The 233,567-nt window shown below is 39.7% G+C and overlaps 4 protein-coding genes and 1 pseudogene across 7 annotated transcripts; 2 read left to right on the top strand and 3 right to left on the bottom strand.

Moving 5' to 3' along the window:
* Positions 1 to 25,309: 25,309 nt before the first annotated feature.
* Tor1aip1 (torsin 1A interacting protein 1) lies at positions 25,310 to 55,030 on the bottom strand. 2 transcript variants are annotated; one of them, XM_013075391.3, is made up of 12 exons: positions 54,556 to 55,030; positions 52,757 to 52,831; positions 49,011 to 49,070; positions 47,483 to 47,527; positions 43,487 to 43,528; positions 42,705 to 42,791; positions 39,499 to 39,555; positions 37,218 to 37,259; positions 36,462 to 36,530; positions 31,144 to 31,188; positions 30,738 to 30,794; positions 25,310 to 27,634 (listed from the first exon to the last, which is right to left on the bottom strand). In XM_013075391.3, the coding sequence occupies exons 1-12, from the start codon at positions 55,028 to 55,030 to the stop codon at positions 26,844 to 26,846; spliced, it is 1,845 nt and encodes a 614-aa protein (XP_012930845.1). In that variant the 3' UTR covers positions 25,310 to 26,843. The 2 variants fall into 2 exon arrangements, with proteins under 2 accessions (XP_012930845.1, XP_012930848.1); XM_013075394.3 differs by lacking the exon at positions 39,499 to 39,555.
* Positions 55,031 to 59,754: 4,724 nt separating this feature from the next.
* Positions 59,755 to 94,393, top strand: LOC101721860 (torsin-1A-interacting protein 2). 3 transcript variants are annotated; one of them, XM_021265328.2, is made up of 6 exons: positions 59,755 to 59,868; positions 59,957 to 60,015; positions 82,416 to 82,598; positions 84,851 to 85,342; positions 87,341 to 87,442; positions 88,219 to 94,393. In XM_021265328.2, the coding sequence occupies exons 3-6, from the start codon at positions 82,565 to 82,567 to the stop codon at positions 88,974 to 88,976; spliced, it is 1,386 nt and encodes a 461-aa protein (XP_021120987.1). In that variant the 5' UTR covers positions 59,755 to 59,868; positions 59,957 to 60,015; positions 82,416 to 82,564; the 3' UTR covers positions 88,977 to 94,393. The 3 variants fall into 3 exon arrangements, with proteins under 3 accessions (XP_021120987.1, XP_021120986.1, XP_087050538.1); XM_021265327.2 differs by lacking the exons at positions 59,755 to 59,868; positions 59,957 to 60,015 and adding an exon at positions 72,774 to 72,961; XM_087194412.1 differs by lacking the exons at positions 59,755 to 59,868; positions 59,957 to 60,015 and adding an exon at positions 79,353 to 79,446.
* On the top strand, positions 72,955 to 75,243 carry LOC106007573 (torsin-1A-interacting protein 2). The gene has a single exon (XM_013075388.3). The coding sequence runs from the start codon at positions 73,214 to 73,216 to the stop codon at positions 73,607 to 73,609; it is 396 nt and encodes a 131-aa protein (XP_012930842.1). The 5' UTR covers positions 72,955 to 73,213; the 3' UTR covers positions 73,610 to 75,243.
* Positions 79,440 to 81,202, bottom strand: LOC101723618 (adenylate kinase isoenzyme 6 pseudogene; annotated as a pseudogene).
* A 4,800-nt stretch (positions 94,394 to 99,193) lies between the features above and the next one.
* On the bottom strand, positions 99,194 to 215,868 carry LOC101721507 (protein FAM163A). The gene is made up of 4 exons (XM_004853318.4): positions 215,148 to 215,868; positions 109,238 to 109,328; positions 102,984 to 103,098; positions 99,194 to 102,372 (listed from the first exon to the last, which is right to left on the bottom strand). Exons 3-4 carry the CDS (start codon positions 103,074 to 103,076, stop codon positions 101,959 to 101,961), a joined length of 507 nt encoding a protein of 168 aa, XP_004853375.1. The 5' UTR covers positions 103,077 to 103,098; positions 109,238 to 109,328; positions 215,148 to 215,868; the 3' UTR covers positions 99,194 to 101,958.
* Positions 215,869 to 233,567: the final 17,699 nt, after the last annotated feature.

The raw sequence follows: 233,567 nt of genomic DNA on the forward strand, positions 1-233,567 counted from the left end.
GGTGTTCTTCCACTTCAGAATTCCATGATTCTATGTATCCACTGTAGGACAGTGCCTACTATTGATCATTCTGTATTTATCTTACACATCATTATTATGTTTGATTGTAAAGTCCTTTGCCTCCTTCATAGTGGATTAAGACCATGAACTCTGGAGTCAAGACAAACCGTGATTTGAAGCCTGCCTGAGTTTATTAGCTATAAAACTTATTAGCTATAAAACTTTGCTCAAGTTACTTAACCTCTTTTTGTACTTCAGTTTTTATTTATGGACAGTGGAGACTGCAAAGATACCTACCTTATAGGGCTGTGCAAAGATTAAAAGTAACATGTGTAAAGGACATAACATGGTACTTGACACATGATAGGCACTCAAAAGTGTTGGTTATTTTTTTTACCATTTTTTATAAGCTGAGTCAATACCTTAATTGTACTAGGCACTCAATATTATTTCAATTAAGTTGATTTTTGTTGAATTTAATTAAATTTTGGGTGAATAATTGTATGTTTACTCTCCTGGGAGTGTGAAATTTGATTCTCTTTCTAGACAACAAATTGAGAAATAGACACAACTATAATGATATAATGATGTTGTCCACACTTTGCAATAGATTAAGATTATGTAATAGAATTGACTAGTGATTTTGTGTGTGTGTCTGTCTGTCTGTCTGTCTGACTGTGTGGCACTGGGAATTGAATCCAGAGTCTTCACACTGAGCTACATTCTCAGCCCACTTTTATTTTTTTATTGTGAGATGGGATCTCCCTAAATCACTAAATTGCCCAGGTTGGGGTCAAACTTGAGATCCTCCCACATCAACTTCCCAGAGTGCTGGGATTACGCATGTCCACTGCACATAGGCAATTCTTTTTCTTAGAAGATTTCTCTGGATTTAAAAAATATTCTCCTGCCTTCTTTGAAGCTGAAACTCTGTGGTTGTGTATATGATTTGCTTCTCTTTTAGCTCGCCACTCCCAAGGACCCCTTATCTTCTGCCCCTAAGCATGCAATCCTCTTTCTTTGGGATCTACTCACACTGGTAGGTCACTCTCTTGGGACAAAACACCTGAAACCCACAATTTAGAGCAGGAGAGATTTATTTTAGCTCATGGTTACAATCCATGGTTGGCTGACTCCGAGGCAGAAACAGGATGCGAGAGGCCATAGGAGAGGAAAGGGTGCTCACCACATGGTGGCCAGGATGCAGAGAGAAAAGGGAGGAGCAAGAACCAGAACACAGGGCCAGGGATTTAGCTCAGTGGTTTCCACCACCTGCTGTGCAAGCTCAAGGACCCGAGTTCAATCCCCGGTACCAAAAAAAAAAAAAAACCAAAACAAGAACCATAACACATAGCAATATATGCACACCCATGTTCATAGCACAGTTTGTAATAGCTAAAACTTGGAAACAGCCCAATTGCCCATCAACTGGAGACATTCAATCCCAGGTACCAAAAAAAAAAAAAAAGAAAGAAAATGTGGGGTTTTTTTATAAAATGGATACTACTCAGCCATAAGGAACGAGAAATTAGAGACACTTATAGCTAAATGGAGGCACATTGAGGCCATATTCTTAAGTGAAATAAATAGGACACACATGTGTAAATACCGAATAGTTTCTCTAGTGTGAGAAACTGAAAGTATAAATAAGGACTAAAAGGTATAATAGATAAGGTGAAATAGGAAGAAAAGAGATGAAGGGGAAGTGGGAGGGATAGGGGAAAGGAAAGAAGGGAATGAAATTTATATGAGAAAATGAAAAAAAGGAAACAAAGTCTTTGTAAATAGGGAGGGATGGAGGGGTTGAAGGGAGGGCAGGGGAAGGGGGAAAAAATAAGAGCCAAGATAGATTATGTAAAGGTGCAAATTCCCAATGATGAATGTCATCATATTGTATACCTAAAATGTACCAATAAAATTAATTATTATTATAAGAGCAAAGAATACATTCATTGAAATGAAAGAAAGAAAGAAAAAAGAACACACCCTTCCAGGTCACACCCCAGGTGACCCACTGTTGAATCATCCCTGTGATCCAATCAACTTTTCAACACATGAGGCTTTGGGGGCTTTTGAGGTTTTAGATCTAAATCATAACAGGAGGACCCCTCAATTTGATTTTTAAGAAAAACCCCTGTAATTTATTTCTTCTTAAAAATTTTTATTTTTGAATAGTATATTCACATGGTTCAAAATTTCTAAAGTACAGAAAGGACAACTGATAAGACTCCCACTTCTAGAAACTCTACTTTTCTTCCACATAAACATTTAGCAGTCTCTTATGTAACCCTTTAGAGACATTTTATATATATATATTTTTTGAGACAGTGTCTCCCTATGTAGTTCAGGCATTACGTAGCCCAGGCTGGCCTTGAACTTGTGGCGATCCTTCTGTCTCGGCCTCCCAAGTGCTGAGATTACAGGCATGAGCTGCCATGCCTGGCTCACATTTTATACATGTATAAGCAATTATTATATAGCTTCCCACCTTCTATTAACACAGATAGAATACCATTCATGAGGGATCCTTTTTACAATGACACCCACATGTACATTTGACCCGCATTTGGTCTTCATACTCACCAATCTGACTCCTTTTTTTGGAGCAGAAACATTTAATTTCCTCCCTGGTACTATTCTCTCCTATGATGCCAGATTTGCTGTGCTTATCCCTGAATTTAGTGTTTTCACAGTTTGTTAGAATGGAAGATTTGTCCTTCAAATGGATAAATTTATTACTGAAAAAGTTATGGACAAGATTACAGATCAGATTTGGCATCGAAGCTTGATATTTTCTAAAAAATCTCTCTAAACTGGGAATGATAGCACTTGCCTATAATCCCACTACTCTGGGAGGCTCAGACAGGACCCCAACCTGGGCAGTTTAGTGATTTAGCAATCCTCTGTACTGGGTTTAAGCCCGAGTATGAGAAAGAGAGAGAGAGAAAGAGAGAGGAAATATGAATTATTTTAAACACGTATTATAAATGCCTGAGGTGAGCAAAGCCACATTACCAATCAGGTGAGAATGTTCTTGTGTCCCTTAGAGTTCTTCCCTGATTTCCCAACTCTCTGCCTTCCTCACTGAGCAGAACAGAAATTAAAATTAGCAAACATAAGGAAAAGAACACAGTCCAGACAAAGAGGAAAGAACCACATCCCCCTCTCTTGAAAAAGACAATATAACCACAGAGTGTCTTATAGGAAAGGGTAGAAACTGTACCTTTGAGTAAAGATTGTAATGTTGATTCTGATATTGACCTCAATATTTTATTACTGAATTAACACTGTTTGCAAGTTAATGTGATACAAAACTTTCTACTAACTAAAATTGGTCAGAAAAGCCATAGGATTTGCCTGAGTCTTATCCAGGAGCAAGAGAAGGATTTCTCCAAGGGAAGACTTAAAAAGGACAGTAGAAGAACAAAACAAAGTTGCTTGTATTATAACATTCCTGAGTCTTGCTTATTCAGCAGGCATCAATAATAACTTTACCAAAGACATGACCTTTACCAAAAGTAGAGTTCCCAAGGACCTTGAGCCACCAAAGAGTGACAGTAGATAAAAAAGCAGAAAGTTTACTATGGGAGCACAAATAACATTCCACAGGCAAAGTCAGGCATGGTGGCACATGCCTGCAATCCCAGCACTCAGGAAGCTGAGGCAGCAGGATCACTATGAGGTCAAGCTCAGCCTGGGCTACATAGTGAGTTTAAGGCCAGCCTGAACTAAATAGAAAAAGACCCTGTCTCAAAACAAACAAACATTCCACAGGCAAGAATGGAAAGATAAAAGGAAAAAGAAGAAAGAGTGAATAAAAAACAATGAGTGGACACAGTCTGCCTTTGAAACATTGAATAAAGAAAGAAAAATAAAGAAAAGATGAAGATCAGCAGCAACAGTCCAGAAGAGTTCAGTGATTTGAAAAATCTTAAAAATCAATTTTTAAAAATCAATTTTTAAAAATCGCAAGAATAATTGATAACGTGAAATAGGAAGAAAAGGTCCAAAGGGGTAGAGGAAGTGGGAGGGATAGGGGAAAGGAAAGATAGGAAAGGAAAAAATTGAAACAAAGTCTTTGTAAATAGGGAAGGGTGGAGGGGGTTTAAGGAGGGCAGGGGAAATGGGGAAAAAATAAGAACCAAGATACATCATGTAAAGGTACAAGTTCCCAATGATAAATGTAAATGTATTGTATACCTAAAATGTACCAATAAAAGAATTTAAGGGAAAAAAATGGCAAGATGTTCTACATCATTAGCACCAAGGAAAGATAAAATAAAACCGCAAGAAACAATTTCACACCACTAGATTGGTAAAAATTAAAAGATCCAGTAGCACCACATGTTGGCAAAGATATGAAACAATGGAAATTTTATTCACTTCCAGTAGTTGTATAAATTGACACAATTTTGGAGATTAGTTTGGAAACATGCAGTAAAGTTGAAGATGTGCTATGAGCCAACAATTTCACTCAAAATGGTCCACATTCTCAAGCTCTGTTACTGAACCACAATATGATAAAGAGTCGTGCAAGGATGTAATCCACTACGTCAGTAAGCACACTGTTTATGTAAGCTGACCTTTTCTCAAAAGATAAGACTTTCTTGGTGAAGAAAATAGTGTGTTGATTTATAAAAGATTATGCTAACATTGTCCAAATTTGTATCTACTCAAGTCAAATAAATTGTCTTTTTTTTGCAGTTTTATTAATTGTATTACTATTACATGTCCTTCTATAAAACCATTTTCTAGCCCTAAAGCCCTTAATTTTACTTTGGACTTACAATAACTTCAAAAAAATCAGTCCAGGGCCAGGGATTTAGCTCAGAGGTTTTGCCGCCTGCTGTGAAAGCGCAAGGACCCAAGTTCAATACCTGATACAAAAGGAAAAAAAAATCAGTCCAGGGATGTAGCTCAGTAGTAAGTTTAAAAAAAAAAAGAATATTAAAAGCTAGGGGAATTAAAAACTAAAAATCAAGTTTTGAAGTTTACATTTCTCTAATAATAAAATTCTATTTCCAGTCAAGAAAAGGGAGGCAGAGTGGCCAGTAAGTAGATCTTCTTGAAAAGTGGAGCATGAACTATTAGTAATTCTAAATGAAAAGAAATAGATTTCAGAATTTTAAAATATTTGTGAGGCAAATGGGATTTTCCAAACATAACTACACCAATATATTTTATCTCACATGCTCTTCTTACAATGTGTTGTTGATACTCTTCCATTGAGAGATGAGGTCTCTGCCCCTTCCTCTGGAACTGGAATGGACCCTTGTAACTGCCTTAAACAATAGAATACAGCAGAAGTGATGCAGTGTACTCTCAAAGGTTAGGCCATAAAAAGCAATGCAGATTCTGCTTGTGCCCTTTCTCTAGGGACACATGCCTTTGGAATCTTAATCAGACATGAAGCCCAATCGAAGCTGCTGTGGTGAAAGACTCATACAAAGATATCCAAGAAGACCTTGGTATTCTAGATATCAATTACTTAAATCTTTTTGACACTAGCCACTGTACACAAGACGGTTCTATTCCCCAGATGTATTACAGTTCCTCCAAGAAACTATTTTGATTGTGAGGTTGGCAAATCCAACATCTCCCAGGTAGAACAGCTAGTTGGAAACTCAGACAAAAGTTGATATTGCAGCTCAAATCTGAAAGCCTTCTGCTGGCAGAATTCTTTCCGTTCTGCTTTTTTCTTGAAGCCTTCAACTAATTGGATGAGCCTCACTTATTATGGAAAGTAATCTGCTTTTCTTCACGTCTGCTGGCTTAAATGTTAATCTCATCTGAAAAATGCCTTCACAACAACATCCAGGCTGGTATTTGACCAAATATCTAGGTACCAAGGCCTAACCACATTGACACATAAAATTAAGCATCATAGCAGCCTTTAAACCACTCCACCTAACACAAACTAATGAAGACAAACTACTTTACCAAGTCCTATCCAAACAGTAGGCTTTGAACAAGAGAAAAGTTCAGGATAATTTGTTGTACAGTACTGGTGACTAAAAGCTATATTTATAAACCACAGTTATTCTGTTTATATATTCATTTCTTATTTCTTTCACTTTTACTTTTGCATTTGTTTTTAGTGGGAGTAATACTAAGACAAAACTACCAGTAAAACTGGGGGCCCAACAAAATGGAGCTACCCTATTGGACTGGACATAAACTCCTTGTTAGAGCTTGTGAATCAGAAAGCTAAGAGACACCAGGTATTTACCAATCACTGTGAAATTATTTTGACATCTGAACAGCCAAGTCAGTAAGGACTAGTTAGATGTTAGCTAAGAATTGGGTATAATACTTTATTGTATTTAGTAAGCTTTGATTTGTTTGTTTTGTTTTGTTTTGAGACAGGGCCTCTCCATGTGGTTCAGGCTTGCCTTGAACTCACTGTGTAGCCCAGGCTGGCTTCAAACACACAGCAACTCTCCTCCTGCCTCATCCTCTGGGAGTCATTTGTTTAATCATTCTGACAGCCTTAGAAGAAAAATATGGCAAGAATTTACCTTTAGTAAGAATCCACTGGACTAGCTAAGCAGAGTCTGTTTTTCACTGGCCAAACCTCCAGATACAAGTCTATCTCAATAACATTGTGTTTGTGTCTTCTTGAATATGCCACAGTTCTGAGACAATGACTCGGCTCTTGATATTCTGTGGGAGAGCCCAAAAGATGGGGCCTACTGCTGGTCAAATACTACAAAACAAAACAAAACAAAAACCCAACCAAACCAAATAAGCTATACTATGGAATGTACCTTAAAAGTTTTTTGAGGAATTGTCAGAATATAAGTAAGGCAACAGCATTCGCCTATTTCACACACACACATGCACACACACACACACACACACACACACACACACACACACTGAAAGAGGAACTTGAGTTTTAACCACCACAATGGCTCAGAATCTCACTCTTCCTAAATTTGAAGTTGCCTGACCATTGCAGAAAGCACAGTAAATTCATTTTTTTCTTTTTGAACCCAGGGCCTTTGCACTGAGCTATATCCTCAACTCCTTTTTGTGTTGCAGTTTGAGACAAGGTCTCACTAAGTCACTAAATTTTCCAAGCTGGGCTCAAACTTGGCAACCCTCCTACCTCAAGTTCTTATAATGCTGGGATTACAGGTATGTGCTACCACACCTACCTGGAAGAGAAGAAATTCTGATTAAATGGAGTCTATTAAAATTAAAACAGCACTGGGCTGGGGATTTAGCTCAGTGGTTTCGCCACCTGTTGTGCAAGCTCAAGGATCCGAGTTCGATCTCTGGTACCAAAAAAAAAAATTAAAACAGCACTTTACTTACAACCTCATCTTAGTAAATACTAAACCAGATGGTTTCTGCTGTATTGCTAGGTAAAAATTATTACTGTCGGAAAGGCAAGGCTTCACTGTTCTGCAAAAGCTCAGTGGTTTCGCTGCGTGCTGCGCAAGCGCAAGGACACGAGTTCAATCCCCCGTACCAAAAAAAAAAAAAAAAAAAATCAGAGAGGTTTATAATCTATATTGCAGCTAAAAGAATTTAGCACCAAATAAGCATAAATTTATTTTGTATGGTCTGTGAATTTATCTTTAAGATCTTAAAGTCCCTACTTAAACTACAAGCATAATTAACATTGATTTTGCACAAACCAATTATTATGCATGAAATCCTTCAGATAAAATAGAAGATTTTATAGGGCTTGTAACTTTCATATAGACTAGCAGAGGACTGTTGATTTAGCATACATCTGATTCCATACTTTCTATTCACCCTGACTTGCCCTATGACTCTTTAACCTGTATGGATCCAGTATTAGTAGAGATTCTATTTTGTTTCTTCTAGTATTAGGGATTATATCCAGGGTCTTGCAGAGCTAGCAAGTACTCCACCACTGTGTCAGGAGCAATTCTACATGATTTTGGGGAAAAATCATTTCACAATTAAAGCAAGATCAGGGGTTAGTTTTCCTGCCTACAGGCTAGCCACTGCATGTCGAGACATAACTCCATCTCTCTGGTCACACCTAAAACATCAAAGGTCTGGTGATGCTGTGATTCTCCTGGACCAGATTGCACCAGCTAAAGGCATCCCCGGAGGAACAAAATCTTCATCTGAGTAGTTCTTCATTGTTCTAGGATTTTCACCGCTGCTGCTACCACTGCGAGGAGTGACCTTTTATATTTGTTACTCTCCGGATGTACTGAACTCTATGCCCTGAGCCATCTGTTACATTTGTTTCTCCTGATTTACTGAATAAAGGTGTGGCAAGCTGGGGGGCGGGGGCGCTTTCGTTTTTGCTGCCCAGAGCAGCACTGATCAGGCCCAAAGCTCAGCTTCTTCTCAAAGTCTCATTTTTTCTATTTTTTCTGTCTAATAAACTAATTCGCCTTGTGCTGTCGTGGCTCGCAGGAGACTAGGACTTACTGCAGAGGTTCTAGTAACGTCCCCTTTCCCTGTTCCCTGTTCCCTACACCACTGAACTATATCCCCAGCCATTTGTTTGTTTGTTTGAAACAGGATCTTTTTATGTAGTTCAGGCTAACTTTGAACTCACTAAATTCATGGTAATCCTCCTGCCTCAGCCTCCTCTCCAGGCCTTTTATTTTATTTATTTATTTATTTTTGGTACCGGGGATCGAATGGGTCCCACAGCAAGCGGCGAAACCACTGAGCTAAATCCGCAGCCCACTCCAGGCCTTTTAAAATTCTGTTTTGAGGCAGTGTCTCCCTAAGTTGCCCAGGTTGGCCCTGAATTTGTGATCTTCCTACCTTAGCCTCCTGAGTAGCTGGATGTGTGGCACCACACCTGGGTAGGGATTCTGGAATTAAGCTATATATCTTTTTTTAAGGACCAGAATATAACTTGAAGATTTGATAAAACTGTAGGTCAAACAGCTAAATCCGTGGTAGCGCCTACCCTTTTCCCTACTACCTGGTTTCTATTGTTGGTTTATAGTGGTTGGTAAAGGTAAGCAGGATTTGGATCGTGTATCTTATAATGTGTAAAGTTCACATGAAAAAGATTAAAATGCCCTTCACGAAGTTAACTTCTGTTAGTGGGTAGAGGGTGCTGAGGATAAAACTGAGGGCTTTGTGCATACTAGGCAAGCACTCTAACACGGAGCCACCCCCCCTCCCCCAGCTCCATGAAGTTAACTCTTCACAATCAAAAATAAAACATAAACCTGTTAACAAGGTGCTATCCACTTAGCTCCGTTAATGAAAATTCACTGAATGAATGGAATGATTAATTCATTCTACCAGTAAAGTATGTTAGGAGGATCTAGCTGGAAATCCAAGGCAGAACAAAATCCACATTGTAAATATCTGGTTGTTCAGATCAAAGCAATTTTGGGGGATTGAATTATCTGGAATATTGCTTCAAATCTACACTTCACTTGTGGTGACATATCCATCCCTCCCTGAAGATGAGTACTGAGGGACTCTTGGAATAGTGTCAGGAAACAGAGGAGGTCAGTTTTCCTCTTCTCTTTATTTCTGGTAAGGTCGGAAGTAAACCAAGATTTAGCATGAACCTAAGACTCATAGAAGTACAGGCTCATTTATTCTAGCAATTGTGAAACATTAGAAACAATGGGTACATCTGAAAAACAGTGTAAAAAATATTGTTCAGTGAAAAAAAGTTGTTTAAGACCTGTAGTCTGATGTTTATATAAATAAAAATATTTTATTTATGTAGAAATATATAATACATAAAATAGTAAACTGGTGGTGGGAAGAAAATCTGAGAGTGAGGACAACTTTTGATCATTTCATTGCTATGATTTGCTTCCATTTTGTTAGATTTCCCCAAGATGTGTGAATGAGACAACCAATATTTAAATCTGAGTACCAAAGTCTTTTCTGTTTTCCCCAAATTAAGAATACAAGTACTTCTGATATCTGTGGTTTTTGAAAGATTTTAAGATTTAAAAATTATTTTCTTCACATTTAATCTCCACGAACCCTCAAAGATTAATTTCTTTTAATGTTGATTGCCTTCTTTAGCATTTTCCCTTTTGGGACTCCCTTTAAATAGCCTAGCTGAGATGGTAATCCCGTTAACTGTACAAATCCCTTTCTCTTAGAGGGCTCTTAAAAGGAGAGCATCCCTAGAACATATGTCCATTTTGGTGCTGATTTATGACCTAGTAATACAAATTAAACATGCAGTGGAACATTGTATAGCAAGACAGCTGAAGGATGCATCAGAATGAGGCTATATGTAACCAAAGCAGGTTATCTTTTGCAAAGAGTGAATCACCCTATTTACAGGGAGTGGAAAGTTTTAAACTTTTGACAGGAGATTTTCTGTAGCTCTTCCAAAAATAGAAAAAAGCAGCTGGGTGCCCAGCCTGAAGAAGCCCCATAGGTTTTAATGAGGCTTATCAGCCACTAAAAATGCTCCTGGAATCTTGGCACTCAGGGGTTCCCACCTGTTGAACAAGGAATGAGAACATGTGAAGATTTTATTACAAATCCAACTGCATTGACAGAAGGCTCATAAAACATTATAAGATGAGAAAAGCAGCTGAAAAACTTACATGCAGAAATAAGAATGATGGTGAAGAGGTAGGTTTTAGAAACGTGGTTGCATATACAAGGTATGATAGAAAAAAAGTGAATGTTTAAAATTTATTACAGTAAAAGAAACATTGCTATTAATCGCCCTCAAAATACTCCCCTTCACTTTGAACACACTTATCTCATTGTTGTTATTTTCTAAAGTGGTTCTGGAAGTCATCTTTCATGAGTGTCTTTAGTTGTGCTGTCGTAGCTGCCTTGATGTCCTGAATCAATTCAAAACACATACTTTTCATGATCATTTTGACTTTGGGGAATAGCTAGAAATCCCCTGATTCAAGATCTAGTGAATAAAATGGGTGTTTTTAATGAGTCTCCCTTTCTATTGGATGGCACTTGACAGCAGCATTCTTTGTATTTTTGATCACATCTTGTAAAGACACTAAAGAGGACTTCCAGAATTGCTTCAGAAAGGGCAAGAATGATAGGATATGCATCTTTGAAATAAGAAGGATCATTCTGAGGGGAATAAATGGCAATTTTTTTAGTGTAATGTTTTTAATTTAAACATTCACTATATATGTTGATCGTACTTCATATTATTAAGCATGAATTGAAAACTTGTAGAAAGCAAATATGTACTGCTCTAACATATGCTGATAATTTATGAAATGCACTTTCTAATTGTCATTATTATATGAACTACATTACAATTAATACATATGTATTTTATATAACATATAGAATAAATACATATAAAATGTAATAACCTCCATGCTTTCATACACATTGTCTTGCTTAACTCATGTATTACCATCATCTTTCTTTCACAGATAAGGAAGCTGAAACTTGGAAAGGAGAAGTAGCTTGCTCATGGTCACAAGGTTGGAAAATGGTAGAGCTTAGAATTTGAATCTCTGTCTTCTGCATCTGGAATGTGTGTCTGTTCCATTATATGATGTGGCTGCACAAAGCAGCCTGATCTCATTAGAAGGGACAGTGGGATGTGGGTTTCTGTACTTTGATTACACAAGAAACATATGCGTGACTAAGTGAGATTTGTCCTGCTTGCTGATGATACCTCTTCCCCCCAGCTGTCTAGTCATCATTTAACCGGTCCATGTACACCATAAGGAAAGTGTGCATCTGTGGATGTTTTTAGGTAACTCTGTGCCCTAAATTAACTTGATCTGCTGTCAGTATCTTTATCCTCAGTTTGGGCCAAAATAAAGAAGAAATATGTAAATTTAGTTGTGTTTTGTTTTGTGGTACTAAGGATTAGAAACCAGGGTCTTAGTACCAAACTGCATCTTCAGTATTGTTTTTTTTTTTTTTTTAAGATAGGGCCTCACTAAGTCACTGAGTTGTGATCTTCCTGCTTCAGTCTCTCCAAGTGTTACATTTCTGTTTTGAAATGTAGTTAGTTTACACGCAGTTATTATTATAAAACTTTTTCTTGCCCTGTAATTGCAGTTTACTTTTAGCATAATAATTTGATTTTAGTAAGATATAAACTATTGGTGATTTTTGTCAGAACTAGTAATAGATGATACACAGTGGAAAGATTGTGTTCATAAACCAGACTATATAAAAGATTTATAGGGTATATGAGATTAGGACAACAGTGAGAGAGTAACATTTTTGAAAGGACAATAACCAAGAACTGCTCCCCACCCCTCGTAATATGTTCCCATAGAGATTACAGCATTTTGGACTGGGGATTTAGCTCAGTGGTTCCAGTGCCTGCCTCGCTAGCACAAGGTCCTGAGTTTGATCCCTGGTACCAAAAAATAAGAGATTACAGCACTTTTAAGGCCAAGACTGAATTAGGCAGGCATAGCAAATATAGAATAATTCCTAGATCTCAACTGCTCATGCCCTACTTCTCCCCAGAATAATTTATGACATTCACTACAGCCATGAGGACAGTGCACACTAACATGTCATTACACCGTGGTTGTATATTAGATATCTAAAATAGATTTTAGTAAATAGCCTAAACCTAACGTGAATACCTTTTTGAATCTTGGAGAATTTTTCAAATCACCTCTTAAATTTTTCCACAAAGAGCAACCGTGACCTACAACAAAAGTTTTTCATTAATTGTTTATGAGATAATAATCCGTTTAAAAAGTACATTTAATAAATATAACAATAAATGTGTTTTGGTATCTAGAAAACTAACCTAATGGTTTAAACAGAAAGTAGATTAGATTCCTGAAATAAATTCCTGGTTCCATCACTGACTCATGGTGCATGCTTAAGCAAGTTGTTTAATCTCTTAGTAGCTTAGTTTCCTCCACCTATAAAATTGGAGTAATAATATTTGTTATTAGATAGCGTCAGCAAAGCACTTGGAGAACCGTAGATGAAAGGCACCAGAAGTATTTTGTTATCTGAAGTATGACCTCATACGGTCTGAGAAATGGACTTTACTAGGCTTGCTGCTTATTCCAGCAATTTATTTCTAAACATTTCTTTTTCAGCTTGCTTTTTGCCTTATTCATTTCTATGTACACTCTATATTTATGTTCATTGTGCTACATGTGTTGTTTTCAGGAGAGTTGATACTTTTAATAAACCATTACACTTTTTGTTATATTAACTCATGTTTATTTTTAAGTTTGGAAACAAACAAAATGCGCTTAAACAACTTTCTAATTATGGCAAGTGGAAAAAGCTATGAAAGTTATATAGTATTAGCCTTATCCAGTCATCTGACTTGATATATATATTAAAAATATATTTGATATATTTCCCTGTACATTCTGAGAAAGATTTAAGGCAGATGTTGAGACTGCTGTAATTTTGATGTTTGTGCCCTTTTTCTAGAGGAACAAGATAACAGATGATATAAAGGCAAAAGTTTGGTTACTTAGAACTAAATCTGAGCTTAACCTATAGTCCAACTAGCTAACATAGGTTGATCTCCTTGGGAGAACTGCAAAGGTCAAGGGCCATCTTGGGGAAAACCAGAAGACTAAAAAGAAACCAGAGCTGCTGATTCAATAATAAAACTTAAAGGTAAAGTCAGAGATAGGAAGTTGGTTGGATTTCCCCATAACAAAAACATCTCATTCCCTCTGTGTCTGTCAGCCTGCTTACCCAAAAGTAATAAAAATATGTCAGAGGTGCTGGGGATTTAGCTCAGTGGTTGTGGCATCTGCCTCACAAGCGCAAGGTTCTGAGTTCAATCCCCAGTACAAAAAAAAAAAAAAAAGGTCCAACAAGCAAATCTTTGGTCTTTGGAACCTAACAGTTCAACAACAGGAAACCTTGCTGGAAGTAGTAGCGCATCCATAATTCCAGCAGTGTAAGAGTGCAGGCTGAGGCAGAATTGCAAGTTTGAGCCAAGCTTGGGCAATTTAGGGATTTGGTGAAATCCTGTAAAAAATAAAAAATAAAACAGCTGAGGATGTAGCTCAATGTGAAGGCCCTAGATTCAATCTCCAGTACTGCAAACAATAAAACCATAACGAACTGAAATCCAAATTCTATTTCCAAAGGAAAATATTTCATTGGAATGTACCTACTCAAGTAGCAAATATTACACTAATCAAATACAGCTTGAAATATCTGTTGCGTGCTGGACTTACCAGCATTAGTGGACTTACCAGTATTTTCAGGTATTCCAATCTTTGCCAGTTTTACAGAATCAGCATTGATAGAAACTAAATATGGAAATGAAACTACATTCAATTTAGAAATCAGAACCATAGTAGCCTTTGTTATTAGAAAGGTATTCTTCTAGGGGCCAGAGATTTAGCTTGCAAATGCAAGGTCCCGAGGTTGATCCCCAGTACCAAAAAAAAAAAAAAAAAAAAAAAAATGTATTCTTCTAACAGTTTCAAACAGTATTGTCAGTTTTTTTTATCTTGATAAAGAAGTGTAAAAATTTCATCAAATAATCCAGTGATCCTATGGATCAGGCACTGTGTTTCTTCAACTTATATTCATCATATGTTTATGATTTGTAAGATATGATTAGATATCATTTCTGCTGCTTTAGAAGTGGATATTATGATGTGGTACAAGTACAAGGTAGAATGATTTATAAAACTGCAGGTTCTGGAGACAAGCTGTCCAAATCCTATCTCCAGTTACTAACAATTTTGTGTCTTTGTTGCCTTTTCTGTAACAGAGAGATAGTAGCACTACTTATCTCAAAGGTTACAAAGATTAAATGAGGTACTACATGTAAAGTGCCTACAGTGGTGCCTGGCACCTGCTAAGTGCTCAATAAACATTTGCAGTATTGACTCCGTTTATGGTTGCACTAAGCTTGAGTGTGGCACAGGTTGGCTTCTGTAGGAAGCAGACTCTGAGACACAATCTAGTGTGTAGAATGTTTCCCAGGGAGTGTCTTTGGTATCAACACCTGTAGAAAGGAAGAGAAGGAAGCACAACAGGGGAGATGAAGAAGTCATGCCATAGTATACGTTCTGTACCTTCTGTCAGCCCCACAGGGAAGCTCTGGAGTGTGAACAGTTTATTAGCTATACTGTGTGGAGCTGATGGAGTCAACCCTTTTGGTCCTCTCAACTGGTCACTGTGTTTTGGCTATTCCAGGTCTTTCTAGCTCTATACAAAATTTAGGAGTTAATTGTTCTATTTCTGTGAAGAATATCATTGTTATTTAGACAGAAATTGCTTTGAATTTGTAGATCACTCTGGGGAGCATGGGCAGTTTAATGATATTAATTCTTCCAATCTATAAATAAAGGAAAACTTTCTATATTTTGGTGTGTCCTTTTCAATTTCTTTCATCAATATTTTTTATTATTTTTTGGTGGTGCTAGGGATCAAATCCAGGGTCTTGTACATGCCAGGGAAGCATTTTACCATTGAGGTACCTGCCATTCTTGTTATTTTTATTGTAAAAGTCATTCATTTCCTTGGTTAAATTTATTCCTAGTGGGGTTTTTTTCATAGCTACTGTAAAAGTGATTACTTTCTTGATTTCTCTTTAGTAATTTATTGGTGTTTAAAAAGCTGGGGGTTTAGCTCAGTGGTTCTGCCGCCTGCCTCGTAAGTGCAAGGACCCGAGTTCAATCCCTGGTACCGAAAAAGCAAAAGATAAAAAGCTAATGAGTTGGGCTGGGGATTTAGCTCAGTGGTACTGAGCCTGCCTTGCAAGCACAAGGTCCTGAGTTCAATCCTTGGTACCAAAAAAAAAGCTATTGAGCTGGGTGGGTGGTGTACACCTATTGTCCCAGCACTCAGGAGGCTGAGGCAGGAAGATTTCAGTGAGTTTGAGGCCAGCCTGGGCTACATAGTGAGTTCAAGGCCAGCTTGAACTGCATAGAAAGAACCTGTCAAAAAAAAAAAGGTATTGAATTTTTATGTTGATTTTGTATCCTGCAAACTTACTATATTTATCAGTTCTAACATTTTCAATGAAGTCATTACTTTTTCTATATATAAAATCATGCCATCTACAGATAGGGATAATTTGATCTCCTTTCCTATTTTGATGCCCTTTATTTCTTTTCTTGCCTTATTGCTGTGGTTAAGACTTCCAATACAATATTGAATATGAATGGTGGTTGGGTGTGGTGATGCATGCCTGTAATCCCAGTACTCAGGAGGCTGAGGCAGGAGGATTGACAAGAGGCCAGCAGCCTGGACTACATAGTGAGTTCAAGGCCAGCCTAAACTACATGGTGAAACCCTGTCTCAAAAAACAAAAACATAAACAAAATAAAAAAAGAATAGTGAACTAAGTGTGATGGTGCATACCTATAATCCCAGCACTTGGGAGGCTGAGGCAGAAGGATCACCTCAAGTTCAAGGCCAGCTTGGCCTACATAGTGAGGTCAAGGCCAGCCTAAACTATATAGTGAGACCCTGTCCCATAAAATTAAAAATAAACAAAAAGAATGGTGAGAATTATCTGGGTGGTGGCACACACTTGGAATCCCAGCACACTGGGAGGCTGAGGCAGGAGGATAGGAAGTTTGAGTCCAGCCTGGGCAATTTAGCAAGACCCTGTCTCAAAATAAAAATATAAAAAAGGGGGTGGGGTTGTAGTGCATTGCAAAGGTCCTGAGTTGAATCCCCAGCAATGAAAAAAAAATATGGTGAAAGTGGATATCATCCCTTTCTTGTTGCCAATCTTCAAGGAAAGAATTTCAGCTTTTCCCTGCTTACTATGATACTTGCTTTGGTTTGTCGTAGGTAGCCTTTATTGTGTTGAGGCATGTTCTTTTTATACCTGTTTTTTTTTTTGAGGGTTTTTACATGAATGTTACCTTTTATTAAATGCCTTATTTTTTTTTTTTTTGAGACAGTGTCACATTATGTTCAGATTTACCTTGAACTCACTATGCAACCAAGGCTGGCCTCAAACCTGTGGCGATCCTCCTGCCTCAGTCTCCTGAGTGCTGGGATTCCAGGTATGTGCCACTATATCTGGCTTTGCATCTGTTGAGATGATCATATGGTTTCTGATCTTCATTTTGTCAATGAGATATATTTATTGGCTTCCATGTCGAACCATCCTTACTTCTGTGGGATAAATCTCACTGAACATGGTGTATAATCTTTTTTTTTAGGTGCTATTGGATTTGATTTGCTAGTATTTTATTAAGAATAGGGCTAGGGGGGCCAGGGATTTAGCTCAGTGGTTCACTGCCTGCCTTGCAAGCACAAGGTCCTGAGTTCGATTCCTGGTACCAAAAAAAAAACAATAGGGCTGGGGATGTGGCTCAGTGGCACCTCACATGCCTGGCAAGTGCAAGGTCCTGAGTTCAATCTCTGGTGCCACACACACACACACACACAGATATATTATTATTTTTATTGGTACTGAGGATTGAACCCAGGAAGTGATGGGCTCCATACACATCCCTTTTTGTTGTTGTTGTTGTTGTTTTGAGACAGAATCTAAGTTGCCTTTGGCTCGTCTTGAACTTTTGATACTCCCGCCTCACCTTCTCAAGTATTTGGGATTACAAGCATGTACCGCCATGCTTGGCTTTGTTGAGAATTCTTGTATCTGTGTTCATCAGGGATGTTGGTCTATTGTTGTTGTTGTTGTGTCCTTGTCCTAATGCTGGCCTCATAGAGTGAGTTTAGAAGGATTCCTTTCAATTCTTTGGAATAGTTTAAGAATTAGCATTTTATTAAAAAAATTTTTTTGAGACAAGGTCTCACTGTGTATGTAGTTCAAGCTGGACTTGAAGTCACTATGTAGTCCAGGCTGGCCTTAAACACTTGGTGATCCTCCTGCCTCAGTCTCCAAGTGCTGGGATTATAGGCATGTGCCATTTGATGCAGCAAGAATTAGTGTTCTTTTTTGTAAAAAAAAACACTTTTTTTTCCCATTAAGCTTATTGGTACATTTTAGGTATAAACTACAGTTACACTCATCATTGGGACCTTATACCATTACATGAGTATCTTGGTTCTTATTTTTTTCCCCTTCCCCTGCCTCCCTTCCCTATTTGCAAAGACTTTGTTTCCATTTTTTTCCTCTTCTCATATTTTTTCTATTCCCTTCTTTCCTTTCCCCTAGCCCTCCCACTTCCCCTGCTCCTTTAGACCTTTACTTCCTATTACACAATATCAATTATACATTTTTAAAATTACAGTATCAAGATCTAGGAGACATTACCACAGATTTTACAGAATTTAAAAGGATATAGAAAGCATATTTCAAAAATCTTTTTTGAAATAAATTTGACAACTTCTAAGAACTACCTTGGAAGACAAATTAATGAAACTAACTCTGGAGGAAATATAAAATTTGAATAGCACCTATTAAAGAAAGTATATTCCTAGCTTCAAAACCTACCTATATGACAAAAACAGGCTCATATACATTTTAACTGATAAATTATATCAAACATTTAAAGCAGAAAAAAGAAGGAACACTTCTCCCCTCATTTTAGGAAAGCAACATTGTGCCAATCCTAAAACTGGATAAAGATAATAGGAGAAAAAAGTATGAACATAGATAGAAATTTGTTTACCAAAACAAACTATTAGAAGTCAGATCTGGCAGTATATAGAAAGTGGTTTTATTACAGGGATGGCAGTGTTGGTTCAGCGTTGGAAGATCCACCCCCAAAAGTCATCATTTTAACAGAGGAAAGGCAAAAGCCATATGATGCTGTCACTAGTTGGAGAAAAAGTATTGGACTAAATTCTACAGCTGTTCATGGTAAAAGCTATCAGGAGACTAGAAGTAGAACAGAACCTTCTCAACAGATCAAAGACATGTACTCCATACTTTCAGCAAAAATGCCTTATATGAATGGAAAAGATACAATGCTTTCTCCCTAAGGTGGGGAACAAAGGCAGATATGCCTACTCTTCATCTGTCCATTAAACTTTGAAACATAGGCCCAAACCAAAATAGTCTGGCAATAAAATGACACAATTAGGATAGGATTGGCAAGGTAGAAGTAAAATCTTTATATGTAGATGAAATGATCATTTACAGAGAAAATACTAAGAAATCTCTAGGAGCCCCTAGAACTTGTATTTGAATTTAGCAGGATTAGAAAACACAAGGTATATATAAAAATTCAGGTCTATGTATACTTGCTATAAATGAAGAATTGGATATTGAAATTTAAAAGCTATGTAGGAGTACAAAGGACCTAGAAAAGTAAAAAGAAAAAGAAAAAAAAACACACCAGTGTTGGTAGACGTTTAGTACCTAATTTTAAGACTTCTTCTAAAGCTACAGTAATCAAGGTAGTGTTGGTGTAAGGAAAGACATATAGATCAATGGAATAAAACAGAGAATCTAGAAATAGAACCACACATATATGGTCCACTGAATTTTGAAAGATTATTTAAAATTAACATTTTATAGAACATAAACTCAATTCAAGAGCAGAGGAAAAGATAGTGTTTTCAGCAAATGGCACTAGAACACCTGGTATCCATACATAAAAAATTAACCTCAACCTTTTATTTCCATACATAAAAATAACTTCAAAGGATCTATGAACCTAAATACGAAAGACTAAAACTATAAAACTTTAAGAAGAAATTATAAGGGAAAATGTTTATGAATTTAGGGTAGGCAAGAATTTCCTAGGATATAAAAAACTTGATGTATAAAAGAAAAAAACTGATAAATGAGATTCCATCGAAATTTAGAACTTTAAATGACATCGTTAAAATGAAAAGTAGTCCTTCAACAGACCATATTTATAATGCATATAACCTATGACCAGAAAATATAAAGAACTCTTACAGCTCATTAATAGACAACCCAATTAAAAAGTAGACATAAGAAGATGATAAATAGCCAGTACAGCACAAGGAATGGTGTGCAACTCTAGAATCAGAAAAATACTAATCTGTACAATAATAAGATTGAATTATACACTCATTAGGGAGATGAAGTTAAAAGTTTTCAAACAAATGTCAGCTTAGGTGTGAACCAGTTAGAACTTTCTAATACTGCTAATGTGAATGTAAAATTATAAAACCATTTTGGAAAACAATACAGAAATTTCTTGTATTACTGTTAAGAACCAACAGTCCTGCTCTTAAATTTTTACTTGAGAGGAATGAAAACACATGTTCACAATAGATTTGTTCATACAAGTTGTGTATCCCTTATCTGAAATTCTTGGGACGAGTGTTTCAGATTTTTGTTGGAAATCCACTTGATCTCCAAAGAGTAGCTACTCCTGCTTTTTTTTTCGGGTTCCTGTCACATGGAGTACTGTTTTCCACCCTTTACCTTTCATGAGTTACAGAGTTTCTTTTTGAATTAAATGTGCTTCTTGTATGCAGCATATTGTTGGATCTTGCTTCTTGATCCATTCTGCCAGTCTATTTCTTTTGATTGGTGAGTTGAGACCATTAACATTGACGGTTAGAACTGATATATATTGAGTTATCATTGTCATGACGCTTTCTTTTTGTTGATTTCTCCTCCTTTGCTTTTAATTTCTTGTCGTGCCTGGTGGATTCATTCTGCTGGGCTTCCTGGGGTTGTGATCCTCATTGTCTTTTCCTAGGATATTGTCTAAAATTTTTTGGAGTGCTGGTTTCGTATTCATGAAGTTCCTAAGGTGCTGTTTGTCATGAAAGTATCTTATTTCTCCATCAATTTTTTTTTTTTTTTTTTTGGTATCAGGGATCAAACTCAGGACCTTGCATTTGTAGGTCAGGCACCAGAACCACTGAGCTAAATCCCAGGCCTCTTCTCCATCAATTTTGAAAGATAACTTTGCAGGGTACATCGATCTGGGTTGGAGGCTTTCTTCTTTTAGGGCTTGAAATACATCACTCCAAGCTCTTCGTGCCTTAAGGGTTTGCATTGAGAAGTCTGCTGTGATTCTGATGGGCTTTCCTTTGTATGTGATTTGTTTCTTTTCTCTCACTGCTTGTAGAATTTTGTTCTTCTGTCGGGTTTCTGGAATCCTATTATATGCCTATGTGTAGATTTTTTTTGATCAAGGCTAGTTGGAGTCCTATATGCCTCACTTATCTGTATGTCAAGTTCTTTCCCCGGCTTGGGAACTTTTCTGTCATCACTTCTGTGAACAGTTTTTTTTATGTCATCTGCACTCTCTCCTGTTTCTTCATTGACTCTAATCAGTCTTATATTATTCTTCTTTGCATCATCTAGCAGCTGCCGGATTGATTTCTCATGGTCCCTTGCAATTTTAAAGCAATTTTTCTTTTCCTGGTAATTAATTGGAATCTTATCTTCTATATCTGAAATTCTGTCCTCACATTGGTTCATTCTGCTGCATAGACTTTCTTTTTTTTTTTTTGGTACCGAGGATTGAACTCGGGTCCTTGTGCTTGCGAAGCAGGCGGTGGAACCATTGAGCTAAATCCCTGGCCCTGCTGCATAGACTTTCAATGGAGTTTTTAATCTCCTGGAAATCTATTTGCATCTGTTTTATGGATTGCATTTGTTTCCTATATTGGGATTCCATCATGTTTCTCATCTTCTCTCTAGATTTATTAATCATGTCTTGCACTATGAGCACAATCTCTGCTGTTATCTGAGAAATTATTTCTGATTTCATTTTTTCCAGATCCTCTTTTGCTGCCAGTTGAGGGAGTCCAGGTGGTTGATTATCAGTGTTCCATCTCGTTTCCCTTTGGGGTTGCTGTAGGTGATGTGGAAGTCTGGTTTTGAGACTCATTTACGTGCCTTCTCATTTTGATGGTGTGTGTGTGTGTGTGTGTGTGTATGTGCTGTTGGCGCCATGCTGCTCACCTCCTGGGTGCTGGTGGGGATGGTACAGCAGCCCAGAAGCCTCCTCTTGTGCACTGGGAACGGCTCACCTTTGTGTGCTGGCGGGGGTCAAATTAGTGTTGTTTAAATATTTGGTAAAATTCACCAGGAAGCCACCTGGTCCTGGGCTACTCCTTGTTGAGATCTTTTTTACTGTTAACTCAATCTTGTTACTTGCTATAGGTCTAAAGTTTTCTATGTCCTCCTGGTTCAATTTTGGTAGTTTATTACATGTTCAGAAATTATCTGTTTTTTATAGGTTTTCCAATTTGTAGCTGTACTATTGTCCATAATTCTCTAATAATCCTTTGTATCCTGCAGTATCAGTTGTACTTTTTAAAATTTGTGGTGTTATTTTAGATTTTTCTCTTTTCTTGGTTAGTCTAGCTAAAGGCTAGTCAATTTTATTTTTTCCAAAAAGCAAGTGTTTCATTGATCCTTTGGGGTTTAAAAAAAGTTTTATTTCTGCTCTGATCTTTATCTTGTTGTATTAATCTTGGATTTGGTATGTTTTTATTTGTCTAGTTCCTTGAGTTGCATTATTAGTTGTATGTTAGCTTTCCCTTGCGGTAACAATCATTTGATATACTTAGAGGAAAAGTTTTTGGCTCACAGTTTTGGAGGTTTCAGTCTATGGTCAGTGGACCTATGACAAGGCACGATAGTCTATGACCTATTGTTCCTCCTTTCAGCACAGAAAAAACAGAATGGAAAGAAATCATAACACATTTGTAACACAACTCTTACTAGGCCCCAGTTTTAAAAATAGGAATATTACCATTTTCATTGTTTTAAAAAAGGCCAAAATGAATTAGTATAGCATCATGTTGTATATAAAAAAAGGTCTTGATATATACGGAGATGTAGTCAGCCTAACCATATTTACCCACTCATTGGCCTAACCTCAGAAAACTGCCTTAACTCATACCCTACCCCATAGTGCCTACTAAGAAAGTGACCTAGTGGCTATACTTAACCATACATTCTTCTCAGGGATCCTCCATTTGCTAGATTGAACCATCAAAATCACTTTGTTGGCATTTAAGTCACAAGGGGGAACTAGCTAATGGGGTGAGGCAGTGGAGAGACAGACAATGAATGCTGAGGTCCATGTTTCACAGTTCCCATGTTTTCTTGGAACTTGAGATATACATTCTTCTAAACCTCATCCCAGCTCTCCTTTTCTCTTTTCCTGGTTGACAGGGTTTTTATTCTTTACTATCAATTCCTGACCATGTATGTTTGACTATCTTTCCTTCAAACTGCTAACAGTCAATATACAGACATGCAGAAATAAGAATTTAGCCTACTACTTTGTGGTTAGTGTTTGGAGATAGAAAATAAGCTAAATAGAATGAAGAAATATTTTTAGTAGATTAATACTTGAGTCCTATTTTCTCAAAATATAACAATTACCAAACTTTAATTCTATTTCTCAAATATTTTTCTCTCCACAATCATTTTTTACCTAGAGTATAATGCTGCCTTAAGCAATACTTAAAAATCAAACATTTGATAGTTATTTTAAAAACACTCAAAAAACAAGTCTCCAGATGCTGGAAAACCTTTTAGAATTTTCAATGATAATAAACAGCTGGCTGCAGCACATGTGCCACAGGTTTGCTACCACTGGTCTAGTCCATGCTTGAAATCACAGCACTTGGGAGGCTGAGGTATGAAGATTTCAAGTTTGAGTCCTGCCTGAACAATTTAGTGAGACTCTTTTTCAAAATAATAAAAAACCACTGAGGATGAAGCTCAGTGGGAAAGCCCTGGGTTCAATCCTCAGTACTACAAAGAAATGACAACCACCACCACCAAAAACAAATCTCACTGTGGAAACATCTCAGATTCCTGGTCTTTTACCTTGACATGTACCCTCTCCTCGAGGACCTTTCTGTATTGAGTGCTGCCTTTACTACTAAGATAGATCTTTTTTCCATAAATTGTTCATAACACTGTTGAATCCAGATTAAAATCACTAAAAGTTTTTACGAAGAACTGAGGAGTAACAGAAAAAAAAATTTTTAAAGCACAACATAGAGATATGAAGTATAGATTTTTCAAGTTTCCAAGTCACTCAACCCAAGAACTTCCCACTTCTCACTGCTGGTTTTGTGATCATAAAGATCAATAAAAGTCTTACCAAAAAAGAAAAAAAAAAGGTGCCTAAAATAGTACTTGCGGGTAGAGGATTAGGAAGATTTCACTAAAGTTCTGCCTAAAAAAACCAAGACTTTAAGAGCAAAGAATTAACCAAGCACAAGATTGGAAAAGCAGGAAGAGGAAGTATTACAAGAGTCTAAGAATGTGCAGAAGACAAAAGCACAAAGTACTTAGGAAATCTCAAGTACTTCATTATGCCATGAGTGCAAGGGGTTCTCCTTGTTTATGCTCAGGTGACAGTCTGTACTCTCTCTACCATATGGAAAGAGTGTTAAGCACACCTCTGTTTCTCTGAATCCAGGACACAAAGAGACAAGCAATCAAGGATGGAGACTCCTCCTCTACCAGTCTGTGGCAGCTTTCTTGCTTTGGTTTCACAGGCTCAGGGCTCACATCCTTGGTAGTTAATGCTGATAAAAATCTTCCTTTGGAAAAGGTCTTAATGGCTCATACCTCAAGATTTTACTCTGAGATTGATAAGGACAAAATATCAGAACAATGCATTACCTTTACGCATTCAGTAAGAACCTTTTTGCTTACATAAACAATATAAAGGCCACTTTCTGTAGAGCTAAGATCACAGGGAACTAGATTTTGTATCTTTAGCTTTGGCATAAAGCTATTAGCTTGCAATTTAGAAATCCAAAGTTATGATTCTCTTTATCAAACAAAATCACTTTACTTCTGATTTTTGTTTTGATAGAGGTTTAGAAAACAGAAAGATATTGAAAGAAGGGAAGAAAATTAAGTTTCTAGAAATTTTGAAACCAGTACTGTACTGTGTCCCTTGGGCCACTGCTGTCACCCAAAGTTACAATGTGCTCAATTTCTGGAGATCCTAGTTCCTCTTTTTAGGCTGATTTCTCACTAAATTTTCCCTTCTGAAAAGATTATAATGACTTTAATAGAAAATAGTTTTAGGCAGCATTTACCTAAAATATAGATGCTCTTGAGGATGAATTCTCAGTGAAAGTGAAAACTGGTCCATGGTGGTGGTGGTAGTGGTGGGGTAAAGATAATAGGTATGTACAGGCTATAAACCGATACCCAGTACATATGTGATATTAAAATTTTACGAGGAAGGGCAATAGGAAAAAAAATCTAAAAAAGGCTTGTTAGGGAAGTGATAAAAGCTTAAGAAGCTCTGCTATAAGAGATTCTTTTGTTAATTCAGGAATACCTAAAGTAATTCTATGTGAATAATAATTCAAAATCCCTGGATAAAATAAGAAATAATGCCTATTCCATTTCCAATCAATGTATAGGTATAGTACTTGTGAATGGTTCCAGTTCTTTGGGCTTTGTTTCTCCAAGCCAAAGTCATTGAAATGCTTCATGTATGAAGAAAACACTGAGATTAATTTAAAAAAAGGTTTATAAGTCATTAAGTTTATAACACAGTACAAACCAAGAAAGTAAATTTATTTAAATTACTAAAATAGCTTTTACATATCAGCAGCTACAATTATTTTTCCTGAAAGATAAGTAACATATTACTTTAAAATTATTTGGTTGACTGAAACATTTTATAAAAACATGTTTCTCTATAAAATAATTCTCAAAATTTTGTTTTATACTCCTTTATAAATCAAATCATCTGTCTTCTGATTATTAGGAATAAATTATAATAAAGGGGTATACATTTATGAATGCTGGTAATTCTAGTGGAAAGAAATCAGACCACACTTATTACAAGTTGTGAGGCCCTCAAAGGGTAAATGAAGCTGGTGTCTGGCTCTAGTACTCTAAAAACAGCATTTTCACTTAATAGCTTTTGGACAATTAAAAAAAAAACAAACCTCAAAGTAGATCTAGAATTATATTTAAAGAAAAAAAAAAAGCAATTGAAAGATGAGAAAACTCCAGTTATACATTTAACATTCTTTATATGTGGTAAAGTTCACTATCTTTTCTGGCTTGTTGAACACAAATTTATCACATGCATAGTAAATCTTTACATTTGTTATGGAGTATCATTAAAAGACTTAGACTGCAACAAGTGGAAAAGCAGAAATTAAATCAATAATAGCTCAGAATAGCAGGTTAACAAATGGCTTACCAATTTCTGAAACTGTTATTTCTTAATTTAAAACAAAAACTTCAGATTTTCACAAAATGAACTGCTCTGAATTTACCCTTAAAAGTCAAATGAGCAATTATATGAAGCATTCTAATATACAGACTAAAAATTCTTGGGACAACCAAGAATTTCCTAGAGGAGGAAAAAAATATTAAATACAAAAAAATTCCAATAGAATTCATCAAGATAAGGGTTTAGATGTTTCACTAACCTACCTCTTAGTGGCTTATTATAATATTTCATATTGAAGAATTTTTTTTACTCTTCCATTTCCTTCTTTATCCATTCTATAATTCCTCTCTTCCCTTTCCTCCTCCTCTCCACTCTCCAAAACTAAAGGGAAAAAAATCTAAACACATATGCAGATGATCTTTCCTTACTTTTGTTCCTAAGCAGAAGCTGACTAAGGAACTCAGGACTAAATGTTGTCAGCAGAAACATAATGGGCAAACCCATGGTTACAATTAAAGAGCTGCCTTATTAACTCAACAAACTTAAAAATCTAAGTTAAGTTTAAAAACAAGGCTTATTCATACGAAAGGCGCCTAATCCTTCAAACTGTTCATGCTACAGCAATGATTCTGCCCAGAATCAAAACAGATTCTTGATGGGAATGCATACAATTTGCACTCCTCTAAATACTCAACATAGCTCTCACCAGAAACAGAGAAATAATTCTCTGAAGTCACAAATAATTAGGTTGAATAAATGACTTAGATGTTCCATGTTTATATAAGAACTTAACTTCTTTGAAAAAGAAACAGTTCGTTCAAAAAGTGCTTTGAATTCTGTCTCTGGTAAAAAAAGTCTGAAAATTTCTTAGATCTGAGACATGATTTTTCCTTCTTTCACCCCTCACAAGCAGATGCCCCTTTTCAGAGCATTTTCAGGCTGTACAGGCAGGACTAAGTGAGAAATACGGCTCCAAAGCCCATTCAGTTTGTCTGGGTCCATATGATTATAGGAGCTGGGGGTGCTAGAGCTGGTGAACTTAACTTTGAGGAAATCTCTCACTTTTTCTTCAATTTCCTTTAGGCCTAGACTGGTTCCAAGGGTTTTCTCCTCCAATAGGACGGTCAAAACTAAAGCTACATCTTTGAAGGCTGCATTTTCATGATCACAGTATTTATAAAAGATTAAAGTAGAGCCTGCAGGCAGTGATTCAAGGCGGTGCACCACAGCTGCATTCTGGCCATTTGTGAAACCATTGCTCAATTCCTGATCTACCTCCAGTTTGACAACATCACTGTCTTGAGCAGCTTTGCCTGTCCCATCAATCCGAATGGCACGGACACTCCGAAAGGAAGAATAGGCATCAGCAATTTGTTCACTCAGACACTTAAGTGCTTCTTCTGCATCTTGGGCAGCAGTGAGCAGCAAGATAGCAGGCTGAGGGCGAGGATGGGAGCTATTAAGATGTTTCTGAAGGAACATTAGGCTTCTTTCCCACAGCTTCTCATCTTGACCTTGGTACTTATTTCTAAGTTGTTTCATCTGGTTCTGGAACATTTGAACAGCAGTAGTTTCTACCCCAGGCATATGAATAAAAGAAAAATTCCAAAGGACAAGAACACTTATCACAACAAGTAGGCACAAGAACCATTTCTTCTTGAAAAAATATTCATTACGTGGCTGTTCAGCTACTTCTGTTCAGAAAAAAAGAAATGACAGATATAATCATTTTCTTAAATTCTACAGCAAATGAACTTTAAAAATTAGTGTTAAACTTTATAAACAGGTAAAAGAAAAAGGGCCTAAAGAAGGAAGCTGATTCTAAGGAAGCTAATTCTCTTTCTTGGGAGAATAAAATCATTTATCACGTTTTCAAATCTCAAATCATGGGATTCAAGTTACATGTATAAATATGAGTATCTCTTAAATGTGAAAGCAATAAAAGGTCTTTGAGGAAAATGTAGAATTTAAAACATGAAATGGCATAAACACTCAGAAATAACTATTTATAATGCAGAATGATTATTAGCACTTTTAACAGTAGGGAGATAAAAAGTATTAAAAGGTACTTTATAAATATTTTTAAATTTAGAAACTTAGCCGTTCACATGGGTAATTATCTAAGGTAGAATATTTCTGACATATATAAAAAGATAAAGAAAACGATGCTGTATAACTACATTTCATCCAATACTACAACAGCCATCTGCCCCTTTAGATTAACTGCACTGATGCCTATCTATCTTAATGTGCATCCAAATTAGCATTGGTAAAATTTACTTTTGAATTCAAATCCTAATTATTATTGGTAATAATTCTATCAATTTACAATTTATATACAAGGGGTGATCAAAATATATGAATGTTTAAATTAAAAATATTTTATTACAGTAAAAACACATTGCTGTTGAATTCCTCTCAAAATACTCTCCCTTGCTTTGAACACATCTATCCCATTGTTCTTGTCACTTCTGAAGCAGTTCTCCAAGTTCTTTCTTGTGTCTTTATGAAGTATGATTAAAAACTGAGTGACTGCTGCTGCTGAGTGCCATCCAAAGGAAAGGCAGGGTCATAAAAACATTATCGTGTATCCTCATCCACCTTATTCGCCTGATCTGACATCCTTTAACTTCTGGCTCTTTCCCAAACTGAAAATGAACATGAAAGGTAAAGTTTTTGAATCAATTCAGAACATCAGTACAACTGATAACACTCATAAAAGAGGACTTCCAGAACTGCTCCTGAGAGAGGAAAGAACAATGGGATTAAGTGTGTTTAAAGTGAGGGGGAATAGTTTGAGAGAGATTAATGACAATGTGTCTTTTACTTTAATAAATTAAAAAAGCTTTCCTCAAATATTCACTGTATTTTTTAACCACCCTTCATACTGCTTATCAGTTTATATACACTTTCTCATATACCATTTTTAAAAAATTTTTTGGGCCAAGGATTTAGCTCAGGGGTTCTGTCACTTGCCTCACAAGTGCAAGGTCCCAAGTTTGATCCCCAGTACCAAAAAAAAATAAAAATAAAAAATAAAAAACAATTTTTCTTTTTCCAGTACTGGGGATTGAACTCAAGACTTTGCACTTGCCAGGAAGGTGCGGTACCACTGAGCTACATCCCCGGCCAGCTCTCATGTATCATTGTGCTTATCAGTTAATGACAGTAGCAATAACATTTTTATATCTATTATTTATTGACTGCTTTAGCCTAATAATTGTACTAGAGAACATTTAGAGCAGCAATTCTCACAGTGTTATCTGTGAGGTATCTACAGGTATTTTAATCAAAACCACACATTGTAACAGACTGAATGCAGATGCAGATGTGAGAGTCCAAGTGAATGTTATTAAGCTAGGCATTAAAAATGAAGTAATATTACATTTTACTAGATTTACTTTAAAATAAATTTATAAGTATCTTAAGAATTTCTCTAGCTTCTACATAAATATGAATGGACAAGTATAATTCATTTTAAAAAAGGTTCCAAAAATTTTAAACAAAACTACCAGATGGTCCAGCAATCCCACAGCTGGATATATATCCAAAGGAAATGGAATCAGTATGTCAAAGAGACATCTACTTTCCCATGTTTATTGTAGCACTATTCATAATGGTCAAAAAAGCAGAAAAAAGCCTAAATGCTATAATGGATAAGTGGAACATATACACAATGGAATACTATTCAACAATAAAAACAAAGAAATTCTATTATTTCCAATAACATGGTTAGAACTGGAGATCACTATATTAAGTGAAATAGGCTAAGCACATAAAAACAAGTAGTTAGTGTATGATCTCGCTCATATGTGGAATCTGAAAAAGTTGACTTCATGGAAATCGAGAGTAAAATGATGGTTGTCAGAGGCTGGGAGAGCAGGTGTAACAGAAGAGTGGAAAAAGGTTGATAATGGGTAGTATGTTAAGGGTAGGAGTAAGACTTCTAGTATGCTATTGCACAGTAGGGCACCTAAAGATAGTGATAATGGGGCCGGGGATTTAGCTCAGTGGCACCTTGCCTGCCTTGTAAGTGCAAGGACCTGAGTTCGATCTGTGGTACCGAAAAAGATAATGATTAAAAAAAAGATAGTGATGCTGTACTGCATTTTTTGCTATGTATTTCAAAAAGTTAGAAGAATCTTAAACTTTTTTTCACCATAAAGAAATGATATACATTTGAGGAGATAAATGTTTAATCTGATCTAAACATTACTCAATACATATAGATGTATTGAAATAATACATGGTATCCCCCAAAAATGTATAATTTTAATGCCTTTGTGTATCAGGTTTAAAAGTTAATTTGAATAATAATAAAAAAGCTCTTTGGAGTTAATTTACTAGTGAAAAGGAGCATTGAGACCAAAATTTGAGAATCATTGTTAATTTATTTTATTAGTACTCGCTCAGGATAATAAACAAGCTTACAGAATAAAAGAAACTTGCCCCTAAGCTATATACAAGGTAAGTTCCAATCTAGTTCAAATACTGGTGTGATTAACTTTTATCTTTAATTTTGGTCTTATGGACAATAAAGTAAAAGGGAAAACTAGATGTGGTTTTATATAGTTTGTCCATAAAGAATTTCACTGCTGGGCCAGGGATTTAGCTCAGTGGTTCCGGAGCCTGCCTCACAAGTGCAAGGTTGTTCGAGTTCGATCACCTGTACGTAGTTTCTCCTCTGAAATGCTTAATATATGACTCAGAAGTCATACTGCTGTCAAAAGATATTTTAAAACATTTATGGACCACAAATGTTAAGAGACTCACTTAATAAAAACTGAACAAACTTACGTTGGCTGGAGAGTGATGGAGACTGGTTTCCAAGCTCTGACATCTGAATGCTGTCACCTAATGATCAAATAATTAAAAAAGACTATCAACTTATGTTTCATAATTTGAACATTTATTTCCAGTAGAGAGATACAAATTCCACCAACAGAAAAGACAGCAGAGGTTAGTCAGAAGCAGAAGAAAAAGAATATTTGGGTGCCCATTATGCTGAAAGCTCCTTGAGACACAAGATATATTTTTTTATAGTTATTCAGAGTGTGTAATGATCTATTAGAAAGTAAATAATACTTAAGTTTTGAGAGAAAGCCTTGAAGGATTTGACCCATGATTATTCAATAGGATTGGTAAATCTCTGGATAAAGTGGACAAAGAAAATAAGCACACCATAATAAAAGGAAACATATACCATCTGAAAAACGGCCATATTTTGAACTCTTGACTGGTGAAGATGCTGTAAAGAGGGAAAAAAGGACAAAATTTGGACTATTAATTTCTAATCGATCTGGATAAGATGTTTCAATATCAAACTCAATATTAATCCTCACAATTGTACCTCAAACTGACTCAACATTTCCTCTGGGGCTTCAGACAATTTCAAACATTAGTAGTATTTCAAAAACATTTATTTAAAAACCTTCCATCATTTCTGTTAACAGACAAAATTCTGTTTTAGGTTTGTGATTAAACAGTAGAGTTTAAAAATAATTTTTTCATAACTTCACCAAAGCTCTACTTTCATCATTATTTTAGAAAATATTTAAAACTACCCAGCCTTTCCCTTTTTCCTCTCCATCTTTCTTAGCATGGCAGCAGGTTTTGACACACAAGAAAGAACAAATGGAGGAAAAAGGCCAGGGTTCAGGGGATAAAAATGCTGAGTTACCTCATTGTTAGGACCTGCACTAGCCACTACTGCCATCTATCACTTGCCTGGAGTTTTATAACTTTTGTATATTTAACTGATCTTCCTGGTGTTTAGTAACAGTATTCATATGAGAAACACTGGGCTAACAGGAATAAAATTAGCATTGCTAAGACACAGAAATAGCCTCATTTTTGACTCTATGACAAGAAAACTCAAAACAAAATGACATCAACCCTAAATCTAAGAGGCATATTATTTTTCAATTATTAATTTAGCTGAGAAAACCTTATATTTTAGAGGTTTCTAAGGGTATTAAAGTTATTAATTGTATTACCAAAACAAAACACCAATCAAAAAACCCCAAACACATCAGATGTTTATTTTGTTACTATGTTTGCAAAGATCAAATGAGATACAACATATGAAAATGCTGTGAAGTGCCTATGTTAATGAATAATTATTAATTATGTACTATACATAACAGTTATATAATTCCTAGAACACAAACACAAACTCTGCATGGTATATATACACTGGTGATCTAAAACGTAAAAGCTAGGTCTCTTATTAATATCATTAGAGACAGTAACAAAAATTCTGAAAGAAATCTTAAAAGATAAAGCTGAAGCTTTTCTAAAGAATGCAGCAATAATCACTCCATTAGTAAAGAGTAGAAGGCATGAATCTTCTAAAGTTATTGACTTTTACACAATATGCTGTTAACAATCATTTAAAGTTATATATTGACTTTAAAAAAGTGTTTACATATAGAAGCTCATTATAATAACCTAGTCACAAACATTATTGTCCCTAAAGTAAGAAAATTAGGGTTCACAAAGGTTAAGTGACTTTACAGAGCTCTTTCAATCAGCAAGTGAGTTAAGTCTGGAAACCCGGGTGCTTTAACTCCAAACTCTATCTTCTTTACTACACGTCAACTTTAGAACAGGTTCCAAAGCATGTATTAATGATCTTATCTCTCTACAGACACATCCTTCCACATTCTTACTGTTTTAGAGCATAACTTTTTTTTTTTCAGTACCAGGGATCAAACTCAGGACCTTGCACTTGCAAGGCAGGCGCGGGGCCTCTGAGCTACATCCCTGACCCTATTCTTACTGTTTTATCATCTGGCAAATGGGACAAAGTAAAGACAGTGGTTCCCTATTTCCCAAAAGGTTAGGATGTACTCAGAAACCTGAACTGGGACTGTTTTACCTGGGGAACTGGTGTGATGATGGGGTGATAATAAGAATCCAAAGGTTCTTGAATACCCAAATTTAAAAATGCCTTTTTGGGCCGGGGATTTAGCTCAATGGTTCTGCCACCTGCCTCACAAGCGCAAGGTCCTGAGTTCAATTCCCGGTACCAAAAAAACACACAAAAACCCTTTTTTCTCACTAACTAAAGCAGGCAGAAATGTGTAATTAAGAGAATGATGTAGCTGGGTGTGGTGGCACATGCCTGTAATCCCAGCACTTGGGAGGCTGAGGTTGGAGGATTGCTGCCAGTTCAAGGCCACCATGGACTACACAGTAAGTTCAAGGACAGCCTGAACTACATAGTGAGATCCTGTCTCAAAAAATCAAAATTAATATATAATTTTTTTTGTTTTTTGTACTGGGGATCAAACTTAGGACTTTGTGCCTGCGAGGCAGGTGGCAGAACCACTGAGCTAAATCCCTGGCCCAAAAAACCAAAACTAAACTAAACCAAACCAAACCAAATAAAGAGAATGAGGTATGAAATTTGGAATTATAAAAAATTTTAAAATGACCTTGCATTGGAAGAGAAATCCATGATAAAGCCATTAGAAAATCACTGCATTCTTCCAATTCCATTGAAAGCATTTTCTTCCTTTTCATTGCTCTACCTTAAAGTTTTGATTGTGGTTAAAAGCCTAAAACTTCTGTTACATGTATATTTCTTTATGTTGCTTCTACATAACTCTCAAAGCTCAATATAGTACTTAGATGTGGTAGTTACAAGTATTAAAGCCATAACATACTAAAGACAAAGTTGGAATGTAAACAGATATGATTATAAAATTAGCTATCAATTTACTAATTAAAAAGAACTACTTCTAAAATGGCCATACTTCCAAAACTACTATATAGATTTAATGCAAAGCTGACTGAAATTCCAACAATATACTTCACAGAACTAGAGAAAACAATCCAAAAATTCATTTGGAACCAGAAGAGACCTAGAATAGCAAAAGCAATTCTAAGCAACAGAGACATGGCTGGGGGTATCACAATTCCCAACTTGAAACTATACTACAAAGCTGTGATAAAAACAGCATGGTACTGGCAAAGACACAGACCCAAGGATCAGTGGACTAGATTAGAAGATGCAGAAACAACTCCAGACATACTCAGCCACCTCATCCTTGACAAAGGAGCCAACCACCCTCATTGGAGGAAAGATAGCCTCTTAAGCTGTACCTCAGACAAAGGACTACTATTTAGAATATATAAAGAGCTGAAAAAAATCAGACCCCCCCAAATTCAAAGACCCAATTCAAAAATGGGCATCTGAAATGAACAGACATTTCTCAGACAAAGAAGAAAATGCAGCAAATATATGAAAAAATGTTCAACATCACTGGTCATTCGAGAGATGTAGATGAAAACAACAGAGATTCCACCTCACCCCACAAAGAATGGCTGCTATCAAGAAATCATCCAATCACAAATGCTGGCGGGGGTGTGGGGAGAAAGGAACCCTTCTCCATTGCTGGTGGGAGTGTAGACTGGTGCAACCACTGTGGAAATCAGTATGGAGATACCTCAAAGAACTAGGACTAGCGGTCCCATTTGACCCAGCTAGTCCCCTGCTGGGGATCTTCCCAAAAGAATTAAAAGAATCATACCACAGCGATACATGGGCACCCATGTTTATAGCGGCACAGTTTGTAATAGCTAAAGCTTGGAAACAGCCCAAGTGCCCATCAACTGGCAACTAGACAAAGATGTGTTTTTTTTTATAAAATGGAGTACTACTCAGCCATAAAGAACGAGAAACTAAGGGCCGGGGATTTAGCTCAGTGGTTCTGCAGCCTGCCTTGCAAGCGCAAGGACCCGAGTTTGATCCCCGGTACCAAAAAAAAAAAAAAGAATGAGAAACTAGAGACATTTATAGCTAAATGGATGCATATTGAGGCCATACACTTTAAGCGAAATAAATAGGACACACATGTGTAAATACCAAATAGTTTCTCTAGTGTGAGAAACTGAAAGTGTAAATAAGGATTAAAACGAATAATTGATAATTTGAAATAGGAAGAAAAGGTCCAAAGGGGTACGGGAAGTGGGAGGGGAAGGGGAAAGGAAAGAAGAGAAAGGAAAAATTATGAGAAAAGAAAAAAACAGAAACAAAGTCTATGTAAATAGGGAAGGGCACACAGGTAATGGGGAAAAAATAAGAACCAAGATACATCATGTGCTGGTACGAGGATCCAATGATAAATGTAAATGTATTATATACCTAAAATATACCAATAAAAGAGTTTAAGCAAAAAAAAAAGAACTATTTCTGAGTTTCAATCAGATATTCAATTATTTTCTCTTCTGATACACACTGTCTTATTAGAGGAAATAAGTTAGTTTAATGTTCATCTTCATTATTATTTTTTTTTGGTACCAGGGATTGAACTCAGGACCTTGAGCATGTGAGGCAGGCGGCAGAACCACTAAGCTAAATCCCCGGCCCTAATTTTCATCTCTGATTCTTGTCATAAATATAATTCTAATAAGGTGAATAATTAATGATTAGGTTTCCTAACTGTAACGGGTCAGAAAGAGCAGATTATGAGAGGAAATGGTCTTCATACTAAGCACATATAACAGTAAAAAATGGCAGCCAACAAGGCAAGGGATAAAGGTTATTTCAGTTTTGGATAGCTGAAGAACACACTATGTGGAAGAAAACCTCACTGCTGAGTAAAAATGAATTGTAGGGCCAGAGATTTAGCTCAGCAGTTTCGCAGCCTGCTGCGCAAGCGCAAGAAGCAGAGTTCGATCCTCGGTACCAAAAAAAAAAAAAGAATTGTGATCATTACTACTTTACTCATGGGAAAAAAAAACCCAGAGAAGTTATCTTGTCCAGTTCCAGAATTAATCATTCCATAAATAAGAGACACATGATAGAGATTTTTATATTATCTAAATAAAAGTAAGAAGAACCTGAAGACCTTGAGACCTACTATAGTTAGATGAGTAAAAATGGGATAAAGAATAAAGGTACTTGAGGCAGAGAATGTGTCTGTGCGTGCATATGCATTTAATACACTCAAGGTTGTTTTTTTTTTTGGTACTGCGCTTGCGAGGCAGGCACCGGAACCACTGAGCTAAATCCCCGGCCCTACTCAAGGTTTAATGTGGACACATTAACAGGCAATGAGTTCAAAGTAAAATTTCATCAATTTATTTGTATTTCTTAAATTCTGACACTTAATACATCTTAAATCTGAACAGGAAAACACAATTTGTGCATCCTAGCTCTTATTACATAAAACAATGGGCACGTAAAGCTGCTTCAAGTGTTATTAAAAAATCTGCTAACTAAAATCCAGGGATTGTCAAAAAACCAGTATTAGCATATATGCTTATGGGTAGTGCTAGAACTGGACAGCTTATCAAGCCCAGACCTATCACCCACCAGTTTTCTTATACCACTATCTATGCCCTATACCCAGTTAATCTGATCCTAGTCCAAGCAAATGGAAATTATTGAACTAGTTATCACAGCTGCCCTTTACTGGTGAAATCACAAACAACTCAAATGCTTATATGAACAACTGAATAGTTTTTGTACATTAGGTAGCCAAGCAAAACACAGCAAACAAATTTACTTACTTTGCATTCTAGTTCTCATTCTTATTTGGTGTTCAAACCATTCCTGAGGGTTTTTTTGATATCCTGAGCCTGAAACAAATTCATATATCGAAACATCATTTCACAAATCTATCAGAAATGACAAATCTATCAGAAAGGAAAAAATAAAGTAGGAAAGGAAAACAATGAAGATAATAGCTTGCGGAGTAAAAGAATTTTAACGGATCATATCAGTGAAGATGAACTACTTCTCACAGCAAAACAGGTATTAAAGCACATTATGACAGTGGTGGTGAAACTGTGGCACGCATACTACAGTGGGCTGTTTGTATTACTGAAAGCTCTAAAAGGCTCACCATTACTGCATTATGACCTTACAGACAAAACTATGTAAAGTCCTTTGGTCTATGTGAATGACTGAGTTCAAAAACACATCACAAGGTTTTGATGTTATTCAATTGAAAAGTTGGACTGGGAAGTTAGCTCAGTGGTTCCGCCACCTGCCTCGCAAGCACAAGGTCCTGAGTTTGATCCCCAGTACCAAAAAAAAAAAAAAAAAAGTTAACCATTTATTCTTGGAGGAGGAAATTCTTTACGGTAAAATAGCCCTGAATACATTTCCACATCACAGTGTAATTATCCTGTATAGTACCAATGATTGGTAGATTAAAAAGTGAAGAGAGAAAAATGACTTAAAATCTTACTAGATTTTTGTTGGCAGAATAAAGCAAGGTTCGATATAAGTGACTGAAAAAGAAAAGACTATTGACCACTTACTCAGCACTGAAGATTGCTTGTTATGAGCTGTGGAGTCTTGACCTCAAACAGAAAACAAGAATAGGGTTACAGAATACTTGGAAATTAAAACAAAAAAAGATGCTGCATAGATATTTTGGTTGTTTCCTATGAGTACTATAAACAAAATCAAATCTTTCTCTGATCAGAATAAAAAATACACAATAAATATATTTTTCCCTTTTCTAAACTTCAAAAATGTTCACAGACTGGATAATAACATGAAGTCAGTTTTAAAATCATAACCACCAAAATAATGGCTACGGGCTGGGGATGCAGTTCAGTGGCAGAGTGCTTGCCTAGCATGTGTTATGACCTGGGTTTGATCCTCAGCACTAGGAGAAAAAAAAAGCTAAATGTACTCAATATTTACCAAGTATTAAGTATAATTTCACTTAATTCTTATACCTTATATGGTAGATGTTATTATCTATATTTTATAAAAGGGGAAAACTGAAATTGATAATTTTCCTGAGATTACATATCTGAAAGAAATGGGACTAAACCCATAACCATATATAATACCATGCAGTATGGTATGTATTACATGTGCAAATTTGTGGGCAATGCAAAATACTTATGAAGTAAAATACTAATTCAAATTTTGAAGTGATATTTAATTATAAAATGATACTATGGGATCATTACAAAATGACAATATAAATAATTATAATAAGGTAAATTTCAAAATCTGCCCTCAAGAAACAAGTTATTTCTATCAACTGGTACAAGTATCTAGGTAAATTTATTCACAATTTCACCTTTTCTGAATAGAAAAGCAATACATGCTAGCTGTAAAACATGTACTATTCCAAGAATGTATGACTTAAAAATTTATGAATACTGTATCTGTTAAGAACCTACTATGTGTAGAATATTAAGTTTGGAAATACACAGTAAATAAGATAGATATATATTATAGATTTGCTTTCAGCCTATATTAACAACATACTTAAAAAAAACTAGACATATGCTTTTTCTGTTTTTTTTTTTTTTTTGGTACTGGGGATTGAACTTGGGTCCTCAGCTTTCAAAGCAGGTGCCAGAACCACTGAGCTAAATCCCTGGCCCTTTTTGTTTTGTTTTGTTTTTGGTACTGGGGATCGAACTTGGGTCCTTGTGCTTGCGAGGCAGGCAACAGAACCACAGAGCTAAATCTCCGGCCCTACATATGCTTTTAAATATATTCTTTAGCATCATTTATACAGGCAGATACTTTTTTTGGCGAGGGAATACCGGGGATCAACTCAGGACCTTCTGCTTGTGAGGCAGGCATGGTGCCACTGAGCTAAATCCTTGGCCCTTAGGCAGATACATTTAAGAGTTTCCAAAGGTCAAAGATTTGGAGCAAAATAGGATAAATATTTACATAAAGAGTAATTTTCCACAAAAGGTTTTCTTTTAATGTTTCAGCAGTTTATTCATTTTTATTGTATTTGTTTAGAGTCACTAGCCTAGAATCTGCTAAAAACTAAAATTAAAAATCATATAAAATAGAATTCTATGAACATAGTGATCATAAAAGATTTCCAAAGGCTTTTTCTTTAGTCTTTTACTTTTAAAAAGTGATGTAGCAGGAAAAAAATTCTTGAAGATTTTATGTACAAGGGTATTTTCAGCTGATTAATATGTAACTTAAATTCTGGGTCTTGATTTAAAAATGGAAAAAAGAAAAAAAAGTTTATATACTCTTAAGAAACATATCCATTGTAGATAACCTGCACAACACAGAAAATAATAAAAAGAAAAATGCCACTGAGTCTACTGTCCTGAACAATCACCGTTAGCATTTTAGTATACTACATTGTAATATTCTTAGTGCCATATTTTAACATTATATCATGAAAATTTTCTAAGATTCAAACTACTATATCAATCAATCAAAAAGCAAATCAACATATTTATATTGCAAGCAAGCACATTCAACAAATTATAGAAAGCTGTAGACTTTTATTGTCATTTTTTAAATTTCAAAATCAGGTTTGAGTATAAAGAGTAACTCAAGAAGCATAATCAAGAAGTAGAAAGATACTGGAAGAGATTTTTTTTTTTCAATCACTCGCTACATGTCTTTTTCATTTATATTAAATTGTAAAAGAAAATCTTTAAAAATAAGAACAAATAGGGCTGGGGATGTAGCTCAGTGGTGTAGCATCTGCCTTACAAGTGAAAGGTCCTGAGTTTGATTCCCGGTTCCAGAAAAAAAAATAAACAAAATTTGACCATGATCATAGGTACGTCTGTAAAGCATGGCTTTACTTACTTTGGGGTAATCTCCGAATTGATTCTGGACATTGACTAGATGATCTAGTGGTTTGATCTAAAAAAAAAAAAAAAAAAAAATTAAAATTCTTATTTATTTAATTTTATTTTTATTATTTTTTTGGTACCGGGGATCGAACTCAGGACCTTGCAGTTGCGAGACAGGTGCTGAAACCACTGAGCTAAATCCGCGGCCCTAATTTATTTTACATAGCACTAGTGATTGAACCCAGTGGCAATGAGCTATGTCCTCAGCCCTTTTTATTTTGAGATAGGGTCATGGTAAGTTGCCCAGGCTGGCCCTGAACTTGTGATCCTCCTGTCTCGGATTCTGGAGTAGCTGGGATTACTGGCATAAGCCACCATGCCTGGCTATATTTAACTGTTTAGTGTACATTTTATAAGAGAATAAATATTAATGAATCATAAGGACTTTAATACTTGGTGCATAATTTATCAAAAAAACTTTCAAAGAGTTGTGTTGTTTCAAAAAATTTAGCTAGTTATGCTCCCCTAACCACTATTTAAAGAAAAAAATTGAAGATATAGAACACAGCAGGAAGTAAACATGATAACACCTTGGAAATGGGGAAAATCTTTATAAGGGATCTTCTTAAAATCCTTAATACACATTTTGCCTTAAAATTTTCTAGAAAGAGGGCAAGAAAGATGGTATTTAGTAAATATTAATGCTTAAGGCGTGAGATATTTTAGTTCATTCTTAAGTCATTTTGTTCACATAATAATGGAATTTATAACTATGTTTCATAGTGGTCAGATTGCTATTTTGTTTATTTTTTTATTTTTTTATTTTTTTGAGACAGGGTCTCACTATGTAGTCTAGACTGGCTTCGAACTCAGTGATTCTCCTGCCTCTGCCTCCTGAGTGCTGGGATCACAGGCGTGCACCACCATGGTTGGCTATTTTGGTTCTTTTTTGTACCAGGGATTGAACTCAGTACCTTGTGCTTGTGAGGCAGGCGCCGTGCCACTGAGCTACATCCCCAGTCCCCAGATTGCTATTTTGGAAACAGAAGCATGTGACATACAAAAGTGGGGTGGCTAATTGTAGATGGTGTACTATTCTTATTAAAAAATTTCTGAGCATCTACCCCTGAAATGTTTTTCTAATATTAAAAATATGAAGTACTGAAATAATAAATTAATTTGTTGTGAATATTATAATATGAAAATAAACATTTTTAATGGATGAAATAAAAACAATTATAAAAAAATTCTAGTATTTTTTCCCTTGGTGATGAGTGGCCCAGAAGACAGCCTTGGAAGACCAATATTTTTCTTAATATGCCTCAATACTTTGTTCTTTTTTTGTTTTTGTTGCACTAGGGATGGAACCCTGGGCTTTCTCCTGCTAGGCAAGTGGTCTACCACTCAGCTACATTCTCAAGCCTTTTTTCACTTTATTTTTGAGACAGGGTTTAAGTTGCTTAGGTTGGCCTCAAACTTGTCATTTTCTGCCCTCAGCTTTGCTGTGCCCAGTAACACCTTGTAATTTAGAGTTTCTCTCTGCATGTATGCTTCAATAAGGGCACAGAACTTACTAGATTTCTAAAGGGAACAACAACCTGGGGTTTATGTAGTTCCAAATAGCTATATGCTCCTGGCAATGGCAGTGAAGTACTGGTTATATGAATACCTTAATCTTTAATTTTTAGAGCTTTATGTATAGTACTTTATTTGGGTGCTTACTATGTGCCAAATACTTTTCTTTTCTTTTTTTGGGGGGGTACTGGGGATCAAACTCAGGATGGACCTTGTGCTTGCAAGGCAGGCACAGCACTACTGAGCTAAATCCCCGGCCCTCTGCCAAGTACTTTCTAAGTGTTTTGCATGCATGAATTAAATTATTGAGGAACACAAGTTAAGCAATTATCTGAGGGCATGCACCTAGTAAGTGGAGGACTCAAACTGGGGGATTCTGGCTCTATGGCCTCATACATGCTAGGCAAGTGCTCTACTACTGAGCCACAACCCAAACCTGAGGCCAGGCTCTTAACCACCATGTTGGAGTATTACATATCTCTTTTTAGGGTTTCTTTATCAAGAAAGGAGGAAAACATGAGGAAAGGTGAGAAATATACAGAATACCAAATGCCCATAAACACAGCTTATGGACTTAAAAAAAACCAAACTGTTCTTTTGTGGTGCTGGAGATCAAATCCATGGCTACACCCATGTGAGGCAGATGCTTTATCAACGAGGTATGCGTTATGGGCTGGGTCTTAGCTCATTTTTATTTTATTTATTTATTTTCTCCTAGCTCATTTTAAAGGTGAAATGATGAAATAATTAAAAAGAATTATAGAAATTCTCACGAGGTGGTAAGGGGAAAATGGAGAATTATTTTTCTGTGGGACTAAAATTTAAAATTTTACTCTTTAGGAGCCGGGGATTTAGCTCAGTGGTTTCACCGCCTGCTGCGCAAGCACAAGGACCCAAGTTTGATCCCTGGTACCAAAAAAAAAAAAAAATTACTCTTTATTTGCAGTTTATAAATTTACCCAGCATCCTCAAGCCTCAAAATGTGTTTTTTCTCTATTCAGTTAACCCTTTAAATAAGAAATTGTTAACATTAACTTGGTATGAATTTGAACACTCTAGAAAGAAAAGTAGTTATTAATTAAAATAAATATTAAAATATTAAAATGTCCTAGATTCTAAGTAACACTCCTCAAAGAGTGCTGAGTCCCAATGCCTATGTGATGTTTACCTATAAAATTAAAAAACAATAAATACTCTCCTTTTGACTATAAAAATACCTTATTTCCCACAAATATCCAAGAAGGCCAAAAGAGATTTATTATTTAGCTATTACATGATATTATATTACTATTCAGATGTATATATGGAATCAGTATTTTTTGTCTGTTTATTACTGCGGACTGAACTTTCCTGAACATGCTAGGAAAACACTCTGCCACTGAACCACAGCCTCAGGCCTTTTTAAATTTTTAAAGTTTCAAGACAGGGTCTTACTAAGTTGCCAAAGCTAGACTTGAACATGTGAACCTCTGGTCTCAGCCTCCCAACACTGGCTGGCTTAGAATTAGTAATTTAATAAATATTAATAATATGTAACTTTTTTGAAAGCAGTTTTAAAGAAAAAGCAAATTCACAGAATACCTGAATATTTGAACTAAAAAGATAGCTCCTATAAGAAGTCATATGTATATAAATCAATGTTACCTCCAGGTTCAACAGAATCCCCGGATCTGACCTTAACAGTAGTGGTATCACTGTAAGAACCGTCTTGGTCGTCATCTTCAGTTTCTCCTAAAGAGAAGTAAACAATATACTGGGGTATAGTCTCTAATGCTTAAAAGTTCTACATTAAAAAAACAAGTCGTTATAATGAAGGTTTTAAAAAAATTATTACTATTTTGAATCACAGCTAAAATTGAGCTCATTTATTTGTTTTCTGAGGCACATAATTATTTCCTAAACAAATATTCAGAGCAACACCTAAAGACTGTATTTTGAAGCTTTAATGTAGCCAAAAATGAACAGGTGAGCATTAAGTAATGAAAAATTTTTACTCTATGAGGAGAAAACTAAATATAGCTGTGTAATTAAATTCAGACATGATTAAGGTATACAGATGTGTTTTTATAAGTATGTATGAATGTGTTAATATATGGAAGACTAATTGTAGATTATGCTAGCTTGAAAAGGAACTAAATTTTACGTCTATAGTTTTCAAACAGATTAAGAATTTGGAAAAGTAATTAAGCAAAGGCCAGCATGTGGTAGAAATGGAAATACTAGCTTTGCTTAAAAGTATCTCAGACAAAACGATGCTTAAAATGTACATAAGGGCTCCCATCAGTCATTCTATGTGATTTTATCCTGTTTATCTTAAGTTCATAATTTTTTCTCCCGAAGAAAAAGGTATTTTTTTGCTCTTAACTCAAATACCTATCAAATTGCTTCTAAAGACAAAGAATATATGATATTTAAAAAAGAAGTACCTTCTTCAGAGAAATTGACCTTCTGTTTCACACTGGAGGCTTCTAGAAGAGAAAAAGCATATGTGTAAATCAAAAACTAAAGCTAAGGAATAAATAAGAGCAGCTAATTTAGAAAAATGAACATAAAGATATAATAAATGTTTTCTTCTGTTAAATCACTAACCATCTATCATTTCCTTCTGGCTGCATCAGAAATAACTCAGATGCAAACCAGAATCAGAAATAGTGTTTATTTTTCCTTCAGTCATAGGTCTATTTGTACTCTAAAATGTAACTTGTATGTGCAGAAAACGCTAACTACAAGACAAATATTCTAGTCTTTATAGGTTTATATATTCTTATTCTGTTTGCCAGATTGCCTATGCTACCATGAAAAGCATCAAGCCAGCTGAACTGACAAAACCACTTTAAAAAAAATTAATTTTTGTTTTTTGTTTCTCGGTTGTGTTGGGGATTGAATTTACGGTCCTGTGCAGCCTAGGCAAGTGCTTTACCAAAGAGCTGCATCCTAAGCCCTTTTTAAATTCCTTCCTAAGTTTCTTCCTTCCTTTCTTTCTGTTTTGTGGTATGGGGATTTGAACCCAGTAGTACTTTATCACTGAGCTAGATCTCCAGCCCTTTTAACACATTTCCACTAGCTTGAACCACCAGTGGTTCAGTGGGCAGCTTGTACTACAGGATGGGAGAATCATACATGTACCACTGGTGGTTTAGCGCCTCCTAGCAGTGAGACAAACAAATTACAGCTCCATCGTGGATGTGTTAATTTTTTTTAAAATTTTGTGGAGTTGCTAAATTGCTGAGGTAGGATTCAAACTCGCTATTCTGCTTCAGTCTCCCTAAGTGTTGGGATTACAGGTTTGTGCCATGAGACAGTGTTTTGCTAAGGTGCCTAGGTTGGCCTTGAACTTGCAATCCTCCTGCCTTAGCCTCCCCAAATCAGGTTTTTAGTGCACTGGTGTATCCAAAGAGAAAGTAAGAAAAGTTTAAAAAAAAGAAAAAAACCACAAAATCCCTTTCCTAGTTTCAGCAGGGCCATGTACATCACTGTTTCTCAGAGCAATCGAAAATTTAAACAAAAATCCATGAGCAAAACATATCAAAAAACTTTCAAATGCAGTATTTTTACATGGGCTTAAATGTGAAATGATCATAATAGAAAAGTAGCATGATTTATATATATTTTAATTAAGTTGAGAAAACATTTCTTTTCAGCTTTTATCTCTATTGGTTTCAAAATCTATATGGTTTTTAAAAGTGTAAAAGCTGTCAGTACCAAAATGGAGTTACATACATCAATATTAAATAAAATGGAGCTGGGAGTCCACGAAGAAAGAATCTTCATGCATGTATGCTTTGTTTTGTGTTTTTGTTTGTTTTTTGAGATAGGGTCTCACTATGTAGCTCTGGCTGGCCTTGAACTGTGATCCTCCTGCTTTAGCCTTCTGAGTGCTGAGATTACTGCAGTGTGTGCCACCATGCCTGGCTTCATGCATGTATGCTTATGATAAGAACTATTACAAGGGGTCTCTGAAACCACGGTTCCAGATTAGTCACTTCTATGAAGACATCACTCTAGCAAAAGCCAGTATTACCAACAAATAATCACCAACTCCTACAATTGCTCCTGCAACCAATGGGATTTATTTAAAAACAACTCATGCAGGGCCCGGGATTTAGCTCAGTGGTTCCGCTGCCTGCCTTGAAAGTGCAAGGTCCTGAGTTCAATCCCCCATACCAAAAACAACAACAACAACAACAACAACAACAACAAAAGACTCATATAGGTTCTCTTCTGTCTTTAAAAGCAGCTTCTTGCCCCACCCCCTATTACATGCATATCCCGAATTGTAACCCCTTGCAATTCATGAATAAAGTCTTTGTTTGAAGAGTTGCTCTGTCACTCCTTTTAGAGCTTAGATTGACAGAAATGAAGATTGTGGAAAGAAACTGCCAACAAATTTTATTGTGAATTGGAAATTTTTTCACATTAATTTAATTAATTAGTGGGCTGGGTATTTAGCTCAGTGGTTCCGCCGCCTGCCTAGCAAGCGCAAGGTCCTGAGTTCGATCCCTGGTACCAAAAAAAAAAAAAAGAATTAATTAGTACAGTACTAGTTAAATTTTGAGTTCCACTAAAAATATTACTTCTTGATGATAGTGATAAATCAGTATCTAAAATATGTCTGCCAACATTTGTTGTAGAAGATAGCTAACCCTGAGAAAATTGCTAATAAAAATCACGTTATTCCTAAAAGCCCAGAGTCTGGTATGTATAGTATGTGCTATTTAAATCTAGGCTCTAAGGAGACTGTTCTTTGAGGTTTTTTTTTTTTTTGTGGGGGGTGGGGTGGAAAGTCAAACTGGTCTTAGTGGTGGCTTCTCTTAAAAATTTTTAAATTAATATTTCCATCCCTTACAAGAGGAATTATTTCCTCCTTTATTTTATTTTCTAATTACCTATAATACTTGCCTTTTTGTACAGCAGTTTATTTATATAACTATGCATATAACATGCAAATAATACATGCTTTCTTAAGAGCTTATAAAACTCGTAAGTGTCCCTAGATATTCTGAAAGCCTACCATTTCCACTATACCTTTTACTATTCCTAGGGATTTATGATGTATGCTTGGTGTGAGGACTACAGGGTACTCAAGAAAACATAAACTTTGCTTACTCTCTATTTTATCTGGGGATAAAAACATAAAAATATCACAAATGACACTGAGTGTTTTCTCAAAGGAAAATTAGAATACAAAAGTCAAAACCTGAATTTACTCTTAGAGTAAACAAATGACAATTTGGGTGACTTGTTTTGTTCCTGTCATCAGTATAATAAGTTGGCAAACTGTTTTTTTTTCCATAAAAGGACACATAATAAATAGTTTAGGGTTCATGAGTCATTTAAGATCTTGTCGTGTGTTTTTCTTTCAAAAATGTAAAAACTGTTTCTTAGTTTGTGGGCCATACAAAAACAGATTATGGGACAGAAACATACAAAAAACCAGATTATAGGATAGCCTAAAGGCTGTAGAGCTTGCTGATCCCTAGGCTAGATATATCTAAGGCTGTTCAATACCAATGATGCTTTTGAGAACACAAGAATGGGACAGCAGGAAGGAGATATCACAAGTATCCAAGACCACAAATGGCCATGGTACATAATCCTAGACATGCCAACATGACTATAAAAGGAATCAAATGGTGCTGTTCTTTATACTAACCTATAGAAAATTACTTCAAACACTTTTTTCTAAAGTTAAACTTTTATTATAAAATACTTATAAAATGATTTCTAAACCCAGCAAAGTAAGAGTGGTAGGTTATTTCAGCTCTAAATTCTCTCCCAATTAAGAGTCCTGGCTTACAAAAAATTTTTATGTTTTTAAATAGACTACTTAAGAAACTGTGAGTAGAAGTATAGTACATAGGATAAGCTGGATTATGCAAAAATCAGTTTTAGTACCTAGACAGTAGAAATCCTAAAGTCTCTAAAAATCAGCCTGTACTTAAAAAATATAGCATACTTATAAAGAAAAATGAAGTTGTCCTCTTTTTGCCTTAAAATGTAAAATTAAGCCCAACCACATTCAATGTAGGTTCACTTAAAATTAACATTCCATGTCATATCTCAAGGCAAACATTAAAAGTAATTTAAACTAGTTTAGCAAATTATGTCAAAAAATACTGAACTTTTTATCTTTAAAAATCCTAAGCTCATTTTCTTTTTATTTTTTTTTGTTTTTTTTTTTTTCATTTTCTAAATCAAGGGAAAAACCCTAACTGGTAAGTTGGTATCTCCTTTCTTTAAATAGTAGGAATTTAACAAAGGCCAGCAAAAACTACAACTTCTTATTTCATGTTCTTATATTAATTTAAATGATAGTATAAGACCATTTCTGACTGAATAAAAACTGAGATTAAGGTAAATCACTATTATCAGAACAGTGTCCCAAAAGCTGAGCTAATGAACAGAATTAGAGATAAACAAACCTAATTCATTCATCTTAGTATTTTCATTTGTTCTATATGCTGAATCTGTAAGAGAGATGAAAAGAAAATGATTAGAGCTGAAAGGAAATGCATCATATGGTTCTTTACCACAAGTTTAAAACTTTAGCAGATCTTTATCATTCTAATACTTGCAAGGAGAGTCAACTATTTTTTTTTTATAAAAACCATAATTCTTTCTTAAAGGGAATGATTGAAAAGAAATAGAAATCCAATGTAAAGATAAATAAGTTTCCATTTTACTTACAAGATAAAGCATCCTTAAGGGCCAGTAAACACAGAAAATGAAGTACAAGTAGATTGTGTGGAATGACCTTGCTACTTTTCTTTGTCATAGAATCAATTTAAGGGGAATAATTTTTAAGGTTTTAGTCAAAAGAAATATAGTTGAGACAGTGAAATTTTACAGCTTCAGTCTTCCTATGAAGCCTAAGTCTGGAATTTTTTATCAGCAGTATACTGTGAAGAAAAAGTCCAGGATCTCAGTTTAGAATTTTTTTTTTTTTGTACTGGGGATCGAACTTGGGACCTTGCGCTTGCGAGGCAGGCGGCAGAACCACTGAACTAAATCCTTGGCCCCAGGATCTTAGTTTAAAAGCATCATGTGAGCACAACAGAACCACAGCAATATATAAAAAAGAACCTTTTAAAGAGAATGGGGGGGGGACGACCAAGGGCCAGGGATTTAGATCAGCGGTTCCACCACCTTCCTCACAAGCGCAAGGTCCCGAGTTCGATCCCCTGTACCAAAAAAAATAAATAAATAAAATAAAGAGAATGGGGGTGGTGGTGGGGTGCCACGGGGATTTAGCTCAGTGGTTCCGGCACCTGCCTCGAAAGTGCAAGGTCCCAAGTTTGATCCCCGGTACCAAAAAAAAAAAGAAGACAATCTCCTACCAAATGAAGAGAATGGGGAAGCCCTTTATAAACTGATATGGAAAGATTTCTCAATATACATGAAAACTAAAAACAAACAAGAAGGTACAGAAAAAAATATTTATCAGGCCAAAACTTGTTTAAAAAAGGAGAAAAAGGTAATTTATACATGAATTTTCCTAACTCTCCAAAAATATCTCTGGAAAGATATTTAGGAAACTGACATCAGTTGGTTCTGATGAGAAGACTGAGAGATTGAGTGGCTAAAAGACAGTGGACAAAAAAAAAAAAAGAGTGGACACAGGGAGACTTTTCACTATATATCTATAGCAACTTTACAGAATTTCGAACCATACGAGAATATATATATACTGCTATATTTAATTGACCAGCATCAGTGATCAGGATGGACAAAGTGACCACCTGTCTTAGGAAAACAGAGCAGCTGGAGCCAGCCTGTCTCAACTGGGGCTGTTTTTTTTGGGTTTTTTGGTACTGGGGATCAAACTTAGGACCTTGTGCTTGTGAGGCAGGTGGAACCACTGAGCTAAATCCCTGGCCCTATACTAATGTATTTAAAAATCAAATCATGTTTATAAGAGAAGTCAAACCAACAGACAAAATAATCTCTTACCAGATCTTGTGCTTCTCAGAGGGGGTCTACAAAGGCTAATTACAGGATCTTCACTGGTCACTGATATAGGAAAACATTAAAAAAAGTAGTAGATTTATTATAAATCATCCCTTTATGAACAAAGGTTTATAGAGCTTTTCATTATGCTACAGAACTAAAGATAAGTTTTCTCTAAGTAAGTAACAAAAATGAAGTAGAAATAAGTTTCCTGCCATATAAATTCAAGGTTTTGGAAAAATTTTCAACTGTTTTCAGTAGACCACATTGTATATATATAAAAAAAATTAAATAAAATTCTTCTAAATTGCTCAAACAACCAAAATCTGCACTATAGTACCGACTCAATAATCTATTCCTTATTATGTATGATTAATGTCATATTTTAATTTTAGAGTTAGCTTCCCAAGAGATAATACACTCCCTCCAACTATTTACTGGGTTTGTCCAAGAAATGCAAAGGCTAATTTTAAATAAAATGTTAATGTTAGTCACAGGTGTAGGACTTACAGGGAAGTCAATTTCATTAAATAACATCGTAGTTTTAGCTAGAAAATCAGTCTCATACAACATAACCTAAAACCCAATATATATCTGAATTTGGATTTTATTATGTTTTGTTTCAATCATCTCTATAGAAAGAGCTCAGTTGTTAGCATTTTATTCATTAGCTATTAGGATTTACATAAGTAGTTTTAAAAATAAATCTTGTACATGTGTTGATAAAGGTAAATTTTACTTACCATTGGTTCTAGTATCACAACTTTTTCTCTGTATTCCCAACCTTTTCACATTTAATTAAAGCCTAAAACTGAAAATCTGGTCTTGTTTGCTTTTTGCTGTGCTATGTTTAAAAAAATATATCTATATCTATATCTCAATGGCTATTTTAGTTCCTGTCTTTCAATTTAAGAAGCATTTTTTGTATGTCCTACCATATAAAATCCTAGGTAAGGTGCTGCAAGGGAACAGTACCAGAGAGAGGTACAGGAGAGTAAAGTCACTAGTATCCCTCACTTCTCATCATTGCATCCAGCATCAAGTATAAGACTGGCACAAAGCAGGTGCTCAACAAGTATTTTCTGAGCTCCACATCTCTTCTACAGTTCCATGAGAATGAGGGGTGGGGGTGTTATCTGCACATTTTATTGCATACAGTGTGATTTCACAGGTACTATCTCATTTCTCCAGGGGCTCTGTATGTAGGACCAATACCACCGTGGTACTTACTATAACAGCCTGAGGCTCAAGGTGTGTAGGAACTTGACCAAGACCCAGTGATTTCCATATTATGCAGCCATGCCTTTACTAGCAGTCCTTAAATACAGGTCTAATTTAAACTTAAAAAAAAAAAAACTTGCTCAATATATTTTATTTTATTTTTGGTACCTGGGCTCGAACTCGGGTCCCTGTGCCTGCACAGCAGGCTGTGAAACCACTGAGCTAAATCCCCGGCCCTATATATTTTAATACACAGTTGTTTTACAATGATCTAGAGTCTGATACTCAAGTCTTCTTGGTAACAATTAATTCCAGCTTTTCTTTTTTTTCTTTTTTTTTTTTTTTTTGCGGTATTAAGGACTGAAACCCGAGTCTTTGCAGTGAGCTATATCCCCAGCTCTTTTTTAAATTTTGAGACAGAGTCTTGCTAAATCACTAAATTTACCAGGCTGGGTTCAAACTTTCAATCCTTTTGCTTAACCCTCCTATGGCGCTGTGATCGAAACATTTTTATAAACTTAGTCGAGATTTAAAAACTGACATATTTCTGTTTTTTAAAGACACAACTAAATTTGTAAATAAACTCAAGAGATTATGATTTCTTTCTAATTAGCCTGGAAAATATAATTACAGCACTCATTACTCAAAGTATTTTTCTAAAATATTAACACAATAGCTGGGCATGGTGGTGCATGCCTGTAATCCCAGCACTCAGGAGGCTGAGGCAGGAGGATTGCTGTGAGTTTAAGGAGGCCTGAGGTACACAGTGAGTTCAAGGCCAGCCTGATATACACAGCAAAACTTTGTCACAAAAACAAACACTCGAAAATATTAACACAGTAACGGGTATTCAAGAAATTAAGAATAAAGGGATGTTTATTTGAAAGTGAACCAGACTAGACATACTATATTCTAAATTGAGAACAGAATAGTTCAAACAATAATCTCATTAGAAGTAACATAAATAAATCAGGTCCTGGGCAATAAAATCCAGGGATAGCTGGGCATGGTGCCATACACACACCCGTAATTCCAGCATTTTGGAGGGTGAGGCAGCAGCAGCATGAGTTCAAGGCTACCCTGGGCTACATGGCAGTACTACTCTGTCTCAAAAAACCAAAACCAAGCCAAATATAAATAAAACAAAAAAACTCTTGTTGGAGTAATTAGCTTCAACAGTTCCAATCATTTATTCTTGAGGGATTTTCCTAGTCTCAATAAAAGAAAAATAACTGGAAAAGAGAAAGTATTAAAAATTAAATTGAACTTAATCCTTTCTCAGTTTTTATTTTTTATTTTTTTGGTACCAGGGATTGAACTTGGGGCGGCAAAACCACTGAGCTAAATCCCCAGCCCAATCCTTTCTCAGTTTTGAAAAATATTTTTAACTTTTAAAAACTTAAGCAAACTGTTAAATGTACCCTATTTCTACATTCCATAGATTCTAAGACTTTTTTTTTTAACACTTTAATATCTTTGAAATTGGGATGCATCATATTACCCATGGCTTATTACAATAAATTACCAGAAAATAGGAAGTACTTTTTCTTCTAGGTGGCACATAAAACAATGATGGTGTATCTTACAAATGAAGGCATCTTGGGTTTGATGAAATAATATTAAAATGACAATATAATATTGTGTGAATATTTTACTACACAGAAATTTTTAAAATAGAGGACAATGTGACATAATTGTCACTTAACAACTTTACCAACCAGCTAATTACTACATGGGACAGTACTGGCAAGGTTCTTTGGGAAAATGAAAGGGTTTTAGAGAAAGCTGATTCTGAATTTTGGCTCAGTCACAAAATCATGTGATCTTAGAGAATCTCAGATGCTCTGAGCTCCACTTTTCTCATTAATAAAATGGCTATACTATTTATCCTGGAAGGGTATAAGAATTAACACATACAACGTGGCTTTTTGAGTGCATATTCAAGAGTCCAACCTTGCCTCTTTTTCTTTTTTGGTACCGGGGATCTAACTTGGGACCTTGCACCTGGTGGAGGAACCACTGAGCTAAATTCACGACGCTCTTTTGTCTTTTTCTGACACATATCAACACTGCTTAATTCAGCGAACAACAAAAACACTGAACAAGGTATGACTTGGGATCCTTGATGAATCTGTATTTTTTGTTGTTTTTTTGGGCCAGGGACTCGATATGTAGTTCAGGCTGACCTTGAACTCACTATGTAGCTCAGGCTGGCCTAAACTCACAGTGATACTCCTGCCTCAGCCTCCTGAGTGCTGGGATTATAGGCGTATGCTACCATGCCTGGCTCTGATCTAAAAATACAGATTTTTAAAAGGTGGCAGGTAAACCAGGGTTGGTGATGCACATGTGTAATCCCAGCACTCTGGGAGGCTGAGGCTGAATTTGAGATCAGCCTGGGTAATTTAGCAACTTGTGAGACTCTGTCTCAAAATAAAAAAGGGCTGTGGATGTGGCTCACTGCAAAGGCCCTGGTTTCAATCCTGAGTGGCAGGTAAGAAGAAAAACAAAAACTCAACTATTCTTACCTGGAGCTTCTTGTGTTCTGACAGATTTCTTTGAGACTGTTTGGTTTGTAACAGTTTGAGAAGATGGTTCATCCTCTAAAGAAAAGGCATGACAAGAGTTAAAATTCAGGATGTAGTACATGCCCTGGGAGATCATAAAACAGATGATACATACTTAGCAGCAATATATAAGCAAAAATGCAGGTGATTCATTTCTTTAGAAATGTGATTAAGTTCACCAAAGCTTAGAAATTAAGCTACTCCTAAGACAGTGCAAGAAATTCACCAAATATAAAAATATTTGCCACTATTGCTTTACAACAAAAACATATGCAGTCAAAAGATGGCTTGAGTATCGAAAATGATGTGGAAGAGAATAGCTGGAAGATTTACTAAAATAGAGATAAATTCCTTACTTTAAAAAGCCTATGTAACTGCACTAGGCCCTATGGGAAAGTCAATACAAAGTGACAAATTTATATTGCCTCCTACAGGCAAAGCATTCTCCCAGGTACTGAAAGAAATACAGTATTAACACATCACAGAATCCTTCAAGGTCTGTCAATTTAGGGACAAAACTAACATCATGGGGGGGCTAAACTGTCTTGAGTTGTTACATCCAAAAGTAACTGACATACCTTTAACAAAAAGTTTGCCAAATTTAGTCTTCAAATGCATCAGGACTTTTAAATATGAGCAAGTAAACCTGCAGCCTGCTACTGTGCTCTAAATTGAAAAATCCATATACAGATACATTGTCTACAATTAATTATGTAACCCATTGTGACTGAAATGCTCTGATTTTCCCCTCATAGGCAGGTATTTTACATAAGGCTAACATGAAACTTTACCTGTGACTCAATGTCGGCATCTGGGGTGTGTGTGTGTATGGTATTAAGGAAACTGGCTCACCTCGGACTCACATGAAATTAGTACACACACTATGCAACTTTTAATTAATCAACGGTCTTTTCCTTTCTTTATTTTTTTTTTTTTGGTACCAGGGATCGAACTCAGGACCTTGAGCTTTCGAGGCAGGCGGTGTAACCAGAGCTAAATCCCAGGCTCCTCTTTTGATTTTTGAAACAGGGGCTTGCTCTGTGTTCCAGGCTGGCCTCAAACTCTCCAGCCTCAACCTTCTGAATGCTAGGATCATTAACAGGCGTGCACCACCACACCCACCAAGTCTTGTTTTGTCAACAGGATTACAGTGAAGGCTTCCAACAGGGTTATTCATGGCAGAGACCACCACACTTGAGAAGAAGCTGACTTTGTTGGGAAAACTAAGTTACCCCATTTTGGTGTAAGAATTAGGAGTAGACAATTCCCTAACTCCGTTACTCTACCTTTTGAAATTCCCACTCAAAAAATTTCTCCTCCCTCTCTCCACCTGGGCGGGGATGGAGAAGACTGGAAGGTTAGAACTATGATTCTCACTCAGCTCTGGGGGCTTCTGGCTTCCGAGAACTAAAGAGGGAAATGGAAGTGGCTTCGATATAGTAACATCTGCAGAGGAACGGAAATGAAACCAAAGCTGCAGTCACTCTTAGTTCCTACTCCGCCTAACCCGCTGGACCCTCACGAAAGCCTGCAGAAAGAGGATACCTAGACTTCCCTAAATTTGTGCCCAGGGATGGGCAGCGTTTCTCAGCTCTGCCCGGGTCGCCCCACGAGACCATCTTCCTCCCTCCTCGGGTCAGTGCCTCCTTCCCGCCCGGGGGCTCCTCCAAAGCGCACACCTCCCCGCGGGAACCCGCCTGCCCGCCCGCTGCGCCTGCTCCCCGGCTTGCGGCTGAGTCTGTTACCTCCGCTGTCCTCACCTTCAGAGGATAGAGAGTCCCGCAACCCTCTCCGGCTCGTAACCGGCGACGGCTGTAGCTGAGGCTGCTGTGAGTGTGGTTGCAGAAGGCGGGCAGTCCTTCGCGTGTTCATCTCTTCGACTGACTGGGGTCGGGGCTGCCTCCGCTGCCGAGACCGAAGGTAGTAGGCGCTTTCTCTCCCTTCTTCTTTTGCAGAATCCGGCTGAAACTCTTCTGGCGGGGTTTGTTTTCCCACCGGAGACCTTTCTTTGGCCATCTGGGGTTCGAAGTCGCCGTATACTTCTGGCGGTTCCTCTGAGAACCTCACTTCCCGCCGGCCCTGCCGTGACGGAGGAGTTCCGTACGCGAGCACGTCACCGCCGCCGCCATCTTGAGAAGCCGGGCGGAGCCTTCCCTCCCTCAGGGGGGCCCTGGCCGTGACGTACATCCCCCATCTCTCCCCCTCCGGCTCTTCTCGCTGCCCCTCGTCCGCCATAGTTGTTGGCGTAGCTGTAGTGAATCGTGAAGATGGCTTTGCGGCCCCTAGATTTTCTTACTGGTGGTCTCGATGGCTTCTCGGGGATGTTGGGCGGTGCCTGCAGTGGTCAGGGAGGCAGCTGAGAGTCGCCGGGGCCGCCACCTGCGTCGTCGCTGCTGTGCAAACCTGCCTCTGGGCCCATGGTGTGTCTGAGGGCTATGGGAGAGGCAGTGCCCGAGCTGGGTCAGCTGCTCGGGGTCACTCCCGCCTCCTGGCTGGAGGCACCAAAGAGGAGGAGAAGGGGGAGGAGGACATCCCTGTCCTCGGGCTTGAGGGACGGACGGGTGGGGCGACGGCACAGTGGCAGGGCATTATGTTTGTGCGAAGTCCAGCGACTCGAGGCCACGCGGGAGACAGACGCCCGCCCAGGCCGCCGGGTCCGAGGGTCCGAGAAAGGACGAGGGAGAGGAGGGCGGAGAATACCGAGTTAGGCCTTCGCACCCAGCCTGTTGCGCAGTTTCTCTGGGAACTTTTAATCGGCTGCCACCTTAGCCATGCCTTTCCAAGTATCCCTAGCAGGAGTAAAGATCAGAGAGATTTTTGCATGTATCGTCTTTTCGTGGTGAAAATTGTAGCTTCAGGTTAGAAAAGTTGGCCAGTTTAAAATTTCCAGTCTTCTGTTGGGGTTATCCAAAATCGTATCTACAGTCACACTTACTGGAGATTTTCTGTTTGCGAAATGTACCCATAGCAAACAGTCTCATTTGATCTTTTATACAAAAGTTCTATTCCAGCAGAATAATTCTGTTTTGTTAGGAAGACTATTAATATTAGCGCTGCGTTATGCAGTGAGAATCAAGCATATGATTTTTTTTTCTTGGTACCGGGGATCGAACTCGGGTTCTTGCGCTTTCAAGGCAGGTGGTGAAACCACTGAGCCAAAGCCCCGGCCCATGCATATAATTTTATTGACGGCTGCACTGTTAATTTTAAATCGAGACCCATTATTTTTACTTTGATTCTGTCACTGCAATATTACTGTGTTTGACTTACGGTTCCTGCGTTGAGTTTACCGAGCTCTAGAAAGCATGATAAAAACCAGTTCAGCTTCGTATAATCTTCAGTTACCTAATCACAAATAGGGAAGATTGATTAAGTTGGTATAAATCTGAATTATTTGAAAGAAAGCTTAATATTACTTTGAATTATACAACGTCTAGAACTTTCTGAGATTGATTTAAATAGGTTTAAAAGTTGTAATTTGGGTACCAATTACAGTGATTCTGGAAAGTGAAAGTGTTGCTCTTTCACCTAATAGTCATTTGTTACTCATAATATACTCATCTGTTACACTAACTTGCACAAGTTTTAGATTTTTATGTTTTCACCATTACATAAATTTGGCCACTGACGCAAGGAATTACCTGAATCAGATAGGTTTTAATCCGTTTGGAGCTTAGTTTAGCTCTATTTGCTATATACAATTCAGTCAAAGATACTGGAAGAACAACAGTGAGAGAGACTCTTTCAGTCTTTAAAGGAAAATGAAAATTTTTTGTTGTCTGGGTTAGCTGGTATATTTGGAAAATTTGTCAGATTCTTCTACAAAGTGCTGAAAAGTATTAATACTTAATACATGGCTTTTAATTATTTTTTTAAGTAGTGTTTTCTGTGTAAGGTGGTTATTATCTCATTACCACATACTAGTGAAAGTTCCTTAATAAACACAGTAATTACTAAAGGATATAAATTTTACACTGTTAATATACTAAGCTCATTATGAACATTAATATGTATACTAAGAGCCTCTTTAAAACATCAGAGCAGTTGACTATAGAAACCTGGATACTTGCTTCTTTTTCTGGGACACCTAAGGAGACTACAGGCTCTACATATTCTGGGACAATTAGAAGAGAGAGGTTCTATAGACTACTGAATGATCATTAAATTTTTTTTTTAACTAAAATGCTTGTAAAGGCATAGGAATAACTTCAAAGAAACGAATAAAGAGAATGTTAAAGTAGATTCCAAAGCAAAAGAAGGTAACTTTAGCACTTCAGCATTAGCACATGTATTTGCTTAGTATTTTCCCTCTTTTGCCTAGGTTTCAAGAATATATAATCTTAGAATATATAATATATAATCTCTGTCATAACTGCCTCCCACACCTAGCAATCTTACAAATACCAAACTTACATTACTAACAGTGAGTGAAAGCCAAACTTTTGTCAAAACATGGTCTTCTGTAGCTGTTTTCCAAACCACAGCGGTGGCCCATGAGAAAATAACATTAATGAGACAGCAGTGCTCACTTCAGCAGCACATATGCAGAGACAGTGAACTTGTAGCCAGTATTATAAAAGATTTGCCTGGCCACCAATACCAACAGTTACTTCATGAATTTGATAAAAGTGGAGGAATTCAGTGAATCAAAAGACAGGTAAGAGAAGCAATGGTTATAACACTTTATTTATTAATTCATTTTTACTAAATATGCTGTGCTAACAAAGATGGAGACATTACTCCGAGGGAAATTGCTATATACTGTGGTACTGTAGTAGGTGTTGGGAGCATTACTACATAAATTTTAGGGGAAAATCATTTCACAATTAAAGAATGACTATAGCTGTCTAAGGCCCAATGTTGCCTCGCTGGAGAGCCCGCTATGGCGTGCAAAAACATAACTCCGCATTGCTCCCTGTCACAGCTGAGGCCTCAATGGTCTGTGAAGCTGTGGCGCTCAATGGCAAAGTGACACCAGCTGAAGATGTTCTGGTTCCTTGAGAACCCAGTAGTAATACAAAAGAGAGAGGTTTCACCTGGGGAGGGAGGAGTTGCTTATCAGCCAGCTGGTCCCACCTACTGAGGTGGGAATGCTCTCCAGCTTCATCAGCATGAGATTTGCATCGGCACAGGATCAGAGGAGATCACCCCCCCAAGTCACCTGATATTCCCTCCAATTATTGTGTGTCCCCAATAAATAGTGGCTAGCTCGGAGAGTCTTGGGCCTTGCCCGCTCTGAGGCACTGATCTCCTAGCCCCCCATATGCTTTGAAATTACGCAAGTTTTTATTGTCTTTTTTCCTTTGGTCCTCGCTGCCCCCCTTTCTAGGTCTCTGATATGAGGGAAGTCAGATTAGTAACTGGCATTAATCCACTTACCCCTAGATACTTGGGCTAGGTCTAGAAATCCTGTTTTCACCTTGGGTTTCAAAAGAAAAGCTTGTTTTTTTTTTTTTCACTTTTCTGAGTCAGGGTCTCACTATGTAGCCCAGGCTGGCTTTCAAATTCAAATTATCCTCTTCCCTCAACCTCCTGAATCCTGGGATTATAGGCATGCACCACCACACCTGGTTTAAAGCAGTTCTTTTAAATGAAACTAATTTAAAAATAATTTTTGTAGAGTTTTTCTTGTAAGGCAAGAGAAATCCAATTTAAAGAGAAAGCATCAATTCATTGTACATAATACATTTCTGGTTGGGGGCAAAACTTAATTTTAGTAAGGAAAAACTTTAAAGATGAAGTAAAGACAAACTTTCTCACAAGTGATAGAAAAAGTGTTTTAAAGATAATACAAATGAATATCGAAATGTTACACTGAAATTAAAACAGTGAGTGGAGTATATTCTACTTAATGTCTTGAATTAGAAATTAGTCAATTATCAAACAGGATCTGTGAGTCTTCCCAAATCCAGTGACATCTGTCAAAATGATGATTGATGGACTATGGCACCTAAAAGCATGTTACATGATAAATCATTAACTCAAATATTTGAGCTTCTGTGTGCTAGGCAGTCCTGGTTCTAGGAGCTGGGGATACAACAATGATCAAAATAAACCAAAAGACAACCTTTCTGCCTTCTTGAAGTTTACTTTCAATGGGCAGAATCAGACAAAATAGTCAAGACAAAAGTCAAAATTAGTAAAATAATGAGTTGGTTAGAAATGTTAATAAAAAAAAAAAAAACAAAGGAAATGTCTTGATGTAGGTCAAGAACAGAAATTTTAGACTTAAATTGACTTTTCCCCTAATCCGGTACATGTTTTGGGTAAATTGCTTACCATCTCTCAATTTTCCCTGTTACTAAAATGAGTAGGTCAAAGTAGTAGCTGTTTTTGATTCATCATTTACTATCATCTAGCATATACGCTACTTACAGGATCCCAACTTTTATGTGGGTATTTGGCTTTGATCCCATTTGAGCCAGGATTTAACTAAGGTTTTGTTGAAGCAGCTACTTTGAGAACACTCTCCTAGTGATGACAGTCTGGATTCCAAGTCATGTCTGACCTCTCTTTCCATGATGTGGACTACCTCTCTCTGTGTTGGTTCAATGGGTTTTTCTAATCTATGGATTTAAGGTGGTTTTCATGTGTAACATAATTTTAAGTCTTTTTTTTTTTTTTGTACCGGGGATCGAACTCTGGACCTTGCGCTTGGAAGGCAGGCGGCAGCACCACTGAGCTAAATCTCCGGCCCGAATTTAAGGTGGTTTTAAGGGTCAGAGTGGTCAGACATCTTGCGGAGGTATCTACAGTCCTGACAGATCATGGAGAGACTCAATACAGGGTTTTCTGCGGTTTGGTTGCTAGTACTTTAAGCAGCTCCGGAGGAAGGCCTTGTCTTAACGGGTCACCCGTGTAGAGTTCGGGGAGAAGGCCGGAGGTGGAGACTGCGACTACTTGTCCCAGCATTCCGCGGGCCGGCGCCTCCTCTCCCTGCGGAGGTGGCTGTCACGTGGGCGGGGCCAGACGACATTCTGCAGTGTGGGAGTGCACCCCGGTGTCTTGGAGCAGAAGGAACACCAGAGGCCGAAGGGTTCCTCTGGTACTGACAGTTCTACGACTTAAAATTTGTAAGTGAAAAAAAAAAAAAAAAAAAAAAAGGATATGCAACTTTTCCAAGATTTAGTATCTGAATTTGTGTTTTTCTTCTTTCAAAAGGTCTTTCAGAACCAATCCCTCCCCACCCCCACCTCCCAAAGGCACAAACAGAAAACAAGGTAAGTTGAGGGTGTATTTTTGTCTAGGGGTGAAACAAAGAGGACCGAATCTTTTGAACATTAAACAGGTTAAAGTGGGAGTACATTTTTGGTTCGGACCTTAAGATGTAAAAGAATTCCTTTTAAGTTTCGAAACAAACGTAAACGCTGCGCCCCCCCCCCCGGGGGGGAGGGATCGAACTCACACCTTGCACTTTCGAGGCAGGCGTGCTGCCACTGAGCTAAATTTCCGGCTTGTAAACGGGAAAATTTGACCACTAATGCAGGTGGCAGTTACTGCCTTTAACTCCGTGTCTAACATGATCCCAGTGGTCGTCATATTAATACTTAAGAAGTAGTACTTATTTTTTTTATCCTTAGTGGTGCTAAAAAGGGACAAAGTTTGAAGTTTTAGACCCACAACTATCATTTCACTTCATTTATGTACTCTGAATTATATTTCATACCTGATGAAAAAATTCACGTTTCCTCATTTTAACAAAGTCTCTAGTAGTGTTGTGAACTCTACTTTATCAGTAGTGCTTAATCGTTAGACTTTATACTGTTAAACAGATCTGGAGATGAGGTACAGTATTCTGGTTAAACATACACTTTTTGTTTTATTGTCTTTAGGTTTTGGAACATTTATTTATATTTGTAGGCAAGATCTTTTCCTTGTCTTTATTTTCTAAATGAGACTGGCAGCTATCCATTTTGCTAGTTTTATTTTTTAAACATAATTACTTTCTAAATGACCAGCACCAGCTCCTTTAATGAAAAAAGTGAACTTCATGGTGGAGGAACTAAAAATGTTCTTGGAATTCTTTGGATTAGAATAGTTTGAAAAATTAACAATTGCTGTGAAATTTTTTTGAAGTTCCAAAGTTTAAAGTGAGGGCCTCTCTTAAGTAATGTTAATTACATTGAATACAGAGTCCACTGCTTGTTGACCATTTTTGCCACAGGGTTATCACATTACCCTGAATGACTCATTTAAGCACTATTTTATCTAGTTTTCTTCCTAATGTAGAGATAATACTAGCTTGAGCTCTTCTATAATGAATAAAGTTAGTGGAATTTAGCTAATTTAAGGATTTTTGGATATTTTGCTAATTCATTGCATCTTGTACTGTAGTTTATTTGGAGTCATTTCAAAGTGTACTGCATAGAAATCTACTTTTCTTTTTAGTACTACTTGAATTTCCTAAATGAAATTTGCTCAGGGAAGTATTAGCTGTTGTATCAATTTGAGCCTATACACTAAGACAGCCGTAAAAACACATAATCATAGAAGTGCTACAACCTCCAACAATTTTAAAGAATAAAGAATTGGCAGGTGTTTTGGGTTTTTTTTGTTTTTTTTGGTACCAGGGATGGAACTTGGGTCCTTGTGCTTTTGAGGCAGGCGGCGGAATCACTGAGCTAAATGCCCAGCCCAGCAGTTTTTGTTTTGCATCTAAATAATTTCTGTATCTTATGAACCCCTTACTAAACTGTGTCCCGTAAGAGATGATATGGTGATAATTTATCGTAAGTTTTACGCAAAATAGCAAGCATTTGGAAATAACGGTGGGTGTCTTCAACATTGGTTATGAGTATAGAATATTGAGTCTGGGTCTGAATTCCTCTTGTCACCATTGGCAGAAAACTGTAGCTCTGAGCCCATTTTCACATTAGTTAAGTGGAGATTGATAAAGTCATTTGGAGTATTAAATGAGGTAGTTCAAGGACTCAAAATAAGTGGAAATTGCAATTACTGATTAGGACACTTTGCTTTTTACTAATATTAAAGGGGGTATATTACATGATTTTGGTAATCAAAATAGGAAGAAAATTTACCTATAATATTACTACTTCAATAAATCAAAGTGTTTTTCTACTTTTTATATATATCTCTTTAGCCTTTGACCATAAGTGTACAAGAAATCAAATTTAACACATTTTTGTTAAATTCTGAATATTTTAACTACTGCATGTAAATAGAGCAGTCTGATTTTATCTTTATTCTGATCTTTTGGTGAAAAAGCAGCAGAACTTTGCTTTAGTGCAATTTCCACTTGGCTTTTCTCATCCCCAAAAACCTCTGGTTTTTATTTAATAGCTCAAGTAATAATGATTATTGGTTTTTGAGGACTTTTTTTTGTGGCCCCACAGTGATGTTGCCCCATATATTATTAAACCCTCAAAATGCCTGTCATCTAGGTAGTATTACTACATTTTGTGGTTAAGAAAACCAAAGGCGTAGAGATAAAATTAAAGTCAGAAGCAGGAAAAGTTCATCAGGCCTAAAGAGTCTGACTTGAGCTGAGAATTGTGCTAGGTTCTGTATTTGTGGATTCATTGTATGGTATTAGATCACGTATGTAGGCAAGAATTGATCCTGAAAGGATGACTTTCAGCTTCCTTTAATAAAAGTAGTAGTATTTGTACTTATAATTACTTGGATCACCACATTTTAACAACATTTTAGTGCCTTAACAGATGATGCCATTCATCCATGTTTATGTTAGTTGTAGCAATAAAAATATTTCTATACAGTCAAGTTCCTAGAACTAAATGTTTCTTTTTTAAAAAATTAGAGATAAAGTGAACATAAAGTTTGTGATAAAGGGAAACTAACTTTTCTTTCAAGAGATAGTCCTTAAAACCTTACACTTCATAGTCAGCACCAGAATCTGACAAACCTGTTAAAATACAAATTCCTCCAGGAGACCCTCAGAGATTCTGGTCTATTGGGTTCTAGGATGGAATCCAAGAATTTATAGTTTAAATCCAGGAAATGCTGAAGAATCCCAGCTAATGAGCTTGGTAAAGTAAGGAAACAGTTATTGATATTAGTGGTAAACTGAGAATGGTGGGACTTGCCTGTAATCCCAACCACATGAAAGACTGAGGCAGGAAGATCCTGGGTTTCTTGCCAGCCTGGACAACACAGTGAGACCCCATCTCAAAAAACAAACAAACCCACAACAGCCTAGTGGTTATTGAGTCAGCTGTTGGCTGACAGTGAGCACCCGAATCTTGGTTTTTAAAGGGACCAGTACTTTTTTTGAGAAGTGGTTGATTACAGAGCTAGGGTAGAGAAGATACAGGATGAGCCTGGAACATGTCATGGGTCTTGAAATAAAGGAAGTACTCAGAAAAAGAACACGAGCCAACTTGAAGCTACTAATGGCCAAGTTTAGAACAATTTGAGCAATGAGATGAGTAATACTGGTACTGAATTTTAACCCATAAAATAAGTATCCATGACTTCAACTATAAGTAGGGGAAAAGGGATCTGTAAAACTCTGCATTGTGAGTAACTTACTCTGCGAGTGTAAGACAAGCAAACATTTCTAATAAATTTTTTTTTCTATTTTGAGGTAGGGTCTCACTATCTAGTTCAGACTGACCTTGAACTCACTAGGTAGCCCAGGTTGGCCTCAAACTCACAGTAATCCTCCTGCCTCAGCCTTCTGAATGCTGGGAGTACAAGGGTGCATTACCATGCACAGCCTCTAATAAATTTAACTTGACAAATGGATGCTGTCTTGCAATATGAGTATTACATGACTCTGTCGCATGATCACAACTGAGACAATGATTCTCTATCTCTCAATGTGGGATTGTGGGTGATTGTCTCCCAACAGTAAGGGGTTATGGAGGAGATCTCATATGCAGAGGAGGAAGAGAAAAAGGTGGAGGAGTCCCTTACTTCAAATGAGATTAGGGAGATCTGTAAAATGTGGGAAATGGCACACAATTTTGTAGAAAAACACCACCCAGTTAAGACTGTAGCAGTGCGAACAGTGAATCTGTTTAATGACATGAAGTGTCACATTTCTGCAAAATCCTCAAAAGCAGGCATAAGGAAGTCATCGGATGGGTTCCTTGTTAAAGTTTCAGGAAAAGAAAAAGATTCCATTGAGCCAATAGGTAGCAGTGATTGCATTAGTGATAAAGTCAGTCTACACAATAACCCTCTCTTGTCTACCTCATACCGGCCAAGAAGGTTTTCAAAGGTAAATGCAAGTTAATTTTTCTTTATATTTAGTATTTTCTTAATTTTTTTCTATTTTATCATTTTTATGTAAATGTTTTTGGGTTGTGGAATGAATCATCTGAATTTCCATTATCATGGGGAAATTATCTTTGATATACAAATACTTTGGGTTATAAGCATGTTTTTGGAATGAATTAAGCTTACAAACCAAAATTTTATTGTAATTCCTTCTTAATGAAGAATTCTAATTAAGAAACAGAAAGAAAGAAGGAAATAGAAAATTGTTGTTAAACAAGTGGAAACATAGTTACTGTTGCAGACAGAATCTACACATGATGGTAGTGGATGAAAATGAGGAAATTGGGATATTTAAATAATCCCAAAGTATCTCTCCCAAGATAATTATTAATTACAAAGGAAAAATAGTAATTTGACAGTGGAAATACCATGTAGACCAAGTGATTAAGGTTTATATCACAGAAGACATGGATACCATGACATGGTGATTGGGGCAAATCATTTCTGTGAGGTTTGTTATTTCTGCCAAAAATACATAACCACTTTATCTGTCTAATCATGGTAAAATATCACATAGACCCAAACTGAGGAACATTTCCCGAACTGGCCAGTATTTTAAGTGTTAAAGTTAAGACCAGTAAAAATTGAAGAACTATCACATATTGGATAGTAAGGAGAAATAACTAAATGCAATGTGAGATCCTGGATTGGACTTTGGAACAGAAAAAAGACATTATTGGAAAACTGTCAAAATTGAACATGGCCTATATTTCATTATTTGACTTGTATCAATGTTCATTTTTTGGTCTTGTGATTTTACTTTAATTATATAGATGCTGGATGAAAGATATGAGGGGAACGCCACTATTTTTGAAAGTTTTCTGTAATTCTAAAATTTCAAAATATGTAAAAAGTTTAATAAAAATATGTTAACCTGAAGTAGATATGAAACAATTAGGATATTTGAACTAAAACTGGGAATCAATTACACAACCCATTATTGGATATCTTAGTCAGCTCTTAGATCCTTTGTGCATTGCTATTGCTTTTGCATGGTCAACCTAAACCAGAGGTGCAAGTCAAGGTAATTGGGAGGGCATAGGAAGAAGGGAGTGGAAAAATAAGTTTTTCTGTAAAGGTAAGTAGGAAAAGAAGACTTTCTGTACTCAAAAAATGCCTGAACTGCTCCAGGAATCTGTGGGAACTGTAAAAAACAGTTCCTTAAGAAAGTAATTGGAGAAATTTTTGTTCCTACTCTGAGCTTCCTTTTTCAGACTCCTTTTAAAAATCTGAAACAGATAACCAGTTAGTGAAAATACTGAGAAATGAATGGAAAAATTATGAAAATACTACTACTGAGTTGTTAGGGCTGTAGATTTGGGGCAGAGAAGTAGACAAAATTTACTTAAAGCTTTAGTTTTAACCACAAATACAGTAGCTAGTATGGAAATGCCTGAGCTTGGCATCAAGTCTGACTGTTGAAAGCTGCTTATTAGCCTTAATGCATTGACTGTTGCTGTTTTAACCGATTTATGCCAAAGATTGAACTTTTTTGAATTTTTGCATGAAATTGATAGTATGATGTAACATTATCTAGAAAAAAATCAAGGAACAAGAATTTGAAGAGAACATGCTTTATTATGTTCCATTGTTATGGGTGTTCCAAAAATGTATCTCTAGGCATTGAAGAGTTAAATTGAAACTTTAGACAGAATTTGAACCATGGACTTTTGATCTGGTAGGGCCAAATAGATAAAATTTCTAAATAGTTTTTTTTCTTTTATAGTCCCTCCACGTACTCTGTAAGTACGCTAGTAACGTGCACATGCATACACACACTTGTTTTGTCAGTGTCTGGAGAGAACATTCTGCAGCTACTTAGGATCATTTTTTCTTTTTTGGTACCGGGGATTGAACTCAGGTCCTTGTGCTTGCGCAGCAGGCTGCGAAACTACTGAGCTAAATCCCCGGCAGGATCATATTTTTTGATTGGCTTATTTACCCTGTAGGGCACTGTGTGCTAAATAGCACTGAAGATTGTCATCCATATTCCTTCTCTCCGTGATCTTAAGAATTTTCAGAATTTAAAATAGTTCTTCACAAAATAAATTAAAGACTTTTTCAGGAGCCTTTGTTTTTATGTTTTCAAGAAAGCATTGTTTTAGATTATGCAAATTAAAAGTGATCTTTTTATACTCCCTAATTTAGCATCACAAAATTCATAGGCAGTTATTAAATATGAAGGAAGCTCTTAAGATTTTACTTTGTATATAATACTTATCAGAGAAACTGTTTCATACAAAGACATTATTGGTTATTGATTGGCCTTAGACTATAACACTCCCTGGATGAAAATTCTTAAAATAAGAATTCAAGAGAGATGAAAGCATTTTTTAAAAATATGCATCCTGTTTTGTTTTTTTGTTTTTTTCTTAAGACAGGATCTTACTATGTAGTTTAGGCTGACCTTGAACTCACTGTGTAGCCCAGGCTGGCCTCAAACTCATGATGATCCTCCTATCTTAGTCTTCTGAGTTCTGGGATTACAGGACATCACCATGTCCTGCTAAATGTAGATACCTTTTGATTTTGTATGTTATATGTGGAATTTGGTTGAGGCTGTTTTAAGGAGATATTCCCTGTAAAAATCACCCTAATCCTGACTCAGTTTGAAACTTACTGTCCTGCTACTAAAAAGAACAAGGAAATATTTTGATCAAAGATGAATTTGAGCTCACTTACTAACATTTATTAAGGAAATAGTAATGACTGAAGTAGAATTTTAGAGAAGTTAAATATTTAATACGTATGAAGATTCTGTGGTTAATAAACATTTCAGTGGATTAAAAAAACTAATTTTCTATGCTGGTGTTAAGTACTGTTTTTTCCCCTAAATTTTCTCCTAATAAAGTTTCAGGAAGACTCTTTCATCTACTTTAGTTCTTACACACACAAAAAGCTGATTTTATTTTCTTTTGTGTGGCATTTGTGTTGTACTGTTTTTTAAACTTTTTGGGTTTTTTACTCAGTGTTAAAAATATGGGCATGCTTACCAGCTTCTCTAGGCCTTCCTAAATGTCTTATGATTTTTACAGGTGATCTTTCTTATATTCATCTACAAGTTCTGAACTTTCAACTTCTACACTGGATCCAGACTGGATACTCTGGACATCTGGAAGTCCTAAAAGATTTTTCTTTCTCAGGCCAGGGATTTAGCTCAGTGGTGCTGCCGCCTGTCCTGCAAGTGCAAGGACTCAAGTTCGATCCCTGGTACCAAAAAAAGATTTTTTCTTTCTCTATCTGAAGTAATTGGCATTGAGCCTAACACATGGTGGTTTCTTTTAAACTACAGTAGAGTAAGAAAGTTTTAAAGATAATTGTTAGGATTTCTAAAAGCTTAAATTATTTACCTTAAGTCAATTACTTTTGACTTAAACTAATGGAGTTAAGGAAGAAAGCAAATTCAGGATATCTAAATCTTTCTAACTTCAGATTATAGGCACTTTGAGTATTACTTCTAGTTTAAAATATTGTGCCTAGGCATAGTGGCATATACTTGTAATCCCAACACTTGGGAAGCTAAGGCAAGAGGAATGAGAGTTTGAGGCCAGCCTGGGCTACATAGGGAGACCCTACCTCAAAAAATATAAAAGTTTCTTTTTCCTTTTTTTTTTTTCAGTACTGGGCAATGAATCTAGGGGCTCACCCATGCTAAGCAGGCACTCTACTACTGAGCTTTATCTTCAGCCCTTTTTAATTTTTTGATATGGGGTCTCATTAAGTTGCCCAGGATGGCTTCCAACTAGCTAGCCATCCTCTTCCTTCCGATTGAGCCTCCTAAACTAGCTGGGACTACAGGTTTAAGTATGTGCTTCTATACTTGGTGTGAAAGTTTGTAAACTAAGACTAATAACATTAGATTTTGCTTTATTAGAAGTTCTGATTGGTAGATCTACATGTCTGATTAATAAAAATGATGAAATCACTGCAAGAGTGAAGATTACTTGAATAGTTTGCCAGAATGGAGATTGAGGGGTGGTAATTCTAGAAATAAAAGTTACCTTTGACAGTGAAATGACTAGGAACCATTTAATGTTTACTGATTCTCAACCATCTTAGTCTCCTCTGGGAGTCCTTAAGTATGTGCCATCTTCCTGGAAAAAACATGGTGATACAAACCGGTAATTCCAGCTATCTGGGAGGCTGAGACAGGAGGCTGGTAAGTTTGAGGCCAACCTAGTGGTAGCATATTCGAGGCCCTAGGTTCAACCTCCAGTACTTTAAAAAAAAAAAAAAAAGTATACATTTTTTAATGTGTAATTTCAGAGAATTCAGGACTCCTTGAAATCTCTATCTTTTTGTGTGGGAAGAAAATTATAAGGGGTGATTTCTTCCACTCAACTCCATTATATATTACAATTAGACATATTCTGTACTTTTGCAACAGCTTCTAGAAAAAAAAAAACTTTAGCTTTCTGTTTATGGAAGGGTATTATTTCATAGTAGTTGAGAGTACAGGTTCTAGAACCAGTCTGTCTAGATTCAATCTAGTTTCTTCTGAATTACTTGTGTGACATTGGGAAAGTTGCCTAAATCCGTTTTATAATAGAATGGGGATAATAATCCCTCAGTGGATTATTACAAAGATAAAATTGTTACCACATGTAAAGTGTTTATAACAGAAAGTGGTGCTCCCTCAGTGTTAGCTATTGTTACTAAATTGTATAATCTGTGTGCTTGTGAATACCTGGCTAAGTGAGGTTCTCTGGGCTACATTTTGCCTGGAGGAAGGGTGTGTTTTCTAATTTGTGCAAATGTCCCTCACCCAGATTCATTGTTTCCCGAAGTATGCCAAGATAAACTTTTACATACCAGCCTTAGGTAGGTGTCTTTTACCTATTTCTATGAAGATATGAAGCTTACAGTTTTATGAGAAAAACAAAGCTCCATATCCTCCTTTAGAATCCCTCTTTATTCCAGGATATGACACCCACTTTGGCTCTGAGCAGAGTATTTGCTGCTGTCTTGTCCATAATGTGATTTGATTTGGTTTTGCTTATTAATCTTTCTGTCAGTTTATGCTTTATTGAAATTATAAAATATTAAATAAAGATAGTGCACGCTAGTAGGATTTATGATACAGTGAACATTCCTCCAGGTTAAAAGAAAAATTTTATGTTTATCTTTGAAATTCTTTTTTTTTTTTTTTAAAGCTTAGCATTCTTGAGTTTCATCTATATATGTATGATATTCCATTGTGGCAGCACCTTAAATTTATTCATCCATTTTACTATTCATGGACATTTTGGCTGTTTTGCGATTATACAGTACTATATAGATTTTTTTTGGAGGGGGGGTACCAGGATCGAACTGAGGACCTTGTGCTTGTGGGGCAGGCGATGGAACCACTGAGCTAAATCCCCCGCCCACTACTGTATAGATTTTTATTCATTTTTTAAAAAAATACATTGTAGTTTCTCTGGGTATATGCCAAAAAAGGGGATTCCTAAGATATAGGAAATGGATATCTTCAGCTTTATCTGACCATGGCAAATCGAAAAGTGATTGTACTCATTTACACTCCTATATTTATAGAGTATACAGATTGAAGTTACTCTTTATTGCATTTATTTGAGATATTTCTCAAGTAAAGAAGGATGAATTCAAGTCATTTGTAGGAAAGTGGATAGATCTTGAGGCCGTAAGGTTAAGTCAAGTCAGACATAGAAGGTTAAATACCACATGGTTTCTCTTAAAGGGTAAAAATAAAGGAGAATGGTAGGAAATAGGCAGACTTTTTGGAAATAGGAAGGTAGATTAGGGGAATTGGGGAGGGGAGAGGATTATTGAAACTGATCAGGATATGATACATATGTACAAAGTTCTCAAAATGAGTATTATGATTATGTGTCACAAACATACACTGTACTGCTTTTTTTTTTTTGGTACCGGGGATCGAATTCAGGACCTTGTGCTTGCGAGGCAGGCAGTGGCACCACTGAGTTAAATCCCCAGCCCCTACACTGTACTACTCATAAAATATTTACTTAGTACTTAGCAGGGCAAAAAGCCCCGTTTTTACTAGTTTATATTTTAGCGATGGAAAGTAGCTAAAATACATACAATAGCAAAACGATACAAATTTTGTGGGAGAAACAAAGCAGGGAGTGTTATTTCCCTGCCCTTAGAGCCATGTGACAGTTTAGGCCTGGGCTTCATGTGGTTACTGACATGAACAGAGATACAAGTATGACATTGTTCCTGGTGCTTTCAAGCAAAAAATGGTAAGCTGTGAATGTTGGTGGAGTTGCAAGATTGGGACTCTTTCTAGGAACATTTCTGGGCTCTTTCTTTTCACTTCTACTTAATCCAGTAGTGATAAAGCTGAAGCATGAGTTGAGGAGGCTGGTAATGGGTTCACTTGGAGATTTAGAGATCCCTTTTGACTCTTGCCTATATTGGTTTGAGGGAGTAGGGGAAAGGTGGCTTGTCTGAAACATGGAATAGTGGAGTTCTCTTGTTTCGGTAATAGTAGGAGCTGTGGTGCTTGCTTGCCTCTTACAAGGTTGGAGGAACGAAGGTGGATTGAGCCCTTAGAGCTTTAGGGCTTTCTTTTGACTCTTGCAAGTGGAGATCTGGAGTTCTGAGGGGACTGGTGGTTTTGCCTAGAGTATCAAATTTGTTAACCACTTAACAGTTTACCCCTAGCATTACTCAGGCAGGGTCACTTGGCAGCGCCTTTGTTTGCATACTATCCTGAATACTGTTTGGGCAGGTGTCATTTCAACCAATCAGTTCTTGTATTGAGTAAATTTGATAAAATTGTCGTTTTTATATTTCCTGTTATCTTATAACAATTAATGAAAATATGCAATTTTTGGTCAAATAATTTTTGCTTAAATAATTGGATTAGTAAGTGGTTGATTCTTGCCAGCCTGGTGGATGGGAAAATGGTATCTTGCTATGGTTTTAATTGCATTTCCCTGATTTACTCTAAGAAACCTCAAATTATCTTTTAAATGACAGGCTTAGTGATGTAACTTCATTTATATTTAATGAAGTCCACAATTGGGGGGATTTCATTCATTGTTCATGTGTGCTGTAACTAGGCCCAAGATTTGATCCCGCAACTGAAATTTCTTGCTGCTAAAACTCTTGTCAACAGAGATGCAGGGAAATCTATTCCCTTTCTTGTCACCAGGAAGTAATCCCTTGAGTTGGGAGCCATATATTTTGTTCACCCTAAGGAGCTAAATTGGTGGCCCTCACCCATACATTGTTACCTAACCTCAGAAAATACATCTGTATACCTACACTGACAATCTTTGACCTTCTTTGTGGCTCCCATCAAAATATGGGCCCCATTTCCTAGCACTGCCAGCCTTTTCAGTTGCATTTGCAACTTGCCATTTTAAAATCGAGAGTCATAACTATTCTTGAGAGTCTGTGAGGAAAATGCTTTGGCTGAATACAATTAAGGCTGGAACTCCTGCTTTTCAGGCCAGTTCTTTATACAGTGCAACTACCTAATCCCTCTACCTAATCCTTTTCTTTACAGAAAGAACACTGGAGAAAGCCAGAGTGTATATTTGGATTGGACCCTAGGTAGCCATCTAGTTGTTCCTGTATTCTGTTACACCACTGTTTGTCACATTCAGTGTTGTGAGGAAGTAGAAAGATGATGATAGCATCTGCTAATTCGAGCTGATTGACTGTGCATTTTGCAAGATAACTCAGGTCTGTTGTTCAGGGCAATGCCTTACTTGCCTTTTCATGACAATGTGCGTCAACCTATAAGATATATATGAGCAATGAGATCTCTTCCATTGGTTTCTTTTTTCAGCTTTCAAAAGTGTTTTATCCAACTACCTACTAAGAATATTATCTAATACAGTAATACCTTGGTTCACGGACTCAGTTCTTTCCACAATTCTGGTCAGAAATCAAACTGGATGAGAACTGAATCAAATATCCCCATAAGGTCAACATTGAACCTAACCACTGAATTTGATTTGTTCTCATCCAACTCAGTTTACAGCCAGGATCATGGAAAGAATCAAGTTTGTGAACTAGGTCCCACTGTAATTTTGTAAGCTTTTTCCTGGCTGGATTGAAGTCTGTCATGGACAGGCTGTCATTATTAATGTTATCACGTACATTATGGGAATACCATACATAGCACCCATTTTACAGGAGAGATATACTAGCAGTCTCCGAGTTTATCAGGTTAAGCATGAGTATACAGACTTTATTATACTCAGAGTACTAAAGGAGTATAAAAAAGAAATAAGGTCCTAAGAAAAAAATTAAGTCAGTCCTAGTGTAAATCCGAAATGATCCAAAACCCTTCCTACTGCCCATATGGGCATAAGAGTAGTTCCCAACAGATAAAGTAGTTTGAACTCATAATAAATTGTCATGGGAAAACACATGAGACAATTTTCATCTACCTTAACTGACCCAAATAATTTCCAAATGCATGTTTCTAATAATATTGTGAGCAACTGCAAAGCTCATATGAGTCGTCTGAAGTTTTATCATTTATACAGGTATGTGACGCATTCCCAGACCCTTCAGCCAACTCAACATCAGCTACTTCTCTGTGACTGGGTCCAGATTAAGGTTCTCCCAAGACAGACTTCATTGGATCCACGTTCAAGAGGACTGCCAGGGTTTCCTGAGCCCCCTACATCGCTGTAAAATGCCAAGGCCTTAAGACTTGGTTACGTGTATTACAACGGCAAGAGTGCCAGCACCAGGAAAGGACTCATTGGACCTCTCAGCTTCTCTATATCACCAAATGTAATAACCTTATCAACAAAGTAGAGTAAGCCAAGTTCCCCTGTGTGACACCATCACCAGCTGATAAAGCCCAAGGAAAAAGAATAACTTACTTAGACTAGAGCCCTGTCTTTTCTTGAGAAGCTGAGTTTTGGAGGAGCTATTCTGAAATCTGTGCTGCTAGTAAGTAACTGCTAACATTATAGACTGGATTGATCCCCAAGTTCAGAGACTTGTAATTGAGTGAAAGATAGACATTGAAATCTTGAAGAATTACACTGAAGTGCAAGCCAAAGTTAACCCTCTTCAAATAATGTTTGTTGAACTGAGAAGTTGCTAATCCAAACCTCTAATAGGACTTGTTATTTGGGCATCTTTCTGTCATTTTTGTCTCTTGTTGTTACTCTGCTCTCTGTATTGTCTTTCTAAGTCCAGATGTTCTCAGACAATTCACATTGTCCTGATTGTGGACAACAGTGGTTTCCTAGTTTAGAACTAGGCCACTGGTTGTACCAAACTGAACTTGTTGAAAATGAATGTTACCAAGTCTTTTTAGACCGTATTAATAGAGCAGATTATTGCCCTGAATGTTATCCTGATAATCCTGCTAATAGAAGCCTTGTTCTTCCTTGGTCTTTCCCACTTGAGTGGGCTCCCCAAAATCTCACCAGGTGGACCTTTGAAAAAGCTTGCCATCCCTTTCTTCTGGGTCCTCCACTGCTTAGAAAAAAGATACATGACTCCAGAGTAGCTGGTTTTAACCCTGCATTACAGTTAATCTTGACCAGAACAGACAAAACCTTAAACAAAAAACTTGGCCAAAACAAGTAACTTCTATAATGGTCAAAATCATGGAAATTCTAGAGAGTCTTGTGCTAGAAGCCTAAGGAAGATGGAAAAATAACTTAATTTCTCTTTTTATTCTCTTTTATTTTTTGTTTGTGGTACTGGAGCCCAATACCTGCTCTAGTAGACAAGTGCTTACCACCGAGCCGCCCCCAGCCTTTATTTCTAAATCTGATCCAGATGGTCACTATTTTTGGGAACTCCTTAAATTGTTGAGTCTGCTTCTGTGGTCTACACTTATTTTGTTCAGCATGAATTTAGTCAGTATTCCAGAGGGACTGTTCATCTAGAACCAGACAAATCCATAATCCTTATAAATGATGTTTTAGAACTAGCTTGTCTCTCCTAAGAAGTTCCAGAGCCTAATTACTGACACATGACAAGATAGTCTTAAAGGGCAGGCCTCATACTGTGTGCCCCATAATTGTATTTCTAGCAATAACTTCTGTGGGAAAGCATACTCACTGTAGTTGGTTTCTAGATTATTCCAATAAATTTTAATAAGAAACTGTTGTTTTAAATCCCCCTTTTCATTAATAAATATATGTATGTATATGTATATATATAAAATTTATTCATATGTAATTGTTCATTCCTCATTGGTTTTGTTTGGCTCATCCTTCGAGTGGTTGTCAAAATATTAATAACTGGTCACTATCAGAGAAGTCATATCTGTAAGGCAACACTTAACATAGGTTACACAAAAAGATGTAAGAATGCTGCCTGTTTATACTTACTTGGTTCTATATAACCAAAAACTATCCTGTCTATGTGGTGACTAAACTTAAAATGTCCTGTCCTAGAAATGAGAAAGTACCTATATAATGAGATTTATGAAAAAAAAGAATTATCAAGATTCAATATATATTCTGAACAGTATTGTGGGCGCATCTTTCTTAAAACTAAGAAAGCCTTGCTAGACAGTGGCCACATTCTGGCCACTTATTTATGAAACTCCTGAAACCAGTGTTAACAGTTAGGTAACTTTGAAAAAGCTGTTTAAAATCTCTCAGAAGCCACTGAACAATTTTTAAATTCCACTTAAAATGCAAGGTAATCTAGTGCTTGTGTGGCAGCTCAAAGATGTTATCGAAGACCCATGTTCTTTCTGTCCTCCCCTGTTGGGATCCTTATGCCTGCTTTTTGTCCTCATGGCTATTTCCTCAATGAGTGCTATACGGTTTGTTGCACCAGACATTTCAGCACCAATCAAAAGCTAGAAGTAGGGAGCAGAGGGCTTTCTTCTTTCAATTCTGGCCTTTATTTGGGAATAAAACTTTTCCCAAAAGTCCCTAGAAGAATTCTTTTCACATCTCATTAGAAGGTACCATTGCATGAGTGTGGGAAAACCTGGCAAAGGGGAATGGAATTGGCATTCCCCAGGTAAGGCACATTGCCTCTGCTCATAAAATTAGAATTCTTTCAGGAAGGAAGCAGTAGAGAATGAATGCTATTGCTAATGCAACAAATCATATTTGCCACACATTGTAAAATCTAAAAGTTATTTGTTTTTCTGTATAATGTACCCCAGAAATTCACCCCTGTTATCTGCCTTAATGTCTGTCATGATGACGGTTCTCTCCTGTTATTGCTGAATAAACTGTGGACTGCTAAACTGAGTGAAGAGTAGTTTACCAGTAACTTGTAATTAACTCATTATTCTTAAGCTCTTAGAGAAAGTTTATTTTGAGGTAGTGGTTTTGAGGATGTTATTAGGATCCATGTTATTGCATCCTAAATTTTTTCAGTTATTAGAGAATGCTTATGGTCCAAGGACACACACTAAGAAACATTCTACATATGTGAAATTTTAAATATTAGCAAAATATAGATAAAATTTGTTTTAACCAGTTATATTAGATAGTAAGGCCACAATAAAAAGGTTTATATCATTGGTTTCTCAACATCTAGGCAGTAACTGGGAGTACCTATTTTAAAATGCAAGTATCTTAAACTCTAGAAATTTTGATTACTTAAGATTGCTATAAAGTCTGGGAATCTGCATATTATGAAGTCCAGGAATAGCACCTTACGTGATTCTTGTGCAGGTGTTCTGTGGACTGTATTTTGAGAAATACTGCAACAGCACACCCATAGTATTTACTTACTAGGGTTAAAGGGAAGGGAGCTGAGTGAGTACTTACAATACTGCAAGGTAGCGACACAGTAGTTGGATTTGTGGACTAGGGCTGTTAAGCCAGTGAAGTCTATACAGGTATTCAAAATCTGAAAAACCTGAAATCTGAAACATTTATGGTCACAGCATTTTGAATAAATCATATTCAGCTGTGTTTATTACTTCTTTGCCAGTGACATATAAAGTGGTTTCCTTTATATGAAGATCCCCTTGGATATTTTGGGTCATAGCTTAGCCATATTTTTCTTTAATCAGGGCCGTCCTAGCACTCATGACAAAGGAAAGTTCTGTTTGGTGACATTATACTCTTCGAGTATATGGGCCAGTGAGAGGAAGAAAAAAAGTCATAGTGAAAAGGGTACTTTACTTTCAAACATGATTATATTATTGTGTACATGTTACATGGTTATATGGCTCTCAGAAATCAATGTTGTAGAGCTCATAGAGCAAAGGAAAAATTTAAGAAGACTTTGTAATTTTCAGTTTAGGTCTTTGTAGTATGGCTTCACATGGCTTAAAATATTGCAGATTACTCTAAAATAGTACATGTAGTGGTTGATATGAATAATGAATCTTATTAAAATATAAATAGGCTGCTAAAATTCTAACATCTGGGAAATCTCATGATTTAAATTGTGCCAGCCGTATTAGTCTCTATTTCATAGTGTAGAAGAATAGATAATATGATCCATAATGGTAGCATTTCTAAGGTGATCATTATGACTATTTCCTGTTACGGCTGATTTGTGAGTGGAAACATGCTGGGGCAGACAGGGAAGAAAATATATTAGCTTATTTTTAAAAATTGATTTTATTGAGTTCGATCCCCAGTACCAAAAAAAAAAAATAATAATTTTATTGGTACAATTTAAATATACATAACAATAACATTCATCAAAGGGAATTTGGAAAGAAAATATATTTACTAAAGAGGTGGCTTCATGAGATGTGGGTGACTGAGATAAGATTCATTTCTTAAGTTACAGGAGAAAAAGGCTAGCAGACAGGCAAAAAATAAGTATGACATCAAAAGAGAGTCTACATGTCATGGCTATCTGTAAAAGTGAGATGAGCAGTACTCCTTTCATCTTACCAGTTTTTCCCTGGCAACCCTTGGACATGACTTGAAACTGCTTTGTTCTTGATACAGGGTTGCAGTATGTATTTTAGGTTGGCTTTGAACTCACTGTGTAGCCTAGGCTGGCCTTCAACCTGTAGCAATCCTCCTGCCTCAGCCTCCTAAATGCTGGTATTATAGGTCTGTGCCAACATGCCCAACTTGAAAACAGCTTTTTGTGGAGGAAAGATTATTATCTTTCAGCCAGCTGGCCTTGTTATTTTAATTGACACTATTAGATGACCTAGGTACAGTATTTTAACACTCTTACCTACTTTCTTCATCTGTGAAATACCTATCTCATACCAGTGTAGGGTTTAAATATGCTTGCATATACCAATCATATGTTACATAGGAAAAGTTAAGGGAATAAGGCAGAAATTAGAACCTGAGAATAAGGTGAGTTCATTTTCGAACAGGGATTGAAGCTATTTAGAACTTGATGCTGAATTACTAAAAATTTAAATCTGATGAAGGAAAAGATTGCTCTTGGGACTGAGATTGAGCCTAGAATTTTAAGTCAAATGTTTGGTAAAAAAGGTGAAGAGACCTGGAGGAATGAATGACCCAAGACCCTTACCACATTTTATCACAATGGTGTTAAACCCTGTATCTATTTCTTTATCCGGAAAGTAGTGGAAATATTAACACCCGTATTTTGTGATTGTGTGAAGTTTAAATGGGTTAGTACATGAAGTACTTATGCCTGGCACAAAGGAGACCCTCAGTAAATACTAGCTCTTATAGTTGTTTTTGTTTTATATGTTATTTGTCCCCCCAGCAGGGTTGTCAGGGTTGCTTGAGGGCCAAGGGAGTCTTAATATCATAGTTTACTAAAAAAATTTTTTTAATTATATAAATTTAGTGTTAAACATTTGTCATGATGACATTTATATCTAAACCACCATCCTGGGAGGACTGATTCCTTTTAGCTGCTAAACTTTTAATTTCCTTTAAAAATTTTTAATTGCTTGCTTTTACCTAGGTCCTGTTTGTTTGGTTCCCATCTCCCCCCTGCCCCCCTTCTTTAGCCACTCTCTTCTTTTCCCTGGTCCCTTGGCAACACAGGTTTGGAGGATGGAGGATGGGTAAGATCCTGCTGCTCTGGCAGCTCTGAATTTTGTCACAGGCAGCTTGTCCTTTTTCTTTAACTGGTTGTGACAAAATGTGTAAGGATGCTGTGGTTGAAATACACTGTTGTAATCTTAAGTTCATTGTATGTGGTCTCAAAGTTATAGGTCCTTTTTGCTTTTCTACAGAAGTGAATATATTTTGTTACTAATTTAAAAAACTACATCAAACAGAAAAGTACAGAGAATAACACTCATATCTGAAATACATTAACAGTATTTTTAAATAAATTTTACTTATATAGTTGAAAACCCACTCTTGTTCCTTCCAGGAGTAATTGTGTATATATATACAATTTCCATAAAATTATGTATTTATATATGTAAGCAATATACAAAATGACAAAGAATTGACTATATTTAAAACTTTATTAGTTTCACATTTATATATAAACTGGTAATACACATCAATTTTTATTTATACTTATAGTACTTAATTTTTATATTGGAGTTTTCTAAACTTGGTTTTGTGACTGCCGTGCAAAGTCAGTGGTTTACCAGACAATGACACCTTCAAGGTTGCCAAAGCACCTAACATTATAAAATGAGATTAGTCAGAAAAGTTGCATGCTTCTTAAAAGACAGTACAGGAAAGCCATATTTGCAGATGTAGCACTGAGATAAATTGGTAACCCTCCTGAGAGAAGTTTAGGAAATCAGAACTAAGTAAGGCATCCCTTACCCTATCATTTAGTAAATGGAAAAGGAATCTTACAGATTTTAACTATTCCAAGCCCTGATCAAGTGATCAAGTTTTGCTGCAGATTTCAGGGTCACAAGGAAGTGGAGATGACTTTGAGAGGAGAAAATGAATTGTTTTTAAGTAGAAAAACGAGTTGTTATCATCTGTTATCATCCACCCTGGGACACCAAAAACCACCATTTCACAATTGAACTTTTAAGGAATTCACTAAAAGCAAATGGCTTTGTGCCCATGACACACATAGGTCTCTCTTTTTGGTATTGGGGATCGAACTCGGGTCCTTGCCCTTGCAAGGCAGGCAGCAGAACCACTGAGCTAAATCCCAGGCCCACACATAGATTTTTATCAGTTCTATGTTGCAAAAGATGGCATCAAAGATATCTTTTTGGAAACACTTATGGATTGGTGTTTCTTACAGCTAGAGAGTCTCTGACAACCCCATTTTTGTTCAAGATACAAGCATTTTTGTTTCACTTTCATTCTGAGGGTCCTAATGAACACATTTCCTGATACAACTTGGACACTGTTCTAAAGATTGACCTATCTCAAACTGATCTGCAGCTCTCCCAGATACCTGATCACATGACTTTTTGTGAGGATGTGTTAAGAACTATTCTGTTTGTCCCATTTCTTCCTTGTAGCAGTGAAGGGAATACCACTTCAGCTATGGACAGTGATGATGTGTTAAGAGTCTCAATGAAGCTGGAGGATTGAGGTGTGCTTATGACAGGAAAGGTGTGTGTTAAGCATTTGTAGAATTGAGAAATATGGTTCTTTTGCTGATTCTCTTTTACTGTAATGTAGTTACCAAATAATACATTTTTGAAAGCATTTTGTTTGCAGTAAAGTTTGAGAATACATAGAGTGAATATACAGACTTTTAGGTTTGATGGTAAATGGATTAGTTTCATTACCCTGGAAGGTTTCCTCATGTTTTCCAGCCCATATTCTTCCCAGGAACCACTTAATCTGTTCTGTCACTATAGATCACAACTATTTGCTATGCTGAACTTTCTACACATATTTTTGCACATATTTGTATGTGTGGCTTATTTTACTCATAGTTTTTAGATTCCTTCATGTTGTGGCATATAATGGTAGTTGATCATTTTTAGCCCCTTGTTCAGTTCTGTTTGAATCACTGTTTAGTGTTTCTTTTTAAATGTTTTGTGTTGTAATCTAAGTCATTCATTTTATTTTATTTTCCATTTGATCAGACTTATTGTTTAGCAACTGATGTGTATTTTAAATGCTTAATAATAATTGTATTCATTATATTTGTGATTGTTTAACTTTCTCATGGAGAAAAAGAAACCCAGGCATAAAAATACCTGCTGGGCCTTCCACATAGCTTTGGTTTTTACAGATACTTGGAGGCTGTGTGTGCAAGGTGGGCAAAGAGGCACCACCAGGTGACCAGTCACGGGTTGTGAGCTTTGACCCACTGCTCAGTCCATCTCAAGATCTGGTTTATGTTGTCCTCTAGCTCTTCAGGCATATTGCTGGGCAGCTGGTGCACAATATCTTCCTTGTATGATAACATGGCCTCTTCATAAATAACTTGAAAAATCTCACACTCGATACTGTCTCCTAGTTTCTTCTCATTATAACCCCTTGTTTCAAGTCTTTTGTACAATATACTGTTATCTGTTCTCAATTCATAAACTGCATGAAATCATTGTTCAGGAAAGAAATCACAACCATGGTAGTCAACAATAACTCCACCTTCTGCCATTGGTTCTCTAACTCATCAACTACTTTTTCTTCATCTAAAATGGGACACTCATACTCTTCATCATAGCCATTATATAATGCCCCTTCTCGAGCTACACCACCCACTTTAATGTACTTTAGTCCTGATCTGGATGCAAGTTCTTTGCCTAGTGTGGTTTTTCCAACTCCTGGTACCGGTGATCAGGATGTTTGGAAGCACCATAGTTCCCGAAGCCGCGGCCCGGGTGCGTCAGCTCGCTCCCAAGTCATTCATTTTAATTGCTGTATATAGTGTTACATTATGAGAGTATGCCACAATTTTTTTAACCCTCTTCTCTACTAATGAATAGTTAGGTTTTCTAGTTTTTCCTCATTTTAAATAATACTACAGTAGACATGCTTGAGTATGTGTGTCTGTCCATGTCTAAAAGTAGAGTTGCTAGTGTGTAAGATATAGTAGATATGTGTCTTGACTACTTGCTGCCTTGCTCTTCTGGTTCGTAGGATCAGTTTCCCTCAGTGCCAGTAGGGTTGAAGAGCTCTCTACCTCAATATCCTCACCAATACTTAGTTACTTTTTACTAATCTGGTTGTGAAATGGTATCTTATTAATTATTTTTGCACTTCCTTGAGTATTCTTTTTACGTATTCATTAGGCTTTTGGTTTTCTTTTTGTTGATCTGCTTGTTCAGGGAGTCTATATATTCTGGGTATTAATTCCTTTTGGATTGTATGTAATGCAGATATTTCCTAGTCAGCAACTTACCTTTTAACTTTGATATCTTGTATACAAATGAAAATTTTGTAATGCGATCACATTTGTCAAGTTTTATTTTATTTTTTTGGTACCGGGAAATGAACTCAGGACCTTGCATTTGTGAGGCAGGTGGCGGCACCACTGAGCTAACTCCCCGACCCTGTCAAGTTTTAAGATTTGTGTATATAATATTTTATGCAAAAAACCTTTGAGATTATAAAGATATTTTATATTTTCTTCTGGAAGCTTCATTTTATATCTAGGTCTTTAATCTGAAATTGATTTTTTTGTGTGAGGTGGGAGATAGAAACCAGTTTTTTCCTTCATTTGACTAATCACTGTTTTGTGGTTTTTTTTAGTACTGGGGATCGAACTCAGGACCTTGTGCTTGTGAGGCAGGCAGCAGAACCACTGAGCTAAATCCCCGGCCCCACTAGTCACTTTTTCCTTAACTATTTATTAATCCAGTCTTTATTTTTTGTCATCTAGCTGATTTCCTTTACATATGTATACATGGATTTATTGACTATTTTGTATGTCTATCCTTACACCAGTGTCTTATTATTATTAGTTTACAGTAAGCATTAGTATATGAAAAAGATAGTTCTCTTCAGATTTTTCTTAGCTCTTCTTTATCCTTTGTTCTATGGCTTGCTCTTGGTGACTTTTAGGATCAGTTTGTCTATCCCATTAGAACCCCCACCCCCCAAAAAACTCTTGAGATTTCATTTCAACTTGCATTGAATTTAGAGATTCATTTGGAGAAAATCAGCACTAGTGGTTTTGATTCTTACTATCAATACACAATATATTAAAGTTTTATACTTTATTCTATTCCAAAGTACTTAAAAATAAAAGTTTTAGGCCAGGGATTTAGCTTAGTGGTTTCACCACCTGCTGTGCAAGCGCAAGGACCGGAGTTCGATCCCCGGTACCAAAAAAACCCAAAGATTCTGGTCACTTGGTCTTACTTTTTATACTTTTTTACCTACACTGTAATATATTTGGTGATTGTGACATCTATGGAAGATTAATAGTCTGAAACTGTTTTGTTTTTGTGATACAGGATTTAGAATATGATCCTGGTGAAAGCTAGAAAGCAGTTTTCTTTACTAAAAAGATTTCAGAGAGGAAATACTACTCCAGACTAAAGAGGTTTAATAAATAATACTGAAATTGGCATTTTGTCTTTGTTTGAATAAAAAGTCATTTCATTTTTTCCATTTTATTTTAGTCACGGTATGTAACCCTGTTTCCTGGGTCCAAGGAAGCATGAGTCTGTTGGGACTTGGGATGAGAAGAAAACAAGATATCTTCACAAAGAAACCCAGGCACTAAAAAACAAAAAAACTAGTTCGAATTCTGAAGCGATAGAACACAACCATGACGGACAGTGGACTTAGGGATCCTCCAGAGGGTAAGACTAGTTTGTACATCACCAAGGTTTGTGCTGTGGGAAACTAGGGCTGTGTTAAGAGAGAATATCTCTGATGACTAGAACCTGAAGTTTTGAAGTAAAACTAATTCAGTGGATTAATTTGTTTGATTATTGTTATTTTTTTTTCCTGTTTACTGGATTTTTACCACAGTACCAGATCCAAATTATAAGGAAGATAAATGTTTTTCCAATAGTAGGTACCTATAGTAAGGACAAAATACGGTGAATCCTTAAAAAAGATGGTAGGTCTTTACAGTTAGGTTTATAAAATGCAAGGAACTTATGCTATTTATGTTTAGAGGAGATATTTAAATTGTAGGTAAGAATGAGATTAAGGCTTTTATCCTGCTTATAACATATATAAAATAGTCAAAGTAAACAGATTTTTCAGAAGAGAAAGAGGACAGGGTCAGGGATTTAGCTCAGTGGTTTCATTGCCTGCTGCGCAAGCGCAAGGACCCGAGTTCGATCCCTGGTACCAGGAAAAAAAAAAAATTAAATAAATAAAAAAGAAGAGAAAGAGGATGTATTTATGCTACATCTTTTACTAAGGAAGTTTTTAAATATATAAAAGTAGAACAGTGTAGTGAGCCTCCCCCTAACCAACATCCAACTTCAATCTTAGCAACATAGTGCTTATCTTGTTGCCTGCCTTGGATTTTTTTTTTTTTGGTACTGGGAATCGAAGTCGGGACCTGTGCTTGCAAAGCAGATGGTGGAACCACTGAGCTAAATCCCAGGCCCCATGCCCTGGATTATTTTAATGTAAATCTAAGATATTATATCATTTTTATTTGTAAATAGTTTATATTTCTTTTTTTTTTTTTTTTTTGGTACTGGGGATCGAACTCGGGCCCTTGCACCTGCAAGGCAGGCGACGGAACCGCTGGGCTAAATCCCTGGCCCTAGTTTATATTTCTTAAAGATAGTTTCTTTTTTTAAAAAAAAAAAAGCCAAAAACAAATTAGTTATTATTCCTTAATAACATCAAATATCCTGTCAATAGTCAACATTTTCTGAATTTCCAAATTGTCTCTTTTTTTTTTTTTTAACAGATCTTCCTCCTGCTTTACATTTGGGATACACATTACCTTTTTTTTTTTTTTTTGGTACTGGGGATCGAACTTGGGTCCTTGTGCTTGTGCAGCAGGCGGCGAAACCACTGAGCTAAATTCCCGGCCAACATTACCTTTTATTTATACATTTCCTAGTTTGCCCTTTTTTTTTTTTTAGGAGCTTTATTATAGAATATTTAAACATATAAAAGTAGAGGTGAAGTGAATTTTCATGTACCTATTAAACAGTTTCATTTGCTGTCAGCATGTCTGATGCTATTTGATCTGCACTCCCTCACTTCGCCCTTCTCTCATCATTCAGCTGAAGCAAATTCTAGATATCCTGTAATTTTCTTGCATATGTGTCTTTAGAAAATAAGGATTCTTTTCATAAAATCCCAACACCCTTATCTCACTTAAAAGATGAATAATACTTTTTAAGATCATCAGATAATTGGGCAGTCAGATTTTCCTGATTGTCTAAGTGGTTTCTTTCTTTTTTTTTTTTTTTCTCCCTTCCTAAGTGGTTTCTTCAATGATTGGCTTATTCAGAACTGGATCTAAATGTTGTGGGCCACACATTATATTTAGTTGATGTGCCTAAGGAAGCTTAACGCCCTTTTTTTCCTTTTTCTTGCCATTTATTTTTATTTCTTTCTGATTGCATTCGATACTGACTGTTAGCTTTAGAATCTTAATTAAATTTAAGTTTAATTGTTTAGCAAGAATACTTCATAGGTGGGATAGGGTTCTTTCTATTGCACTGTACTAGGGGATTAATGATAGCTCGTTTTCCCTTTTTATTGTAGTGTTAAGATTGATGAGTGGGTGTAGCACTTGTCAGTCTAATTCATCCTAGATAAAATCCCCCATCAACCTTTGGCATGATGGTTTGAGCTGCCATTGATAATCATTGCCTTTCATTAGGGAAGAGGATATATTTAATGTAACCAAAAATTGGTTCTGTCATTCAAAATTGTTTTACATTACTATTAGTTGTTAGATATACTAATATGATAGTGTTTGTTTTTATCACCTTTGGTGGGATGCAAGCAAAATACTGTTTAGGAAGAGTGCCTTACAAGCCACTATTTAAATGTTAATCAGGGACTTGTTCAATACAGAAAATATGGGGAAACTTTTTTGAACGAAAATTACACATTTTTATCTCACTAGACTCTCAAAAGGATTTGGAAAATGATCCATCAGTGAATTCTCAGGAACAGGAAACCACAGTCACAGCAAGTTCCACTGAAGAAGCTCAGACACCAAACCCTGCCTCTGGTCTTAGCAAAGAAGGCCCAGAAAGTGCAGATACAGGTGAGAAATCAGAAAGGTCAGATGAAACAAATTTTGGGAACTATCCAAAAGATAAAACAGAGGATGAGAACAACCTGAGTTTTCAGGATGGGGAACAAAAGGATCACCTTCCTTCAGAAAATCTGGGTAAAGAACCCTTGGATCCAGATGCTAATCATTCTCCAAGTGACAAGGGAAGAAAAGCAGATGCAAACTTGGGAAGCAGCTCTGCCTCCCTCCCTGAGGAAATAAATGACAGAACCAAACCTTCTCAGGAGCCATCTACTGCAGACTCCCAGGAGGCCAGAAGTCCCAGTCATTCCAGAAGAGAGAGTCAGGATTCACTGAGGAGGCGATGGCCTTCACCAGGTGAGAGAACCCACTGAGGTACTGTTTGGTTTTGCTCTGTTGCTGAGAACAGAGCTAAGTCAAAACCTTCTTTTCAGAGAATTTTTGTCTTTTTTTTTTGTGGTCCTGGGGATTGAACCCAGGTGTCTTAAGACACTTTCTTTTTGCTGAGACACAATACCTGACACCTGCAACTTAAAGGAGGAGGGGTTTATTTTGGTTCACAGTTTCATAAGTTTCAGTCCATGGTTGGCAGTCTTAACTGTAGAAATGGCATGATGGAAGGGCCTGATGTGCAGGAAAGCTGTTCATGTTGTGGTAGCCAGGAAGCAAGAGAGCAAAAGGAAAAGCCAGGGAAGGAGATATGCCATTCTAGGTCATGACCCCAGTGACCTGTCTCTAAGCAGGCCCACCTTCCAACAGCATATACTCAGCCACTGAACTTATCAGTGGACTAACCTACTGATGAGTATAGCACCCCCGTGATCCAGTCACTTCCAAACACATGAGGCTTTTGGGGGACATCCCAGGCCTAAAACAACATTATGGCCTTCACAGTAAGCTAGCCCTTTTTTATGTTTTGAGGCAGGGGCTTGCTAAATCACTACCCCCCCCCCCCCCCCGTTTTTTAGTCCTTTTTAATTTATATTTTGAGACAGGGTCTTGTTAAGTCACTAAGATGCCCAGGCTGGGCAGGCTGGAACTTTTGATCCTCCCCTCCTTAGCCTGCTAGAGTGGTGGGATTACAAGCCTCTACCACCAGGGCTGGCTTTTGTCTTTTAAAGAATTAGGAACTTTGGGGCTTGCCCAAGGTCATACAAACCAGTATGATACTGGAGTGAAATTTCTCATTTCCTAGACTGGCTCATTCCGCTATATTAAATTGCCTACCATACATAAACTACATTTTAAAGCAGTGTTTATATTAATGTAACATGACAAAAAGGAGCATGACTTTAAAAATTCATCTGTAGGTTTTTATATCTTAGGATATTTGATTTTTTAAAAATTTGAAATCTTTCGCCTTTTGGGAAACTAAATGTTACATAAATCAAGAGATAGTATACTTTTTTTTTTTTTTTTTGGTACCGGGGATCAAACTCAGGACCTTGTGCTTGGGAGGCAGGTGCCGGAACCACTGAGCTAAATCCCTGCCACCTTAGATAGTATACTTTTTAATGAAAAGTAATAGTATATTGATTCAGTCATATTTTAGTTTTATAGGCCTTTGAGCAAATCAGTTAATTTCTATACCTGATTTTGTATACTTTGTATATTAAGGAGAATAAGCATGCCTTCCCTTATGAAGGTAAGAGTTACAGTGTGCTAAATCCTTAACTGAAACTCATGAGATGTGGATTCTAGTTTTGGTCCTACCACTTGATAATTGGGCAGCCTCAGGCAAGTCTCTTAATTTCCTGATACTTCAGCTTCCTGTTTATAAAATGAAGAAGTTGAGTCTTTGTAGCTCTAACTTCTGATTATATATGTGGATGTGAATTTTATAAGTACTTTAAGATCTCAGTTCAAAATGCACATTTGTCAGTGCAAAGGAATGTGAAATATGTGACATTTTGTTCAAGGGCTTGACCAAAGGCTAATAATTCATGTTTCACTGGAAATCAGTGAATGATTTAAAATATATATATTTCATTCATTAAGCATTAGAATAGTCTGAAAGCAAAGACTATATCCCCTTCTTTCATTGTATATCTCTGCTACCTGGCACGCAAAAGCAACTTTATCGATGTTTGTCAATGAATGTAATTGTATGGAGCATTTTCTGCAATCAGAATTATAAAGGTTTACTGTGAGTAGAAAAAGAGAATACTGTTTAAAAAGTATAGTTTATGTGTAAGAAAGAACCAAATATAGTGGAATGAGCTAATCTGTAGTCTTTCCTTGTATAAAATTTTAGTAAGTGTAGAATTCCTTTTAGTTAGTTTGATGAGAAATATAAAGGTATATGTGTTCTTAATTAGTATACTGTCTAAAATAATATTGTTCCTTTTCTCCCAGAGGCTGGAAGTCATGAACAAGAAACACAAACACTGGGAGAAAAGAAAGAGATTGCACAGGATACTATAAAAAAGATTAAGAAAAAGAGTTTTTGGAACTATGGTGAGAACAAACCTGATTTTATTGCAGTGTTGATTCATGTTCATAAATCCTCAGTGAAAATGCCTAGAATATTAACACACTTAAATAGTTTAAACATTTTTTAAATATATTTTTTAACACATCTGATAATTAGTTCTAGTAAGATAAATTTTAAGGGTGTTTTTTCCCTTACGGGTGGGATGCTAGCTGATATTTTGCTGAGCTTAATAAAATGGAAATTTTCACAGTAGAAAGAGCTTTTCGTCTTTCCATAAAAAAGAAACTAAAACTGCCTTTTCACAAGGTTTGTGGTTTTTTGGTTTTTTGGTGGTGCTCAAGACTAAAACCAGGGCCGTGCATATGCTAGGCAAGTGTTCTATCACTGAGCTACAACCCTGGCTAAAAACCACCTTTTCAGTCAGTGTGTGCTAACTTCTCAAGGGGCATATCTAAGTTTTGACAACTAAAAGGTGCCTGTGATAGATAGTAAGTACTTGGAGAAGATGGAGGAAAATCTTAAATAGCTCACTTCTAAAACACATCATTAGTGGTAACAAAAAATGCATAAACTTAGCTTTTACCTTTAGCAAAGATGTTGTACCTTCAAGTAATTGAAGAAGCGATTAGAGAAAAAATATTTCTGGTATATTTTAATAGTCAAAGTTTAAGAGATTGAGGCAAAAAGAATTTAGAACTCCTAGTAAAACCTGATAGTAATCTCTGCTTCATTTCATTTTACCATAGGGTTTTTGACTCATATTATCTCTAATTTTCTATTATTTTCTCATTCTTTCAAGGCCGCATCATTTTTGGCTCCCTGATTGTGGCTCTTGTGCTAAGTTCTGTTAGTAGCTACTATTCATCTCCAGCCCAGCAAGTGCCCCAGAATCCAGCTTTGGAGGCCTTCTTGGCTCAGTTTAGCCAATTAAAGGATAAATTTCCAGGCCAGAGTTCCTTCCTGTGGCAGCGAGGACGTAAGTTTCTGCAGAAGCACCTCAATGCTTCAAACCCCACCGAGCCAGCCACCATCATATTTACAGCGGCTCAAGAGGGAAGAGAGACCCTGAAGTGCCTGAGCCACCATGTTGCTGATGCCTACACCTCTTCTCAGAAAGTCTCTGCCATTACAATTAATGGGGCTGAGAGAGCCTTTCAGGACAGTGACACAGTTAAGCTGTTTGTTGACTTGGAGCTGAGCTATGGATTTGAGAAAGGCCAGAAGGCTGCTGTGGTACACCACTTTGAATCTCTTCCTGCAGGCTCCACTTTGATCTTCTACAAGTATTGTGATCATGAGAATGCTGCCTTTAAAGATGTGGTCCTTGTCCTGACTGTTCTGCTGGAAGAAGAAACATTAGAAGCAAATGTAGGGCCAAGAGAAACTGAAGAAAAAGTGAGGGATTTACTCTGGGCCAAGTTTACCAACTCGAACACTCCCAGCTCCTTCAACCACATGGACTCAGACAAATTAAGTGGGCTGTGGAGCCGTATTTCACACCTGGTGCTGCCTGTCCAGCCAGTGAGGAACATAGAAGAACAAGGGTGCTTTTTATAAAGCTAAGCACAGAGTTGGTTATGGAAGGCCTTAGCTTATGAAAAGTCAGTTTAAAAGCCCTTTAAAAGGAGGTTGATAAATGTGAGGGAATAGCCTGAGAAACACAAGTGAACTTATTTTAGAAAGGAAGTTTTCATGTTTTGCAATTTGTAAAATCTAATGTAAGCTTTGATAAAGCTAAAAATTGACCTGACGTAATTTTTCTTTGCCTTTTCAAGTGAATCAGGTTTAAAATATTGTGTATAAAACTAAGGAATTTTTTAAAATCCCAAAATATAGCAACAGAACCATTGTACAGGAAGGTATTCTCAGAGTATCTAGAGTGAGTTTTGCTTTCTTGAGTAAGACTGAAGAGTTATTTGGATAGTCTTTGGAGTAAAGCCCATGTTATAAAGCAGTGGTAATTTTTAGAAAATTTTTGTATTACATGTTAAATATTTTTTAAACTCACTTTAATTGTTGTAGGATTGTCTTATACTTAATTTACACTTGGGTAGTATGAAAAAAATTATTTAAACCATTAAATCTTTATCTAATACTATGTAAGGCACTATACTTTTATTCCATTAGGGAGCTGAGGTAAACGCAGCTCTGTTCAAAAAAATTCTTAAATATTGGAATGAATGGGGAAATTGTTTATTATTATGGAAATTAAGAAATTTTAGTTGGCTGTATCTTTACTTCATCTTTCGTGAATGACTTAGAGTAGTGGTTCTTAAACTACCAGCACCTCTCCCCTCTGTATCAGAGCAGTTCTGCTTTTGACTGTTTTATATGTTCAGTTTCTGTGTAAGGTTCCATTGGAACAAGAAGTTTCACTCATAATGAAGTTTGAAAACCATTGATTAAATGAAAAAAAATCTTAGAGATATGAGTTATGAGTAGAAATTTCTTAGGAGAAATGAGTAGAAAAATTATTAAAAGTATTAAAACTTATGAGTAGGAAGATGAAGTAGAAGTTTATAGAACAAAAATAGTGGAACAGCAGAATGTATAAGGTAGCATTTACTAACATTTTTCTGATGCTTTTGTTCCTGTCCATTAATCATTTCTGTCTAGGTTGAATGGAGTTTTTATAATTGTCTAGGATGAAAAAAGAACAATTTCTTCCTTCCTTCCTTCCTTCCTTCCTTCCTTTCTTTCTTTCTTTCATTCATTCTTTCTTTCTTTCTTGTACTGAGACTTGAACCCAGGGAGAGCTGAACTACATCCTCAGCCTTTATAAAACTTTTAGACAGGATCTCACAAGGTCCTAGGCTGACCTGGAACTTGGTGATCCTCCTTCCTCAGCTTCCTGAGTATCTGGGAGTACAAGTATGTTCTACCATGTCTGGCAGAAGTTGATAACCAATTTTCACAGTAGCTTTTATATGGGTACATTTTACCAAATGGTTTATTTGCTACACTGTGATGAACTTCTTATAATGCAGCTCATTTCTTGACAGTTAGAAGTACCATTATGTTAAGAATTAGAGAAATGCAGAAGATGTTAATTTAGTGAGAAAAAGCAAAAATAACAATTCATAGAAGTTTTAATAGCCAGAATCAGTTGTTGGACCATGTTCTACGAATGTAAGAAAAAATTGAGAACAGTGTGTATGGATCGTAATAGTTGATTATATTTGAGCTCTGAAAGCAGAAATTAGTAAAATGATCCAGACCTATCAAAGAGTCTGTTCTAATACATGGTCTGGGAATGTTTTAACTAGGTTTTGGCCTCTCTACTTCTAAGAGAGCATATGTATTTATGTGTGTGTCTGTGTGTGTGTGTGTGTGTGCGCGCAAGTGTGCATGGGTGCACATATATATGTATATGTATGCATATAGTTGTCATGTGATTATAAAAATGGAAGGATTTTAGGAAACACTAAGAAAATTATGAGGATCTTTTAATGATACTTATGAGTATCACAAAGGCATGAGGAAGGATCTATTTGAAAATATTTGCCACAGGAAAAACAAAATTGTGTTTTTGTAGGATTAAATTAAGTATAAAACATAATTGTACAGGGCCTGAGGTATGCTCAGCTGAGTGTAGAGGTATACCTGAAGGAATAGTTTGCATTTGGGACTTTGAAGGAATCTTTCCGTAGATTTGAGGAGAGACCTAACCACAAAGTTAAGTATAATGAATGTAATATCAGTGTCAATCCAATATAAAATCAGGCAATTGAAGAAAAATCTGTATACCATATTCAAATTTTTTTCTATATTAGATACTAGCATTATATCACCAAACCAGTGGTGCCTTGTAGAATTGTTACGTTGCCCTGCTGACCTGTGCTGCCTCAGATCTATAAAGGAACCAGTCTGCAGTATACATACCTGCCTCTATCTGATAGAGATTGCAATTGAAACAAAAGTAATTGTTTCTTCATTTAGTTAAATGTGGTTTTTGATCATTTGCTGAATTTAGGATAATACATTTCTGAAAGTTAAATTTCTTTTGTTTGCTGTTTAGCCTTTGTTAAAAACATTTTTCTTTCCATGTATAAGTGCAATCAACTGAGACTTGTCAGTTTTCTGTCCACTATTTCAAAAATCATTCTAAAAAGAAGCAGTGTATTAGATCTGGGTCTTCTTATGACTAGATGACTATTTTTGTCTTTTTTTTTTTTTTTTTTTTGCTACCACAGTTGAACTCGGGTCCTTACACTTGCCAGGCAGGCAGCAGAACCACTGAGCTAAATCCCCGGCTAGATGATTATTTTTAAAGCATAAAACTATTTTTTAAATGTACAAATAATTAAAATTATTATCTAATGTACTCTTTTAGGTTAATTTCTCTTCCTTATTTCTATTTTTATATTTTCAAGCTCTCAAATGTTTCTGCTTATTTGACCTAGATTTGTGGGGATTTGGTATTATACATGGTACTTAAACATCACCATTCAATTATTACTACAGAATATCTTTCATTACATTATATATAAATATAAATCACTTCTTGAGTAATACCTGAGTTGTAGAAGCAAGTTGGGGAATCAAAAACTGTCTTTGAAATTAGATTTTTATTTCCATAAGATAAAATTTAGGTTTTCTACTTAGTTTCCAGAGATTAGCAGAGAAGATCCAGGGGGCTCATATCACTAGAGGTAGTAATGCTATTTGTCTCATTTCTGGGGGGTTATTTTTGTTTTGGTTTTTGGTTTTTGGTTTTTTTGAGAGAGGGTCTCACTATGTGGTTCATTCAGACTGGCCTTGAACTCACTATATTAGCCCAGGCTGGTCTCAAACTCACAGTGATCCTCCTATCTCAGCCTCCAAAGTGCTGGGATCACAGGTGTGTTCTACCACATTTGGCTCCATTTCTGTTTTAAGCTAGTCAGTAAAATAATTTTAATGGGTTTCATTTGGATCCTTCAAGGTTACAGTGGTTAATGACGTTCAGTGTGCCCATGACCCACCATCCGCACAGTTGTGGCCCAGTTGAAGTGCTAGCTGCTAAGTTGGCTTTGATTCTTTACACAGCTTTTGTTTGTTTTATACTTTTATCTGTGAAAGACAGGAAACAGCATGTGATGTAGAAGTGTACACCTATAGTTACAGCACTAGGGAGGCTGAGGCAGGAGGATTGCTATGTGTTTGAGGCCAGCCTGGGCTACCTAGTGAGTTCAAGGCCAGCCTGGAACACATAGTGAGACCCTGTCTCAAAAAAACAAAACAAAAAGACAATATTGATAGATGAGTATTGATACAAAATGAGTATTCATAGAATATAACAAAAAAATGAGACTAGTCCAGCAAGGTGATCTTCACTAGGACTGTTGTGCTGAGCAAAATTTTTGAACCCTAGTGAATTTTGCTTTTGTGTACTTAAAAAATTAATAGACTTTGCCAGGATTGATGTCGGGCTTCTTGGCATTTCTCTTCTCCCTACATTTACTTTTGCATTTGTTCATATAGAAGTTGAATGTGCCTTACTCAAATTAGTTTTCTGGTTATTATAAAAAATAAATCTCCTTAATTTTTCTCAGCTGACTGATTCTTGATTAAAGTTTCCAAAATAGTTTATTGAAATGAGATGTGGTTATTAATGTGGGAAAGGACACTCCAATCATTTGGCAAGTAGCTGAGGAGCTAAAGAATCCTGTGATGGGCAGGTAGCGTTTGTTTCCATTAGTGAAAGAGGTACAGTGCAGACACTGCCTACAGTCTACTGCAGTTGTCACATAGCATTCTTTGCTATTCCAACTCAATGAAGCTTTCATGAAGTAAGGGAGAAAGAATGAAGTAATAAGTACAGCCCTGGGAGTTGCTCCAACCCAGGGTTTCTCCAGACTGATTGGGAAGGTATTTAAGTGTGGGCATATGCCTGAAGGGGGAAGGTGGGTGCGTGTTAAGAATTTCAGTCTCAGAATGTTGCCCAGTGAGGATTAGAGAGCTGAAGCATGTGAATACCTTATCTCAGCCCTTCACCGCCCCTCTTCAAGCATTTTCCCCTACTGTCTGTACTCAACTAAAACCAAAGGATTTATTAAACTTTTTACAATCATTTCCTGTCAAGTATGAATAGAATCCTGAAAGTCTGCAAGATTTATTCTTGTAGTTGAGAAAAACAGTAACTCTCAGGGGTTAGCATATCTTAAATTATGAGCTTTAAGTGAACTGGGCTAAAGTCAAGTGATAAGATGAGCCGGAGGGCGAAGAACAGAATTTCCTAATACAGCAGCAACATGATTTTCTTATGGCATAACACCACTTGAAGATGTTAACAGTCTTCTCTAAATGCACCAAAACAGACAAGCCTCAGTACTATAAAAACAGATTATTAAGGAAAGGACGGGCTATGAAATATTTAGTTACTCTAAGTAAATTGTGATTTTAAACAGGTTGTAATAGAAATGATGTCAAATCTGAAGTTACAGTATGGATCATCAAATGTTTGTGTAGAAGCAGCAGCATCAAATTAAACTAAGGAAATATCTTGGCTCCTGGACCAAGATATTAGCTACTTTTAAAAAAGGAAAAATGTAAGCAGATATCGTGCTCTTAGCAGCATCATTCGTAACAGTTACAATGGAGAAACAACCCAAGTGTCCATCCACAGATTAATGGATAAGCAAAATATGGTATAGTATATGCTATATATAATGGAATATTCAGCCTTAAAAAGGAAATTTTGACATATGCTACAACATGGTGAATATTGAGAACATACTAAGCCAGCCACAAAAAATGATTACACTTGTGTGAAGTACTTAACATAGTCAAAGCCATAGAGAGAGAACGTAGAGTGGTGGTTGCTATGGGCTGGAGGAGGAAAGAATGAGGCAATATTGTTTACAGGAGGTACAGAGATTCAGTTTTACAAGATGAAAAGAGTTCTGGAGATAGGTGGTGACAGTGGTTACACAACATGAATGTACTGAATTCCTCTGAAATGTATACTTAGCAATAAAAATTTTAATGATTAAGATGGTAAGTTTTGTGTATATTTACAACAATAACAAGAAGAATTGAGGATTAGGGAAATCCCAGACCCAGACTCATGAAAGGGAGAAAGGCATCCTCCTTTTTGTAGTAGAATTTAGCTTTTCCAAACTGTGCGCAACGCATTGTGCTGAGTGCTGGACCAACGCAGTGACAGCGGCATCCTTGGAGAAACAACCTGTTCAGAGGAAGAGACCAGCAGTCCAACCAGAATATGCAGGGAGGTGAAGTTTTTTCTTTTTCTTTCTTTTTTTTTTTGTACTGGGGATGCCTTGCACTTTCGAGGCAGGAGCTGAAACTACTGAGCGAAATCTCCCCCACCCCCTTTTTGAGACAGGGTTTCACTGTGTTGTTCAGGCTGGCCTTGAACTCGTGATCCTTCCTGCCTTCAACCTCCTGAGTGCTGGGATTATGGATGTATGCTGCCACAGCTGGCAAATGTATTATTTTGCTTATTCAGAAAAGAGAGGGATTACTTTCAGAGATGTCAAGGGAGTAAATCACAGAAACAGATTTGAAGGAAAGGTAGGATTTGGGCAGGTGGAGATGGGTGTGTAAGTTCAGAAATGCAAAAGAAAAGTCCTTCCAGATGAGGTAATGTCAGGGCCAGTGGCCTAAAGGGAGGCCTGGTCAAGCGAGGTTCCCAAAGAAAACATGCTTGGAGCAGACTACAAAGCAGGAACCCAGCTTTATTTTCCAACAAAGCACTTACAGTAATTTTTATCAGTTTACTAAAACGTAGACAAAACCTTCTGGGCGACCACAGGCCATGTGGCACATGCTGGTTACCTATGCTGATTCATTATTATATAAGGAAGCCCCATCATGCACCTACACTAAAGGATGGGCTTTTTCCCAGGTACCCTCACATCTCACAGTGGCCCCCTACAGGTAATCAGGGTAGAGAAAATTCCTAGTGATTTTTTTTTTTTGGTACTGGGGATCAAACTCGGGTCTTTGCACTTGCGTAGCAGGTGCCGAGACCTCTGAGCTAAATCCCCGGCCCTCCTAGTGATATTTTAACTCTAGAGGGAGATGTATGCCTGATGTACACATTTCTATTGAATGTGTAGATTTTTAGATCATTTAAAATGGATCAGATTGGGTGAATTTCTGAATGGAGAGTATGGAGGTGCCAGGAGTGTGGGCCTGGTTTGCTCCCCATCCCCAATTCCTGTGGTCAGTCTTCCACTTTCTGTGTCAGTCTTGAGACTGAGATTTTCATAGCCTGCATGTGTCTGGTATAAGTGATCTTGATTTTTAGGGGTAAGGAACAGGATACCTCCTGCCCCCGATCCAGGAATCCTCCCTGCAAGGGAAGAGTAAGAGGCTCCCTTCTGTGGTTAGAGTTCAGGCCTCCTCAGCTTCCTGAGGGTACCAGCATAAACTGGCTGTCTGGAGAAGCTTCTCCCTTTGGTTGGGCCCCTTTATTTGGGGGAAGAGTTCAGGGGACTTTGTGAGGTGGGTCAGGCTTCTGTTTAATCTTTAGTCATTTAACTAGATCCAGAACAGAACTCATCACCAGTGTATCAAGGAGTCTGCTCTCAAAGTTTATTTCTTTCCATCTAAAAAGTGCCCTTTTCACACTTTCAGAACAGGAAGGGGGAAAGGGGTAAGGGACTGGGCCACTCTAATGAAGCTGTTTCCACTGTGGCCGCAGGAGGGAGATGGAAGAAGTAAGTATGCAGGTGGTTGGTGGTACTTGGCAAGCTGTCCAAATCCTGCCCTCACCCTCCACAGTGCAAGTGGAGGGTGGCTTGATTGTATTTATAGAAGTTGCCCTCAGAATCTTATTCTGTATTACAGTTGCCTAGTGCCAGTCAAGCTGCCTTTAAGTAGAAGTCAGTGGAAGTCAGTCTGTGGATGTGACATGCCCTAAGCAACCAAGAACTATATAGAAAAGTTGCCTAAAATTGCGTAGAAAATAGTGTGACAAAATTAGTATCTGTCAGATGACCAGGGCCACAGTAGGGTTCCACAGCCAGAGTTTTCTTAACCATTTTGTAAGCTGAATATAGAAAGGGAACCTAGATTTTACATCTTAGGAAATTGATGTCCATCAGAAGGAGAGAGTACAATGTAAGGAAACATATGATGATTAGTCAGGGAAGTTGAGTCCCCGGTGACCTATGGGCTAGGGGCTAGAGCTGTATTGTTTCACTTCCTTCTTCCTTCTCCATGGAGTCTGATGGGAAAATGAAGGAGAATGATTCAGATGGAAAGTGGACCTTATGGAGACAGGACTGGCAGGGAGGATGGGCATGTGGCAAATCCAGACCTCTATTCTAGGTGGTTCCTTGGTGTTCCGCATGGTTGCATACCCTTCCCTCACTGCCAGACATCTGTCCTTCCTTCTCCTCTGCCCACCTCAGGAATGCCTGGAGTCCCTGCCTACTCCTGGGAGCACAGAAGCCAGAATGTGCAGCTGTTCTGAGTGAAGCCCAGCAGAGCCAAGAATGGACAAGCCAAGAAATCTCTTCTCAGGGAGGGCTGAGGGCTCAGGGAGGCTCAAGTCTTGAAAGTGGGAATCAGTGAAACAAGAAGTACATAGCCAAGCTAAGAGCTTGTTCTCTAGTTAGAATATGAATGCTGTCCTTCAATCATTCAGTTTATTAGGACAAATGTGAAGCAAAAGTGCAGTTTCAGGTTGATGGGCAAGTGGGTCCTGCAAAGAGTTACAGGCAGTTACTGGGGCAGGAGCATTTCAAATAAAGAGAGGCTTTGAGGGGGAAGATGGTTCTGGCAATACCTGGCGCAAGCAGGGAGAAGGGGCGGAGGAAGAGGGGCTTCAGAAAGGTTTGGGTGTGAGTGGCACTGGGGAGAGTGGAGCTCTATGGGCCTTCTACCTGAGCCCTGAGCAGTCCCAGTGTGCGCCCTGCTGCGCCCTCATGCAGTTCTGGCTCCATCTACAAATCCTAATAATGATAGTGGCCAACATGTGCACCAGATGTTAGCTTGCTGAATTTTCATAACTATGGATTAAAGTGGATGTTACTGTCTCCATTTTACAGATGAGAAAACAGAGACTCAGAAAGATCCAAAATGTTGCCTGAAGTCATACAGTAAGTGGTGGAGCCAGGCAGGATTCACTCTGAAGTCTGATTGAAAATCCCGCTTGCTAAGCACTGCCACTAGATTGCTGTGTCTGCTGGGGTATGAGGTCACAGAGAGCAGAGAGAAGATTTTCCTACTGTCAACACACCTGCCTGCTGTGGCTAGGGTGAAATCCAGAGGGTGCTAGAAGATGGGGCATTCTATGAGTATCTGGAGGCACCCTGTGGGGGACCCAAAGCTGAGGTGCAGGAAGAGTATCTTGGGAGAAACCTTGTACTCACTGGCTCTCTACAGAAGGAGCTGATGGGCACTGGAGGAATGTTGGCCATTGAGGTGGGGGACTATGGGTAGAGGTCAGGGAGGAGGGAGAGGAGGTAGGAGAGGTGCCTAGGCCCTGAGGCTCAGGAGGGTGGCCGCTTCCTTTTGGAGCAAACAGCTGCAGAGGGATTCCTGGTTATGCCCCTTGCTGCTGTGCTGTCCTGGGAGTCCCCAGCCTTGGATGGTCATGGTTTGGAGATCTTCCTCTGGAAATAGCACCCTCTGAGCAGCACTTGTAAACTTGAATGTAGAAAACTAGGTGACATTTTTATGATGAAAGGAGTTTATCCTTGAAGTCTGCGCTGAAACCCAGGGGCAGGGTGACAGGGACAGGTTTGAGGACTTGGGATGGTATGATGCAGCTTATGGGGACTGGACCTCTGCTGATCAGAGAGACCCACGGATATTAGGGTGATGGGCTTGTGGTCTTGACCACTGCTCCTGCCTCCTCTCCATCCCTCCCCACTGGGTGTGGACAGTGCAGGCAGCTGAGGCTGAGGCTGAGGGAAGTTAAGGGCTACAAGGGAGAAGAGCTGGGTCGAGGCTTTGGCTCCACCACCAAAACCGCATGCCAGGGGCAGCCCTGCCTCAGCAGGTACCGGGTGGGAGAGTAGAGGTATGGGGGGAGGGTGTTGGCTGCTCTGCAAGGATGGAAGAGATAGATACCTTGAAGCTAGGTGGATTTCATGATGCTATTTGCCTCAGGGCATGGCTTCTGTTCCCAGTGGAGAGCTGTGGTGACAGAGCTTCAGCCAACTGCTCCCAGGGCTGAAAGTGAAGCTGGGCTCCCACTGGTAGTAGGGAAGTTTTGCTGCAGGGCCAGGGCCCTGCCCACTGCCCACTGCCCACTGCCCCCCCCCCCACGCTTATTCAAAGGCACTTGCCCTTCACTCTTGAGTTCTGTTTTCTACACAGAAAGCTATTTCCTGGCCTTCTATCCCCACTTCATACTGCTGCTGTTTTGCAGTCTGTCCCTCCCCTCCCCACCATCCCTTCCTATACAACAGTCTCCTCAGGCTTCTGAGGGCCAGTAATTTGACTCAGAGTACACAGGTGAGGAAACCACAGGCCTGAAAGGTGAGGGGGGCTGGGCAGGAGTGGAAGCCTGGGTTGCTCCCCAGTGAGGCTTACACTGTGGGCAGGACCACTTCAATCTCAGGGGACACCAGCTACTACGCTTCTGTCCCCTCTCTCAACACACAGTAAAACCTCTCTGGATGTGAACTCAGACTAGGCAATAGACGATACCCTGCAATAAGGTGCAGGGTTTGTTAATGTGTAAGCAGGAGAGGGTAGGAAATATGTGGATTTCGGTGTTGAAAGTGGACATTGTGGGTGTTGAAATAGATCATCCACTCTTAAGTCCATGCCCAGCTGTCCCGTCCCCATGTAAAGAACAGGACCTCATGAGGTTTCTATTTCAAATTTCTCATTTATTTTGACATTCACTTGCTTGTGACTCCAAGTTATCAAAGATGCAAGACAAGAAATCTGCAGCAGCAGTAGTGACGTGGAGGTGGAAAAAGATAGCAGAGAGGACTGGGCATTCTCCAGCTCCTCCTCCTCCTCTTCCTGTTTAGGGTTCAGTTTGAAGAGTGTACAAATAGTGTCCCATAGTACAGTCTCCATAGCTAAAAGGATAGTGCAGTTGGGTGGGGTGAACTCCCTCTTCCACAGAGCAGGCCTTTGCAGCTACAGTGAGGCCATCTCGAGCCTGGGTTGGAGCTTGTGCCCTGAACAGTGAGGGCTATGTGGGGAGGGGCTGTGGCCTGCCTTCTGTCTAACACACTAGACCCAGATTTTGACTGTTAACAGCAGTTAGGCTAGGGAAACAATGGCATGGGATGCTTTGTACTCTGGGACCCCAGTAAGAAGCAGGTGATAGTTAACTGGGTTGTCCTGATTTTCCCAATGGCAGAAGATATGATGATGGAGGTGTTATTCTTGGTGAGGAAGGCTGTGGGTTGGCTGGTGGGTTGAGTGTGGAATTGCAGGGGGACAAGGCACTGGGCTGGTTGTCAGGAAGTGGGGAGGGCTGCCAGGCCCAGCAGCTCATCAAAGGGTTGCACATGGGCCAGGAAGGGCTGGCAGTGGGATGGGTAGGTTAAAGCTGCTGTCCCAAGTTGCTCCTCTGTACTGGGAGACAGATCTCATTAACCCACTTAAAGCTGCTTCCTGGTACAAGATCAGTCTACATTTGAGGTCACAGAATAGGGGGTCAAACATGCTGCTTTTCACTAGCAATTAAAATGATTTTGCTTTATAATCTTGTGGGGTTTTCCCCCTTTTTGCAGTCTTTCATCCCTCAGCAAACATGCATGTACACAGAATCAGACACCTGGGAGTACTGGAACCTGCCAGGATGAGGGCAAGAGGGAGCGGCCCACTGGCAGATCTTTTTAGGAGCTCCTCACTTTATGAAGCACTGAAGACCCTTAGAGTCTGACTGGGCAAGTCTCAGTTCCCTGGAGAAAGTGGAGCCTCAGAGAAGATGAGGGACTGGTCCTAGAGCTAATGAATGACCAAAATGTGGCCAGAACTCAGGTCTTCTCTTCTCAACTCACTGTGCATTAAATCCAAGTTACAATTAATTCCAAGCAGTGATGAAAAAGGTGACCATTCCCCTCTCTGCCTCACTTCCTCAGCTGCTCTCTACCCTTTGTCAAATGCAAAGTCAAGATTTTGGCAGAAAGCCCAGCTCCTTTCCTGTTCCATCCTCTGCAACCTTTAGTGGGGTGGGGGTTAGCTATGCCTTAGAAGGGAGAACAGGCATAATTCACTGCAAGGCATCTGAAAACTCATCAAGCATACTTAAATAGCATAAGGCCACTGCCAGGTTATAAGCAGGAACTGGGAGTAGAGTAAGACAGCAATAAAAAGTCCATCACTGGAGACAAGGGAGTGCAGTGGCCAAGGGAAAGCAGAAGCATGAAATCTAACCAATAAGACATATCCAGTCCCCAGGAATCCCTCTCCCCCGTGCTTAGGAGTGAGGGCTGTTGGTCCCAGTGCGGTGAAGTGGGTTCTGCTCCATGGTATCACAGGTGGATGCTTCAGCAGAGCACCAGTCTCTACAGGAGGCTATTTGTGCAGCTTCAACCACTGCAGCATTGCCCATGGAGACTCCAGGCTCTTCCTTTACCCGCTGGCTGGTTGTCATGGAGATTTACCACCTTAATCACCTCTTGTTCTTGCTGTTTGGGGGTCAGATTTTTCTTTCTAGTTGGTACCCCTGGACCCTTCCCTCTGCAGCTCTTGAAATTGGCAAAGCCTGGTGATTGGTTTACAGGTATGTGCGCACACCTGGGAATGGGAATGCACTCAGCATGGTGGACCAGAGCCTGAGACAATCAGCAAGATCTCTCTAGCTAAGCTTCTGGAACTCTAGTAACAAAGCTTCTCCAGCAGGGGGCAGCTGCTTCCTAAAGTGGGAGGGGAGGGTTTTGGGGGAGACAGGTTTAGACAGATGCTTTTTGATACAGACCCCACTAATAACTATACACCATGGCCTTTTTAAAGTCAACTTGATATGTTCCATGAAGAGGGGGCAGATGCAGATATGATGTGTTCAGTAATCAGTACCCCTGTTGGAGCAGCCACGGTGACAATACTATGATAACCAAAGTACAAAACTAAATTATAAATTAGCTCTTGGATGGATTTTAGCAAGCAAGTCCCGAGGAAGTCCTTTTTACATACTTTCCCCTCTCATCTCAAATTCTAGACTATGTAGCCCTCAGTTCTCTCTTAGCCCCTTGTCCCTTTTTCTTCTAGGCATGGCCACTTCATCTCCCAAGGACTCTGGAAGTCTCTGGAGCCTTTGCTTAGCTTTCTCTGGTGTTTCTTATTAGCCCTGCAAAGCCAGGGGTTTGGGCTTCCTGGAAGGGGTTGTGGCAGCACTAGGGCTGTGGGAGGGAAGTCCCAATAGAGAAACTGGTGAAGTTGTGAAATCAATCAATAGATCAGCCCTACCTCTGGGCTCTGGGTTGGAGTCAGCCCCAACCCTGATTTTCCATGCATTTAATAGCTTAAATCCTGGTGAACCCTCTGCTATGGAGCAAGAAAAGCCAAAGAAATGGAGCTAGTCCTTGCGGGGCTGTTGGAGGGTCATCCACTGTCCCCATGGCTCCTGCTGGGGCAGCAGTGTTGGTGTGTGTGCAGGTTGGGGGAGAAATGGTTACACATCTGTACTAATAGCCCTTGGATTGGTGAAGGCCTCACGCCCAGAGCCTGGCCAAGTCACCGGGTAACTCTGGGGCACCGCCAATTTGAGGGAGGGAGGTCCGCCCTCTTTGTAGTATGTGGGAGTAAAGGAGAGCCTCTCGCCTCCACCCCCATTGGGCACCATGTCAGCCGTCCGTATGTAAAAGGGGGAGCTGTATGGAGAACAGGAGGTGCAGTGGCTCCCTGCCACCCCACATGGCTGGCTACAGGGCTCGCTGGTAAGAGGCACCAGGCTGGCTCTGCTGTCCAGGGCTTGGGAAGTGCAGGCATTGCAGGTGGGGCCTCTGGGATGGGATGGAAGGTCGTGCTCCTCCTCTTCCTCCTCTTCCTCATCTGTATCCTCAGTGCTCTTCTTGCAGCAGTAGTACTGGGGGGAGGAGACAGGGAGGTCTGAGAGACTGTGTATGCTTCTCCTGCCCCTGGCCCCAGGTACCCATACTCCTTGCTCCGCTGAATATCTTGTGCTGGGCTCTTTATTGGTGCTGGGGATAAAACTAAACACCAAAGGCCTATGTTCCCCAAGTATATACTCCAAGCTTTGCAAGGTTTGCAAAGCCAATACTTCACCTTTTCTTACCCCTGTATTTCTCAGTAAGCTAACTCCAAGGCATGCTTGAGGGGGCCAGGGAGGCAGAGAGGGGAGGAACATGCACACCTTATTGAGAACAGGGCTGGGAGCTGCTGCAAGCAACTTTAGTGTCTCCCCAGAATGGTGGCTTTCCCACCACTCCTAAAACCTCAGAGGTGAACACATGACCCCGTATCTTCCCAGTGTATTCTCTGGGTGTCCTGAAGGTGCAGGGCATGTAGGAGATCCACTGCTTCCTTTTGACCACCACCAACTTCTTGGCTTAAACCTCCCACCTTCTGTGGCTTTGGGCTTTGTGGGCCCCAAAGTGGGTCTCCACTTTCTGCCCCCATAATGAAGTGGTTTGTTGGTGGCCTGGCAGCCTCTGGCTACAGGCCTAGGGGACTGACCTGGAGCCTACAGTAGCACAGGACAGCGATGATGCAGAGGAGGATCACTGTAGCTAGGATTCCACCAGTGATAACAACTGTTCCCGCTGTCATCCGCCCGACGCCCCATCAAACTCTGCAAAGATGTATGCGGAGGGGTGAGGAGCACTCTTGGTGCAGCTGGAGCTGAGGGACCTGAGAGTAGCAGGAGCTGGGGGGCTTTGGCCCCCAGAGGCTTCTTGGAGACTGAGGACTGGCTGTGGCTAGGGCCTGGCCTGCTAAGCGACTGTGGAGTCAGAGGCTATTCCTGCCAGAAGGAAGTGAGGAGGCAGAGTGCTAATTCTGCTCCCCGTTTCTGTCCAGTGTCAAAGATTCTTGTTGCTTTTCTCCCTTAGTCTTCTTCTCAACCTTTCCTCTCCCCTTGCATCTTTCTTGTTGTCCCCTGTCCCAAGGTTCCACGACACAGAGAATACAGTGGTACCTTGGTTCACAAACTTAATTCTTCCCACAATTCTGGTTGCAAACTGAATTGGACAAGAACCCAAATTCAGTGGTTAGGTTCAATGTTGACCTTATGGGGAAATTTGATTCAGTTCTCATCCAATTTAGTTTGTGACCACAATTTTTGAAAGAATTAAATTTGTGAACTGAGGCACCACTGTAATAGAATCCTAGCCTCTGTGGACTGAGGGCTTCTCCTGCATCAGCCATTGTGCTAGCGCTCACACTCCTGTGTTCTCTCCTGAATCATCACAATAATCTTTTGAGATTACCCTATTCTACTCAGAAGGAACAGAGGCTTTGATGAATTTGGCTGGTATCCCACCCAGCCTGGTTCCTCCCAAAGGCCTTGTTCTTTGTCACCATTCTCCTAAGCACACACACCAGTGGTCCCCAAGCCCTTGGCCCCAGCTACAGGGCACAGGACCCAAAACTCAGAAATTCTGCCTGGTTCTGACCTGGCTCACACGTGCATTCCACTAGTAGTATCTTTCCTCTCCTTCAAATCCTCATGGAAAATAGCTTCCTGGCTCCTGGAAGCCTGTGGCTAGGCTAGGGACACTGGTTCTGGCTGATGGGGCTGAATGGATAGGACAGAGGCAAGTGCTGGTGTTAAGGCTATCCAGGCCAGTGAGTGGGGATTTCTGAGCCTCTCAGACACACGGGGAAAGGACAGTGGGGACTTGGCATCTTGAGGATGGGAGAATGACTGTGAACACTTACATTTAGTAAAGGGAGCAGTGACCTAAAAGATATCAGAGAGACAAAGGCATTGGGAGGAGAGTGTTACCTGCTGAAAAGGCCTTAAGGGTTAGTTTACTCCTTAATCTCCACCCCACTTTCATCTTGCTTTCCTCATCAATTAGCCTGTAGAGTCTGAATCCAGGCCTCCAGCTGGGTCCTCAGCTGCTCCTAGGTGGAAATCTCATTTGGATATCCCACTGTCACCTCAAACTCAACTGAGAGGCTAAAGGCATCACTGCTCTCCAGTTGGGCAACCCACCTCTGAGCTGTATGCATGGTCCCAATAAGCTGCCCTGAAGGGCTTTACATGTTGTTCATTCCTCAAAGGGCAAGTGGGAGCTGGACCCTAGCTGGACCCTGCTCACCAAGCTGTGCACCCTGAGTGTTCACCTGGTGGAAAGGATACATTTTCCTTCACCCAAAGACACCATCTGTCCATCATTATGCTCCTAGAGGGCTTCGGCTTCATCCATCCAGTGGGACTGATCCCAATTTACTCAAAGGTGCTGTGCAGTCTTGCTGCTACCATGTGCTCCGTGGACCAATGACATGGGCCTTCCCTGGGTCTGTGCTGGAAATGTGGCATCCTGGAGCCCCTCACTGGCCTAATGAGTTAGAGCCTGCATTTCAACAAGGTCTCAGGTTACTCATTTGCACATTAGCGTGACCAGGTCATAGTATGTACCCCTAGTTGCTCAGACTTTAAGGTCCTCAAATCCTTGTTTGTCTTTCACCAGTCTTCTGTTTCCTATGCCGGTTAAGACTGTATCTAAAGGCTGCACTATGAAATGGCTTCCTAATGAACCTCCTGGTTTTGCGTCTGAGCACCCTCCCATCAAGGCTTGGCTTTTCATCGTGTCCCCAGGCCTCTCTTCGTGCCAGTGCCTTCCTGGATACATTCATGTAGTACACATTCATGTGGACACAACTTTCAGACAGAGCTTTGAAGACTTCTCCTTCCCTCACTTCCCTGAACGCTTGCCACCAATTTATCTCTCTTTCCATATCTTTCATTGTCTCCTATGTGAAGCTTGTGTTCCAGTTCTTAGGAAGCTTACAGCTTAGTGATGAAAGGCACTCAGCATACATTGTGACACAATGTAAGACATGCAACCATAGCACAGACCTCGGCCATGGGACACTGAGAAGGGGCAACTAATTACTGGGGGAGATGTTGCATAGAAGGTGCTATATCTAAGCTGAATCCTACAGCTGGAATAGGAGAGAAGGTGGGGAAGGTTCCAGAACTGTAAGGAATCTGGAAATGCTGGGACAGGCCAGGGGTTGGCATGAAGCTGGAGAGGCTCACGGACAAGGCAGGGAATTGGGATTTAACCCTTTGGAAGATGGGAGTTCTTGAGAGGCTTTTTGTAGGACAGTGCACATCCTTAAAGTCCCTGAGAAGCCTCCTCTGATTGCCCCATCCCTGATACTCTCTCTCTCAATTCTGACTCTATAATAATGTCTTTCCATGTTCCATTCTTCAAATCCTGGGCTAGTGGGATGCTAGTGAACTTTCCATGTGGGAATATCTTGACTCCCCTAAATGATAAATCCTTTGAAAACAGGAGTTGTGTCTTACACTGTTTCTTTGTCCCCGTAATAGCATTATACACCGTGCTCTGACAACAGAAGGTACTTAAAATTTGAGTAATCATTTCATTGTGCAGCATGTCGCAGGACTGGCACTTATGACTCTGATTGACCACAAGAAGGCAGCAAATCATATTTCTCAGCTCAACCTAGTCTGCAAATTCAACTGTGCATCTCTGTTAAGACCAGTTTGACTGCATAGATGCATGGTGGGTCATGCTTTGGATTCGCTGGGGCACTAGAGGGAGGAAAATTAATCTCAGGTGAGGAAGGTTTTATGTAACTTCATTCCAACATCACTTCATCTTTCTCCACTACCTTGTAAGCTCACCTCTGAGAGCTGTTTAGGAGGCAGGGTGGCCTGTGGCATGACCTGCAGCTGGGGAGGTAGCAGTGGCCCATCCTATGCCTCTGGAATATGCCCAGTCTGTTTTAATTTGCATTATTTTAAGGCAGGAAGGTACTGTATATACACACACCAATGCAAAGTAATTTACTGGACAAGTAGGGAAACACCTAAGCAGTGTATCCAACTCCCTCCAGCAGAGCACAACCAAGATTCAAAATTTAAAATTTATAATTAAAAGATAAGGTTAAATACACAAAATCAATTGATGTATATATTCACCTTCAGAACATGCTGATATTTTGTGTAGTTCGTTTGCACAGAGAATTCTTTCCCCCAAGGCATATAAGGAGCTCTCCAACTGTCAATAAGTCTCTTTTTTATAACAAAATAGCATTTTTTAAATCTTGGAAAAAATACATTATCTTCACATGGAATCTCTCATTATTTAATATCCATGAAGTTGACAGACTGGTTTGCATATCCTTCTTGGAATTACAGCAAATAAATTATATTGGAGGCATTCAAAATATAATAAGCACATATTTACAGAAAGGCTCTGATATAAATTATGTAACAATCATGTTCCTATAATATCCTAGGCTAATTTATAATGCCAGAAACAAGTTAATGTGACATGGTTTAAAAATCTTGTTTTCCTATTCACTTCAGATTACAGAGTAAAATAAATAGTCTTTGTAGGGATGGGGAGCATTGGCCTGGTAAAAGATATACAGTAGTACCAACCAGAGGAAAGAAAGTCCAGGCTACTGTTCTGTTATGCTACAAACAAACATCTTTGTACATTGGAGCATTAAATAAATGTGTAAGATCTTCCACTGACACCAGAATATCAAGACTACTCCTTTGTTTCTTCCAGCCTGTTTTAGAAAACAAGAAATTATGAAGAAGCCATGTGAAAACACCTCCTTCCTCCCTGCCTGCTGCACTCAGCCTCCTTTTTTTTACACAGAGGCTGTGCAGCCGCAGTGGGCTGGAAATGGGCAGCATGGCAGTACAGAGTGCTGTAGGCTCAGGTTCAAGCTCAACTGTGCCACTTAATGGTCGCCCCACCTTGGAAACTCATATTAACAAAATAGTCAGTTTGCAATTATGAGTGTGAGGAAAAACTGAAATGTGGGAGAGAATGCCTCTTATAAACTTTAAAAGTCCTTACAAAATATGGCTATTTGTGAGGAAAAAGAAGGCCCAGGCATTTCATAGCTGCTGAAGTCTATTTCAAAATCCTAAGCCAGGAAGGTGCACATAAAATGTGTGAAATGATCTAGCCCTGTCCAATCCTTTTCCCTGAGGGCTCAGTACTAGTAGCATTTAAATCCTCACATTCAGGGGGTCACTATTATTTCAGGTGGCTAATTTTCTTTTTGAAGTTGGATGCAAATGATGACAGTAACTTCCTAAACCTGAACAGCATCTTCTAGTTTACAACATGTTTCCAATTGTTATCCCTCCTGTGGTGGGCAGGCTTTAAGATGGCCCCTGCTTCCGGGCAGTCATCCCCTGTGTACTCTGTCGAGAGCATTTCTACATAAATTATGGGGGAAAATCATTTCATAATTAAAGTATGACTATAGCTGTCTAAGGCCCAATGTTGCCTTGCCCGAGACCCGGCTATGAAGTGCAGAAACACAGCTCCACAGCTGAGCCCTCAAGGGTCTGTGAAGCTGTGGCGCTCAATGGCAAAGTGACACCAGCTGAAGATGTCCTGGTTCCTTGAGAACCCAGTCGTAATACAAAAGAGAGAGGTTTCACCTGGGGAGGGTGGCGTTGCTTTTCAGCCAGCTGGTCCCACCTACTGAGGTGGGAATGCTCTCCGGCTTCATCAGCATGAGATTTGCATCGGCACAGGATCAGAGGAGATCACCCCCCCCCAAGTCACCTGATATTCCCTCCAATTATTGTGTGTCCCCAATAAATAGTGGCTAGCTCGGAGAGTCTTGGGCCTTGTCTGCTCTGAGGTGCTGACCTCTCTGCCCCTCCTCCCAGTATGCGTTGAAATTACACAAGTCTCTACTCTCTTTTTTCTTTGGCCCTCCCTGTCCCCCTTTCGAGGCAGTCAGAGGAAATCGGCCTCTGATATAGTACTCCTCTCTCGTTGAGTGTGTATATGACCTGTGTGTTTATTCTAACTGGAATACAGCACAAGAGGAGATCACTTCTGGGAACAGATACAAGATTCTGCCTTCCCTCTTGTTAGCCACCTTTCTCTTGCTGGCTTTGATGCAGCAAGCTGCATATTGTGGAGTCCCCTGTGACCAGGAATTGAGGGTGTCTTCTGACCAGTTACCAGGCAGAAGCAGAGGCCCTCAGCTCAATGAATCAGAAGGAACTGAACAGTAACATAAGTGAGAGTGGAAGCAAATCTATTTCCATCCATCCAGTTTTCTGATGAAACTGTACCTTCAGTCCAAACCTTGACTGCAGTCCACAACAGAGCCTGAAACAGTGGACTCTGCTCCCCATGCCAGGATTCCTGATACACAGAAACTCTGAGATGATCAGTGAGTATTGTTCAAGCTGATAAATTTGTTATGCATCAAGAAGTAACTAATACACCTGAACCTTACACAAACCCTGCAATATAGGAGGGGAAGTCAGGCCATGAAGTGATCTGCCTAAAGTCACAGGAGAGCAAATGTCTGAGCCAGGACCCCAGGGGCAGCGCTTTGGAGCTCCTGTCATACATGCTGCCTCTTCTTTTTATTTTTTAAAATTTTATTTATTTATTTTTTTGGTACCAGGTATCGAACTCTGGTCCTTACACTTATGAGGCAGGCAGCAGAACCACTGAGCTAAATCCCCAGCCCCTGCCTCTTCTTTTTAGGAGGAGAAAGAGATCCCTGTGTTCCACCCAGGTCCTAGAAGGTCTGGGGCAGAATGACTTAGTGGTGGCCAACTTGGGCTGGGGTGGCTCAAGGGGACAAACCTAATGTCCATGAAAGAATACCGAGGCCCTTCTCTCTGTGGCCAGGACTTTCTGAAGCTCCCTCCCCACCCTGATTCCTCCCTACTCTGGGCCCAGACACTTTCTTCTGGGGAAGAGCCAGTTGGCCCCTGCGAAAATACTTACATGAAATAGCTGAAACAGCAGTGGCTCAGTCACTCAGGCTGTGCCTGAGCAGACAGCAGTTGGGGGGCGTCATGGCCAAGGGCATCAGTCCCTACCAAAGAAAAGAGGAGAAGGTCAGTGTGAGCTGGATGTGGAAGACTGGCTGGAGCTGGAGCAGGCACCAGGTTGTGACTCCAGAACTCTAGGGTGGAGGTCTCCAAAGGGCTTCTTTGCTTCTTGTCCTCTCTGGTTGCCTTGGCTTGTAAGGCTCCCACTCTGAGAACCTGGGGAGAGAACTTGTAGGGTCATGTCTGATCCCATCCTCATCTCCTTTCCTCAGTGTGGCTGTTTGGAACCCTTGCCTAACGCAGCAGTGGCATTCTGGCCAAGAGCACAGAGGCTCAGAGGGGAAGGGAGCCCATCCACCTCTTCACACTCCACTAAAGAGCTCAGATCATCCTTGGTTGCCTGAATGATTGGTCCCATGTATCTCTTTCCCATCCCCTTCTCCACTGATCCCTGGGCCTTTTTCTTCCAGTGCTCAGAGTCACACACTCCTTTATCTGATATCCTGACTTCCTTCAGGCCAAACAAGCCAATTGGAGTCAGATGAGTAAGTTCAGGTTGACTTGCTCATAGAAGAACGGGAGGCAGGACCCCACTGACACATCCAGGAAGCCAGTGTCAGCTAATTATGGGGTCTCTTTAATGTCCCCTCAATATCCACCCACTATTATTTAGAAGAGTCTGGGCTGTATGTGGGGTTGAGGAGAGGCAGGATACCATGTGATGTGGCAGTTGTCCTGAGGAGAAGACCCTGGCTGTTTGTAGTAGGGAGGGGACCTGGTCATTGACCACAGCCACAGAGCCATCTTCTGAAAGGACAGAGTTGACCCCCTTGAGGTTCTCTGGCTCAGCCAAAGCTAGAGGTCTAAGGACAGACATTAGTGCCTCAAGCATTAGTACGTATCTCAGTGCAGGACTCAGGTGTAGAGCTCAGGAAAGATTGTAAAGGAAGTAGGTGATCCATCATGTGGTCCTGTCAGCATATTGACCTTCCTTCTCCATCTAGGCCTTTATCTGGCTCCTGGCTCCTGCCTCCTGTGCTCTGGGTATCCAGGCTTCCTCTTCTCAAAAATGCTGTCACTCTCATTAAACTGTAGTCCTGCATGTCTGGAGGTTAGAGTAGAGTTCTTCCTGTCCACGTTATGAGATTCCAAAAGTTAGAAGTCAGAAGACTAAAGAGAATTTAAGGGGCTGGGGATTTAGCTCAGTGTTTCCGCTGCCTGCCTCGAAAGCGCAAGGTCCTGAGTTCCATCCCCGGTACCAAAAACAAAACAAAACAAAAAAAAGAGAATTGAGGACAGGTCCCTCTTCCCCAGAGCTATGTGCAAACTGTACAGTTGGATTGTTAAGAACATCTGTTTCAGGGTTCCCCTCCCCCCCTAAAATATAGGTGGGTCAATAATTTGGTGAGCAAGATTTCCTTGGCGAGACCTGTTGCTGAGTTTTGGATTCCTTCCTTCAACCCCCAAGGAAGGAAAGGGCCATGGGCTGACATGAGGCTGTTTCATTCAATGGTAAGAAGAGGCTGGAGGTGGCCCCCAAATGCCCTGGGGTTGAGTAAGGGGTTACAAGGGATGGTGTGCTGAAGGAGAGAGTTTCAGGAGATTTCCCCCACCCAAATTCAAGAAGCAAGAGCTAGTTTAAGTTCCTCCCAGATCTCTAACCAATAGGAACCCACAATTTCTGTCCTGGCAGGAAGTGAGACAGCTTTGAGGTTTGCGGGTGGAAGGGAAAAGCAAATACAGACTGCAAAGGAATGGATGTGGCCCACCTCCCAAGCACTTCCAGCCTGAACCAGATCCAAGCTGGAGGAAAGGAGAAGAGTAACACTGCCAGATTGGGAGTGTATTGCTTATTAGTCATGATTAGAATTCTAATTTCTGAGTTAAGACTGCATGTATAATTTAACTATAAGAGTAACTATTACCTAAGAGTAAATTCAAAACAATACAGTGTAGTTCACCCAAATTTTTTGTATGGCAGGGGAAGATTTCTCCCATTGAACACATTTTGAAGTAAAGGGATTCTTGGTGGAAAAAGTTGCTTTTAAAGTACAAACCATGCAACATGCTTGCTTAACATATCAGTTACTTATAGAAAAAGTGATCCATGGAAATGTAAGGACTCTAAGATATCTGGTCAATACCTTTATTTTCTTATTGAAGAGGACAAATGACTTGCTGGACCAAACACAGCAAGACAGAGGTGGAGCTGCAGAGGCACTGGGAGTGCAGTGTCCTGACCCTAGGGTACTGTCTCTCTTTGCAGAAGATCTACAGCTATTTCACCAGGAGCGAAGGTATCCCCTGAAGTAGCATCTCTCAAATTGGCTTGATGGGAACAATCACCTGGACCACAAGTTAAAAAGCAGAGACTGCAGGTTTCCTGAAGCAGCACTTACAGTGGTGGGGCCCAGGAATCTGTATTGTTAGAAGGGCTGCACTTTACCATCTGGCCCTTTTGGGAAATGATGCCAAAAGGCAGGTCTTCAGGAGGATTTCAGTCTCTAGGCAGTAAGGGTAGTACTGTAGCATCATCTGCTGCCCTTGATAAGAGCCCTGGGTTCTGTGTCCTTGGGGGAAATGGGCCAGAGTCAGGAGGAAGTGGGAAGTCTGAGAAGAGCCTAAGGCACATTAGCCTGGGGGGATGGAGCCAATAAAGGGGCCAGGATGGGAGGACCTTATAGGTTGTTTTCTAACAGAGGCTGGGAAGGGACTTTAAAAGCCACCTTGACAGAACATTTCTCACTCTATTAGGCCAGGAATCCTCTGTTCCCTCTGGACTGCCCCTGGCCTTCAGAGACTTCAAACTCTTGGCAGTAGAGTCACCTCACCTCACTGCTTTGGTGAATGCTGGAAGGAAATGTCGGCTGCAGCTGGTACCAGCACATGTAATTAAGGATCACTGCCCCCTGCTCTTTGCTCAGCCCCCTTAGGAACACAAGTTAATTGAGTGGAGCCTAAGTACTGGACAATCTCAAGTTTTTTTCCGGTGCAATTAGGCCGTCTCCAATTATTTATTAACTTGTGAAATTGACACACCAGGTTAGCAGCTCCCAAGAAGAACCTTTCCCTTCATTACCTATCTTCCTGGGCTGCAGTCCTCAGGCAAGTCTGGCAAAGGGTGATAAAGTGAAAGCATCTCTACTTTGATTTTACTTGTGCCCCTTACCAAGCCCTGACTTCCAGGATGGGAAGAGATGGTCACTACGTCCACAGTAGCACACAGGTGTTCACTGTTTGAGAAAAGGGCTTCTCTAGGAGGTACAAGGGTTCCTCACAAGTCATCAAGAGGCAAAGACATCAATGTAATAATGGGCCATTGGCAGGAGAGTCATAAAAGGGGCAACCCCAAAGGGTAACAAGAAAACAGAGTGAGGAAAGTAGCTGAGCAGGATCATGCAGTGAGGTCTCCCCACATACACACCATCTTGAACATCTATTATGCCTTCACCAAGTACCTTCACAGGAGCTAAGGAAATCAGATGAGAGACCAAGTACCTAGTTTTAGTGTACAGTGGACCCTCAAGCTACAATCGGCCTGACATATGAACAATTTGGGTCATAACTGGCATTTTAGTTTTAACTTACAAAGTCTTGAGTTACGACCGGAATGCCAGATGCTGTTATACAGATTTAACCTGTTAAGAGTTCTGGAAGGAATATTAGAACATCCTTTTCTGTCTGGGGTCAACTGAGAAATCCTGGGCCAATGTCTCTCTAAAGATCCTGAGATCTGCCTGTATACAGGAGATAGGCTTTGAAGGCTGTGTAGAGAAGCCTGAGCGTTCAGTTGACCAACTTGAGTTACAACCAGCCCTCGAGAATGAGTTGAGTTCATAAGTTAAGGGTCCACTGTAATACTAAAATGAAAAAGGAAGGGAAAAAAAAGAAACAAATTGAAGATGGCAGGAAGGAGAGAGGTGCCTGTGCCACCCTTCCCCCAGCCCCAGGCAGCCCAGGGCAGAGAGATGCCTTCCACAAGGAAGGGAAAGGGAATTAGGGCCAGGCTTTAAGGCTTGCAATCCAGTACCAGGCCCACCACTGTGCAACTCAGTGCTGGGCAGACTCCATGACTCCTACCACCAGGCCAGTACCCAGGGGACTGAGCTGCTGGAACCGTGTTAGGCCTTGTGGCTGACAGCTTCCATCTCTTTTCCTCCAACCTCTGGAGACAGAGCAGGTAACAAGATTCTACCTGTGGGGGAGCAGGGCAGGAAAGCTAGCACAGGGCTTTGTCATGGAGCCCACTGCCAGATCTAGCATTCAGTAGGAACGGAAGGCCCCATACACAGGCCAGGGCTCACAGATGAAGTCTCCAGACTGGCTTCAGCATCACACAGAGACCTGTGTGCCAGCAGAACAGACTCAAGTTTCTGCAGTTTTCATTTACAGCCTTGGAGTAGCCTCAGGGCACATTACCCCCATTCCCTCCAGACTGACCAGTTCACTGAGGCTATGAGACTCGGAGTGACCCAGTGACCTAGCTTAGTGGAAGCCTTAGGGACGAAGGGAATGTCTCTACCACCCATCTCCCAACCTTGGGCAACACAGTCATTGCCAGGCTAAGTGCTTACAAATGAAGCTTTAGACTTGCCCCAGTGTCAGGCAAGGACCTGCACCCTTGAGATGACTCTGTTTCAGCCTGAATCTCTGCCATCTGCAACAAGGACCCTGGTGTATCACAAGACTGTGCAGGTTCTAGCAGGTCTGAGACTCAATCATGAACCAGCTTAGTGTCAGCCCAGGTGGGCAAAGGACTGTCTTTACTATCACTGCCCCAAACTTGAACAGTAGAGTGTACTGCAAGACCCTTTCATTGGGTTAGGGCAGAATAGTAAACACAAGACTTTGCCCTGGAACTCAGTGCTAAGCTGGTGAAACTTACCCCTGGGAAGATCCTAATGGCCTTCATCCCCAGGCCTGCCTGGGACAGAGATTCTAGAAAAGCCCCTGTGTCAGGGGAAGACATACGGCTCCTGTATATGGGACTTCTATTGTAGCTAGCATCACTTGTGTCTGGCTGCAGCAGTCTTGGGCCACACATCCATCTCAGCAACAGGCAACCCACAGTAATGCGGGTGTTGGTCCTACCCCAGAGTTGTGGCAGGCTATGGGGTCAGGTCCATTCTCAGTCACTCTGCCCAGAGCTGAGGAGAATCCCACAGTGCCTGATTACAAGCTAAGTGTGGATGAGGCATCTGAGTCTAAGCCCAGAGGCAGTTTGTGGGAATAGACTACTCTCTTCCAGGCACTCTCCTTTTTTTTTTTTCTCCTGAACAATATACCAACAGAGCATTTGGGACAAACTTGGGCTTGAATTGCCCTCTCCTATTGAAACAATGACACCATACCACCAACAGACTCCTGGCAAATTTGGATTTGGGTGCTGGGAGTGACTATAGGCTTACAGAAAATAAACAACCTTTTTTTTTTTTTTAGTAAATTCTTTTATTGGTACATTGTAGGTATACAACACAATTACATTTCTCATTGGGAATTGTACCTTTACATGATGCATCTTGGTTCTTATTTTTTCCCCATTCCTAGTCCTCCCTTCACCTCCTCCACCCTTCCCTATTTACAAAGACTTTATTTCCATTTTTTCCATTTCTCATCATTTTTCCTTTCCCTTCTTTCCTTTCCCCTGCCCCTCCCACTATCCCTACCCCTTTGGACCTTTTCTTTTCACACCAAGAATCAAAAGCTTCCAGGAAACCATGACCTCACCTAAACTCAAAATGCAGTGTCAGAAACTGATAGTAATCAGTATGGAGGCCTCTATAATATAGAATTTAAGAAAAATCCAACAATGTTGAAGAAAACAGAAACGTTTCAATACTCTAACAGAGAAAGAGAGATGGAAGCAATTAAAAACAAGCCAAACAGACTTGGATGTGGTGGCATATGCCTCTAATCCTAGCACTTTGGAAAGTTGAGGCAGACAGATGGCAAGTTCGAGCCCAGCTTGAGTAATTTAGTGACTCAGCAAGACCCTGTTTCACAATAAAAAAATTTAAAAAGGGCTGGGGATGTAGCACAATGTAAAGGCCCTGGGTTTAATCCCCAGTACTTGAAAAAACAGTTCAAAATGTAGAGAGGATAAGAGCGCAAATATAGAGTACTCGTATTCCTTGTCTGTTTTTATTTTTTGGTTTCTTTTGATAGCTTTATGATCACTATTAAATCGCTAGTATTTTGAAATAGCTTATTAAGACTAAAAGATGTTTTTGTAAGCCTTATGGTAATAATATAACAAAGTTCTATAATAGAAAAATTAAAAATTATATGCAAGGAATTAAAACACACTACTACAGTAAATCATTTAATGACAAAGGAAGACCATAAGAGAGGAAGAACTACAACAGAACTATAAAATAAGTTATATAATGGCTGAGATAAGACCTTACCTATCCATAATTATCCTGAATGTAAGTGGATTACATTCTCCAGCTAAATGACAGAGTGACTGAATGGATGAAAAAAATAACATCTAACTATATATATATATATATTTTTTTTTTTTCTAACTATATGTTGTTTTGAAGAAACTTCACTTCTGAAGACACACATAGACTAAAGGTAAAGGGATAGACCAAGATGTTCCATGCAAATGGAAACCAGAAGAAAGTAGCAGCAGCTATACTTTTATCACATTTAAATGAAAAGCAGTAAAAAGAGACAAAAGTCATCACAGTTCAAAATATATATGCACCCAGGGCTGGGGATTTAGCTCAGTGGTTTCACCACCTGCTGTGCAAGTGCAAGGACCCGAGTTCAATCCCTGGTACCAACCCCCCCCACCACCAAACCCCCCAAAAAAGTAAAAAAGAAAAAAAGGTCAAATATATATGCACCCAATATTAGAGCACCCTAATGTATAAAGCAAATATTAATAGACTTAAAAGGAGAGATAGACTCCAATACAAGACTAACTGGGGACTTTAACATTTTGCTTTCAGTATTAGACAGATGATCCACACAGAAAATCGGCAAAGGAACAGCAGAGTTAACTTGTACCCTAGACGAAATGAATCTAACAAAATTCTACAGCAACATGCCATCCAACAGCTTCCTAATACACATTTTTCTCATTAGCACATGGAACCTTCTCTAGTATAGATCATATAATAGAACACAAAATAAATTTCAATAAATTTTTAAAAATTGAAATAGCATTCTAGGTATACAGTATGATGACATTCATCACTGGGGATTTGTACCTTTACGTGATGTACCTTGGTTCTTATTTTTGTCCCCATTCCCCTGCCTTCTGTTCAACCCCTTCACCCCTACCTATTTACAAATACTCTGTTTCCATTTTTTTTTTGTACTGGGGGTTGAACTTGGGTCCTTGCGCTTGCGAAGCAGGCGGTGAAACCACTGAGCTAAATCCCCGGCTCCATTTTTTTCTTTTCTCATATTTTTTCCTTCTCTTCTTTCCTTTGCCCCCCACTTCTTCTTCCCTTTCCCCTTTGGACCTTTTCTTCCTATTTCACATTATCTATTATACATTTTGATCCTTATTTACAATTTCAGTATCTCACATCAGAGAAACTATTCAGTATTTACACATGCGTGTCCTATTTATTTCACTTGAGTATGGCCTCAATGTGCACCCATTTAGCTATAAACGTCTCTAGTTTTTCATTTTTTATGGTGGAGTAGTACTCCATTTTATAAAAAAAACCCCACATCTTCTTTATCCAGTCACCAGTTGATGGGCATTTGGTCTGTTTCCAATATTTAGCTATTATAAACTGCTGCTATAAACATGGGTGCGCGTATATTACTGTGGTATGATTCTTTTAATTCTTTTGGGAAGATACCCAGCTGGGGAATAGCTGAGTCAAATGGGACCTCTAATCCTAGTTTTTAGAGGTCTCTCCATACTGATTTCCACAGTGGCTGCACCAGTCTACACTCCCAGCAGTGGAGAAGGGTTCCTTTTCCCCCACAACCCTGCCAGCATTTGTTATTGGTTGATTTCTTTTCTTTTCTTATTCCTGGGTCCCAGGGATCAAACTCAGGACCTTGCCCATGCATGGCAGGCATGGCTCCACTGAGCTAAATCCCGGGCCCTGTTATTGGTTGATTTTTTTAAAATTAAATTCTTTTATTGGTACATTGTAGGTATACAACACAATTACATTTCTCATTGGGAATTGTACCTTTACATAATGCATCTCGGTTCTTATTTTTTCCCCATTCCTAGACCTCCCTTCATGCCCTCCACCCTTCCCTATTTACAAAGACTTTATTTTCATTTTTTCCATTTCTCAGCATTTTTCCTTTCCCTTCTTTCCTTTCCCCTGCCCCTCCCACTACTCCTACCCCTTTGGACCTTTTCTTCCTATTTTACATTATCGATTATTCACTCTAATCATTGGTACATTTTAGGTATACAATATAATGACATTCATCATTGGAAATTTGCACCTTCACATAGTCTCTCTTGGTTCTTATTTTTCACCCTTGCCCAGCCCTCCCTTCAACCCCTCCATTCCTCCCTATTTACAAAGATTTTGTTCCTGTTTTTCCATTTTCTCATATTAATCCCATTCCCTTCTATCCTTTCCTCTAGCCCTCCCACTTCCTTCCCCTTTGCCCCTTTTCTTCCTATTTCACATGACCTATTATACATTTAGTCCTTATTCACACTTTCAGTTTCTCACACCAGAGAAACTATTTGGAATTTATTCATGTGTGTCCTATTTATTTCACTTAGGAGTATCGCCTCAATGTGCATCCACTTAGCTATAAATGTCTCTAATTTCTCATTTTTTATGGCTGAGTAGTACTCCATTTTATAAAAAACCCCACATTTTCTTTATCCAGTCTCCAGTTGATGGGCATTTGGGCTGTTTCCAAGGTTTAGCTATTACAAACTATGCTGCTATGAACATGGGCACACATATATCACTGTGGTATGATTCTTTTAATTCTTTGGGGAAGATCCCCAGCAGTGGAATAGCGGGGTCAAATGGGACTTCCAGTCCTAGTTCTTTGAGGTATCTCCATACTGATTTCCACAGTGGTTGCACCAGTCTACACTCCCACCAGCAGTGGAGCAGGGTTCCTCTTTCCCCACAGCCCTGCCAGCATTTGTTCTTGGTTGATTTCATGATAACAGCCATTCTTTCTGGAGTGAAGTGGAATCTCAGCGTTGTTTTCATTTGCACCTCTCGAATGACCAGTGATGTTGAACATTTTTTCATGTATTTATTTGCTATTTCTACTTCTTTGTCTGAGAAATTTCTGTTCATTTCAGATGCCCATTTTTGGACTGGGTCTTTAAATTTGGGACGTCTAATCTTTTTCAGTTCTTTATAGATTCGAGATAGTAGACCTTTGTCTGAGGAAGAGCAGGTGAAGATTTTTTCCCACATTGTGGGTTGTCTGTTCACACTGCTGGTGGTTTCTCTTGCTGTGCAGAAGCCTTTTAATAAGAAGAGATCCCACTTGTTGACTGTTTGTGCTAGTTCATGGGCAACTGAGGTTTTGTTCATAAAATCTTTTCCTACACCGATGTCTTCAAGAGTTCTACCTAACCTCTGTTCCAACTGGTTCAGTTTCTATTTTAATATTTAGATCTTTAATCCATTTTGGTTTTAGTTTAGTGCATGGTGAGAGATACAGGTCTAGTTTTAGTCTTTGGCAAGTTGAAACCAAATTTTTCCAGCACCATTTATTAAAGAGGCTATCTTTCCTCCAGTGAGGGTGTTTGACTCCTTTGTCAAAGATGAGATGGCTAGTGTGTCTGGTGTTGTTTCTGCATCTTCTAATCTGTTCCACTGGTCCTCAAGTCTGTTTCTTTGCTAGTACCATGCTGATTTTATCACAGTAGCTTTGTAGTATAGTTTCAGGTTGGGGATTGTGATACCCCCTGCCATGTCTCTGTTACCTAGAATTGCTTTTGCTATTCTGGGTCTCTTCTTGTTCCAAATGAATTTTTGGATTGTTTTCTCAAGGTCCATGAAGTGTGCTGCTGGGATCTCAAGTGGAATTGCATTAAATCTATATAGCAGTTTTGGAAGTATGGCCATTTTCACTATATTAATCCTTCCTACCCAGGAGCAGGGGATGTCTGTCCATTTTCTGATATCATCTTCAATCTCTCTTTTCAGAGTGGCATAGTTTTCAAAGAAGAGGTCTTTGATTTATTTTGTTAGGTTGATTCCTAGGTATTTCAGTTTTTTGGATGCTATTGTGAAAGGAATTATTTGCCCTATTTCTCTCTCAGTGAGTCTGTCATTGGTGTAGAGGAAAGCTATTGATTTTTGTGTGTTAACCTTGTAACTAGCTACTTGACTGAATTTGGTTATTAAGTGTAGAAGACTTTTGGTGGAGTTCTTGGGGTCTTCTATGTAGAGTATCATGTCATCTGCAAATAATGACAATTTGACTTCTTCATTACCTATCTTTATTCCTTTGATTTCTTTCTCTTGTCTAATTGTCGTGGCTAATGTTTCCAGAACTATATTGAACAAGAGTGGTGATAGTGGACATCCTTGTCTTGTTCCTGATTTTAGTGTGAAGGATTTCAGTTACAAATGCTGTTTTCTTAGTTTTTCTCTCTCTACACATAAGAATTCTGACTCTAATAGTCAAATAGGCCTATTTTTAGAAGAACTTAACTTGGAACTTTAAAAAAATATCCAGAGAATGGGTTGAGAATATGTTGTGATGTGCAGCTGACTTAGGCACACGCATGCATGTGCATTTGCATTTTCCTGATTAGTGTGGTTTTCATTTGCATTTAGTGATGTTGCGGCTTTTTTTTTGTTTTGTTTTGGCAGTTTTGAGGGGGTGCTAGGGATTGAATCCAGGGCCTTCACACTGAGCTACATTCTCAACCTTTTTTTTACTTTTTATTTTGAGCCACCATGCCCAGCTGATGTTAAGCATTTTTTCATGTATCTGAAGACAATCTGTCTCTCTTTTTGTAAGCAATATCCAGGTAGATCTATTGGTCATGGTTTTTGTTGTGCTGTTTTGCTTTGTTTTTGTAGTGCTAGGAATTGAATCCAGGGTCTTCACACTGAGTTACATCCCCAGTTCCCCCCTTTTTAAAATTTTTGAGACAAGGTCTCACTAAATTTCCCTGGTTGGGCTCACACACACTTGTGATCCTCTTGCCTGTCCTTCAAGTAGCTGGGATTATAGGTATGTGCCACTGCACCCAGCCTATTGCCTATTTTTAATTTTTTTTTTTTTTTTTTTGCTATTGAGTTTTTGCTATTGTGTTCCTTATATATTCTAGATATCAACCCTTTGTCAGATAGTTTCCAAATATTTTCCCCCATAGTGTAAGTTACCTCTGCATTCTGTTGTTTCCTTTGCTTTGCAAATTCTTAGTTTGGTGTAATCTATCTAATTTATCTATTCTTGCTATTATTTCCTGTGCTTTTGAGGACTTTTCCTAGGCAATTTTTTGTAATTGTCATAATAGGATTGCTTTCTTCATTTCTGTTTCAGATATTTTGCTAGTGGCATAAAGCAGTGCTACTATTTTTGTATGTTGATATTTGTATCCTGAACCTTTGCTGAATTCATTTATTATTTCTAATAGCTCTCAGGATTGGGAGGGGGAGGTTCATGTATAAGGTCATGTCATCTGCAAACAGACAATTTGACTTCTTTTCCACTTCTGTTGCCTTTCAGTATTTCTTTCTTTTGCCTGATTACCCTAAGACTTCCAGGACTATATTAAATAACAGTGATGGAAATGGATAGCCTTTTCTTGTTTCAGATCTTAGAGAGAAAGCTTTCAGTTTTTCCCCATTCAGTATATATAATCTTACCTGTTGGCTTGTACATACCTTCTATACCTAATTTGTCCAGCATTTTTATTAGGAAGGGATATTTAGTTTCATCAAATGCCTTTTCTACCATAATTGAGATGACTGATATGGTTTTTGTCCTTCATTCTGTTGATATGGTACCATATTCATTGATTTCTGTACAACCCTGGGATGAGTTTTGTTTGACTCTGGTGAGTAATCTTTTTTTTTTTTTTTTTTGGTACTGGGGATTGAACTCGGGACCTTGTGCTTTCAAGGCAGTTGGCGGAACTACTGAGCTAAATCCCCTGGTGAGTAATCTTTTAATGTGCTGTTCCATTCAGTTTGCTAGTATTTTGTTGGGGATTTCTGCATCTATGTTCATCAAAGATACTGGCCTGTACTTTTCTTTTTTGTTGTTTCCTAATTTGTTTTGTTTGTTTGTTGTCTTTTTGTGGTACAGGGGATCAAACTCAGGACCTCAGGACCTTGCACTTTCGAAGCAGGCACAGTGCCACTGAGCTAAATTCCTGGCCCTCTAATTTGCTTTTTGTATCACAGTAAAGCTGGCCTCCAAGAAAGTTTTTGGAAGAATTTCTTCCTCTTCTATTTTTTAGAATAACTTAAGGACAATTGATATTCTCCTTTTAATATATGGTAGAATTCCACAGTGAAGCCATCTGGTCCTGGCTTTTCTTTGATGGGAGCATTATATTACTGATTCAATCTCATTACTTGTTATTGGTCTGTTCAGATTTTCTATTTCTTCAGGATTCAGTCTTGATAAGGTGTATGTGTCTATAAATTTGCCTGTTTCTTCCAAGTTATCAAATTTGTTGCCCTATAGTTGTTTATAATAATCTCTAAAGATCCTTTATATTTCTGTAGTGTCAGTTGTAATTTCTCCCTTTTCATCTCTTATTTTATTTATTAGAGGCTTTTCTCTCCTTTGTCTAGTTAAGGATTTGTCATTTTCTCATTTGAATAACCAGACTTTTGTTTTGATCTTTTATATTGTTTTTTAGTCCCTCTTGTACCTATTTCTCCTGTGATTTTTATTATTCCTTTTCTTCTACTAATCTTGAGTTTGGCTTGTTCTTGTTTTCTAGTACCTTGAGAGGAAGTGATACATTTCAAATTATTAAACTTTTTAATGTAGACATTGATTGCTGTAAACTTCCTTCTTAGTATTGCTTTGGCTGTATCCCATAGGGGTTGGTATGTTGTATCTCCATTTTCACTTATTTCAAGAAATTTTTAAATTTCTTGATTTTATCTTGATCCATTGGTGCTTCAAAAGTTAGTTGCAGGGCCGGGGATTTAGCTCAGTGGTTTCACTGCCTGCTGAGCAAGTTCAAGAACCCGAGTTCGATCCCCAGTACCTTAAAAAAAAAAAATTAGTTGTGTGGGCTACGGATTTAGCTCGCTGGTTCCGCTGCCTGCCTTGCAAGTATAAGGTTCCGAGTTCATCCCTGGTACAAAAAAAAAAAAAAGTTAGTTGTGTGATTTCTTTTTTTCTTTCTTTTTTTTTTTTTTAGTACCAGGGATCGAACTCAGGTCCTTGCGCTTGCGCAGCAGGCGACAAAACCACTGAGCTAAATCCCCGGCCCTGTTGTGTGATTTCTATGTATTTGTATGATTTCTAAAAACGTTTTGGGGTGGGTGTTTTTTTCAGTACAAAGGACAGAACTCAGGGCCTTTGCAATGAGTTCCCCATCCCTTTTTAAATTTTGAGACAGGCTCTTACTAAGTCATTAAGTTGCCCAGGTTCACTGCCTCAGCCCCAAATCACTGGGATTACCACACCCAGCAGTTTTTCTTATTGATTTCTAGTGGTCAGAAAAGCTGGTGGATTTCTTTTTTTTACTTATCTTAATAGGTTTATTTAGACTGGGGTAAGTTCTTTATACAGGACTGCCAATATAAACCTAAACATTTAAGTTGCAACTATTTATATGTCTATCAATAATTTTTTTGTTATTTCTTGGAGAAATAAAATAGAGAAATGTTAAACAATAAAATATGGGATTAAGGAGCAATAAATTCTAATACAATGTTTCTTTTTTAATAATACAATGTTTCTTGCAGAGTGTTAAGTTGGAATAAACATTTTTTTAAGAAAAAAGGTTTTTTTTTATTCATTAGGTTTATTGGTACATTTTAGGTATACAATATGAATCAGACCAAATTTAAAGACCCAATCCAAAAATGGGCATCTGAAATGAACAGACATTTCTCAGACAAAGAAGTAGAAATAGCAAATAAATACATGAAAAAATGTTCAACATCACTGGTCATTCGAGAGGTGCAAATGAAAACAACGCTGAGATTCCACTTCACTCCAGAAAGAATGGCTGCTATCATGAAATCAACCAAGAACAAATGCTGGCAGGGCTGTGGGGAAAGAGGAACCCTGCTCCACTGCTGGTGGGAGTGTAGACTGGTGCAACCACTGTGGAAATCAGTATGGAGATACCTCAAAGAACTAGGACTGGAAGTCCCATTTGACCCCGCTATTCCACTGCTGGGGATCTTCCCCAAAGAATTAAAAGAATCATACCACAGAGATATATGTGTGCCCATGTTCATAGCAGCATAGTTTGTAATAGCTAAACCTTGGAAACAGCCCAAATGCCTATCAACTGGAGACTGGATAAAGAAAATGTGGGGTTTTTTATAAAATGGAGTACTACTCAGCCATAAAAAATGAGAAATTAGAGACATTTATAGCTAAGTGGATGCACATTGAGGCGATACTCCTAAGTGAAATAAATAGGACACACATGAATAAATTCCAAATAGTTTCTCTGGTGTGAGAAACTGAAAGTGTGAATAAGGACTAAATGTATAATAGGTCATGTGAAATAGGAAGAAAAGGGGCAAAGGGGAAGGAAGTGGGAGGGCTAGAGGAAAGGATAGAAGGGAATGGGATTAATATGAGAAAATGGAAAAACAGAAACAAAATCTTTGTAAATAGGGAGGAATGGAGGGGTTGAAGGGAGGGCTGGGCAAGGGTGAAAAATAAGAACCAAGAGAGACTATGTGAAGGTGCAAATTTCCAATGATGAATGTCATTATATTGTATACCTAAAATGTACCAATGATTAGAATGAATAATCGAAAATGTAAAATAGGAAGAAAAGGTCCAAAGGGGTAGGAGTAGTGGGAGGGGCAGGGGAAAGGAAAGAAGGGAAAGGAAAAATGCTGAGAAATGGAAAAAATGAAAATAAAGTCTTTGTAAATAGGGAAGGGTGGAGGGCATGAAGGGAGGGCTAGGAATGGGGAAAAAATAAGAACCAAGATGCATTATGTAAAGGTACAATTCCCAATGAGAAATGTAATTGTGTTGTATACCTACAATGTACCAATAAAAGAATTTAATTTAAAAAAAAAAAGAAAAAGAAAACAGCATTTGTATCTCTACATATCTTTTTTAAGATTTTATTTTTTAACTGACAAATATATTTTGAAACATGTATACATTGTGGAATGACTACATCAAGCTAATTAACATATACATTACCTCATACACTCATGTTTTTTGTGGTGAGTACACTTAAAATCTACTCTCTTAGCAATTTTCAAGTACAGGTTTTTCTTGTTTAACAGCCCTCCTGTTTAACAACTGTTCACACTTTTTTTGTGTGTGTTCACACTTTTGACTGAGGTGCACTGTTAAACCTGCTGCTCAGACTTATGACCCACTTTTTTTTTTTTTTTTGGTACCAGGGATCAAACTCAGTCCTTGCGCTTGCGCAGCAGGCGGTGAAACCACTGAGCTAAATCCCTGGCCCTTATGACCCATTTTTTTTATAGTTCTGTACATCCTGTTTATAGAACCTCAATATCTTTTTTGGTACAGTACACCTTTTTTATACAGTGCTATAATTTTTGTTGATTGTACTGTACAGTTCTGTAGTTTTATGTTCTGTTGTACAGTACAGTACTGCATGTAAGTCTTCAAGTTGGAATTTCCTTTGACTATTTCTTTGTTCTGAATATTGTAATGTACATACTATATACAATTCCTCATTTAGTGACCAACTTATTTAATGATCTAGTCACAGGAACAGAACTTGATCGTTAAGCAAGAAGCATCTGTATATAATATATTGTTATGAACTGTAGTCACTGTCCTGTAAATAGCTCTCTTGAATTAATTCTTCCCATCTCAACCAATTTCTGTCTGTCTGAATTACACACTTTGATTTCCCTGGCAGGGGGACAGTCCTGTGATGGCTTTTAGAATCTGTGCCACTCCACACTGGTAGCCACACTTGAGGAGTTTAATGCTGGTTCTAAACTACAGTTTCTAACTCTTCCCACAGAGAGGAGATGGCAGAAAGGAGCCCCATTTTATCCAGGAGCACCTGAGTCAGACTGAAAGAAGGGTTGAAAACTGCATGTGGGAACCCCAGGGGGATGGGGAACATCCAGAACAAGATGATGTACTAGCAAACAAGTCAGGAGGATTAGCAAGGGAGCACATCACACTTCCTTTAGATAATAGGAAAACATAGTAAGATGCAGTATTTATGGTCTTCCCCTCTTCTGGTTTCTGCTAAACTTTGTCTTCTGGATCGGGCAGATTTGCGTAGAATGTATGCTGGGAGGTGCCAGGCTGTTTGGATTGATGTGAGTTAGAAGGGCCTAAGCCACCTGAGTAGACAGTGAGAGAAGAGGAGGAGGTGCTTTCAAGAAGCCAGCATGAGAGGTATCTGAAGAACATTCTAGAAGGTCCAGGGAGGATGCTGGAGGCAGCCACTATCTGTGCTAGATGGTGGGAGAGGTGGAGGTATGAAAAGATTTTGAAAAGGTTTTCTTTTAGCAGGTACTTGGTGCATGCCTGTTAGCCCAGCTACTAGGGAAGCTGAGGCAGAAGGATCTCAAATTCGATGTGGAGTAACTTAGTGAGATCCTATCTCAAAATAAAATAAAAAGGGCTAGGGATATAACTCAGTGAGTGCTTGCCTAGCACAAGATCCTGTATTTGACTCCAGTATTGCCAAAAAAATTATATATTATGAATGAAATTCCTCTCTAAGGTACCATTCCAAAATCTTCACTTAAAAAAAACCTTAATTGCTTTTCTTTGAATGTGACACCTTAAAGAAATCAAGGCCACAGAGTAGCTTGTTTTTTCCTTTGTAGTTTTTTTTGGGGGGGTACCGGGGATCAAACTCTGGTCCTTGAGCTTGCAAGGCAGGAGGCGGAACCACTGAGCTAAATTCCTGGCCCTGTAGTTTTGATTATAAAGGAGAATGATTTGTCCAAACAAAAATCATCAATAGTAATTACCAGTATCTCACAGAGACAGAAAGATGCCAATTTATGTAAAGTTGGAAAAAAAAAAAAAAGTAAAACAAACCAGACTAGTACTTATGAACTTCCTAAATTTTAAAGTTTGTGTTACTACTGGATGTTTTTCTAGAAAAGTGGGTGCAGAGCTTATCAGATGTCAGAGTTCTGGGATTGTGGAAAGATCAAGAAATAAGATGATGACTAGAAAGGAAGTAAAGGAGGAAGGGGTTGGCTAAGAAACAGATGCTTTGAGATAACAGTAATAAATTATAATAATAATAAAGGAGATTGACTTCTGTCATGGGACCTGCAAATAGGGGAAGGGAGAATAATTAAATTTAAATCAGTTACCACTGGCTGAGGCAGGAAATCATTTCTGCAAGTTTAACAAAGCCAAATAGAATGTGTGTGAGTGAATGAGTGTGTGTGAGTGTGTGTGTGTGTGTGTGTGTGTATAAAAAGACACAAAGGAGAAAAGGGATCTGATAGGAACATGAATGATAAATGTTCTTCAAAATGTTCCTATTGGCTCTTATTGGGTGACCCCTCTGGAATCAGCTGCCACTGACAAAGCCGTGGCATTAGCACAGTTCATGGGAGTATAAACTGGCAGAGAAGATTTGAGGACAATTTGATAGTAGGTATCAAAATTTGAAAGGTACATCTGCCTTGCCCCAGCCAATTCTACTGATGAATCCCTCCTACAGAAATGCAAATGTGCACAGATACCTGTACAAAACTGAATCAAATTTCCCCGTAAGGTCAACATTGATCCTAACCATTGAATTTGATTCAGTTCTTGTCCAATTTGGTTTGCGACCAGAATCATGGAGAGAATTTAGTTCATAAAGTACTATCTGTAGTCATGTGGCACTTAAAAAGGGGAATATAGGGTTGGGGGTGTAGGTCAGTAGTAGAGTACTTGCCTAGAATCTGTGAGGCCTTGGGTTCAAACCCCAGTACTACATACATACATACATAGGAATATGTTCTGAGAAATGCATCATTATATGATTTTGTCATTGTGCAAACATCATAGAATGTACTTATACAACATGTATGGGGTATAACAGGTGTAGATATAATAGGCATAGGTATAACATAGGTATAGTATAAAAGGCATAGTCATTTGACATGGACTATTGGTGCCATCAGGAGTTGTGGTAAACACAAGGTATACAGAGCTGCTGCCAGTGTAATACACATACTGTTGGGGCCGGGGATTTAGCTCAGTGGTGCCGCCACCTGCCTTGCAAGTGCAAGGTCCTGAGTTCAATCCTTGGTACCAACCCCCCCCAAACAAACAAACAAACAAAAAAGCCATACTGTTTTACAGTTAATTTAAAAAAATAAATAGGATTACATTCTATAACAATGATTAAAAGTATAGTATAGTAAATACATGCACCAGTAATAGAGTAATTTACTATCATTATCTACTTTGATAGGTTTGATATCTACTTTTGATAGTTTTGTTTATACCAACATCACTGGGAACATGTGATAATGTGTTGCACTATGATGTTAAAATGGCTACAGTGTCACTAGGTCATAGGAAATTTTCAGCTCTTTTATAATCTTATGGGACCACCATTTATATATGTGGTCCACTATAAACTAAAATGTCACTATGCAGTCAACACATGACTGTAATTGCAAAAACTTGATAAATTTGCATCAGCAGAAGAATAGTTATATGAATTAAAGTTCTTCCATGGAACACCATGCAGTTGTTACAGACAATGAGGTAGACCAAGATTCCATTTATATTAAAAATGATGTATGAGATTAATACCTAACATTACTTAAATAACATTCATACTATTTGACCCAATATTCTTATTTCTGGAAATATGTCCAGGAAATTATCCAAAATAAGAAAAAGGTTAGAATCAAAGAAAAGCTTCACTGTAGTATTTATAACACAGTTGGAAATAAGCAACATATGTAATGATATCAAAACAGAAAATCAGTGGCATGTTGTACATAGCTCAGAGGATTTTATCATAATATGGAAAAATGTTTAAGTGGACAAACTTGGATGTAAATTCATGTGAAATTGATAGGCAAAAAGTTGGATGTTAATGATAAAATGTGATTTTTTTCCTTAAATTTTAACTCATTCTGTAATGTTTTAAAGTTTTATAAATTCCTTTTTGTCCCATGAATCCTCTTTAGATTAATTTCTCTACTTTTCAATAATTCTAGTCACTCTGATAGTCCTTTTCAATATCCTCTTCTTACTACCTCACCAAGTGCTTATCAAGTACACATTTCTCTGGGTTGTTCCCGCCTGGGGCTGTGGTCACACATTTCCATCATGAATATGTGGGGAACGTGCTCAGACTTGGAGTTGGGAGACACAGGTTAGATTCATGGTTCAGTAGAACTTTGGATAAAGTCACTCAACCTCTTTGAATTCCCTCCTCTTTTGAATTCCTTTTAATAAGGCCCTCACTACTGCACACTGTTGCATTATTATGTAAGTGCCACTCCTGTTAGCATTTCTGTTTTACCTAGAATTCTTTCCCATGTCATATCTGTCTGAATTCTCTCTTTTTTGGGGTACTGGGAATCAAACTCACGATCTTACCAGTGAGGTGTGGTGCCATTGAGCTAAATCCCCAGCCCTTCTGTCTGAATTCTTCACCAGACATAACCTCCTCTGATGTAGGGCCCTATCTGCTATGGGACCTTAAGTGCTCGTAGATGCTCAGTGGTCTCCAGCTTAATATTATTGGGAGGTAGTGAAAACTTTAAGAGGTAGGGCTTAGAGGAAGGAAGTTAGATCATTGCAGGCATGCTCTTGAAGGGGATATTGGAAAACCCAGTCCCTCCTCTTCCTCTGTCTTAGCTTCCTGGCCACCATGAAGTGAGCAGTTTGCTCTACCAAGTGCTCCCCACTATGATGTGCTTACTTGCCACAGGCCCAAAGGCAACTGGGCTAATCAACCATGGACTGAAATCTCTGAAACTGTGAGCCAATGTAAACCTTTCTGCTTCTTAACTTGATTACCTCAGGTATTTGTTATAGCAATGAAAATTTGACTAACATGTCTTATTTATCTTTGTATCTCCCAAAGCGTCTAGCAAAGGACTCTATACATTGTGGTTTCTCGTATTTATTAAATCAAATGCAAATATGTAAAAGTGCTGTATAAATCTTTCAGAAAGAAAAAGATTACTGTTTTGGTACTGGGGATCGAACTTGGGACCTTGTGCTTGTAAGGCAGGCAGCGGCACCACTGACCTACATCCCCAGCCCAAGGATTACTGTTTTTATTTTTTATTTTTTATTTATTTATTTTTTGGTACCGGGTTGCCGGTCCCAGATTACTGTTTTTAAATTACTATAGGGCCGGGGATGTAGGTCAGTGGTGCCACATCCGCCTTGCAAGCACAAGGTCCTGAGTTTGATTCCCAGAACCAGAAGGGGGGGGGGGAGGATAAAATTACTATTATCATGAATTTTGGTTCATGTATTTTCACCTCACCATCAGAATTCTTCAAAGTGTGCCTGTCTAGGACCTGCAACAGAAATGCCCAGTATGCTAGTTTGAAATCTACGTTGAAGGGAACTCTAGACCTCTGTGGGTGCAACCTGGTAATTTGCATTTTAAGTAGGGTGATTTTTCAATTTATTGCCTAAACTAGGACACCTTTGAATAAATGAGGGTACTATTAATTGTGCTGAGACAACTGGCATAAACCAGAATAGTCACTTTCATTTCAAGTGTTCCTTTGGAAAATTAAGTGTGAAAACTGCTGCCCAAGGCTCTAATTCTTTGGTAGTGTGTTGGAGATGAGGCCACAGGCTACATAACTCAGATCTCACAGGCTTGAGGTCAGTGTTATCTTGCCTTGGGAACAGGGGAGTATGCAGAAGGCCAAATGCCCCCTGGCTATGTGCAGAATGCAGATAACCCAGCACTCCAGAGGCAAGACAGTATCTGTTGAGGACAGTTGTCAATATACAAGCATTTGGGTATAGAGAAAATCTAGTTCCTCGTGAACTTAATCCTTATTCACTCATTCTCTATAGTTGCTGTTCCATGAAAGGCATGGTACCCCTCCCCCTGTGCTTCTCACTGGCTAATAAAAGTGGGCCAACTGTGGAGTTTTATTCGAGTCTGTCTGCAAGAGACGAATCTCCTCCTGGTCCCCACTTTATAGCTTGAAAATTGTCTCTGTCTCTTTTTATTCCTCGTCGTTCTCCCCCAAAAGGTAGCTGAGCCCTGAGTCTCATCTTAGCTCAAAGGGCTGATGAGCCCTCAGTAGCAGTAGAAACCAGGTGTCTTTTCCTGTTTAACTCCCTGATCTCTACAGCGAAGACAGAGCTCCAATGGGGGCCGGGGATTTAGCTCAGTGGTTTCGCCACCTGCTGCGCAAGCACAAGGACTCAAGTTCAATCCCCGGTACCCCCCCCCCCCCGCCAAAAAAAGACAGAGCTCCGAGCTGAGGGTTGAACAGACAGCTACAGTGCTGCCATTACGCTGAGCAGAAGCAGAAGATGGACACGAATGTGAGGGGCAGGTGCTGCCAGACAGTGCCCTCCTGTGGTTTTAGGAGATGCTGGCTGTGGCCACAGTGACTGAAGCTGTAAGGGACTGGTGCTGGTATCCTCTCCTGTAATCCTTCCAGGAAATGGCTCTTGGATGGGGCTTTGAGGGTTCTCCATTAACACAAATAATGCCCCACACTCAACAGTGAGAAGGAATACCTGTGTTAAGTCAGGCAGCCAGGGCCAACAACAGCTATCTAGCACTGGTGGTGTTCTTGCATCTGACCAGATGCCCAGTGCATCATTTAAGACAGCAGTAGAACCTCTCTCCTGTGGCTGGGCTCTTGTTTTCTTCTAGGAGACTTTTCTTTCTGTTCCTTTTCCTTTTCCTTTTAATTTACAATCATGGAAAGGCATCCATTTCTATCAAAGCCCTATCTAAGATCATTGAACCAAAACCAGCTATGAAATTACAACTGAAATACGAGTCCCAGACCTATCTCATCAGGATCACTTGAGATTTAATAAAACATTGTCTAGAGCTGGGGTTTCACTGTACCCTAACAAATTAAGCCAGCAGTCCACAGGACTGATGTCTGTGCATGTGCACATTCTTTTTCTTGTTTCTGTGCTCCACACTCTTTATCACACACAAACTTTTCCCATGTCCTTGAGACAAGCCCACACATAATTATGTAGATGGATGGTAAGGTTTCTGGTTTGCAGTACAACTCATAGACTCTTGGAGTTTTGGAAAATTTAAAATAAGGTTTAAATTACGTATAGTTAAAGGACAAGTTATAGCAACATAGGTGACATATGTAGAATAGAAATATCTTCTGCCAATGGGACATACAGAGAACAGACCACATGCAGGGAGGATCTGGAGACATACAGTAACCAAGTGAGCAATAGATGAATAAAGTGCTCAGTCTGCTTAAGAGAAGACAGAGAAAGGACAGGGTGAGAGGGGGAGATCTGTCATTTGAAGGAAGGATTAGTTTTGCTCTGTATTTCTGCTCCATAAAAACTATATGACTCTTCACTTTTCTTTTTTCCCCATGAAAATCTATTACTATTCCTTATCTCTACCATCTTTACCTCTCTCAAATACTACCCCCCTATGTGACTTTCCAGGGCAGAGCCAGATGTCTACCCCTTCAGCACGCCAGCACCTATCATACTTTGTGCTATATTTTTAATTATCTCTTTGTCTCATCCATTGCAGTATGGGTTCTTGAAGGAAGGAGCTGGGGCACACTTTTGTATTTCAGCACCTAATTCAGAATCGATTTGGGCTGGGGATTTAGCTCAGTGGTGCTGCCTGCTGCCTCGAAAGCACAAGGTCCTGAGTTCAATCCTGGGTACCCCCCAAAATAGATTTTTCATGCATGTTCACAGAATGAATGAATGGATGAATGAGTAGTTTCTATGACTTTTCGGTAGGCGCTTCTTAATATGAATTCTGTGGGGTGATAGGGATCATTATAGATTCAATTTTATTGATATAGTAACTGAGGGACAGAAAGAATATGACTTGTTTAAGATCACACACTCAGGACTCAGTGACACAGTGGCTGGTTCTCAGGTCTTCCTATGTCAAATTACAACCCCTTTCTGCCAGGAGAAAACTGTGAAAGCACCTAGGTAATAGTAATAATCCAGCTACACTTTAGTAGCACTATCATGTCCCTCATCACTGAGACTGAGCCTTCTGTTAAAGACATCAAAAAATGAAAAATGTCTACCATAGATATTTATTACTCACACCACCTTTGAAGTAGGAATTATTATTTCAACTTTACAGGTGAGGAAGTGAAAGGTTAGAGACATGAAGAAACTAGGCTAAGGTCACACATCTAGCAGGTGGTAGAGGTGGTATTTGGACCTGGTCCATCTGATGTCAAAGCCCTTTAACCTGTAGATTCCATTACTCAACAGAGTAAGCCCTCAAGTATTATTACCAAATGCTGTTTTGGGAACAGGAAGACAGACTTCGACTCAAAATAAAGGAGGACTTTTTAGCAGTGAGAAAACTGTAGACACAGATTGATTAGTGACTCAGAGAACAGTGAGGCCGGCAACAAACTACAATTGGAGGTGGGTAAATACTTGGTGCAAACTTCAGCTTGGCTGGATGGCTTGAATACATTTTTTTAAAGTTTCTTCCACTTAAAGTCTTTCTCCTTACACTTGTGGTGCCCAAGGCAAGAGTACAGGAGGCCACAGACCATATATCTAAACATTTAAAAGCTAAAAATAAAGCTAGGGACACTAAATTAAAAAAGAAATTCCATCCTCCTTCCTTGATATACTTTTTTTTCAGTGCCAATACAATTTTATTTATTTTTATTAGTACATGTTTGCAGGACATAGTGATTACATTTACTGTGGGTGAGTTGGCACATGTACATAACACATCTTAATTCTTTTTATGTCCCCTTCCCTCCCCTCCATCTGATAGATTTACTTTTATAACACCCGGAAGAGCAGGTTCAATTCTAGAATTCCAAGACTCCAGGGCTCTGTGCTGAACTGTGACAGCATGGGGACAGCTGGCCCAGTTGCCTGCCTGTAACCTGCTGCCTTTCTCTTTCTACCCCAGACTGTCCGGGTTCCACCCACCATGCTATCCTGCAGGCACAGGGGTGTGCAGATCTACGGAAGGATGGATAGGGAAGGAGCTTGCCTGAGAGCAGGCCAGGGCTGTCTGGGCAGGGCAAGGGTATGATCTAGAAGGGATGGCACTGACACACCCTCTTGACCCCACAGACTTCCATGTGGGGAGAGTTGTGGCCTGAGAAGGGACAAGCTAGGGCTGCTTTTGAGTCTAAGTGCAGTGCAATTTCTAGTCCCAAGATATTGGGTTCCTCAGGTTTTTCTTTTGCATGTTTATGTTATCTAGAGATAATATATTATCTGGGTATAAGACCAAAATCCTCTGTCTAGAACAGAACATCTGACTGGATGATTCTGAGCTGGGCTTTAGGGGAGCCTAGCTGGGCTGTTCGACTTTGGGTGCAGTGACCTACAAGAGAAGATTGCTAGAGAAACCCAGACAAAATAACTGGTGGGGGCTCTAATTCAGTTCCTTTTTTTACCCAGTCATTTCTCCCTGGCTGGCTGCCCACATGGCATAAGAATGTTCAGGGGTTTTGCCCACACCTTTCTTCCACTCATCTCTTCTCTCTCATTCTCTGATGTTCCAAAGACCACCACCTTCCCAGGCCTCCCCAGAGTCTGAACTGAAGTTGCCTTCTCCCACCCCATGGTGGATCTTTTCTAGAGAAACTATTTTAAACAGAAATCCCAATCTCAATGACTGCTGACTGGTATCTACCCAGATCAGTGGAAGGGTGAATTTGGTTGTTTTAGGGGACATGGCAGCTTCAGAGGCCAGGTCTGCTTTGCTCAACAAACAAACTCCCTTTATCCAGTGCTTGTTTCTGCAGGTGGGTTGGAGGGGCTGCTCAGTGCTGGGTTAAGAGTTTGGATTCTGTAGACTGCCTGGGAGACCTGGGTTGAAATACTGGCTCTATGGCTTATTATTAGCTGTGTAACTTGGACAAATCACAGAATAGGCTGGATCTCAGTTTTTCCTCTTAAAAATCTCTAAAATGAGGATAATACCACACTAGTAGCTTCATCATAGGATCCGTAAGAGGAGAAAATCCACAAAAATCTCTTAAGTTTGTGGTGGTAAGGACATAATAGCTGCTCAAAAAAATATGTCAGCTGTTATTGTTAATACTTCCTATTTCTATGGATGATATTCCATCTCTAGGCTTGGGAGATGGAATTATCTTTGTCCCTCTTTCTGTGTCTATTGCTATCAGCTGAACTGAGGGTCATGTTTCAAATACATAGCCTCTTTCCTACCAATCTCTAGTCCTTTCGATCTTTTCTATGGGCAGCTGTATTCACATTCTAAAGCACTCCCCACCCCCTGTTCTGGCAAGAGGCAGGGCTAGGATGTATAACTAAGTCTGTATTCCCCTAAGTTCCATACACTATATCAAGTTTATTTCTTCTTGGCACATTAGAGATCTGCATTGGCTCTCGCGGGCTTTGGCACATTTAAGAGGGCAGCAGGGCCCATGGAAGAACAGCTCTTGGCCAGAGCAGGCTTTCCAGGTGAGGTTCATGTCAAGGATGCTTCATTGTGAGGAGGTAAATGGGCACTGAATGAGTAACTAGTACAGTGTGAGGGTAACCATTTCATTTCAAACTAGAGCAATGCCATTTGGTTTTTACCAAATCTATGAACAAGTAAGAGCGTGGTGGGAAAGATGGAGGATTATTCCTTTCAAAATGGTTCATCTTTTCTGGAGAAGTTTTTGCTTTGTTTTGTCTTGTTTGCCTTGATCAGAAGGGCCAAGGAAACAGATGCAGGAGTGTTAGTGGCTGAAGGTCAAACTTGCCTCTGATTACACATTGTGAGAAAAAGTGATTATGTGGTGGGTGACAAAATTATTTTTATGGAGAAATCCTGAGAAACACATCACCCATATTTGTAGAGGATTTTACAGCACAGAAAGCTCATATATTAACTTGTCGCTAATGACCTCTGAGCTGGAGGATATTGGGCCAGCACTTCCCAAGCCTGGCTGACATTAGTGCCATCTGGGGAGCTTTGTAACTATCCAGGTCCCCAGAATCCATCCAGGCCCATGGAATCAGGATCTCTACAGGTGGGAATCTATATGATTAAACGATCCCCTCGGGGCTTCCCATGGTGCATTGGATTTAGGCACTGCCCATTTCTGCCAGGACAACTACCATCACCTCCCATTGCCTCTCAACCACATCCTGCCATGAGTTTGGCCCTGGGCGCAGTCCTTCTGTAACCAGTTCCTCCTTCACTCTTATCCATATTTAGGGAATAAGTTCCCTAAAACACTTTGTTTTTTTGAGACAGGATCCAGGCTGGTCTCGAACTCCTTATGTAGCCCAGACTGGCCTTGAAATCACAATCCTCCTGCTTTAGCCTCCCAAATGCTGGGATTACAGGCCTGCAGCACCATGCCTGGCTCCTAAAGCATATCTAATCAGATCCCTCCCCTGCTCTACTCCCCATAACAAAGCCTGACACTCTGGAGGACCACACTTTCATGCCCTAGGCTACACCTCTTGAAAAGCTCCTGAGAAATGTTTCCTGATCTCACCCCAGCTTGTGTAGCAGGTGCTATGTATCTTCCATTATTCCTGCTCTCAGGGTTATGTAGTTATTTGATTATAGACTCATTTAGCTGCATGGGACCATGGGAGAGGGGGCTTTGGGTTAGGAGTTATGGCTTGTGCATTTCTCTATCCCTGGTGCCTGGTCAAGGGACTAGCACATGGTAAAGGCTCTAAAAACACCAAGTGAATGAACACTGATACCTTGACCTGTTATTATGTCAGGTTTAGATAAAGCAGTCTTAAAATAGACATGTTTAGAGTAAGCTCTCCTTGCTCAAAGGCCCAACAGGCCAGCTAAATAGCTTACTCTAGTATAAATTAAGAGGAGGCATGGGCTAAAGAGATTGCTTTAGGGACTGGCTGACTCCGCTTTGGATTTGATGCCACTTGTTCCATGACCACTTAATGTTTTCAAAATAATCTCATTTAAAACATTATTAATACTGCTTTGTATGTCAAAGGATGTCAAGGTTCACCTAATGGACTTTATCTAATTCATTCTCCCACATCTCTGATGGTTAGAAAGGTCTCCTTCTCTTTTCCTGGCAGGAGTCCTGATGTTGCCAGAATGCAGGCAGAGCTGGCAGTGGGGACACTGTATAGAGCTCTGGCAGCCTGCTCTCCCAGCCAGCTCCTTCCATTGCCCAGGCCCTTGGATCTTATGTCCTAAAACTTACACAAATATGTAAGAATGAGGAGAGACTTTGGGCTGAGAAATGCCAGGGGCCAGAGAGGTTTTAGGTCACATTGGAAATACTCAGGATTTGGGGCCTGAAGTCTGAATTTAAATCCTAGTTCTATTTGTGACCTCAGAAGTTATTTGATCTGACTCTTAATATTTTCATTTGTAAATCAGAATAGTACTTGCATCTTCCTTATGTTGTCTCAAAGATTAAACTGTATAAGTATGTCAAAGGGAGCAGGCAGTTACATGCTACATTTGAGTAACTGGTATCCCAAAAGATTGAGTTCAGGAGATTCCTCTCTGCTGCTGAGCACTGAAGTTTGGTGGGATAAACAAGACCTGGCTCTGCTCTGAGGCTCACTCACCTGCTTTGTTAGATTCCCATTCAGATTTGTGCATGACCTTCAGGCCTGCAGCCCAGGTGGGTGGCTGGCCCTGAAGTATCCTTGGTTTGGCCCAGAAAAGGCTCTTCACCAACCAGTGCCTGGCTCTAGATGTACCTTGGGAGGACCTGGGACCGTGGTAGTGTCACTGACACCTTCCTGAGGATGAGGGAGCTCGGAAGGCCTAGCAGAGGCTAGCAGGATGGCATGTACTCCAGGTTAGGTTCATGAGTGGTTCTAGGAGCCTTTTGCAATGTGTCTAGGTACTGACTATTTAGATCAAAACAACATGACATATTAACCCAACCAATTGGTCAAGGTTAAAAATATGTATTCATATTTTTGGCAAGGGCAGTGGTCACAAACACATACTGGTCAACCTCTCTAGAAGGCAACTTAGCAACATGAATCAGTCTTAAAGATCAGGGACTCAGCAATTCCACTTCAAGGATGTACCTGAGGAAATAATCATGACTATATGAAAACTTCAGTGATTTTTTTTTTAATGGGGATCAAACTCAGGACCCTGTGCTTATGAGGCAGGCGGTGACACCACTGAGCTAAATCCCCAGCTTTTTTTTTTTTTTTAACTTCAGTAATGTTTACCACAGCATTATAAGTGAAAATCTGGAAACAATCTAAAATGCTTAACAGGGGGAAAGTAAAAAAATTATGATATGTGTGGAATATTATGGAAAAATATTAACATAAATACTGCCAAGCAAACAAGCTGCAAAACAGTATTCCTAAATGACTCTCTTTAAACATGTTTTTATAAAGAAAAGCAAATATGTGTGTGTGTATATATATATATATATATATATAGCCTAGAAAAAACCCCTAGAATAATATATTCTAAAGTGTTCTAAAATGATACATTCTAAAATGTTCAGTTTTTTGCTTTTTACAAATGGGGTGAGATCGACTTATTATTTCTATGTTTTGCTTTTCAGTGTTTTCCAAGGTTTTGCTTTGAACTCATATAGCTTTTATACATTGTTAAGAAATAATTGTTGGGGCCGGGGATTTAGCTCAGTGGTTTTGCCGTCTGCTGCGCAAGCGCAAGGACCTGAGTTCGATCCCTGGTACCAAAAAAAAAAAAAGAAAGAAATAATTGTTATGTAAAGAAAAATCAAAACAAACCAAAACCAAACCTGAAGTCTGGATGGGGTGGCCTAAGGTGTAGTCTTACCACAGGTTCAGATTCCCAGGTTCACCCAAGACGTCAGGTTGCAAAATGAAAAACCCAGGGAATGCCTTTTTGATCCTCGGCTGGATATTCTCTCATTTTATGAAAGGAAAACCTCAGCTGGAGGACATGGGTGTGCAGGAGAGAATGCGCTTCAGAGACTTCCACTCATGGCTTAGAAACGCCTGTAGTTACAGCCTGTGCGGTGACCTTTCTAGTTGATTGCAATTTATGGTTTCTTAATTGGTTTTCTTGAAACAAGCAATGGTAACTTATCTACCCGGCAAGGGAGGAGCAAATCTCATCAGGGTGATGTGGACCAGAGCAGCAGGGGAGGCTTGGACTGTTCCCTCCAAGCAGCTCCCTGACATACGACATTACTGAGCCTTTAATTGATCTGTGAATCACAGTGAGGGGACCTTGGAGAAGCTGGGCTCGAAATGAGCAATCTCATGATGCTCTATACTTATTTGTCCTCCACAGTGATGTCGATGGCCAATTTCTAAGGCTGAACAGCTTTTGATATTTGGGACCTGCCTGGTAGCCAGGCAGCCGGAGTCTAGTTTGGCTGACAGAATTGAAGGGACAGAAGATGGGGAGGATTAAAGTCACTTGCTAAGTCAGTAAAATAAAACAATCATAAGACAAGGTTCTGGAAGGAATGCTCCAAACCTGCAGCCTCCAGCATTCGTACTTTGCAACATGTTACAATTGTAGGTTCTTTGTGAAAGAAAGGAGATGCAGTGTCCTTTCTCTGGCATATAATAGGAATTTAGCAAGTTTCCTAAACTTCTCTAAGAAATACTTTCCTTCTCTGTGAAGATATAGATTCAGAACACTTAAGGATTTCTCTGGCTCCAGTGTTCTTTATTCACAAACCAGAAGACTGCCTGTTGGGGTGGCTTAGAACTGTGGGTTCTAGAAAGGAGAAGAAGGCAGCAGCTGCAGGGTCCCTGGGAAGCAAGAAGGGCACATGAAACTGTCCAGAAGCCTTGACAATGGCCTTTGAGAATCCACATCACCACCAACAAGGCCCACCAGGCCTACCTAACCAGTACCAAAGGAATCCCTGCCCCATCCTGCTGGCATAAACTTCCTAGTTCAAATGCAGCCCTGACCACACTGTCAGGCCTCACCATATCTTTACAGACAAAACCCTTCTGGGCCTCCTTTCCCTTTTCCCCATCTCTACCCCAGGACCTATCCCATGAGCACCCTTCTCATCCCCTCTACATTTGCTAATTCAATGAGTCCTGGGTCTGTAAAATTAAGTCTACTGCTGCCCCTGCCAGAATCCTCTAACAGCCCTAATTGGAAAAACAGTCTCAGCCTATGCACATCAAAGCTGATTATATCCTGAGCAGAAGGGCCTGGTCTTTGTCCGGGCTGAACGCTCCAACAGGCCTGTGAGCTCATCCTACCCATTCCCTGGGGCTGTCTGCAGGCAGCACAGGAGGTAGCCTGGGAGAGGCGCCTTCTCCACATCAAGGGGCAGCAGCTGGCCTCTCAAGCCTCTCCTCTGACGGCATAAACAAATTTGTGCTCATCACAGGGAACTGGAAACAACTCACGCTCAAGGCAAGAAGTCATTTTTCTCTAGCCCACGCTTCCTTTCTCCCTTCACAATCCCCGAGGAATCTCTCAAACTGGAGGTAGGAATTCGCTCCAGGAAAAAGTATGCTTGCCACAGGGGGCCATCCCAAGGGACCAAGACCACAGCATGTAATGCCCAGGTGCCTGCTCATTTGAGCCTCTTTCTCAGGGATCAGAGCAGTCAAGCAGCCAACTGAGAGCTCACTGAGCATCTCTTATGTGCTACACCGTGGCTACTTGTGGGAGGAGGGGAAATAAAAAGGAAGTATAATCAAATTTCCCATTAAACCACTGGTTTTCAAAAACATTTTGTTTTTTGTTTTTGTTTTTGTTTTTGTTTTGGTACCGGGGATCAAACTCGGGACCTTGCTCTTGCAAGGCAGGTGCCAGAACCACTGAGCTAAATCCCTGGCTTCAAAAACATTTTTTGAGATAAATTTCACATAGCAAAAAATTCACACTTCTGGGGTTTTAGAATACTCCCAAAGTAGTGCAGCATCGTCACTTATCCTAGAACATTTTCATCACCCCCAAAGAAACCCTATAACTGACATTCCCCATTTTCCCCTCTCATCCAGGCCCTGGCAACCACTAACCTACTTCCTATCTCTATTAAGCCACTAGGTTTTTTTTTGCAGGGCGAGGGGGGTACCAGGAATTGAACTTGGGACGTTGCACTTTCAAGGCAGGCGGCAGAACCACTGAGCTAAATCCCCAGCTCCATAACCCAGTCATTTTAAGAGCCACTCCATATACCTGCTTTTCTCCCTTTATCTCTACGTTTTCATAACAGTGTACTGAAAGGCCTTTGAACAAGGCACATGGGATGTTTTTACTTCTGAGATCACCAAGCACTGAACACTGCAGCTTCCTCGGTTCTTGCCACAGATTATGATTGACAAGTGTTGTTTGTCTTCTCACTACCCAGACCCAGAGAAGAAGACTCTGATCCTAGGTTGTAAGTCTGGGAAGATAGGCCTGGTCTAGCTGCTATAACTCTGAAGTTTAGAAGTCAACCAAGTCAAGAACCTTAGTTCCTTTGGCATGAAGAATGGAGCCATTTTAGCAAATGTGAAAAACCATAAAGATGGTTTTTGTGTTGGGGCAGGCATCTGTACAGGAATGTGACAACCTCTGGTAAGCATCAGAATGATCTGGAGGACATATAAAGATGCAGATTGCTGGCCCCACCCCAGAATGTCCAGTCCAGCAGATTTGGGATGGGGCTTGAGCATATGCAGGTCCAATAGTTCCAAGTCTTGCTGATGTTGCTGATCTGGGGACCATACATGGAGAAGTACATGCATAGTACATGCATAGTTATCACCCTGTGTTGAAGAGCAATCACCTAGCTGATTTGATCAGTCGATCAGTCTGTCTTTCCTTCCAGTACTGAAGATGAATCCAGGTCCTTTGCACTAAGCTCTATCCCTAGTTCTTTATTTTTTATTTTGACACAAGGGCTTGCTAACTTGCTAAGATGCCCAGGCTGAGCTCCAACTTGTAATCCTCCTGCCTCAGCCTCCCAGAGTGCTAGGATTACAGGTATGTGCCACCAATCTTGCTTATGGTTTACTTGTTTCTATTTTTCTTTCTTGTTTTTTGAGACAGGGTCTTGCTTTGTTGTTCAGGCTGGCCTTGAACTCACTGTGTAGCGCCCAGGCTGGCCTTGAACTCTGAGTGATCCTCTTGCCTCAGCCTCCCAAGTGCTGGGATCACAGGTGTGCGCCTCTATGCCTAGTGCTTATGGTTTGCTTCTTAAAGCTAACTGATTGGGCTGAAGTTCTGTCTTGATTATAGGCTTTGATAAATAACATTGTTTATATTTCTATAACTTTCCATTTCACACTTGAGAGCCAAGGGCCATAATTTCTTAGTATGCTTGCAGTGCATAATCAAATAGTACATAATTTTCTTTCTGAATGGAAGTGAAATTGTGAATTTAAAAATTATTTTCTCCTTCTAGTAAAGGTCACCTCTGAGATCTTCACCTGTAATATAAATATACATTCATATAGTTCTATGTTTTTCTGGCCCATTATTTAGAGAGCTCGTCTTTGAACACATGTTATGGTCTCTATCACAATATTCATGTAAACTCACCTGGCCGCAGTTCCCCATTTCTTGTGCTCCAGACACAGAACCAAGAGTCAGACTTTGGGGCGTGGCCAAGGTATTCTTCAGAGGATGTACTTTTTGTGAAAATAACATGTATCTTCTGAAAAAGTAACAGCAGTAACCACACACACACACAATTATATATGACACTTCACAGATTACATAGTATTTTTATGTTATACAATATAAAGCTCAAAGTAATCCTGCCACATAAACTGGGCTGGTATTACAAATCTATTTAATACATAAATACACAAAAACTTGTTTACTGAGTTGATTTGCTCCAGCTAGTGATGAAATTGGGCCAAGGTCAGGGCCATACTTTATCATTCATATGGGTCTCAGGAGTTAAAATTTGACTTCATCATGGAGGCCTTGAGACTTCCAGTTGAAAACAACATGTGTTTATCTACAGTAAGATAGCAAAAGCCAATGGGAAGAGATCTACAAATGACTATTAGTATTCAGTTTTCAGTCTCAAATGTCTACAAAGCAAGACCATGTTTCCTGGGACATCTTGGTCTGTTCATTTGACTGAAACATTGTCCTGTCACCACCTGGACTCCTAGTCTGAGATCCAGTAACCAGGTCCCACTGGCGCTTTTAAAGCCTATGGGAGGAAGCAGCTCTCTGTGCCAGCTAAGAGCCACCTATGGTTTCCACCCCACGCTAGTTCTCATTAAACTACCAGGGGAGCACGAGTGGTGATGGGCCTGGGAGGCACTGGGGGTCTCCAAGGGCTGCTTTAACCATAAAATAATGGTGTGATGCTGACTGCTCCAGCCTATTCACTTATATTCATTCATTCATATACCTTCATCCATTCCTATTTATTCATTCACAGTCTTCCCCATAGCCTTGGCTCACTTCTCTTCCAAAAGGCTCAAATCTTATCTTTTTTTCTACTCTTTCTACCAATATCCTTGTACAGAGTCTTGTTATCCTTAACAAATGATTGCCAGGAAATGTTAACTGTTTATTTTGATATAAATTTTATGGAATCTCTTTCTATTTTTTATCATTTCATGCATTTTATCAGTAATCTGTATTTTAAGTCTGCAGTATGACATCATACGTAGAGAAAAATTATCTTCCTACAAGATAACTATTAATAATCCAGCCAGCTGCTCAGCCCAGATGAAGGGGCTTTGAGGCTGCCATTCCACCACTCCCAGCAAAGAGGAAGGGGCTTCCGGGCTAGTGTTCCACTGCTCCCAGCCCAGAGGTAGGGGCTTCTGGGCCTCTGTTCCACCGCTCTCAGTGCAGAGGAGGTGAGCCGTGCTGGCACCAACAGCACCACCCACTTCCCTGGTTGAAATGAGAATACAAGCAAACAAGTCTCAAAACAAGACTTCCAGATCACCTACAGCAACCCCAAAGGGAAAGGAGATGGAATACTCTGATACTCAACTACCTGTACTCCCTGAACCGGCAACAAAAGAGGATCTGGAAAAAATGAAATAAGAAATGATTTCTCAGAGGGCTGGGGATTTAGCTCAGTAGTTTTGCTGCCTGCTGTGCAAGCACAAGGACCTGAGTTCGATCCTGGTACCAAAAAAAACAAAAAAGAAAGAAATAATTTCTCAGATAACAGCAGAGATTGTGTCCATAGTGCACGACATGATTAATAAATCTAGAGAGGACATAGGTAAAAAAATAGAGGAGCTGAGGAACACGATGGAATCCAAACATAGGAAACAAATGGAATCCATAAAACAGATGCAAACAGATTTCCAGGAGATTAAAATCTCCATTGAAAGTCTACACAGCAGAATGAGCCAATATGAGGACAGAATTTCAGATACAGAAGATAAGATTGCAATTAGTGACCAGGAAAAGAAAAATTGCTTCAAAATTGTAAGGGACCATGAGAAATCAATCCAGCAGCTGCTAGACAATACAAAGAAGAATAACATAAGACTGATTGGAGTCAAAGAAGAAACAGGAGAGAGGGCAGATGACATAAAAAAACTGTTCACAGAAATAATGGCAGAAAACTTCCCAAGCAGGGGAAAAGAACTTGACATACAGATAAGTGAGGCATATAGGACTCCAACTAGCCTTGATCAAAAAAAATCTACACATAGGCATATAATTGTTAAGATTCCAAAAACCCAACAGAAGAACAAAGTTCTACAAGCAGTTAGAGGACAGAAACAAATCACATATAAAGGAAACCCCATCAGAATCACAGCAGACTTCTCAATGCAAACCCTCAAGGCAAGAAGAGCTTGGAGTGATGTATTGTAAGCCCTAAAGGAAAACAGCCCCCAACCCAGATTAATGTACACTGCAAAATTATCTTTCAAAATTGATGGTGAAATAAAATATTTTCATGACAAAGAGCACCTTAGGAACTTCATGAATAACAAACCAGCACTCCAAAAAATTTTAGATGATATCCTAGGAACAGACAATGAGGATCACAACCCCAGGAAGCACAGCAGAATAAATCTATTGAGTGCAACAAGAAATTAAATGTAAAGGGGGAGAATCCAACAAAAAGGAAAAGTCATGACAACGATAAGTCAATATGTATTTGTTATAACCATCAACGTTAATGGTCTCAATTCACCAATCAAAAGAAATAGACTGACAGAATGGGTCAAGAAGCAAAATCCAACAATATGCTGCATGCAAGAAACACACTTAATTCAAAAGGAAACTCATAGACTGAAAGTTAAAGGGTGGAAAACAATACTCCATGTGATGGGAACCCCCCAAAAAAGCAGGAGTAGCTATCCTCTTTGCAGATCAAGTACATTTCAAACCAACACTGATTAAGAGAGACAAAGAAGGACACTACATCCTTGTAAAGGGAAGAATCCAAGAGGAAGAGATGACAATCATAAATATCTATGCACCAAACACTAGTGCACCCAACTATATAAAACAAATACTAACGGACATGAAAAATCATATATGCACTAATACAATTGTAGTGGGGGACCTCAACACCCCACTGTCACAAATAGATAGATCAACTAGACTAAAAAGAAGTAATGAAATACTAGAACTCAATCAAACTCTTGAACAAATGAACTTAACAGATGTTTACAGAGTCTTCCACCCCACAAAATCAGAATACACATTCTTCTCAGCTACACATGGGTCATTCTCAAAAATAGACCACATACTCACACACAGAACATGTTTAAGTAAGTGCAAAGGAATTGAAGTTATCCCCTGTACATTATCAGACCATAGTGCGATGAAATTGGAGATCCATAGCAAAGGAAACTCAAAACATTTCATAAACATGTGGAAATTGAACAACACACTTCTGAATAACCAATGGGTCACAGAGGAAATTAAAGAAGAAATCAGACAGTTCCTTCAATTAAATGACAATGACAGTACAACATATCAGAATCTATGGGACACAATGAAAGCAGTCTGACGAGGGAAATTCATAGCAGTAAATACGCATATTAGGAAAACAGAACGAGCCCAATTAAACAACCTGATGCTGAACCTCAAGCTTCTGGAAAAAGGAAGAACAGGACAACCCCAGAGCTCATACAAGGGAGGAAATTATAAAGATCAGAGGAGAAATCAATGCAATGGAGACTAAGAGAACGATACAAAAAAATCAATGAAGCCAAGAGTTGGTTCTTCAAAAGAATCAACAAAATTGACAAATCCTCAGCCAACCTTACCAGAAAGAGGAAAGAAAAGGCCCAAATCCATGCAATTAGGAATGAAAAGGGTGAAATGACAAGAGACCCAGCAGAAATCCAGAGGATCATCAATACCTACTTCCAGAACCTATATGCCAATAAGATGGACAACACAGAAGAAATGGACAGATTCCTAGATACATATGAATTACCAAAGTTGAACAAAGAAGACCTAAAAATTCTGAACAACCCAATATCAACCAATGAAATTGAAAATGTAATTAAAAACTTATCAATTAAGAAAAGCCCAGGCCCTGATGGCTTCACTGCTGAATTCTACAAGACATTTAGAGAGGAACCACTGCCACTACTGTGTAAACTCTTCAATGAAATTGAAAGGGAAGCAATACTCTCAAATTCATTCCTGGAAGCAAGCATCACCTCGATCCCCAAAGCAGAGAAAGACCCAACTGAAAAGGAGAACTACAGGCCAATCTCACTAATGAACATAGATGCAAAAATCCTTAATAAGATACTGGCAAACAGAATGCAGAAGATCATCAAGAAGATCATACACGCTGATCAAGTGGGATTCATCCCAGGGATGCAGGGATGGTTCAATATACGCAAATCAATCAAGTAAAACACTATATCAATAGAGCCAAGGACAAAAATCATATGATTATCTCCATAGATGCAGAAAAAGCATTTGACCATATCCAACATGCATTTATGATAAACCCTACAAAAAATTGGAATAGATGGTCTCTACCTCAAACTGATAGAACCCACCTATGAAAAACCAATAGCCAATATCATACAAAATTATCAAAAACTGAAATCCTTCACAGTAAAATCAGGAACAAGACAAGGATGTCCACTATCACCACTCTTGTTCAATATAGTTCTGGAAACATTAACCATGGCAATTAGACAAGAGAAAGAAATCAAAGGAATAAAGATAGGAAATGAAGAAGTCAAATTGTCATTATTTGCAGATGACATGATACTCTACATAGAAGACCCCAAGAACTCCACCAAAAGTCTTCTACACTTAGTAACCAAATTCAGTCAAGTAGCTGGTTATAAGGTCAACACACAAAAATCAATAGCTTTCCTCTACACCAATGACAGACTCACTGAGAGAGAAATAGGGCAAATAATTCCTTTCATAATAGCATCCAAAAAATTGAAATACCTAAGAATCAACCTAATGAAAGAAATCAAAGACCTCTTCTCTGAAAACAATGGCACTCTGAAAAGAGAGATTGAAGATGATATCAGAAAATGGACAGACATCCCCTGCTCCTGGGTAGGAAGGATTAATATAGTGAAAATGGCCATACTTCCAAAACTGCTATATAGATTTAATGCAATTCCAATGGAGATCCCAGCAACATACTTCATAGACTTTGAGAAAAAAATCCAAAAATTCATTTGGAATAAGAAGAGACCCAGAATAGCAAAAGCAATTCTAGGTAATAGAGACATGGCAGGGGGTATCACAATCCCCAACCTGAAACTATACTACAAAGCTACTGTGATAAAATCAGCATGGTACTGGCAAAGAAACAGACTTGAGGACCAGTGGAACAGATTAGAAGATGCAGGAACAACACCAGACACACTCAGCCATCTCATCTTCAACAAAGGAGCCAAACACCCTCACTGGAGGAAAGAAAGCCTCTTTAATAAATGGTGCTGGAAAAATTGGGTTTCAACTTGCCAAAGATTAAAACTAGACCTATATCTCTCACCACGCACTAAACTAAAATCAAAATGGATTAAACATCTAAATATTAAAATAGAAACTCTGAACCAGTTGGAACAGAGGTTAGGTAGAACTCTTGAAGATACTGGTGTAGGAAAAGATTTTATGAACAAAACCTCAGTTGCCCATGAACTAGCACAAACAATCAACAAGTGGGATCTCTTCTTATTAAAAGGCTTCTGCACAGCAAGAGAAACCACCAGCAGTGTGAACAGACAACCCACAATGTGGGAAAAAATCTTCACCTGCTCTTTCTCAGACAAAGGTCTACTATCTTGAATCTATAAACAACTGAAAAAGATCAGGCCTCCCAAATTTAAAGACCCAATGCAAAAATGGGCATCTGAAATGAACAGACATTTCTCACACAAAGAAGTAGAAATAGTAAATAAATACATGAAAAAATGTTCATCATCACTGTTCATTCGAGAGATGCAAATGAAAACAATGCTGAGATTCCACTTCACTCTAGAAAGAATGGCTGCTATCATGAAATCAACCAAGAACAAATGCTGGCGGGGCTGTGGGGAAAGAGGAACCCTGCTCCACTGCTGGTGGGAGTGTAGACTGGTGCAACCACTGTGGAAATCAAGATGGAGATACCTCAAAGAACTAGGACTGGAAGTCCCATTTGACCCCACTATTCCACTGCTGGGGATCTTCCCCAAAGAATTAAATGAATCATACCACAGTGATATATGTACACCCATGTTCATACCAGCACAGTTTGTAATAGCTAAACCTTGGAAACAGCCCCAATGCCCATCAACTGGAGACTGCATAAAGAAAATGTGGGTTTTTAAATAAAATGGAGTACTACACAGCCATAAAAAATGAGAAATTAGAGATATTTATAGCTATGTGGATGCACATTGAGGTGATACCCTTGAGTGAAATAAATAGGACACACATGTATAAATACCGAATAGTTTCTCTGGGGTGAGAAACTGAAAGTGTAAACAAGGACTAAATGTATAATAGGTATTGTGAAATAGGAAGAAAAGGGGCAAAGGGGAAAGGAAGTGGGAGGGCTAAGGGAAAGGATAGAAGGGTATGGGATTAATATGAGAAAATGGAAAAATAGGAACAAAATTTTTGTAAATAGGGAGGGCTGGAGGGGTTGAAGGGAGGGCTGGGCAAGAGTGAAAAACAAGAACCAAGAGAGACTATGTAAAGGTGCAAATTTCCAATGATGAATGTCATTATCTTGTATACCTAAAATGTACCAATGATTAGAATGAATAATCGATAATGTAGAATAGGAATAAAAGGTCCAAAGGGGTAGGGGTAGTGGGAGGCACAGGGGAAAGGAAAGAAGGGAAAGGAAAAAATGATGAGAAATGGAAAAAATGGAAATAAAGTCTTTGTAAATAGGGAAGGGTGGAGGGCATGAAGGGAGGGCTAGGAATGGGGAAAAAATAAGAACCAAGATGCATTATATAAAGGTACAATTCCCAATGAGAAATGTAATTGTGTTGTATACCTACAATGTACCAATAAAAGAATTTAATACAAAAAAAAATAAGAAGAGATCCCATTTGTTGATTGCTTGTGCTAGTTCACGGGCAACTGAGGTTTTGTTCAAAACATCTTTTCCTACACCGATGTCTTCAAGGGTTCTACCTAACCTCTGTTCCAACTGGTTCAGAATTTCTATTTTAATATTTAGATCTTTAATCCATTTTGGTTTTAGTTTAGTGCATGGTGAGAGATATAGGTCTAGTTTTAATCTTTGGCAAGTTGAAGCCCAATTTTTCCAGCACCATTTATTAAAGAGGCTAAATTTCCTCCAGTGAGGGTGTTTGGCTCCTTTGTTGAAGATGAGATGGCTGAGTGTGTCTGGCGTTATTTTTGCATCTTCTAATCTGTTCCATTGGTCCTCAGGTCTGTTTCTTGCCAGTACCATGCTGTTTTTATCACAGTAGCTTTGTAGTATAGTTTCAGGTTGGGGATTGTGATACCCCCTGCCATGTCTCTGTTACCTAGAATTGCTTTTGCTATTCTGGGTCTCTTCTTCTTCCAAATGAATTTTTGGATTTTTTTCTCAAAGTCTATGAAGTATGTTGCTGGGATCTCCATTGGAATTGCATTAAATCTATATAGCAGTTTTGGAAGTATGGCCATTTTCACTATATTAATCCTTCCTACCCAGGAGCAGGGGATGTCTGTCCATTTTCTGATATCATCTTCAATCTCTCTTTTCAGAGTGCCATTGTTTTCAGAGAAGAGGTCTTTGATTTCTTTGGTTAGGATGATTCCTCGGTATTTCAATTTTTTGGATGCTATTGTGAAAGGAATTATTTGCCCTATTTCTCTCTCAGTGAGTCTGTCATTGGTGTAGAGGAAAGCTATTGATTTTTGTGTGTTGACCTTGTAACCAGCTACTTGACTGAATTTGGTTATTAAGGCTAGAAGACTTTTGGTGGAGTTCTTGGGGTCTTCTATATGGAATATCATGTCATCTGCAAATAATGACAATTTGACTTCTTCATTTCCTATCTTTATTCCTTTGATTTCTTTCTCTTGTCTAATTGCTGTGGCTAATGTTTCCAGAACTATATTGAACAAGAGTGGTGATAGTGGACATCCTTGTCTTGTTCCTGATTTTACTGTGAAGGATTTCAGTTTTTGATAACTTTGTATGATATTGGCTATTGGTTTTTCATAGGTGGGTTCTATCAGTTTGAGGTAGAGACCATCTATTCCAATTTTTTGTAGGGTTTTTATCATAAATGCATGTTGGATTTTGTCAAATGCTTTTTCTGTGTCTATGGAGATAATCATATGGTTTTTGTCCTTGGCTCTATTGATATAGTGTATTACATTGATTGGTTTGCATATATTGAACCATCCCTGCATCCCTGGGATGAATCCCACTTGATCAGGGTGTATGATCTTCTTGATGATCTTCTGCATTCTGTTTGCCAGTATCTTATTAAGGATTTTTGCATCTATGTTCATTAGTGAGATTGGCCTATAGTTCTCTTTTTCAGTTGGGTCTTTCTCTGCTTTGGGGATCAAGGTGATGCTTGCTTCCAGGAATGAATTTGGGAGTATTGCTTCTCTTTCAATTTCATTGAAGAGCTTACACAGTAGTGGCAGCGGTTCCTCTCTAAATGTCTTGTAGAATTCAGCAGTGAAGCCATCAGGGCCCGGGCTTTTATTAGTTGATAAGTTTTTAATTACATTTTCAATTTCATTGGTTGATATTGGGTTGTTCAGAATTTTTAGGTCTTCTTTGTTCAATTTTGGTAATTCATATGTATCTAGGAATCTGTCCATTTCTTCTGTGTTGTCCATCTTATGGCATATAGGTTCTGGAAGTAGGTATTGATGATCCTCTGGATTTCTGCTGGGTCTCTTGTCATTTCACCCTTTTCATTCCTAATTGCATGGATTTGGGCCTTTTCTTTCCTCTTTCTGATAAGGTTGGCTGAGGATTTGTCAATTTTGTTGATTCTTTTGAAGAACCAACTCTTGACTTCATTGATTTTTTTGTATCGTTCTCTTAGTCTCCATTGCATTGATTTCTCCTCTGATCTTTATAATTTCCTCCCTTGTATGAGCTCTGGGGTTGTCCTGCTCTTCTTTTTCTAGAAGCTTGAGGTTCAGCATCAGGTTGTTTAATTGGGCTCGTTCTGTTTTCCTAATATGCGTATTTACTGCTATGAATTTCCCTCGTCAGACTGCTTTCATTGTGTCCCATAGATTCTGATATGTTGTACTGTCATTGTCATTTAATTGAAGGAACTGTCTGATTTCTTCTTTAATTTCCTCTGTGACCCATTGGTTATTCAGAAGTGTGTTGTTCAATTTCCACATGTTTATGAAATGTTTTGAGTTTCTTTTGCTACGGATCTCCAATTTCATCACACCATGGTCTTATGATATACAGGGGATAACTTCAATTCCTTTGCACTTACTAAAACGTGTTCTATGTGTGAGTATGTGGTCTATTTTTGAGAATGACCCATGTGCAGCTGAGAAGAATGTGTATTCTGATTTTGTGGGGTGGAAGACTCTGTAAACATCTGTTAAGTTCATTTGTTCAAGAGTTTGATTGAGTTCTAGTATTTCATTACTTCTTTTTAGTCTAGTTGATCTATCTATTTGTGACAGTGGGGTGTTGAGGTCCCCCACTACAATTGTATTAGTGCATATATGATTTTTCATGTCCGTTAGTATTTGTTTTATATAGTTGGGTGCACTAGTGTTTGGTGCATAGATATTTATGATTGTCATCTCTTCCTCTTGGATTCTTCCCTTTACAAGGATGTAGTGTCCTTCTTTGTCTCTCTTAATCAGTGTTGGTTTGAAATGTACTTGATCTGCAAAGAGGATAGCTACTCCTGCTTTTTTGGGGGGTTCCCATCACATGGAGTATTGTTTTCCACCCTTTAACTTTCAGTCTATGAGTTTCCTTTTGAATTAAGTGTGTTTCTTGCATGCAGCATATTGTTGGATTTTGCTTCTTGACCCATTCTGTCAGTCTATTTCTTTTGATTGGTGAATTGAGACCATTAACGTTGATGGTTATAACTGAAATGTACTGATTTGTCATTGCCATGTCTTTTTCGTTTCATTGGGTACTCCCCCTTTACATTTAATTTCTTGTCATGCCAGATGGGTTCATTCTGCTTTGCTTCCTGGGGTTGTGATCCTCAATATCTGTTCCTAGGATATTGTGTAAATTTCTTTGGAGTGTTGGTTTGGTATTCACGAAGTTCCTAAGGTGCTCTTTGTCATGAAAGTATCTTATTTCTCCATCAATTTTGAAAGGTAGTTTTGCAGGGTACATCAATCTGGGTTGGAGGCTGTTTTCTTTTAGGGCTTGGAATATGTCACTCCAAGCTCTTCTTGCCTTGATGGTTTGTATTGAGATGTCTGCTGTGATTCTGATGGGCTTTCCTTTGTATGTGATTTGTTTCTTTTCTCTGACTGCTTGGAGAACTTTGTTCTTCTGTTGTGTTTCTGGAATGTTAACAATTATATGCCTATGTGTAGATTTTTTTTTGATCAAGGATATTTGGAGTCCTATATGCCTCACTTATCTGTATGTCAAGCTCTTTTCCCCTGCTTGGGAAGTTTTCTGCCATTATTTCTGTGAAGAGATTTTTTATGTCATCTGCACTCTCTCCTTTTTCTTCATTAACTCCAATCAGTCTTATGTTATTCTTTTTTGCATCATCTAGCAGCTGCTGGATTGATTTCTCATGTTCCTTTATAATTTTGAAGCAATTTTTCTTTTCCTGGTCACTAATTGCAATCTTATCTTCTGTATCTGAAATTCTGTCCTCATATTGGCTCATTCTGCTGTGTAGACTTTCAATGGAGTTTTTCATGTCCTGGAAATCTGTTTTATGGATTCCTTTTGTTTCTTATGTTGAGATTCCATCATGTTCCTGAGCTCCTCTCTAGATTTATTAATCATGTCTTGCACTAGGGGCACAATTTCTCCTGTTATCTGAGAAATTATTTCTGATTTCATTTTTTCCAGATCCCCTTTTGTTGCCAGTTCCGTGGGTCCAGGTGGTTGAGTATCAGAGTGTTCCATCTCATTTCCCTTTGGGGTTGCTGTAGGTGATCTGGAAGTCTGGTTTTGAGACTTATTTACGTGTTTTCTCATTTTGACTAGGCCAGGGGGCTGTTATCGCCTGCACGGATTATCTCCTCTGAGCTGGGTGAGATGGGCCAGGGGCCATGAGCAGCAGTAGGGATGGTGACCCAAAAGCCCTTTCCTGTGGGCTGGGAGCAGCCGGAGGGATGGTGGCTGGGAAGCCCCTTCCTCTGGACCAGGAGCAGTGGGATGGTGGCTCAGAAGCCCCTCCCTCTGGGCCGGGAGCGGTGGGAGGGATGGTGGCCCGGAAGCCCCTTCCTCTGGGCCAGGAGCAGCGGGACAGAAGGTGGCCCAAAAGCCCTTTCCTCTGGGCTGGGAGCAGCGGGAGGGATGGTGACCGGGAAGTCCCTTCCTCTGGACCAGGAGCAGTGGGACGGCGGCTCAGAAGCCCCTACCTCTGGGCCGGGAACAGCGGGACTCAGTACCTTGGTCTGGTGGTCTGGTGTCCTCTGCATCTTTGCAGTGTGGAACCAGGTGGCTGCCTGTCTGCAGCGGGGTGATTCGGTGTCTTCTGCGCAACTCAGGACCTCGGTAGGGCGTGCCTATAGCGTCCTTTCAATTCAATCACCCTTCCAAAGCTGCCCCTCCTTCTAGTGCACGAGGCTTTCAGGAAATACCAGATATACAAATCATAACAACTTCTTTCCTAGGCACCTAACTTCTAACACCAGGCAGACCTCATTTTTTTCACCATCTATTGTCTGTCTCCACCAACTAGAATACAAACTCCACAGGTTCAGGTATTTTTTTTTTTTTTTTTTTTTTTTGGTACCAGGGATCGAACTCGGGTCCTTCCGCTTGCAAGGCAGGCAGCAAAACCACTGAGCTAAATCCTCAGTCCTCAGGTCAGGTATTTTTGATCATGTTTTGCACTATATCCTGAGAGGCTAGAAGAAATAGCACATAGATACACAGTAAATATTTGAATAAATGAATGGCTTCAAAGCCTATGCTCCTGGCCTGGGATGTTGCTCAGCGGTAGAGCACTTGCCTAGCTGTGTGAGGCTCTGGTTTTGACCTCCCCCCTCCACACACACCAAAAGGGCCTGTGCCCATTTCTAGTGCACTATGTTCCTTGTGCTTCAATGTGTCTTATGACAAACATTTGAGGAAACCAAGAGTGCACAGCCCAGAGATTGGTAGGGATTGGCGGTGGCCTTGTGTCTCAGCTGGAAGTGACTTCTCATCGTGGGGCATTCTGGGTCAAGGCACAGAATTGTCCCCAGCTCTCTGCCCAGGCAATTGCCACATTCCTCACACCCTCAGTATTGCCCTCTATTTAACAACAAAAAAACTTGTTTACTTTCTTTGTACTTGGTCCTATGCTAACCTTAAGAATAAACAAGATAATTTCTACCTAAAAAGGCCTTATGGTGAGGCTAAGGTTCTTGTCTATCTGATGAAATAAGAGGGAATTGGGCCTGACTGGCCAGAATCACTGCAAAAGCCACAATCCCTGATATTCCATAATCTCCCCTTGGTTATTTCCTAGTCTGGTAACCCCCAAGAGAAAACCAATGTGAATGCTAAGCAGGAGCAGCAGAAGAACATCTGCTCTAACCTCTCCATGACCCCGTTGCAGTAACCCAACAGAGATGAATTAAAGTGAGGAAGCCTGTTGGCGTCAGTCTCCTTTGACGCCAACAGGAAGGGGGAGCAGAGAAACAGATTGGCTGCTGACAGTCATTTCCCCCCAGAAAGCCCCATGAGGAAAAAATATGTTAGAGCTGAGATAATAATATTTACCAACAAACAGCCTTGTACAAATTTTTGACTTCCTTGTTTCTACACTATTGAATGTTCCTGAATTATCATCTTAATAGACACTTGCTAGCAAGAAAAGGCCAGGGCAGTTTGCAGAGGCGTAATACAGTAGTAACACAGCTAAAATGCATAAAGCCGAAGGTGGAGAAAGGAGTGGCTTTGGAGAGGGTAGTTTGCAAAGCCCCTTTGGTTTTTTCCCTCATTCTAGGCAGGCCCTGCAACAGGTACTAGGCTAGGTGAGAGGGCTGTCATTTTCCACCTGAGGAAAAACTTAAGAGGGGGGCCAGGGATTTAGCTCAGTGGTTCCGCCGCCTGCCTAGCAAGCACAAGGTCTCGAGTTCGATCTCCGGTACCAAAAAAATAAAAAAAACAAAAAAATATGACGTGTCACAAAACTTAAGAGGGGCCTGTTGGAGCCAGTCTGTGCAACTTCCTGTTTCCACGGTGGCTTAGTTTGTGCTGCTATAACAAAATATGTGACACCAAAAACTTTATAGATAAATTTGCTTCTCACAGTTCTAGAGGCTGGGAAATCCAAGATAAGTTCCCAGCACCCAGTGAGGGCTTTCTTGCTACATCATCCCATTGCAAAAAGGCAAGAGAGCACACATAAGACAGAGAAAGTGGTAGCTCTTACTTCCAGCTTTACGGATGTACAAGTGATAAAATTTGCCTACAGTTAAGGTATGTAGTATGATCCCTTGATATATAAATGTATTGTAAACTGATTATCACAATCAAGCTAATGAACAGATCCATGGCTTCACGTAGTTATTTCATATGTATGAACACTTGAGATTTACTGTTAGCAAATTTCAAGAATAAAATATTTTGGGCCAGGGATTTAGCTCAGTGGTTTCGCCACCTTGCTGTGCAAGTGGAAGGACCCGAGTTCGATCCCCAGTACAAAAAGAAAAAAAAGAAAATATTTTATCATGTGCTGTACTTGATGTACCTTTTTTTGGTACCAGGGATCGAACCCTGGACCTTGTGCTTTCAAGGCAGGTGCTGGAACCACTGAGCTAAATCCCTGGCCCCTGTTTCACCTCATTTTCTACTTCTTTTCAGATAGTTCATTATTAGCATGTAGATGTGCACTGCTTTTTGTATATTCATTGTGTATCTTGCAACTTTACTGAATGTATTTATTTATTTATTTATTTATTTATTTATTTATTTTTGGCACTGGGGATCAAACTCAGGACCTTGCGCTTTCAAGGCAGGTGGCGGAACCACTGAGCTAAATCCCTGGCCCTTTACCAAATTTATTAAATTGTTGTTAACAGGTTCTTTTGGTAGATAAAAGTTAACTACATTATCTTCCATTTTTCAAACACAAAAAATAATTTTTTTAGGAATGCTCTAGACTCAGTACTTAACTCCTAAACCTGGAGAATACCCTCCCTTGACTCTTTCATTCTGAGCACACTCAGCTATGAGGACCCCACAGCTTCACTTCTATGGCTTTGTTGACTTCATCCACCCAGCAGTTCTACAGGCAGTATTCCCTGACTGGAGCTGCATGCTGGTGGCCTTATAGCCCTGGAATTTCAGAGGCTGTTGATTCCCACAATTCCACTAGGCATTGCCCTAGCAGGGACCCTCTGATGAGGTTCTACCCCTGCAACAAATCTCTCTTGGACTCCCCTCTGTCCAATATTCTTTGAAATCTAGGTGGAGGCTACTATGGCCCAATAGTTCCTGTGTTCTGTGCAATTGCAGAATTAATACCATGTGGATGTCTCCAAAGCTTATGGCCTGTACTTTCCCAGATGACAGGCTGAGTTGCACCTGAGCCTGCATGAGTCACAGCTGGGCAGCTGAGGAGTTCTGCCTTGGAATTCAAGGAGCAGAATCCCAACATGGAATAGAGCAGCAAATGCTGAGGTCCTGAGAGAACCTCTCTGGAAACTTTGTACCCAGGGCAAGTTCTGGGTCTATGAGGGGACGGGCAATTGGAAAAATTTCAAAATGCCTTGAGGTCTTCCATTGTCTGCATGAATGACTCCCATGATAATCTCCTTAGCAAACAGTAACTTGGCCACCTACTTGGTTTTTTCTCCTAAAGATTCCTTTATCCTCTTTTGGTGGCCAGGCTACAAATTTTCCAGTTTTTCATTCTTCTTTCCATTTTAAGTTCCATCTTTAAATGATTGCCCTCTTTTCTTTACTGCATGCAGTTGAAAGTATCCATGAAGCTCTTTTTCCCCCCTTAGGAATTGCTTCAGCCAGATATTCTAGTTCATTACTCTTAGGTTCTGCCTTCCCCAAAGTCCTAGGAGAGGTACATAATTCTGCGAAGTTTTTTGGAACCATATTACTGTAATGAGAATTAGGATTCTATTAGGCACTAAGGACAGCAGCCCTAAAATGGAGTTGGGAAGCCCAAAATGGAGTCTGCTGTGCCATGACTTCCAGGGATCTTAAAAAACATCTTCCAGGTGCCCTTCAGTTGTCTGGGACCTCCCCAGGGCATGATCAGGCAGGATGCTGCCTCATGAGCACATGGGCCCTACAGGAACACTGCACAAATACTACATAGATTAGACCCTAAGAAATATGTAGTCTTCTATAGGATAGAGATTATATTGTTTACACAATGTCTGAACTCCCTGCTAAATCCCTTTAAAACCCCTAGACAAAGAGCCTTTGTGGGTATTCTACTCAGAACCCCCTCCTAGCTAGTGAGAGCTTTACTTCCTTGTCTTTATATTTTTAAAATAAATTTGCTTGCACCTTACCTCCTGTACCCATGGTTTCATTCTTTAGCACTGTGGTACATAACTCCAGCATTCTGGTAACATTACCAGGGTGTCTTTTACTCTAGTTAACAATACCTTGTTCCTTTTTTCTGTCTGAGGCCACAACAGAATGGCCTTTACTAACCAGTATTCTGTCCATGATCACACAGAAGATTCAGACTTTCCCTAGAGCTCTCCTCTTCTGAGCCCTCATCAAACTCACCCTTAATGCCCCATGGATAGCAATCCAGTCTTTTTCAAGTCTACTCCTCCAATTTCTTCTAGTTTCTATTATGCAGTTCCAAAGCTGCTGCCGCATTTTCAGGTACTTGATAATAGCAACAGCACCCTCATCTCTCTCAAAAAAACCCCAAACAAACTTGGACCAGTTGGCTGACTTGGTCCATCTTCCACTGTATAACAACAAAATGCCACAGGCTGAGCAAGTCATAGACAATAGAAGTTTATTTGGCTCAAAATTCTGAAGACTGGGAAGTCTAAGATCAAGATTGCATCTGGCAAGGAGGACCTTCTTGCTACATCATTACACAGCAAAAGGCAAGTGAGCACTTGCTAGAAAGAGAGGGCAGAAGCAAGAGAACATGTACAAGAGGGAAGACACTATTGTAACCAAGCCACTCCTATATTCGCAGCATTAATCCATTCATGAGGGCTCCACCCTCATGACCTAATCATTTCTAAAAGGCCACACTTCCCAATATGATCACAGTGACAAATTTCATCAGGAGTTTTAGAAGGGACAGTCAAACCATAGCAGAGACTGACAAGTTGCTAGATCTGCAAGGTGAGTTGGCAAATCAAAGACCTGGAAAAGACAATGGTATGACCCCAGTATGAGTCTGGACGCCTAAGAACCAGAAAATCTAATGGTGTAGTTCCAACCTCAATGCTGGTAAGCTTGAGATCCAGGAAGGGATGATGTTTCAGTCCAAGTCCAAAGGCAGAAGAAAGCTGATGTCCCACTTCAAAGGCAGTCCCCCAGGAGGATTCCTTCTTACTTGGAGAAGAGTCAGCCTTTTGGTTATATTCAGGCTTTCAATTGATTGAATGAGACTCACCAAAATTAGGGAGGGCAATCTGTTTTATTCAGTCTACTGATATAATGTCATCCAAAATACCCTCACAGAAATATCCAGAATAATGTTTGGTAAATACCTGGGTACAGTACTTCATGTCCCAGTTAGGTTGACATATACAATTAACCATTACACTACTGAAATTAAATTGGTACTAATCTAAACTGTAGTGGTTTAAGATGTTAATTGTAATCTCTTAAGAAACCGCTTAAAAATGACTAAAAAAATTTAAAACACATAATCATCTCGGTAGATACAGAAAAAAAGCATTTGACAAAAATCCAATACTTTTCACTACAAAAACACTCAACAAACTAGGAATAGAAGGGGACTCCAGAAACTGGTAAAGTCATTGATGAAGAACATGCCGGTAACACAGTACTTGATGGTGAAAGACTGAAATCTCTCCCTATAATATCAGAAAAAAAGAATGATGTATACCATGTCACCATGTTCAACACTGTACTCAAAGTTCTACTCAGGAAAATTAGAGAACTGAAATAAATGGCATTCAGATTGGAAAGGAGAAAGAAAATCTATCTCTATTTTCAGATAACATAATCTTATATAAATGAAAACCCCAAGACACACACACCCCATTTTAGAGCTAAAAAACAAGTTTCAGCAAGGCCAAGGATTCAAGATCCATATACAAAGATCGGTTATATTCCTATGCACTAGCAAGGAATAACCTGAAAATGGATTTGAGACTACAATCCCCATTTGTAATAGCATAAACAAGAATAAAACACCTAGAAATAAATGTAACAAATGAAGTTTAAATTATATGTACTAAAAGCTACAAAACATTGCTGAAAGGAATTAAATAATACCCAAGTAAATTAAAAGACATTCCATGCCTGTGTATTGCAGACAGTATTGTTAAGCTGTTCATACTGGGCTGGGGGTTCCCTGGGTTTGATCCCAGCATCACAGGAAAAAAAGTCATTACTCTACAGATTGATCTACACATCCAGTGCAATCCTCATCATAATCCCAGCTGCTTTTCTATCAAAATTGAACAATTGGTCCTAAAATTTATACATAAGTACAAGGGCCTCAGAAGAGAAAAACAAAAACAAATCTTGGAAAGAATAAGATATTCACACATGCAGATTTCAAAACTAAGACTTTATGGTACTTATAAAAGGATATACATTTAGAATGGATGGTGTAGAAATAAACTCATATATTTAGAGTCAAATGATTTTTAACAAGGACACCAAGATGATTCATTTGGAAGATATCATCATTTCAACAAACAGTGCTGGAACAAATGGACAGCTGTATGCAAAAGAATGAAGCCAGACTCTTCCTCAAGCCAGATACAAAATTTCAAATGGATCAAAAACCTAATTCAAAAGCTAAAACTATACAATTCTTTGAAAGTAAGGGTATAAATCTTAGTGATCCTGGGTCTGGCAATTATTTCTTGAATATGAACAAAATAATTTTAAAAATAGATAAATTGGTCTTTGTCTAAATTCATAACTTGTGCCTCAAAAGATACCATCAAGCAAATGAAAAGAGAGTCTGTAGAATAATAGAGAATTTTTGCAAATAATATAGATAAGGAATTTGTATCTAAAATATATAAACAGGGCCGGGGATTTAGCTCAGTGGTGCCGCTGCCTGCCTTGCAAGTGCAAGGTCCTGAGTTCGATCCCCCATACCAAAAAAAAAAGGGAGGGCAGAGGATCTGAATAGGTCTTTCTACAAAGAAGATAAACAAAATAACCATTAAACACATAAAAAGATGCTGCATATTAGCTATCAGGGAAATTCAAAGGGAAATCACAGTGTAACACTTCACACTTATCAACATGGCTATAATAAAAAGACAGATGGGCTGGGAATTTAGCTCAGTGGTTCCACTGCCTGCCTCACAAGCACAAGGACCCGAGTTCAATCCCTGGTACCAAAAAAAGACAGATAATAACAAGGGTTTGTGAGGATATACAGAAACCGGAAACCTCATACATTACTGGTGGGAGTGTACAATGATGTACCACTTTGGAATATAGTCTAGCTAAATGTAGAATCACCACATGATCCAGTAATTCTATTTCTAGTATATACTCAAGAGAAATGAAAAATTATGTCTTACAAAAATCTTGTACATGAAATCTTTTCATAGAAGCTCTATTCATGATAGCCAAAAAGTGGAAGCAACCCACATGACTCACAGCACCTAGTGAATGGATAAACAAAATGTGGTATATGCATACAATGGAATATTACTCAGCAATACAAATGAACGAAGTACTGACTCCTGAGTCAACATTATATAAAGGGAAAGAGGCCACAGACAAAAAGGCCACATATTAGATTTATAAAAGATCCCAAATGGGCAAATCCATAGAGAGAAAAAGACTAAAATTGCCAGCAGCTGTGGGAAAGGAGAACTGCTAATGGATAGTTTCTCTTGGGGATGTACTGTGTTCTGGAACTCGATAATGGTGATATTATGGTCTATGCCCAGTATAAAGTAGGGAGGGTTTTTTTGGTGGTTATTTATTTTGGTACTGGAGACTGAACCCAGGGTCTTCATATCACCAGCCCTTTTTATATATATTTTTTTATTTTGATGAAACAAAGCCTTGCTAAGTGGCTAAGTTGCCCGGGCTGGGCTCAAACTTGTGATTCTCCTGCCTCCAGAGTGCTGAGATTACAGGCACGAGCTATCATGTCTGACTTATAACCCAGTGTTCAAAAAGTTAACAAAAATCTCTGATGGGCACAAAAGCCCATATACAATCAAGCAGAGAGCTGGTGATTTCACAGACTCCAGAGGAGGCTTGGAACAAAGATGTACAAGACCGCAGGCCCACTTTTTGGTTTTCTGATTGAAGCCTCCAGGGTGGACAGAGATCTTTAAATGTTCATAGCTCCACAAGTATTTCTACACTCTATCTCCCTCCTACCCTAGATAAGAGTGAACCTAGATGTAATCCTGGTTTTGTTGCTTAGAACTTCCCAATTGTTAGAAGACAACATTAGATATCAGAATCAGGAAATCTAGATGGTGCTCATCATAAATTATTTCATTCTATACCAGTCCATTACCTTTCATACTCTTTTCAGAACAACTGCGGTCTGCAAGTCACGTTTAATAAAGAATATTTACAAAGTATATTGGTCACTGATATTTCTTTTCTCAAACTCAGGCCAAAATCTCAATTGTGTCAGGCATGTAGAGGCATTTCATAAATGTTATTTATTTTCCCTTCCCCGTGTTGATTTATGTCTAAGCCCTCAAACTTGAGGAATGAATAGCTTTCCCTAACTGTAGCTTAGAAATATGTAAAAAAAAATAAAAAGAATTTATAAGAATTAATATTAATCTAAGAGGAAATGTGAATTCTAGTGAAAAAGGGAACTCTCCTCCATCCCTGAGTAATGTTATATAAGTCTGTTGCTCTGAGTCTCAGTCTTGGCAAATATTAGAACATGAACTCTCCAGGGTTGTCCCCAGAACACTAGGTCCCAGAAAAAGAAAACTAACTTGTGACAAGAACCCTGAGGAGTGCCTCAATCTGTTTCCGTGATTTATGATCTTTTTACCTCAGTAATGATTCCAACCGTTTGGTCCAGACCCACAAGTGGCCATGTCTGACATTTTAGCAGCGACGGGCATACACCCTTCTGAGTCTATCTTGGGCTCTCCAACCACATTGAGCTCACAAATCACCTTTCTTCCCTGCAAAGCTATCAGCTGCTTAATTATAGAAGACAAGTTTGCATCCGTGGCCAGGATCCAGGGCCAGGTTTAATAAAATCTGAACTGGTTTCCAGTTTCCAAGGACAGAAAATGTCAAGGAACTGCATAAGTTTCCAAGACTATGGGATTGAAGAAAAATGCCAGTCTTCCCTAGTCGAACACTTTTACAAATTCATGAACAGCTGCTGACAATTTCTAAAAAGACAACTGCCAGGCTTGAGTGAGATGTGAAGCAAACAAAATTAACTATCAAGGTGACCTTGAAAACATTCTTCCCACCTATTTCCATCCTTCTTCCTGAAAAAAATCATATGTGGGGCAGTTTGGTACGGCCCTTCAAGAGGCAGAGGAGAATGAACTGCTTTTCAAGAGTCTTCAACTGTTCATATTGCAAGATCCAATGTTTCTGAAATGTTGTGTAGTTATTGTTTTGATAGCTAACACATACACATTGCACAAAACTTAAGCCGATAGAAAAAATCGCCATCCATCCATTTTTCTTAATCTTTCAGTGTCTTATCACACAAGCTACGGTACCAGTTACTATTCTAAGTCTTGGGGAGACAGCAGTGAGCAAAATCAGAGTTTGCCTGTCCTCAGAAGCTTACATTCGACTGGGGAGAAACACTAAATAGGTATGGGCATTAATAAATCCTGCAAAGAGAAAATAAATAAATCCTACAAGATAATTAAAATACTCTGAGAAGTACAGCCATTTAGGTAGGAAGAAATCCAGATGCATGTGATTTCATAGAATCTAGCAAAGAATCTGGACGTGAGTTACCATGTATTCCCAGCATTCTGGGAGGCTGAGGCAGGAGGGTCTCAAGTTCAAGCCCAGTCTGGGCTACTTAGCAAGACTGTGTCTCTACATTTTTTTTAATGTTTTTTTAAAGACTGGGGTAATAGTTTAGTCTGAACACTCTGGGTTCATTCCCCAGTACTGGAAAAATAAAAACAAAAACAATTAAATCCAACATAGCAAAGAAAGCATGTCAAAAATGAAGCCGCTGCCGGTCGTGTCAAAGGCACAAAGGTCAAGTGAAATCGAGTCGAAGAGTGGGTGGCTTTGGCCAAGTGATGTGACTGGCAATCTGAATCACTGTTTTCCTAGGCTGCTGCTGAAGATGGAGTATAACTAATAAGGATCATAACTAATCATTTGGAGGAATATTGATTTAAAAAATAGGTAGGAAAAGAAACAGAACCCAGGTGAAGGGAAATATAGGCCAAGAGAATGTATTATATCAAGGCATGTCTGCTGTATCCTATGAAATCATCTAGAAGCAAAAGAGAAACTAGTTAAGGAAAGAAAGGGGATAATTTCAGAAATAAAGTCCTTGAAATGGTAAGAAGGGGCAGGAATGAGGTCCGAGAGGAGGAGGCACAAAGGAATACGGCACAAGGAGGCTCGGCCTGAGGTAGGAGAAAGCTGCACCTTTCATGTTAAAAGTCTACCACACTTTCACAAGATACACAAATACACACATGTGTGGGAGTGCATTTTTTAACTCAAATAGCAGATGGCAGCATGCTCTACATGCTATCTTGTATCTTTCTTTTTACTTAACAGTATCTCTAATTTTATGCTCATAGGCTTCCTTATTCCTTTTGACAGCTGCGTAGTATTGCCTTGTACTGTTAGACCATAATTTACTTCTAATCCTCTAAATAGACACTGTATTCCAGGATTTTTCTGTTTCAAATAATTTTTTAATGAATAGCTTTGTAAAAATATGCTAATGGATCTGCAGAATAAATTACTAGAAATGAAATTGCTAGGTCAAATAGTATGAACATTTTAATTTTGAAAGCTAATCAAACTACCTAGTTAATACCAGTTTATAAACCCAAATAAAGTCCTTGTTTCTGCTTCATCCACTCAGTAAACACTTTTTAATATTTTCAGTCTACAGGTGAAAAACTTTATCTCATAGATTTAATTTTTTTTTTTTTTGGTACTGGGGATCAAACTGGGGACCTTGTGCTTGCGAAGTAGGCAACAGAACCACTGAGCTAAATCCCCGGCCTCATAGATTTAATTTTCATTTATCTTATTACACATGAGGTTGAACATCATTTCATGTTTAAAATCCATTTGTGTGTTCTGTTTCTTCACTTTTTTTTCTATGGGGTTACTTGTCTCTTTTCATTAATATGTAGGAACTATTTATATCTTAAAAGATTTAGAGTTTTTTCTGTCATATATGTAGCAAATATTTTCCCTTATTTTTTTGCATGTTTCTGTACCTTATTTATGTGTCAAAATTTATAAATTTATGTAGTTTCTGTAGTTTTTGTGGGATTTTTTTGGTACCAGGGATCAAACTCGGGACCTTGCACCTGCGAGGCAGGCGTCAGAACCACTGAGCTAAATCCCTGGCCCTAGTTTCTGTAGTTTTGTAATCTGTTGTATAAATTATGTATTTTGATGCCCAGTATGTAAATCTATGCAGTCTGTAAAATGTCAAGACTTTTTCTTGTTTGGTTTCTGAATTTTGTGTCATCCTTAAAAGTTCTTCCCCACTCTAAAATTTTAATGAAAGTATGAAAATATTGATTTTTTAAGGCTTAAATTCTTGATGTATCTGGTATTTGTTTTTACTAAGAAATAAGGGATTCAACTGAATATTTTTATGGCCATCCAGATTCTTAATGCCATTTATTTATATGATGCTGGCTTAATCCTTGACTAAGTTCTTGACCATGCCAACAGAGAAAGGCTAAAGAAAAAGAGTGAATATTGAAATATCTGGTGAATGAGAATAGAAGAATTCATGGACAATGGAACACTGGGAATAGGCAGTTCATAAAGAACCACTTGGTAAAGACTTGCTACCTGAGTGTAGTTTCTCTTTACAGCCTGGTTCACACATTTGCCTCGGTGAATGAAACATTTGTATTGAAGATCCATCCAACGACGTAGGCCTGCAATGTCTTCGCTGACTCCAGTGATTTCCGTCTTCTCTCCCTTCATGCATACCCCCAGCTACATTCTGACTCTCACTGGTATCTGGAGTGGCTTAGCTTCTGAACAACAAAGCCCAAACATTCTGCTTTCTGACCACAACCTCCCATTATTCCCTGCTCTATGCCTCCCTTATTACTACTACCTTCATCTTCCCTCATGCACACCCTGGTGCTTTGACCTTTTTGGTTTCTCTCATTAGCTTTTTCTGCCTTTCCCTTTCTTTTCTCGCCAGTCATTCTAACACTCTGCTCAGCTCTCAATTTTGTCTTTTGGTTTTGTCTTGTCTGTACCTATGGATCAAAACCCAACCCTGGATTAATATGAATCTACCTCCTCCAGGCAGATATCACAGACTACAATATACCACATACTATCGGGAAAAAGTTTTACTCTACGTGAACTGGTGCCACTGCAAACTAATGAGTCCTAAATGCACTGGGTCCTCAAAACTGCCTGACAACCGTATTTATCCCTAAAGTCCTCCATGTCTCATTCGTACAACCTCTCTTTAAGATATCACCACTCAAGTCTCCTCCCTCTTCTCCACTCTCAGACACACCAGCCTGGAGAAACCAACCCACTCCTCACAATAGTCAGATGAAGTGGGTGTTACTGTCTTGTTGTCAATTTTGTGTTGATACAACAAAATATCTGAGACTGGAAAAGGAAAGAGATTCTTTTTGGTTCCTGATTTTCAAGGTCCAGAATATGGTGCCACCATCAGCTTCCGGTGGACAGAACTGTATGAAAGAAGTACGTGTGTGTGGAAGAAAGAGGTAGGGGGAGGGAGACATCATGAGGCAAGAAGGAAAGCAAGACATCAAGCCAAGAAAACCAAACTCATATTTATAGAAACTTGCTCTACAAAACTGGTATTAAATCATAGCCCCAAAACATAAAGCTGTGGACCAGGGATTTAGCTCAGTGGTGCTGTGCCTGCCTTGCAAATGCAAGGTTCTGAGTTTGATGCCTGGTACCAAAAAACAAAAACAAAAACATATAGCCGTGTGGTATCCCAGCCTCAGCTTTCCCAACATACTGAGACAGAAGGTAATATACATTTGTTTACCCGGTAACTACAGAGCTCCCGCTCTGTGCTAACTCAGTGTTAGGCACAGGGGATATATAGTATCCCATGGTTATGCAGCCTACATTCTAATGGAGGAGACAGACAAATGAACAATGGGTCAGATATTTAAAGTTAATGAATGGGAGGAAACAAGCAAGCTGAGACCATTACTGTAGAGAGAAGTGCCTTAGTCTATTTTCTATCGCTATAACAGAAGGTGTGAGACCAAATAATTCATAGAGTTTCTTTAGCTTATGATTCTAGAGGTTGAAAGTCCAAAATCAGGCAGCCACATCTGATGAGAGCTTTGTATTGTGTCATAACAGGGTGGAAAAGCAGAAAGGCGAGTGGGTACGGGCAGAAGAGACAAAAATGCAAGGGGAAGCCTTGCTTTAGTAACAGTCAACTCTCAAGAGAACAAACCCATTCCCATGAGAATGAACCCAGTCCCACAGTAGAGGCATTAATCCATTCATTAGGGTGGTTCCCACATGACCTAATCATTTCTTAAAGGTGCTTTTAAGCCCACTGCATTAGGAATTAAGGTTCTAACATACAAACTTTGGGGAGACACATTCACACCATAGCAGATGATGAGGGGACATGTGTGGTCTGGGAAGGAAGTACCATTAACTTGAACTGAAGTCTGAAGATTAAGAAGTAACCTGCCCTATGCTGAGGTGGGAGAAGAGTTTTCCAGGAAGAACAACCAGCAGGTGCGAAGGCCTGGGAGTGAATTTCCCAGGAACGGAAAGGAGGCTTGTATGGCGACCACCATCAGAAATGGCAGATAAGTAGGTGGCGGTGGTGGTAGGCAGACACTGGATCATATCAAGCTTTTCAGATGACACCAGGAGGTATATTATTCTAAAAGCACCATAAAGCCACTGACATAATTTTGCACCGAGTAGTTGTGTGTTATTTTGGATGCACAGAGAAGTTCTTAAGGGGAACATGATCAAGTAATGTGTTTACAAGATTTGCCAACAAGGTTGGTGACTTTCAAGGGTTAAGGGTAGCTTAATGATCACGGATAGACAGGAGACAAGACAGGAGCTTGATTATCACGGATAGAAGAATGAATGGAGAAATGAGATGTTAGACAACTTGCTCTAGAGATTTTGCTGTGAGTGGGTAGAAAAATGGAACAATAGCTAGAACTCTGACGCAAAGGTTCAATGAAAAAGTGCATATAAAGTGCCAAGTCCAGTCCCTGTAACATAGTGAACACGTAGCTATTCCTATCTCTCGTTCTTTCTACCTCTATAGAAAGTTTATTTCTGTTAATGGGGTATATCTAGACTCCCCCCCACAAAGCCTCAGGTGCTCTTTTGGAGCTTTTGGGAAATAACTGGATCATGGGTGGGGCTTTTGAAAAGTAATTAGATTGTGGATATGATCCTGGATTCGTCCACTGATGGATTCATAGCTGGGTGTGATGTTGGAAGGTGAAGCCTGATGGGAAGAAGTGGTCACTGTGGGTATAGCCTGGAGAATATGAATATGAATATATATATTCTTTATATACATATATATGTAAAGAGAGAGGGAAGGGAAGAAGGAAGAGGAGGATGAAGATATATATTTATATTATAAATTATATATTCTTTATATTTTATATATATAAAAATACATATTATATATATAAATATATTTATAATTTATATTTATATATCTATTTCCTCCACCTCCCTTGATGGCTTGCTGCTTCCTACCTGCCAAGCCATGAACTGTTTCTCCTCTGCAATGCCCCTCTGCCCTGCCTCAGAACCAGTGGACTGGGGACTGAAACCTCTATAAACTGTGAGCCAAAATAAACTTCTGCTCCTTTAGCTCCTTTAGGTTATCTGTCTTAGCAACAAGAAAGTAACTAAAACATTCTTTTCCTTAAAAATGTTTTTAAAACTATGATTGTCTTACTTGAGTCTTGGGAATGTACAGGGTGGCTCAGAGAATCATACACAGTTTTGAACGATTGTACCTTTGGCCAGTACAGACAAAAGTTTCTTTTCCAGGAATTGTAAATGAAAAGGCTTCTTGTTTTAAGTGGCCTGTCAGAGTGCATTTGGTGCATATTCTACTGGCAAGTGCTCAGCTAGTTTCAAGAAAACTAAGAGAGATTCACCTCTTCATGGGAGAATAACATTATGTTGTAAAATGGCATAGGTACTAAAGTGGGAACAATGCACAATCATTAAACAAAATCCATCAAGTTAAGAAGTTCTCTGTGGTAAAGAGCATCTACAAAAATAGCTCCTGCAAATATCATAGTTAATGGTGAAACTTTAAAAGTTTTCCCTATATATTTACATGTGAAAACTTCACAAACAACTCCAAAATACACAAGGCAAAAAGTTACACAATGAAGGAGAAATAGAAAATGAAACAATAAAAGTTGAAAATTTTAATACCCAATATTTTAATATCCAATAGTAGATAGAACAACTACACATGAGTAAAGAAGACTTGAACAGTGCCAGAAACCACATAGCTCTATAGAACACTGCAGTGTAATATACATTCTTTTCTAGTGCATATGGAATAGTCTCCACACTAGACAATATATTAGGCCACAAGATAGGCCTCAAAAAATTCTAAACATTTTACATCACAGAAGGCATATTCTCTGACCATAATGGAAAGAAATTGGTTAATCATAGAAATTCATTTGAGAAATTCAAAAATGTGAAGAAACTAAACAACAAACTCTTGAATAACCAATGACTCGTGGGAGGAATCACATGGCATATCAGAAATATTTTGGGATAAGTGCAAATGAAAACAAAACATACCAAAACTGGAATGCAGTGAAAGCAAGGATTAGGAAGAAACCTTTACTCATAAACACCTAGTTTTAAGAAGAAAAAAAAAAAACAGAGAAAGATCTCAAATCAATTACCTGAACTTCCAATTTAGAAAATTATGGAAAAAAGGCAAACTCAATCCAAAGCAAAATGAAAGAAAAAAAGAATAAGAATTATAATGGAAGTAAGTAAAATAGAGGATACAAAAATAATAGAGAATCAACAAAGTGAAAAACTGCTTTCTGGAAAAGATCAACAAAAGTAACAAATCTTTAGCAAGACTGATGAAGAAAAAAGAGAAAATTCAAGTTACTAAAATCAGGCATGAAAGAAGGGGAATTGCTATTGACTCTATAGAAATAAAAAGATTATGAAATGTTATGGTTCATATCTAGATGTGCCCCAGGAGCCTCATGTGTTCATAGGCAGAGTTTGGGGAAGGTGATGGCTAACTCGCTGTTAGGAGATGAGGTCTGGTTGGAAAAGGTGTGTCACTGGGGGTATGATCTGGAAGGGCATAATCTCCCCCTATGGCTCGAGCATTCACTTTCTGCTTCCGGGCTGCCATGAGGGAACAGCTTTTCCTTCACTATGGCCCCCGTGCCAAGCAGCTTCTGTCATAGAGCCAGTCAACTATGCACTGAAACCTCTAAAACACATGAGACAAACCTCTCCTTCTTTAGGTGTGGGTATCAGGTATTGTGCCTTAGCAATGAAGAAAGTTACCAAGACAAAATTTGATACCAGGAGTGAGGTGCAACCAGCAAAGCCACAGGAGTGGGGTCACCCAAGCCCTTTGGAGTTCACATCTTGTTACCACAACTTGCTCTGAATCCTGGATACAGAGCTACAGGATTTAATGTTTGCTCTACTGGGTCTTGGTCTTGCTTTGGTCTACTTTCTTTCTATTCACCTACTCCTCCTTTTTGGAATGGGAATGTTTACCCTCTGCCATTGTATGTTGAAAGTATTTAACTTTCTTTTTTATTTTTACAGGGCCTCAAAGCTAACAGTGCTTTGAGTCTCAGAGGAGACTCTGGACTTGGACTTACAGCAATGCTGGAACTGTTAAGACTTTGGCAACTCTTAGAGATGGACTAAATGCATTTTGCATGTGCATTGATGCACATGAATCTTGGGGGTTGGATGTGGAATGTTATGGTTTATAGCTACATCTCCCCCAACAGCCTTATGTGCTCATAGGCAGGGCTTTGGGAAGGTGATTGAATTACGGGTACACTATAGCTAAATGTGATGTGGGGCTTCGGTCAGGAGAGGCGAGTCACTGGAAGTGTGACTGGGTAGGGTGTATCTCCCTCCCCCGTTCCCTCCTCCCCCCTCTGCTTCCTCTCCACCTTGATGCAAGCAGCTTCCTTCTGCCAAGGTCCTTCCACAATGTCACCCAACCACGTAAGGACTGAAACTTCTAAAACACGAGCCAAAGTAAACCTTTTGTCCTTTAAATTGAGGGTGTCAGGTATTTTATTCCATTGACAAGTAGCTAAGACATAAAGAAATATTATGAAAAATTGTACAGTAAAAAATTGGATACCCCGGATAAAATGAACAAATTCTACCAAAAAAAGATCCCCGAAAAACTTCTCCATGTAAGGAATGTGGACATTATATATGGCAAATATGCACTAATAAAAAATAAATTAATAAAAATACATTGCCAAGAATGATGGGATAAGTGTATTTCGAGTGAAAGTACTTGAGTACTCTATCTTATGGGAATTAATGGCAATTATCTTTTATTGTAATAAATATTTTTAATTAAAAAACCTTTCTAAAAATATATTTAATGTAGAAACACACAGGGTATTGAAACTAATTCAAGAAGAAACAGAAAAATTTGAATAGACCTATAAGAAGAAAATAGATTGAATTAGTAATTAAGAAACTATTCGCAGCCAGGCATGGTGGCTCATGCCTGCAATCCCAGCTGTTTGGGAGGTTGAGGTAGGAGCATCGTAAGTTTGAGGACAACCCAGGCAACTGAGAGAGATCCTACCTCAAAATGAAAACTAAAAAAGGCTAGAATTATAGCTCAATGGTAGAGCACTTGGCTAGCATATGCAAGGCCCTGGGCTCAATGCCTAGTAATTAAAAAAAAATCCATAAAAGTAACAAGGGCAGGGATTTAGCTCATTGGTTCCGCGACTTGCCTGGCAAGCACAAGGTCCCAAGTTCAATCCCTGGTACCAAAAAAAAAAGTAACAAACCTCTACCAATGTGACAGGGAAGCCTGTTCTAAAAGTTGTCCTTAGGAGGATTACTTGCATCTTCCCTCCCTACTCCTTTAGCATCTCCTCCCTTTAATCAGGCATTGTAAACTTTATGGAGAAGCCTCACCTGAAATAATTAAGATGTTAACTTTAGTAACTAGCCACAGAACATGGAAAGAAGGTGCCCTCCACCTAGCAAACAAACACCCAGTCCAGCCCGAATCTCATGGCCTTCCTCCCTCCCTCTAAGCCCAAGGAGACAGACTGTAACTTCAAAGAGCTACTTTCTCTATCTTCTTCAGAGCTGGCCTTAAATAAACTTGATTCTTGCCTCCAACATTCACCTGCCAAATATTGGTGCTTCAATGGCAGGCAGCCAGTACATTTGACTCTAGTAACAGTAAGACCAACAAGGAAAAAAGTAAGAGACATAGCCACACACACTGCAGTCATCAAAGGGAATACAGTCAACAGCTCTACATGTATAATTTGGCAACTTGGATTCAATGGATCAATTCAAAAAGTACAAACTACCACATCTCATCCATTATAAAACAGACAATTTGAATAGCCCTGTAACTATAAAGGAAAACAACAAAAGCACACATACAAAACAAAACACAGGGAAATTTTTAGAGGTGATGGGTATATATGGTTATATATATATATATATATATCACCTAGATTGTGATTATTTTTCAGTGTATTCATATGTTAAAGCTCATCAGATGCTGGCAAGAATGTGGAGAAACTGGGGTCACTTGTACATGGCTAAAGAGGGATGTAAAATGGTAATGCTCTTCTGGAAAACAGGCTGGCAGTATCTTTAAAAAATAACGCATGTAACTATCATATGATCTAGCATTGCATGCCTGAACATTATCCCAAAGATATAAAAACTTATGTTTACACAAAAACCAATCCATTAATGTTCATGGCAACTTTACTTTGTAGTAGCCCAAAACTGGGGGTCGGGGGGACTCATATGTCCTCCAGTTGGTGAATGGTTAAACAAGCTGTGAAAGATCTGTACCATGGAATACTACTCAGTAATAAAAGGAAAGGGAATACTGATATACACACAATATCCTAGTCACTTTCTTCATCACTGGGACAAAACACCTGATACCCACAACCTAAAGGAGGAGAGATTTCTTTTAGCCCAGGATTATCAGTGAGTTGGCGCCAAGGCAGAAACGGCGTGGCAGAGGGGCATAGCAGAGGAAAGCTGCGCACAGCATGGCGACCAGGAAGCAGAGAGAGCAGAGGAGCCAGGGAACCACCTCTTCTAACCGGGCCCCGCCTCTGAACAGGATAGATGAATATCGTGCCTCTGCGATCCAATGGCCTTCTAAAAGCCCCACCTCTGAACACATGGGGCTTCGGGGGTCTTTATTTAAACCATAAAGATACAACAACCTGGTTGAATCTTCAGATAAATTATGCCGAGTGGGGAAAAAATCCAAATAGAACACAATATTTTGGAAATGGAAACAGAAACAGTAAGTGGTTTCTAGCAGGTAAGGATGGGGAGAGGTGCAGAAGGGAAGTACCGGCTACAGAAGGGCAGCATGGGGGATTCCTGGAGTGGTAGAAAAGTTCTGAATCTTAACGGTGTCAATGTCAGTATCCAAACTGTGATGCTGTACTATCACTGTTCAAGATGCCACCACTGGGGAAACTGGGTAAAGAATCTCCCTGTATTTTGTCTTACAACTTCAGGTGAATCTATAACTCAAAATGAAAATTTCAATATTAAAAAGTACCCTTAATCAAAAAATACCATGAAATAAGTAGAAGATATTTTCAGTCTATAACTGGCAAGAGCAGGTAGCCAGAACAGATGAAGAGCTTTTATGAATCAATAAGAAAAGGTCATTAACTCAATAGAAAAATGAGCAAATATTTGAACAAGCACTTTACAAAATAGGAAATTCAAACACCCTTAAACTCAGGTAGAAGTGGCCAACTTCATTAGTAATTAAGGATATGAAGTGAGGATCACAATGAGTTACCATTATACATCCACCAGATTGACAAAAAAAAGAAATCTTAGAATATGTTTTGCCAAAGATGTGGAGCAACTTGAACTACCATAAATATCTGATGGGAATGTAAATTTTTTTTTAAGTTTTTTGAGACAAGGTTTCACTATTAGTTCAGGCTGGCCTTGAACTCACTATGTAGCCCAGGTTGACCTCGAACTCACGGCAATCCTCCTGCCTCAGCCTCCAGAGTGCTGGGAATACAGGCATGCGCCACCACGCCCCGTGCGGGAATGTAAATTTTATTAGCACTTTGGAAAATAATTTGGCATTCTCTGATAAAGCTAAATATAAGCACACCCCATACCCCAGCAATCCCACTTTAAGGCATATATATATACTAAAGAGAAGTTTGCACTTATATACCAAGAGATATACACAAAAATGTCACTAGCAGTATTATTTGTATAGCCCCAAGCTGGAAAGATCCAAATGTCTATAGTACCAGAATACACAAATAAATCCGGACATGTTCATACAAGGGGACATTAAGCAGTGATGAAAATGATGAACTACAATTACACGCAACAAAAGTGGCTGTCTTCCACAAACATAACCACATTAAAGCAGAGACATACACAAAAATATTCAGACTATGGCATTCAATTCATAGGAAGTTTAAAACAAGCAAAACTGTAGTGTTTACGAATGCATTACAAATTGATAAAACTCTAAAGATACATAGGAAAGAACTGGCATAAAGTCCGTGTAGTTGTTACTTTAGGAGGAAGGGAAGGAGTTATGAAAAGTAATAAGTGGAGAGAGGAGGTTTGGGGTGCTGGGAATAACTTGGGTGGTGATCACACAGGAGCCTGACCTACAATGATTCACTAGGCTGCCATGTATTCACTTTTCTGTGTAATGGTTAATAGCGAAATCACAGGCCCCTGCTATTTCAGTGTTTTGCCTTTGAGAAGAGATGAGATGAGAGAGGAATTTAGGTGTGAGATTTGACTATGCTAAAAAAAAAAAAAAAAAAGATGGCTCATGAAAATCTGAGTTCAATATTTGAAACCTGTGAAGAGAGAGTGTGTGAAAAAGGGCAGCGTTGAAACAGTGGTAGAGGGGGTGAAATGACTAGGTGGTTTGCCTTTGAATGTCTGTTTAAAGAATAATAATGATGATGAGTTAGGTCAGAATAATGAAGGTTGCTCTGGGTGCTACATTTCTTACTCCTCTCCTTTACAAGTTGGATATGGGTTCAGGGTCCATGGTTTTTCATGTTTTAGAGGGATTTTTTGGTCTTGCTTTTCAAATTGTTATTATGATGACCTTTGCCTTGAGCCCCTACTCTGACTATCCTGGGTGTGAAGAGGAGAACATATTTGATGTAGTGGAGACACTTTCCTTGGGTTTGTACTGGGTAATCCCATCTCTGCCCTCTCCTGGTCTTCCATCCAACCAAGACTGGAAAGCAACATTAGGAGAAAGGTGAACAGACCAGAACAGGCGAAGTTTCAAACTGAGACGTTTTGGAATCACTAAAAAGAGTCAGTTTCCTTTCATCTCAACCCTTTTCAATACTAGAAACATTAGTAAAGATAAAAGTATAAGGACAATAAAGACCATCTAGATTCTGAATCACCAGGATAATCGCTTGTTAGTTTTTTGTCATTTTCAATGCATGAGTGTATATTAAGAACATTCAATTTAATAACTTCCTAAAACACAACTATGTTGTGCTCCCATTTAAACGTTTTAAAGTTTCCTCTGGTCCCTAAGATAAAACCTAAACACTCTCTGCCTAAGTCAGCCTGCTCTCTCCTTAGGAATATGCTTCCCAAATTCCGTGACTATAGCTTGGAGCTTGCATCAAACTTGCAGCTGGCTGGCTGGCTGGTTATGCCTCTTAGGGTTTGAAAGGACAGTATTATTAGGTGGGTAGGTTGTACTTGGCCTCACTACAAGTCCCTGGCACCTACTGACTTACACCCCCAACCCCATGCCAAAGCATGTATGTTGCATGTATGTTGACTACACACTCCTGTAGGCCTTTGAGTTTACAGCCTACATATGTGTCTAGCTACACTGATCCACATACCTTTCCCTACACCCACCTTAGCCTTTCCCAAGCAATTTCCTCTGTCCAGAATGCTACATCACTTGTCAGAAAAGCCAGATCAAGTCCTCTTTTTATTTTTAGATGCCATGGTCAGAAAAATATTTCTTTCCTCTATTCCCGAGGCACGTGATGCTCTACTCACTCCTGCACACTAACTGCAGAATCATTTATGCACGTGCTATCTTGCTCTCTAGAATTCCTAATAACCTAAGGTCATCCTTTGCTTTTTATTCCATAAAGTGATGTTCACAAGTAGATGCTCAGGGTCAGTTGGCCTGAAACAGATCATGGCTGTATATGACCTTGAGATTCCTCCCTTACACCAGGTCTGTCCAGAGAGAGCCTCCTCCTTGGACCAGGGCTAGAGAGGAGGGAGTGAGGAGGGCTGCTCTGTCCTCCCTTCTGGGAGCCCTCTGCGTCTGAGCTGAGTTGACAATGAGACATCTATACTTATGTCTACCAAGGTGAGAAATCATTCTTTATACCTTACCTCTAATCCAGAAATATTTTAGGAGTTTTCAGTAGATTAAAATTTTAGGGGCATTCAGTAAATTAAAATGAAATAAAGACAATGGTGAGGGTAGTATAGCAATGTGCAGCCAGTCGTAAGTTTTGTTTACAGAACTCTTGAACACGGGCTATATATTCACCTCTGAGTTTCTAGCAACCTATACAAAATGAGAAATGTAATCAGTAAAGATATATCACCTTTAAGAGGAGCTCAGATTTTCTTTCTAAGCCTAGGGGATAATACTTTTTTTGGGGGGGGGTACAGGGGATCAAACTTGGGTCTTTGAGCTTTTGAGGCAGGTGGCGTAGCCACTGAGCTAAATCCCTGACCCAGGAAGAATACTCTTAAAGGGGAGGTGAAGGATAAAGGGCAAGTTGTTACTATATCATTACAGATTTAAAAAGCAGCTTCTTAATAGATCTCCCAGGCCAGTCTGAAGACCAACACTCATGAGCAAGTGGCTGAGAAGGCTCTTTCATCAGAGAGGCAGGCTGTGTTTCTGCCCAGCCCTGCCCAGGGTAGTGGGAGGCATTCTGGGAAGCTCCCTAGGTCTTCAGAGGAGTTGGGGGTAATGTGGAGGCTGATTACACCCCACTCCTGGCCTCCTCAGCTACCTCACTCACAGCATCTCTACTTTTCTGTGTTTTATGTATTAGAGTTTGGGGTTAGCTGTTTGACAAAAGGGTTTTACATAAAAAACCTGTCACGAATAATATTTCTTTTCACTGAACTTTTGACAAATGTTTGCTGGCAGAATTTAAATTCATGTTTAAACTTTTTGGGAAAAAACTTACAGGGCTTACATTTGTAGGTATATACCCAGAAGAATTGAATATATGGACACATACATTCTTTTTTTTTTTTTCACTTTTCTTTTTTGGTACCAGGAATTGAACCCAGGGCCTTGCACTTGCCAGGCAGGTGTTGGGCCATTGAGCTACATCCCTGGCCCGAAGAGAATGTTTGAATGTCTCTGTCATTATTTTTCATTGTTGTTTTGTGGTACTGGGAATGGAACTCAGGACCTTGCACTTGCCACGCAGGTGCGTGGAAACACACATCCTTTTTTTTTTTTTTTGGTACTGGGGATCGAACTTGGGACCTTGCACTTTCAAGGTAGGCGGTGGCACCACTGAGCTAAATCCGCATCCCGGAAACATACATTCTTAACAGCACTAACTTATGACAACCAACTGATGGAAATAGTCCAAATGCTCATCAACAGATAAATACATAAAAATTATGATATATACCGTGGAATAATACTCAGTCATAAAAGGAGTGGTGGACATTGTAATACATGCTACAACATGGATGAACCTCCAGAAGATCATTCTAAGTGAAAGAAACCAGGTGCAGAAGTTCATAGAGTGTATGAGTCCATTTCTATGAAATTTTCAGAACAGGAAACTCCATAGAGACAGGATGGAGATGAGTGTGGGGTTTTATTTTGGAGTGACAGGAATACGGGACTGGGTAGAGGTAATGGTTGCTCAACAATGTGAATGTACTAAATGTCACTGAATTGTATACCTCAAAATGGTTATTTTATGTGATGTGAATTATACTACAGAAAGTTAAAAAATATCTTGAAGGGAAGATCATCAGTGTTGCCAATTAAAGATCATCTCACAGTTTGACAATCAGCCGGCAGAGGGCAGGGCTGACATCTGCTTGGACATAAAGGTCTTCATGAGGGCCAACACACAGTCACACTCGCAGGCACACCCACATCCACCCCTTCTTTTAGAGCAGGGCTGAGGGTTAGGTGCCCATGAGTGAATGTAAATCTAGTACAGTCATAGGTGGTTTCTCTACTATGTCATTTCTACCCATCATTTACACTGCCCCTCATCTCCCAGCCCAGAGTAAGTACACTGTAAAGTGCTGACTCACTGACTAGACCACTAATTAAGTGTAGGCCTCTGTTATTTTTTATTTTTTATTTTTGTTACCGGGGGTCGAACTCGGGTCCTTGCGCTTGCGCAGCAGGCGGGGAAACCACTGACCTAAATCCCCGGCCCGGCCTCTGTTATTTTTAATCCATGACTCATCTGTTTCACAGATCTTCACATATAACTATTTCCCTGATGGTCTCTCCTATCTTATCAATTCATTCACCTCATCTGCTATTCAACTTTTAGCAAAGAATCAATGAGAATAAATCTCTCCTGCCCAGTATCTCGTGGGTAGAATTAGGCTTACCTTCCTGGAGTTACTTCATAAGCTCAACTCATTTTTCTCCTTTTCTTTCCTGCTCAGTTAAGATCAGCTCCAACTCATTTTCTGAGTGTCATGTCCTCACACATGAGGTAGCATATTCTCTTGTATTTATTGAAATTAAGTATCTACCATACGACAGGCTCTGTGCCAGGCTACAACCGTTATATCTGTGAATGAGATAGGCAGGGCTCCTCAGGGGAATGATAGACACCAGCCACAATTACATGTGTGAAATTCAGTGTGCTGTGGAAGCACTTTTCAGTGACACACAGAGGTCTGGGAGCTCAGGAAAGGTCCCCCTAGACTTTAGGGGGCTGCTGAGCTAAGATGAAAGTTAGATGAACAGAACTCTGCACAAGAATGGCTCTTCCAGGGCCTGGGAGTAGAAACAGGCTGTCCCAGCCATGACTTCCTCCTGGACTGAGAGCAGGTAAGGTCATGTAACTCCCCAGGGACCTAGGAGGATCAATGTTGCTGGCAGTAGCTCAGCCTACAAGCCAAAGCTAAGTGTTTCCTTACAAGCTTTTCCACTTGAGCTAACTCCCTGCTCTCTCTGGCCCTTTACCTACCACTCCCTCACCACTCCTCCCCTAGTTCCCTTTCTCAAATCTTTGGGTGTAATTTTCAGCTTTGAGGGGCTATGGATATCTTTTAAGAATCTGATAAAAGCCATGGACACTCTTCTAAAAAAATAAAAAGCACATACAGAATTCTGCTTGTGAATTGAGGGAATTCACAGAGCCCCTAAAGCCCTTCCCGAACCCCAGCTCATCTATGAGTCCATGGGCCCAGGGCTGGGAAGCCCAGGAGGCTTTCATGCCCCATCGAGCCTGGCAGCTAGCAGAGCCCCTCAGCTGATGCTTTCCCTCCTCAGGACCCTGGCGTCACTGGACAGCTCTCCAGGTAGGATGCTCTGACGGGATTCTGGTGAGTTCTTTCTAGGCCCTTTAATCCTGAATCTGTGTCCTTCCTCCTCATGCGCCTATATTCCTATATGTCTTTGCCTATATTCCTTTATCTTCCTCCAAATGCCTGTCCCTCTGGCCCTGGTTCCTCTCTCTCTTCAGTATCTTTCTGCCACCTTAGGGCCCTTTGCCAAGGCACAGTCGTACTCCAAAACCTTATATGTTTCTCCTCCACCATCCCTCCTCAGTATATTCCTCTGCTCCTTTGGGGCACCTGAAAATCAAGATGCAGTTGGGGAAAAGCCTGCAGGCAGGATTGTGGTTGATCAGAAGCTCCTGACAGGCAGGTTGATTCCTTCTCCAAGGGGCACAGCTAAGTTCGGCAAAGCTGCCCAGGGGTGAGGAAGCAGCTGGTTCTGGGTAATGCCTTAAGGAACAGAGCTCAAAACAGGGAGAAAAATGACAGGGCAGAATTCTTTAAAAGTCACTCAAAAAATAGGCCTCACTACTGCCTGCTGTTACTGTAGTCACTACAGCAATATATGGGCCTAAAAAGTCTCTTTACTCACTGTCCCTTTCAATTAGGCAAAGGCCATTTTTGTTCTCTGTGAGGTGGGCAACATCCTTGAGAATACTGATGGTTTCTCTGAATGGAGGCTTCTGCTTCCTTGACTGTCTTGAGGATCAAACAGGAGAAGAGACAAGTGCTTCCTAAGTACTAGTGGCAACTTTGAGGCCTACTCTCTAGAGGTCAGTATTTTAACACCAACTCCACCAACCTGGGAAGGTGCAGCCTGTTTGGAAGGTGCCCTATTGCTGAGCTGTGAAGGCCTTGACTACCCTCAGAAGCGTGGGCTGTTCACAGCAGGGAGTGGCTGAAGTTTAAGGCAGAGACCACTAGTGGCTCATAATATCTCCCCTTCCTCAAAAGTAATAGGACATTGATTTTGTTTTTGTTTCTTCACTTTTTCATTGTGAGGTAATTGTAGATTTTTAAGTAGCTATGCAAAACAATATGGAAAGATCCCATATACCCTTCATCCAGATTCCCCCAATGGTAACATCTTGTAAAACTATGGTGTAACACTACCCCAGGAAACTGATGTTGATACCATATAGTGATATTCATATTTCACCAATTTTACATGAACAGGAGCTTGTATATATTTAGTTCTATGCAATCTTATCCCATATGTAGATTCAGGGGACCACTACCTCAATCAAGACATGAATCATCCCATACAAGGACCCTCTCGCTACTCTTTGATAGTTCAGTCACCTCCCTCCTGCCCTACTTCCCAACCCTTGACAACCATTCATCTCTATAATTTTATCATTTCAAGAATGTTATATAAGTTAAATCATACAATATGTTACCTTTTGAGAGGAATTTAATTTTTAGCTGGGCATACTGTCACCCAGAACAACAATAACAAAACTATGTTTCCCAGCTTCCCATGTATCTGGTGTGGCCATCTGACCAAATCCGGACCGACTGGATTTAGGGTTATTTGCGTCTCTCAGGAAGGCCGCTTAAAGGGAGCTAAGTCAGCTGGAAGAATCCCCTTTTTGGTTCTTGTACTTACCCTCCTGGTTTGTATTAGGATGTGATAGCTAGAGTCATAGCAACCACTTTGAACCTTGATGAAGAAACCTTGATAATAGAGAAAGCCATGTTCCAGAAGTTGAAACAGAAAGCTAGGACCGTGGGTTTCCCATGGAGCTGCTGTATCAACCTGGTACTGTCTATGGCCAGACTTCTTTGAGATGGGAAAGAAATAGGTTTCTAATTTGTTTAAACCACTTTTTTACTTGATATATAGCCAAGTAAGATCTAACTAAAATACAGTATTTTAGGTTTTTAAGCAGAGGAGAAACTTGCTCAGAGAAATGTTTTAGGGCAGTGGTTCTCAAATGTCAGTATGTATTAGAATCACCCAACACAGAGTGCTGGGCACTCCCCAAAGAGCTTCTGAACCAGTAGGTGCGGGGGGGCTGAGAATGTGCCTGTCTAATAAGGTTCCAGGTGATGCTGAAGCTGCTGGCCTAGGGTGGATAGTCTTGGTAGCAGAGTGGACAATGGTGCGGAGGCATAAATAGTGGCAAGGAAGATGCAAAGGAGGGAGAAATGGCAGTGAGGTGTGTAGGAAAACTCAAAGAAGAAAGATGTGACAACCTCAGGGATGGCAATAAGAGTACTTATGGGTCAACTGAGTGCAAGTAGAGGAAAGGAAGATACCAAAGATGGCTGTGAGTTTTTGATCCTGGGGACCAGAGAACCCCAATACTGCTAACAGAAAGAGAAAGCCTGGAGGAACTGCTCTTAGAGGGGAGTAGTTTGATATTCAGCAAAGTTAAAAAGCTAAGGAAGCGTAGAGAGGTGTTTGGGCTGCAGACTGTGACCTGGGAGCTGACTGCTTAGCAGGGTCATTTGGACCAGCTGGGTAGATAGTGTGGGCAGAGGACAGACTCTCAAAATAACTTACAGTGAGAGGAAGATGAGGATGTGCCAGTTAGAGAAAACAGACAAGGATAGAAAACAAGGCAGGCTGACATGTACCAGGGAGCCCAAGGAGAGGGCCTGAGCAGAGAGGATGGTCATTGGCATCCAGGGCAGCAGACAGGTCAAGGAACCTGCTTAGGAATTGAGATTAGGCCATTGTTGAGACCACTGTCAGTGTGGCAGTGGTGGAGCTGGAGGGAGGAGTGAATGGTGAGCTGTGACAATGCTGGGGGTTGGGGATTGAGACTCCTGATGGAAAAGAGGAAGCAGAGCCAGGATGTCAGCTTTGGGTGGTCACGGGATGGTTGGGAGAAGGACTTTTTAAGAGCTGGAGATCCAAGCATGGTGGTAGAAGAGCCAGGGACAAAGGAGACAGGCCAAAGGTATAAGAAAAATGGGTTCAGTGAGCACATAAGGTCCTGATAGAGGAAGCGGGGGTAAGGTAGAAGCACAGGTCAGAGGGAAACCTTGGAGCCAAAGGAACAGAACAAGGGAAAGACAGAAACGTTGCAAGGAGAGAGTAGAGGTGACAGAAGCTCTCACAAAAGAACCTCAGTAAGGCCCAGAGATTGAGGCTGTGGAGTTTGAGCATGTGACGGGCAGGCAGGGCCCCCAGTGTTGGGTGAAGCTCTGTGGGGGCAAAGGTGGTGTGGCTCTAAGCAGAGGGGTACATCTGCAGAGGGGACACTCTGACTTGGAACCTCCACTAACTGCAGCTGTGGAACTGACAGGCAGCTCCTCTGACAAAGGAGAGATTGCCCAGAGAGCATTGTGCTATCCGGAATGGGGTGGGGTGGGGATGATGGGTGAGAGGGTCTATAGCAGCAGAAGAGCACATGTGACCAGAGAGGAATGTGCAGGTCACCAGCAGAGGCTGGCAAAAGATTCCGTAGCAGTTGGGCAACTTCCTTCAGTGGTCATCTGCAGGAAACACGCGTGGGATGCCTGAGAAGGCCTAGGGATATGTGGGGGAAGCAGGGTTCCGTGACATGCTTGTTACAATATATATATTTCCATGTTATTTTCTTTCTTGTAATTCAAATACATTCCATCCGTTCAAATAAATATTTACTGAACACTCACAATAAGGAGGACAAAGGGCTGTGGTGGGGAGCATTTGGGGGAGTGCAGAAGAGAAACATCAACCTGCCTGGGAGAGGAGGTCAAGGGAGGCTTCTGGAAGGAAGTGAGCTTAGCTGAAACCCGCGAGATGCCTGAATTTTCTAGACCAAGAGGAGGTAGTGTCTCAGGCAGAGGAACAGCACCTGCAAGGGCCTGGAAGTGAGAAAGAATGGTGTTTCTGAAGAACAGAAAGAACTTCAGGGAGCTGGAGCATATACAGAAAAGAGTGGGGTTGAAAAGGGAGTGGAGAGGCCAAGAGAAGCTAGGTCCCCAAAGACTCTATAAATCTTTGCTGTAATTTGGACATCATTCTGGGGCAGAGGGAGGACTTTCTGGGTGCTAAATACACAGAGATGAATGACTGATCAGAAGAATGAATGGGAAGCAGGAGGTCAGGGTGAGTGATGAGAAGGAGGCCAGTTAGGAGGTTTGCAATGACCTAGGTAGGAGCTGACAGTGGCTGGGTCTGGGGTAGTGGCCAAGGCCATGGATTTGTGTGGACAGATACAAGGTAACTATTCAGTCACAGTTACTGTTGGTTGGATGTGGGTGGTTAGAAAAAGGGAAGAATGAGGGATGAGAGAGAAGTGAGTACATAAACAAACTAACATATTTACTCTGTGCTGTGACCAAAATGTCTTTGAGTTGGGGAGCTAGTGGCTGATGATGATAGGATTGTATAGTGGGGAAGCTCCCCATGTTCACGAGGAAAGACTGAGCCCAGAGTGTGGGATGCTCCATGGAGAAAGTGAGCCTTCTTACCCAACACTTCCACCACAGGGCTACATGTGTGTCTGCTGCTGCCGTCCCCACACGAGCAGGCTCTCTCCGTTTGTTTTTACATTGTTGGCACAGTGGTGATGATACTTTATTCTCCAGGAGGAGGAGGGAGAGGTAGTGTTGCTACTCAGAGGGGAGCAACTAAGAGTCAAAATTGCTCCCACTATAACAATAATCTGCTGAGTTCCCAAGAGTGGGAGGGAGGCAGTGTGGCTGTATCCAAATGTAAGATTAAAAAATATTTAAGGGTAAAACTTTTTATTTTAGAAAACTTTAAATATACACAATAGTAGAGAGAACAGCATAATGAGCTGCCAATCATGTTTTATCCAAACCTTGTTGATGATTTTAAAGCATATCTTAGATATCATATTATATATTTAATTTATAAACATTTCAGTATACCTCTCAAAGTTTTTTTTGTTTTGTGTGTGTGTGTACGTGTGTGCACGTGTGTGTGTGTGTTTGGTGGTACTGAGGATTGAATCCAGGAACTCATGCATGCTAGGCAAGTACTCTACCACTGACAAGTATTCTTGTCCTTTTCTTTTGATTATTTTGAGACAAGTTTTGCTAGATATCCCAGGCAGGCCTTGGACTTGCCATCCCCCTGTCTCAGCCTCCTAAGTAGCTGGAAATTACAGGTGTACAACACTGCTCCTGGCTCTAAAAGATTTTTTGAAAACACACACACATAATATCATTGACGTACCTAAACAAATTAGTAATAATTCCCTCATATGATAAAAAAATCCAATATCCATACATAGAAGACATTTGACCACACCAAAGCCATAGCTGGATATCCTCATGGGCACATGGGCATCAGTACAAGCCTGGCTGCCAACTCCTGCCTCTGTGGGGTGCAGAAATCTCAGAGCACCTGTCTCAGCTAACCCTAGGTCTGACAAGAGGCTCCTACATGCTGATGCAAAAGACAGTGATAAAATCCTGAACAAATATATTTTATTGGCTACATGATCTGGGCAAGTCACTTTATGGGTAACAAGTTGCAAAATAAGAGGTTAAAAAACTTTTGGGGAAGCAACCCAAATGTCTTTCCACAGATGTACAGATAAAAGATGTATTACACAGCCTTTGAAAAGAAGGAAGTATTGTCATGTGTACAAGATGGAGACACTCAAGGGAATTATGCTAAGTGAAATAAGCCATTCACAAAAGGACAAAGTCTGTATGATTCCGCTTATATGAAGTATCTAAAGTAGTCAACATCACACAAACGGAGAGTAGAAAGGTAGTTGCAAAGGACGGCAGGGAGGGGAAAAGGGAGATAAGTGTTTAGTAGATACAGAGTTTCAATTTTGCATGATGAAAAAGAGTTCTAGAGATCTGTTGTACAGCAATATAAATACACTATTGAATTATACACTTACAATAGTTAAAATGATAAATTTAATGTTGTATTTTTTAACCACAATGAGCTTTTTAAAAAATCTTCTGAGGTCCCGTCTGGCCGTAGGAATTGGCGGCACACAATGGAATAGATTTCTGGGATGCTGTTGCTGTTTGGAAAGGGGCATGGGAGCACCATTACACACCTAGAAGGGAGCCACTCGGGGAAATGGGGTTGGAGAAAGCTGTTTGGAAGCTCCTCAACTTCTGGTAATCCATCAGCAAGCAGGTGATGTGTGCCCCAGAAGGCTGCAGGTGGGGGTACCAGGGAAGGCTCTGTAAGGTAGGAGTAGGGGAGTGTGTGTGTTTTGCGGGGGGGGGGGGGGGAGGAGAGAGGAGAGAGGAGAGAGAGAGAGAGAGAGAGAGAGAGAGAGAGAGAGAGAGAGAGAGAGAGAGAGAGAGAGAGAGAGAGAGAGAGAGAGAGAAAGGAAAGTAGAAGCCTTATTACAGGCTGGGCTGTCTTCTGGGAATATCTGGGAAGAAAGGAGAAGGCTCCCAGCTGGCTGAGTGCAGCCATGCGGGGGGATCTGAAGCGACAGATACAAATGTGTAGTACACTTGAAGGCGGACATGCGGGAGATTAAAAGTGCACGGAGGCTGAGAGCAGGCAGAGGGTGGGGGTGGGCAGCTGCAAAAGACTGAGTCCCTGAATCTCTTGCTGGGGCATCAGGATCTGCTGAGTGCTTTTAGTGCTCATTATCATATGGCCATTTTTCAAATTAGTACATGACTGGCCGAAGGGAATCCATGCAACAGCGGGCAGAACCGGACTCTAACCTATCCACCCCTTCTCCCTGACCTCTCCTGGGAGGGTTTCTCCAGAATCTGTATGTGACAGAGAGCAGATTCCCTGTACTGCACGATAGTGTTATCTTGGTGCCTGACAGTGTGATTGAGGGGAGACACTGGGACTGGGGTGGCAGGAAGGACTACTGACCCAGGCCTTGAAAAGGGAGCAAAATGCATCTTCAGTGTGAGGGGTTCCTGTTCATGCTTATTTTTGGTATCCAGATTTTTGGGGAGTGGTTGGGCTGCCTATTTAACATGGAGGTATAAGAACAAGACTGGTTCTGAGGTCTCCAAGAAGTATGGGGTCTCTCCCAGGCAAGGTCACTCTCTGAGAGGGAGTTTGGGGTGGGGAGACTTGAGGCCCAGCTTTAGGGCCTTCTGTATCTTTAGGTCAGCAGTTTTGAACTTTTCTTGGTCACTCTGGCCCTGTATGCTTCCTGGGAACTGGTGGGCATTACATCCTTTGTCCATTTAAGAAAACAAATCCATGACACAAGAGAGCAAGAAGCATGTGACTTAAGCTATGACCTTGAACCAGATCTGATATGTAAAATAACCAAAATATTCCCCAAACTCAGTTCCTTCAATTGTTTTGTTATCTATCTGTAATATTCCTCACCAGAGGTCTCCACACTGGCCTGGAGTTTGGTGCCCTGCTGGCCTCTCCACTCCCTGAGCTGCTCTCCTCCGATACTGAGCCTCCCTAACAAGTCCCGCCTCTCCCCCAGCACTCATTCTCTGCATTTCAGAAACATCATTTCAGGGCATGGATATCCCAGGCTTTTGCTCAGACTCCCACCAGCTGACACTTGTGTGCCCTTGCTCTCACAGTGTGGTCCCCAGGCCAGCAGCACCACCTGGAAGCCTGTTAGAAATGGAAAATCCTGGCCCCATCCCAGATCTGCTAAATCAGATCATGCATGTGCTCCCCACCTGTAACAAGATGTCCAAGTGGTTTGAGTGCACATTCTTCATGTGGGGCTGAGAGGTACTGAATTTCTCCATCACATCCTCCCTCCTGCCACCAGGTGGACTGGAGTGACATCCACTCTGAGGGGGATCAATCCAGTCTCCACCACTGGCAGGTAGCTATCACCATTGTGGGAAGAGCGAGAAAGGAGAGAGTTGGACATGGAAGGTGTGACAGTTAAGGTGGATTATCAACTTGATTGGCTTGAGAGCTGCCTAGGGGATTATTAAAGCACAATTCTGGGTGTGTCTGTGTGGGTCATGGATGCCTAACCTTGGCTACCATATCTGGTCCCTGGATTCTTCCTCTGTGGCACTGTTTCCCTGCTCTGCTCCTCAGCTGCCATGAGGTGTTTGCTTTCTTCTGTCAAAGCCTTCCACCATGATGTTTCTGCTTTGGAGCCAGCCAACTATGCACTGAAACCACTGAAACAGAGAGCCAAATAAACCTTTCCTCCTTTACATCATATCAGTTATTTTTTTCCCCAGTGACAGTAAAGCTGACTAATACAGAAGATGTTGTTATAATGTGTAGTGTTCATTTAAATTTGGAGTCTCTGAGGTGAAATCTAAGGAGGCATTCTGTCCATTCTGAGATCCTATTACCTTTCTAATTCATTAACAGGCAGATGCTGACAAAATAACCATAGCCAACATTTACTGAGTCCTTCCTATGAGGCACATTATTTTATTTATTTATTTTTTAAATTAAATTCTTTTATTGGTACATTGTAGGTATACAACACAATTACATTTCTCATTGGGAATTGTACCTTTACATAATGCATCTTGGTTCTTATTTTTTCCCCATTCCTAGCCCTCCCTTCACGCCCTCCACCCTTCCCTATTTACAAAGACTTTATTTCCATTTTTTCCATTTCTCAGCATGTTTCCTTTCCTTTTTTTCCTTTCCCCTGCCCCTCCCACTACCCCTAACCCTTTGGACCTTTTCCTATTTTACATTTTCGATTATTCATTCTAATCAATGGTACATTTTAGGTATACAATATAATGACATTCATCATTGGAAATTTGCACCTTTACATAGTCTCTCTTGGTTCTTATTTTTCACCCTTGCCCAGCCCTCCCTTCAACCCCTCCAGTCCTCCCTATTTACAAAGATTTTGTTCCTAGTTTTCCATTTTCTCATATTAATCCCATTCCCTTCTATCCTTTCCCCAGCCCTCCCACTTCCTTCCCCTTTGCTCCTTTTCTTCCTATTTCACATGACCTATTATACATTTAGTCCTTATTCACACTTTCAGTTTCTCACACCAGAGAAACTATTCAGTATTTATACATGTGTGTCCTATTTATTTCACTTGAGAGTATCACCTCAATGTGCATCCACTTAGCTATAAATGTCTCTAATTTCTCATTTTTTATGGCTGAGTAGTACTCCATTTTATAAAAAAACCCCACATTTTCTTTATCCAGCCTCCAGTTGATGGGCATTTGGGCTGTTTCCAAGTTTTAGCTATTACAAACTGTGCTGCTATGAACATGGGCACACATATATCACTGTGGTATGATTCTTTTAATTCTTTGGGGAAGATCCCCAGCAGTGGAATAGTGGGGTCAAATGGGACTTCCAGTCCTAGTTCTTTGAGGTATCTCCATACTGATTTCCACAGTGGTTGCACCAGTCTACACTCCCACCAGCAGTGGAGCAGGGTTCCTCTTTCCCCACAGCCCCGCCAGCATTTGTTCTTGGTTGATTTCTTGATAGCAGCCATTCTTTCTGGAGTGAAGTGGAATCTCAGTGTTGTTTTCATTTGCATCTCTCGAATGACCAGTGATGTTGAACATTTTTTCATGTATTTATTTGCTATTTCTACTTCTTTGTGTGAGAAATGTCTGTTCATTTCAGATGCCCATTGTAAGATTGGGTCTTTAAATTTGGGAGGTCTAATCTTTTTCAGTTCTTTATAGATTCGAGATAGTAGACTTTTGTTTGAGGAAGAGCAGGCGAGGATTTTTTCCCACATTGTGGGTTGTCTGTTCACACTGCTGGTGGTTTTTCTTGCTGTGCAGAAGCCTTTCAATAAGAAGAGATCCCACTTGTTGATTGTGCTAGTTCATGGGCAACTGAGGTTTTGTTCATAAAATCTTTTCCTACAACGATGTCTTCAAGAGTTCTACCTAACCTCTGTTCCAACTGGTTCAGAGTTTCTATTTTAATATTTAGATCTTTAATCCATTTTGGTTTTAGTTTAGTGCATGGTGAGAGATACAGGTCTAGTTTTAATCTTTGGCAAGGTGAAGCCCAATTTTTCCAGCACCATTTATTAAAGAGGCTAAATTTCCTCCAGTGAGGGTGTTTGGCTCCTTTGTTGAAGATGAGATGGCTGAGTGTGTCTGGCGTTATTTTTGCATCTTCTAATCTGTTCCATTGGTCCTCAGGTCTGTTTCTTTGCCAGTACCATGCTGTTTTTATCATAGTAGCTTTGTAGTAGAGTTGCAGGTTGGGGATTGTGATACCCCCTGCCATGTCTCTGTTACCTAGAATTGCTTTTGCTATTCTGGGTCTCTTCTGGTTCCAAATGAATTTTTGGATTGTTTTCTCAAGGTCCATGAAGTATGCTGCTGAGATCTCAATTGGAATTGCATTAAATCTATATAGTAGTTTTGGAATTATGGCCATTTTCACTATATTAATCCTTCCTACCCAGGAGCAGGGGATGTCTGTCCATTTTCTGATATCATCTTCAATCTCTCTTTTCAGAGTGCCATAGTTTTCAGAGAAGAGGTCTTTGATTTCTTTCGTTAGGTTGATTCTTAGGTATTTCAGTTTTCTGGATGCTATTGTGAAAGGAATTATTTGCCCTATTTCTCTCTCAGTGAGTCTGTCATTTGAGACACATTATTTTAAATAAAAGTGCTTAAGTATGGATTTATAGTAACTTCTTGAGGTATATAGATGATCATTCTTCTCATCTTACAGATGAGGCAACTCAGACACATAGAGGTCAAGTGACTTGCCCAAACACATGGATGTGTGCCAGAGCTTGTATGTGTGTCCTGGGCAAGTGCCTAGAGCCCACACTCCTAACTACTTCTGGAGACCATTCCAGAAGGGGCTCAGGAAACACTCTCCACTCTGGGAGTTTCTTCTGAAGCAGTGATATTCTTCCAGGGCAACCAGCCACGTCTGTTTGCTCAGATCTGAGGGTATTCCTGGAAATGAGACTTTCTGTGCTAAAACTGTGAGAGTTCTGCAAGCTCCCAAGTTCAATCCCCAGTACCAAAAAACCCCCCAAAAACAAAAAAATAAACAAAAAAACAAACTGCGAGAGTCCTGGGCAAGTCGGGTACCCTACGGATACTATACCTCCGATATATGACTATCTGAAGAAATACATAAAGAAAGGACATTAAGTTTTAACAGAAAATCCTTGAGATTATAGTCTCAGAGCTGTTGGAGCCCTGAATGAGAGTTCTGGTAACCTGTCTCCATTTGAGGAACCCTAAAGTTCATCCAAAGAGTTTTAAACAAGTCTCATTCTCCTTTTATGGCTCAGTTTTTCTGTACTCTTCTTTTCCTTGATATTTTCTCCCTCATTCTGCCCGAGTGTTATGTGAATAAGCTGGTAACAGCACTAACATCATAAGGGAAAGGGGAGGCAGATAAAAATATTGGCCAGTGTTTCTCTAGTCAAGGTCACCCTGCACCCACACGGGTATTTCCGTCAGCTCTGTTTTCTGTAGGACTGCCAGCCAGTTCTGTGAATCTTGTTTCTTTTAAGCCCTGGGAAGATTATTTGATTGGTTCAGGTTTCTCTTTTGCCCAAAGGCCATTATGATTTCCCAAATAAAATACAAAGATTTCCCCCAGCGAGTGAGTGTGTTTGTGTGGGTGTGTGTGCGATCTCTTAGAAATAATTTTTATTTTGTATTTTTTAAAATTAAAAAAAATATTTTTTGGTACCAGGGATCGAACTCAGGACCTTGAGCGTGCGCCACTGAGCTAAATCCCCAGCCCTTGGAAATAATTTTTAAAAGCAGCCCTGCAATCCAAATTGGATGGGGCTGGCAAGGAAGCAGCAGAACAAAGTGTGACTGAGGGTCAAGGGGAGGAATTCAGATACTTCTACATACCTGGGACAGTGCATGTCCTCTTCCAAGGGAAGGCAGCTGTCTTGTAGCCATTGCACAAACTGAAGGATGAGGATTTCTCTGCCATTTCCAAGGTGGGCAGAGGCCTGGCGCTCAGTTTCCACTGGGATTCACTCCAGCCTGTATCACCAGGTACTGTGTGTCTCCTGTCAGACTAAGATATAGTTCTCCAAAGTGTCTTATGCCCTTTCTCCCAGGGGAGCTCCTTTGGGTCTTTCTTGATTAACTTCATTAGACTTATGATTAAAGAATTACACATTCTTAGAGCAGAAGAAGAGTCGGAAAAAGTAGAATCCATCCCGAATTCTTTCAGAAGACAAAAGGAGGTGGGACAGGGTTTTGTAGCCCCTTTGCTCACAGGTTTTTCACAATTATTTCAATGGCACTGCTGTATAATCCAAAGTCAGTGTATATTCTCTTCCCAAGTAGCTGCTGTACACCACATTACGCACCCCTAAATCTGCCCCTTTGGCATAAAGATTATTTTGAGAAACAGCAAGCACAGGAGAAGCTCTGAAAACAGCACCCATCCATAAGGGAAATCTCCTTTTGTGAAGGGGGGTGTCTTCTTCTCTGGACCAGAAAGAGGAGCCTGACTAAATCACAGTTGTCTTATCACTGGAGAAAGCTCCAATTTAAATCTGCACAATAAACTTTACTCTGGCACTCTCCGTATAACTGGCTTTCCCCACTCCCTTCTCTCTTTTGTCTTCAGCTGAAGGTGGTATTGAAGCCTGAAGTCTATGCCACCTCTTTCAGATTTACTCATTTTCTCCTGGGTATCTCCCATGTGGATCAGGTACATGTATTAGTAAACTTCCATTTCTTTTCATTTGTTAATGTTTTGTTACAGGGGGCCCAGCTAAGAGCTATGAAGGGTAGGGGGAAATTACTTTTTTCTTCCCTATACTCTGAACTCAGAAAATAAGGACCATCATATTGCCCCAAGTATTTCTTTTCTAGGCCCCCACAGTGATCTGGACACAATGCCCTTCATCCCTGTTGCTGACTCATGCAGAACTAGAAGAAGATGTATGGGAGTCTTGTCTATGTAAAATAAGGAGGATGGCTAAGGAGATGAAAGATGTGAACCAAAGCATCTCTCGATTTCCACTTGCTGACCCAATAACCAAAACTGAGCATTCCTAAAGCTGACAGCACACACAGGGAGAAAAACAGCTCATCAGCTGAGCCAAGGAAAGCTGTCAGTTTGACAATCATGAAAAAAAAATTAAATCATTTCTCTCACAAGTGGCCAGGGAGCTTCACCATTTTGGCCTCCTTCTCTCTGTGAGCCTAGAGCACGGGTGGTACAGGCAAACCGTTAGGACACAGTAGGGCTTTAGTGACCAACTTGCAGATGAGAACAGCAGGAACTCAACTAGGCTAATGCCATTCGTCCTCAAAAACTAGCAGAACCAACTCACATACCTAGCGTGATCCCAATTCTCTCTGGCCCAGAAAAATGACTCTCCTGATGTTAGTCCTATTACAGCATATGAGATATGATTAAAAAAATGGTGAATGTTAAAAATGTAAAAAATATAAATGTAAAAATGTAAAATATTTTATTATACTAAAAGACACTTTGCCATTAATCTTCCTCAGTCCTCTCTCTCACTTTGAACACAATTCATTTTTCTTGCCAGTTTCTGAAGCAGTTCTGGAAGCCCTTTTTCATTAAATGTGTTTAGTTGCACTGTCACAGCTGTTTCAGTGTCCTGAATTGATTTGACGTGTTTACCTTTCATGGTCATTTTGACTTTCAGGAGGAGCCAGAAGTCTCACCATGCCAGATCTGGTGACTAAAGCAGATGAGGGTCACACTATAATGGTTTTACAAGCCTGCCTTTCTGTTGGACGGCACTGGGCAGCAGCATTCACCAAATATTTTTTACCGTACCTCATAAAGATACTCACAAAAGAAGATTTCCAGAACTGCTTCAGAAAGTGGCAAGAACAATGCAATACGTATGTGTGTTCAAAACCAGGGGAAATATTTCAACAGGGATTAATGGCAATGTGTCTTTTATTGTAATACATTTTTAAAGAAATTTAAACATTCACTGTATATTTTGATCACCCCTTGTATACTTACAAATCTTGAGTAGGAAACAGAAAGAAGTATCCAATCCTTGCTGCACTAATTTGTAGCAACTATCTATGAGATAGGACTTTAATGTGATTATCTCTCCCTGCCTTGATCTGATTATATGACCCTTTAAAATTATTCTTTCTTTTGTTCATTCATTCATCCATGCATTCAACAAGAGCATCTGGCATCTTCTTCCTGCTGGGTAAATTCTAAGCCAAAATCAATAGGACATTTTCCAAGTTTGAAATTCCCTGCATGTGGGAAGTATTGATTAAACAACAAAGCAGAGGGGTGGGAGGTGGTCAGAAAATGCCATGTTAAAACCCCAGCTTTGCCATTTACTAATTTTTCATTTTTTCTGAGTCTCAGTTTCAAGAGCTCTAATAGGAAGAATTTCTCACAGAACTGTTTTGAAGATTAAAAGGGAAAATGTATATACGACACACACACACAAAAGGTATATAATAATTGTCAGCTTAAAGAAAGTGATCCAGCTATCTGGTTTCCTTCTCAACACTTTCTTCTAACACTTCACAATTGGGTGAATATTCTTTTTTATTTTGTTTCCTAGGACAGTATTCGTGGTCCCTCTGGTGAGAGGGACCTGTCTTTGTTCTGACTGTTTGGTTTGGCCATTTGGAGAATGTGATTTCTATCAAGGTCAGCTGCCAGGCTGCTGGAGCTTGTGGGAGGATAGATACATAAAGTCCAGTTAATAAATAAACACACAGACATCAAGGCTACCGGCTGTCGTAGTAACAAGACTTTATGCTTTCCTGGCTCCTGTCATTGGAACTGAAGGCACTTAATGAATTAGTCTCACTTGCAGTCCTTCTGGAGGAAAATATTGCCTTGTCTATAGCGTGCAGTCACGGTAACCAGCCAGAGGCCAATGCTCTTGTGAACATTGCCAGCCAGATCTCTGGAACAACTTTGTTTTTTATCATAAAAGTAACAGTTGTGTATTAGAGCTGGGGTCAGTTGGCACATGCCTGTAATCTTCGCATTTGGGAGGCTGAGGCAGTCAGACTGTTGTGAATTAGAGGCTAGCCTGGGCTATATAGTAAGTTCAAGGCCAGCCTGAAATACATAGTGAGACTGTCTCCAAAAGAAAAATGTGTATTAGAAAATTTAAATTACATGAATCAAAAGAAAAATTGGCTGGGAACATAGCTCAGTGGTAGAGTCCTTGCTTAGTAGTATATCCTAGCACCTCTCCCCTCAACAAAAAGATTAAAAATCAAAATTCCTTATAACTGTCCACTTGGAAGTAAGCATGGTTAACATACACACTTACACTTAGTAAGGTTACAAGAGGCACCTGCTGTTTTATAATTTAACAATAGCATGACTATCTTTTCATGCATAGTATATTTCTACACCAAAATAAGTGACTGCTAGTTTACTAAAGAAATCTTGTGTTATTAAACATCTCAGCTGATACTTGCTATGGTTTGGATATGGTTCGAGTATGTCCCCTAAGGGCTGATGTGCTGGAAGCTTGGTCCCCAAGGTGGGGCTGTTGGCCGGCGGTGTAGACCCTTTAAGGGGGGGTGGTAATGAGAAGTAATTAGATCACTGAAGGCACTGCCTTCAAAAGGAACTGATGTTGTTCTTGTGGGACCCTGGTTAGTTCTTGAGAGAGAGTTGTTATGAAAGAGTGACCTTGACCCCTGACTCACTCTCTGACTTCCTGTCTTGCTGTGTGAGCTCCCCTGTCACATCTGCTCCAGCCATGGTGCCATCCACCATGATGTGATGCAGCTGGGGAGGGCCTTGCTAGAGCCAGCTCAGGGCTATTTGGATTTTCAGCCCCCCAAATCATGAGTTAAATAAACCTCTTTTCTTAAAGTATTCAGCCTTAGGTATTTTGTTAGGGCAATGGGAAGTGATTGATGCAGTATTATTTTAACTGTGAGAACAAGCTTGTGTTTTCTCCTATTAGGATTTAGGGAGCTGCACTGTGAGGGCAAATGGCATGGAAGAGCATGGCAGTTTTGTAAAATAAATGTTATTTGGTATACCTTGAGGGGAGTGGACAAGGACACTCTGGAGGCAGATGTGGGGAACTTTGTAGGACATACGAGAGAGGAAAACTGAGAGGTCTTAAGCCATTGCAATCTTTCAAGGCAGTGCACTGGAGGAGACTAGATTGAGTGCCAGAGATCCCACTCCTCTCATTTGCTCCTGCTGTCACCATGCCACTAGTAGCGCCTTGAGACCCTAAGGTTATAATTACTGCCATGATCTGGCTCTTGCCAACCTCTCCAGTCTCCCTTCTCATCGGTCCCTGGGCTGGCATTTAGTGTCTGTCCTGCCATGCTGTTGGTATCCTCTGAGTCTTTGTAGGGTTATACTAGGTCTGGCATGTCCATCCACCCCTCTTCACTTTACTTAAGTGTTTCTAAAAAAGAAGTTGAAATGCCACCTTCTCCAGTTTTCCTTGCCTCTCTCCCTTTCATCAGACGGCATCAAATTCTACACCTCATCTTACAGACTCACAACTCCTTCACTTTGTTACAATTTTGTGTCTGTCTTTATTAAATTTTAAGCTATATAAGTCAGTGTCTTACATGTTAAACATAAAATGGGCACTGAATAAATATTTTTGTGATTATGTGTCTGATAATATATTTTTTTTGGTACCATGTAGTGAACTCTGGACCTTGTGCTTGCAAGGCAGGCACGGTGCCACTGAGCTAAATCTCCAGCTCTGATAATAATGTTTAACCTCTCAATTAGGGGAATGATTTTGCCTCTCAAGGAGATAACTGGTAATGTCTCAACATATTTTTAGTTATCACATTGTGGGGTGTACAACTGGAACCTTGTGGGTACAGGTCAAGGATGCTGCACAGGATACTTGTCAGGATGGAGATACCTCAAAGAACTAGGACTGGAAGTCCCATTTGACCCCACTATTCCACTGCTGGGGATCTTCCCCAAAGAATTAAATGAATCATACCACAGTGATATATGTGCACCCATGTTCATAGCAGCGCTATGTAATAGCTAAAACTTGGAAACAGCCCAAATGCCCATCAACTGGAGACTGGATAAAGAAAATGTGGGTTTTTTTAATAAAATGGAGTACTACTCAGCCATAAAAAATGAGAAATTAGAGACATTTATAGCTAAGTGGATGCACATTGAGGCAATACTCTTAAGTGAAATAAATAGGACACACATGTGTAAATACTGAATAGTTTCTCTGGGGTGAGAAACTGAAAGTGTAAATAAGGACTAAATGTATAATAGGTCATGTGAAATAGGAAGAAAAGGGGCAAAGGGGAAGGAAGTGGGAGGGCTAGAGGAAAGGATAGAAGGGAATGGGATTAATATGAGAAAATGGAAAACTAGGAACAAAATCTTTGTAAATAGGGAGGACTGGAGGGGTTGAAGGGAGGGCTGGGCAAGGGTGAAAAATAAGAACCAAGAGAGACTATGTGAAGGTGCAAATTTCCAATGATGAATGTCATTATATTGTATACCTAAAATGTACCAATGATTAGAATGAATAATCGAAAATGTAAAATAGGAAGAAAAGGTCCAAAGGGGTAGGGGTAGTGGGAGGGGCAGGGGAAAGGAAAGAAGGGAAAGGAAAAATGCTGAGAAATGGAAAAAATGGAAATAAAGTCTTTGTAAATAGGGAAGGGTGGAGGGCGTGAAGGGAGGGCTAGGAATGGGGAAAAAATAAGAACCAAGATGCATTATGTAAGGTACAGTTCCCAATGAGAAATGTAATTGTGTTGTATACCTACAATGTACCAATAAAAGAATTTAATACAAAAAAATAGTGGTATATTTAATCAGATGTTTTATGTGCCTGCCTTCGTAATTTTGTGGCCATCAGGAAGGCATTAGTTCTAGAAGAAAGCTCTGTACTGGCTCATTAGCAGTTTTCACAGACGATTCTATGGTTCCTCTTCTTGATAGTAAGCCTTACTCTGTGATGAGAGTCAGCAGATGCTAGAATATTTAACTTGAGACTTCTGCATCAATGCTAAGACTATGTCAATGCTTGTAAAGATATATGTTTCTATGTTATTATCTTAAACAGTGTTCTCCGCATTCTGGCCTCATGGAAGCTTTGAAAATTAAAATAAAGTTGTATATATAGTTTGAAAAAAAAAAAGAATCCAGTGATAATGTCAACATCTGTGAGCCTGTATCACTTTGCACTTAGAGACTCTCCCATAGCATGTTAACTTCTAATTGTTTTCACCACCGCCTCTGTCTGAGGATGTAACCACAAGAGTCTACCCAGCAGCTGGGCTAAACAGCTCTGTTAGCAAAGTCTGGAGGCTAGAGACCACACTAGCTTTTAGCAACCATGTACCCAGAGATCATCTGGACACCCGTAGGACTTGTTCACATGGATTTCCTGCCACTGCCCTGAGCTTAACAGCCTCAAAACATCCCTAGCATTTCCTCAAAACAACTTCCATTTCTGTAAACACAATCATTGTTATTCAATTGCCTGAACTCAAAAAACTTAAAGCCTTTAGTCCACAATATTTTTATTCCCCTTAGAGACTGCTCCAGATCTTCGCCTTTCTTCTCATCCTCTCCTCTAGCCTGGCCTCCTTATGCTTTGCGGGCAACCTTGTCTACATCATGGAGGAAACTCATGACATTAGGAGTAAGCTACTCAAGCTTCCTGACCCCATCATTAGCTTAACTGAAATCTTATCCAGGATCACTGTAACCCTCACACTCTTTACTCCACATTTGAAGGCTGAAAGATTCCTTATCCTGGTCAGTCTAGCTTCCCATGTGTGGTCTAGATCCACCTCCTACTGCTCCCCTCAGACTATACTCCATTGAGTATTCTCTCTGCTTATATCTTCCTCTCTTCCTGTCTTGGCTGTATCCTCTCAGCCCATTGACATCAAGTTTCCTCCACTCTGAAAAAAACAGCTTTTCACTTATCCTCACTTCTCCCCATGGCGACCATCTCAATGATCTCTCTTCTCCTTCCCAAAAAAAGGTCCTAGGAATAAAAGTCTACACCTCTAGTCTCTACACCTCCAAAAAATCATCCAGCTATTGCTACATTTCTCTGCCCCATTCAGAGCTACACTTCTGTGATGTGTGTATACTTGTGTTTCAACTTTCTCACAATTTAGTCATCCTACTTGCTGTCCTGAAACTGCTTCTGATAAAGATTAAATGAGCCTTAGATTTCCCCTCCCAAACTGTATAGACTAATCACTCCCACTTCAAACTTCTTGTGCCTTAACTTTTCTCCTTTGCAGCAACTCATGACACTACCCTTCCTGGTTCAACTTATATCCTACTGATTAATTGCCCATTCCCTCCTGATTAATTGCCTCAAAAACCTTTCCCAGGTTTCTATCCTTGCCCACTACATCTGCCATAAACACTCAACATGCTTATGGATTTCCAAAGCTTGATCTCTGGATAGATCATTGAACCTTCCTTGAGTTTAAGACTTGTACTCCCCACATGGCTCCCAGACACTATGTTCTTGGCTATCCCAAAGGAGTCTCCAATTCAAATGGTCTGAAACATTCTTTTTACCCCAAAGTACTTCTCCTGTTTTTCTCCTCAACCAATGGAACCACCATCTGCTCGGTCTCCAAATTCACTAAATTGTGAGTCATCCCAATCTCCTAATCTTTCTTTACATCCAGTCACCAAGTTCTACCATTTTATTTCTTAAATGTTTCCACAGTCTGCTAGTCAATTTCATATTGCTATGACAAAATACCTGAGATAATGGATTTATAAAAAGAAGAGTTAATTTATTTTGCAATTCTGGAGCTTCAGTCCAGGACTGGGCAGACCCATTACTTTGGGCTTCTCTTGGGGTGCCAGATGACAACAATAGGGAGTATGTGACAGAACAAACTGCTCACCTCATGGCCAGGGAGCAAAGAGGAAGAAAAAGAGACCAGGACCCCACAGTCCCTTTTGAGGGCATATTACCAGTGACCTAAGGCCCTTCTACTGCCCCACTTCCTAAAGGTTCCATGACCTTCCAGTAGCACCACCTTAGACCAAATCTTTAACACATGGACCTTTGGGGGATGCTTTCCAAACCACAGCATAGGATATTCTTTTCTTCTTTCTTCTTTAATGCCATTGTCTTCACTTGGCTCCTAACTAACTCCTGACTAGACAGTTGCAATACACTTACCTCCTTTAAGACTATACCCAACTCTACTGTATAAGGCATTAGTATAACTATATAAGGCATTTAGTGCTTCTTATTGTTGCATATGTGCTAGTCTGGCTTTCCTAATTAGATCTTTGAAGGCACTGATCATGTCTAGTATTTTGCTGAATCTTCCAATGTGCACAGCACAGCATTGGGTATACAGTAGATGCCCACAACAAAAATGAGGCAGCAATGAAACCTATCTGCTAAGAGAAGGCTGACACTGAATTACCAGCATCTGATGATGAAGAGTGTTGTTCATGTAATTCCTTTGCCTTAGTGACAGATATGCTCAGTAGCACTAAGATCTCAGCAAAGAAGTTGGGAATAGTTTTCTGAGGACCTGGTACAGTTCCTCCACCAAGGACATCATCATGGTTTGTAGTGTCACCATGAAAGCTGCAGCTACCTTTGGATATCTTGAATCTATGTACACCGATCTATAAGATCGTATATGGTGATGAAGCAGTGTTTAGTGTCTGAGAATGTTGGAAACATGCTTTACCTATTTTGTGGTGGTTGTTTTACCTTGGAAATGAGAAGCAACAGTTAAAGTATTTCATGAATCTATTCTGCTTTCCAGAATTAGAGTCTAGACTGCTCGATTTCCATTATCTTGCAAAAAATCCTTACTCATTTGAGGGCCACACTATTTAATATTCTTCATTCTAACCCCCACCACATTATTGACTATTTCTCACTCACTGAGAACTTTAATAGTAGTTGTTTCCCCTTCGTAAAAAATTCTGCCATCAATCTAAAAAGTTTTGCCATTCACAAACATGATCTCTGTAACATGCTAGCCTCAAATTTCATTATTTCCTTAAGGCCAGTGGCTTTTTCTTTTACTTCATTCACTTACCACTACGGTCATACCTTGGGACCATCTTACTGGAACTTCTCTCCGGTCAGCCCTCATTGCACTACCTTCACAATCTCTTGACAATCATTCTGCCACTGATTATAGTGAATCTTGGTACCCACTCCATCTTCCATTCCCATCTCTCCTAATTCCTTTATCTAAAGTGCTCTCCCACTGACTGCTACAGTGATCTTTCTGACATATAAACCAGAAGGTGTTAATGCCTCTGTTCAAAAATCTACACTGGAGGAGCAGAAGGTGAGGACCTCAGCTGCATGGAGCCAGGCTCTTCCCTCCCCCTACCTCTGGCTTCCTGGCTGCGCCGGTACCTGGTTCTACATTACAGAGGCACAGGGGGTCATAAAGGCCATTGTCCTGAGCTCTAGAAGATAGAGCAGGAGTGAACAACAGAAGAGGGCCTCTCTCAGGCTCTTTGATGAAAACTGAAGCCCACTGGAAAAGTGAAGAGAATCTCTGCAATAAAGGCACACCAGACCACCATACTGGGTAAGTTGGAGGGATCATCACCTCCCCTCGGAACCTGGACTATCTTCAGGGGAAGGGCAACTGGAACCTACAGTAGAACCTTGCAGAGTTCAACCCTGCAGGAGGACAGGAAGCTCAACTTGGGACTTGAAGCCAGAAATCTGCCTGAATCTCATGGGTCTGCTACTGGCTTGCTGAGATTCAGTGACTTACAGCTGCACACTGCTGCCCATGTTGTCTATTGTGACAGCAGAGACATACCCTGAAGAAGGCCCTTCATTTTTATTTTTTATTTGTTCTTTTTAAAACTACTTTTTTCTCTCTTATTTTTAATTTTTTCTACTCTTTTCAAATTTTTCTTTTTTCTTCTTTTTCTCTTTTCTTTCTCTCTTTTTCTCTCTCTCTCTCTCATTCCCTCACTGTCTCACGTTGTTCTTAATCTCCCTTTTTGTTCTTGTTCTGGCCCTAATTCAAATTTCTTCTTTCTTTTCCTTTTCTTCTCTTTTTCCTTGTCTCAATTGACATTATTCTTAAAGGAAAATAAATAGTTTCTAGCCTCCCTATTGCTGTTATGTTGTTCTGTTCTTGTATTTGTTCTTTCATTCTGTCTTTACCTCTTGTCTTCAACAGTTTCCTAGAGTTTCCGTGATCTTCCTGTGTCTTCTGGCCTCACTGCTAACCTTTCCCTACTCTTCTACCTATCTATCCCTTCCTCCCCAACTCCTTCTGAGTTAAGTCCCCATCCTGAAGGGTAAAGTTGCTATATTGAAGAGTTTATTCACTATAAACATATATGTTGGGCTGGTCTTCGATTTTTATTTAATTTACACAGTTAAAGGTGATAGATTAATAACTACCACAAATTGTCATTTTCTAAGCTGTGCTTGATGCTACTGTGTTGCTGATTGTATCACTTGAACTAAGGTGTTGTGATTGATCTAATCAGTTGTCCTTCCTGGTATAAGGAAAATGAGATAGCCTCAGAGTCATTAGAGACTCAAAACCTAAAGATCAGCTATATCTGGGAGACACCTCTGAGAAGCAATCATTCCATAAGGGTTCTAAATACAAGCAACAAAGATACTTACAATAAGCAATACTGAAGTATCAATCCAGGAATTGAACCAAGGACAACACCGAAGACAAAAAATGAGAAGACATATAAGCAGGGCACAAACCCAGACTTCCACCCTACCAAAGGCATATTCTGGGGCAAACGAGGTGGAAAAGTCTGATAATCAACCACCTGGACAACCTGAACTGATAGCACAGGAAGTAACAAAACAGATGAATTAGGCCCTAGAAAAATTCAAAACAGAAATAATTTCCCAGATAACTACAGAAATGGTGAGCAGAATGAAAGACATGATTAGAGATTCTAGAACAGAAACAGATAAAAAAATAGATGAGCTCAGGACTATGATGGAAAACCATGAATGCCCAGCATAGGAAAGAAATGGAAACCATAAATGCCCAACATAGGAAAGAAATGGAATCCATGAAACAGATTCAAACAGATATCCAGGAGATTAAAAACTCTATTGAAAGCATACACAGCAGACTGAGCCAATCTGAAGACAGAATATCAGATGTAGAAGACAGGATGCCAGTCAGTGACCACAAAAAGAGAGATCTCTTAAAAATAGTATGGGACCATGAGAAATTAATCCAACAGCTCCTAGATGATGCAAAGAAGAATAATATAAGACTGATAGGAGTCCATGAAAAAGCAGGAGAAAGTACAAATGACATAACAAAGCTGTTCACAGAATTAATGACAGAAAACTTCTCAAACAGAGCAAAAGAATTTGACATACACGTAAGTGAGGCATATAGGACTCCAACTAGCCATGATAAAAAAAATCTATACCTAGACACATAATAATCAAGATCATGGAAACCCAATAGAAGAAAAAAATACTACAAGCAGTTAGAGAACAGAAACAAATCATATGCAAAGGAAAGTCTATCAGAATCACAGCAGACTTTTCAACACAAACCCTCAAGTCAAGGAGAGCCTGGAGTGAGGTATTTCAAGTACTAAAAGAAAACAACCTCCAACCTAGACTGATGTATCCTCCAAAACTATCTTTCAAAATTGATGGGGAAATAAGATACTTTCATGACAAAGAACACCTGAGAAACTATGAATACCAAACTAGCACTCCAAACAATTCTAAACAATATCCTAGAAAAAGATAAAGAAGGTCACAACTTCATGAGGCTCAACAGAGCAAATTCATCAGGCAAGGCAAGAATTAAAAGGAGAGGAAGAAAATAAAAAAGAACCAACAACAGGAAAATAACATGACAATGATAAGTCAATACATATCAGTTATAACCATCAATGTTAATGGCCTCAATTCACCAATGCAAAGAAATAGACTGGCAGAATGGATTAAGAAGCAAAACCCAACAATATGCTGTATACAAGAAATCCACCTAGTTCAAAAAGAAAGTCATAGACTGAAAGTAAAAGGATGGAAAACAGTTCTCCATGAGATAGGAACCCGAAAAAAAGCAGGGGTGGCTATCTTATTTGCAGACAAAGGAAATTTCAAACCAAAACTAATTAAGAGAGACAAAAAAGGACACTACATACTTGTAAAGGGAACAATCCAAGAGGAAGAGATGGCAATCATAAATATATATGCACCAAATGCTAATGCCCCCAACTATACAAAACAAATATTAGGGGACATGAAAAACCAAATAAGCACTAATACAATTGTAGTGGGGGACACCAATACCCCACTGTCACAAATATGTGTGTGTGTGTGTGTGTGTATGTGTGTATATGTGTGTGTATATATATATATATATTTTTTTTTTTTTTGCACTGAGGATCGAACTCAGGACCTTGTGCTTGTGAGGAAGGTGGTGGAACAACTAAGCTAAATCCCTGGCCCCCAGCTGTCACAAATAGATCATCTAGACAAAAAATCAACAATGAAATACTAGAACTGAACCAAGCTTTTGAACAAATGGACTTAATAGACATTTACAGAATGTTCCACCCCACAAAATCAGAATATACATTCTTTTCGGCTGCACATGGGTCATTCTCCAAAACAGACTACACACTAGCTTATAGAACATGTTTAAGTAAATGCAAAGGAACTGAAGTTATGCTGTATATACTCTCAGACCATAGTGCAATTAAACTGGAGATCAATAGCATAAGAAACCACAAGAACTTCACAAACACATGGAAATTGAATAACATACTTCTGAACAACCAATGGGTCACAGAGGAAATTAAAGAAGAAATTAGACAGTTTTTACAAATAAATTATAATGCCAATACAACATACAGAAATCTATGGGACACAATGAAAGCAGTTCTATGAGGGAAATTCATAGCAGTGAATGTCCACACTAGGAAAACAGAATGTGCTCAAATAAACAACCTAATGCTGAATCTTAAGCTCCTAGAAAAACAAGAGCAAGACAAACCCAAAGCTCGAACAAGGGAGGAAATTATAAAGATCAGAGCAGAAATCAACACAATGCAGACTAAGAAAATGATACAAAAAATCAACGAATTGAAGACTTGGTTTTTCAAAAGAATAAATAGTCGATAAACCCTTGGCCAACCTTATCAAAAAAAGGAAAGAAAAGGCTCAAATCCATGCAATTAGGAATGAAAAAGGTGAAGTCACAACAGATCCAGCAGAAATCCAGAGGATCATCAGTACCTACTTCAAGAACCTGTACTCTAATAAAGTGGAAAACACAGAAGAAATGGACAGATTTCTAGATACATATGAATTACCAAAGTTGAATGAAGAAGACATAAAAATTCTAAACAGCCCAATTACAATCTGTGAAATTGGAAACGTAATTAAAAATTTACCAATAGCTCAGTGGTTCCACTGCCTGCCTTGCAAGTGCAAGGTCCTGAGTTCAATCCCTGATACAAAAAAAAATTAACAAACAAAGAAAAGCCCAGGGCCTGATGGCTTCACTGCCGAATTTTACAAGACATTTAGAGAAGAACTATTGCCACTACTCTTTAAACTTTTCAATGAAGTTAAAAGGAAGGCAATGCTTTCAAATTCATTCCTGGAAGGAGGTGTTGCTTTGATTCCAAAATGAGGGAGGGATCCAACAGAAAAAGAGAACTACAGGCCAATCTCCCTGATGAACATGGATGCAAAGGTCCTCAATAAGATACTGGCAAACAGAATACAGAGGGCTATGGAGAAGATCATATACCTTGACCAAATCGAATTTATCCCAGGGATGCAAGGATGGTTCAACATACGTAAATCAATAAACGTAATACACTGTATTAACAGAGTCAAGGACAAAAACTATATGATCATCTCAATAGATGCAAAAAAGCATTTGACAAAATGCAACACCCATTCATGATAAAAACCCTGCAGAAAATTGGAATAGATGGTCTTTATCTCAACTTGATAAAGGCTATCTATGAAAAACCAACAGCCAATATCATATTAAATGGTCAAAAACTGAAAACCTTCATGCTAAAATCAGGAACAAGACAAGGATGCCCACTGTCACCACTCCTGTTCAATATAGTTTTAGAAAAATTAGCCACAGCAATTAGAAAAGACAAAGAAATAAAAGGAATAAAGATAGGAAAGGAAGAAGTGAAACTTTCATTATTTGCTGATGATATGATACTCTACATAGAAAACCCTAAAAACTCCACCATAAGACTTCTAGACTTAATTGACAGATTCAGTAGAGTAGCTGGATACAAGGTCAACACTCAAAAATCACAGCCTTTTCGAACACAAATAACAGACTCACTGAAAGAGAAATTAGGGAAACAATCCCTTTCACAATAGCACCCAAAAAAGAGAAATATCTAGAATTCAATCTAACAAAGGAAGCAAAAGCCCTCTACAGTGATAACTACAGCACTCTGAAAAAAGAGATAGAAGAGGATATAAGAAAATGGAGATACATCCCCTGTTCCTGGGTAGGAAGAACCAATACAGTGAAAATGACCATACTTCCAAAACTGCTATACAGATTCAATGCAATCCCAATTGAAATCCCAACAGCATATTTCACAGAACCAGAGAAAACAATCCAAAAGTTCATCTGGAACCACAAGAGACCTAGAATAGCACAAGCAATTCTAGGCAACGGGGTCATGGAGGGGGGTATCACAATTCCCAACTTGAAACTGTACTACAAAGCCACTGTGATAAAAGCAGCATGGTACTGGCAAAGAAACAGACCTGAGGATCAGTGGAACAGATCAGAAGGTGCAGAAGCAACTCCAGACACACTCAGCCACCTCATCTTTGACAAAGGAGATAGCCATCCTCACTGGAGGAAAGATAGCCTCTTTAATAAATGGTGTTGAAAAAACTGGATTTCAACTTGCCAAAGATTAAAACTAGACCCCTATCTTTCACCATGCACTAAACTAAAATTGAAGTGGATTAAAGATCTAAATATTAAAACAGAAACACTAAACTTGCTGGAAGATAAGTTAGGTAGAACTCTTGACATTTGCATAGGAAAGGACTTTGTGAACAAATCCTCAATAGCACGGGAACTACCACAAAGAATCAACAACTGGGATCTCATCTAATTAAAAAGCTTCTGCACTGCAAGAGAAACCACCAACAGAGCTACGAGACAACCTCCAATGTGGGAAAAAATTTTTAGCAGCTATACCTCAGACAAAGGACTGCTATCTAGAATATATAAAGAACTGAAAAAAATCAGACCCCCCAAATTCAAAGACCCAATTCAAAAATGGGCATCTGAAATGAACAGACATTTCTCAGACAAAGAAGTAAAAGCAGCAAATAAATATATGAAAAAATGTTCAACATCACTGGTCATTTGAGAGATGCAGATGAAAACAACGATGAGATTCTACCTCACACCAGAAAGAATGGCTGCTATCATGAAATCAACTAATAACAAATGCTGGTGGGGCTGTGGGGAGAAAGGAACCCTTCTCCATTATTGGTGGGAGTGCAGACTGGTGCAACCACTGTGGAAATCAATATGGAGATACCTCAAACAAGTAGGATTGGAAGTCCCATTTGACCCAGGTATTTCTCTACTGGTTATCTTCCCAAAAGAATTAAAAGAATCATACCACAGTGATATATGTGCACCCATGTTCACAGCAGCACAGTTTGTAATAGCTAAAACTTGGAAACAGCCCAATTGCCCATCCACTGGAGACTGGATAAAGAAGATGTGGGTTTTTTTTTTTTTTTTTATAAAATGGAGTACCACTCAGCCATAAAGAATGAGAAACTAGAGTCATTTATAGCTAAGTGGATGCATATTGAGGCCATACTCTTAAGTGAAATAAATAGGACACACATGTGTAAATACTGAATAGTTTTTCTGGTGCGAAAAACTAAAAGTGTAAATAAGAATCAAAATGTATAACTGATATTGTGAAATAGGAAGAAAATTTCTAAAGGACTAGGGGAATTTGGAGGGGTAGAGGAAAGGAAAGAAGGGAAAGGAAAAAACATGAGAAAAGGAAAACCATGGAAACAAAGTCTTTGTAAATAGGGAAAAGTGGAGGGGGTCAAGGGAGGGGAGGGGAATGGGGAAAAAACAAGAACCAAGATACATCATGTAAACATACAAGATCAAATGTAACTGTATTGTACACCTAAAATGTACCGATAAACTTAATGAAAAAAATCTACGTTGGAAAAGAGAGATTATTATTAGACAAAAGGAACAGACTAAAGGAAGGGGAAGGGTTGAAAGGAAGGTAATGAGGGAATGGATATGACCGAAATATGTTATATGCATGTATGAAAATACCATATTGAAACCCAATATTTTGTAAAATTAATAGGCATTAATAAAAAAATTCTCCATTGGCTCCACATCTCTCACAGGGTCAAGTTAAGGTCCTTAGACCAGCAGGCAGAACACCGGGCTGCTGTCCAGCCTATAATCTCCATAACCTGACAGTTCATGTGCTGACTGACCATTACTGGATACATGCAGTTCCCAGTTCCCCTTGCCATTCCTTGGGTCCCCTAAGCTTTCCTCTGCCTGGAAGGGTCATTTTCCTGCTTATCTGCAAAGGCGCTCATTTCTGTCCCCACTCAGACACTAGCCCTCTGGGAAGCTTTCTCTGCATAGTGGACATAACTAGGGGCTCTTTCTCTTGTGCTCCCAGCACATTTTGATACAGCCATACAACATTTACCTTAGCAGACCCACTGCACAAGGGTAGGAACCATTCCTATTCATCTTTGTGCCTCAGCCCCAGGTGCAGGCCTGGCTCAAATTTGGCTTCAATAGTCATTAGAAAAGGAATAAAAGAATGAGTTCCAAAGATGTCCTGTTGTCTTATTTAAGTGAGGTCAGAAGAGACTGGGCTCTTGACTTAATTGAACCTCTTCTCTCTTTACCCTGGCTCAGTGCCCTGCCCACATGATTAAGTTCCTAATAGAACTACCTCTGGCTAAGCAGCTCATAGAAATCCCTCAGCATTAAGTAGTGGAAAGGCTTCCAGGTGCTGAGAGAAGAATGAGATCAGTGCTTCAGAGATGTCCATCTACTTCTGAGATAACAATCTGGAAGAATTGGTGAATTGTTTTATGTGTTCAGCACTGTGCTAGTCATTAGCAATGAGGATAAAAGTTAAAATAACAGCCCACGCTTGATTATTTTCTATGTGGTAGCCACAATTCTATGGGGTAGATATCATGGTTATTAATCTTGTTTTACAGATAAGAAAGTGGGCCCTCAGGTAATTAGTGCTGCAATATTATTATCTTCCTCAAGTTTCCTTACCCTTTCTCCTTTCACCAAATCCTTTCTCTCAATTTGTATCACATGCATTCTAAAATAGTCTTCTTTCTCCATCCTGCCTCCCCTTCTACCCATCTTTCAACTTTCTTCTTTTCATCAGAGAGCAACGCCCTTACTTCCCCCACCACATACAAACTTTATCTTATCCTTCTTCTCCCTCTTTAGCTCCTACTCATTCTTCAGGAATCAGCTCAATCACCACTGTTTCAGGATGACTTCCCAGCTCCCCCATGAATGGTGTCAGATCTCCTATTAAACACTCTTTATAATACCATGTGCCTTTACTTTATAGCTTTTGTCACTGTTTCATTTTACATTTGTTTCATGTCAAATTTGTTTCCCTTGAAGGACTTAAAGATTCATGGCAGCTGGGACTTTGATTACCTCCCATCCCCCACCAACATTGTGTCACCAATGACATTCAGTAAATGTTAATATCTTGAAAATGCAGTGCTCACTTTTTAGCCCAACCCTATCTCGCTTCTGGCCTCATTAGTCTGCTGAAATCGTCCTTGCTAAATCTATCAACAACATTCAAACTGCCAAAACTGCTCTCCCTTGGAGCCCTGGTGTTCTACCAGCTGGACTGAGGCTTTCCTGTACTAAAATAGAATCCTGGTAGTCTTTCCGCAATTCATAGAAAACAAGTGTACTAAGATTGTGTTAAATTTGAATCTTTTGTCTAGTTTTCTTAAGAGTTGGTACCTATGGTAGAATCTAGCATACGATGCCTTTGATTGAATTCAAAGTTATATTTTCAGTCATTTTAATATGTGAATATTTCACAGTATACTCTGAAAATATTCTGATTTCAGTGCTTTTCTGAGACCCACTGGACAATCCAAAGAAGTATTTTTAGTCCTCTGGTTTGTTCTCTCAGTAGTATCTGATACTATTTCTTATGTTGTTTATTCATTTTAGCAACTATTTATTGAGAACATATTGTTTTCAAACACCCCTTTGACCCTGCTTCTACTATGGCATTTAGAGCCTTCTCCTGTGATGTCTTCTACATATGGCAGGTCCCTGGAGGGCAGAGAAACCATGGCTTCTCTTTTTTTCTCTCTCTCTTCATAGTCAGCCAAGTACTTGGGCCAGATATACAAATCATATTTGTTGAATGCAGGAATAAAGGAATGAGTGCATCAGCAAATGAATAAAATGGTGAGGCAGAATATGATCCTCATCATTGGTGCTCTTGCTCCTATGCTCTGCTGCCTCCACACTGAAAAAAGTCATAGTGAGGCAGTAGTTTGATGAAACAGAACGTCAGTTCCACCTATCTAGCATATCATCTGTTGCCGTTTTCAAAAGTAAAATGAACTTGTTATAAACGTGTTACAGTTTTATATTTCTGTGGGCTTCACTTCTAATATGTAAACCATCATCAAGCCCTGTTAATTTTACCCCCTCCTCTTCCAAAATTACAGTGATTTCTAGGCACGGAGGCACATGCCTACAATCTCAGGAGGCTGAGGCAGGAGGATCACAAGTTCAAGGCCAGCCTGGTCAACTTAGCAAAACCCTCAAAAACTAGAAATAAAAAGGGATAAGGATGGAGCCCAGAGGTATAGCATTTGTTTAGTATACAGGAGACCCTGGGGAATACTGAAAAGAAAAACAGCTATGTACTATATCTGTGGCAGAAGTTAGATAATCAATAAAACTATTACTATTAACATTTAAGTGCTCCGCATTCTAGAACCTTATGCCTTTGCCCAAGCTGTTCTCTTAGCTCCACCCTTTCTCCTGAGCTTGTTTATCAAAATCATTGTTTATTGTCAGGGTCTAGTTCAAAAGTTACCTCCTTCAAGAAGACCTCAATAGTCTACCAGAAGTACTTGGGTCAGCGTGTGATTCATTTTAGCCCCTCTGCACCTGACAACATGTTACTTGTACCCCCAGAGTTTCCATCTTAAGTCTCCAGAGGCCTGTTGCTGATGCGAATGTTCTCCTACATGGCCTTGTGGACAGCTGGAGCCTGGGAACCACGCCTTGCTCATCTTTTCTCTTCCCAGTATACTGAACAATAGACATTTGCTGAATTCAAGTGGGTTAAATTGATTGCCCACTACCAGTATGCTATCCAAGCATCTCTATCTCCCTCTCTCCTGCCTCCTCTTTTGGTTATAAGGTTGGCTTTTCTTTCTTCTTCTTCTTCTTTTTTAATAGTGGGGCTATCTGGCCTTCCCCCTTCTGGCTGGGTTCTGGCAGCCTTGGCTGAGAGCCCTGTGCAGCTCTTGCTTCCACTCCTGTGGACAACAACAGCACATAAAAAATCAGTTACCTGTGTGCTCTGGAATTTATTTGGGGGAAAATTCAAGCTGTTTCTTTCTGAAGTGGAAAGAGAGTCAAAGGTGAGCCCTGGCCAACAAGCTGTGTGGGAGGAAATAGTTTGCAGTGAAGGAGGCTCTCAGATCTCGGGCTGTTTTTACCAAACAGAAAACAGACTCTCATCCCGACCCGGGACTTGGGACACCCCCCCGCCCAAACCTTTCTCTTTGTGGGCAGACACAGGACCTCACAGGCCCGTCTTCACAGCCTTCCACACCACTAGTGTCTGGACTAAAACAATGACAGTCCCTCCCCATTCCCTGGGAAACATCACACACTCAGTTTTCGGCCCCAGCCCTAGCATATACACACAGAGATGGAAGAGAGATGAAAATTTAAACCAAGAGTAACGACTGCCTTGTCCTTGAACTATGTCTTGTACAAACCTTTGCATATTGCAAAGAGTCCAACTCATCCATTAAAGTACCACAATGCTCAGCCACCTGCTGTTATAACTCAAACCAAGTCTGTGTGTTCCCAGTGATGCTATGGTACCTTTATTGCAGGTTACTGTGCAGACAACAGAAAGTCAGTGAAGGGAGAGCAAAAAGACATATTGCTTTATGGAGAAGAGCCTAAGTTCTCACACATCCAAGTTTAAGTGAGCCAAGTTTAGGCAGAGTGCTTAGCAGAGTGACTAGAACACAGACATTTCTCAGTGAAAGCTTTCCACCTACTGAAGCTGGAGAACCTATCTTGGCTGGAAGCAAGTCTGTCTTCCAATGCTTTTATTATTTAACAGCCTGTTCCACCTGAGAAAGGAAAGGGAATATTTAATACCCACCCATCCCCTCCATGCATTCATTGACTTTCAGGCTGGGTGATTGGCAGAAAGGCATAATTGGGGGTCAAGGCAACTAATCTGGGCATCTGTACTGATGAGAAGTAACCAGATGGTGATTTAGAGCCACACTGACTGTGGGAGTGAAAATTTCCTTCTGAAGTCAGTACAACCCCAGACCCCAGAGTAATTTTCAAACCCTTTTAAGCATTTCTCTCTTCCTCTCCTTTTTAAAGGTCCAAATGTAACACCATAAATAGATACCCTACAAATCTTCTCCTCTGATGTCCAGTTGTTTCCTTATTCAGTGCTATCTAGCTGCTGACACTTTGTCCTGTAAAGGGGAAAAACAGGGCAACTTAAGAAGGGGGTGGTTTCTATTTATTAATATTTTTTTTAAGGCTAGATGACCATAGGTTGCCTAACCAGCTCGAAAAGTCTGCTGTCCAAAGACAACTCTTCTCCCCAGCCTTCTAAGCACAATTCTGCATATTTCAAAGGATTCTGGATTGGCCAGACACAACGGGCCCAGTGTGGTCTCAAGCAACCTGAAGGAAGTGATGTGTGTTGCCCCATACTGTTCAGCAGGAGAAGTGTTTGATGGAACATGTCAGGCACAGGGCAGGGGAAGAGGATTCTTAAGTGGTTAACATATTCACATGGTTCAAATTTAAAAGATCCATTCTTCCCAGAGGCAATGGCTATTATTAGGTTTTATATATATAATTATCTTTCTCTTTTAAAACATGAAAAGTAGCATAGCATAAACATTATATACATTTTTTCCACTTAGCCATATACCTTGGAAAATATTCCATACCAAGTATATCGTGAATTTCCCAGTTCTTTTTCTATGGATAAATAGGACAGTATTTGACTATCTGAACAAAGTACAAGCCCCCTTTGATAGTATGTAGGTTGTTCTTTCATAGTTCAAACAGTGCTGCAATGTATATATGTCTGTGCTCATAAGCAAGTATAACCGCAAGTTAAGTTCCTAAAAATGGAAACACTGAGTCAGATGGCACAAGCATTTCTAATTTGGACAGGTGTTTTCCAAAGAACTTGTACCAATTTTCTCTCCTGCCACAAATATATGAAAGTGTCTGTTTTTCTAGAACCTCATCAACAGTTTATCAATCATTTTATTATTTGCTAATTAAAAGGTAAATATGTATGTTACTGTAGTTTTCATTTTACACGTTAAGGCAAATGAAGGACAATCTAGGTTTCCCAAGCCAGCACTTTCCCTAAATTCTAATGGGGTCACAAACATTTCTTGAATCTACAAATAACAGACTTCATGTGTCTGTTCTTAATGGGAAGAAAGTGGCCCTGTGGACAAAACAGGGACACTGGAACCAGAGAGACCTGGGCTCCAACTATAGCTCTTCCACTTACTAGTTTTATGATCTTGGCAAATTATTTAACCACCCCAAACTCAGTCTCTTCATATGACAAATGGAGTTCATCAGACTTTATCTGGCACACAGAAGACACTTAACAAGCTTTTTTTTTTGGTACTAGGGATCAAACTCAGGACCTTATGCTTGCGAGGCAGGCAGCAGCACCCTTGAGCTAAATTCCTGGCCCTAATAAGCTTTTATCAGTGTCAATCACCAGGTCAGATTCAAACCTCAGGGCACTTCTCACAATTAACAGACCCTGAAATTGCCCAGCCAGAACCAAATGGCTCTTTGTAAAGTTTGCAGTAGATCACTACAATCACCCCTGGGCCTCGAGTGAAGACCGGGCTGTTCCTAGGCCAGGCTCCCCTGCTGACAGATGATGTTTGTACGCTGACCAAGACACCACTCATTTCCAATTACTGATGGGCAAGCTGGAGATAAAACAGATCCTTGGGCAAAACATAAGGGACTTTCTCCCAGCAGCACAATAGTCCATGTGCCTTGCCTTTCCAAGGCCACCCATGGCAGATGTCTAGTTCTAGCAGGAATGCTACCAGTCAGAACCAGCAGGGTTTCTAGCCATGCATGTGACCCTGGCACATGTTTCCCATTCAGGTGTGGTCCTGTCTCATTTCATCCCCAGGCTGGTGGAAATTATAGCTGTGCCTCTTCATTGAGTGGGGAACAGTGAGGAGAGGGCTGCTGCTGACTTTCATACGCCACAGCTGAACTACGAGGGCCACATTTAGTCTCTCTCTGGATGCCAAAGTGACACATATGTACATATAAGTACTAGCCAACATTTCCATATATGTACTAGCACGGGAGCTGGACCCTTTGGAGAGAGGCCGGAGAAATTACAACTGTTTTCAGAGAATGTACCTTTGCTCTTTCTCCCCTTTGGTCCGCCTCTGCCAGTTTGCAGAGAGGGGGCAAGATCAGAATCTATGGCTACCACATACTTCATTAGTACAAGACAGGAAGCTGCCTTTCACCCCACAGGACTTCAAACTCCAGTAAATCTCAAGCAAAGTGAGCGCACAAGGTCTGAAAGTCCCTCCTCACTGTCTCTTGCAAGGTATAAAACATGAGTGATTCAGATGCTGAAGGACCAAGCATGGTCCAGAGATCCAACTGAGAAGACAACAGTCTCTGCCAGTTACACTGCTGTTTCCCCAGAATCTGTCCCCTAGCCAGCCTCACCCCTAACCCCAGATCTCAGACCTCCAGCCAGGACAACAGTGGGGTCCGAGGCTGGGGGAGGGACAGCAGCCACACAGACTGGGATGTGCCTCAACTGCACACTTGAGCTTGGGGGTGGGATACCTGCGCCCACATCAAACTTGCTAGGAAGCGAAAACTTCCAGAGCTCTACACTTTGACGGAGTGAATAGGAATCCCCTTGTATGACAGAAAAACACGGTGGTATAAAGTAGACCACGGGTGCGGACACAGATCTGCCTCCCTTCCCTTTCTCGCTGCCCTCCCCGTCCCGGAGATCCGAGAAAGCCACCGTTCCAGGCCTCCCGAAACCCCACTCCACGCCCACCAGACAGAAGCCCCCACCCCCATCCCGTCACTGTGCTCTACTCGACCCCTGCTCTCGCTCTTGGGCCAAACCCTTCTCGGTGCAGCGGAGCGCAGGCTTTCCAGCGTCCCGAGCCCAGAGCGCCCCAGCCCCGCCGCCCGCCGCTACCTCAGAGGCCGGGCGCAGCAGCAGGCGGACTCTGCCCCGAGGCAGGGTCCGAATTCCCCGTCTGGCAGATACGGTAAGCAGGCGTCGGCCCTTGGCGGTCCTGGCCCCGGGTAGAGACGCCAGTTCTCGCAAGACCCGTTGCTGGGCGGCCCCGCTGGAGCCGCGAAAGCACGTCGGCCCTCGTTATTATTTAAAACTTCGAGAAAATCACCAGCAAGCCAAGCCCAGCTGGCAGCGCTACCTCAAGTCGCGCGCAGGGACCTGGATGGTCACACTGACCGACGGCGGCGATCGGCCTCCCCGCGCGGCCCGCCGCAGGGCCCCGGGTGGTCGCGGGCGCCGAGGCGCAGTGGCCGCGTCCCCGTGAGCTCTGACGGGGGTGGGGGGGAGGCACTGCGGGCCGATCCGTGAGGACAGGCGGAGGCGGTGGCTTCGGGGCGGCCCGGGGAAAGCGATCCCTCGAGTCTGGACCCGAGGCAAGGGCACTTCCATCTGTGGCCTGTCCTCGAGGCAGGAGACGCCCCACACCGGCCGCGTCCGAGCGAGCGGATCCCGAAGCGGAGAGGCAGGGCCGAGCGCCTACCGGACCCAGTCGGGCACCACCGCTGTCAAGGTGGGGGCCGGCGCCGGGAGGGGCTCCCGACCGCGCTTACCTGGGTGCAGAGGCGCCCTCGAAGGTGCTCCGCCGCCCAGCGCATCCGCTCGCGGCCCGTGGGGTGCGCGGCGGCCCCGCCTCGCCCCCTCCCTCCGTCCCTCGGCGGGAGAGGGGATCTGACCCGGCGCCGAGCTGAAAAGCTCCGCTCCTCCCGCGGCTCCCACGCTGTCCCCACGGGGTCTGCACGCGTCCTTCCGGGCGCCGGCGGCGGGGCGGCCCACGTGAGGCTCCTCTGTCCTCCGGCGCTCCGAGGCCGACCCCGCATGGAGCCGAGACCTCATCGCTCCTCCAGGTGGCCGGGCTGGGGGCAGGCGCCGAGCGACCTGATTGGCGCTGGCCGGAATCCTAGGAGAGCCCCAACTAGAGAGGCGATTGCCCTGGAGCAAGGAAGGGGTGCAGTGCGAGAGCGGGGCTCCCCAAAGACCCTTCCGTCAGCTCCGCTGCCTTTCTGCATAAGAAATGTAAACTCGGGAGTCAGGCGCCCGAAGGACTCCTCCTTGCAGGGCACTCTGCTGCTACGAGGAGGTCCAGCACGGAAGATCCTGAGAGAATGAGCATCTCGGGGACCAGAGTGTGTCGCTGTGCACTGGAAAGAGACCGCCTGGACAGCCACCCCCAAGGAAGGCTCACCTGCTTTCCTATTTCCAGCCACACTGTTTCTCAGAAGCCCAGTGACACCTGGATGTCCCTGCCGTGGAGATGGCGAGACCTGGCGGGGAAAGGCAGGAAAGAAGCAACTCCTCAACATGAAGAGAAACGTTAGTGGTGATTTGAATTTCTGATCTAGAGAAGAAGGACGGGTTGAGATGAAAGGAAACTGACTCTTTTTAGTGATTCCAAAACGTCTCAGTTTGAAACTTCGCCTGTTCTGGTCTGTTCACCTTTCTCCTAATGTTGCTTTCCAGTCTTGGTTGGATGGAAGACCAGGAGAGGGCAGAGATGGGATTACCCAGTACAAACCCAAGGAAAGTGTCTCCACTACATCAAATATGTTCTCCTCTTCACACCCAGGATAGTCAGAGTAGGGGCTCAAGGCAAAGGTCATCATAATAACAATTTGAAAAACAAGACCAAAAAATCCCTCTAAAACATGAAAAACCATGGACCCTGAACCCATATCCAACTTGTAAAGGAGAGGAGTAAGAAATGTAGCACCCAGAGCAACCTTCATTATTCTGACCTAACTCATCATCATTATTATTCTTTAAACAGACATTCAAAGGCAAACCACCTAGTCATTTCACCCCCTCTACCACTGTTTCAACGCTGCCCTTTTTTACACACTCTCTCTTCACAGGTTTCAAATATTGAACTCAGATTTTCATGAGCCATCTTTTTTTCTTTTTTTAGCATAGTCAAATCTCACACCTAAATTCCTCTCTCATCTCATCTCTTCTCAAAGGCAAAACACTGAAATAGCAGGGGCCTGTGATTTCGCTATTAACCATTACACAGAAAAGTGAATACATGGCAGCCTAGTGAATCATTGTAGGTCAGGCTCCTGTGTGATCACCACCCAAGTTATTCCCAGCACCCCAAACCTCCTCTCTCCACTTATTACTTTTCATAACTCCTTCCCTTCCTCCTAAAGTAACAACTACACGGACTTTATGCCAGTTCTTTCCTATGTATCTTTAGAGTTTTATCAATTTGTAATGCATTCGTAAACACTACAGTTTTGCTTGTTTTAAACTTCCTATGAATTGAATGCCATAGTCTGAATATTTTTGTGTATGTCTCTGCTTTAATGTGGTTATGTTTGTGGAAGACAGCCACTTTTGTTGCGTGTAATTGTAGTTCATCATTTTCATCACTGCTTAATGTCCCCTTGTATGAACATGTCCAGATTTATTTGTGTATTCTGGTACTATAGACATTTGGATCTTTCCAGCTTGGGGCTATACAAATAATACTGCTAGTGACATTTTTGTGTATATCTCTTGGTATATAAGTGCAAACTTCTCTTTAGTATATATATATATGCCTTAAAGTGGGATTGCTGGGGTATGGGGTGTGCTTATATTTAGCTTTATCAGAGAATGCCAAATTATTTTCCAAAGTGCTAATAAAATTTACATTCCCGCACGGGGCGTGGTGGCGCATGCCTGTATTCCCAGCACTCTGGAGGCTGAGGCAGGAGGATTGCCGTGAGTTCGAGGTCAACCTGGGCTACATAGTGAGTTCAAGGCCAGCCTGAACTAATAGTGAAACCTTGTCTCAAAAAACTTAAAAAAAAATTTACATTCCCATCAGATATTTATGGTAGTTCAAGTTGCTCCACATCTTTGGCAAAACATATTCTAAGATTTCTTTTTTTTGTCAATCTGGTGGATGTATAATGGTAACTCATTGTGATCCTCACTTCATATCCTTAATTACTAATGAAGTTGGCCACTTCTACCTGAGTTTAAGGGTGTTTGAATTTCCTATTTTGTAAAGTGCTTGTTCAAATATTTGCTCATTTTTCTATTGAGTTAATGACCTTTTCTTATTGATTCATAAAAGCTCTTCATCTGTTCTGGCTACCTGCTCTTGCCAGTTATAGACTGAAAATATCTTCTACTTATTTCATGGTATTTTTTGATTAAGGGTACTTTTTAAAATTGAAATTTTCATTTTGAGTTATAGATTCACCTGAAGTTGTAAGACAAAATACAGGGAGATTCTTTACCCAGTTTCCCCAGTGGTGGCATCTTGAACAGTGATAGTACAGCATCACAGTTTGGATACTGACATTGACACCGTTAAGATTCAGAACTTTTCTACCACTCCAGGAATCCCCCATGCTGCCCTTCTGTAGCCGGTACTTCCCTTCTGCACCTCTCCCCATCCTTACCTGCTAGAAACCACTTACTGTTTCTGTTTCCATTTCCAAAATATTGTGTTCTATTTGGATTTTTTTCCCCACTCGGCATAATTTATCTGAAGATTCAACCAGGTTGTTGTATCTTTATGGTTTAAATAAAAACCCCCGAAGCCCCATGTGTTCAGAGGTGGGGCTTTTAGAAGGCCATTGGATCGCAGAGGCACGATATTCATCTATCCTGTTCAGAGGCGGGGCCCGGTTAGAAGAGGTGGTTCCCTGGCTCCTCTGCTCTCTCTGCTTCCTGGTCGCCATGCTGTGCGCAGCTTTCCTCTGCTATGCCCCTCTGCCACGCCGTTTCTGCCTTGGCGCCAACTCACTGATAATCCTGGGCTAAAAGAAATCTCTCCTCCTTTAGGTTGTGGGTATCAGGTGTTTTGTCCCAGTGATGAAGAAAGTGACTAGGATATTGTGTGTATATCAGTATTCCCTTTCCTTTTATTACTGAGTAGTATTCCATGGTACAGATCTTTCACAGCTTGTTTAACCATTCACCAACTGGAGGACATATGAGTCCCCCCGACCCCCAGTTTTGGGCTACTACAAAGTAAAGTTGCCATGAACATTAATGGATTGGTTTTTGTGTAAACATAAGTTTTTATATCTTTGGGATAATGTTCAGGCATGCAATGCTAGATCATATGATAGTTACATGCGTTATTTTTTAAAGATACTGCCAGCCTGTTTTCCAGAAGAGCATTACCATTTTACATCCCTCTTTAGCCATGTACAAGTGACCCCAGTTTCTCCACATTCTTGCCAGCATCTGATGAGCTTTAACATATGAATACACTGAAAAATAATCACAATCTAGGTGATATATATATATATATATATAACCATATATACCCATCACCTCTAAAAATTTCCCTGTGTTTTGTTTTGTATGTGTGCTTTTGTTGTTTTCCTTTATAGTTACAGGGCTATTCAAATTGTCTGTTTTATAATGGATGAGATGTGGTAGTTTGTACTTTTTGAATTGATCCATTGAATCCAAGTTGCCAAATTATACATGTAGAGCTGTTGACTGTATTCCCTTTGATGACTGCAGTGTGTGTGGCTATGTCTCTTACTTTTTTCCTTGTTGGTCTTACTGTTACTAGAGTCAAATGTACTGGCTGCCTGCCATTGAAGCACCAATATTTGGCAGGTGAATGTTGGAGGCAAGAATCAAGTTTATTTAAGGCCAGCTCTGAAGAAGATAGAGAAAGTAGCTCTTTGAAGTTACAGTCTGTCTCCTTGGGCTTAGAGGGAGGGAGGGAGGCCATGAGATTCAGGCTGGACTGGGTGTTTGTTTGCTAGGTGGAGGGCACCTTCTTTCCATGTTCTGTGGCTAGTTACTAAAGTTAACATCTTAATTATTTCAGGTGAGGCTTCTCCATAAAGTTTACAATGCCTGATTAAAGGGAGGAGATGCTAAAGGAGTAGGGAGGGAAGATGCAAGTAATCCTCCTAAGGACAACTTTCAGAACAGGCTTCCCTGTCACATTGGTAGAGGTTTGTTACTTTTTTTTTTGGTACCAGGGATTGAACTTGGGACCTTGTGCTTGCCAGGCAAGTGGCGGAACCAATGAGCTAAATCCCTGCCCTTGTTACTTTTATGGATTTTTTTTTTAATTACTAGGCATTGAGCCCAGGGCCTTGCATATGCTAGCCAAGTGCTCTACCATTGAGCTATAATTCTAGCCTTTTTTAGTTTTCATTTTGAGGTAGGATCTCTCTCAGTTGCCTGGGTTGTCCTCAAACTTAAGATGCTCCTACCTCAACCTCCCAAACAGCTGGGATTGTAGGCATGAGCCACCATGCCTGGCTGCGAATAGTTTCTTAATTACTAATTCAATCTATTTTCTTCTTATAGGTCTATTCAAATTTTTCTGTTTCTCTTGAATTAGTTTCAATACCCTGTGTGTTTCTACATTAAATATATTTTTAGAAAGTTTTTTTAATTAAAAATATTTATTACAATAAAAGATAATTGCCATTAATTCCCATAAGATAGAGTACTCAAGTACTTTCACTCGAAATACACTTATCCCATCATTCTTGGCAATGTATTTTTATTAATTTATTTTTTATTAGTGCATATTTGCCATATATAATGTCCACATTCCTTACATGGAGAAGTTTTTCGGGGATCTTTTTTTGGTAGAATTTGTTCATTTTATCCGGGGTATCCAATTTTTTACTGTACAATTTTTCATAATATTTCTTTATGTCTTAGCTACTTGTCAATGGAATAAAATACCTGACACCCTCAATTTAAAGGACAAAAGGTTTACTTTGGCTCATGTTTTAGAAGTTTCAGTCCTTACGTGGTTGGGTGACATTGTGGAAGGACCTTGGCAGAAGGAAGCTGCTTGCATCAAGGTGGAGAGGAAGCAGAGGGGGGAGGAGGGAACGGGGGAGGGAGATACACCCTACCCAGTCACACTTCCAGTGACTCGCCTCTCCTGACCGAAGCCCCACATCACATTTAGCTATAGTGTACCCGTAATTCAATCACCTTCCCAAAGCCCTGCCTATGAGCACATAAGGCTGTTGGGGGAGATGTAGCTATAAACCATAACATTCCACATCCAACCCCCAAGATTCATGTGCATCAATGCACATGCAAAATGCATTTAGTCCATCTCTAAGAGTTGCCAAAGTCTTAACAGTTCCAGCATTGCTGTAAGTCCAAGTCCAGAGTCTCCTCTGAGACTCAAAGCACTGTTAGCTTTGAGGCCCTGTAAAAATAAAAAAGAAAGTTAAATACTTTCAACATACAATGGCAGAGGGTAAACATTCCCATTCCAAAAAGGAGGAGTAGGTGAATAGAAAGAAAGTAGACCAAAGCAAGACCAAGACCCAGTAGAGCAAACATTAAATCCTGTAGCTCTGTATCCAGGATTCAGAGCAAGTTGTGGTAACAAGATGTGAACTCCAAAGGGCTTGGGTGACCCCACTCCTGTGGCTTTGCTGGTTGCACCTCACTCCTGGTATCAAATTTTGTCTTGGTAACTTTCTTCATTGCTAAGGCACAATACCTGATACCCACACTTAAAGAAGGAGAGGTTTGTCTCATGTGTTTTAGAGGTTTCAGTGCATAGTTGACTGGCTCTATGACAGAAGTTGCTTGGCACGGTGCCATAGTGAAGGAAAAGCTGTTCCCTCATGGCAGCCCGGAAGCAGAAAGTGAATGCTCGAGCCATAGGGGGAGATTATGCCCTTCCAGATCATACCCCCAGTGACACACCTTTTCCAACCAGACCTCATCTCCTAACAGCGAGTTAGCCATCACCTTCCCCAAACTCTGCCTATGAACACATGAGGCTCCTGGGGCACATCTAGATATGAACCATAACATTTCATAATCTTTTTATTTCTATAGAGTCAATAGCAATTCCCCTTCTTTCATGCCTGATTTTAGTAACTTGAATTTTCTCTTTTTTCTTCATCAGTCTTGCTAAAGATTTGTTACTTTCGTTGATCTTTTCCAGAAAGCAGTTTTTCACTTTGTTGATTCTCTATTATTTTTGTATCCTCTATTTTACTTACTTCCATTATAATTCTTATTCTTTTTTTCTTTCATTTTGCTTTGGATTGAGTTTGCCTTTTTTCCATAATTTTCTAAATTGGAAGTTCAGGTAATTGATTTGAGATCTTTCTCTGTTTTTTTTTTTTCTTCTTAAAACTAGGTGTTTATGAGTAAAGGTTTCTTCCTAATCCTTGCTTTCACTGCATTCCAGTTTTGGTATGTTTTGTTTTCATTTGCACTTATCCCAAAATATTTCTGATATGCCATGTGATTCCTCCCACGAGTCATTGGTTATTCAAGAGTTTGTTGTTTAGTTTCTTCACATTTTTGAATTTCTCAAATGAATTTCTATGATTAACCAATTTCTTTCCATTATGGTCAGAGAATATGCCTTCTGTGATGTAAAATGTTTAGAATTTTTTGAGGCCTATCTTGTGGCCTAATATATTGTCTAGTGTGGAGACTATTCCATATGCACTAGAAAAGAATGTATATTACACTGCAGTGTTCTATAGAGCTATGTGGTTTCTGGCACTGTTCAAGTCTTCTTTACTCATGTGTAGTTGTTCTATCTACTATTGGATATTAAAATATTGGGTATTAAAATTTTCAACTTTTATTGTTTCATTTTCTATTTCTCCTTCATTGTGTAACTTTTTGCCTTGTGTATTTTGGAGTTGTCTGTGAAGTTTTCACATGTAAATATATAGGGAAAACTTTTAAAGTTTCACCATTAACTATGATATTTGCAGGAGCTATTTTTGTAGATGCTCTTTACCACAGAGAACTTCTTAACTTGATGGATTTTGTTTAATGATTGTGCATTGTTCCCACTTTAGTACCTATGCCATTTTACAACATAATGTTATTCTCCCATGAAGAGGTGAATCTCTCTTAGTTTTCTTGAACCTAGCTGAGCACTTGCCAGTAGAATATGCACCAAATGCACTCCGACAGGCCATTTAAAACAAGAAGCCTTTTCATTTACAATTCCTGGAAAAGAAACTTTTGTCTGTACTGGCCAAAGGTACAATCGTTCAAAACTGTGTATGATTCTCTGAGCCACCCTGTACATTCCCAAGACTCAAGTAAGACAATCATAGTTTTAAAAACATTTTTAAGGAAAAGAATGTTTTAGTTACTTTCTTGTTGCTAAGACAGATAACCTAAAGGAGCTAAAGGAGCAGAAGTTTATTTTGGCTCACAGTTTATAGAGGTTTCAGTCCCCAGTCCACTGGTTCTGAGGCAGGGCAGAGGGGCATTGCAGAGGAGAAACAGTTCATGGCTTGGCAGGTAGGAAGCAGCAAGCCATCAAGGGAGGTGGAGGAAATAGATATATAAATATAAATTATAAATATATTTATATATATAATATGTATTTATATATATATAAAATATAAAGAATATATAATTTATAATATAAATATATATCTTCATCCTCCTCTTCCTTCTTCCCTTCCCTCTCTCTTTACATATATATGTATATAAAGAATATATATATTCATATTCATATTCTCCAGGCTATACCCACAGTGACCACTTCTTCCCATCAGGCTTCACCTTCCAACATCACACCCAGCTATGAATCCATCAGTGGACGAATCCAGGATCATATCCACAATCTAATTACTTTTCAAAAGCCCCACCCATGATCCAGTTATTTCCCAAAAGCTCCAAAAGAGCACCTGAGGCTTTGTGGGGGGGAGTCTAGATATACCCCATTAACAGAAATAAACTTTCTATAGAGGTAGAAAGAACGAGAGATAGGAATAGCTACGTGTTCACTATGTTACAGGGACTGGACTTGGCACTTTATATGCACTTTTTCATTGAACCTTTGCGTCAGAGTTCTAGCTATTGTTCCATTTTTCTACCCACTCACAGCAAAATCTCTAGAGCAAGTTGTCTAACATCTCATTTCTCCATTCATTCTTCTATCCGTGATAATCAAGCTCCTGTCTTGTCTCCTGTCTATCCGTGATCATTAAGCTACCCTTAACCCTTGAAAGTCACCAACCTTGTTGGCAAATCTTGTAAACACATTACTTGATCATGTTCCCCTTAAGAACTTCTCTGTGCATCCAAAATAACACACAACTACTCGGTGCAAAATTATGTCAGTGGCTTTATGGTGCTTTTAGAATAATATACCTCCTGGTGTCATCTGAAAAGCTTGATATGATCCAGTGTCTGCCTACCATCACCGCCACCTACTTATCTGCCATTTCTGATGGTGGTCGCCATACAAGCCTCCTTTCCGTTCCTGGGAAATTCACTCCCAGGCCTTCGCACCTGCTGGTTGTTCTTCCTGGAAAACTCTTCTCCCACCTCAGCATAGGGCAGGTTACTTCTTAATCTTCAGACTTCAGTTCAAGTTAATGGTACTTCCTTCCCAGACCACACATGTCCCCTCATCATCTGCTATGGTGTGAATGTGTCTCCCCAAAGTTTGTATGTTAGAACCTTAATTCCTAATGCAGTGGGCTTAAAAGCACCTTTAAGAAATGATTAGGTCATGTGGGAACCACCCTAATGAATGGATTAATGCCTCTACTGTGGGACTGGGTTCATTCTCATGGGAATGGGTTTGTTCTCTTGAGAGTTGACTGTTACTAAAGCAAGGCTGCCCCTTGCATTTTTGTCTCTTCTGCCCGTACCCACTTGCCTTTCTGCTTTTCCACCCTGTTATGACACAATACAAAGCTCTCATCAGATGTGGCTGCCTGATTTTGGACTTTCAACCTCTAGAATCATAAGCTAAAGAAACTCTATGAATTATTTGGTCTCACACCTTCTGTTATAGCGATAGAAAATAGACTAAGGCACTTCTCTCTACAGTAATGGTCTCAGCTTGCTTGTTTCCTCCCATTCATTAACTTTAAATATCTGACCCATTGTTCATTTGTCTGTCTCCTCCATTAGAATGTAAGCTGCATAACCATGGGATACTATATATCCCCTGTGCCTAACACTGAGTTAGCACAGAGCGGGAGCTCTGTAGTTACCGGGTAAACAAATGTATATTACCTTCTGTCTCAGTATGTTGGGAAAGCTGAGGCTGGGATACCACACGGCTATATGTTTTTGTTTTTGTTTTTTGGTACCGGGGATCAAACTCAGAACCTTGCATTTGCAAGGCAGGCACAGCACCACTGAGCTAAATCCCTGGTCCACAGCTTTATGTTTTGGGGCTATGATTTAATACCAGTTTTGTAGAGCAAGTTTCTATAAATATGAATTTGGTTTTCTTGGCTTGATGTCTTGCTTTCCTTCTTGCCTCATGATGTCTCCCTCCCCCTACCTCTTTCTTCCACACACACGTACTTCTTTCATACAGTTCTGTCCACCGGAAGCTGATGGTGGCACCATATTCTGGACCTTGAAAATCAGGAACCAAAAAGAATCTCTTTCCTTTTCCAGTCTCAGATATTCTGTTGTATCAACACAAAATTGACAACAAGACAGTAACACCCACTTCATCTGACTATTGTGAGGAGTGGGTTGGTTTCTCCAGGCTGGTGTGTCTGAGAGTGGAGAAGAGGGAGGAGACTTGAGTGGTGATATCTTAAAGAGAGGTTGTACGAATGAGACATGGAGGACTTTAGGGATAAATACGGTTGTCAGGCAGTTTTGAGGACCCAGTGCATTTAGGACTCATTAGTTTGCAGTGGCACCAGTTCACGTAGAGTAAAGCTTTTTCCCGATAGTATGTGGTATATTGTAGTCTGTGATATCTGCCTGGAGGAGGTAGATTCATATTAATCCAGGGTTGGGTTTTGATCCATAGGTACAGACAAGACAAAACCAAAAGACAAAATTGAGAGCTGAGCAGAGTGTTAGAATGACTGGCGAGAAAAGAAAGGGAAAGGCAGAAAAAGCTAATGAGAGAAACCAAAAAGGTCAAAGCACCAGGGTGTGCATGAGGGAAGATGAAGGTAGTAGTAATAAGGGAGGCATAGAGCAGGGAATAATGGGAGGTTGTGGTCAGAAAGCAGAATGTTTGGGCTTTGTTGTTCAGAAGCTAAGCCACTCCAGATACCAGTGAGAGTCAGAATGTAGCTGGGGGTATGCATGAAGGGAGAGAAGACAGAAATCACTGGAGTCAGCGAAGACATTGCAGGCCTACGTCATCGGATGGCTCTTCAATACAAATGTTTCATTCACCGAGGCAAATGTGTGAACCAGGCTGTAAAGAGAAACTACACTCAGGTAGCAAGTCTTTACCAAGTGGTTCTTTATGAACTGCCTATTCCCAGTGTTCCATTGTCCATGAATTCTTCTATTCTCATTCACTAAATATTTCAATATTCACTCTTTTTCTTTAGCCTTTCTCTGTTGGCATGGTCAAGAACTTAGTCAAGGATTAAGCCAGCATCATATAAATAAATGGCATTAAGAATCTGGATGGCCATAGAAATATTCAGTTGAATCCCTTATTTCTTAGTAAAAACAAATACCAGATACATCAAGAATTTAAGCCTTAAAAAATCAATATTTTCATACTTTCATTAAAATTTTAGAGTGGGGAAGAACTTTTAAGGATGACACAAAATTCAGAAACCAAACAAGAAAAAGTCTTGACATTTTACAGACTGCATAGATTTACATACTGGGCATCAAAATACATAATTTATACAACAGATTACAAAACTACAGAAACTAGGGCCAGGGATTTAGCTCAGTGGTTCCGACGCCTGCCTCGCAGGTGCAAGGTCCCGAGTTCGATCCCCGGTACCAAAAAAAAAAACCAAAAACTACAGAAACTACATAAATTTATAAATTTTGACACATAAATAAGGTACAGAAACATGCAAAAAAATAAGGGAAAATATTTGCTACATATATGACAGAAAAAACTCTAAATCTTTTAAGATATAAATAGTTCCTACATATTAATGAAAAGAGACAAGTAACCCCATAGAAAAAAAAGTGAAGAAACAGAGAGAACACACAAATGGATTTTAAACATGAAATGATGTTCAACCTCATGTGTAATAAGATAAATGAAAATTAAATCTATGAGGCCGGGGATTTAGCTCAGTGGTTCTGTTGCCTACCTCGCAAGCGCAAGGTCCCCAGTTTGATCCCCACTACCAAAAAAAAAAAAATTAAATCTATGAGATAAAGTTTTTCACCTGTAGACTGAAAATATTAAAAAGTGTTTACTGAGTGGATGAAGCAGAAACAAGGACTTTATTTGGGTTTATAAACTGGTATTAACTAGGTAGTTTGATTAGCTTTCAAAATTAAAATGTTCATACTATTTGACCTAGCAATTTCATTTCTAGTAATTTATTCTGCAGATCCATTAGCATATTTTTACAAAGCTATTCATTAAAAAATTATTTGAAACAGAAAAATCCTGGAATACAGTGTCTATTTAGAGGATTAGAAGTAAATTATGGTCTAACAGTACAAGGCAATACTACGCAGCTGTCAAAAGGAATAAGGAAGCCTATGAGTATAAACTTAGAGATACTGTTAAGTAAAAAGAAAGATACAAGATAGCATGTAGAGCATGCTGGCATCTGCTATTTGAGTTAAAAAATGCACTCCCACACATGTGTGTATCTGTGTATCTTGTGAAAATGTAGTAGACTTTTAACATGAAAGGTGCAGCTTTCTCCTACCTCAGGCCGAGCCTCCTTGTGCCGTATTCCTTTGTGCCTCCTCCTCTCGGACCTCATTCCTGCCCCTTCTTACCATTTCAAGGACTTTATTTCTGAAATTATCCCCTTTCTTTCCTTAACTAGTTTCTCTTTTGCTTCTAGATGATTTCATAGGATACAGCAGACATGCCTTGATATAATACATTCTCTTGGCCTATATTTCCCTCCACCTGGGTTCTGTTTCTTTTCCTACCTATTTTTTAAATCAATATTCCTCCAAATGATTAGTTATGATCCTTATTAGTTATACTCCATCTTCAGCAGCAGCCTAGGAAAACAGTGATTCAGATTGCCAGTCACATCACTTGGCCAAAGCCACCCACTCTTCGACTCGATTTCACTTGACCTTTGTGCCTTTGACACGACCGGCAGCGGCTTCATTTTTGACATGCTTTCTTTGCTATGTTGGATTTAATTGTTTTTGTTTTTATTTTTCCAGTACTGGGGAATGAACCCAGAGTGTTCAGACTAAACTATTACCCCAGTCTTTAAAAAAACATTTAAAAAATGTAGAGACACAGTCTTGCTAAGTAGCCCAGACTGGGCTTGAACTTGAGACCCTCCTGCCTCAGCCTCCCAGAATGCTGGGAATACATGGTAACTCACGTCCAGATTCTTTGCTAGATTCTATGAAATCACATGCATCTGGATTTCTTCCTACCTAAATGGCTGTACTTCTCAGAGTATTTTAATTATCTTGTAGGATTTATTTATTTTCTCTTTGCAGGATTTATTAATGCCCATACCTATTTAGTGTTTCTCCCCAGTCGAATGTAAGCTTCTGAGGACAGGCAAACTCTGATTTTGCTCACTGCTGTCTCCCCAAGACTTAGAATAGTAACTGGTACCATAGCTTGTGTGATAAGACACTGAAAGATTAAGAAAAATGGATGGATGGCGATTTTTTCTATCGGCTTAAGTTTTGTGCAATGTGTATGTGTTAGCTATCAAAACAATAACTACACAACATTTCAGAAACATTGGATCTTGCAATATGAACAGTTGAAGACTCTTGAAAAGCAGTTCATTCTCCTCTGCCTCTTGAAGGGCCGTACCAAACTGCCCCACATATGATTTTTTTCAGGAAGAAGGATGGAAATAGGTGGGAAGAATGTTTTCAAGGTCACCTTGATAGTTAATTTTGTTTGCTTCACATCTCACTCAAGCCTGGCAGTTGTCTTTTTAGAAATTGTCAGCAGCTGTTCATGAATTTGTAAAAGTGTTCGACTAGGGAAGACTGGCATTTTTCTTCAATCCCATAGTCTTGGAAACTTATGCAGTTCCTTGACATTTTCTGTCCTTGGAAACTGGAAACCAGTTCAGATTTTATTAAACCTGGCCCTGGATCCTGGCCACGGATGCAAACTTGTCTTCTATAATTAAGCAGCTGATAGCTTTGCAGGGAAGAAAGGTGATTTGTGAGCTCAATGTGGTTGGAGAGCCCAAGTTAGACTCAGAAGGGTGTATGCCCGTCGCTGCTAAAATGTCAGACATGGCCGCTTGTGGGTCTGGACCAAACGGTTGGAATCATTACTGAGGTAAAAAGATCATAAATCACGGAAACAGATTGAGGCACTCCTCAGGGTTCTTGTCACAAGTTAGTTTTCTTTTTCTGGGACCTAGTGTTCTGGGGACAACCCTGGAGAGTTCATGTTCTAATATTTGCCAAGACTGAGACTCAGAGCAACAGACTTATATAACATTACTCAGGGATGGAGGAGAGTTCTCTTTTTCACTAGAATTCACATTTCCTCTTAGATTAATATTAATTCTTATAAATTCTTTTTTTTTTTTTTTACATATTTCTAAGCTACAGTTAGGGAAAGCTATTCATTCCTCAAGTTTGAGGGCTTAGACATAAATCAACACGGGGAAGGGAAAATAAATAACATTTATGAAATGCCTCTACATGCCTGACACAATTGAGATTTTGGCATGAGTTTGAGAAAAGAAATATCAGTGACCAATATACTTTGTAAATATCCTTTATTAAATGTGACTTGCAGACAGCAGTTGTTCTGAAAAGAGTATGAAAGGTAATGGACTGGTATAGAATGAAATAATTTATGATGAGCACCATCTAGATTTCCTGATTCTGATATCTAATGTTGTCTTCTAACAATTGGGAAGTTCTAAGCGACAAAACCAGGATTACATCTAGGTTCACTCTTATCTAGGGTAGGAGGGAGATAGAGTGTAGAAATACTTGTGGAGCTATGAACATTTAAAGATCTCTGTCCACCCTGGAGGCTTTAATCAGAAAACCAAAAAGTGGGCCTGCAGTCTTGTACATCTTTGTTCTAAGCCTCCTCTGGAGTCTGTGAAATCACCAGCTCTCTGCTTGATTGTATGTGGGCTTTTGTGCCCATCAGAGATTTTTATTAACTTTTTAAACACTGGGTTATAAGTCAGACATGATAGCTTGTGCCTGTAATCTCAGCACTCTGGAGGCAGGAGAATCACAAGTTTGAGCCCAGCCCGGGCAACTTAGCCACTTAGCAAGGCTTTGTTTCATCAAAATAAAAAAAAATATATAAAAAGGGCTGGTGATATGAAGACCCTGGGTTCAGTCTCCAGTACCAAAATAAACAACCACCAAAAAAACCTCCCTACTTTATACTGGGCATAGACCATAATATCACCATTATTGAGTTCCAGAACACAGTACATCCCCAAGAGAAACTATCCATTAGCAGTTCTCCTTTCCCACAGCTGCTGGCAATTTTAGTCTTTTTCTCTCTATGGATTTGCCCATTTGGGATCTTTTATAAATCTAATATGTGGCCTTTTTGTCTGTGGCCTCTTTCCCTTTATATAATGTTGACTCAGGAGTCAGTACTTCGTTCATTTGTATTGCTGAGTAATATTCCATTGTATGCATATACCACATTTTGTTTATCCATTCACTAGGTGCTGTGAGTCATGTGGGTTGCTTCCACTTTTTGGCTGTCATGAATAGAGCTTCTATGAAAAGATTTCATGTACAAGATTTTTGTAAGGACATAATTTTTCATTTCTCTTGAGTATATACTAGAAATAGAATTACTGGATCATGTGGTGATTCTACATTTAGCTAGACTATATTCCAAAGTGGTACATCATTGTACACTCCCACCAGTAATGTATGAGGTTTCCGGTTTCTGTATATCCTCACAAACCCTTGGTATTATCTGTCTTTTTTTTTTGGTACCAGGGATTGAACTCAGGTCCTTGTGCTTGCGAGGCAGGCAGTGGAACCACTGAGCTAAATCCCCGGCCCATCTGTCTTTTTATTATAGCCATGTTGATAAGTGTGAAGTGTTACACTGTGATTTCCCTTTGAATTTCCCTGATAGCTAATATGCAGCATCTTTTTATGTGTTTAATGGTTATTTTGTTTATCTTCTTTGTAGAAAGACCTATTCAGATCCTCTGCCCTCCCTTTTTTTTTTGGTATGGGGGATCGAACTCAGGACCTTGCACTTGCAAGGCAGGCAGCGGCACCACTGAGCTAAATCCCCGGCCCTGTTTATATATTTTAGATACAAATTCCTTATCTATATTATTTGCAAAAATTCTCTATTATTCTACAGACTCTCTTTTCATTTGCTTGATGGTATCTTTTGAGGCCCAAGTTATGAATTTAGACAAAGACCAATTTATCTATTTTTAAAATTATTTTGTTCATATTCAAGAAATAATTGCCAGACCCAGGATCACTAAGATTTATACCCTTACTTTCAAAGAATTGTATAGTTTTAGCTTTTGAATTAGGTTTTTGATCCATTTGAAATTTTGTATCTGGCTTGAGGAAGAGTCTGGCTTCATTCTTTTGCATACAGCTGTCCATTTGTTCCAGCACTGTTTGTTGAAATGATGATATCTTCCAAATGAATCATCTTGGTGTCCTTGTTAAAAATCATTTGACTCTAAATATATGAGTTTATTTCTACACCATCCATTCTAAATGTATATCCTTTTATAAGTACCATAAAGTCTTAGTTTTGAAATCTGCATGTGTGAATATCTTATTCTTTCCAAGATTTGTTTTTGTTTTTCTCTTCTGAGGCCCTTGTACTTATGTATAAATTTTAGGACCAATTGTTCAATTTTGATAGAAAAGCAGCTGGGATTATGATGAGGATTGCACTGGATGTGTAGATCAATCTGTAGAGTAATGACTTTTTTTCCTGTGATGCTGGGATCAAACCCAGGGAACCCCCAGCCCAGTATGAACAGCTTAACAATACTGTCTGCAATACACAGGCATGGAATGTCTTTTAATTTACTTGGGTATTATTTAATTCCTTTCAGCAATGTATTGTAGCTTTTAGTACATATAATTTAAACTTCATTTGTTACATTTATTTCTAGGTGTTTTATTCTTGTTTATGCTATTACAAATGGGGATTGTAGTCTCAAATCCATTTTCAGGTTATTCCTTGCTAGTGCATAGGAATATAACCAATCTTTGTATATGGATCTTGAATCCTTGGCCTTGCTGAAACTTGTTTTTTAGCTCTAAAATGGGGTGTGTGTGTCTTGGGGTTTTCATTTATATAAGATTATGTTATCTGAAAATAGAGATAGATTTTCTTTCTCCTTTCCAATCTGAATGCCATTTATTTCAGTTCTCTAATTTTCCTGAGTAGAACTTTGAGTACAGTGTTGAACATGGTGACATGGTATACATCATTCTTTTTTTCTGATATTATAGGGAGAGATTTCAGTCTTTCACCATCAAGTACTGTGTTACCGGCATGTTCTTCATCAATGACTTTACCAGTTTCTGGAGTCCCCTTCTATTCCTAGTTTGTTGAGTGTTTTTGTAGTGAAAAGTATTGGATTTTTGTCAAATGCTTTTTTTCTGTATCTACTGAGATGATTATGTGTTTTAAATTTTTTTAGTCATTTTTAAGTGGTTTCTTAAGAGATTACAATTAACATCTTAAACCACTACAGTTTAGATTAGTACCAATTTAATTTCAGTAGTGTAATGGTTAATTGTATATGTCAACCTCACTGGGACATGAAGTACTGTACCCAGGTATTTACCAAACATTATTCTGGATATTTCTGTGAGGGTATTTTGGATGACATTATATCAGTAGACTGAATAAAACAGATTGCCCTCCCTAATTTTGGTGAGTCTCATTCAATCAATTGAAAGCCTGAATATAACCAAAAGGCTGACTCTTCTCCAAGTAAGAAGGAATCCTCCTGGGGGACTGCCTTTGAAGTGGGACATCAGCTTTCTTCTGCCTTTGGACTTGGACTGAAACATCATCCCTTCCTGGATCTCAAGCTTACCAGCATTGAGGTTGGAACTACACCATTAGATTTTCTGGTTCTTAGGCGTCCAGACTCATACTGGGGTCATACCATTGTCTTTTCCAGGTCTTTGATTTGCCAGCTCACCTTGCAGATCTAGCAACTTGTCAGTCTCTGCTATGGTTTGACTGTCCCTTCTAAAACTCCTGATGAAATTTGTCACTGTGATCATATTGGGAAGTGTGGCCTTTTAGAAATGATTAGGTCATGAGGGTGGAGCCCTCATGAATGGATTAATGCTGCGAATATAGGAGTGGCTTGGTTACAATAGTGTCTTCCCTCTTGTACATGTTCTCTTGCTTCTGCCCTCTCTTTCTAGCAAGTGCTCACTTGCCTTTTGCTGTGTAATGATGTAGCGAGAAGGTCCTCCTTGCCAGATGCAATCTTGATCTTAGACTTCCCAGTCTTCAGAATTTTGAGCCAAATAAACTTCTATTGTCTATGACTTGCTCAGCCTGTGGCATTTTGTTGTTATACAGTGGAAGATGGACCAAGTCAGCCAACTGGTCCAAGTTTGTTTGGGGTTTTTTTGAGAGAGATGAGGGTGCTGTTGCTATTATCAAGTACCTGAAAATGCGGCAGCAGCTTTGGAACTGCATAATAGAAACTAGAAGAAATTGGAGGAGTAGACTTGAAAAAGTCTGGATTGCTATCCATGGGGCATTAAGGGTGATTTTGATGAGGGCTCAGAAGAGGAGAGCTCTAGGGAAAGTCTGAATCTTCTGTGTGATCATGGACAGAATACTGGTTAGTAAAGGCCATTCTGTTGTGGCCTCAGACAGAAAAAAGGAACAAGGTATTGTTAACTAGAGTAAAAGACACCCTGGTAATGTTACCAGAATGCTGGGGTTATGTACCACAGTGCTAAAGAATGAAACCATGGGTAAAGGAGGTAAGGTGCAAGCAAATTTATTTTAAAAATATAAAGACAAGGAAGCAAAGCTCTCACTAGCTAGGAGGGCGTTCTGAGTAGAATACCCACAAAGGCTCTTTGTCTAGGGGTTTTAAAGGGATTTAGCAGGGAGTTCAGACATTGTGTAAACAATATAATCTCTATCC

The sequence above is a fragment of the Heterocephalus glaber genome, unplaced genomic scaffold, assembly GCF_053883595.1.
Source record: "Heterocephalus glaber isolate CG9 unplaced genomic scaffold, H.glaber_assembly_v1.0 deba00001600, whole genome shotgun sequence".
Classification (NCBI taxonomy): Eukaryota; Metazoa; Chordata; class Mammalia; order Rodentia; family Bathyergidae; genus Heterocephalus; species Heterocephalus glaber.

Excerpts from the sequence above, each read along its gene's own strand:
- Tor1aip1 (XM_013075391.3), bottom strand. The coding sequence starts at position 55,030 with ATGGCGGACGAGGGGCAGCGAGAAGAGCCGGAGGGGGAGAGATGGGGG. Across the intron at positions 42,792-43,486 it reads GGTCAATTTCTCTGAAGAAG|GAGAAACTGAAGATGACGAC; the intron begins GTACTTCTTTTT and ends ACTTCTCTTTAG. Across the intron at positions 36,531-37,217 it reads CAAGCAATCTTCAGTGCTGA|GCTCAGGATATCAAAAAAAC; the intron begins GTAAGTGGTCAA and ends AATTTGTTTCAG.
- LOC106007573 (XM_013075388.3), top strand. The coding sequence starts at position 73,214 with ATGTTCTCAGACAATTCACATTGTCCTGATTGTGGACAACAGTGGTTT.
- LOC101721860 (XM_021265328.2), top strand. The coding sequence starts at position 82,565 with ATGACGGACAGTGGACTTAGGGATCCTCCAGAGG. Across the intron at positions 82,599-84,850 it reads ACTTAGGGATCCTCCAGAGG|ACTCTCAAAAGGATTTGGAA; the intron begins GTAAGACTAGTT and ends TTATCTCACTAG. Across the intron at positions 87,443-88,218 it reads AAAGAGTTTTTGGAACTATG|GCCGCATCATTTTTGGCTCC; the intron begins GTGAGAACAAAC and ends CATTCTTTCAAG.
- LOC101721507 (XM_004853318.4), bottom strand. The coding sequence starts at position 103,076 with ATGACAGCGGGAACAGTTGTTATCACTGGTGGAATCCTAGCTACAGTG. Across the intron at positions 102,373-102,983 it reads TGTGCTACTGTAGGCTCCAG|TACTACTGCTGCAAGAAGAG; the intron begins GTCAGTCCCCTA and ends TCCTCCCCCCAG.